At 46.0% G+C, this 278881-nt stretch overlaps 8 protein-coding genes and 1 long non-coding RNA gene across 15 annotated transcripts; 5 read left to right on the top strand and 4 right to left on the bottom strand.

Annotated features, from left to right (window-relative positions):
- The first annotated feature begins 13461 nt into the window (after positions 1-13461).
- LOC128116328 (olfactory receptor 10AD1-like) lies at positions 13462-16813 on the top strand. The gene has a single exon (XM_052747504.1). The coding sequence runs from the start codon at positions 14362-14364 to the stop codon at positions 15352-15354; it is 993 nt and encodes a 330-aa protein (XP_052603464.1). The 5' UTR covers positions 13462-14361; the 3' UTR covers positions 15355-16813.
- Positions 16814-24798: 7985 nt separating this feature from the next.
- LOC128116180 (olfactory receptor 10AD1-like) lies at positions 24799-42702 on the top strand. Its single transcript, XM_052747383.1, has 2 exons — positions 24799-24867; positions 40287-42702. The coding sequence occupies exons 1-2, from the start codon at positions 24799-24801 to the stop codon at positions 41397-41399; spliced, it is 1182 nt and encodes a 393-aa protein (XP_052603343.1). The 3' UTR covers positions 41400-42702.
- Positions 42703-58765: 16063 nt separating this feature from the next.
- Positions 58766-61064, bottom strand: Ccdc184 (coiled-coil domain containing 184). The gene has a single exon (XM_052747503.1). The coding sequence runs from the start codon at positions 60581-60583 to the stop codon at positions 59996-59998; it is 588 nt and encodes a 195-aa protein (XP_052603463.1). The 5' UTR covers positions 60584-61064; the 3' UTR covers positions 58766-59995.
- A 28552-nt stretch (positions 61065-89616) lies between these two features.
- On the top strand, positions 89617-96996 carry Asb8 (ankyrin repeat and SOCS box containing 8). 2 transcript variants are annotated; one of them, XM_052748823.1, is made up of 4 exons: positions 89617-89748; positions 92561-92720; positions 94223-94327; positions 96154-96996. In XM_052748823.1, exons 2-4 carry the CDS (start codon positions 92592-92594, stop codon positions 96784-96786), a joined length of 867 nt encoding a protein of 288 aa, XP_052604783.1. In that variant the 5' UTR covers positions 89617-89748; positions 92561-92591; the 3' UTR covers positions 96787-96996. The 2 variants fall into 2 exon arrangements, with proteins under 2 accessions (XP_052604783.1, XP_052604782.1); XM_052748822.1 differs by having other exon boundaries at positions 92557-92720.
- Positions 96997-99656: 2660 nt separating this feature from the next.
- Positions 99657-127315, bottom strand: Pfkm (phosphofructokinase, muscle). The gene is made up of 23 exons (XM_052748821.1): positions 127182-127315; positions 122010-122102; positions 115148-115221; positions 114161-114238; positions 112628-112817; positions 112257-112422; positions 110275-110319; positions 109773-109881; positions 109563-109658; positions 108881-108973; positions 108013-108138; positions 106938-107002; positions 106358-106421; positions 105488-105637; positions 105013-105083; positions 104421-104508; positions 104190-104342; positions 103596-103760; positions 102532-102593; positions 102219-102330; positions 100586-100685; positions 100399-100504; positions 99657-100182 (listed from the first exon to the last, which is right to left on the bottom strand). The coding sequence occupies exons 2-23, from the start codon at positions 122092-122094 to the stop codon at positions 100038-100040; spliced, it is 2343 nt and encodes a 780-aa protein (XP_052604781.1). The 5' UTR covers positions 122095-122102; positions 127182-127315; the 3' UTR covers positions 99657-100037.
- A 15511-nt stretch (positions 127316-142826) lies between these two features.
- On the bottom strand, positions 142827-144671 carry LOC128117034 (uncharacterized). Its single transcript, XR_008220686.1, has 3 exons — positions 144560-144671; positions 143644-143734; positions 142827-143035 (listed from the first exon to the last, which is right to left on the bottom strand). It is a non-coding gene; the product is annotated as an uncharacterized LOC128117034 (long non-coding RNA).
- Positions 144672-144746: 75 nt separating this feature from the next.
- Senp1 (SUMO specific peptidase 1) lies at positions 144747-211921 on the top strand. Of its 5 annotated transcripts, none has more exons than XM_052748819.1 (19): positions 144747-144850; positions 151584-151631; positions 153390-153520; positions 154701-154785; positions 155724-155765; positions 160088-160247; positions 164551-164722; positions 178979-179082; positions 179165-179451; positions 180982-181036; positions 190774-190812; positions 191856-191940; positions 192499-192654; positions 194292-194423; positions 204688-204891; positions 205590-205669; positions 207059-207143; positions 207807-207902; positions 210130-211921. In XM_052748819.1, exons 2-19 carry the CDS (start codon positions 151628-151630, stop codon positions 210190-210192), a joined length of 1980 nt encoding a protein of 659 aa, XP_052604779.1. In that variant the 5' UTR covers positions 144747-144850; positions 151584-151627; the 3' UTR covers positions 210193-211921. The 5 variants fall into 5 exon arrangements, with proteins under 5 accessions (XP_052604779.1, XP_052604777.1, XP_052604775.1 ...); XM_052748817.1 differs by lacking the exon at positions 144747-144850 and adding an exon at positions 144876-145429; XM_052748815.1 differs by lacking the exon at positions 144747-144850 and adding an exon at positions 144876-145484.
- LOC128117033 (sorting nexin-3-like) lies at positions 147612-147896 on the bottom strand. Its single transcript, XM_052748824.1, has one exon. It carries the CDS (start codon positions 147894-147896, stop codon positions 147612-147614), a length of 285 nt encoding a protein of 94 aa, XP_052604784.1.
- Positions 211922-246228: 34307 nt separating the features above from the next.
- Positions 246229-277384, top strand: Col2a1 (collagen type II alpha 1 chain). 2 transcript variants are annotated; one of them, XM_052748813.1, is made up of 54 exons: positions 246229-246823; positions 247028-247215; positions 252395-252411; positions 252796-252828; positions 252920-252952; positions 253053-253106; positions 253249-253350; positions 254293-254370; positions 255020-255064; positions 255180-255233; positions 255605-255658; positions 256356-256409; positions 256696-256749; positions 256883-256936; positions 257226-257270; positions 257942-257995; positions 260678-260722; positions 261131-261184; positions 262847-262945; positions 263242-263286; positions 263381-263479; positions 263641-263694; positions 264074-264181; positions 264535-264588; positions 264671-264769; positions 264891-264944; positions 265421-265519; positions 265893-265946; positions 266526-266579; positions 266874-266927; positions 267154-267207; positions 267433-267477; positions 267654-267752; positions 267982-268089; positions 268858-268911; positions 269199-269252; positions 269595-269648; positions 269967-270020; positions 270313-270420; positions 270863-270916; positions 271319-271372; positions 272074-272235; positions 272405-272512; positions 272716-272823; positions 273038-273091; positions 273234-273341; positions 273528-273581; positions 273696-273803; positions 274048-274101; positions 274541-274648; positions 274969-275257; positions 275645-275829; positions 276143-276385; positions 276812-277384. In XM_052748813.1, the coding sequence occupies exons 2-54, from the start codon at positions 247131-247133 to the stop codon at positions 276956-276958; spliced, it is 4254 nt and encodes a 1417-aa protein (XP_052604773.1). In that variant the 5' UTR covers positions 246229-246823; positions 247028-247130; the 3' UTR covers positions 276959-277384. The 2 variants fall into 2 exon arrangements, with proteins under 2 accessions (XP_052604773.1, XP_052604774.1); XM_052748814.1 differs by lacking the exon at positions 246229-246823 and adding an exon at positions 250826-251029 and having other exon boundaries at positions 246881-247215.
- The last annotated feature ends 1497 nt before the right edge of the window (positions 277385-278881 follow it).

Raw genomic sequence — 278881 nt, 5'->3', positions numbered from 1 at the left:
AAGTTGGCAAAACCAAAACCAAACCAAAACCAACCAAACCAACCTAACAAATGAACAAAAAAAAAAACCAACCAGGACACTGTATGAAGAAGCATTAGACATTTTATACTGCAAAAGTTTATTTCTTCATGTTTTGAGTTTGTGCCTTATTATATACAAACTAAGATATGTTGCCAACCTGTCCTAAGTATATTAGACTGAGTAAAAACCACCGAACTGGAAGAGGATGGTAGAAGACACATTGGGAGTGTCCCTCCACATTTAGAATGAATCAGAACACAAGCATCATACATTTGCACTATACAGCAACCCGAGGTTTCCAGGAGGTGAAGAGCTGCTGGGAGTCAGTGGAAGTTCTCTGGGTCATGAAGGATTTAAAAGGGCAGCTAAGTCAGTAGACGTCAAGGAAGGTTTGGGAAGAATGAGGAGTAAGTTGGAGTGGAGAGAAATTCTGCTTTTTGGAAGAGAATTGTGATACTGAAGAGGAGGAAAGGATGGGGGTTCTGAAGAGAAATCAATCTATAGACATGCTTGCTCCATTGGGGAGATCCTCTGTCTATGCTTCTCACCTTATTATGGTCCTGACACAGCGCAAGTGCTCAGCTGACACTTACTGTTGGCTTGAACGTAGTATGATGATATGAGATAATGATTGGTGACAGCATAAGAGATGGTAATTAAGCTGTAGAAACCCCAACAAAATAATGAATTCCAAGTCAAGTTGGGAAATAAGTGGGCAAGAGTTAAAGGACTCCCTGACGTGAAACTGAGGTTACAATGATCATATTTGCTAAGTCCCTTATCTATAGTAGAACACAAATTTCTCAAGAAAACCTGGAAGTATATTTGGCCCTCAAGGCCACTTTCCATGAACATGGCCTCACAAGGGAGCCTTAAAAAGGACCAAGTAACACTACTCCCCAGGGACACACCTGGAATGGTCAGGCCTCAAGAATGAAGAGTTGGCCTTCTTACAGTCGGCTGCTATAGTAACCAACTAGAAGCTCCTGTTTGTCTCCGGGAGGGGGGGGAGGGGTCACGTGATCAGGCAAGCTCACCTGAGAGATAGGAAGGAGGGGGGCGGGGAGAGGAGCCCTATAAGTGCACAGCTAGTCTGCAGCAAATGTCCTGCACCCTCACTCTGAACCGCTGGATTCCTCTTCTGCATCCAAGACCAGCACAGACAATGTCCTCATCAGCGTGTCCCAAACCCCAGGGTCAAGGTCAGTGAATGAACTCTCTTCTACTCTGGAGCTCACCTTGTCTCTGACCTTGTCACTAGAGCCAAGCATTCTCTGGGTTTCTCAGCATTCCCATCACACAGGGCTCTGTATGCGGTGGCCATTGAGAGAGGTCACAGATTCAACTCCGTTAACCTTTCCCTTGCTCGGTTTCTCCCTCTCTAGAGTCTACCAGCGTCTCTGTTGTACTGGATCTTTCTCTGGTCACTTCCTCCTCTGTGTCCCCCTACAAATGTCCATCAGGATCTCAGTCTGCTCACCTGGCCTCCTGGCTGAGGCAGATGGCCAATAGTTTGGATGTGGCTGACATTCAGAGTCCAGTTTCCAAGGCCAGAGAGAAAGAGACAGCTCAGTTTAATCTTGTCTTGAGGAGCTGGAGGAGGGCCCAACTCCTTAGCTCTGTTTCCACATCACCGGGCAAACATGCCCAGCCTCCCTGACTCCTTCCATGATGGGTTTCTTATCTCATTTCTTTGTCCTTGTCTATCGGTGAAGGCCATGGGGATCTGTTTCCTGGTGTGCGTGTCTGTATTAACCTTTATTTTCACACTTCTCTTCTTTCACATTTGTATTAGTTCACTGAGAATTTTGTATATGTTTTGACCATGTTCTCTCCTTCTCTATCCATCCAACGTTGTGCTCTCTTTTTATTAACTCCTATCAAATATAACTTGTGCTGTCCACACTTTTGAGTGTATGACTTTTCACTAGAACATAAACAACCTACCAGGGCCACACCCTTAAAGAAAAGTGACTCTCCTTCTCCCAGCAGCTATCAGTTGCTGCCTCAGCGAGGGGTAGGACTTCCTTCCCACCTCCCCTCTGCGGCCTGGGATTTTAGCTTGAGATTCTGCGGCTTTGTGCACGCTGTCACTCCTGCTCTGAGTTCATGTGGGCAGCTGCCCTGGAATGCCTGGAAAACATGCTTCCTCGTAGTCATCCTCCACCTCTGACTCTTAAATCTTCCTGCTCCCTCTTCACAATGACCCCTGAACTTTGGGAGGAAGGGTTTTGATAAAAATATCAATTTGGCATTAAGCATGTTCAACCTCTAACCAATGGTAAGTCTCTGTATTATTTGCCATTTCCTGCAAAAAAAGAAACTTCTCTGATGAGGGTTGAGAGGTGTTTTGTCTAGGGGTATAACAATAAGTCATTAGGAGTCTGTTTAATTTTATGCCCATTTAACAGAATAGTAAGGGCTTCTTTGGGCTTTGTGACCTGTCTAACCACAGGTTCTTGGCCTCAGTAACAGTTCAGGTATGGGTTTGAATTTGTAAAGCAGGCCTTATCCAACCAGAAAGTGGTTGGTTACTCTCATGAAATTAATGCCACCGTTATGCCAGTGGGCATGTCAGGTCGGGTCAGGCATTGTTGAAGCCCTCAGCATTCACAGCTGGGTACAACTGACAATGACTTTTCTCCTCTGTGGAATGCATGGCACCTCCCAGCACTGTGAAAGCTAGACAATGGGACCGAAGCTTCCAGGTTCAATGTGTGCTTGATTTCGTTCCTCATTGTGTTTCAATCAATTTAACTCTTTGTTCCTCTCCTTGTCTTTCTGTATTGTGTAGTGCAATGGATCTCAACCTGTGGGTCACAGCCACTCGGAAAATACATTATTTCCGGCGGTCTTAGGAACCCCCAACCACACACGTATTTTTGTTGCTGCTTTATAACCATAATTTTATAACTGAGTGGTGTCTCAGTTCCTAAGTCCATCGGACCTGTGTGTTTTCCGACGGTTGCAATCCGTAGGTTGAGAACCGATGGTTCGGGAGCTTTCTCCCTCTCTCTGATTGCTTCACCTCACCTCCATCTTCTCTCCCTCTTCATGTTTGTGTCTCAGCTCTTCCATTGGCATTTTTCTTTCCTTTTCCTTGGGAAAAGGAGACTGGGAAGTGACTCGTGGACAGCCCTCTCTTGGAGATTGTGGTAAAGAGCGCGCGTCCCGCACTATGCTGTTATCGTGTGTGTGTGTGTGTGTGTGTGTGTGTGTGTGTGTGTGTGTGTGTGTGTGTCTTGGGGAAGTGGAGGGAGGTTGTTACTCGGGGCCAAGTAAAAGGAAAGGATGGATATTTTAATATGTCAGGAAATGGGCAAGTTAGGTGTGTTGTGTCTGGAATGAGGAGCCCAAGATTCATGGGTAAAACATTTACCAGACAAAAATTTTATATGAAAATTTTTAATGAAGAATAGACAATGTGGACAGAAACAATGAGAAAATTCTCAGAGAAAGAAGGAGGGAGAGAGGAGAGAGAGAAGAGATGGGGAGGAAATCACTCTACTGAGGAGAAATGGGGTCCTTTTATAGCACCTAAGAAAAGCCACCTGGCTCCTTGATCTATTTGTGTCGAGTTATATTTGGACAGATAAGAGGTAGGCAGCTCACTAGCTTGTTAGAAAGTACATTTTACAGCATCACTTACCCTTCCTGAGACCGGCCATCGGGGTGAGGTGCCAGCAGTCACTAGGCTTTAATTATAGGGCCTCACAATTCTCTGGGTCACACTCCAAGCTGCCCTAGTGTTAGGGAGAGGGGATTTTGCTCTATGCTTTTGGCTTTCTCGTCTTTATATTTATCCCTTGACAAACCAACAAGATTGAGTCACTGACAAGGGACAGTTCTCTTTTCTTCTGGCACTGCTTCAGAGAGCAAGAAGGGACAGGGGCATCATTGATGTGTTACAGGGTGAAGTGACCAGGAGTCATAAAGTGCTTGAGCCACATTTTGGAGCGGGGAGGCCTAGTTCCTGCAGGAGGCTGAAGGTTGCTTAGAGGTCAAGAGGTCCTTGGTGGTTGGAGACAGGTTTTGGTGTAGCTGGGGAGGATGGGCAACCCCAAGACAATATCAGCTGGAGCTTAATGGCCTGTGATCTGGATGATACCAATTGTACCAGAAGATTAAAACCAAAGAAACAGCAGAATTCAAACAAAAACAAAGGATCCGATGCTCAGGAGTAAAAGAATAACAAAAGTCATAGTAGTTTGAAGTGACATCATGGGGAGGTGACTGTGAGGATGAGGAACTCTGCAGCCAGCACAGGGGCCCAGTGATGCTGTGGGAAGGGCGTCCAAACAATGGTCATGACCTAGGATCGTGACTTACCTGGGATGTGAGGTATTTAAGGATGAGTTTCACCTGGGTCTTGGCAAAAAAGGAAACAAAGATATCCAAGAGGGGTGACAGGAACAGGCCGTTTGCACTTCGGGAGTAGAACAACCTTGACTCCGGACAAATGACCCTACACGATGACAGATTTTGTAGCATGACTGCAGTTAGGGATGTATCCGGACTTGGTAAAGTCTGGTGCAGACAGCTGAGGGGTCCTTTTATCTTGTGGGAAGGTTTGAGGATAGACCCAGTATCTGGCTTAATGTGGGAAGATGATCCCCACCAAACACAGAATTGGGTTTGGGCTGTCCTTAACCTGGAACCCAGCAACAGCCTTGGTTGTCTGTCCTGAGGACATAACACTGGGACAGACAACCAGTCTCTGGATCTAGTAAGACACGTGTCTGGAGGAAAGCCCTACCATAAAGGACTTTAAAGGGGTGCTGGTGAGTCGTAGACTTGAGAGTAGAAGCCAAGCTACCTGGCTTCTAGAAGACCCCAAGTCTCAGGGACATGTTTAATAGGAAGGCTAGGAACATGGAGGAGATTTTTCTAGATGGCTGCATGGGTGTGATTCGTATGGAATGCATAGGCCCAATCTGTATAAACATTAAATTTCCTATCTGCCCCCAGAGGGAGGGCCCTAAGTGAGAGCAATCATTTCAGGTTTGGAGGCTGCCTCAGAAGGGGCCCAAAGCACATGACTACTGCATAGCCAAAAGCCTGTATCTTGCCACCAAAAGACTGCTTCCATTTGTAAGCCAGCATTTGGGATGTTGGGATTTAAAATTTGGCCAAGTTTTACAGTAAGTCCTGGAGTGTGTAGGAGAGTCTAGCACTTGTTGATTCTGTAATCTGGTGGTCAGTGGAAGACTTTGAGTTGAGTGCTTTAAGGATCTGGCAGGTTTTTAAATTGGGTGAAGTTGGTCTTTTTAGGGCTTCTACATCAATTTGGTCACCAGCTGAACTTCCCTGAGGGGAACTTGATTCCTTTTATAGATGCTGAGAGAACTTGTCTGCCTCGTTCCCTGGGCTGTTTGCATGGAGTCGTATTAGAGTAGAGGAGGTGGATGGTCATTTTCTTGTTAGAGAGTAAATGTTACAGCACCATGTGTCCTTCCTAAGGGTGGCCATCTAGAGTGAGGAGGCAGGAGTCATCAGGAGTCAGGCTCTAACTGTGTGGGTTAACAGGTCACTGGGTTAGCCTCTAGGCAGCTGAGGATGGATGATTAAAGAGTAGGGGAGTCTGTGCTCCCTGACAGTGAGAGGCAGGAAATATTGGGGAGGACTGTAGAAGGGCATCCTCCTCTCTCTCCACTAATACAAGAGCAACTGGGCTATGGGTGGGAAGCTAGACAAGTCTTTGTAGTATTCCTTCCATATGAAGGGAAACCATAGAGAGATGAGGGAAAACTGAATCAAAACCAATGCGTATTGTCTAATCTGTGCTGAGTTATGTGAGCTAGTCCTCATTTGGTCGGAGGAAAAAACTTGAGACTCAACTAGCCAACACTTCTCTAGAGATGAGTTTCAGATGTGCCTGGCCCAATTCAAAGTCCCTCTGCCGACGTATACTGGACCTACTGGACCTCGATGATTCCTAAGAAGGTGTGATTCTGGAGAGAAGATGCATGAACATTTACATATTCTGTTTTTTAATTTATGCATCAGCCTTCAAGATTACTTTCCAATGGTTATGTCTGAAGAAAATGGGTTATGTATTCAAGAGGAATGATTATATAGCAAGCCACCTAGTGAGGGATAACAAAGGCTTTTGTTATGAAATTTAAGGTCCCAGTCTGTGTCCCAAGAAGTCAGGTTTGACCACCCACTCTTGATAAGCCAATTAAAGCAGCCAGGTTGGGGCTGGGAAGATTCAGTAGTTAAGAGCACTTGCTGCTCTTGCAGAGGACCTGAGTTCCGATCCCAGCTCCCCTGTCAAATGGCTCACAACCATATATAACTCCAGCTCCAAGGGATTCAACACACTCTTCTGGCCTCCATGGTCACCTGTACATGTGTCACTCACACACACACAAAAAAAATACATATAAAATAACAATAGTAAAAATCTTTTCAAAAAAGAAAAAATAACCAAATTAATAATGAAAAGCAGAGAAATGAAAAGTATGCAATGTGGCCACATCAGAGAAAGGAACAAATAGGTCTGGGCATCCTCTGAGTCCATCTTTGGGTCCTGAAGTGAAATTAAAGTTTTAATAGATGGCCAGAGCTACACACACTAAGTAGTCCCATATCAAGGTGTGATCCCACCCATCACTGTCTCTTCATTAAGGTGATCTAACAACCATGAAATCTCTTTTCGTTCTGGTTGGCCCAGACTTTAGGCTTTCTCTTCTCTCAGCATGGGATTCCTGGGGGAATTCTAGTTTCCCAAGGCCCATTGTTCAATAGCCAAAATAACAGACACAAGTGACCCTTCAAAATAGTGTCATGCTTGCCAAACTAGTCACAATTTCATTTTGTGTTCTGATTCTGATTCAAAACAAGACTGAACTTTTATTAATAAATAAATAGTATATATATATATATCTTTTCTGATGTACAATGTGCTATTTCATTGCTTATTTGCTTTCTAAAATACTGGAGACAAAAAAAAAAAACAAAAAACAAAAACAAAAAAACCACAGTGTATTGCATATGCTAGGCAAGCATGCTACCACTGAGGCACACTCGCAGCCTGACACAATGTCTTCATATATGTGCATACATTGTGAAACAGCTAAATCAGTTTAGCTGTCATATCTATTAGTTACGGAGAGTCCACCAGAAACGACCACTCAGACACAGTCTATAGGCAATTAAAAGTCTTTATTCCAGCCAGCTGGGACTACACTCAGGTATTCAGGACCCAAGTGTTGCCTCAAGCATTTGTAACAAGGGGCTTTTAAAGGCAAACACGCCCTCCTACTCCCTGCATCTTGTTATCTTGCTGGAAGCTATGGGAGGGGGAATTGTGCAAGCAAGCCACTTAACAGAAGCTAAGATAAGCAGTTAGCTGGAGGGGGAGGGAGGTTTATACAAGGAGACAGTTTAACAGAAGCCAGGATAAATTAGCTGGGGCATCTTAACTTCAGGTTCTTAGAATAGAGCTGGGTAATTTTCCACAGGATTCTCCATCAAAGAGCTCAAATTCCAGTCAGACCTCAAATAGCCTCTTGCAAGAATACAAAATGGAAGAACCACTGCACTGTCTTGCCCTGTCACATATTGACTCACACAATTATTAATCATTTTGTGGTGAGAATGCCCAATACCCACTACCTTAGCATTTTTCAAGTATATAATACATAAGTCACCATTTTGTATAACCAAAATTATTCCTCTTGTCTGACTCAAACTTTGTGTCCTCCCTATCCCCACCAGTACCCCAGTCTCTAGGAAACATCTTTCTGCTCTCTGTGTCTTTAACATGGACTTTACAGATCCCACATATAAATGATATTATGTAGTCTTTCACTGTACTTATTTAACATGGTATCTTCTAAGTTCTTCCATGTTATCCCAAAGGGTAAGATTTCCTGCCTTTTAAAGGCTGAATGATATCTCATAAAGTAAATACTATATTTCTGAAGTCTGTTCATGTGTTGATGGATATTGTTACAATAACAATAAAGATCTATTAAGAGAACACTATTTCCTCTGGTTAAAAGAATGGAACATCTAATGTGGGTGGAGACTTAACATTCCAGTAGGGCAGATCAGTCATCTGGCTAAGAGTCATTACTTCCTCAGGAAGTGAGACCACTCCTCAGCAAGTTTGGACCACTCCCAGGAAAGTAGATCCCCCTTCCCTGAAGCCAAGCTAAAGAAATGGGAAGAATAATTAGCCCTGTCTAAGAGAAAAAAAACAAAACAAAATAATAACTCTCATCTTAAAGGGAATTAGAAACAATTTTTTCTGGGGCCATTTTGAGTGACTGTGGCCTGAGACACAGATTTAGGTTACCTCAAATTCCATGTTCCAATATGGAAGCAGTTTCATGAAGTTATAGTTTACAGAATAAAGAAGGTCACAAATCGAGGTGTGCTGGCTAGTTTTATGTTAACTTGACACAAACTATAGTCACCAAAGAAGAGAGAGTGTTAATCCCACCACATGAGAATAAGACCCACTACCACAGTTTTTGGGCCAAATTTGAAGCAAGCTCTATTTTATTCAGGTGCACCAGAGAGTCGGCCAGCAACTGCCTCCTAGGTTGGGTTAGAGAGAGAAGTGCTGAGTGTGTTTCTCGGGGCTTTTTTAAGGAGTAATAGTAGTCACAAAGCAGGTTTGCAGAAGCAAGACAATGGAGCAGTTAGGAAGCATGGAAAAATCTCAAAAAATAAACAACAACCAAAAAGTCATCATCATGTGGTCACTGATTAGGGAGTGTCAAGGTGTTCTTAAACATAAGTCAAGGACGTGGGTTGGAGCAGGTCAGGTTCCAGGAAACAGAAATTTAGAAACTCAGTTCTTACAGTAAATGGAAACTTGTTTTTAGCAATACAACAAAATGCCTCCTGCCTTTGACATGGAGTCAAGCAGGTTCCTCAGGAGTCTCAACTGAGGAAATGCCTCCATAAGATCAGGCTATAGGCAAGCTTGTAAGGCATTTTCTTAATTAGTAATGGATGGGGGAGGGCCCAGCCTACTGTGGGTGATGCCATCCCTGGGCTGGTGGTCCTGGGTTCTATAAGAAAGCAGGCTGAGCAAGCCATGAAGAGCAAGCCAATAAGCAGCTCCCCTCCATGGCCTCCGCATCAGCTCCTGCCTCCAGGTTCTTGCTCTGTTTGAGTTCCTGTCCTGGCTTCCTTTGATGATGAAATGTTATATAGAAGCACAAGCCAAACAAACCCTTTCCTCTCCAAGTTGCTTTGGTCATGGTGTTTCCTCACAGCAACAAAGCCAGCTTAAAATGCATTGGTGAATATATCAGAAAGGTGGTTACAGAAAGATGGGGGAAGCTTTTCTATAGGCCTGTCTTAGTTAGGGTTTCTATCACTGTGAAGAGACACCATGGCCATTACAACTCTTATAGAGGAAAACACTTAATTAGAGTGGTTTACTTACAGTTCAGAGGTTTAGTCCATTATCATCATGGTGGGAAGCAAGGCAGCATGCAGGCAGACATGGCGCTGGAGAAGGAGCTCAGATTAGAGAAGGAACTACATTTTGATCCCACAGGCATCAGGAAGTAGTCTGAGACATTGGGCGGCATCTTGAGTGTCTATGAGATCTCAAAGCCCGCCTCCACAGTGACACACTTCCTCCAACAAGACCACACCTACTCCAACAAGGCTGCACACCTTTTAATAGTGCCACTCCCTTTGGGGGCCATTTTCTTTCAAACCACCACAAAGCTCAAGATGCTATCTGATGACATTCTTAGATTTTGGATTGGTGGAAGCTTGTGGTTGTTAACAGATTCCAAAAGGTTTTTATCTATTAGTCACAAGATGTTAGTTCTGATGGAGATGGGCAAGGAATGGTAGTTCCAGGGACTAAAGCTAGACCAACCTAAGTTAGTCTCCGGCCCTGTAACATTTCAGTCTCTCCACAGTACCACAGCTCTAGTCAGGCAGTCCGTCTCTGCAAACACAACTTCTCTCCAGGAGTTTTTATTCACAGCCCTTTAATGAGATACTTTAGGTTTCTTCCCCACAGCCTGCTGCAGTCACTGTGGAGCCACCATGAGGTTTTGTTAGGTCTGCCCATCCTTCCGAGTCACTGGCCAGAGCGGAAGAACGAACGCTTCCTCTGGTACCTTGGGCTTTTTCTTTCTCTGAAGGCCTCCTCCCCACTGCTTACAAATGGCATCATTTCCTCTTTTTCTCTGCATTTCCCTCCTCTGGGCAGATGCCTAGGTTTATAGGCTGCCTGCCTGGGATTTTTCTTTTAAATGCTAATAAATGTGTCCTTGACCTTTCTTCAGAGTCTGTTCTTAAGTTATTTTATTAACAAAACTAAGAACCTCAAGAGGACCCCCTGATTTCCTGGGTAACATGTGGTGACCATGGTAGGACCCCCCCACACACACCAAAATTTCCAGTCATAAGACCTTTGATTTCACAAACATAAACAGTGCTGCAGTGAACACGGAAGGAAAGATGCTTTTCAGCATGCTGATTATGCTAACTCAGTCTCCTCTACACGTGATACTGCCGCATCAGATGACACACGTATGTCAAACTTGTTGGGGAAATGCCGAGTTTGATATAACAGCAGGACTCATATTCCCACCAACAGTGTGCAAGAAGGCTCCTTTTCCTCCACATCCTCGCCAACACTTGTGTTTCATCTTTTTGCTAATAGCTATTCTAACAAGTATGAGTTCATATCTCATACGGCTTTAATTCGCATGTCCCTGATTGTTAGCTGCTGGATATTTTCTCCATGTTCCTATTGGATATTTGTCTATCTTGAGAAAGGTCTATTCAAGTCCTCTGCCCATTTTCAAATCTATTATTATCTTTCTTGCTAAGGAGTTGCTTTAAACATCTAAATTGCTTGAGCATATAACATCGCACATCTTAAACTCATCTATATTTAGTCAAGGAGTCTCAGTGTTTGAGTTGTTCTAAGGCCTGAAGGGTCACCTTTATGGTGAATAAGACCCAATGTCATTTTCTGATTGCTATAAGCCTGCTGCTGAATTTATTCACTCCATCCCCATTTGGGTCCTGATGTCCTTAGGTCATTTCTTCTTTTAACCGAGAAGGCAAAATTGGATCACAGGCCTGTGGGGGAAGCAGCCTAGAGTGTCCTAGCTACTTTTAGCATGAGGCCATTAAGAGCCCCAGGAGAAAGAGCTCATCATGCAGTCACCCCACTCATGAGATCTAGGACATCGGCCCCATAATAGTTGGGAGCCAAATAAATGATTTCCCTAGACTTCTTCTGAAAAGTCTTTCTCAAGAAAGACCTGGTGGTGGGATTAGATGTTCACTCCTGTGGGAATCTCTGCGACCACCAGGGCCAGCAGAGTATCAATCTGTGTGAGACAAGAAAGAAATTTTGTTCAACATGACTCAGTAGCTGGTGTTGGTTCAAACCTTTAGAGTCTCACACTGGGCATTTTATTTTGCTTGTAGATGTTTCTGAGATGGGTCAGAACAGTGGGTCAGTTAAGTCAACTATGACAACACAAGATTTACAAAACATTCTTTCTCTGTTTCTTTCTGCTGGAAACTATGTATGACTTCATTGTCCAAACTAAATTACCCATGACTCTTCAATTGGATTAAATTACCTCATAAAGGTAATAAAATAGAGGCTCAAATGTCATGATATACATAAACTATTTTTTAAATTGTTGATAATTTACCAAGATCAAAGACCCTTTGATCTTTAAATAAGAATCAGTGGAGTTGAGGGTGGTGCTTTTTCTCTGTATAGTCTGCAAGTCACAATTATGATGCTCTTCTTGTCTTGCTTCCAGAAAAATCATAATCATGAACACAAAAATTTTAAAAGGCAAGAAGTTCAAAATATACAATCTGGTGGGGCGGTGGTGGTGCAGGCCTTTAATACCAGCACTTGGGAGGCAGAGGCAGTCAGAACTCTATGAGTTCGAGGCCAACCTGATCTACAAAGAAAGTTCCAAGACAGCCAGGACTGTTACACAGAGAAATTTTGTCTTGAAAAAAAAAAAACCATACACACACACACACATACACACACACACACACACACACACACACACACACATACACACACACACACACACACACACACACACACACACACACACACACAATCTGACAAGCAGGCAGAGAAGAGTGTGCATTACCAAATAGCAATGTGAGGCAGACAGCTCTCCCTGCTCTATAATGTGCTGTACACATGCAGTGTGGTAATATTGCTTAAGAAGACATTTGTCTACAATAGCATTGATGTCAAAGAACTGAAAAGGTCATCAGACACCACTGTCTTCCAGAGTGGCCCCCCAGCTCAGACCCTCCTCCCTGGAGCAGCTCCTCCTCAAACACCATGCCATCTCTGTCACTAGGGACAGCGATTCAGTGACAAAGCCTGAGCGGCAGAGCCACGGGATGAGGTAGGTGTGGTTTGCTTTCCAACATCCAACATATTTCTTCTCAGTGAACTACAGGCAAGCATTTGTCCTTCAGTGGGGCTTAGTGCGTCCTTGAGTTAAATCCCAACTTCTTCTTGGCCAAGTCCAAGAATTCTATGGATTGTAGCTCACTGACGACTGATGTTGCCCAACCATTCACTAGCTTAGTCCCAACACATCTGCTGAGTGCAGGATTGTGGACCCGTACTAAACTGTGTCCTCTACTGTCCCCTTTCCAGACCACCAGAGGTAGTCCTAGGCACCAGAACTTTCCAACGTGAAGATGGTAGGAACAGGCCCAGCAGAGGCCTTGATTGATGAAACCTCACTTAGAGGGAGTCTAGTGCTTCAAGGAGGGGCCACGACAGGGTAGGGAGCCTCCACAAGGCAGGAAGGAGATTCGAGAACTTGAAAGATAAGAGAGCTCAGTTCGACTTAGAGAGCTGAAGGGTAGGTAATCAGTAAAGACGGGGGCAGGGAGAGAAAGGAGTAAGAATTAGTAGGAGTTGGGAACATGAAAGTCGGAGACCACATAGAAGGCAAAATGAGGACCGGGCAGTGGTGCACACGCCTTTAATCCAGCACTCAGGAGGCAGAGGCAGGTGGATCTCTGTGAGTTCAAGGCCAGCCTGGTCTACAGAGCGAGATCCAGGAAAGGTGCAAAGCTACACAGAGAAACCCTGTCGAAAAACAAAAAACAAAACAAACAAACAAAAAAAGGCAAAATGAAAGTGTACCAAAAAGAGACTAGACAAGGAAAGGTAAAGGGAGATGCTGAAGAACATGAGTTCGGCAGGTGTCCAACCGCCATCTGAAACATGTGTTAAGTAGAAAGGAGCTGATACGTATTTTGTTTGTTTGTTTTTGTTTTTTACTTTTTGAGACAGGGTTTCTGTGTAGCCTTAGCTGCCCAGGAACTCACTCTGTAGACCAGGCTGGCCTTGAACTCAGAGATCTGCCTGCCTCTGCCTCCAGAGTGCTGGATTTAAAGGCATGTGCCACCACTGCTCAGCAGGATCTGATACATCTTAATTCCAAACAAGATGAAAGTACTAGAGATTTAATCTGAATATGGTGCTTCCCTAAATGTTAGAGTAATGAGAAAAAGAGGATACGGACTGTGAATACTACCTCTCTAAAGATGTAAGATAAACACTGTGTACTCACAGGGCCAAGGGTGAGCAAAGTCCCCTGCGGGCCCAGTTCTAGAAAGGCTGGCATCTATGAGCCCTGCTCACTCATTCCCCATTCTCAGGGAAGTGGTTGAATTCTTTCTGCGCAATTGTGTGTACCTCTGACTGTAGAGAAAGGGTGCCACCTACTAAGGAAGCTCCTTCTCCAGCCAGGCCCCTTTTCCTTGTGAGAGTAAGGAGAATGAGTCAGGGAAAGCATGGATCACTGGAATGATCGAGAAATGACTGTTAGGCACTGTCATCTGAGTGATTTGACTCCTGTGCTTTAAAACTCCAAGCCTTTCATCCCATAAATTAAGTATGCAAAGACAGAATATAGTGTTCCTCTAGAGAACACTCTCTCGTGTGTTACATACTAATGGCCTTTAACAAACTAATCACTATCACACACTCCGTCCCTCAGGCTCTTAACTTCCCTCATCTGACATGAGCCCCAGGCACAGCTATTTTATTCTTTCTCCTCTGAATACATCCTGGCCATAAGCCATCCTTTGATGTTGAAGGACCTGAACCACATGACCATCTCACAGAGCATCTCAGCGATCCAGACTAAAGGGGAACCACGGCTTCCTCAACTTCTAAAACTAGAATTTATGTAGAGAGCCTCTGGTGACCCTGGCATTTTCTTACCAGAGATTGCTAAGTTCCCAAACTGTCACTGTCACCAGGGAAAGTCTCTTGCTGGGCTTCTGGGTCCAGGGGAACATCTCACCTTCCACACAACTGTGTCCTTTATGCTTTTTCTGCCCCCCTCCTCAAACAGGCCCCAGACAGCCGACCTGAGGAACAGCAGCACAGTGACCGAGTTCATCCTCGTGGGCTTTGAGCAGAGCTCCCCTTCCACCCGAGCTTTGCTCTTCAGCCTCTTCCTGGCTCTCTACAGCCTCGCCATGGCCATGAACGGCCTCATCATCTTCATCACCTGGACTGACCCCAGGCTCAACAGCCCCATGTACTTCTTCCTCGGACACCTGTCTTTCCTGGACATCTGCTTCATCACCACCACCATCCCACAGATGTTGATCCATCTGGTGACCAAGGACCACACGGTCTCCTTTGCCTCCTGTATGACCCAGATGTACTTGGTCTTCCTAGTGGGTGTGGCCGAGTGCATCCTCTTGGCTTTCATGGCCTATGACCGTTATGTTGCAATCTGCCACCCACTGAACTATGCCCAGATCATGAGCCAGCAGGTGTGTGTCAGGCTGGTGTGTTCTTCCTGGATCTTTGGGATGGTCAACGGCATCTTTCTTGAGTATATGTCATTCCGGAATCCCTTCTGCAAAGACAACCACATAGAAAACTTCTTCTGTGAGGCCCCCATAGTGATTGCCCTCTCCTGTGGGGACCCTCAGTTCAGCATGAAGTTGATCTTTCTTGATGCCATCGTGGTGCTGCTCAGCCCCATGGTGCTCATTGTCACCTCCTATGCCCGCATCCTGACCTCCATCCTCAGCAGAGCATCCTCCTCAGGCAGAGGGAAGACCTTCTCCACTTGTGCCTCTCACCTGACTGTGGTCATCTTCTTCTACACCTCAGCCATGTTCTCTTACATGAATCCCCGCAGCACCCATGGGCCTGACAAAGACAAGCCTTTCTCCCTCCTCTACACCATCATCACGCCCATGTGCAACCCCATCATCTACAGCTTCCGCAACAAGGAAATGAAGGGGGCCATGGGGAGGGCCCTTGGGAGAGGCAACCTGGCCCAGGCAGAGTCTGTCTAGGAGGAAGATACATAGTTCCCTCCACTGGAGAGTGGAGACGTAACCCCTTTCCTGGGCCTCATCATCTCTGCCAGACTCCAGGAATAAGATTCACAGCCACCTTAGCACTAGACTCAAGATGAAATTTCTTTTGTGTCCATATATGATATCTCTAGATGCCTTTCAACACAGATGGATCTTCTCTGACTTCCCTTAGTTCAGGGAAGGGAGCATCTCTGCGACCTGCATGGGCAGCAGAGAGACAAGCTGGGGGTCGGGGGACAAGAAGGCAGTTCAGCACTATGTGTATCAGTGATCAATGTCGGTTCAAACGTCCAGAGTCTGACCCCAAGTTCTTTATTAGGCATATTTAAACACAGCACAATCTGGTGAAAACTATTCTTGTGGTGAATAACTGAATCCTGCATACACGACAAAACATACCTAGATCTCTGAGGAACAAAGCTAAATACAGATCAGACGTGACAACATCAAACTCTTGGTAAAGCACATGTGACACTTTTCATAAGGATAGATTCTATAGATTGACTGAGAAAAACGAGTTTTCTAGCAGCGTCTGGAGGACGGTCCCGTGCCTGAAAGTCCCTGGCCACACAGATTGCACAAAGGTCACCAGGCTGGAGAGCAAGTTCATTCCAGCCTTCTGGGCGGAAAACAAGTTTTGCGTTCCTTCCCTTGAAGGAACAACCCCGTGTGCTTAACATCCCAGGTTCCGCTAGTGCATGTCTGCGAGCACAAAGACCTCTGTGCCCCCTGTGCCTTGGTGACACACTTTCATTCTTGGAGGCAGATGTACAATGCAAAGAAACTTATTTTATAAATTAAGAAGAGACAGACATGGTTCTCAAGGAAAAGCAACTGAAGAAGATAATCAGATCATGTTTGGGGGGCAGTAGTGTGTGTGTGTGTGTGTGTGTGTGTGTGTGTGTGTGTGTTTGCATGTTACTTATGTGTGCAGGTGCAAATGTGTGTGCACAGATAGAATTAGAATATTCTGACATATGCTCATACGTATTTATAAATGTTTTAAACTTTTTTTCTTTGTTTGAGGCAGGGTCTTCAAGTCTTGATCCTCTTAGCCCAGTCTCTCAAGTAATGGAATTACTTGAATGCACTGCCATACTTGGTTCCACCTGGCGATGCCATCGTCAGTCTGGATATACACTGCATAATTTATCATAGTGTTTGAAGAATCCTCCTTGTCTTCTGTATTTTCCATAATCCACTCACAGCTGGTGAGTCTGCCCCATTCTTTCCCTCGCTTTCCCCAGCCTCTATCATTTTATCTATGGGCTGGATCGGTGGCTTGCAACCATTGACAATTTGGTGATGTTGGAAAGAGTTGCTGCTGGCACCTACAGAGCATAAGAACAGGCGCTAAACATCCTAACATAGTAAGGACAGCTTCCACACTGAAACTGAATGTCCTAAGAGCTCAACGGTGAACGAAAAACTAAGGCAGAAAAGTGTTTGAGAAAGATATATCAGTGTCAACCTGTGGCCTCTGCACAGCCACATAGGAAAGCACAAACAGATGCCCACGTGGACATGCACACACACACACACACACACACACACACACACACACACACACACACCTCTAAGTTTTTACTATAAAGATCCAGATACATGCTCTCAAGATAAATACAACCAAACTACTACAAAAATAAAATTCCAATTTCTGATATCACTATGGCTTATATCTTGAAGCCCTATGTGTTAAAAGGCATGATCCAAAATAATGCCATTGAAAGGTGACAGAACCCTTAAGGAACAGGCCATAGTGAGAGGTCTTCAGATCACTGGGGCAGCCACTTGAATATGACTGGGAACTTGGTCCCCTCCTGGCTCACGTTTTTGTTGTTATTGTTGTTTATTTTATTAAGGCCTAATATTTCTCCCTTCCATTTCTTCCCTCAAAAACCTCCCATACATCCTTCCCCATGCTCCTTCAAATTCATGGCCTCTTTTTTTCATCAAATGATTATTGCTTGCATATATGTATTTGTATATATATAATATATACAGACATGTATACATACATGTACATAATGTATATTATATATATATATATACGTACATACCTGAATATAGCCTATTGCATCCATATATTACTTGCATATATGTTTGCAGGCTGACCTTTTGAAACTAGACGATCAAATGGTGTCCTCTTCCCTGGGGAGGACCACTTCTGGTCCCAGCTTTCCTCAGTTGCCTATAAATCTTTGTGTTGCGTTGAGGCCCCATGGGATTTTTTCCATCCACTTCGGCATGTTCGTTAGCATCATCCTTGTTTGGGCATGTTTGGGCGGTCGTGTTGGTGAGATTTTACAAGTGTAGTTTCTGGTGTTGTTAGAAGACACAACCTCTGGGGCTGGAGAGAAGGCTCAGAGGTTAAGAGCACTGGCTGTTCTTCAAGAGGTCCTGAGTTCAATTCCCAGCAATCACATGGTGGCTCACAACCATCTGTAATGAGATCTAGTGCCCTCTTCTGGCCTGAAGGCATACATGCAGGCAGAACACTGTATACATAATAAATAAATAAATCTAAAAAAAAGAAGACACAACCTCTCATAAGAGTCCCTGATCCTCTGGCTCTTACTGTGAGACCAAAATGAGCCATCTTAGAAATAAGACCAAAATGCTTTCACCCTAAAATTAAGGCCTAATATTTCTCCTTTTGGGAATAGGCCATTAGTTACTGAAACCAGTCAGTTCAGATTCCAGAAACCAGGAAGTGTAAAGTACAGAGTCACAATATAGTCATGAGGTAATGCCTGCCAGACTATGGAATGGCTGTCCCTGGTTTCCAGGGTAACTGACCACAGAAATGCCCCCACCTGAGGGCAGCCAATGAGAAATGGTGGCAGCCAACCACTCCCTTAGAAGTAATTTCTAGAAGTCCCTAGAAGCGAGCCAATCAGAATTGTACCTGTACTAGCACCCCTAAATGATGCAACCTTGTGATTTTTCCCTTTAAAAGCTGAGCTTGCAGACAGGTGGGCACTTCCTCCAGCCTCCACTGCGTTGGATGTATTGGACAAAGTCCCTGCCTAGGCTTGTATTGCTTTTGGATATCCAGAATTAAACCTTGCTTTTGCATTCCGGCATGCTCGTCTTTGGTGGTTTCTCTGGGGGTCACGATCTGGGCACATTACAATCTTTATGCCCCATCATCTGCAATGTCTCCTGAGCCTTATGAATGGGAGAGTTCTGTGGATGTACCCACTAGGACAGGGCACCACAACTCTGCCTATTGATTGGTTGTGGTTTTGTGTACTGGTCCCCATCTATTGTAAGGAGACGTTCCCTTGATGAGAGGTGGAGACTACACTTGTCTATGGATATAAGGATGAATGTACAGATTGCTGGGAGGGATTATGGTGGTTTGGTAACTTAGTGGTTGTAGGTTCTCCCCCATTAGCCATGAATCCACCAGCACTGAGTAGTAGGCCAGGTTTCCAGTACCAGGCATGGTCTCCCTCTTGTTGAGTGGGTCTTAAGTCCAATTAGAGAGCTGCTGGTTACCAGAGGGTATGTGTGCCACTGCTGTGCCCTGAGGGGTTATGGAGCCATGCTGGTTGTTGATGTGGTTCATAGGTGTCTGAGCTGAGTAGGACTGTTTGTTGCCTCCCTCCTTCGGAAGCTTGCATGGCACCTCTGATATCATGAGAGCTAGTCCTCAGGGAGGGGCATTCAGGCCAGCTCCAGCTCAGGGACCTCTGGGCTCTATTTCTCAAGTGCATGGTGACCCCACCAAACATTTTCTCATATCACCATGCCATGCTCAAACCAACAGTAATCAAAAGCTGAGCACCCACACTGTGTAGGACCAGAAGTGCTCTAATCAGGTGATTAAGCATAGATGGAAGGTCTCTCCACCCCAATCTACTGAAGCCTGCTGAGTCAGCTGCCCTTTCAATTCTGTACAACCCCCCAAAACTTAGTAATTCCCTTGGTTCTCAGTGGCTCCTCTACTCCCGAAAACCTTGACCTGCTATAAAATTGAAGTTTATGACACTTGTGTTCTGACTCGGTCTAAGTGTGGAGAAATTCTTCCACCTTTCATCAGTCTGCTACCATTATCTCCCAGTGGGTCTCACTAAATCGAATATACTGGGACATTTAGGTAAAATAACCATCTGTGCATAGTAAGGGATGAAAGCCAGGCAAAGACCTTTGGAGTTTGAGATGTCCGATGTTCCTTCACATGAATATTCAAAAGCTCTTGAAGGAAGTCAGCGATTCAAGCCCTTTAAAGGAACCTTGGTCTGCGAATTCTTTCCCTGAAAGGTCAACTCATTGATATGCTAAAACGTTCATTCTGTTCACCTGCAATCTCTGCAGTACTGTCTTGACAGAATTTCACCCAAGCGTGATATTTACACCAACTGTGCCCAGTGACATCGAATAAAGTACATTAATATTTAGTTTGTCCAAGATTATAATGTTAAGATATCAGATTTTGTGGTTTATCTATTTAATGTAATATTTTAGTAAGAAATAATTATATTCGAACAAGAGTAGTCTAAACAGTTATATTAGAACAAGAGTAGTCTAAAACGTGACATAATTCCAGGACCCCTGAGGGTGAAAAACATTAACCACACATGTTATGTAAATTAAGCTTCTATATTTTCCCATTTATTTCGATTTTAACTCTTGTCCTTTTTGATGAGATTTATTCCTATATCCTGTATATTTTGGATACTATTTAATTATTATCGGCGATGGCTATTCTTGGTTGTCAACTTGACTATATCTGGAATGAACTACAATCTAGAAATGGAGGGCACACTTGTGATCTGGATCTTTTTTTTTTTTTTTTTTTTTTTGGTTTTTCGAGACAGGGTTTCTCTGTGTAGCTTTGCGTCTTTCCTGGAACTCACTCTGTAGCCCAGGCTGGCCTCGAACTCACAGAAATCTGCCCGGCTCTGCCTCCCAGTGCTGGGATTAAAGGCATGTGCCACTTGGCTGATCTGGATCTTGAAGCAGGAAGACCACAAACCTTTAATCTAGATCTTGAGGTGGGAAGGCACACCCTTAACCTGGGCCACACCTTCTGCTGGAAGCCTGTGTAAGGACAGTGGAAGCAGGAAGTGATTGTCCTTCCCCTGCTTGCCCTCAGAACATCCATTCCTTAGTCAGGGTTGGAGCCTACTTCTTCCAGATTCCAACTGAGACACACAGCCTTGTGAGACTGAGCAACTACTAGGTTCTTGGACTTTCCATCACAACTAGCCATTGTTGGACTGCAGCCTGTAAGTCATTCCAATAAATTCATCTTATATATATATAAGTTCTGTGACTCTAGAAAACCCTGACAAATACACTATCTTATGTCATGCATATATTGAATTAGAAAAACATTGAATTAGTTGACAACTCCCTTGTAGCATGAATCTTCAAAGGTCTTATTAATAAAAACAAACCTGAAGCCAGGTATTGGGGTGAACGCTGGAAGATCAGAGAAACAGAACAAGCCACAGCCACCTCACCTTGCCAATTCCTCAGCTGATCCTGTTTCTTCAGACTGGAAGCCTCTGAGTCCTCATCCAAAATGGATCTCAGCTGAACTGTGCTGCTCAAAAAACTTAACCAGCTCTAGTTCCTGGTCCTCATGCCTTAAATACCCTTCGCTTTCTGCCATCACCTCCTGGGATTAAAGGCGTGTGTCATTGTGCCTGGCTGTTTCCAGTGTGGCTTTTAACTCACAGAGATCCAGACAGATCTCTGCCTTTGGAATGCTAGGATTAAAGGTGTGTATGCCACCATTTTCGGGCCTCTATGTCTTACCTAGTGGCTGTTCTGTTCTCTGACCCCAGATAAGTTTATTAGGGTGCACAATATTTTGGGAAACACAATATCACCACACTCCCTGGCAGTAGAGAGTAGAATAGTGGTTACCAGAGCCTAGAGAGGGAAAAATGAGCAGAGGTGGATCCATGTGCACAAAGTTGTAACTAGACAGGAGAAATAAATTCTGGGGTTCTATTGAACAGTAGGGTAGATATGGCTAACAATAATGCATTTATGCTCCAAAATTGTTAGAAGTTTGTGAATGCTCTAACCATAAAAAAATTACACACACACACACACACACACACAGAGTGATATGCAATTAGCCTGATTTGATCAAATCACCTCATAGTTAGCTTTAACTGTCAACACATCCAGAATTACCTGGGAAGAAAATCTTAATGAGGAATTATTTAAATCAGGTTGTGTTGTGGAATATTTGTTTACATTGTGTGAAGATGTGTCAGTGTGATTGGCTTAATAAAGAGCTGAATGGCCAGTTGCTAGGTAGGAGAGAATAGCCGGGACTTCTGGGGGGAGACAACTCTGGAAAGAAGAGAGGCATGGAGACACCAGTGAGATGTGGACCAAATCGGACATACAGAACAGAGGAGAGGTAACTGAGCCACGTGACAGAACGTAGACTAATAAAAACAGGTTAATTTAAGTTACAAGAGCTAGTTGTGAACAAGCCTAAGCTAAGGCCAAGCATTCGTAATTAATAATAAGTCTCCCTGTCATTATTTGGGGCTGGCAGCTGAAAAGAAAGTTCGCCTACAAGGTTGGTCTGTAGGTATATCTGTAAGGGATTGTCTCAGTTGTTAACTGAACAGCCCAGGTGGGCAATACCGTTCTGTGGTTTGGGGCACTAGACTATGTAAGAGTAAGAAGGCTGACTGAGTACCAAGCAAGTAGGCAGCGAGGATGCTTTCATTTCTCTTGGCTCTTGACTGTGGGTGTGATCTGGCCAGCTGCTCAAATTCCTTAATTTCTCCTCAGTTTCTTTCCAGAAATGACAACCTGTGACCTGAAACTGTAAGCCAAATAAATCCTTTCCTCCCGTGAGTTGCTTTTGGCCAGGCTGTTTTCTCACAGAGGCAGAAAAGAAACTAGGAGCATACCCAAAAAACACTTACAATTTTAATCCGAAGAAAAATAATTAAATGCCATCTTAAGGATTACATTATCGAGGTCTCTTGTGCCGTGTCTTAATTATTTTTCTATTGCTGATGAAACACCTTGACCAAAGCAACATATAAATGAAAACATTTAATTGGGCTTGCAGTTTCAAAAGACTAGAGTTCATGCTGGTGGGGCAGACACTGTGGGAGAAAAAGCTGAGAGCTCACCCCTTGATCTTCAAGGAGCAGGCAGAGAGAGCTAACTAAAAATGTCACTCTTGGGGGCTGGAGAGATGGCTCAGAGGTTAAGAGCACTGACTGCTCTTTCAGAGGTCCTGAGTTCAATTCCCAGCAACCACATGGTGGCTCACAACCACCTGTAATGAGATCTGGTCCCCTCTTCTGGCCTGCAGTCACATATGCTGTATACATAATAAATAAGTAAATCTTTTTTTAAAAAAAAAGTCACTCTTCCTTTATTTCATCCAACAAAGCCACACCTCCTTCTAATCATCCCCAAGCAGCCATTAGAAGACCAAGTATTCAAATATATGATCCTATGGGGTCATTCTCATTCAAACCATGACATGCTGTATGACATTTGGGGGCACATGTGAGCAAACTTGATCCTTACCCCCTCTAGAGCACCAATGACAGACTCAGCTATAGGGACATGGGTGAACCAAAGGCAGTGACATCACAGTGAAGCCCCCTCCAGTGTGGATGATGCCTCGTGAAAACTGTATCCCCGAGCTCTCTGTGTAGCCTGCAGTCAGCTCCACCAAGGACACCCACCTCCCACCTCACCGCCTCCCCATAGCAAAAGTGTACTGTCTTTCAAACCTTGGGGAGGAGCCTGGCCAATCACGTCACTTCCTATATTGCTCGAACCTTACAACCCTCATGAGGCCCCTGAGCCCTACAAGGCTCTTTATTTCCCTTCAGAAAGAAACGCTTCAATTCAGAAGGAGTAACTGTAGAGCACGGGGTGGCAGACATACAGCTAAGTTTCTGAACATTGATTTTGGGCCGAGTAACTTGGTTGACCCTATGAATTTCACTCAGCAAGCTATCCACGCATTCTTTTAGTGTCTCTAGGACTATGATCAAATTACCCGTACTTGAAGAGAATTTCATTGCTAATTTCTGCATTCATACACAATTTCATTTCCTGCCCTATTGTTCTGCATGGAACCCACCAGTACAATACTGAGTAAAAGTAGAGATGATGGCCATCATAGGTTTATCTCCTCTTTAAGATAATGCTTTTTAAATGATAACTATTACAGACGATGTTTTCTATAAGGTTCCGCATTAATCTTTTCAACTTTTTTAGTTTTTGTTAGCTCGTTGAGAATTTTATACAATGTATCTTGATCATATTTACTTCTTCTTCCCAACTTCTTCTAGATCCACTGTTCCTTCCCTACCCACGTAACTTTGTGTCCTCAAAAAAAAAACTTAGCTGGGCGGTGGTGGCTCACACCTCTGATCCCATCACTCAGGAGGCAAAGGCAGGTGGGCGGATCTCTGTAAGTTCAAGGACAGCCTGGTCTACAGAGCAAGTTCCAGGACAGCCAGGGGTACACAGAGAAACCCTGTCTCAAAAAAAGAAAAAAAAAAACTCATGAAGTCCAATTTGCTTCGCCCGTATACTCCTTGGTGTGTGCCCATCCACTGTGGTGTGGCCAACCTACCATGGGCCACATCCTTCAAGAGCACTGATGCTCCCTCTCCCAGCATCTACCAACTGTCAATAGCACCTCAGCGAGGGGTGGGAGTTCATGACCGTCTCCCCTCCCATGCTGGGTTTGTTTGTTTGTTTGTTTTGGTGTTTTGTGGGGTTTTGTTTGTTTGGTTGGTTGGTTGGTTGGTTTTTCGAGACAGGGTTTCTCTGTGCAGCTTTGCGCCTTTCCTGGAACTTACTCTGTAGACCAGGCTGGCCTCGAACTCACAGAGATCCATCTGCCTCTGCCTCCCAGTACTTTAAAGGGATTAAAGGCGTGCGCCACCGCTGCCCAGCTTTGCTGGGTTTTGTCTGGCTTGAGTCTGTGTAGGTCTCATGCATGCTGTCCCTTCTGTGAGTTTATATGTGCAGTTTCCCTGTTGTGTCTGGAAAAGACTATTGACCCGTAAGTCACATACTTCTTCTGGATCTTACCACCTCTACACTCCCTCTTCTGCAATCATCCTGAAGCCTTGAAAGGAGGCGGTGTGGTACGGATGTTTCCTCCAGGGTTGAGAATTCTGTAGTCTCTCATTCTCCGCACCATGACCAGCTGTAGGTCTCTGTGCTGTTTGCCATCTACCACGAACAGAAGCTCCTCTGATGAGAGCTGCATTCATCTACGGTTATGATGGCAAATCGTTAGAAGTCCATTTACCACTACGTCCACTTAGCAGAAGAAGGGTGTGAGAACCTACTGTCTAGTCACAGGTTCTTGGTTCTAATAACGTTGTTAGGTATAGGTTTTATCTTGTGCAATGGGCCTTAAATCTAACCAGAAAGTGGTGGGTTACTCCCATGACATTTGTGACAGAGCCTGTGGTCACGTCAGGCTGTCGCTATTATGACTCAGAGGTGCGCAGCTGGGTGAGATTGGCGATGACCTTTCTCCTCTGGTAGCACTTATGGCACTTTCTGGCACTGTGAAGCTAGCCAGCGGGAATGATGCTTCCAGGTCAGTTACCAACTTGGTTTTTCTATGCTGTATGACTCAAGTATGTAGTATCTTCAGCAACAGGGGCTTATTGTCAAATTCTGTGATATTTGGAGGTCTATGGGACTTTCCTGGCCAACGACTCTAAGACAGGTAATCCTTTCCTGGAACTGGGTTTATAGTTATTAGTCTGTAATCTTAACAGCTTTAAAAAAAAGTTCTTTTATATTCCTGGTTAGCTGAAAGCTTTTTAAAAAATTAAATACAGGTGTGAATTTTCAATCAAATAGATGGATTTTTCTAGATGACAGAGATCATCTATCATTTTCATTTATTTGTTGATATGGTGATTTATATTAATTCACTTTCTAATGTCAAATCAATTTTGAATCATCATGATAAACTCCATTTATAATATAAGGTATTAATTTTTAGTGCATTGTAAGATGCAGTTTGCTAAAAGTTTGTAAGAATTTTGTAACTATAATTCTAAGAAAAATGATTGACTTTGTTTTGTCAGATTTGGTACTGAAGTTATGTTAACTTCTTTTAAAAGTTGAGATGGTTCCTTATTTCTAATTCATTTGTGTTAGTTTTTGTTTGGTTGGTTTGAGTCTTTTCCGAATTATCACATAATACTTAAGGAATGTATGTGGAAGGAAGATTTGTTTGGGTTGATAATTTTGATTGACTGTCTTCATTTTTTTTTCAGGCACATGGCAAGGCAGCATACTATTGCCTGAGCATGAGGTGAGGTGAAACACATTATGACTGAGAAGCAAAATAGAGCAAGGATATTTTATTTTATTTGAGGGCTGTTATGAATGGGGTTGTATCCATGATCTCCTTCTTTGTATGTTTGTTGTTGGTGTATAATAAACTTAACCACGGAAGTGAAGGACCTCGCCAATAAAAATTTTAAACCTCTGAAGAAAGAGATTAAAAAAAAAAAAGATAATAGAAAATGGAGAGGCATCCCATACTTGTGGATTGGTAGAATTAATATTGTGAAAATAACTATTCTACCAAAAGCTATTTACAGATTCAATTCAATGCTAATAAAAATCCCTATCTCATTCTTTGCAGAAAGGAAAAAAAAACTATCTTAAAACTCATAGGGAGCCGGGCGGTGGTGGCGCACGCCTTTAATCCCAGCACTCGGGAGGCAGAGCCAGGCGGATCTCTGTGAGTTCGAGGCCAGCCTGGTCTCCAAAGCGAGTTCCAGGAAAGGCGCAAAGCTACACAGAGAAACCCTGTCTCGAAAAACCAAAAAAAAAAAAAAAAAAAAAAAAACTCATAGGGACCCATAAAAGATCCAAGATAGCCAAAACAATCCTCAGCAGAAATAAAACCATGCTGGAGGTATTGCTATTCCAGATCTTAAGATATACTTCAGAGCCATACTAATAAAAATGATATGCTATTGGCAAAACAATGGACACTTAGACCAATGGAGCAAGATCAAAGACCCAAACATGAGCCCATGTAACTTCAGACACTAAATAATTTGACAAAACTGCCAAAAACATACACTGGAAACAGAAAGCATCTTCAACAAACGGTGCTGGTGAAACTGGGCGCCCACATGCGGAAGAATGACGTCAGACCTGTACCCATCACCTTGCACAGAAAGTAATATCACATGAAACACACATCTAAAACTGAAACTTTCCAAGACATTTAAACGGGGAGAAGAAAGGTAGGCAGCGCCCTGCGTGATGTAAGCGTAGGAAAAAACTTCCTGAATAGGACTCAATTACCCGAGAATTAAAGACAAAAATTGACAGGTGGGACTTCTTAAAACTAAGACGTTTCTGCACAGCAAAAGAAACAATTATCCAGGTAAAGAGGAAGCCCACAGAAAAGGAGAGAATCTTTTCTAACTGTACATCTGACAGGGGATTATTATCTAGATTATACAAAGAACTCAAACAACAAGGAATCAAAAAAAAAAAAAAAAAAGGACTCATTCAAAAAATGGGCCTGAGACCTAAATAGAGAGTTCTTAAAAGAAGGGGAAAATGGCTAAGAAATATCTCAAAAAAAATGTCCATCATCCCTAGCAATTAGGGAAATGAAAATCAAAACAACCTTGAGATTTCATCTTACCCCAGTCAGAATGGCAAATGTCAAGACAGCAGACAACAAATGCTGGAGAGGATGAGGGGGAAAGGGAGACCTCATTCACTGTCAGCGGGGTTGCAAATCTGTATGGAGAATTCTCAAAAGGCTAAAAACAAATCTACCAATGACCCAGCTACACCACTCCTTGGCATATGCCCAAAGGACTCAACATCCTACTACTCAGATACTTGCTTGGACATTTTCATTGCCATTCTATTCACAAAATATGGGAAATGGAAATGACCTAAATGTCCTACAATCCATCAGTACATACTGAAATTGTGGTTCATATGCACTATGGAATACTAGTCATCTGTAAAGAAAAAGGAAATCATGAACTTTGCAGGTTCGCAGATGGAACTAGAAAAGGTCCTGTTGAGTGAGGAAATTCAGGCCCAGAAAGTTCTCTCTGGGAGGCTCCAAATCTTCAGATGTGAATACACAGGCTGTAGTAACTACAGAAACCAGGAAAGTGAAATGGGATGATTGCCAGCATGGGGGGGTGGGGTACAAGTATAAGATCAGGGAAGTGGGAGAAGGGGGCTCTTTAGGGAGGGAGAAGGTGGTACATACAGAAGAAGGTGGGAAGAGGTAAAGGGGAACAGGCTACAACTGATATGATGGGGAACTGGAAAGGGGAGCTCCTTAGGGAAGGGAGGAGGGGTAAACACAAAAGGAGGAGGGGAAGTGAAAAAGCAATATGAATGGCTGAAGAGACTCAAGAAATCCTACTATTAACTACTTAAAAAAACCCCATAAGGTAATGTGATTCAGTGTATAAATATACATATATAGTTTTAATGAACTTTTCCCATCTGAGCTGACGGTGCTCCCTCCAAGAGCCAAAGACCACCTAACAAAACTCCCAGTATCAGACATGAGAATTTAAGTTGTTAGCCAGGGGTGTCTGAGAGACTCCCCAAAACATACAGCCTATGGCTAGTAACCTTGGTCACCACTATACAACCCCAAGAAGTGGAAGGTTAGTCCCTATTGCTGAAGACACCATGCACTTCAGAAATAGGGCCCAGCGGTCCCTGAGTTGAACTGACCTGAATGTCCCCTCTCTGAAGAATAGTTTTCATGGTACCAGAAGGTGCCATACAAGCTTCCAAAGAAGGGAGGCAACGAAAAATCCTACCTAGCTATGACATCTAGGAATCACATCAACAACCAGGATGGCCCCATAAGCCTAAGGGTGCTGTAGTGGCACATACCTCGGTGATACCAACTGCTCTCCAATTGTACGTAAGTTCCACTCAACAAGGAGACCATGCCTGGTAGTGGAAACCTGGCCTACTACTCATTGCTAGTGGATTCATGGCTAATGGGGGAGAACCTACAACCACTAAGTTACCAAACCACCACAATCCCTCCCAGCAATCTGCACATTTTCCCATCTATCCATAGACAAGTGTAGTCTTTACCTCTCATCAAGGAAACTTCTCTTTGAAACAGATAGAGACCACTACATAAAACCACAACCCATCATAAGCAGAGTTGTGGTGCCCAGTCTCAATCTAGAAAACACTCCCACACCTCAGGCTCAGGGAACATTGCAGCAGAGGAAGATTGTAAGAGCCAGCGGATCAGCATAGCAGGCTTTCTGGGACTGCCAGCCCCCCCCCCCCCATCATGACACAAAGACTTATTATTAGTTATAAATGCTTGGCCCTAGTTTAGGTTTGTCCCACTAGCTCTTATATAACTTATTTTAACCTGGTCTCTTCATCTACATTTTACCTCGAGGTGTTTACCTTTCTTTCATTTTCTGTGTTCTGCTTTCCTGCTCCCTCTGTGTTTGTCTGGCGGCCACCCAGCTGGCTGACCCCAGCATCTCCCTCTTTCTCCCTCGTTCTCTCTTGAGCCTATATTCCTCCTACTACTACTTATTCTCTCTGGTCACCAGCCCCACCTATTTCTCTATGGCCTAACTATTGCCTGTTCAGCTTTTTATTAGACCAATCAGGAGCCTTAAGCAGGCAAGGTAAAACAAGTACAACACATCTTTACATAGTTAAACAAATGCAACATAAACAAATGTAACACATCTTTACATAGTTAAACAAATGCAACATAAACAAATGTAACACATCTTTATATAGTTAGACAAATATAGCATAAACAAATGTAACACATCTTTACATAGTTAAACAAATGCAACATAAACAAATGTAACACATCTTTACATAGTTAGACAAATATAGCATAAACAAATGTAACACATCTTTGCCTAGTTAAACAAATATTCTATTCCACAACAGATCAGGGACTCTTCTATGAGACTGTGTCTTCTAGCAACATCAGAAACTGTACCAGTAAAGGCAGACCAACATGACCACCCAAACATGCCGAAACAAGGCGGACACTAATGAGCAGGCCAAAGTGGATGGGGAAAAGCCCACTAGGCCTCAACCCTACACAAAGAACTACAGGCAACTGAGGAAAGCTGAGAGCAGGAGAGGGGACCCTCCTCAGGGATGAGCGCACCAGTTGCTTATCCAGTACCAAATGGTCAGCCCTGAAAACATACACACAAGGAACATTATATGGATGCAACAGGCTATATTTGGGAATACATAATATGTGCATATATATACATATATATTCATGCAATAACAATTGATGAAAAAAGAGGTCATGAATTTGGAAGAGAAAAGGGAGGGATATATGGAAAGGTTTGGGGGGGAAAGGGAAGAGAGAAATGATGTAATTATATTACAATCTCAAAAATATGTTTTAAAGAGTGAAAGGAATTCCTGACTTGAAGATGGGGGTGCAAGGATCATATTTACCAGGTTTCTTAGCTACAGATGAACACAAATTTCTCAAGAAAACCTGGAAATATATTTGGCCCTCAAGGCCACTTTCCATGAACATGGCCTCACAAGGGAGCCTTAAAAAGGACCAAGTAACACTACTCCCCAGGGACACACTTGGAATGGTCAGGCCTCAAGAATGAAGAGTTGGCCTTCTTACAGTCGGCTGCCATAGTAACCAACTAGAAGCTCCTGTTTGTCTCCGGGAGGGGGGGGAGGGGTCATGTGATCGGGCAAGCACACCTGAGAGATAGGAAGGAGGGGGGCGGGGAGAGGAACCCAGGTGGCCAGCCCTATAAGTGCACAGCTAGTCTGCAGCAAATGTCCTGCACCCTCACTCTGAACCGCTGGATTCCTCTTCTGCATCCAAGACCAGCACAGACAATGTCCTCATCAGCGTGTCCCAAACCCCAGGGTCAAGGTCAGTGAATGAACTCTCTTCTACTCTGGAGCTCACCTTGTCTCTGACCTTGTCACCAGAGCCAAGCATTCTCTGGGTTTCTCAGCATTCCCATCACACAGGGCTCTGTATGCGGTGGCCATTGAGAGAGGTCACAGATTCGACTCCATTAACCTTTCCCTTGCTCGGTTTCTCTCTCTAGAGTCTCCCAGAGTCTCCATTGTCCTGGATCTTTCACTGTATCACACACTCCTCTGTATGCCGCCCCCAACACACACACACACACACACACACACACACACACACACACACACACACACACACACACACACATCCATCAGGATCTCAGTCTGCTCACCTGCCCTCCTGGCTGGGTCAGACAACCACACCACTGAGGCCCAGGGAGAGTTCCCCTGTCTTGTTGAGTCCAGTTTTGGAGGCTGGGAAGGAAGAAAACGCAGCTCAGTCTTTCTTGCTAGACCTGGCTCCCTTGTTCTGGTTCTGCATCAGCACCCAAGTATGCGAGGCCTTCTGCCAGCCCTCGGCCCCCCCCCCCCGCCCCCCCCCCCCCCCCCCCCCCCCCCCCCCCCCGTGACTCTCCATGTTGGGGTTTTGTCTCATTTCTTCTCATCGTCTGTAGGTGGAGGCTCCTGGAATCTCTCCTACTGTGCTTCTCTGTGCTGACCTGTTCGTTTCCACAGCTCGTTATATTTTGGTCACTTGAATCCCTTGGTTTCCCACACCTTTCCTCCTGTACTGTTTACTGCAAACCCTCCCTCTCTCGGGCTGTGTTCTCTCTCTCATTTTGCTTTTCCTAAGCCTCTGTCTTTACGTTTGTACGTCTTAGTGCTTTCTAGTTCGTTGATAGTTTTCCCTTCTTCCCTGTGGAAGGGGAGGCTAGGAAGTGTCTCATGGATGGTTCTCTTTCAGAGATTGTGATAAAGGACACGCCTTGCACATTTTACTGGGGATTTTTCTGGGGGTGGGGGGGACTGGTGTTTCCATTGTCTATCGGAGCCAGGCAAGAGGCAAGAGTGCTTAAAGCAGAAAACGAACAAACACACAAGTGAGGTGTAGAGAACTCCCCGAGAATGAGAAGCAGGAAATACTAGGGGAGAGTGGAGGAGAAGGAGGGTGAGGCTCTTCCTTCTCTAGATGTCCACGGCAGCTGGGGCTTGTGAGTGGGAGGCCAGGCAACCTCTGAGGCAGTCCTTTGATGTGTGAGGTGAAGCCATGGGAAGACAAAAGGAAACTGACTCAAAACGAATTCTATAGTTTTAGTTAATCCTCATTTCCTAGGGGTAACTCTTGAGACACCCTGTCAGCTCACCCCTAGAGTTGAATTTCAGACACACCTAACCCAAACCAAAGTCCCTGTGTCTTCACTGGGGAGGGGGTTAAAGGTGGGATGTGTTCTTTTTCACAAACATTAATGTGTTTTATTTTTCAGTGTAAACATTAGCTTTATAGGTCATTTTCAAATGATAGCCTATGTGGGAAAGACTATATATGCAAGAAAAATAATTACCCCTAAGGCACTTAGCTTCAAGTAGCAATGTCCCCTCACTTTGTGCTTCAAATCTGACTCAAAAGAAGAATTTTTTTCATTTACAAATAAATGCCACATATATTCTTGTTGTGAAACATGACGTTTCTTGGCCAGATGTGGTGGCACATACCTTTAATCCCACACTCAGGAGGCAGAGGCAGGTGGAGCTTTCCAAATTCTAGGCCAGCCTGGTCTACACAGTGAGCTCTAGGACAGCCAGAGCTACTTAGTGAGAGCCAGCCTCAGACAAACAAATGGTTTCTTTCACTTGTTTGTCTGTTTTCTGACGTTTTTAAGATTGAAACCACAGCTTTGCCTCTAGTAGACAAGGTTCCCTCCTACTGAGTTACATCCCTAGTGCCCCAAGATGTTTCCACTTATGCGTATATTGTAACAAGGCTAAACTTAGGCAATTGATGTATTGATCACCTCATAAAAGTATCCATTTGAGGTAAGGATGGTTAAAAACTATTTACTCAGCAATTTTCAATTGTATAATTATCAAATGTAGTTATCATGTTGTACAATAGATTTCATGAATTTATTTCTCATGGCTCTCTCAAGTTGTATGTCTTTAGACTAACCCCTACCTCTGAGGACCGCCTCTCTGCTCTCTGTGCCTTTGACATGGGGTTTTAGATACCACATATTAGTGATATCGTATGGTATTAATGAATTAATTTCTATTGATTTCACATACAATACCTTTAAGTTTAGTCCATGTTATACAAAAATGAAAGGATTTCATAATTTTTTAAGGTTGAACTCTATTTCATTATTAAATACCACACTTGTAAAAAGTCTGTTGATTTGTTGAAGGATACGATCATTAATTCTATTTCATAACTATTGTAAACAACATTTCATTGAACACTGTGGCAAAGATGTGTCTTCAACATGCTAATTTAATTTCCTTTAAGTATGTTGCATCAAATGACACGTATATTTTGAACTTGCTACCCCCATAATGTTTAACATAACAGCTGAACTCATATTCCTACCAACAGTGTGCAAAAAGGGCCCTTTTTCTTTACATCCTTGCCAATACTTCATATCTTTGTTTAAGATTTTATTTTTAATTATATGATTTAATTCTTAGTATTTTTTTATTTAGATTTAATTTTAATTGTGCTTGTGTGTGCACACATGTGCGTGCTCTTGCATGCATGTGAGCTTAGTGCCTGTGGAAGATGGGAGCAGGTCCCCTGGAGCTGGAGTTACAGACAGCTGTGAGCTGCCAGACAAGGGTACTGGGAACCAAACTCATGTCCTCTGGAAGAGCAGTGTACATTCTTAACTGCTGAGCCATCTCTCTAGTCCTGACTGTATTTTTGTAGATAATTATGAGGACATGTGGAGGAGGCTGTGCACATGAGTGCAGTGCTCACGGAGACCAGAGGATTGCATGTTTATAGATAATTATGAGGACATGTGGAGGAGGCTGTGCACATGAGTGCCGTGCTCACGGAGACCAGAGGAAGGTGTCAGACCCCCTGGAGCTGAATTCCAGGTGGTTGTGAGCCACCCTGTGTGGGTGCTGGGAACCAGACTTGGGTCCATTGCAAAAAGCTCATGATCTTGCTATTGAGCCATCACTCCAGCCCTCTACCTTCTTCTACACACCGTTCTAGCTGGTGGAAGCCACACGTCACTGGAGTTAGAGCGTGCTTGCCTGATCATCGGTAGTGTTGAACTTTATATTTTCACTTGCCTGTTGACTATGTATCTTTCTTACATTGAGAAGTGTCTATCCAAGTCCTTTATTTTTTAATATAATTAAGTTGCTTTCTGTGTGTGTGTGTGTGTGTGTGTGTGTGTGTGTGCGTGCGTGCGCGTGTGCGCAGCATTACACATGTTCATGTACATATGCATGCAGATGGAGGCCAGAGATCCGTGTCTGGTGTCTCCTCCCTTTGCTCTCCATCTTAGGTTTTGAGACACTCTCTCACTGAAGGTAGAGCTCACGGATCCAGTCAGGGCTCCACCAAGCTCTCAGATCTTCTTGTCTCTCATCTTCAGGAAATACAGCAAGAGCCTGAGCTTCATGCTGGCATGCGACGTCTCCCTCAGGTCTGGTCTGTAGTACCACACTCTGTTCTTCATTCCTCTGTAGTTGTGAATGGAGACCTCACCCTTAGCTCACCCACCCTGTGCTGTCATTCAGAACATGGAAGGCTTCAGAATCCTTTCCTTTTCAGGATCTGCCACATAGTGTAACTGACTGAGAGCTGCTTTTCTTTTCTTCTTTTTTACCTTTAAAAATGTTTATTTTTGAGAATTTCATATATGTGTACAAAGAAATATCATATTTGCCCTGCATATCCCCTATTCAATTCTCCCATACCCCCATATCCCCCATCATCAAATCCCCCACACAATTCATGTTTGATTGATTATTTTTATTTAAATTTTTTTCATTTTACATACCAACCACAGTTCCCCCTCCCTTCCTTTCTCCCAATCCCCCCCCACCTCCCACCCACCCCACCCCTATCCACTCCTCATAGGGGGTAAGACCTCCCTTGGGGAGTCAACCTAGGCTGGCATACCAAGTTGGGGAAGGACCAAGCCCCTCCCCACTGCATCAAGGTCGGTGCAAGGTATCCCACCATAGGGAATGAGCTCTAAAAAGCCAGTTTATGTATCCGGGATAAATCCTGGTCCTACTGCCAGGAGTCCCACAAACAGATCAAACCACATTCACTCACATGCAGAGGGCCTAGTTAAGTTCCATGCAGGCTCCCCAGCTGTCAGTCCAGAGTCCGTGAGCTCCCACCAGCTTGGGTCAGCTGTCTCTGTGGTTTTCCCCATCATGATCTTGACCTCACTTGCTCCTGTGATCCCTCCTCCCTTCTCTTCTCTGCATCCACTTCCATCAGTTACTAGATGTAGGTTCTATGATGACAGTTAGGGTAGTCACCAATCTGATTACAGAGGAAGGCTAGTTCAGGCACCCTCTCCACTATTGCTAGGAGTCTTAGCTGAGGTTGTCCTTGTGGGTTCCTGGGGATTTTCCTAGTACCAACTTTTTCCCTAACCCCATAATGGCTCCCTTTATCAAGATATCTCTTTCATTGCTTTCCCTCTCCCTCCCTCCCACAACTCGCCCATCTCGATCCCTCATGTTCCCATTCCCCATTCTCTCCCCTCTACAACCTCCCCTCCCAGTTTACCCAGGAGATCTTAACTATTTCCCCTTCCTGGGGTGATCCATGTGTGTCCCTCTTAGGGTCCTCCATTTACCTAGTGTCTCTGGGGTTGTGGATTGTAGCCTGGTTATCCTTTGCTTTGTGTCTAATATCCACTATGAGTGAGTACATACCATGATTGTCTTTCTGGGTCTGGGTTACCTCACTCAGGATGATTTTTTTCTAGTTCCATCCATTTGCCTACAAATTTCATGATTTCATTTTTTTTTTTTTACTGCTGAGTAATACTCCATTGTATAAATGTACCACATTTTCTTTATCCATTCTTTGGTTGAGGGGCATCTAGGTTGTTTCCAGGTTCTGGTTATTATGAATAATGCTGCTATGAATACAGTTGAACAGGTGTCCTTTTGGTATGGTTGAGAATCTTTTGGGTGTATGCCCAAGAGTAGTATTGCTGGATCTTAAGGTAAGTTGATTCCCAATTTTCTGAGAAACTGCCATACTGATTTCCAGAGTGGCTGAACAAGATTGCACTCCCACCAGCAGTGGAGAAGTGTTCCCCTTACTCCACATCCTCTCCAACATAAGCTGTCATCAGTGTTTTTGATCTTAGCCATTCTGACAGGTGTAAGAGCTGCTTTTCATTACAACCCAAACTCTATCATATTTCATTGTTTACAGTGTATTTTTATGTATGGGATAACATCAGTGTTAACAATAACTACTTGGGACTTTGAGGGGCCCAGTAAGTACTTACTGCTCTTTCATCTTGTACTGAATAAACTGAAGAAAAGGGGGAAGGGGGAGTCAACAGAGAGAGGAGTCAATATATGACCTTTATCAACAACAACAAACAAGCCAACGTGGACTTCTGTGTGCCTGCAGTTAGGCTGGCTCATTCACCAGCTACTGGAAGCACCAGAGCCTCCTAAACAGGGGTAACACCCACCCTAGAGAACACAAGTAACAAGTTTCTCATTAAAAACAAAACACTCAGGTGGCCACTTCCTGTCCTCTGTGATGGAGTAAAGAAAGTCAGATGATCCCTGTCATGTGGAAGGAAATAGCAAAAATATGAGAGGTGCCTCTCTTCCCTACCTAACAGTGCCTACCATTTTATTCATCTACCTTGTTATGTCCATGGTTGACCAGTTTCCACTCTCACATAGCTGATGCCCCAGTACAAACAGCTGCTCCTCTGAGATGCTCTTGGACATTTTGGAAGTTCTTATTTTACTTGCAGGTGGTTTTGAAATGATCAGAACAATGGGTCAGTTAACTATGACAACACTAGACCCACAGAGAGTTCATTCTCTGTCCTGTTCTACTGCCAAACCATGTGCAGCTCATTGTCCAATATAACTAGTCAGCAAATCTTCAATGAGACTGAATTGCCTCATTAAGGGATATTAACAAAATACAGGCTCAGACAATATGGTGCATACGAACTACTTTGAAAATTGTTGCTAATTTAAGGGATCACAGATCCTCCAATCTTAGAACAGGGACTCAATGTACTTGTGCACAGTGCTTTTTCCCTATGTAGTCTGTAGAGGACAATTATGATGCTCTTCTGGTTTAGCAAAAAAGTCCCAGAAATGTATGTGTGAATGTATACAGACACATCATCTAGAAAGACACGTACGTTGATATCACCATTACTATTAATTAAACCCACTGTAAATACATTTCAGAGCTTAAGATTAGTTGCAGAGGATGTAACAACAATGTCTACTGTAGCTAGAGTTTTCCTGCCTGGCCCACAGTCAGGACAAATCTCTCTCACCTGCCAGTTCCACAGCCGCTCAGACCCAACCAAGTAAACACAGAGACTTATATTGGTTACAAACTGTATGGCTGTGGCAGGCTTCTTGCTAACTGTTCTTACAGCTTAAATTAATCCATTTCTATAAATCTATACCTTGCCACCTGGCTTGTGGCTTACTGGCATCTTCACATGCTGTTTGTCATCATGGTGACTGGCAGTGTCTCTCACTCAGCCTTCCACTTCCCAGCTTTATTCTCCTCCTTGTCCCGCCTATACTTCCTGCCTGGCCACTGGCAAATCATTGATTTATTTATTGACCAATCAGAGCAACACATTTGCCATACAGAACATCCCACAGCAGTCTACCATTTAGTTTTTATTTTTAAGATTTATTTTAGGCCTGGAGAGATGGCTCAGTGGGAAAGAGCACTGGCTGCTCTTCCTGCAGGCCTAGGTCCACTTCCCAGCACCCATATGGTGGCTCATAACCATGTATAATTCCAGTTCCAGGGGATCTGACACCATCTTCCGGCCTTTGCAGGGACCATGCATAAAAGGAGTACACAGACATATGTGTATGCAAACATCCATACACATAAAAAATAACAAAATAAGTTTATTTTTAAAATTTAAGAATTATTTTATTTTTATTTTTAAAGACTTATTTATTTTAAATGATTTATTTATTTTTATTTCATGAGCATTAGTGTTTTGCCTGCATGTGTGAAGGTAGGTGTCAGACCCTCTGAATTTGGTGTTACAAACAGTCATGAGCTGCCATGTGGGTGCTAGGAACTGAACCCAGGTCCTCTGGAAAAGCAGCCAGTGCTCTTAACTGCTAAGCCATCTCTCCAGGCTCCATTTCATTATTTTATTGTTTTTAATTATGTGGAGGTGTGTGTCTACATGTGGGTGTGTGTATATGAGGGCAAGAGCCCACAGAGGTCACAGGCATCGGACCTACTGGAACTGGAGTTACAGATGGTCCTGAGACACCAGAAGTAGGTGATGGGAACCAAACTTGGTCCTCTGATGAGCAGCAGCAAGTGATCTTAACCACCAAAACATCTCTCTGGCCCCCTCTACAATTCATTTTTAAGACATTCTTCAGCAGAATAATGTTTTTTGAGAGTAAGAATGTTTTTGTTTGTTTGTTTTCTACAACAGAATACTAATGCTTTTCTAAAACTAGAGAATTAACATTTTCTTTTTTTTTCTTGTGCTTTTTAAATCAACAGAAGAGCATAGGATTTTTTTTTTTTTTTTTTTTTTTTTTTTTTTTTTGGTTTTTCGAGACAGGGTTTCTCTGTGTAGCTTTGCGCCTTTCCTGGAACTCACTTGGTAGTCCAGGCTGGCCTCGAACTCACAGAGATCCGCCTGGCTCTGCCTCCCGAGTGCTGGGATTAAAGGCGTGCGCCACCACTGCCCAGCAAGCATAGGATTTTTTAAGTCAAGCATGGGCACAAAAACTTTAAAGGGGGGCCTGGAGAGATGGCTCGGAGGTTAAGAGCAGTGGCTGCTCTTCCAGAGGTCCTGAGTTTAATTCCCAGCAACCACATGGTGGCTCACAACCATCTGGAAAAAAAAAAAAAAAAGAAACAACTTTAAAGGGGCAAGAGAGTCAAAACACACAATCTGACAAGCAGGCAGAGAAGAGTGTGCATTACCAAATGGCAATGTGAGGCAGACAGCTCTCCCTGATCCATAATGTGCTGTACACATGCAGTGTGGTAATATTGCTTAAGAAGACATTTGTCTACAATAGCATTGATGTCAAAGAACTGAAAAGGTCACCAGACACCACTGTCTTCCAGAGTGGCCCCCCAGCTCAGACCCTCCTCCCTGGAGCATCTCCTCCTCAAACACCATGCCATCTCTGTCACTAGGGACAGTGATTCAGTGACAAAGCCTGAGCAGCAGAGCCACGGGATGAGGTAGGTGTGGTTTGCTTTCCAACATCCCACGTCTTGACGCGGACACCTGACCGCCCAACTGCTACTGGTATCTACCAAGGCACTCAATGCTGGCCAGCACAGAATATTATTCCTTCTCAGTGAACTACGGGCAAGCATTTGTCCTTCAGTGGCGCTTAGTGCGTCCTTGAGTTAAATCCCAACTTCTTCTTGGCCAAGTCCAAGAATTCTGTGGATTGTAGCTCACTGAAGACTGATGTTGCCCAACCATTTGTTAGCTTAGTCCCAACACATCTGCTGAGTGCAGGATTGTGGGCCTGTACTAAACTGTGTCCTCACCTTCCCTTCCCTTTCCAGACCACCAGAGGTAGTCCTAGGCACCAGAACTTTCCAACGTGAAGATGGTAGGAACAGGCCCAGGTGAGGCCTTGATTGACCAAGAAACCTCACTTAGAGGGAGTCTTCTGCTTCCCAGAGTGAGAAATGGAAGGAGGCGGACAAAGGGAACAGTGGGCTTACAGCGAAGGCTGAGTGAGGATGTATAGAAAAGGAAATAGGAAAAAAAAAAAAAAAGCTGGTGGTAGAAGGAGGTGAAGCCGAGGTGCACCGGGCCTTTACAAGCATGTCATACATCTTAACTCCAAACAAGACGAAAAGCACAACCATTTAGCGTGAATGTGGGGACTTCCCGAAAGCTACAGTGGTCAGAGCTAAGTCTCTGAAGATGTACCATGAACACCATTGACTCACAGAGGCAAAAGGATTGGAACGTGTGTGGCCTGCACAGAGATTCTTTCTCACGAGGATGGCTGATTTATTTCCACCAAATAGTGGGTAACTTCCAACTGCTGAGGGAAAGGGGTTTCCTGATTTAAAAAAAAAAAAATACAAGCAATCCTAATCTCCAGCGTGCGCTGTGTAGTCTCTGGTGTACAGCAGCAACCATGACCAGAGAGTGAGTCTGAGGAAAGATCCATCACAGTAGACAGCTAGACATGACCGCCTGTTGGCCACTCCCACTTTAGAGACAGCCCTGCTTAGTTTCCCCCAAAAGCTCAGTCCATTCAGCACCTCAAATAGGTACAAAATGACTGAATGTCGTCCTCATTTAGAAAATACCATCTTCATGTTGGCTATAATGGCATCTGCCTGTAATTCTAGTTCTTGGGAAATAGAGGCCAGAGTTCAATGCCATCCTTGGCAATATAGAGAGTTCAAGACCATCTGGTGCTACATGAGACTTGGTCTCAAAAAAGAAAGAGTGGACGGTAGAAAGAGAGGGAGAGAGAGAGAAAAGGAAGGAAGGAAATGAATTGAAATGAAAAGAAAAAGATTACACAATATGCCTTCAAATATCTCAGGTGGATCCTACAAATGACCCTCATTAAGCTAATCACCAGCTTCCTTCCATCACACACTCCATCCCTTGGGTTCTGAACTTCCCTCATCTGACATGAGCCCCAGGCACAGCTATTTTATTCTTTCCCCTCTGAACATATCCTGGCCATAAGCCGTCCTTTGATGTTGAAGGACCTGGACCACATGCATCATCTCACAGAGCATCTCAGCGATCGAGACTAAAGGGGAACCATCGCTTCCTCAACTTCTAAAACTAGAATTTATGTAGAGAGCCTCTGGTGACCCTGGCATTTTCTTACCAGAGATTGCTAAGTTCCCAAACTGTCACTGTCACCAGGGAAAGCCTCTTGCTGGGCTTCTGGGTCCAGGGGAACATCTCACCTTCCACACAACTGTGTCCTTTGTGCTTTTCCTGCCCCCCTCCTCAAACAGGCCCCAGACAGCCGACCTGAGGAACAGCAGCACAGTGACCGCGTTCATCCTCGTGGGCTTTGAGCAGAGTTCCCCCTCCACCCGAGCTTTGCTCTTCAGCCTCTTCCTGGCTCTCTACAGCCTCGCCATGGCCATGAACGGCCTCATCATCTTCATCACCTGGACTGACCCCAGGCTCAACAGCCCCATGTACTTCTTCCTCGGACACCTGTCTTTCCTGGACATCTGCTTCATCACCACCACCATCCCACAGATGTTGATCCATCTGGTGACCAAGGACCACACGGTCTCCTTTGCCTCCTGTATGACCCAGATGTACTTGGTCTTTCTAGTGGGTGTAGCCGAGTGCATCCTCTTGGCTTTCATGGCCTATGACCGTTATGTTGCAATCTGCCACCCACTGAACTATGCCCAGATCATGAGCCAGCAGGTGTGTGTCAGGCTGGTGTGTTCTTCCTGGATCTTTGGGATGGTCAATGGCATCTTCCTTGAGTATATATCATTCCGGAATCCCTTCTGCAAAGACAACCACATAGAAAACTTCTTCTGTGAGGCCCCCATAGTGATTGCCCTCTCCTGTGGGGACCCTCAGTTCAGCATGAAGTTGATCTTTCTTGATGCCATCGTGGTGCTGCTCAGCCCCATGGTGCTCATTGTCACCTCCTATGCCCGCATCCTGACCTCCATCCTCAGCAGAGCCTCCTCCTCAGGCAGGGGGAAGACCTTCTCCACTTGTGCCTCTCACTTGACTGTGGTCATCTTTTTATACACCTCAGCCATGTTCTCTTACATGAATCCCCGCAGCACCCATGGGCCTGACAAAGACAAGCCTTTCTCTCTCCTCTACACCATCATCATGCCCATGTGCAACCCCATCATCTACAGCTTCCGCAACAAGGAAATGAAGGGGGCCATGGGGAGGGCCCTTGGGAGAGGCAACCTGGCTTAGGCTGCACTTGCCCAGAAGGAAGCCCTCTGGAGAAGTTTCCTTCAATGAGGGGCGAATGGTTAGTTTTCCCAGCCCTTGCTCTCCAATTCTGGAGAGGATCTAGAGTTTGCAGCTTCCTTGGCACCAGGCTCAGAGCTGGAAGTTCCTCCTGATGTCTAAGGCTCACTTCTGACTTCATTTCCAGAGTTGGTTTTCCATGGACTTTCCTTAAGAAAATGTGAGGCTTTCCTGAAATTTTCCTCTGTGTTCCTCAGGATTCAGTGAATAAGTGCATTGAACTCTATCTTGCTTGTATAATTCTTTTACACGCCATTCCCCAGGATAAGTTTTGCACATACATTGAGGAATAAATGATCTTTCAACCTTTTAATATGCCATATTAGTTTGTTTTTAAATGTATTTTTAGTTGAAAAAGAATTACATTCCTCTTCCCACCCTCCAGGCCCTCCCAGCTATCCTCCCTCAAACCCACACCCCCATGTTGATAGCCTCTTTTTCTTTATTATTGTAACATGTATGTATGTATGTATGTATGTATGTATGTATGTATGTGTATGCACAAATATATATAAATACAACTTACTGAGTCTGTCTTTGTTGTTCGTATATGGTTTCAGGACTGACTACCCTCCATTAAACCCCCCAAATGCCAACACTACATAGCTTTATTGTTTGTGTGTTGCTGGGGAGGGCAGGTGGGGGAGGTCAGTGTTTCAAACCCCTTCTTCTAAATCCTTCGGTTTCTTTCAGTGACACAACCATCTGCCTTTCCATATAAGGAAGTGCCCCTACCAAGCTCCGCAAGCCACTGGTTCCCTCATGTTTACAATACCCAAATCATGGCCCGCCCACCCTACTGCCTTCCTCCTGCTCCTCCATCTTTGACTGAATTCCTAATTAAATCCCTTCCCCTGCCTTCTCACTGTAAATAGATGTGTTTTATTCTTGGTACTCCGAGGAACACTACCCACGCTCACTCTGCCACCGCAGGAGCCTCTGTCTGATTCTCTCCAGCTTCCTCGACCTTCTTCCCTTAACCAGACCCCCGTTGTTAGTGGTCTTCTTTGTTTTCAAATGGCATATTTTTCAAGCCCCTTTGATAACAGATAGGTTTTCTTTTTAAAGGGATAGGCTGTTTCTTGCTTCTCTAGTGCTCCTTGACAGTGGGAATGCGCTCCATTTGGAAGGCCATCAAACAGAGACAATATTCGGTCCGCATCCTGCGCATCACTTGCTGCCTGCCCTCCGTAACGGCAGACTCACGGCAATAGCTTCGCTCCATGGCACTACATTCTTGTGAGTATCTAGAAATCAGAAAAATGTATGAAATCTGGTAAAGAGAAAGAAATGAGACAGCACTGATATGTAGAAAAAGCAATACAGGTAGAGTCTACATGTTAAAGAAAAAAAACCTACAAGGAGGTTAAACAGGCACGAGAGACTTTAAAACTATTACAACTGGAGATTGAACTCAAGTCCGCACCAGAGGGATTTTCGAGAGCTTTTCTAGGCAATGCAACGGGATACTAAATTAACAGACAAAAATCAACAGCCTTCCTATTTGCCAATGACAACATGCTGAAGAAGAAATGCAGGCAACAATCCCATTCAACACACACACACACACACACACACACACACACACACACACACACACACACACACACACACAAAGCCCTCTACAGTGAAAGCTTCAAAACACTGAAGGGAGAAACTGAGGAAGATGCTAGAAGATGAGAAGACTGCCCTTGCAAATGGATCCCTGGGCCCTTCATCACAGAAATAGACTAAAATATCTAATCCATATGGAAATACAAAAGCAAGTCTGCGCAAAAGGATTACCGCTTAAAGTATTGCAACATTGTTTCAAGTTACATGACAGAGCCAGACTAGTTAAAAATAACATGATATTGGCACCAAAGCAGACATGCAGATGAGTGGAATTGACTAGAAGACCCAGACAAAATCCCATGTCACTACAGCCATCTGATTTTTGACAGAGGCCAAGGTAGTGTGCATCATTAACTTTACAGGATCTGTAATCGCCTGGGGGTCGAGCCTCCAGCATACCTGTGAGGAATTGTTCAGCCTCTGAGCATGCCGGTGAAGAACTATGTTGATGAGGTTAGCTGAGGTGGGAAGAGCCACACTCGAGGTGGGCAGCACCGTTCCCAGTTTTGTACAGGAAGCAGCAAGGTAGCAGAGCACACTCTTCCTCCATCGCTCTCTGCTTCCTGTGTGTGCATACCTTGTGACCAGCTGCTTCAAGCTCCTGCCGCCTTCCCTTCCCAGCCATCATAGGCTGTGCGCCCTTGAACTGTGAACTGCAATAAACTCCTTCTGTTTTACCGCTTTTGTTGGGGTATCTCACACAGCAATGGGAAAAGAAACTAAGATCAATGCTAAAGACACACTTTGCAGAAAGACGGCCTCTTCAACCAATGGTTCTGCGGAAACTGATGTCTACCTGCAGGTGTCCCAAAATGAACTCCAATGTATCAAGAACCTCAACATGAGACTTGAAATGCTGAAGATGCTGGGGGGGGGAAAGTAGGGGTGCACTTCAAGATACTGGTATAGGTAAGGGCTTTCTGAGTAGGGCTCCAGCTAACAAGCAACAAATGGGACCTCGTGAAATTAAAAGGCATCTATACAGCAAAAAGAAACTGTCTGCCAGGTGGTGGTGGTGGTGCACACTTTTAATCCCAGCACTCGGGAGGCAGAGGCAGGTGGATCTCTGTGAGTTCGAGGCCAGCCTGGTCTACAGAGTGAGTTCTAGGACAGTCGGTGTTATGTATTGAGACAATGTCTCATGAAAGAAAGAAAGAAAGAAAGAAAGAAAGAAAGAAAGAAAGAAAGAAAGAAAGAAAGAAAGAAAGAAAGAAGGAGGAAGGGAGGGAGGGACGGAAATAAATGACTGGGTCAGTGAGATGACTCATCGGGTAAAGGAGCTTGCAGTAAGGCAAGTAAGGCACTTCTGGAACTCATACTGATGGAAGAAGATCCAAGAGGAGACCTACTCCCACACGTTGTCCTTGGCGCTTCTTATCGATACTGTAGCATGTAGGCGCTTGTGTACGCACACATTCACAAAAATAAATAAGTGTAAAAAGTGTTTAGAGAATAAAAGGAAAGAATGATGCCAGCCTTTTTCTTCAAAGTACTCTTGTGGCTGCAGAGAGAGTAGACCCTCATTCATTGTGGGTGGGAGTGTAAAGTGGTGCAGCCACTGAGAAAAGCACTGCAAAGGTGTCTCCAAAAGCTGAAAAGAGAACTAACATGATCCAGCTGTAACACTTCTGGGCAGATACACAGGGCTCTAGATCCTGAATCAGAGGCTCAGGATAATCATAATAATTAGAAAATGGCATCAGCCTAGAAGCCCATCGCCTGAAGAATGGACATTGAAAATATAGTAGCTATATATAATATAATTTTATTCATCACTAAAAAATGAAATTTGTAGGAAAATGGAATGAACGGGGAAACATTATACTGAGGTAACCCAGGTACAAAAAGATAAATGATGTATGTTCTAGAACGTGTGGGTCCTAGAGTCAAACTTGCAGATTTGTGTGGTTAACTTGGACCGTCTGTAGGAACAAGGAAGTTAGAAAGGGGTCCAGGGCTGTGTAGGGGGAGGGGCTCAAGTGAGGGGAGAGAGCAAAGGGATGGTCCAGGAGCTGGGAAGGTTTAAGCATGGATGAGTACAGGAAGAGAAAGGTCAAGACGATTAACAAAAATCAAGAGGGTAAGAAAAGGCCTCATGAGATCTACTTTGTAGACCTTAATACTTTGTAAGCTGAACAAAAATAGTTTTTAAGAAGGGGGAGGGGCTGTGCTGGAGAGGAAAGGGGACCCTGTGTCGCTAATTGGTGTTACCTAAGGGAAAAGTAAGCTTGTCCTATGTCTTTAAGAAGACATTAGTTTAACTTTTTGGAGTCAGGTTCTGACCACACCCCCAGACCGAGAGATGGGGCACCATCTTCCTTAAGGATGGACATTCAGTTCTCTAAGTCATGAAACTGGCGGTAAGTTTCCAAGATTTATATACATATCAAAAGACCAGAGAGAAATTAGCAATCACAAGCATTCTGATTCGGCAAGAGAAGGGAGACTTATAACCAAGAAGAGCCCTGTGGAAAGTTATCAAACTGAGAGGAAGGTCTAGATCTTCCAGGTCACCGTGGAGGAAAAGAAGGCCTCATCTTCCCGCCTGGAGGCCTAGCTTCTCTAAGTGTGAAATTCCAATTTTCAAAAAGCCTTTGAAGAGGAAAAGACAAATGGTAAAGGAAAGGCGGAGAAAGAAGAAAATGTGCTTTGAAAAGTTTTGGGAAATAACTTCATAGCTTTACATCAGTGGTTCTCAGCCTTCCTAATGCTGTGACCCCCAACCATAAAATTAATTTTGTTGCTACTTCATAACTGTAATTTTGCTACTGTTATGAATCATCATGTAAATATCTGTGTTTCCCAATGGTCTTAGGCGACCCCTGTGAAAAGGTCATTTGACCCCTCTAGGGGTCGCCACCCATAGGTTGAGAACCACCGCCTCCGAGTTACCCGGCACTGATGGACAAGGAGGTTGTGAACAGGGTAGTTCAGACAAAGAGCAAGCGCTACTAAAAGGCCCAGGCAAAGCACCATTGGAGCACAGGTAACAGCAGCAGGATCAGCCTTTACAGTTGATCCCCATGATAGTAAGATCGTTATGAGATACTACCACCCTATTTCACATCAAAACCCTAAGTTCCTAGAGGGTATTTTTTTTTTTCTTTTCAGATCATACATTATTTACAAGGCTTGGCTGCCCAGAACCTATCCCTCCTCTCCTGGCATGACACTGCTGTTGTCCTCTTGACCGCTTCCTCAGCAGCTGTGATTATCTGTAGATAACCTGCATACACCATTAACTATGTCACTGGAGGGGGCGGGACTCACCTGGGTAGTTAATGGTTACAGGGGGCGGGGCTCAAGATAGCCAGAGTTAAGGGTTACAAGGAGGGAAACCTTTTCTTTGGTAGCGTACCTGCCCGTAAGTTGTCACGGACCTCAGTTAAATCCATTGGTTCACCAGCTGCACTGGGGTGGGATTTTGTTACTGTCCTCAGCTCGCCCCGGAGGTCCAGAACAACGGCAAGGAGGTGATGTTAGCAAAACCATGAAGAATATGGAGGAGCTGTCGGGTGCAAAGTGGAGGGGGGTGCTGGCTGTCAGGACTAAAATTCCAAACAAAAAAAGGAATCTATTTCTTGTAGATGTGCGTTCAACAAGCATGACAGAAAGTGAGTTGGGGCCAGGAATGCTGAGAAATCAGACCCGGGGTGACCTCGAACTCTTCTCCCAAGGCCTCCTCCCAGTTGGAAGGGCTCACAAGCGAAGCTACTCCCGGCGCCAGCTCTACTCCACATGCAGCCTCGGACTGCCTCCTGGAAGGCAAGAGCCCCAGGGTCCACAAAAAGCCAGACAATTACTAAAAGAATCTGCCCTGGATGTGCTCGCCTCGTTCCAGCCCAGCGCTCCCCCCATCCCACCCCACCCCCGTTTCGTCCTAGGACTCGATGATGGAGGGAGCACAAATAAGCTCTAGAGTTAGCTCAGGCTCGCCCTAGGAACCAAGGGTTGGGAGGGAACCTAGACGATCTCTCAGATCCTTGGGCCCCTTCCCCGCCGAGGCCACATCTCCCTGCCCAGCTCCCCCTGGCGGCAGCACCCTGCGACGCTGGCAGGCCTTGACCTGATTAGGACCGGCGAGCCTGCGACCAATCGGCCTTCCTCCGCCTCTCGGCGCGCCGCTGCGCAGCCAATGAGCGCCGTCTCCCTGGCCGCTCCTCCCGCGCCGGATCCAGATTTGTCAACCGCGGAGAAACAAGGTCTATTTCGGGAAGGGACTGCAGCGGCCGCGGTCCGCAGCTGCAAGAGCCCAGGAACCCCAGGCGTGAGACACCCACCCGACCGAGTACCCCTCCCCTTCGGCGGAGGCTGCTAGGGGGCGGAGCACAGCCGGGGGACCTCGACCAATCACATTAGGCCTCGGTAGCTGCCAGTCCAGTCCAAGGATGCGGAGCCTAAATCTTTCCAAGCGATAGCTCCATTTTTAGCGAATTGTGTAATGCTGGGCTGCACTTTACCGCCGGTAAACAACTGCAATGTCCTCAGCCGCCTTATGGCCCCCTTTCAGGTAACGGCTCGAGGAAAGCCTCCTGACACGTACCTGGCGTCACTGGGCTCTCTAAGTTCCCATAATTCGTGTCTTTCTTATCGCTGTGCTCCCTCGTTGTCTTAGAATTCACTTACTTTTCTCTCTATCCAACTAGTACGTGATTAAAATTTCAGACCTCGGCACAAGCGCTTTGACCATGTGGGGGTGTTGTGACGGTATCCCTCATAAAATCAAGCAGAATCCTGGTACGTTAACCAAACAGAATCAAAGCTTTTCCTACCGGACAGGAGAGAGAGTATCCGAGTCCTGACCCTACGCAAGCCCCTGAGTCACCTCCTCTGAAATAGTTTAGTACATAGAAATATGGTTTATCCGGGTCGTGAAAATTAAACGCACGTATTTATTAACACTAAACCTAAAATTTGTAACACTAAATCTAAAGCTCTAGATGTCTTCTGTCTGGCTCTTCAATTCCTCGTCCTTGTCATCCATCCCGGGGCGTGGAAGACTGACCTGCGTAAACTGCCCTCGTTCATCTCTGCTTTCCACGGGGTTCCATCCATGAATGGCAAAGGCAGAGCACAAGGTTGAGTATCTAATCCCCTGGCTTTCTCTTTAGGGAGTTCCTTCACCTACAATTTCTGCTATTGATCCCCACTCTCCACCTAGTTCTACCTCCAAGATCTGCTTCTAAATTTCTTGTGATTTTCCCACACCCCACCTGGGCCTTTAAAAATAGCCCAAATTATCCTATCCTAATGCAAGACCCTCCTCCTTTACTGGGAAGCAGAAATAATCACCTCATATAGGAACATTTGAAAGTGGCAACAGGGGCTCTGGAGAGAGGCAAACCTGAGCACAGGGCTGTCATTCATTAGTTCATTTGATGAACCTATGAGCTGTCATAGATATTTTGGAGTGTATCTGTTACATTGCACATTTTTTTCAAGAACTCTCTCCCCCCACAGGAGTGGACCGTTGTCACCAAGAAAATTCTATGAGATACCACATCCACCCACCATCACTACAACTGTTGACCCTGTCAAGATAAGTCAATAGTAACCTTTTTTTTTCCTTAGAATGTATATTGCTATGTAGTAGATAAGACTGTTTCAGATGGGAACAGACAAGAGCCTCAAGCTATGGAGCACCTGACTTCTGCCTTGTATCCACAGAGAAAAAAAAAGTTGATGTGAAGAGAAAATGCGTTGAAGTCAGAGAGAAAGAGAAATAAAAGACCATGTCTCCAGAGAAAGAGCCTAAGATAATGGCTCTCCTGCTTTGTGTGAAATATTTATGTCCTTGTAGTAAACTCCAGAATTGTGACCACGCACCCATAACAACTATTAGCAATATCCAGTGTGCCCCGAGCACCACGCAGCTCGTCTTTATACTTAGAGTTCATTTTGCTGTCAGAATTGGGGGACTTTTCTGTGAAATTTTCTCATTTCAGCCTTTCATCTTCCAAATAGTGTTCTGATATATTTCGGTTGTTTTATTTGCTCCATGAGGGATCAAATTAACCATAACTCTGGTCCATGGCATGCACCATTATTGATGTCTTCTAGTAAAAACTCTCTTGTTTTGTTCATATCTTTGTTTCTCCTTTTATGGCAGGTAATAATGTTCTACTGTGTATATCTGTGTTTAGTTGCTTTGTGGAATCTTTCTCTCGTACTGGGGATGGAGCCCAGGACTCTACCCATGCTCAGTAAATGCCTAATGCCAAGCTATATCCCCATTCCTAGACACACATTTTTCAAGTTCTCCAAAGCTGGTGAGATGTATATCCTGTCATGTGTTTTATTTGTTTCACTGAGCATGGTTTTCCAGATCCATACCCTTTACCAGATACTGACGTTTACTCTGCTTCACAGTGATGCTTCTCTTGACCCACTCTTGCAGGACCAGACTCCAGGGTCAGCTCCAGTCATACTTTGTAACTGTACATCAGACATCCCTGATTGCTCCATTCTAGAACTGTAACAAGGTTTCCTTTGTACTGTGTAAGGCCACTTAGTTGTGGCTCTATTTGAGGTATCTAAGAAATTCTGACTGGCTGGCTCTGCAAAGTCTGTGAAAAGAGTGCAGGACTCTAGTTCCGGGCCTCTGACAACACTTGCAACTTTGACGCCTGTCTTTGGTAGATATCAAGAGATACCACATCCTTGGTTTAGCTTGCACTACATTACTAACCACTTTAATAAAATTTCCATATGCCTATTAGGTTTCCCTCCTTAGTAAATTGCCTGTCTATACTTGTTCCTTTGTGCCAGCGGTCTGCTGTTCTGTTCCTGTTTCTTTGCAGGTGTTATTTGTATATTTCTAGAATGTTATTTGTATATTTCATCTTTTTTAAGATTTTTTTATTATTTATGATGTATACAGTGTTCTGCCTGTACACCAGAAGAGGGCACCAGATCTTATTACAGATGGTTGTCAGCCACCATGTGGTTGCTGGGAATTGAACTCAGGACCTCTGGAAGAGCAGCCGGTGCTCTTAACCTCTGAGCCATCTCTCCAGCCCCTGTATATTTCATTCTTGTTAGTCATCAGGCCACTTTGTCTGTGATGCCCTTTGAAATTCACAAATTCTAACAGAGGATAAATATGTCGAATTTATTGTTTGCTCCTGCTACAAAAATTGGAATGTTTGTTACTGCTACAATCAAAACTCTTTGAGTTTGAATATGTAACATTTTTATCTATATAACATTAGCATATTAAAAGGTTAACTTTTTTGTTTGTTTTGAGACAGGGTCTCTATGTAGACCAGGTTAGGCTAGAATTCTCAGAGATCCTACTGCCCCTACCTTCCAAGTGCTGGGATTAAATACATAAGCCATCATGCCTGGCTCAGTGTTAACTTTTAAAAGATATTTATTTCATGCATTTATGTGCATGTGGGGTGTGTGTGTGTATGTTCAGAAATTTTAAATTTTTGTAATTAGAGTCCTTGTGGTGCTTTTGAAAGTACTGATATATGGGTACTGCTCTCTCAGTTTGTTTATTTTCTGCACATCCGTGTATCTGAAATTTTTTGGTGAGCTCCCACTAGTCATGACATACACGCCTCCAAAGAAATTATATTGACTAAACATCATCTTTGAACTTTTATTCCCATGGACTTTTCAACTACAAAAATTATATCTAAGTATTTAAAGTCAGGCTTGTTTATTTATTTTGCCTGATCTCTGTGGCTATCAGGAACTCACCCATGTGGTTATTTTCAAGTCTTTCCTCTGGGATGCAATTAGAGCCAGAGTAGCATCAGCTGCTCCTGTCAGCTCCTTCCAGACCAGGGGTTCTCAACCTTCCTAACGCTGCGACCCTCTCAGACAGTTCCTCATGTTGTGGTGAGCCCCAACCATAACATTATTTCATTGCTGCTTCTCTGGGGGTCACAGTTGAGAACCTTTATTCTCAGCAATTACATTTTCATTAAATTGTTTCACCCTTCATTCTGGAACTTGGCTTTGGCCCTTTATTTGTTCTTGAGAAGTTTTCTTAACTTCCAGCACATTTTTACAAAGATGCTCCTTGCCTCTCTTATTCACTGAAGTGGTTCCATTTGAAGTTCCACTTCTGGGACATAACAGCAACGCATAGAATGCTGTCTTCATGACATAGAGTGCTATGCTGCCTTTCTCTCGCCAGAGAGAAATGTACTTTGTACATTGATGTAGACACAATATGTAGGTTCATTTAGGGAAGTTTAGGTTGGTTTAGCCAATGCCACTCCAGAGTGGGATGCTGTCTCTGTTACTGTCTTCCAATGTTATATTACATGTCCTTTGTAGTATAACTTGTTACAGATTTTCTGTGCAACATTTTTTACTTCGCTTCTATTTTACCTTGCCCTGCCTGTATACACATCTACTTTCCCTATACACCATGCCATTTTTTACATTGGAATATCCCCAATTCAGCCAGCAGTACTCACAGAAAAGAGGTTTTCCCCTCCATCTTCTGAGAAGCACGTTGCCCTTGCTCAAGAACACAGCTTTCTCCTGTGAATAGACCGCAAGCTCCTTAAGGGCATGGAGAGGTGGGATAAAGGAGCATCTGAAGCCGGGCGGTGGTGGCGCATGCCTTTAATCCCAGCACTCGGGAGGCAGAGCCAGGCGGATCTCTGTGAGTTCGAGGCCAGCCTGGGCTACCAAGTGAGTTCCAGGAAAGGTGCAAAGCTACACAGAGAAACCCTGTCTCAGAAAAAAAAACAAGAGGAGCATCTGAAAGGCACGAGCTCTGCAGTGGACCCCCCCCCCCCCCCGATTGTTCTTCTCTCATTTCTTTCTGCCCATTCCACTTTCTAGTCGTCTCCTAGGAAAGGCTTAAAATGCCTCCTGGAATTATATGCCCTGATGAAATTAGTAAACGGACTGTATTTTGTGTGACTCGGAGTTACTGAGTAGTCACGCTGAGGCTGCGTACATGGGGTCAGGGTGGAAGTACAAAGGGATATGTCACCAGACGCTGCAGAAACCATATTGGACTCTGCAGAGTTCCTTGGCTTGGGAACTGGGATTTGTGTCAAATTTGATCAGATCTCTAATACACATAGGAAGTCTCTTTGGAAATCTAACTCACATATAAAATAACTGTACAAACATTATCACCCAGGTTTTTTTTTCAGAAAAAGAAAATTTTAAAGATTCTGAGAGATGACAATGTTTCAGTTAAATTCCCACCTCTGCTTTCTCAACTGTTCATTTTCACTCTCATTATCAACACTTTTTCAGCTTACGATCAAGATGGTCCTGTATAATAACGTAAATTTTGCATGGTGTGGTAGTGCCACACATTTAATCCCAGCACTCTGAAAGCAAAGGCAGGTGAGTTTGAGGCCAGCCTGATCTACATAGATCTTTTCTCCAAAAAAAAAAAAAGGGTAACAATAATAGTAATAATGTAAATCTCACTGATTCCTGAAACTGTTTTTTCTCACACATCTAAACATCTTTGAAACAGAATGTCTCATGTACCTGATGATAGCTCACAATTCCTACCAGTCATAATACCATACCTATCATACCTACACAAGTCTGATCCTCGCTGTCATTTAAAGTAGCATGAGTGGAAATCTTCAGTCCCTTAATGTTTCAGTTCATCAACCCTCTAAGGATCCTCTGAAGAAATGTTAGTCCTGGGCATTATTCGAACACTTGCCTTAAACTCTCTCTGGCAAGATTAAAGGAAGTGCCAGCGTTGAAGACTGGGTACTGGGACTGGGAGGCAACTCCCTGAGGCAACAGTTTCTTCATAAGAAGCTCTGTTTTGCTAAAACTCAATATGGCCCCTACTAGAAGTGCATGGAAAACCATGGACAACTCAAGGTCAAAAGCGGTTCAAAGGTGCCCAAGCTCACAGTGAAGTAATTATAACATTGTAATGACTTTTAGTTACAATTGTGTACACAGTAGTGATATTTGAAAGTTCCGTTTTAAATTAAGAATAAATGATATTTAAATAAAAGTGACACTTTAAGACCCAAGTGATAAGAAAACAGTGGTCATTACTGGCAATATTTGTCTCCTTTTGTCAGGGTTCCTAAAATGAGGTACCCCTCAGTCGGCAGTACCTTAGAGTCACTGGTAGACACTTCAGAGAGGATAAGCATGGAGATACAATTGCAGCTCTCAAGGTACCCATAAATCTGGAAATAGATGGACAATGTGCTCAGGGGTGGACAAAAGCTCACGAGGAATAGAAACAAGACAAAGTGAGGTTATTGTTCCCCAAACAGGTACACACGAGAAGATGTAGCCACTTAGAGGAGGATGGGGTCACATTCCTGTGTTTCTGAAAGGGGAGACTGAAGGGCCTTGAAGAGTGGAGGGGATTTGAACTGGAGGCCAGAGGACAAAGTGGAAAAGTAAAGGTTTTTAGCAAACGCGTGGAAATGAAAGTGTCTCCAGGGAATAAGGAGTAGTACACTTTGGCGCAGAGTTCATTATTCCTTTCAACTTTACCCATTAGGAAATGGACGAAAATTGTGAACCTTGCTCTTAGAAATAAAAGCACAAATTCACAATCAAAAAGGTTTGTATAGTTTCTCTGGGGATTTCTCACTCATAGGCAGCATGAAAGGAAAACGACCAGGGGAGAGAGACAGAGGATGCCCGAGACTGAGACAGAAGGCTCATTTCTGGGGATGTGGTTTGCACCTGACTCCTCTGGGAAGAAATGGAGACCCATTCAGACTTCACCCAGGGACTGGAGGAGCTGGACACACTTGGGAATTATTCCCAGCACCGAACTGGATGACTTGGGCTTCTGATGAGGTAAGACAATCTTTAAAAGGTAGCTAGGGAATGAAGTATTGGTGGGGCAGGGCAGGTATGCCAGGCCCTTGTTAGAGAGGAGTTTGACTCTCTTCTCCCTACGCACGCACGCACGCAGGCACGCACGCACGCACGCACGTACGCATGCACGTATGCACATTTTATATTTAATATAAGAAGTACTAGGAAGAAGTTGCAGATTGTCAAGGAGAATAAATATTCAGAACTCTGGTTTAGGAAGATTAATTTCTGGAATATCGGTGTATGAGAGGCAGAGGGGCAGTTTGTTGCAGTTGCTTTTTATATTCTTCAAATCCATCCTACGCATTCAGCTTTCCTGTCTCCCCTCACACCCACCATATGGCAGGGAGCCAAGGTTTTAGAAGGCAGTCGCCAGTCCTGAAGGGAAAGACATAAATTCGCTTTGAGTTCCTCTTGTAATGTCTTTATCCCGCGACAGGTGGCACCATTACAGCATTATTTACTGAGCCCGGTTCTTTCTCTAAACACAGTGCTTCCAAGCAGAAAAGCTGTTTTTCAGAGGGAATTCACCTTCTGAGGACAATGTAGAATGGGAGCGGGGAAATGACAGCTAGACTAAGATTGATGATCATTCCTTCTGCGTTTCAATATCCAATATAATTGGTACCCTGGGTGAAGTTCTGTTTCTAAGCAGTTAAATAAGAGAAGAGGTTTATGAAACGCTGCCTTTCAAAGCAAGAAGTTTTATGTCTCTCGAGAAGTAATAAACAAATATATTTGGGGGTTGGGGTGGCGATGTAGCTTAGTTCTAGGAGAACTTCCGTTTATAGATGGCAAGCAGAAACTCTCAGCTGCCACACCACTGAGAGCCTGTAAATCTGCATGCCGTGTCGAAGGCCAGCTTGAGTCACAGGGAAGCAATGGATCCTCTAAGAGCAGATTAAGCTGCGCCAGGCTGAAGTTATAGCTTATTTCTATGAAACAAGATGTGCTTTGTCTTTGAGATTAAGAGCTAATCTCAAAGAGAAGTACCTTGGGCCAGTCAGAGATGAGAGTTCTAGAACCTGAGACTTGTTATGAGTTGTATGTGGGGTTGTGTTCTCCAAACAGAAAAATTTTGCTTGAAGCCATGGAGATTGATAGGTAGTTGTTTCCTCTCAATCACCGGACGGTGATGACACACATCTTTAATCCCAGCACTCGGGAGGCAGAGGCAGGAGGAACTCTGAGTTTGAGGCCAACCTGGTCTACAGACAGAGTTCCAGGACAGCCAGGGATACACACATAAAAACCCTGTGGGGGGCCGGGCGGTGGTGGCGCACGCCTTTAATCCCAGCACTCGGGAGGCAGAGCCAGGTGGATCTCTGTGAGTTCGAGGCCAGCCTGGTCTACAGAGTGAGATTCAGGAAAGGCGCAAAGCTACACAGAGAAACCCTGTCTTGAAAAACAAAAACAAAAACAAAAACAAAAACCCTGTGGGGAGGAAGGAGTCTTTCTGAAGGGATGGTGGAGACTTTGAAAACTCAAAGCCCAAAAAGGTAGGACATCACAAAACCCACCCCTGAATGGTTATGTAAGCAGTGACACTGGTGTATAAGAGACTCTTTGCTGGAGCTGCCTATAAGTGGGGCAGGGAGCTCCAGGGATGCAGCTTTGGGGAGCAGGCACCCATGCTGGGGTGGGCTGTTTCATGGTGCAGCTGCCTTTGAGTTGCCCATGCTTCTGGAAGTAATGCCTCCCCCATACCCCGTATTAAAGAACCCAATAAACTCACTAGTTCACCAATCTAGACTTGGATGGAATCGTTCATTCGATTTGTCTTTGGTGAGCAGACAAGTGCTCTCACGTTCTCAGGAGATCTCAGACATTTCTTAGGTTCTCAGGCATCAGCAGCACTTGGACAGATTTCTAGTATTGTGGATTTGGAAGTGATGGCAGGATTGTACCACCTGATAGGTGTCCGTGTAATTAAAATTTATCAAGTCAATGGAGAATAATCAGGTGGAGATTGCCATTTCAATTCTGGGCAGGAAATACTCCAGAGACTCCGGGAGGCATGGATGCTGGACATCCTGGCCCCATACAGGTCTTTTCTTCATGGGTATTTTTTGAGTTGAAAAGTCTCGTTACACTTTACTCAATGGCTCTTACCATTTTAATGAGAGCCTGATTCTTACTCTTTAAGGATTAAGTAGAGACAATAGCCCTTTCTCTCTAGAGAGAATATATATTTGCAGGATTTTGTGTTTAATTTCCAATGGCTGTGACTTCCTGGAATTCAACAGAGGCCTTCCATAAACCCTGGGTGGGAAACTGACCAAAGCTCACCAACAGTCTGAAGAAGAAACCCCAGAGGCCAGTGGGAATCGGGAAAGCAGAAATGGGGGGTGGGAGGCAGGGCAGCCTTGCAGAATCTCTGAGATGCTGGCGTAGGTAAAAGAAGGCAGAAGAACTGCTTTCTGTAGGAAGACTTTCTCATCTATGTGGACTTGCAGGGAATAACTAGGGACCTGGGGGCACATGTGCACAGGGATAGAACTGACATCAGTGGCTAAGTGACCCGACCAGAACTTTCTATGGCACCTAAATGAGCTCTGCTGCCTTTGGGATTTAGGTCAAACGATGGAGGATCTGAGCTACAGGGAACAGAAAGGGAGCTCACCTGAGGGAGGAGCTGTCAGGGACACCCGCAAGCATAGGCCTCTTCCCCTCTAACAGCAGGTTCAGACAGCCATCTGCTCAGTGCGGTGAGTAGATGATCTTCCACTCCAGGCTGAGGAAGGTCATGAACCAAAACCTGAACTGTGATCTCTTCAAACTGAGAAGGTGGAAACTGACTAAGTGAGGTCAGTTCTTTTTTCAGGATTCTCTCTCGGACTCTTTGAAGATCCAAAGAAAAGAGCCATTAGAAAGACGGTTTCTATCTAGGGTTCTTTGAAATCCGACTATCTCTGGGTTAGGTCCTGGCTCTGTCGACTTCCAGTCTGTGACCTTGAAGTCTTAAATCTGTAGCTGAGCTGTTATGTAAAAATAATAACAGTTTCTACCTCATAGAGCTTCTGGGAGATAAAATTGGAGCTCAATAACTGATCGTCACCATGGTAAGCGATGCTGAATGTCGAAACTGTAGCAGAAACCTATGTCCCAGTTCTCAGCTCTAACTGCACTCCTGAGGTCCCCAGTACACATTACCAAAGGGCTGTATACCTCAAGGCTTTCCCTGGAATTTTCTGAATACAGGGCTAGTCCTCTAGCCTTTCTGGCTCATACCTACTTTTGCTTAAAATAAAACGGCCCAGGCTATCTTGAGAAGCCAACCATGCCCTTTTCCTTAATTCTGTCCTCAAGGGTAAGGGTTCTTTACATGGGAAAGGATGATATTAAAACAGAGTTTACTCAAGAGGCAGAAGCAGGTAAATCTCTGAGTCCAAAGCCAGCCTCTTCTACATAGTGAGTTCCAGGCCATCCAGGGCTGTGTAGTGAGACTCTGTCTCAAAAAGAAAAAGAGGCCGGGCGGTGGTGGCGCACGCCTTTAATCCCAGCACTCGGGAGGCAGAGCCAGGTGGATCTCTGTGAGTTCGAGGCCAGCCTGGGCTACCAAGTGAGTTCCAGGAAAAGGCGCAAAGCTACACAGAGAAACCCTGTCTCGAAAAAAAAAAAAAAAAAAAAAAAAAAAGAAAAGAAAAGAAAAAGAAAAAGAGGGTGGGAAGGAAGGAAAAGAAGAAAGGGAGCGAGAAGGAAAGGGGGCAGTACAAACTAGATCTGCAAAACAGGGGCTGGAGAAATGTCACTTGCTGCTCATCCAGAGGACTTGGGTGTTCTTCAGCACGCATGTCAAGTGGCTGACACCTGCCTGAACGCCAGTTCTTGAGAATCTGACACTCTCTTCTGGCCTCTGTGGACACCGTATGCACATGTGCACACACACAGGCACAAACACATACATGTAAATAATAAGTCCTCTTTTTTTAGGAGTCTTTAGGACCTTCCCTGTGTGGTTTTTGCTTTCCTGGAGGAGTCAGTCACCTCCCTACAACCCCAGGAGAACTATAAAGACATTAACATTTACACAAGATCTCTCTAGGTATCATGTATTTTTCTTGCCAACAAGTTTTTATTCCTATCATATGCATTCTGAAAACCAAGTCTCAGAGTCAATTCAGTGTTGGAATTTAAAGATTCAAACCCATATCTGTGCCTTTAGCCCTTTTTGGACCTCTCTGTAGAGAAGCAATTTTACATGCCACACACACACACACAGAGAAACACACACACACACACACACACACACACACACACACACACACACACACACACCACAGCCTCGTCTGCTCTTAAACCTTTGTTCTGGGGCAGCCTCAGGACATCATCACCCAAGGGAGCTGCCTAGAGATGATGTCAGTGTTGACTCTTGGGGGAACACCTTGCCGGCATCTTCCACTAGAGGCCCGAGGCAGTTATTGTGGTTTCCTTAGTGATGTGTCACTCCGCTCCAGAAACCCTGGGCAACCCCTCCAGAACAGCGACTGCCACTCCATCCCTAGAACAGGTGTCATGCCTGCTGTGCCAGGGCTCTCGTTCAGAAGTCACCCTGTGGCAGGGTTGGGGGGCGGGGGGAGGGGGAGGGGGCACGGGAATGCTTCACTGAAAAGAAGTCTCGGACAGGTGTGGGATGCTGGCTACCAAAAACCCACTGTAAGCTGGGTATTTCGGTGCAGATCTGCACACTTCCCAGTCCAGTTTGGATCAAGGTCCGGGGCAGAAGAGAAAGAGATCCGGCAATGCTTATCCCAACCAGAACAAGGTCAGTTAACTCTTTGGGACTGGAGGCCAGGAGAGAGGAGGGAAGGCATGATCCCCAAGTTTCCGACTAAGCCCTGAGCCACGCAGCAGACCCAGAAGCCCCACCCTCAAGCCCCCTTAGTACCAGTCAGCAAGAGGGGAGATGACGTCTTTTTATTAAGGTTGACACCAAGGAAAGCATTGCAAAGGATACGCAAAGGAGGGGGAAGGGCACACAAAGTCACCAGGGAGGAGGGAGGGAGGGAGGCGCATCAGTTAAGGAACCTCAGGACAGCCACATGCTCCATGCCCTGGTAGAGGAGTGGGGTAAAAGGGGAAAGAGGGGGGAAGAAGTGCCATGATAACCCGGGGCTCACAGAAGGGTCTGCAGCCCCATGAACCTAATACTAGAGCCACAAGCCCTGCCCCTGAGGGCTCACACACTACTACACAAGTGGACGCACAAAACACAAGACATTATGGAGGCAACACCAAAAAGCAGAGAGAGGGTCGTGACATACCGACAGAAAAAGGAAAACTGAAGTTTAAGCGGGTATAGCCAGAAAAGACAGGTTTGGGCTGCAGCCCCTCAACCTCCCCCCTGCAAGAGTTTCTCAAGCGTCCCCTAAATCTGGTCTGTTGCTGACCAGCCCCAAGTCTCTGCCTGTGAACAGGGCACTGTGTTCTCTAGGTCCAGGTGAGTGGAAAGCAATCCCAGATGAAGTCAGTGACGGGGCAGCTTCGGCTCTGCATGCAAAATCCCAGAGGCTGAGCTATTGTGTCTTCATGCACATTCATAGCTCCTCCCAGCCCAGGGGCCCTGGGAACCCCATGCACCCAGATTCCTAGGGCTGCAGTTCCCTCCTCAAGCTTCCTTTACCAATCAACAGCCGCAGAGATCTGTGAGGGGAGAGGCTTCTGCAGAGCACTGTATATCTTAGATTTCAGCAAAAGGGTAAATTTCCTGTTGCCAGAACAGAATATACCCCCAATTCCTTAATTTCTAGGTAAATAGAGATTATTTGCCAAAGTCCTAGATGAGTCCTTTTTCAGAGTAGAAAAAGCAGAATTTTATTTACATAATTCAATGGTCCTCCTGTTTCCTGGGAAGAGGGGAGAGGGCAAGGTAAAGGGATGGATGGGAGTCCCAGAGACACTTCCTCTCCGGGAACCTCACCTTTCTGCAGTTTTGCTATGATGCGTGGTTGGGTGGAATTCGCGATGCTTCCGAAGTCCTTCACCCTACAAATCCTTCTGTGAGAGAGTCTCTCTCTCTCCCTGACCTATAAGAACCGCGTTTGGAGTGAAGCACACTGTTCAGTTCCCTCGCGTTAAGCACTTGGAAACCCAAAGCCCAGGTAGTTGGTGCCCCCGTGGGATCCCCCTCACAGAGAGACCTCGCCCTCCAGCTGCAGCAGGGCAATGTCAGGCAGGTCGAGGGGCTCCACAAGTGGCCCATCCTCCCCAAGGAGACCAGCACAGGGGCTCTCGGAGCGCTCACAGTGACTGGTGGGTGTGGCGGGGCTGGGTATCCCTTTCTCCTCCTCTTCATCCTCGTCCTCCTCCCCTGGATCACGACCCAGCAAGCCGCTGTCCCCAGTCCCAGGCTCAGGTGTCTCCGGCTCATGGGGAACACTCGGGAAGCTCCCCTTGCCGCCAGCCACGCCCAAGCCTCCCTGGCGGGGCGCGGTGGTCATAATCTGGCACATGGAGACTATGGCCCGCTGGTTGGCGCACACGTCGTCCGACAGAACCTGGATGTGCGAGGCCTGCTCGTCCAGCGCCCCTCGCATGGCCCTCACGTCCTCAAACAGGGCCTGCAGCTGGGCCTTCAGGTGCTCCATCAGTTCCTTCATGCCGCCGTTATACTCCCCAGAGATCACGTCCCCCACGGCGGGCACCGTGGACACCTCCAGCGGCGCCGGCATATCGCCGCCGTCCTTGGTCATGATCTCCAGCAGACTGTCCTCCATTGAGTGGCAGAAGCGGGCGGTGGCAGCTCTGGGTCGCGTCCAGCCGGGCCTCCAGGGTGGGGGGAAGGGTGTGGAGGGGGAGAGGTCCCGGGAGGGACGGGGTGGAGCCCAGGGACACCTAGCTTCCCTAGATGGGCGGGGAGCCGACGTGAAGAGAGCAGCCCCAGGCAGAGGGCGCCGGCAGGATCACGGAAGGCCGAGAAGAGTCGACGGAACGAAGCCCCGTCTAGGGTCCTGGGGCCAGCGTCTTCGGGCTTGCCCAGGGGCAAAAGTGCCCTGCCAGCTCGCCTCCCGGGTGGTGCCTATGTCCCCGCCGCCCTCCCGGCAACCACCGGCAGAGTGCCCACAGGCTCTCCGGGTCACAGAGGCGCTCGCAGACGGGTCGGGGTCGAGACGAGGACCTGCAGCGCGTCGTTCTCGGGACTCCCCCCACGGCCATCCACCAGCAAGAGCCCGCGAGTGCGGCTGGAGCGGCAGGGGCGGGTCTCCCGGCCGCGCCGCGGATGCTCCCCCGTTTCCAAGGCGACGCACGGCACGTAAATGACGTGTGTCTCCATGGCAACGAGGAAGTGGAGAAGAAAGAGAACAGGGCTCCGAAGCTGCAGTGGAGCTGTGTTCTATGGGCTGACGGGCTGGGCGGGGACGCTGCAGTGGCCTCAGAGAAGCTGCAAAGACCGTGTGGCTGCAATGTTTAATAGGACAGCATGAGAGAGCAGTTTGCTGCACGCCCCCCACCCCCAAACCCGAGAGAGACCGTCTGCCTAGGAGGGCTTTTCACCAGCTCCCCCGCATTCCTTCCTTGGAGGATGGCGCGAGAGCTGGATCCTGTCCTTGTCCTCCAGCGGCCCGCGGGACTGGGTAGCGAGGCGATTGTTAATAATCCCAGGCGAGCTGGCCGCGCCGGGCCTGGCGGTGCAGAGGGAGGCGGAGGGTATGACCGTTTTCTGCCTCTCCCTTCTGCTGCATAAACCAGTTCCCTCGCTCCAGAAAGCTCAGGGTGAGATTCTGTCCCTTATGGGACCCAACTGTTTCTACCCAGGTTACTGTGAGTTTATGAGAATGGGGAAGCTTCGTACTTACATTTTGAGAATGAAAACTCCATAACAACAGATTTCCCTCCCCTGCACCATCCATCACGGAATCCCCGGCGCTTAAAATAGCGTCTGAGACGCAGAAGGCGAACGCTTAATGTCTGTAGGATGGATACTTAAATAAGAGCCACCAAGTTCCATTCCCTTCCCTAGGATTCTCCAACCCACACATAGTAGACTTCAAACGGCCTGAATACAATTTTGTCTTTGCCCTTAATGATTCAGAGACCTCAGCTGAATCGTTTTTTGTTTTCTTTTGTTGATGTGTTGGGATACTGGACTGCAATGTTTCTAAATCTGAGTTAACACTGTACCTCCACACAAATTGAGTGAATACATTGCCCCTAGTGCCCATGTTTAGATACCCACTAAATGTCTCTGTCCTTTGTGGAAACTCCTTCCCCTGCTTAAAGGGCAGGAGGAGGAGAAGGAAGAAAAATGGGTTATAATAGATCTAGAGATTACATAAATTGGGAGGGTAGTCATCTGGTAGGCTGCAGCAAACTAATAGAACTTCGGTAAATGAGAAAACCAACTGATCTCAACCCCCAAGATTACAAGAATCTAGGAGGGAGAAATACATTGTCACCTAAATATAGAAAAAAATTAAGTGTGAGTGAGTGTCACCGGACACTAGTAAAAGTAAGTGTGTTCTTGAGTTACCCTGGTTGTGCATTTTAGTGATGAAGACTATCTAGCCAAGGAAATTTTTGTGGCACCAAAGAACCCTTTGGTCTATGCCTCTCATGTTAAAATAAAACCGAAATATCCTGAACTATCCAGCGTCATGTCATCATGTTTAAATAAATAACCTTAGGCGTATATATTGGGCAGATATTAGGAATTTGATTCCCCAAAACAAATTTGTAAAATTCACACACACACACACACACACACACACACACCACAATACTGCGTTTTCTAAAATGATCAATCTTATTTGCTGCTCCTTCAACAAATCTGTGGCACTCTCACCTTCGTTATCCCTCTTGCTTCTGCCATTTGGACCATACCTGGTTAACAAACTTTAGATGAACCCTAAATTTCTGGCTCATAAAAGAGCAGAAACTGCCAGGTGGTGGTGTGTGGGCCCTGGCCCCCCACTGTGAGTGGCTGCCGCCTTGCTTCCTCCCTTGACCAGATGTCCTCCCCATTCAGATTCCCTGCCGGTTTCCTTCTCACCTAACAACAACCGATCAAAGAGGTTCTTTGTTCCTGTATCCTGCATTTGGTGTAAACAGCTTAGATGCAAGAATGTAGCGAACTTCTGCCCTCTGGGGATCCGCCATTGTGCTGTAAGCCTGTATTTAAGGTTTCCTTCCTCTTTCAATAAATGGCATTTGGCATTCAGCTGTGGCAAATGACTCTGTCCCTTGTCCCTTATTTTTTAATCCACAGCCCCTCGCTTGGACATGGTGAACAGGTAGCGGTTGCACGGGCATTACCGCAACAGTGGTGGCACTGGTGGCGCACGCCTTTAATCCCTCCTCTCAGGAGGCAGAGGCAGGAGGATCTCTCTGAGTTCAAGGCCAGCCTGGTCCACAGAGTGAGTTCCAGGACAGCCAGGGCTGTTACACAGAAAAATCCTGTCTCGAAAAGCTAAGAAAAAAAAAAAAAGCAGAAAGTTTTTCCTTGGTATCCCTATGGTTTTTTTTTGTTTGTTTGTTTTTTGGTTTTCTTTTTTTAACATAGAAGATGAAACCTAGGATCTGAGTTTGATCTCAGAAACCCACATGGTGGAAGATGAAAACCAATGTCCACAAGTTATGGTTTGTCCTCCACCATAACACATGTGTGCTTGCATGCAAATGTTTGTTGGTTTGGTTTTGAACTATAGGAAAGCTAGAAACGGGCAAAACACAGCTTTGCTTACCCAGAATGACTTCTGATCACATGATAGCAAAGGTTCTCAGAGCTTTACAGGATCCACCCAGCTGTTCATCCCTCCTGTGAGAGCCTTGCTATGGCAAGAAAAGACTGGCCTGCTCTGCGGGCTTACTGCCATGGTCCATTACTGCCCATCTCTTCGAGGACGTATCACATGAAGGATTCTATCTTGCCAGTTCTCCTCTAGCATGTCCCCTGCCTTCTACTACTTGTGAAGAGTGATCCTGCACCCAGTGTCCATGCTTCCCAGCTTGGCTGCTGAATAAGCTTACATCAAGCCCAGCCCCGCACAGTGGGAGCTGGCTTATGCCATCACACAGGGCCCTCTGCCGCTATTGTTGAGGGTACTGTGTATGTCAGGGCTTTCAGCATCAGAATATCATGTTGCTCTGACCATGCAGTACACAGAGAGCACAAGGGGCCTGGGCCAAGAGGGAGGGGGAAGTTGCTGGAAAAGCACCAAAGATCATGGGAAGCAGGTGCAGAGGCCCAGGGGTGTGGCTGATCCAGGACAGTTCCAGGTCAGACATTTAAGAGGGTAGGTGGGAACCTGGGGAGTGGGACTTGAAACTGTAGGAAGGAAATACTGGTTGTGTTTGAGTCAAAAACAGATCACTTCATGAATTCTGCATGAAAATTAAGTGATAGACAGAGACTAGATAGGTCTAGTTTCAGAAGATGAAGGGGGCCGTGTACGGGGAATGAACCATAGCCTTCATTAGCTGGTTGGGTTATAAGGCTGAACCATGGGGATGTCAGGCCTTGTGGATGAGTAACCCAGCCGTGTTACTAAACTATTTAGAGAACTACTCATAGAGGAAAGAGAAAAGCCTGAACAGCCTTCTGCCCCCCCCCCCCACCTTGGTCTTTGGGTATAATTACAGCTGCTATGTTCTGTCATCCGGCTACTCAGTAGCCTCACACTGGAGAGGTAGTCCCCGTTATGTGTCCCCAGTCCTACTCGTCACATTCTTACAAAAATTGCAGTGCTAAGTAGACCATGGCGTTTTCCTCTCCATGTTATAAAGCTCATCTGCTTTTGCACAATAAATCTGATAAGGATGCCTCTGGACTCAGGTCACTAAATCAAGGTCAACTGAAAGTTCAGTGGGTACACATTAGTCTAAAATCCCCAGACAACACTCCCCAAGTATGACTTATGAAGTTGTGTTGCCTAGGGCTCATCTTAGTATGACCCCTGTACCCCCTTTTTTTTTTTTCAACTTGACACAAATTAAGGCCACCTGGAAGGAGGGAACCTCAGCTGAGGAATGGCTGCCTGCAGTCTGGGCTATGAACACATCTCTGGGACACTTTCTTGGGTTGCTAATTGATTGTGGAAGGCCTAGCCCACTGTGGGTGGTGACACCCTTGCCACATGACTCCGGGTTGTATAAAAAAGGAGGCTGAATGTGAACATGGAAGCGAGCCAGTAAGCAGCATCCCTCCACAGTCCCTGCTTCAGTTCCTGCCGCCATGTTCCTGTCTTGAGTTTCTGCCTGGGCTTCCTGCAACAATGGGCTGTAACCTTTAAGCCAAATAAACCTTCTCCTCCCCGGATTGGGCTTTGATCAATATTTTATCACAGCCATAGGGAAGCAAACTAGGAAAGAACTTGTTACCAGGACTGGGATATTGCTGTGACAGACCTGACCACGCTTTTTGGAAAGGATTGTAGAAGCATTTAGAACTTTGGTCTGGAAAAGTTATTGAGTGCTTAATTCTTAGTGAACTGGTCTGTGGGAACTTGGAAGACACTGTCATGAGAATTGCAGATGGTGGAGGCCTGGTTTGTGAAGTTTCAGAGGGAAGCAAAGATTATTGGAGATGTTTGTATGGTATTTGGGGTTAGCAATCTGTGGAAGTGAGACCTTTGCTTTACTAGGGCAATCATACTGGTTGGCTGGGCCTGATGAATTGACTGTGGTTAATAGACCAGTATTACTGAGGGGAAATTTTCTGGGGCATATTTCCTCAGGATCATCACACGGAAGGATAATTTCTAGTTCATCAGGGGCAACTTTTCTTGACAAATTACTTCTCACAGTTTCAGTCCAATCAGGAAGGAATTATACCTGTGCCTGTGTAACATGGTATGTGTACCAAAAGCTTCCCTTCTCATTTGTCATAGTCTGAGGGCATCTTTGTGTTCTGATACACACCTTTTTTTTTTTTTTTCTTAAACAGGGCTCACTGTGTAGCTTAGGATAGCCTTGAACTTTTTATCTTCTTGCCTCAGACTCCTGGGTGATGGGATTGCAAATGTGTGCTACTGTTATGCTCAGATCTCAGGGATCCCCAAAAGACCACCATGGAGATTGAATACTGCATGTAAAAGCAAAGAGCCTTTATTCAAGCTCAGGCTTGGTCTCTCATCCGTCCAATGCAGTGGTGAGAGCAGAGAGCCCCGAACCCAGGCGGGGTGGGGATTTTATCATAGCAGAAGTTGGGGTGAGGGGATTTCCATGGTTCAGAACCCTAATTGGCTGACAGTTGTCTAGGGGTATCTTGGTTAAAGGGGGAAAGAGGTATGTGCTAGGCTCAGGGACATCTGACTATTTTATCTAATCTAATCTAACAGTTAGAATGTTTGGGATGTCAGGTTCTTCCCCTCGATGCTGGTCCAACCCTGGGTGGATTCCCCTGATGGTATCAGCTTATGGCTTTTCCTGGATAGGCCCACAGCCGCTTATAAAATAATCACTCAGAGGTTTAATATTAATTACAAACTGTATGGCCTATGGCTCAGGCTTCTTGCTACCCATTTCTATTAATCTATGTATCGCCACGTGTTCCATGGCTTGCCTTTTTTTTTTTTTTTTTTTTCTCGAGACAGGGTTTCTCTGTGTAGCTTTGTGCCTTTCCTGGAACTTGCTTTGGAGACCAGGCTGGCCTTGAACTCACAGAGATCTGCCTGGCTCTGCCTCCTGAGTGCTGGGATTAAAGGCGTGCACCACCACCGCCGCCCAGCCTTATGGCTTTACTTGTATCCCATTACATGTTGCTCCTTAAAAGGTCGGCTGGCGTCTTCCTCACCCTGCCTTTCTCCTCTCACTGTCTCTCCTGGATTTTCCCACCTGGCTCCATCCTGCCCTGCCATAGGCCAATGCAGCTTTATTTATTAGCCAATGGGAGCAACACATATTCACAGTATAGAAAGATATCCCACAGCAGCAGTGTCTGGGCCCCTAAGCCTGTAATGGCAGCTGTGTGGTCAAGCTGTTTTGGGCCCTCCCACCTCAATACTACCAGGCCTAACAGTGAAATACCTTCTTTACTTACTTATTTATTGTTAGGGTCCATGAGAAGTCCCATAAAAGACCACCACTCATGATGCAATCAACAAGAGTGTTTATCACACCAGCATGCTGCGTGTGGAGTCCTTTACCTGTACATATAAGATGGCAATGACCCTGAGAGGGATGTGGAAGCTCCTTTTAAGCATAGCTAAGGGGAATTTCAGGGCCAGTTAGAACATTTTATCTATGACTGGCTTATCCAAGCGCCAGTTCTATTAGTACATTTCTTTGGTTAGGGCTAGCGGGATGGGCTAAGGCTATAGCTTTTCCATTCTTGGGCAAGTCTGGACAAGTCCCAGGCTTTGTCCTTATTTAGTTATTGCCTTGAGGTACCTGTGGGGTGGAGAGAGGAGTTTGCCCAGGCCTAGTACATGCAATTCTCCTCATCCTTACTGTCAGAGGTATTGGTGATTGATTGCCCTTTGTTCATGGCTTCCTCAGAAACTGTCTGTTCAGTTTCAAGAGGCAAGAATTGAAGCCTAGTTCTTTTTTTGTTTGTTTGTTTGTTTTTGGTTTTTTTGAGACAGGGTATCTCTGTGTAGCTTTGGAGCCTGTCCTGGAACTCACTCTGTACATCACAGAGATCCACCTGCCTCTGTCTCCTGAGTGCTGGGATTAAAGGCGTGTACCACCACAGCCTGGCAAAGCCTAGTTCTTAACTGAGTTATTAGGAGCCTATCATGGTATTTGCCTGGCCTTCTCATTCATTTATTAATTTTATTTGGGGGTTGTACACAAGTTCAACTGCACCTGTTAGAGGTCAAAAAGATAGTTTGCAGGAGTTGGTTCTCTCCTTTAACCTCAGGTCATCAGGCTTGGCAGCAAGAGCCTTTGCACGATGGAGTCATCCTGCCAGCAGTCCAGGGGTGGACTTTTGACTCGGATAAGGCAGAAGCCTTTATGTCCCATGCTCATGTCTTTTCCTATCTGTTCTAAAATCAAACCACACAAGAATGCGCCACAACATATAACAGAAGATATAAAAAGCTCAGGCTTCTCAGGGCTGCAAAACTGAATCTAATTAAGAACCAAACACGGAGCAGAAAAGAGACTTCCTAGGGACTGGGGTTAGTCTTGAAATAGCCCAAGGTGGCCTGTCTCAGTCAGGCCTCTTGCTTTCCACAAGCCTTACCCAGGTCTCCAGGAAGCAGAAGCAAACTTCAAATGAAATTTGCTGGTGACTGTCTGGATCAAGTGAATTAAACTGGGACCAGATTGTCCTCCAAGGGCCATCCCAAGGAGCCATCCAGCCCATCCATCGCCATTATTTGTACCCCCACCTCCCGTCGCTTGTATTATTAAAACCCATTCCCTCTTACTAGAGGCATTAACAGCCCTGCTCAGCAGAGCAGGCTATTAGCCATGACACTTACTGTGTGGTAGACAAAAAACGTCCACAGTTTCACATAATTCACACTGAAATTTCTGATATTTAGGTTTCAACAAGGTCTGTGGGACATAATGCCTCTCTCTTTCATACTTGTGACTTTTATTAGTCTTTGGAGGATATCCTCTTTCATAGAAAAATATTGTGGAGAATGAGTCCAAGAAGTGGGTATTGTGCATGGAGATGCCATTTTGAAACCTGAAGTTATGATTTGAGGCCTAAGAGAGGAAATAATAGAGATGCAAGAGAGAAAAAAAATTCTTATTGGATTTTGAACTCTGAAGTGGGCTAGCTTTACTCTGTCATCCTCTGGCAAGACGCGAGCCTAAGCAAAATCTGTTTGTTTGTTTTGTTTGTTTGTTTGTTTGTTTTGAGACAGGCTTTCTCTACATAGTGCTGGCTGTCCTGGAACTCACTCTGTAGACCAGGCTGTCCTTAAACTCACAGAGATCTACCTACCTCTTCCCCCCACCCCATCCCCCAACCTTGCCCCCTCGGGGCTGGGATTAAAGGTGTATTCCACCACTGCCCAGATTTTAAGCAAGATTTTAAAGAACTCTTTCCAAGAGTGATGGAGGAATGAAAGGAAAGCGGTGGTGTTTGTTCTTTACTCTTTTTGGGGGGCCCCACCACCACCCAGCTCACAAATAAATTCACACATGGAGGCTTATTCTTAATTAATTAATTGGCTTGTCTTGGTTTCTAGCCAGCTCTCCTTATCTTAAATTGTCCCATCTATCTTTGGCTTCTGGGCTTTTCCTTTTCTCTTACTTCTGTAAAATCTTACTCCTACTCCGTGGCTGGTTGGATAGCTGGGGTGGCTGTCCCCTGGAGTCCTCCTCCTTCTCTGGCTCCTTCAGCTCCCCACTTCCCAGATTTCTCCCTCTATATAGTCTCTCTGCCTGTCAGCCCCGCCCATCCCTTCTCTCTGCCTGTCAGCCCCGCCCATCCCTTCTCTCGGCCTGTCAGCCCCGCCCATCCCTTCTCCTGTCTTGCTACTGGCCAGTACTTTATTAGACCATTAAGTGTTTTAGACAGGCACAGTAACACAGCTTCACAGAGTTAGACAAATGCAACATAAACAAAAGTAACACCCCTTAAAATAATATTCTACTACAGGAAGGAGCAAGACTCCTCCGTCCAGAGGGCCTTGAAAGCCTGGAGACAGTTTTGCGACTGAGTGCTCTGCTTTGAGATACGACCACAGCCCGGCTCGCTGTACGGTAACCACAAACCCAGGGCTGGGAGTCCTGAAGCCATGATGCATTCTCCACAACAGGGGGATGGCTGCGATCTCAAATGCTCTCCAACACCACTCCTTCCGAGGTCCACAAACAATACCACACTTCACATTTCCAGCCAGGCACTTTCCCTTTTGTGCCCTCCTCTCCTCTTCCCCGCTCCAACCCACCCCCTACATTCCTCCCCTTTCCCTAGTAACAAAAAGTCTTCTGGAAATGCCAACTCCTAACAAGTTCTGAAGACCTCCCACCGCCACCAGCCCTGACTTCTCCCTGCTTTCTGCCTTTACTCTTTTCAGTTCCACAGGAACGGAATCCTGGTAGTTTCTAAATCTTGCTGCTTTTGCACAGCATATTTGTAAAAGGTCGCAGGGTCACGGGGCCCCAGGTTCCTGTCTCATTGTCCTATTGTATTCTGTTATGTGAATGCGCCATATTGTATTTTTCATTTTTTTTGGTATTTTTTAGATTATAATTAAATCTTCCCCCCCTGCTCTTTCCTCCCTCCAAACCCTCCCATATACTCCTCCTTGCTCTTTTTCAAGTTCATGGCCTCTTTTCTTAAGTGTTGTGTGTGTGTGTGTGTGTGTGTGTGTGTGTGTGTGTGTGTGTGTGTGTGTGTGTGTGTTCCTGAATACATAAGTACGACCAGCTCAGTCTGTATAATGTTACTCGTAGGTACTTTTTCAGGGCTGACCATTAGGTATTGGATAACCAATTGGTGTGTTTGTTATGCCCAGATTGGGACCCCAAAGACAAACCACCACAGACCTTAGGTTCAGAATGCAATTAGCATGGTTTATTTCTGTTTGTTTACAAGCCTTGGACAGGGAAGCTCGATCCAAAGCACTCACTGGTAGTCTTGAGGCCAGGAGGAACTTGCTTTTTCTTTGTGTGGCTAGCTTTTTAAAGGCAAAATCCACAAGCCCTTCAGGGGGGTTGGGGGAATTTTGCACGGGTGCAACTCGGATTGGTTTATTTTTATCTCTGTTCTCTTTTAATTGGGTGAGAGTATGTAACCTTTGAATTTACTGGTTGGTGGTTACAATTTATTACTTTGGGGGCAGTCCAGCACAAGTCCCAGGCTTTCTCCTTGAGCCACCATGGGGGCTGGCTGGTCAAGCACGTACTGCATATAACTCTAAGTTGGTGAGGGGCCCCAGAAAGTAAACATCTGGCTAAACTTTGAGCAGTCTTTTGTTCATGGCCCTCCCAGAAACTGCTTGCTCAAGTCTCAGGAAACTGAAATTGAGGCCTGATCTCTGAGAGAAGACTGAGCAGCCTGTTATGGCATCTGCTTGGTCCTTTCATGTTCTTCCTGGGGAGCGGGTAGACTTTCCTCCTGCTCGCTCTCAGCGTTCCTCAGTGTGAGCTTTTCCCCATATTGCATTTTACCATTTTCCGCTGTCGACTTCCGATGCTGTCAGGGAGTCCTCCTGCTGCTCCAGTCAGGCTGTCGCTGGCAGTGCCGCTATGAATATCCTGGCACATGTCTCATGGTGTTTATAACACAGGTTTCTCTAAACTTTATGCTTGGGTGGATTTGCTGAATCACAGACTTCAGCTCTCCTGTAGCCAAGTATCTTACAGTCAAGCACCAGGAGAAAAGTTCTCACAGCCCACTCTCTCAGTCAGGGTTACTGTTACTGCAGTGAAACACCATGGCCAAAGCAGGCTGGGAGGAAAGGGTTTATTCTGCTTATGCTTCCATATCACTTTTCATCATCAAAGGAAGTCAGGAGAGGAACTCAAACCAGAGCAGGAACCTGGAGGCAAGAGCTGATGTAAAGGTCATGGAGGGGTGCTGCTTAAGGCTTCTTCTCTATGGCTTGCTCAGCCTGTGGCCCTCCCCCATCAATCACTAATTAAGAAAATGCCCTACAGGCTTGCCTACAACCTGATCGCAGGGAGGCATTTTCTCAATTGAGGCTCCCTCCTCTCAGATGACTCTAGCTTGGGTCAAGTTGATGAAACTAGCCAGGACACCCACATTCTCTCCAACACTTTGTGTTGTCAGACTTTTAGTTATTGATTTGCTTTCTATGGAATTCCAGTTTCTCAGAATAATAATTGTAGCATAGTGGGTATACATTAAATATTGAGTAAGCCAGAATTTCTTAATTTTCAAGAATAAGAATTTTCTGTTCTGTCTTTTTGTTGCTGACGAAGAGCTTAATTCCATTGCAGCTAAAGAATACTTCATATATAATTTCAGCCTTTTGAAATTTGTTGACACCTGAATTAAAGCAAGTTGCTGCTTATAACTCAAGCACATGTAATGTTAAAAAAAAAAGTTACATGGATATGTGTCTATTTGGGAAAGTTTTTGTTGTTGTTGTTGTTGTTTTCCTTTTTTTTTTTCCTGGAGCTAAATCCCCAACCCAGTTGTTTTTGAGACAGGGTTTCTCTGTGTAGTTTTGTTGCCTGTCCTGGATCTCACTCTGTAGACCAGGCTGGCCTCGAACTCACAGAGATCTGCCTGGCTCTGCCTCCCAAGTGCTGGAATTAAAGGTGTGTACCACTACAACCCATTTGGGAAAGTTTTTAACAAATGTGTACATTATTTATAGAATGTCCTATGTCCTGAATGACTTTCTTTACTTATATGACAAGAAAGAGTTGTTATCATCTTACCCCATTAAGTTTGTGAGCTTGGCCTTGCATGTTCTGGAGTGATGCACATATGATTAATATTTAATTTAATTTAATAAGATGTAATTAAAAAGTATTTATTTATTTAGTCTTATATGTATGAATTTTTTTCCTTCGTATATGTGCACCATGTGCTTATCTGGTATGCTCAAAGGTCAGAAGAGGGCATCAGGTCTCCTGGTCCTGGAGTTAGGATGGTTGTGAGCCAACATGTGGGTGCTGGGAATCAAACCTGGGTCCTCTGAAAGAAGAACTGAGGGGCCATCTCTCCAGCCCTATAATTAAAACATTTGAATTGTCATGTTTTCTGGTGAATTGAATGTCTTTATGATTAGACAGATTTTCTGTTCACTAGTAATGCTTTTTGCTTTAAAGTCAAATGTTGACTGATATTCATACAGTTGTACTTTCTTGTCAACCTGTCTCAAGTTTTCAGTATGTCCCCATAGAAGACTTTTATAGTCACGGCTCCTCTTGTTTTTCTCTTTATTCATTTTTCTTCTCTTTGGTTTTTTATTTGTTTGATTGTAATGTGCTTTGATATAGTTTTCTGTATTCTATCTACATTTAACTGAGCTTCAAATTTGGGGCATTTTTAGTTATTGTTTTTTAAATATTTTTCAGCCCATAATTCTTCTGAAACTTCAGTTACATGTATATTAAACTATTTATTATATACAAAAGTCACTTTTTTTTCTAGTTCCTTCCTTTTTAATCTTTCTGACTTTAGGTTCTCTGATTTTGTTTTCTGTCATCAACAACTTACTCTCAATTCTTCCTAGAAAATGTTTCATTTTTATTCATTTTAAAATGACATCTTCAGGGCTCTGGCAACTTGAAGACTCAGTTTAAACATTAGACCTTTATATTTATTTGGTTGTACATTTGTATTACAGTGCACATCAAACTTACCTCCTTTCTTTTGTAAATTCGAAACAGGCTTCACAATCCCAGTCTTTAGTACCAGTAACAAAGTACCAGAATATGGCTTATTTTGTAGCTTATTTTGTTCTTAGAATGCTTTCCACTAAAGAAATGTGGGGGGTCTCTGATGTGAGGGTAAGAAGGAAATCTGGTTCAGCGCCACTCAGGAGCCCGCGTTGGTTCAAACTTCTAGTCAAACTAAGTTGGTTCAAACTTCTAGTCAAACTAAGCAGTTTATTGTAAGCATATTTAAGTACGATACAATTTGGGGGAAAGTTTCCTGGTGTCACACAATCCCCTGTGCCCAAGGAGACATAATTACACTGAAACTCTTCTCTGAGTACATGTCACTTCTTGCATGAAGATGGGTTCTAGAGACAGGCGGCCTGTGTTATCTTAAGGGCCTGGGGGAGGATCTGGTGTGGTCTTAGCCATACAGATAGTGCAGAGGTCACCTGGGATATCATCAGCCGCCTTTAGTCCTGGTTGTGGGAGCTTGGAGGAGCCCTGGGCCAAACAGATAGCACCAAGGTCACCTAGACTATTAGCCGCCCCCAGTTCTGGTTGTGGGAGCTTGGTATGGCCTGGCCCTACAGATAACCAGGATATTCCATTCCCAGCCTTCTGAGTGGAAATACAGGTTATACATCTCTCCAATCCTGGTCTCCTTAGGGCTTATCTGTGAGGATAAGGACCTTTGTGCTTCCAACAAAGAAAGGCAAGATGCTGTGTTCAAAAGTCATTTGAAATAAATCTGTTTGGTTATGTTACCAATTTCATATACATTTAGGTTTATTTACCTCATTGATTCCTAGTTTCTGATTACTCTTTGTAGCTTTTTGGTTTAATTTACTTCCTGAATATATAGAATGATTGTAGAGTAAAAAATACACTGGGATGTCTGTTCAGAAGTTATTTCCCTTCCATTCCTTATTCTTTGCCCACACCTCTCCCTCCCCCATCCCCAATATTCAACATGTGTGTTAGTTTCTGGAATTGCCTTTCAAGTGCTCCATTTCGAACAAAAGTAGTTTCCATACTCTCTCAAGCACTCAGATTCACACAATCTATTCTGGCAATCATCCTCTTAGCGGTGTAAGCAAATCTCCTCATTATGTCTGTCGTTTCACAGTATTCCAGTATATGCTAGACTTTATTTACTTACTCAGCTCCTCCTTGGTTAACAGATATTTGAGGTGTTTACAGCCTTTGCCAATAAAAATGCCACAAGAACTGCCTGAGTGCATATTTTTTCAAATTTGCACAGATGTATTTTCAGTACAGACTTTCAGCAGAGATCCCCAGAATATGCGATTGCTGGGTTAAGAGATAAATTCATTCGCTTGTAATTCTGTGAACAGTACCACAAGCCCCTGCTTGGAAGCTGCATCACTTGTTACTTCTACCAGTAACATAGCTGCCAATGTATGCCCACAATTTTGGCAACACCAAAAGAAATGATACGTCAAAGCAATATAATTTTACTTTCTGTTTTGAATGAGTTGAGTATGTTTTAATAGTTTAAAATCAAATTGCATGAATTTTAGACTCTCTTAAAGGTCAATTACACAACTTTTAAAATTATTTGTGTCTTAGCTAATTTTTCAACTATATTTGTGTCTGTTTCTAGGAGCTCCTCGGGCATTAGAGAAATTACCTTTTCCCTGTGGTGTCTGGTACAAATGCTATGTTCAAAGGACCATTTTCGCTTTGTCCTTTCTAATAGTACTCAGGTCATACAAAAACTAAAATTATGTCCTAGAATTTCGCAGCCCTCTACTAGTTTTGGACTTAGAGTCATGGAAATGCTTTGCCCACTACCCCTGTGGACCAATTACAGAGATCCACACACATTTCCCTGTAAGACCTGGAGGTCTTTCATTCTTGCTACACTGTTTAACTGACCTAGGCGGGTTTTATCTTGGGGTATGTTAGAACTATGGATTGTACTTTACCTTCTCCCCGACCCCCAGATAATTGTTGGGGGCACAAAAGCCCATGTGCTCACAGATAGTACTAGGGAAACCAGGAACAGAAACATGCAGGGTTGTCTTTTCAAAGAAAAAGATGAATGACCTGTTTTTCCACCCAGAAGCCTGGGAATGGAGGTAGCTAATAGCCTGATGATCTGTGCCATCTGTAGGGTGAGGCCATATCAAGCCCTCACAAACAGGACCCTGGTGGCTAATAGTCTAGGTGACATTTGCTTTATCTATATGGCCAGGGGTTCCCCCATGCTCCCACAGGACCAGAGATACCTAATAGTCTAGGTGACATTTGCATTATCTGTATGGCCAGGGGCTCCCCCAAGCTCCCACAACCAGGACCAAAGGTGGCTAATAACCCAGGTGACCTCTGCACTATCTGTATGACTAAGACCAGATCCTCCCCCGGGCCCTAAGATAACATGTGCCGCCTGTCTCTAGAACCCATCTTCATGCAAGGAGTGACACATACTCAGAGAAGAGTTTCAGAGTAATTATGTCTCCTTGGGCACAGGGGACACAAGTGTACCCACAAAACTTTTCTCCAAGTTGTACTGTATTTAAATTTGCTTACAATAAACCGTAGGGGGTCAAACTCAAGAAGTTTGAACCAACCATGGCTACTGAGTTGTGTTGAGCCGGATTTCCTTCTTGCCTCTCACAAATCAAGGATCTTGACTCAGATGGCACTGATATTTGCAGGGAACCCACCACCACCACCACCACAGACAGTACTCCAACATCCCCAAAGAATTTCTTTTAAAAGTTTTCAATGTTTTATACCTTTATTGAGTAGTAAATTTGTACATGTTTTAGGTTGATATCTAAACCTTTTCTGTTTGCTCTGCCAGTACATCTGTGTATACCAGCTTTGTATGATGATTTAACATTTTTTTTTTTTTTTGGCAAGACAGGCCCCTTTTCCTTGCTTTTTTTCTGGTGTTTTCCTGGATATTCTTATTTATTTATTTATTTTTTATGTGAGCTTAAGAGTCAATTTCTATAACTAAAAATCAAGACGAAAATCAAATACACTTGCCAGAAATCTTATTGGAATTAGAATTTATTTTTTATTAACATTGTGTGTGTTTTTCATTTTATTTTATTTCCAACTTTATATCTGCAGAGAATGTTAAGAACATTTCTTCATAGTTTACCCATTTCTTGTTAATATTATATCTAGGGATTTTGCAATTGTAGCTTCTTTGGACAATTGTATTTTGATGCCCGTGTATGGCTTTCAGAGCTGCTTCTACGCTGGGCCATCTTGTCCTTTGCAGCACTTTTTCACTGCCCGCCCCCCGTCCCCGTCCTTTTCTAGATGTACCATCTAATCACATTCTTACAAGCCCAATAGATCTCTTCTTGGCAAGCAAGTGTGGTGGTGCACACCTGTAAGACCAGAAGAAAGTGGGCTGACAGGAGCTTGAGGCCAGCCTGGACTACACAGCATGTTCCAGGCCAGCCGGAAGTATACAGCAAGACCTTGTCTCCAAAAAGTAAACAAGTACACCACAAGTGCCTCCAGAATTATGTGAAGTGTCACCCCGATGATAGGCATCTTTGTCTTCTTCTAGAAATGAGAATAGCCTCCCGTTATCTCTGCATGATTACAGTAAGATACACTAAACAAGAAGAATTGTGATGTTATGAACATATGCCTTTATTTTTCTTTTGAAGATTATTTTAGTAGGAACTCATTTTGAAGTTTTCAAATGCTTTTTCAGCATCTGTGGAGATAATAACAAGGCTTTCTTTATATATATCACTTAATTATATTAATAAATGTCCTAACATTGACCTATCTTTATATTCCTGAAACAATTATGACATTTTGTGCTTTGACTTTATTTCCTAATATTCAGCTTTTTTGCCTTCTCTGTGGGTTTCTCCCTTGTATCACCATGTATTTTAGTGGCATTGTAATATTTATATTTAATTGGAAGTATTGACGTTTTCCTTTTCTTTGCTTTGGAATGGATTTGGGAACAAAGGTTTTCAAGTTTCATTTTCCACTTTGGTTACTTTGAAGAAGATTTACTTTATTTATTTATTTATTTATTTATTTATTTATATTTTTCTAGACAGAGTTTCTCTGTGTAGCTTTGTGCCTTTCCTAGAACTCACTCTGTAGCCCAGGCTGGCCTCGAACTCACAGAGATCCGCCTGCCTCTGCCTCTCAAGTGCTGGGATTAAAGGCGTGCACTACCACCGCCCAGCTGAAGATTTTTAAAAATATATATTAAAATGTATATATAATGTATATATATACACACACACACATAAAATGTATACTGTACAGTGTTTTTCAGTCCTTCATTAAGGTGACAGAGCTCAGCTGGGCATGGTGGCACCCGCCTTTAGTCCCAGCAATTGAGAAACGGAGGAAGCAGATTTCTGTGAGTTAGATACCAGCCTGGTCTACATATTGAATTCAAGGACAGTCAGAGATGCATAGTGAGACCCTGTTTTGAACACACACACACACACACACACACACACACACACACACACAATGACAAAACTCTCTTTAGCTCTTAAATGATTTTGATGTTGCTTTTTCCTGGGTGGGTGGGGGGAGGGAGAAGAAAAATCTCCCACTTTTCTTAATTGGTTCTCATAATTTTTCAAAACTCTGTTCACTTACCGTCCCCTCTAAAAGTTTCCACTGAACTCCTAGGCGGTGCCAAGTCCTTCCCTGGATGTCCACTGAACAGTGTTCATTCTCATGTAAGTCCACTTCATTAAATAGCACATTAATGGCAGGACAGCCTCCGTGGGCAAGTGTCTTGGTAAGAACCCTAGACTACCTTTGCTTGTCAACAGTTAGTGTCTAGTGCCCAGCATTGCGCTCAACATGTAGTGGGAGCCTCAATAAATAGTTGCTAAGTCTGCCTTGAAACGGATTGTCCCAGCCTATCAAGATGGTCTCAACTCATCTTTTTCCTGTCATAATTTTGTAAGTGGCTGGGGTGATATATTGTGTACCCTAATAAACTTGCCTGAGGCTCAGAGGACAGAGCCAGCCACTAGTTCTTACTTCTACGAAATCCTCAGCCTAAAGAGAGAGAGTTCCTGTTTCTTCACACCTTATATACCTTTCTCTGCCACTGCCTGACCTCTGTGTCTAATCTAGTGGCTGGCTCTGTCCTCTGATCCTCAGGCAAGTTTATTAGGGAACACAGTGTATCAACACAAGTGGCTCCTTAATTCATGTATGAGCTCCCAGGGGCCTGAGGGTTGGGGGGGAAGGAGCCATGTTTCACTATCATCCACTTTAAGCTTGTAATCACCATCAACCCCTACTAATTCTGACATTGAAATATATCAAATTCTCCCACATCTCTGGGCAGCCACCTTCAGCGCCCATCATTGCTGCCTAGACTGCTGTTTTCAATTCTTTGATCCTTACCCTGCCCCTGTGTAAAGATTCTCTCCCGGGAAGCCAGAGTGACCCTTTAAAAATGTAGGCACAGGCCGGGCGGTGGTGGCGCACGCCTTTAATCCCAGCACTCGGGAGGCAGAGGCTGGCGGATCTCTGTGAGTTCGAGGCCAGCCTGGGCTACCAAGTGAGTTCCAGGAAAGGCGCAAAGCTACACAGAGAAACCCTGTCTCGAAAAACCAAAAAAAAAAAAAAAAAAAAAAAAATGTAGGCACAGTGATTTACCTGCATAAAACCTAGTAGTGGGCTCTGTCGTGGAATATTATTTTAACTGGGCAAAGATGTGTTACATTTGTTTATGCGGTGGAATAAATATTACTTTAACTGTGTAAAGGTGTGTTTATACTGCATTTAATGATGTAAGGGTGTGTTACACTTGTTTGTGCTGCATTTGTTTAATAGTGAAGAGATGTGTTGCTGTTTCACCTTGCCTGATTGGTCTAATAAAAAGAACAGCCAAGCTGGGCAGTGGTGGCGCACGCCTTTAATCCCAGCACTCGGGAGGCAGAGCCAGACGAATCTCTGTGAGTTCGAGGCCAACCTGGTCTACAGAATGAGAGCCAGGACAGGCACCAAAGCTACACAGAGAAACCCTGTCTTGAAAAAAAGAAACAAACAAAAAAGAACAGCCAATAGGTAGGCAGAGAAAAGATAGTCAGGGCTGGCAGACAGAGAGAATAAGTAGAAGAAGAAGAAGAAGAAGAAGAAGAAGAAGAAGAAGAAGAAGAAGAAGAAGAAGAAGAAGAAGAAGAAGAAGAAGAAGAAGAAGAAGAAGAAGAAGAAGAAGAAGAAGAAGAAGAAGAAGAAAGAAGAAGAAGAAGAAGAAGAAGGAGAGAGAATGGGGAGAAAGAGAGTAACATGCCTGGGAGTAGCCAGGCAGCCAAGAGCCAGCCAGACAGGAAAAACGGTGAAAGAAAGATATACAGACAGAAGAAAGGTAAAAGGCCCCGAGGCAAAAGGTAGATAAAGAGGAAACAGGCTAATTTAGGTTAAAAGAGCTAGCCAGAAACGAGCCTAAGCTAGGCCAAGCATTCAAAACTACTAAGAAGTCTCCATGTCATGATTTGGGAGCTGGTTGGTGGCCCAAAAGAAAAAGCCTAGTACAGGGCTCCCACCTTCTGGAGACACAGTTCAGAAGTCCCAACACGTCCCCCAGGCTCCACCTGTTCTGGAGTCACTCCATGGTTCTTAGCCTCAGCTTGTGTCAGCAACCTTCCATTCTGGTCTTTCTCTTCTAGCTTCCTGTGCTCTCTGTCTCTCCAAGTCTTGGCGCTCTCCAGTGCTTGATTTGCCTCAGCATCCCTCCTGAACCTTCTCATCTTCAATCTGTTTTCCCCACCCATCTTCTAGATCTGCACTTGGGAAACTCTCTTGACCTCCCACCCTGAACGATGTCCTTCATCGAATAGTCCTATTACTCTTCAATTTTCTGTCTTGTTCTACTACACAGTGTAACAAAATCTAATGTGCTGGGTCATTTATAAATAACAAATTTATTCATCACAGTCATGGACATTTGAAGTTCAAGATCAAGATGCTGATTCATGAGCCACTTTCTCATACATCATCATTCTTTTCCTTTAACCTTACAGAAGGAAAAAGGATCTCTCTGGGGTCTTTTATGAGGATGTTAGCCACGTTCAGGAGCAATCACTTTCCAGAGGTCTCATCCCCTAATACCATTATCCTAGGGGCCAAGATTTCAGTACACGCATTTTGGAAAGACATATGCACTTAGTTCATTGCACCTTTATCTTATGGAGCACATCACTATTGTGATTTTTTTAGGTATGCAAATGATTTCGTAATATTTATTTCTCACATGGAACTGTAATTTCCCTAGCTAGAGTCAGGGGTCGTGTTTATCTTGGTTTTGATGGTATCTTCAGCATCTCTCATAGTTAATGGCCATCATAATGGTGTTTAATAAGTATCTGATGAATGGATGGAAGGATAAATGAATGAATCTATCAAAAAACAAAGTAGTCAATGAGTCAGGGAATGTACTAATCACTGAACTTTGGGGAAGCAGTCTTGAAAGAACAAATCCTGTCTTTGCCCTCCAGGGGGAGACATATTCCTATCAGAATTGGCATGAATCATGCCACACAGAAAACTCTGAGATGGAACCTAATTTACTTCTCAGCCCCCTAGAACGGGTTCTAGACAATCTGCTTGCTTCTTTACTAACACACTCCACGCCAGAGGTTCTCAACCTGTGGGCCATGACCCCTTCATAAGGGTCGCCTAAGATCATCAGAAAACACAGATATTTACATTACAGTTCATAATATTAGCACAATTACAGTTATGAAGTAGCAACGAAAATAACTTTAAGGTTGGGGGTCACCACACCATGAGCAATTGTATTAAAGGGTCGCAGCAGCATTAGGAAGGTTGAGAATTATTGGTCTAGACCATTCAATGCTGCCAGGCAAGTGGGCATTTCATATCTGTTGTTTCCCTCCATAGTCAATACAAATTTTTTTTCTGAAAGAATTCATTCATTTTAGTGTTTGTCAGATAATTAAACTTCAATGCTTATGTCTTTGGAAAAAATATAACATGTATGTATTATTTCAATGATATTATTAATGTTAATTGTGTTTTACTGTAATTCTTTTTCAAAATCCCTCAAGCATTCTTTCTCTATGAAGATCTAAATGTTCTGAAATTATTTCTGGTAGTGGAAAATATTGGGATTCTATAGGACAAAAAAAAACCATGAAAATATAGATGTACGGTGATTTTCACTTAAAAACCTAAATGATTCCTTAATTTCCCTGAGCTCTGGGGAAAATGAAAATGAAAGCAGGGGGAGGGCATTTGATGTTGCGAGGGTGCCTGTCTCAGGCTGCTTCTGAAAGATGCCCTTGTTTGCTCCGAGGCATCCTGGGAGCTCCTCTGGCCGCACACTACTGCTGCTCTGCTTCTGCAGAGTGACTCACCCTAAGTTTGCCTTGTCTTCTTCGAATTTTCTTTCTCTTTATTCTAGCTCCCAAACCTCCTTCTCAGTTTTTCTCTGAGTTCATCCCCTTAGCCTTTTTCTTTCTGGATCAGAGAAGACATTCTGCTGTTCCTGTCTTTAGGAGGTTACTTTTCGGTAGTTCACTTTACCTTAGGTTTGACATATACCTACTGCCTTAGTTACGGCTACTACTGCTGTGATGAAACATTGTAGCCGAAGACAACTTGAGAAAGAAAAAAGATTGTTTGGTTTACATATCTTGAGTCACAGCCTAGTGAGGGAGGCCAAGACAGGAACTCAAAGCAGGTGGGAACCTGGAGGCAGGAGCTGATGCAGAGGCTATGGAGGGTGCTGCTTACTGGCTTACTGTACTGCATAGCTTCCCCGGGCTGCTTTTTTGTTTGTTTGTTTTGTGGATGTGTGTGGCTATATGGTAAGCACATGTTTAATTTTTTTTCTTGAAAATAGATTTTTTTCATACCATATGTTCTGATTATGGTTCCCCTCCCCCAACTCTTCCCAGATCCTCCCCACCCACCCAAATCTACAATCTTTCTCTCTCTTAGACTACAAACTGAAATATACAATAATAAATAATAACAATAAATAAATTAAATAAGATAAAAACCAAACAAACAGAAAAAAGTGCCAAAGAAAAGGCATAAGAAACACATACAGATGCTAACACACATTCATTCATTCACACACACACACACACACACACACACACACACACACGCAGAGAAAACTCATAAAAACAAAACTGGGCACCATAATATATAAGCAAAAGATCCATAAGGTTAAAAAAAAAAAAAAGCCTAGACAAAGCATTGTGTGACAAAATACCTCCCAAACTACCATTGAGTTCCTCTTCTGTTGGCCATCTGCTGCTGGGCATGGGGCCTGCCCTTAATTGTTATTTGTATACCCAATGAGACTCCATTGTAGAAAACTGATTTATCCTCTGCGAGCAGTTATCAATTGTGAGTTAGGGATGAGGACTTGTGTCTACTTCCCCTCTCTACACTAGGACCCCATCTGGCTTAGAGCTGGGTACCGTCTGTGCATGCTGCTAGTCTCTGAGTTCATAGTCTCATCCGTCATATTGGGTCTGGATGGCCTTGTTTCCTTGGTGTCCCCCCCCACCCCTGGCTCTTACAATCTTTCTGCCTTCTCTTTCAGAGTTTCCTGAGCCCCGAGGGGAGGGATTTGATGGAGACATCCCACTCAGGACTGAATGTTCCAAGGTCTCTCACTCTGCACATTCTCCAGTTGTGAGTCTCTGCATTTGTTCCCACCTACCGTAGGAGGAAGATCCTCTGATAGCGGCTGAGAGAGACACTGGTCTATGTATGGCAGAAGGCCTTTAGGAGTCATTTCATTGTTATATTCCTTCAGCAGAACAATCGCATTAGGTTTTCCCCTAGGTCCATGGTGTATCTAGTCTCAGGTTCTTGACCATCTGGGCAGTGTGGGGCGTAGGTTCCATCCCCTGGAGTGGACCTTAAATTCAATCAGAGAGTGGTCGATCACTCCCACAAATTTTGTGCTACTATTGCTCCAGCGTGTCTCGCAGGCAGGCCACCACTGTAGATCAGCGGGTTTGCAGCTGGGCTGCTACTTACCTGTCTCCTTTGGTAGCATGCAGAAAGAGTGCCTTCCAGCACCATGAACACGAGGCGGGGATGAAGGCTCTAGGTGGGTACCAGCTTGACTTCTCTGTGTTCACTGAGTTATGTAGGTATTGTCTTCAGCAACATGGAGTTGCCAGGTTTGTAGAGAACAACCAACAGCCTTGGCTATAGCCTGGGTTATTTGTGGGTTTCCAAAGAGCCCCTTTGGCCAACAATTCAATTAGATGTAACCCATTCCTAGCACTGGAGGTTTTATTTGGGGGTTTGCTTTCTTCCTTTTCTTTCTTTCTTTCTTTCTTTTTTTTTTTTTTTTTTTTTTTTGGTTTTTCAAGACAGGGTTTCTCTGTGTAGCTTTCGTGCCTTTCCTGAAACTCACTCTGTAGCCCAGGCTGGCCTCGAACTCACAGAGATCTGCCTGCCTCTGCCTCCCGAGTTCTGGGATTAAAGGCATGTGCCTCCAGCTCCCGGCAGGGGGGTTTGCTTTCTTATCGCACCCAGGACCACCAGACTAGGGGCGACACCACACCTCAATCACTAATTAGGAAATGCCCTACAGGCTTGTCTACAGCCTGATCTTACATTTTCTCAGTTGAGATTTCTTCCTCTCAGATGACTCTAGTTTATAGCAAGTTGACATAAAAAACTAGCCAGTACACCTACTATGTGCTGGGGTTTTGCTATGCAGAAAAAATGAACATAGGAAATCTGTCTCATCCTTAATGGGGTCAAAAGGACAAAACATTTGGCAATCTCTCTAAACAAATGCAAACTAATATCAAGAGGGCATAGATAATAGCCCTTAATGCTTTATGTAGCATATAAAACTGCTCTTCAAAAATATGGTCTAGGTTTTGTGAACTTAACCCTTGGATTAGAGGCTCTCTGGTCTCGGGTCAGCAAACTGAGGCTGAGATATGGAATGCAACTTGCTCAGAATTGGAATATTGGTTCCTACTGTGCTTACATGGTGTTATACTGTTTCTAAATATAAAGAATTACATTAAGTGACAACCCTAAACACTATATAAGTTCAGAGAAAGGTAAAATTTACTATTGTGTTAGTGGGGATAAGTTATTTTTTCCCAACTAGATAGATAGTGGATTACACTGTAGATCCTAATTTTTTACTCTATCCTATCACTTTGGACCCATCCCTTCTCTCCTTCAAGTTTAAGAGAATCTCGAATTTCCCTTCGGCTTTTATTCTTTTGGTGATAAGAGTATTTGGGAAAAGCCTCTTCCTACGTTTAAGACACCTTTCTCTAGGAAGGACATGCCATCAACATTAGACATGTGGCCCTGAAGAAGGGGGTCTGAGGCAGGAGCATATTTGATGAGTTTGGCCAGAGCCCAGAAAGCTGTCGTGAAAAGCTCTCTGTCACCACTTAGGAGCTAGCAAGGCAGAATTCCTCTCCTGCAGCTTCCTGTCACTCCAAAAGATCTACTTAAAACCAGGAAAATATTTGGAGCCAATAAGAGAAGAAGGATGGTTCACTCCTAACAGGAATTACTCACATGGCTTAAAAGGCAGGACGTCAGATCTGTCACCTGGTTCACCCCCGTGGCCCCTACATGGTCTGGATACTAATCCATGTTGATTGCTGCTAGCAGCAGTGGATACAGCCATAACAGCATTATCAAGTTTCCAGCTCAAGTTTACGCCCAGCTCTGAAAATAGAAACACTAGTTAGACTGTCTGCCAGTTAACACTACCTACTGGGCCCTTCTTGAGGGCAGAATTGGAAGGAACATAGTGAGTGGGAAATGACCTATGGTCTTATGGGAAACAGCACACACAAAAAAACCCAAACCAGAAACCCATGGATCACTTCTATTCAAGCTACAAAGAACAGAAATAACTATGTACATAGTAAGAAGCTATGGATGAAATTCAGATGTGGAATGCACAAGTCATGGGTGCGATCAAATCACATCTTTGTTCTTTAGGCTCTTACCATTTTTTCAAATATTTTACCTAGGGGTGGGGGTTAGGTTGCTATCTTCCTTTGTTCCTGGATGGAAACTTTACTTTTTGGTTCATTCTTTGCTAATTGATAGTCTTTTACAGAACAGTCCCTTGAAATTAAAAAAAGACGGTGGTCTAGATGAATTTACTTAGTAATTAGGTTTCCCGTCCAAAACGTTAATCAGATTCTCAAATTCATTCTAAGGTATTGTCAGTCCAAGACTGCTCTCTCCATTCCCCCAGGTAGGGCCCACAACTGGTGGCTGCCAGCCTTCAGCTTTCTTCTGGACCTTCTACCTCTTGCTCCTCACAAACCACCAAAGCTCCCCTCCCCATTGGCCAATGCTATTCTATCTGCTTGTGTAAAAGTGGGAGGAGGCAGGACACCGGAGTCCAGGGGCTGCTCTTTAAAAGGTCAGCACCGCATCTAATAGATGGCAGAAGCTGATTTTTTTTTCCTAAAGGAAGTGTTTGACAGTTCTTTGGAGATTCCTATCATCAGAGCCCTCTTAAGTAAATGCATTTGGCCTAGAAAGACATGGAAGTGGTGGCCTACAACCAACTATGTATTTTAGGATTCCTTTATCTGTTTCTAACTTCAGGCCATCTGGTTCCTCCATGCCTCTAGACCACCCTTTAGACAGTAGGCAACTCCGTATTTTCCGTCTTCTTTGTGGCCCACATTTGGTGCAAGAACATATTGATAAATCCATCTCTGCAGCTTCTTTTACTTACATCAGGCAAAAATGCTGATGTAGTTCTTGACTTTCCAGTGCCAAAGAAGTTCATTTTTATGCTTGAGGAGAAAGAAGCATTTGGGTGGGTGGACAGAGGAGACTCAACAGCACAAATTTTTCCCTATAAAACTTGTCATAGGTCTCTCCCCTTCCTATACTCCCTTGGTTTCCTTTTGGCGTAGAATGATTCTTCAACATTGACTTTGTCGATGTGATGGTCCTTAACTGTAATCACAATGATCAAGTTTACCTTCCAATCCTTAATCAAAAGGAGCCACACTTCATCTCTGCTCCCTGAAAAACTGAGCCTGTAAGAAGAGGTCAGTAAATGTTCTGTAATGGGCAAATCTAAAACTTACTTTTGTTGGGATGCAGGTCTCCAAGACACTTCAAAACAACCTGTATGGGTAGTTGATTTCATCACCTACTGGCAAAATGCAATCATTCCTACATTTATAAAATACCAATTTTTCCTCATAACTTATAGTCTTTAGTATTTATCGGTCAGTAGATTTGGGAAATGAATTGGGTGGGGGGATACCATCAAGACAAATAATTGAGAAATTCACACAAAAAAAAATCCCCCAAAGCAGCAGGAATTACATACATTTTTGAGTAGTTTGTCTGGAAAAAAAAAAAGAAAACCAATAACAAGCTAAATCTTGAAAAAAGAACAAGAGAAAAACAAAATTAGATTTGTTTGTTTGTTTGTTTGTTTGTTTGTTTGTTTGTTTTTTCAAGACAGGGTTTCTCTGTGATGTTTTGGTGCCTGTCCTGGATCTCACTTTGTAGACCAGGCTGGCCTCAAACTCACGGAGATCCACCTGGCTCTGCCTCCCGAGTGCTGGGATTAAAGGTGTGTGCCACCACCACCTGGCTACAAAATTAGATTTTAAATGTGACAGACAGACAATGTTTTACAAATGAGTGATGGTTATAAAGATTTCATTTTACTATTCTTTCTAGTTTTTCCTGTATGTTTGAATACTTTTATAACAAAAGTAATATGTGTAGGTAAGTGTTGCAACTCTGGGGGAAAGATATTCTGACTGTTCAGGGAGTCAGGCGACACCTTGAGCTGCTAGGACAGCTCCGGCAGCTGGAGCTGTAATGAGACAACTCAGCTCTGGAGGGGAAGATAGCCCAGATACCTTGAGCTGCTAGGACAACTCAGCTCTGGAGGAAAAGGTATCCTGACTGTTCAGGAGTCAGGCTATACCTAGAGTTGGGGTGCAGTGGAGGATGGTCTCACCGCAGGATACAGCAATCCTGCTCCTCTCCTAGAGAGTTGCTACAGCTGAGCCTTGCTCAGCCTCCACTCGAGGGTGCTTCCCAGCAGAGCTCTGCTTCTTCTCTCTGGCCCAGGATGTTGCTTCTTCTGCTTCACTCTGCTAAAGGGGAAGCCCCTGCAGAAATGTAGCAATCTCCTCCAGCTCCAGCAAAAAAGTTGATACTTTTCTGCTCCATCTTGCTCAGTCCCCTAAGGGATGTCTCAGCAAGGTTCTTCTGTTCAGCTCAGCCTTGCTCAGTCCTCCTAAGGGAATGTCTCTGCAAGGTTTTTTCTGCTCAGTCCACTAAGGGATGTCTTAGCAAGGTTCTTCTCTGCGCTGGCAAATGAAGATCTTCACACCCAAGACTCTTGAGAAAGAGATTTATTTGGGAAGGAGGAGTCCAGGAGAGTAGCTACCTCTACCAGGGTGGGAAAGAACATCTCACAACTGAACAGGCAGGGTGGTTTATATAGGATCTCTTGGGGGTGGAGTTTCTCCAGGGAGAAGATTTTTTGTCCAGGGATTGGTTAGTTTTTTTTTCTGCTCAGGGATTGGTTAGTTTTGTGGGTTAGGGGCAGAGATGGCCCTGATTTCAGAGCCAAACTGTTTTTCTTTCACTGGCCTTTCTGAGCTTTTTGGTTCTAATACTAAGGCCAGGACATATTTCTTTCCCTGGCTCTGATTCTAGGGACAAAGTGTGTTTCTTTGGCACTGGTTTCAGAGTCAGGGTGTTTCTTTGTTTTTGGGTTTGGGGATGAAGTGTTTCTTTCTCTGGCTCAGATCCCAGATCTTGGATGTGTTTCTTTCACTGGTTCTGGGCTCTAGTGTAAGGCTGGGTTTCTTTAGCCAGCCCCCTTTCCCTATAATATGTTGTAGAATATTATTTTAAGATGTGCTACGTTTGTTTATGCTGTGGACATTTGTTTAATAATGAAAAGATGTGTTGCATTCTTTTATGCTGCATTGTTTAATTCTATGAAGTTGTGTTACTGTGCCTGTCTAAAACACCTGATGGTCTAATTAAGAGCTGAATGGCCAATAGCAAGAAAGGGTAGGTGGGGCTGGCAGGCAGAGAGAATAAATAGAAGGAGAAATCTGGGAGGAAAAGGAGAGCGAGCGAGAGAAGGAGGAGGACACAAGGGGTTAGCCACCCAGCTACACAACCAGCAATGGAGTAAGAAAGAAAGATATATGGGGCTGGAGAGATGGCTCAGAGGTTAAGAGCACAGGCTGCTCTTCCAGAGGTCCTGAGTTCAATTCCCAGCAACCACATGGAGGTTCACAACCATCTGTAATAAGATCTGGTGCCCTCTTCTGTCGTGCAGGCATACATGCAGAACACTGTATATATAATAAATAAATCACTTTTAAAAAAGGAGGAGGAGGAGGAGGAGGAGAAAAGAAAATTTAGGCTTGCCTACAGTCCAATCTTAAAAAGAAAGAAAGAAAGAAAGATATACAGAAATAGAAAAAGGTAAAAGCCCAGAGGCAAAAGGTTGACAGGCTAGTTTAAGAAAAGCTGGCTAGCAACAAGCCAAGCTAAGGCCGGGCATTTAAAATTAAGAATAAGCTTCCATGTGTGATTTATTTGGGAGCTGGGTGGCAGGCCCCCCAAAAGAGCAAAACAACCAACTACAATGATATTAAAATTTAAAATTGAGAATCGCCGTTGTCTATATCTTCCTTTAGAAAGGAGGCACCAGCAGAAGCAAAAGTGGAACAGATACTATAGACTTTGCAATTTTGTAATGAAATGCTCGCGGGCTCCACTTTGTAGTACGGTAGCATCATGATAGCCATATACTTATTCTAATTTGGGCAATGGGGTAAGCATTTTGGAAGCAAGTCCTTTTGCTCTGGAATTACATAAAAAAGAAATTTCTAAAACTAGAAGGATTTTTAAGTATCATTACAGCCAACATCGAGAAAGTTAATACTCAGAGAAACTGAGGGAAATAATAAATCACTCTCAGAACCAAAACCCTAGCCTTGTTCTCCTATGGTTTTGCTTGGTGCATGGCATTGAACCAGAGCTGTCAGGGCCCAGAACCTCCGAAGAGAGGTGGACGCCACCCTCCAGGTTATAGTACTTTGTCTTGCTGGATCCTCTGACCCCATCCTCTCTGCCGGGCCCAGGTGGAAACCTGCTTTTGTTGTGTGTGAATTCTCAAGAGAGAGAGCCGTGGTTCAAGTACCCTGGGTTAATCAGATCAAGAGTAGAGAGGCAGTCACCAGCCCCTCACTAGGTCAGGTATGTGAAGCTTGTACTCTACTTTGAAATGGATGGTGCTAGGCAGCAGAGTAGTGTGAGGATGAGGTGTCCAGGACCGTGGTTTGGATGTAGACACAGGGTGGCCGACGGTGGGACGGTCCTACATTGGCCTGGTCTACACAGACGCAACCAAGGCTGGGGGCGAGTTAGAGACCGCGCCTACACCCACTGCTTTTAGGCAGCACAGGAAAAAAGCAACTGATTCCCGAGTCCCCAGGAAAAAAATCTAAGCACCTTCGGCGGCGAGAGTCCGCGCAGGCGCGCTCGGCTCTCTCGCCTTGGCCAGCGCGCAGGCGCCTAGGCACCTCGGTCCGTCTTGCGCTGAAAACATAGGGCTGCCGCGGGCCGCTTCTGCTTCCGGGTCACGGCTTGACAGCGGCTTCCCGGACCGAGCTCTGCCCACGGTTCGGTGAGTGCGGCCGCGGGTGTGGGACGGTGTGAAGCCGGGTCCCCAGCCGGGAGCTCCGCAGCCAGGAACGTCCCTAGCCACCTGCCAGGGCTGCGGGCCTCCCTTCCCGGCCTTTGCGGGTGGTGGGGGCGGGGACAAGTCGGTGTCAGCGCCCCGGGGTGCAGGCTGAGGCTCCCCGGGATTGCTGCGAGCTCCTGGGGCCTCCGCCGCAAGGGACACCGCAGTCCTGGCATGTCATGCCCTTGTCCCGGCCCCTGGGCTCCGCCAGGCCCAGCGGCCGCGAGCCTCCAGCAGCAGGTGTCATGGGGTTGGGTGTCCCCCGTCCGGGTCGATGGTCCCCGTGGCGGCGAGGCCCAGGCCTGCCCAGAGCAGGAGCTGTTGTGTCTGCTGAGTGTCGTTCTGCGTTGCTTTTTTTTTTTTTTTTAAATGAAGGTGTTTGCTGTGCATGCCATAGGGAAAGAGCACCGGGCATGGGGCGGGTGAGCACCAGCTGAGGAAACTAAGGGGCGTGGAGACTTAGATGATCTTGACTCGTCCTGATTGCGAGTGCTGTCACACTGTTTTCACCTGGAGCTTCACGGTAGCAGGAGGTGAACACCTGCCAGCCGTGCTCGATTAGGGTTCCAGGAACCAGGGATCCAGGAACATTCGTAAAATGAGTGCAGGGTTTATTGTCGTCTACTTAACTATGCACCAGAAACTTAACAACCACACCAGTCCATGCCTTCCCCTTTAGATAGCCTGGGTTTTGTCCCCTCTGTCCACATCAGTGTTGGAACCCCCGGACAAACCTACCTTTGCAGCACGTCCCCCCACTCCCCCCCCACTCCACCCCCTGCTTTTGTTCCCTTTGCTACAAAGTGTAAGATACAGATGTTGATGATCTGATGGGTGTGGAGGGGTGGGGGGTGGGGGTGAGGGAGTGAGTTAGTTTATTTTGAGGAGAGAAAGTGAGTTTATTTTGAGTGCTAGGAGTTGAAAAAAGGATTTGCCAAATTCCAAGGAGCAGCCACTCTACCACCAGGCGGGACCCACAGCCTTGTACACCTTGAGATAGATAGAAATGGCTACTGGTTAGCAGAAACTAGTAGAGTTTATACTATATTATACAATGTATAAAGGGATACCCCATCACAAAAACAAATCTGTATTACAGAATTACTGAACACATTTTTTTCATAGTCATGTTATTAGTAATTGCATGTGTAATGACAAAGACGGTTAGGTTCCAAAGTAAAAAAGCTTTTGCTTCCGGGTCACACCTTGACAGCAACTTTGCTGACCCAGAGGTTTGGTGCGTGGATCCTGGGTGCTGGATGGTGTGAAGCCAAGTCAAGTATTTAACAAATGTGTATTGAGGACCTTCATGTACCAGGTGTTACTTTAAAAGCCTCCCATTACCTTAACTCTTGAGGGGTTGATATTTCATAAAAACACAGATTCCTAAGCAAATACACCAAAGAATTGGAGCTGCTTATTATATTTTTCCTCCGGGTTTTTTGTTTATTTTGTTTTGTTTTGTTTGAGATGGATTCTCTGTGTAGCCCTGGCTGTCCAGGAACTCCCTCTGTTGACCAGGCTGGCCTGGAATTCAGAGATCCACCTGCCTCCACCTGGGATTAGAGGCGTGCTCCACCACTGCCAACTTTTTCTCCAGTTTTTGATAGGTGCTTTTTTCATAAAAAACATGTCACTTTGTTGGCTGTCATTTTAAGATGTATCATTTAACACATCTTATATTGTTAAAGCTTTTATTATAAATCTAAGTATGTTGAATTATTTTCTCTTTTCATCCTAGAATTCTCTGCCATAATGTGGTTTCAACACATTTGCACAAATATATTTCTCAGGTGTATTGACTAGTCAATTACTAAAATGCTTTTATTTTAGATCTGTTTATTTCCAGTAACCAAAAGCATATTTTATTGGTATGAACTTTTTAGGTTGATTCCAGAGTGGTTATACACTCACTTTCTTCCTTAATTTTTTTTTTTTTTTTTTTTTTTTTTTTTTGGTTTTTCGAGACAGGGTTTCTCTGTGTAGCTTTGCGCCTTTCCTGGTACTCGCTTTGGAGACCAGGCTGGCCTCGAACTCACAGAGATCCACCTGGCTCTGCCTCCCGAGTGCTGGGATTAAAGGCGTGCGCCACCACCGCCCGGCTCTTCCTTAATTTAGAATGTTAACTTATTTCTTGTTTTTTTGCTACTGAATATTTGAAAATATTTCAGAGATGACTTCCATCAAGTTATGTTTGTTCCATAGCCTCCCTCTTCTCACAGGCACTGAGAGCATCTCCACAGCCTGTCAAGCAACCAATATGTGTTAAATGTCTACATCTTACGGGAGGTGGTGGTTGGCTTTACTGAATAGGACAGTAGAAGACAGTGTCCTATCTGGCCGGTTGATTTTAATTCAGATGGAAAAACAACAATGTGTGCACGGCTATATTGTGAGGAACCTGGAGGTGATACCGATAATAAAAACAAAAATTCAGAGTTGGAAAAGAGTGCTTCCTGTTTCAGCCTTCAACTCTTACTCCTTGCTAGCCATGTAGACCATGTGGCACCCCCTGGGGATCTTAGTACCAGACCTCTTAGGGAGATCTTGTCCTAGGCATCAGAGAGTATCCAGGTTTAGTTAACATCTTAGCAGCTATTGTAATCTGCCTTACTATTACAGGAGGTGGCATTGATTAATCACTGAGCTCCTTGACAACTTTTTATAGTGGAAAAACCCTCAGAAAATGCTTAACCCTGAGGACAGGTATACTCAGTGATATTGTATATGCCTAAAACTTCTTTGTTTCAGGCAGTCTGGAGCATGTGAACATACTCTGAGCCTTGATGAGTTCCAGTATGTGGTATATTATGCAGAGCATTCAGAGCAAATACTCCCTCTCAGAACGCCTGATCCGAACAATCGCTGCCATCCGCTCCTTCCCACATGACAACGTAGAGGACCTCATCAGAGGGGTGAGTGGCCCATTCTTGATAGAGCAGACCTTTGAAAGGGGAAGTGTGAGAATCCCTGCTAAACTCCCATAGGTGTTTGAGCTGCAACCTTGATTTGAGCACACACTCCATGCTCATCAGTGTTAGCATGATCATTAAAATATGTGCTCCCTAACTTTTGTTTCATCTGCCTTTATGTCCTTGATGTTTTTCTTCATAAAATATAGTCTAGATAACCTTACTTGCATGTTTTTGGTTTTGTTTTTTAACCTGACAGGATATGGAGCATGCACATATGTGAAAGTCAATCAGCTCAGAGTCTTCCGTCCATGTGTTATGGAGGGTTTAGGAGGCAAGCAAAGTGGGGGGCAGGTTTCAAATCCTTGGAGGTTTCCTTCAGACCTGGGCGATGGTGATTGCAGGGAGAGATTTCACTTTCCTGCTTGGTTACAACAGCTACTAGTTTGAGTTCCACAGCAGACCGTGTCCCCTGAAGTGTGTAGTAATTACCGATGAAGAAAATTAAAGACCTGAGAGTGACTCAGTGATGGAGAGTGTGCCCCCACATCAGGCAGCTCACAGCCACCTGGAACTGACTCTACCGGGGCTCTGATGCCTCTTCTGACCTCTGTAGACACATGCACTTGTGTGGAGAAACTCATGCAAGGACACACGCACACGCACGCACGCACGCACGCACGCACGCACGCGCATAATTAAAAATAAGTCTCACTTCCTTTAAAAGGAAGGAAACACTTTCTCTGATCTCCAAGCACTGCTGCAGTAACCCTGTCACGTGACTAGTACCCTGGAAAGCGTTGGTACCCTCCCTCCTTTGAAGAGGAGAAGTTACAGAGTAATGTTTTGGAAAATGTGACCATGTGGTTACTCTACACTACATGGTTTAAAACAACTTGCGGACCTTCTCTTTGGGTCAGCTGCACACAGGTGGAAGGAAGGAATGCCATAGCTCATTCTCAACGCGGTGGGGTGGGAAGTCTCGGCCGTGGAAACTTGTCTGTTCTCATTCCAGCTCTGCTGCTGGTGGGAATGGCACACTTTGAGCCAGATTAGGAGTAATGCTGAGACTCAGGCCACCTTGAAGAGTTTGTCAACACACCATTAAGACAGCCTTATGGTTAGCGTCATTTGTTGAATTGTAAAAAGAGCCTAATAGTTCTGGCCTCAGTCTGAGACTCATTTTCATAACTTGCAGAGCACAGTGGCCATAGAAAGTGGGAGGCTGGGCCAGCTTTCCCACAGCTTTTGCACATAAGGCCATGTCATCAGAGGTGTCGGGGTGGGGAAGGAGGGAGGGGAGGCATTTTGGCAGGCTGTGTTGTGGAAAAATTTAATAGCTTCATCTGGAGAAATGACTTCCTTTTTTTCCTCTTCAATATTCCCTTGGTTTGAGTACTGGAATTCATTACTAGAAATAATTGGTACTTGGAGTTCTTGTATATTGAGGCTTAGGAGTTCCCCCCATCAAGTCCCTTCTGTGGCTTCTGAACTCCTTTCCACAGGGAGCAGATGTGAACTGCACCCACGGTACACTGAAGCCCCTGCACTGTGCCTGCATGGTGTCGGATGCCGACTGCGTGGAGTTACTGCTGGAAAAGGGGGCGGAGGTGAGTGACGTTCCCAACACTTCCACGTTAGTGAGTCATAAAAACTCGACTGGGCGGTGGTGGCACACGCCTTTAATGCCAGCACCGGGAGGCAGAAGCAGGTGGATCTCTGTGAGTTCAAGGCCAGCATGGTCTACAGAGTGAGTTCCAGGAAAGGCTCAAAGCTACACAGAGAAACCCTGTCTCGAAAAACCAAAAACAACAACAACAAAACAGAAAAAAAACAAAACAAAAAACACTTGACCTTCATGTTTCCTAGAATTTCCCTTCGCACCTTCCAGCTTACTTTGCAACTCATGGTGACATCGGCATATGTTACTAAAGCCAGGTATAATCATACATCCATAAGATCATTCTAAGGATTTTATCCCTTTGCCTTTTTTAAAAAAATTCACTTAAGCTGTGCATGGCTCCAAGAAGGAGTTTTACTTCTCTTTCCTTCCCTGCCTACCTCCTGGGGTTTGTTCATATTTCCATTGACTCCTCTTCTGCGGACTATACAGTCACGATAAGTCTGGAGGCTTCTCAACTCCAACTAATTCTAAGCCATGTAAGATATTCTTAGACATGTGAAATTCTGGAGATTATTGTCTTCTTTGTAATTGCTTCTTAAGATAAAAATAAAATTTTTGGAAGTAGGCTCTTGGTATTGGCATGAAGCAGCATAATATAAAGAATGATTGAAAGAACAGACTCTGAGCCAGGCATGATGGTATGTGTTCACCTGTAATCCTAGCACTGGGAGGGGTGAGTCAAAAGGACTGTAAGTTGGAAGCCAGCTTGGATATATAACAAGACTCAGAAGCTGACTAGCCAAAAGGTCTTTGGAACCAATTTCATGGATTCTACTTCCAGCCCAAGTGCCTTCGGTTGTATGACCTTGAACAGATTCCTTAAACCCTGCCTTTGCCTCAGTTTCCCCATCTATAAAAAGGGTATGCCGTAAGGTTATAAAGTGTTTGCATTTCTGGCTTATAGCAGTTGCTAAGTACGTACATGACAAATTGATCTGGCAGCTCTGTTTGTTGTGAGCAGTCCTGAAGATGGTGTATGCTGAGTGCTAATTTGAATCAGACAAGCCATCGAGCCCACCGGCGTGCAGTCCCAAACACGCTGGACAGGAGGCAGAAGCAGCAAGTCCCACCGTAACGTCTCCGTACGTGCATGCTGCTCTCTGCAGCACTAGTTAGTCTGTAGCCCTGTGGTTAGACCTTTTTGTAATGAAGTGACCCTGAGGGATTAACCCCCGTGACCAAAGGGAAAGTGAGGCTTGGCAGAGGAAAGCTCCGGTAAGCGGTGTGCTTTGGCTCCAGTGCACCGTATGGTGCGGAGGAGATCTGTGGATCGGGAGTTTGAGGTGAGGATTGGTTCAGTGAGGCACCTGCCGTTTCAGCACAGGAAGTTTGTGCTTTTCCTCCACGTGAGTTCATCTGAGATCTCTGTGGGACTAAAGAACACAACAAAGCGAAAAGGACAGAGTTTTTACTTCATTGTTTTTCTTTCTGGTTTTCACTAATCACAGGATATAGAAAGTGTCAGAGTAAATAGTGGAGAATTTCTCTCAGAGCGGTATTAGAGACTTGGACTTCATCTTTTCCCTCTTCAGTCCCCACTGTGTGGCAGACTCTAGTGTAGAGAAGTGGACACGGCAGTCCTGCCAGCCTGGTGGGATGATAGTTCCTTATCTGTGTCATCTCATCTGGATCACCAGGACTTCTGGGGAATTGCACATTGCCTCATTGTTGAGAGCACTGCATGACGAAGGGAGTGGGCAAATCCACGCAGGCATCGTTGCCCACTGTAAACCCCTTCCTTCCTTTCTGTAGGTCAATGCCCTGGATGGCTACAACCGGACAGCCCTCCACTATGCTGCAGAGAAAGATGAGGCTTGTGTGGAGGTCCTGTTGGAATATGGTGCAAACCCCAATGCACTGGATGGCAACAGAGACACCCCGCTTCACTGGGCAGCCTTTAAAAACAACGCTGAGTGTGTGCGGGCTCTCCTAGAGAGTGGGGCATCCGTCAATGCCCTGGATTACAACAATGATACACCGCTCAGCTGGGCTGCCATGAAGGGAAATCTTGAGAGTGTCAGCATCCTTCTTGACTATGGTGCTGAGGTCAGAGTCATCAACTTAAAAGGCCAGACACCCATCTCCCGCCTGGTGGCTCTGCTGGTTAGAGGACTTGGAACAAAGAAAGAAGACTCCTGCTTTGAGCTCCTCCATAGAGCTGTTGGACACTTTGAATTGAGGAAAAATGGCACCATGCCAAGAGAAGTGACCAAAGACCAGCAGCTATGTGAAAAACTGACTGTGTTGTGCTCAGCACCAGGGACTCTTAAGACACTCGCCCGCTATGCTGTACGCCATAGCCTGGGTCTCCAGTACCTGCCCGATGCGGTGAAGGGTCTTCCACTGCCAGCTTCTTTGAAGGAATACCTGTTACTCTTAGAATAGCCTGGAGGAGACATGTCCGCCATCATGCAGACAACTCCGGGTGAGGTTTTCTTTGCAATACTGTCTCTTTGTCATGGAACACAGAAAAGAACTTGTTTCTATTGTGTGGTTTATAGATTTTTGAGGCAGCACATCACAACAGTAATGTGTGTACCATCTCCCCTCTCCATACCGAGCAACCAAACCCAAATAAGAAACTTTCTGCACTTCCGTTTGCTGTTTTATTGCTTAGTTGCCTTTTGATAGTGAACCCTACAAAAGAGGTCCCCCCCCCCCCCCCCCCCCGTAGGACACTTGAGAGCCAACAGTGTAACTAAATTTCCCTAGGAAGATGTAAAGTACTCAGAGTATATGGTTTTTCCTTTGGGGTCATGGTTTAGCAGAAGTTTCTCCTAAAAATGTTTAGTTAATCTGAAGTTTAAGACAAATCACAATTGCAATGAATAAGAATTATGTTCCAAGGATGAATGCTTGAACTTCAGCTGGGGGTAGACTCAGTACTGGGCATTCAGAAGGGACTGGCTCCTTTCTCCTCACCAAACAGATGACTGACTTCTTTGCCTTTTTCTGTAGTGTGATTTCACAGAAATATCTTGCTGCTCCCCACAAGAAGAGATACTGAGTCTCAGCAGTCCTGAGATTGCGGGGCCATTCTCCTAATGTGGTTCTCTCCCTGAAACTCCTCTGCACTAGTGGGCTGAGCAGGAGTTTCCTGCACCTTAGAAGAGGTGTTGCTCTAGCAAGGCAGGGTGAGGGCACTGCCTTCTCGGAGAGCTTCACTCCCTAGGAGTTTGAAGGTGGTTTTTTTCTACCCTCTTGGAACCTTTGCTTTTTATTGAGCCGTAGAAAACGGTAGGGAAAGTGGAGCTGGGAACAGAATATAAAAGGGTTTCTTTGGAATTGGCCTGCCTACCCAAAAGGACCTGTTTCAGTGAACAGTATTCTTCCTTTTCGTGTTCTTAAACTAGATGAAGTTGGTACTGACCTTAAGTTATCTGTATGCAAGTTTGGAAAGCACTTTTTAAAAAGTGATTGGAACTACACGCAAATGAATAGGGCCGTCTGGCGCAGCTAACTGAAAAAGCCTGCCTGCTTTTGTCCTTCACTGTTGCTGGGTTTGCCCACTGAAAAAAGAATAAATAAACAATTCTGAAAGCAAATTTGGCAGCTTCCACTGTCTCGACTTTTCTCTGCTTCCTCTGCTGCCCATTTATAAGGGGTTGCTTGGCTCTTCAGCGTACCCTTCTGTCTCCTCTCAGCAAGTAATTCTGGGCATGGTGAGCAGGAAAGCCAGGCATAGTGTTTAAAAACTTCTGCTTCAGTCATACCCCTGACCCCAGATTTGAAATTTCTTAACCTTAGCTGCAGGGTATAACTCAGTGGTAACAGCACGTGACCAGCATGCTCAAAGCCCTAGGTTCAATGACCAGCACCGCTAAAAAAGACTAGCGAGATGGCTCAGCTTCCAACATCCACATGGTGGCTCACAACCATCTGTAACTCCAGTTCCAGGGAGAGCTGATCTCTATAGGATCCTACATGCAAATGGTACACTTAAGACTCATGTAGGCAAACACACTCATAAAATAAATTTTACAAAAAGAAAAATGCTACACATTAAGGCTCTAAGAAAGCTTTAAAAACACCAAGGCCAAGATTTCACCCATACTGCTTAGAATTTCTGAGGAAGGGCTGTGCTCTTAGAGGCTTTGAAGGTATAGCCGGGAACAAGATCCAGTACTATAGGCAGGAGGTCTCAAACCTAACAATAATTAAAGGCCATATAGGGAAATGAAATGCTAAAGCCAAACTCCACCCACCAAGACTGAATTAATTCAGAATGGGACTAAGCATCAGTATTCTTTTTTTTTTTCCACCTTCCGAGTGCTGGGATCAAAGGCGTGCACCACCACATTTGGCTAAAAACATTTTTTAAAGAACAGTTTGACTCCCAGTTTTGTTAAGCTCTAAAACCTAGGAGACAATACTTAGTCACTCCGAGACACTGTCCTCATCTCTGGAGAGGGTTGTCAGGACTCCCCCTCATAACGCTCTTTTGGGGATTCACTGGTAACATGTAGAACGCCTAACACAGCAGCACTTGGTGTTTACTGTTATTTCTCAGCCTTTACAGAATGCCAAAGAGCATTTAGAACTGCCACACGGGTGTAAAGCAGTACTTCAGTTGGCCAAATGCCTACTGCAGTACTGTGACTGTCTTCCCTACTTCGGCAGGCAAGGAAGACAGCTGTATGGATTGGGAGGGATAGGCATAGGTGGAACTGAGAGTCACAGTCACATTAAAAATACGACACCCTCCTGTCAACCTGGGGTACAGTTTATAGTCCCACTCCTGGGGCCCATCTACAGTAGACAGAAGACAGACTGAGGCTGAGTAAGATCTGACATCTTTCTAAAGCGTGTGTATTCCAACCAACCCACCAACACAGGTTCAGAACTGGGTGTCTCTATTGTCCAGGCTTCCCAAAATGTGCATGTCAGGATCTGTCAGAGTCTGGCTTTTGTCCAAGGAAGGGTTGAGAAGGATGGATGCTGAGTTGAGCAGACTTGTGGGATGGCGAGGAAAAAGTGAGCCTGGGTAATAGGCACAGGATCAAGAACTGAACCGTGACCTCAGGCCTGGAGACAGGCACATCGTCTTGGCTGTAGAGGATAGTGACTAGTGGGGGAGGGGCTGAGGGGCAGTACTGTATTGTGTGTTCGGGGACACTATATACCAAGAGATGCTGAAAAACCAAACCCTCCAACAAGCAGAAGTGCACGGGACAGTCACGTGTGCTGTTCCCCCAGGAGTTCTGTCGGGGGGTCTGGGACATGGCCTTGTGAAGGTAATAACAAGAGTACCGAAGCACAGTGACCAGCTGGCATTTATTAGTGTAGTTATACTTCATCACTGGGAAAAGTAAAGGAATCTAAGACTCTTTGTTATCACAAAGAAATAAATAAAGCTTATTTTTAGGAAAACTCTGGGTAGCTGAAGTCTAGCAGTAGCACTAGAGAAATCCAGCCCGTGTGCCGGATGAAGCTGGGACAGAAGGAAGGACAGTTACCTAGGAGATTCACTCACTGCCCCTCCCCCAACTCCTGGCCACAGCTGATCAAGGTTGTGGGTAGGAGGAAACCTAATAGGGTAGGGGGCTAGGGCTAACACACTGAGAGATCATGGGCTTAGATCTACCAGGGCATAAGCTGACCATGATCAGACGCTCTCCCCCTCACTCCAAAGAGGTCTAGACAGCCGCTTCTCCAGACCGTTTCCTAGAAATGTGCTCCAGGTGGGCATGGTCAGAGGTGTCCAGATCAATCTCGTACTTGGCTAGGATTTTGAGGATAGGTCTCAGCTTCAGCCACCACTGCTCCTTGGGGATCCGGTGCCTACGGAGAGATGAAATAATGGCGATGTGGTAGCGTACGCCAGTCAATTTCTACCAAAGGCTTATGGGAAGAAGCTGGGCAAAAGAGGCTGGATTTAGGGCATGAGAACCTACAGGTGTTACTACAAAAGGACAAGCATTAGAGACAATTAAGAGGCTGTGGAAAGCAGGGTAACTAGGAGCAGGGAGAGGGCCATTCTGGAACGTAATGACTTACTCAAAATCGGTCTGGTCTTTCAGCTCGGCCACTGGCTGAAAGACCAGGGTCCTCTTGCGCATCCCCAGAACACAGCCTGAGTCTGGAGTATTGGCAAAGATCCGTCCTGGAATAAAGGACAGTCAGTCAGTCTCTCAATTGGGGAGTGAACTTCTGGAGAAGGGGCTCACCCTCCCGCCCCACATACCGTTACGGTAGCTCTCTTTGATTTTCCCAGACATCCAATTCATGGCCTTAGCACCCATCTTAGTGGCGAAATTCCTGTCAAAGGGGGTCGGGCTTCCACCCTGAAGGGAGAAAACATAGAGGGAAGGATCCTAAGGAAGTGCCGAGATCTAAATACACAGAAAGAATGGCGCCTGGATTTACAGGGAAGGACAGTTGGAGCTGGCCCATGATCAAGCTCGAGGGTGGTCAGTTAAAGGACGTGGTAATCACAGCTCGCTCCACTCCACAGTGGTCCCATCCCACTTCAGTGTCACTATGTACTGTTTAGCTCGGCAGCTTGGCCACCATGATCACGGCTATGGAGATGTCCTTGTTCTCTGTAGCCCAACCCAGCTGTCCCAGGTAGAACCTCTCTGAGGACTGTATCAGTTTTTCTATGAACTAAGAGAGGGCAGGTAGAAAGGTGGAGGGGGGGGGAAGAACACAGGACTTCATTCATATATATATACATATACATATATATATAAATATATATGTATACACACACACACACAGTAAGGCTCCATTCCTGCAGAGGTTGAACCTTCCCTTGACCTGAGATACTGGGAATTCTTTGTGGATAGAAAAACACTGGTGCTTAAGAGGCCATTTGGAACTAGCAGAACCCATGAATGAGGCCTTTCTCCTAAAGCCCAATTAGTGGAGATGGAAACCTACACTCATCAGGCTCAAGAGAGGTGATGGTGTGGTGGGAAAATCAGCTAGGCTCATTCGGCGCTAATTCACATTAGGTAAGTGGCCTTGAAAATGTTTTTCTCTCTAGACCCCATTTTCCTCATCAGAATCACTGGTTCTCAATTAGAGATCCCTTGGGGAACATCTGGCCATGTTCAAAGGTGTCTTTGTTCAGATTGAGGGTGAAGGGGAGGTATGACTGGCTTATAGGTAGGTAGAGGCCAGGAGTGCCGCTAAGCTCCTACAATGCATACAACAGCCACCCACAGCAAAGAACTAATGTCCCCCAGTGGCAGTGACTCCAAGGTAGAGGAACTATATCCGAAGCAAAGAGAGTGGATGGCATGCATGTCTGGAGCTGTGTGCTGGTTTGAACAAGAATGGCCCTACAGGTTCCTACAGTTGAATGCGCTGTCACCAGGGACTGGCACTATTGGAAATTAAAGAATTGAAAGGTGTGCCCTTGTTGGATGACGTTTGTCACTGGGGTTGGGCTTTGAGTTTCAGTCTTCCCTCCCTCCCTCCCTCCCTCCCTCCCTCCCTCCTCTCTCTCTCTCTCTCTTTCTCTCCCCCCCCCACATCCCTCTCTCTCTGCCTGTAGACTAGGATGCAGCTCTCAGCTACTGCTCCAGCACGTGCATGCCTGCTGCCGTGCGTGCAGCCATGCTCCCTGCCATGAGGATAATGGACTAAACCTCTGAACTGTAAGCCAGCCCAATTAAATGTTTCCTTTATAAGAGTTGCCTTGGGCATGGTGTCTCTTCACAGCAACAGAACACTGACTAAGGCAGGTTGTGTCTGAGATAAAGATGTTTTAATGTGTGACCCAACCTTGTTCCATGGTGACAGTGAGGCCCCAACAGATTTTGTATGGCTGTTGGGGGGCTCTGGGTGACTCGTGAAGGGTGTCTCACTACCTGCTGCATGTGGCCAAGCACATTTTTCCTGCTGTCGAAGATGCCTTTCCCCTCCTCCGAGTACAGGTTGAAAATGAAGTCAGTGGAGTAGTTCTCATTGCACTTCTCATTCCTGCCAGGGAAACCGGAAGCCTGGGAGTCCGTTTTCATCCCTGCCTTGTGCTTTATGGGTTCTTCCACCTCCTCCCAAGGCCCCTCCACTCCCACGCTCTTCCACATCTGATCCCTCAGGCGTGCCAACCACAGATCCATCGATGGGCTAGGGCCACACTGACTAGTTTCTTAACTTAGAAACAGACTGTTAATGAGGTACCTCAACACCAAGCCTCTTTTCACGGTTGTTTTCATCTTCTGCACCAGATGTTCAACATTCACCTGAAAATGAACCAGTAAATCCTAAGCTTAGCTGGGATTGGTCAGGGTGGACAAGCACCCTGTCCTCTTCTACATCAAGCCTTTCTAAGAGGGGAGAGGGCGTGGAAGAGAGTTGTTCACAGCCTGGGCTGGCACTGGGTCTGTGTCCCTTAAGTTTAGGGCCAGTGGAACTTAGAAAGGCCCAATCCGAGACAGGCAGAAGTCAGAGAGGGGGCATCAGAAAAGCCTCCATGATTCTCCCTCTCCCACCTCTGACCAGGAACTTCTGGCTCCCCTGCCCTCAGAAGTGGCTGCTCACAGCATGTGTTTTTACACTTTTGATGTGTTGCTCATAGTAAAGCAGTGGTCCAGCTGTTGGGAATGTGGACCCTCGTTTGAGCTTCGAGCCGAGCATGAAAACAAGACTTCCTCTCTCTGCTCTCGGCAGGGCTTGGCTGGGATCCTGAGCTGGGAGTTCCCCAAAGTGCTGCTAAATCTCCACTTTGTAGCCTTCTTCTCCTCTACTGAACTTAAAACTGGAAAAATAATGATCATTTGATCCCTCTGTGAAATACAAGATGAGTCCTGGCCAGAGGTGAAGGGATATTTCCCTCAGAACTGGAATGGCAGCAAGAGAAATCTGGGGAGAAGAGATCATGGATTCTTCAAGCATTTAAACTACCTGCTCTCTCGAGTTCTGAAGTTTCAAAACTCTCTAAACCTTCCTCACCTATAATATGGAAGCAATAGCTTTACATACCTGTTGTGAAGATATGATCAAACACCACCAAAGGGCTCAGCAGCATGCTGCCCGACAAAATGAAATCCCAAAATAGAAGCTGTGGGCATGTATGTGGGACAGTACTGGAGAACACTGGCAAGGAGCCCTTCAAGTCTGCGTGGGGCTGAGCCCATCCTCTCCATCCTCCCCCTGAACTGCCTAGCTCTGGTTACTATAGGAACACTCAGGAAGATAGACTGGAACCGGAGAGAGATACCTAGAAGGCTCTAGTGGCCATCTACCTGTAGATCTCGAATGGTGAAGGGCTCCTCAAAAATGTAGGCAGCATCGGCCCCAGCCGCTAGTCCTGCCATGGTGGCCAGATAGCCACAGTAGCCACCCATGGTCTCGATGATAAAGACCCGACGCTTGGTGCCGGCTGCAGACTGCTTAATCCGGTCACAAGTCTGTAAAGACAATGGACCACACAAAGATAGGGTCAGGAGTCGAATCCTTATTCTTATTCAGCTTCTTTCACTAATTCAACTCCAGAGCTATAGCCTTTTAGGCCAGTGAGACCCCTGGACCTCATCAAGGTCCTGCATTCAAAGAGGGCACTACACTGTAGAACTCCTCTCCTGGGAAGAAAGCCATACCTATCTTGAATGTTATTCAGAATAGGGATAGTAAACTGTATAACTTCAGAGGACATAACAAAACAGGCCCTTTGGTAACAATGATATATTTCTAAGTGAAGAGAATAAATACCAGCACAGATGCCTGGCTGCACAGAGTATTTCCCAAACACTGCTATTTATTTAAAAAAAGAGGCTCACTTTCCAAGACCAGAACACTACTCAAGCTAACGAGGATGAGCGGTGGTGGCAGGTGCTCACCGTGCAGATGGTGTTTAGTGCTGTGTCAGCCCCGATGCTGAAGTCTGACCCAGGGACGTTATTGGAAACAGTAGCAGGAATGACCACAAACGGGATGCAGAGCTCATCAAACTGCTTCCTGCCCTCCATCAGCTCCAGGCCCCCCGTGTAAGCCTAAAAGAGCAGCAGGACCAGACATGAGAAGGAGAGGGAAGGTGGGAGGGGGAGGAGAGGGGACAGAGGGACACTCACCTCAAAGCCCCCAATGATGACAAGGCCCTGAATGTTAAACTTTGTTATGTTGGCACTGATCTGTTCCAAGTTCTTCTTGGGCAGAGTCCTAGTTGACCGGTGGCAAGGATCAGGGAGGAGGAAATTGGGGGTGAGATAGCAAGATGGATGAGAGAAAGGTTAAGAATTAGAAAGGTGAGTCAGATGTGGTGGCGCACGCCTTTAATCCTGGCACTCGGGAGGCAGAGGCAGGTGGATCTCTGTGAGTTCGAGGCCAGCCTAGGCTACAGAGGAAGTTCCAGGACAGGCAGGGCTGCACAGAGAGACCCTTTCCAAATGGAAAGAAACAAACAGGAACGAAAAGTGCTTTCTTTGGTGTCTGGACCTATGGCCCCATTCTTCCCCACAATCTCACACCATTCTAGAGTACACAGTGGATCTCTAAGGGGTCAGATCTGCTCCATGTTGTGTGGTTGGGCCTGTCTATCCTCACTGAGGACACTCTTAGTTTTCAGAACAGTAGATGTAGGCCCTAACCTAATCGATTGATGCCCACATTCAAAAGCATCTTGAAAGGGTAACTGGGAGATGGTGCTCCCAAAATACCATTTACCTTTTAGTGCCAAGTTTGGAACCACCTTGACCAGTCCAGCCTCCAACATAGCTCCAGCCAGCTTCTTCAATCTGCAGGGAAAAGCCACACAGCTCTGCATCCTGGCTAGAGTGCCAGGAAGCCCATGTGTGACCGAGGCCACTTCCTGAGCTCTGACCCTACAGTCCCCCTTGGTTGGAAGGTAACCTAGCCATTGGCTTTTCCCCACACTGAACTTCTTCCACCCTTCTGACTCATTTGGGAATAAGTATCTATGATGGCAGACACTGTGCTGAGCTCTGGGACAGAAATAAGTAAGATGTGATGTTTGGAAAGGATTGGTCCAGGGTTCCTATCCTTATTACCCTAAAATTAACTGTGCTCCCTGGAGAGACGTTAAGGTGGCAAGGAGGCAGAGAAAATGGACTGGTCACCCTACACGGACCTTCTCTGGTCCCATACTGCACATGTATGTCCTTCCTTTGTGTTTTCGTACCTGACCTTTGGCCAGACCCTCGAAGCCATCATGTACAACCAGCACTCGGTTACCCTGGATCAGGCCAATCCTCACAGTAGAGCGAACGGCAGCGTTCATGCCTGCAGCTGGGGCCCCCACATTCATCACAGCCACTGTGTGCAACCCACCCTGTACCAAAGGAAGCAGGGAGAAAATGAAGAGAGAAACACCCCCAGAGGGGAGATCACCAAGAGAAGCAGAACTCTGAGACCCTAGAATATGTGTGACAATACACATCACTCCCCCAGGCAATGCTGGTACATAGCCTGCTACTTTGTCCTATAGAAACAAAATTCGTCACCACAAATCAACACATAAAGCCTGCATCATCATTATATAAGATAGAAGGCCCTGGAGAACAATGCTTCCCAAAGTGCGGTCCTTGGGCCACTTGCATCCCGATCCACCTGCGATGCTTATTGAACAGTACATTCCTGTCTGCTGCTCTGCATCTCACTTTCTGCTGAGGGAAGGGCCCAGGAATCTGCATATTTCATAAGCATCCCAGACAATTCTGATGAACAGTAGACATTGAGAACCGCACTTTCAAGGGAACAGGAAGTGAGGTAGATCTTGGTGTGATTACACCCACAGGATCAAAGCCCTCTTTCCTGCCTCGTGCGCTTTTGCCAACCCTGAACTTGGTGTGAGTCTTCAGTTCTCTAACTGACAAGGTGAAAACACAGGACTAGTATCTGGGATGGCTAACAGAGTCATCACACAGGGTCAGGGTTCCAGCACTGAAGAACAGTGGGGACAAAGATAGGGCAAGGCTAAGGTGGTGTGGACTGCGGGTAGCACTTCATGAAGAGAAACTGAGGCTGAGGGGAAAGGGCAAGTTGCCAGTACCTTAGAGACTGGGGGTCTGACATGGGCTAGAAGCTTGTACACCTCCCAGTTGTTCATGAAGCTCCTATAAAAAGTACAAAGAGAAAAAAAAAAAAAAGTACAAAGAGAACAAGGTGTCTTCAGGCTGCTCCTTAGTGCAAACAGCCCCAGGAATCCAGGTCAGGAGTGGGGTCTCAGTGAGTTTCCACAGGGTAAACCTCTGAGGAACTAACCAGGCAGAGCAGGGACTAGGGAGGGGCTTGCAGGGGAGCTTGCAGGGGAGCTATTCATTCATCAAACACTCCCTGCGTGTTTTTGTCCCAGGTGCTGTGCTCAGCATATGAGACAGTTCTGTGCTTAGGGACACCCAGAACCTAGCTGAGGGCCACATCTAGACAGAACAGACTAGAATAAAAAGGAGAGCATCCTTGGATGAACTGAGCTTCTTGGGCACCTCACAACTGACTTCCTTGGAGAAGAAACTGTTGCAGACAGTAATTAGAAAAGGCGGCTCATGTTTGGGGCCTAGAGTGATACAGATTTCCGGCTTTGTTCTGGTGTCTGGTTGCCATAAGTAACTGCTTTCTGGTCATTTTCTCACCGGCCTCTCAGCTTCATGGCTTCATCAAATCTCTTCTCATCCATTGCCTTGGTCACGTCCTTGGTCTATGAGGGAGGGACACAGTAACTGTCACAACTCCAAGGCATGGTTCTGCATGACCAAATCTCCTTCCTGCTCATCTACACTCCACCTTTTCCATGTCCCCCAAACTATCACAAAACATCTTTTATTTCTTCTTAATTTTTCTGAGCAGCAAAGACGGGACTAAATTAGAATTCTGGGCAGAACAGAGGGGTGCTCGTGGGTGGCAGGACCTTCCCCCTCTGCACTCAGGTCCCTACCAGCCTCAGGATGACTGAATAATGAAAAGATTCTGCCAGGTGAGAAGGGTCCCCACCGTGTGCTGCTCAATGGCTGCCTTCTACGCAGAGCCCTGGCTTCTGTACTTTGGGGATGCAGTCTCAAACATGGCTGCAGGTTATTGGGTTTCTCAAGTCTCAGAGAGAAGCAAGCCCCAAAATGAAGGTGACCCCAACAAACAGGACCAACACTCTAGTTCAGCAACCAACCACTGTATTCATATTGTGTGTTCAAAGGAGTGGTTACCCCAGAGAACCCAACATTTTCCAGGTACTATGTCAGATGCATCACAGCTTCTCCTCAGTCTTTATCACCCTGGAGGTGAACAGTGAGTACCTCTGTTAATTTAGAGAAACACGTTTAAGGTAGACGTCACGTAGAGATAAGAGGTAACTGGCTAGAAGTTAATAATCAGTGTTCCCGAGTCTTAGTATTGTTAGGAGAGACACTGTATTTGTGTCCCTCCTACATAACTACATGAAAAGGGTTTGAGGTTGGTGCTTATAAAATGTTACAGTGAGTATGTGGACCTTCCCTCTTCCTCAGGAACGCTCCAGGTGAGGAAACTGATGCCAAGTGGTGGTCTCAGCTCTTGGGATTGCAGTCCACTGTGTCCTTGGCCTTTCTGTCTCTCTCTCCACCATCCTGCCTCTCCATCTTTTTCTCTACCGGGACCGTAGAAGTTGATCTCGTGCCCTTGAGCTCCCAGGAAAGGGTCTAAGATGCTAACACCCAGAACAGGGTCAGCACTTACCACTTGGACACACTCCATGAGGGGCAGGCGCACTGCCTGATTACCAGAGAGGCTCACCACACAGGCTGGGGTGTCTGGGGTCCCCTCCAAAAGTGCCATCACTGCTTCCACGCCCATCCTGCTGCCCTAAAGGAGTCCATGGGACAAAGAATTTGCTTAGACCTCCCTATTTGTCTTAGCTAAGAGCCAGGATGCTCAGGGCCCTTTCCAAATCCTAGGGCTGAGTTCCACATTGAAAGGCTGCATCCAGGTACCTGCTGTGCTTTGCCTGCTTACCCAGATCTCACCTAAAGCTTGATGGCTCCCTGCCCAGATCTCACCTAAAGCTTGATGGCTCCCTGCCCAGATCTCACCTAAAGCTTGATGGCTCCCTGCCCAGATCTCACCTAAAGCTTGATGGCTCCCTGCCCAGATCTCATCTAAAGTTTGATGGCTCCCTACCCAGATCTCACCTAAAGCTTGATGGCTCTCTGCCCTCTGGTCATCAGAACCCTAAGGATTGTACTTGGTTCCAGAGAAGCATGTCCATGTCATATTGTGATCAGTAAGTTATGGGAGTTTAGCACTATTCTCTTGTTCCTGCTAAAGAAGTAGATAGCCTTTCTTCTAAGTGAAACAGGGTAAGAATGATAAACTGAGTATCCAAGTTAGATCCCAGTAGCTTCACTGATGTTAGAGCTCGTAGATAGTGATCCTCACAACTAGGATGCTGTCACCTGCCATCATCTTTCTGTATGGGAATAGATGAAGATCACTGTGGCCCAGAGGCTGGTGGAGGGATAGCGTGGCTAATGATATAAGCCCCATAGAAGCAGGACTGCAAGGCCGGGGGCTCTAAGGTACAGGAACACAGAATTCTATGACTTACCAGAATCCGATCAAAGGCTGATGGTGTCCCACCCCGCTGCACATGTCCTAAAACAGTAACCCTGGTGTCATATCCAAGACGCTTTACCACCAGCTAAAAGGATGAAGAAAGGAAAACACAAAGGAAGAGATGCAATATCAAGACTCAGAGGCCAACAAGGGAGTGGCCAAGCATGCTGGGGGGACAGGGTTTCACACCAAGGGAATGGCCAAGCATGCTGGAGGACAGGGTTTCACACCAAGGGAATGGCCAAGCATGCTGGAGACAGGGTTTCACACCGAGGGAATGACCGAGCATGCTGGAGACAGGGTTTCACACCGAGGGAATGACCGAGCATGCTGGAGACAGGGTTTCACACCGAGGGAATGACCGAGCATGCTGGAGACAGGGTTTCACACCGAGGGAATGACCGAGCATGCTGGAGACAGGGTTTCACACCGAGGGAATGACCGAGCATGCTGGAGACAGGGTTTCACACCGAGGGAATGACCGAGCATGCTGGAGACAGGGTTTCACACCGAGGGAATGACTGAGCATGCTGGAGACAGGGTTTCACACCGAGGGAATGACCGAGCATGCTGGAGACAGGGTTTTACACCGAGGGAATGACCGAGCATGCTGGAGACAGGGTTTCACACCGAGGGAATGACCAAGCATGCTGGAGACAGGGATTCACACTGACATTCTTGATGTCTTCTGAGGTGATTGGCTTTCCGTTCTTGTCGATTGCACCCTCAGCAACAATGATGATGTTAAGACGAGAACCCCGGGTCCTTGTCTGGTCAAGAACAGGAGAAAGTGGTTAACGGAATTAACTGAACAGGAGAAAATAGATCACCCATGAAATACAGTGAGGGGTTTTCCCCCCAAGGGCAAGATAAAACATCAATACCTCACTGAGCCGCCGACAAAGGTGTTCCTCCCAATCATCATCTGGTGGACATTCAGGAATAAAAACCCAATCGGCCCCACAGGACAAAGAGGTGACAAGGGCCAGGTATCTGAGGTGAGAGCCAGAAGCATGGACTAGGAACCTTTATATTCACAAACAGCCTCATCACACCCAGCAAGATCTCTCGGTACCCGTAGCGATGAAAGATACAGGGACCTTGCATTTCATTCCTGAAGCAAATGAGCACTAGGCCTGGCAATGAGATGCTGTCCTTGAGGGTCACCGCCACCCTACTGGCTTCCCAGCTCAGAGTGCCCATCCTTTCATGTGTACCTGAGCATGGCCCATATGTACACATAAGTAGGGGAGACAGTGCAGAGGCAGGGAAAGAGGGTCATGTTGTGTGGAGCATATACACTTCCAGACTCCACAGGACTCTCTGGGAAGAGGAAAGGGCCATCTCTAGGTCTATGGAATACAGGGGTCAGGATGGGGTTCTTACCCACAGTGGCGGCCCATCACTTCCAACACAAACGTCCTCTGGTGGCTGCAAGAGAAGATGAGGTTTACAGTCTGCATGTCCCTGTGGCCAGGACTAAGACACCATCCACACCTAGGCTCCTTGGCCTCTGGGAGATGCATTTATGCTGCTAGCTATCCAGTAGGTTTCCTGAAAGACTATGAAGACATAAGAGAAGCAGTTTAGCCTCCTGGAGCAGTATGGAGATTCCATTCCCGAAAAGGATGAGTCTCAAGAGCAGAGAGAAATAGAAAAGATGTGGATATGGGGCTAGGCTAACCTGGAGTCTTGTAAGCTTCCCTGGGGTAAACTGGCAGCCAACTGTCTTCCCATTTCCTCCACTGACCCCCTACCCGACCTGTTTACTTCTGAGCAGTTGTGTTTATGGCATCTGCACAGTTGGACAGGGCAGCTCAGACTGTGAACTCCCCAGATCTGCCTTAGACTGAACCACACAAGACGGTGGTTTCTCAACCTGTGGGTCATGACCCCCTTGGGGTCGCATATCAAATATCCTGCATATCAGATATTTACATTACGATTCATAACAGCAGCAAAATTACAGTTATGAAGTAGCAATGAAATAATTTTATGGTTGGAGGTCACCACAAAAGAACTGTATTAAAGGGTCGCAGCATTAGGAAGGTTGAGAACCACTGACATAAGAGATCGTAGGTACAAAAGACCCCAGAGCAACTTGCCTGAAAAACAGACTAGAGAGTGGGAGAAAGTCACTTAGGGGGCAGAGCAACTTCAGCATTCTAGGTGAGTCTCAGAAAAGGGGTTCTAGCCCCAGAACAGCACTCACAATGGCTTTTCATTCTCATTCGCTCTTGCCTGTCCTCTTGTCTACTTCTCTACTGCCTCCCTCCCATCATCTATTGCCTCCTCCCATCATCCACTGCCTCATCCCATCATCTACTGCCTCATCCCATCATCCACTGCCTCCTCCTATCATCCACTGCCTCCTCCCATCATCCACTGCCCCCTCCCATCATCTACTGCCTCATCCCATCATCCACTGCCTCCTCCCATCATCCACTGCCTCCTCCCATCATCCACTGCCTCCTCCCATCATCTACTGCCTCCTCCCATCATCCACTGCTTCCTCCCATCATCCACTGCCTCCTCCCATCATCCACTGCCTCCTCCCATCATCCACTGCCTCCTCCCATCATCTACTGCCTCCTCCCATCATCCACTGCTTCCTCCCATCATCCACTGCCTCCTCCCATCATCCACTGCCTCCTCCCATCATCCATTGCCCCCTCCCATCATCTATTGCCTCCTCCCATCATCCACTGCCTCCTCCCATCATCCACTGCCTCCTCCCATCATCCACTGCCTCCTCCCATCATCTACTGCCTCCTCCCATCATCCACTGCCTCCTCCCATCATCCATTGCCCCCTCCCATCATCCACTGCCTCCTCCCATCATCTACTGCCTCCTCCCATCATCCATTGCCCCCTCCCATCATCCATTGCCCCCTCCCATCATCCACTGCTTCCTCCCATCATCCACTGCCTCCTCCCATCATCCACTGCTTCCTCCCATCATCCACTGCCTCCTCCCATCATCTACTGCCTCCTCCCATCATCCACTGCTTCCTCCCATCATCCACTGCCTCCTCCCATCATCTACTGCCTCCTCCCATCATCCACTGCCTCCTCCCATCATCTACTGCCTCCTCCCATCATCCACTGCTTCCTCCCATCATCCACTGCCTCCTCCCATCATCTACTGCCTCCTCCCATCATCCATTGCCCCCTCCCATCATCCACTGCCCCCTCCCATCATCCACTGCCTCCTCCCATCATCCACTGCCTCCTTCCATCATCTACTGCCTCCTCCCATCATCTACTGCCTCCTCCCATCATCCACTGCCTCCTCCCATCATCCACTGCTTCCTCCCATCATCCACTGCCTCTCTCCCACCTACTGCCTCCCTCCTGGATGCTTTTACCTCTGAGCAGTGGTGGTGATGGCGTCTACAATCTCTACAATCCGGTGCAGGGCAGAGTCAGTACCAATGGTCATATCAGTGCCACAGAAGTCATTGTCGATTGAACCAACCAGGCCCACAATGTTCAGGAAGCTGGACTTGGTAGCCTCCTCAGCTGTGATCTTCCCTGTGAGGGGAAGCAAACCAGAGGCCACCAGCTGAGAATCTTCCACACCTACAGAGTTGATTACTAGAGAGACTGTAGGCAATGGTAGATAGGAGAGCAAAGATTGATTGTTTGTGTGAAGTTAACATTATGTCTAAGAGTACAGATATAACCCAGGCACGGACACACAGTCACATGAAAATCAATACTGATGAAAACGTCTCACCATCTTTCTGGAGGTCATTCAACAAGTCACTCCACTCCGAACGGAAAGTGTCAGCTCCAGTGAGGCTGCCATCACCTCCAATGACACACAGATTGGTGATTCCCCGCTTCACCAGGTTGTGGGCAGCCCGGAGTCGACCTTCTCGTTCCCGAAAGTCTTTGCATCGGGCACTTCCAATTACTGTGCCTCCCTTCAGGGGAGAGGTAGAATTCAAGTCTTCAGATGGCACAGGCAATTTTGAGTTCCACATGCTAAGATTTCCCCATTGCCCCAGTGATAGACTAGCATAACCACGCCAGTCCCTTAAGTTCCCAACATCCCTGAGTCATTTGTCCCTTACAGAGGAAGAGAAAGTGGTGCTGGATATCACAGTGTCTTCCCCATATTCTGTCACACATCTTAGGAGACTACTGAGACAACTATTTCATTGGAGATTTTATCATCAAAGTGATTATTTTCAAGAATAAGGGAATTCGTATATACGTTAGTTTCTATTCCAGCTTTATCTCCATCTTCCACATTGACTTCAGTCTGGATTTTCCTTAGTGCCTGGCATTAGTAGATTGTATCCAAACTATTTTAAGTATCTCTTCCTCTCTAACACACTGGAATTGGACCTGAGATTACCCAGACAATTGTCACCTTGTCCCTCTTAGTTCCTTGGGGTCTGTGGCGTTAGTGGCAGGAGTCAGTGTCCAGGTATTCGCAGGGGGAACAATTGCTGTGTAGGAAGTCTTGATTTCCCCAGGACTTACAGATACTCCGAGAGGTAAGTAGATTTAAGAATTTTCATGAACAATAAATAGATGCTCCTGGGCATCCATGACTCTAGGTTATTAGTAGAGAATGATTATTTATTCTCAGGCCACCTTGTGGTGGGCACTATTGCCTGTATGGGAACTTCACCAGACCACTACATAGTAAGTGGCTTCCCATGGAATGTTTAGTGGATTTAGGTAAGGAACGGGAAACAAATACAAATTTCTGACTGGACCAGTGAAAGGTTATGGTTCTAAGCTAGCCCAGACTGGACACATCTTAGAACACTTGAACAACATGGAATAATTACAGAGGGCTGTAGATAGAAAAAAACCAATGTCCCTGGGATTCTCTGAGACGCTGCAGGATGGTCTGGATTCCCTTTCTCCCTTAAATAGTCCAGTTTCAGGCTGTCACATCTCTGTCACATGAGGACTGGCTGAGCTCAAGGCTGTTGGCATCAGTCCTCTAAGGTTATTTTCAGGGCCAGATTTTCCCCGTGACCCCAGAGTGGAACTTGCCTGTGATGTGCCAGGGGCAGAAGTCTTGCTATGACCTTTCTATAAAGGGCAAGCCATCCCAGAACCACCTTCCCACCCCCTTCACCTCTGCCAGAAGCCAGGATGATGTTTTCAAATGCAAAGAGTAAAGGGCAAATATAAGCCTCATCTGTCACCGAAACCCTCCACACTGAACCAAGTGGCGGGGAATCCGGGATACCAGAGTGGGATGAGACGAGGTCAGTACAGAGAACACGAGCTCTCTGGGACATACCAGCTGAAGCATCATGGAAACGCTCTCCCAGGTGGCCTCCCTGATGTGCTCACCACCATCCACCAGGCCTTGGTAACCCTGAAGGGAACAGTATATCCATTAAGCCTCCATTCAGCATTCTCTAGATGGCCAAGACTGAGACAGCTTCCCTAGGAGGAGGTTCAAGCCGTACCCTTCCAGTAATGACCCTGGATGACCATGAGAATGTTATAGTTAGTAAATCAGTCCAAAGAGGGGCATGTCAATCTTTTTGATGTTCTAGTTTCTCCCATTCTTTTCTTTTCTGAGACAGGGTCTCACTGTGTAGCTCTGGATGGTCTAAAACTCACTATGTAGACCAGGCTGGCCCCCAACTCACAAACATCTGCCTGCCTCTGCCTCCAGAGTACTGGAATCAAAGGCATGTGCCACCATGCCTGGCTTTCTCCCATTCTTGAAATATCAAAATACCCTTCCATCTTAATTTCTTTTTTCCCCTCATCCCATGTCCTCCAAGATGTTTCCAGGAGAACTAGAAGACAGCTGGTTTTGATAACCTGAGGAGAAAAGAGGATGGAGGGAGGGAGGAAAGAAACAGGACTTCTCATAAAACTACCAAACTTGGCGGAAGGGCAAACAGACTGCACAGAAGAGTGGGCGAGGCATGAGAGGGACTGAGCAAAGGGAGCCAAGGAGGAGCGGAAACCTCAGAAAGCTAGGAAAATCCACAAACACAGCGAGACCCTGCCTACCTGGGGCTCCCCCCTTGGTTATACTAAACTTTCTGGAAAAGACATCCCATCTCGGTTCTTTCTCTGTGGATTCCCTCTTCTAAATTCAACAGGCAATGTGAGGACCCAGTTTTCAGAAATCAAAAGTGGGAAGGAATGACTCAGTGAGACAGAGAGCCAAGGACAAGAAAACACAGCAATTCAGCTAGGAGGTGAGGAAGAGAAGGTAGGAGGAGGGTGGGAGGCAGATGAGGCAGAGAACAAAGTGAAAACCAACCTCATGGACAAAGAAGACACGTGCCCCCGTAAAGATACCAACTCGAACCACAGCCCTGACAGCAGCATTCATACCTGTGAGGAGGGAGGAGAAAGTCAGGGACAGGTCACTCCGAAGAAGCGCAGCCCTGGAATGCAGAGTTACGTCCAGCTGAAGACTGGAGTTAGTCCTGTGGTAGGGTTTGCTCTGAATCTAGACTCCTCTCATCCAAGCCCTCTGCTCTCCCCCGTTTCAGTGACTGCATCCAGAGCTAATGGAGCTCCAGACACCCCATCCACTTCCCTCCAGCCCCTAAACCTGGGCCTTCCCAGACCTCTTCCTGCTGGGGCGTCCTGAGAATAACAGCAGTGAAAATAGCAAGCACTTCCTCCAATGCATTTTGTAAGTTAGATACCACCAGACTTGGTCACATAGTGTCTCTTTAATCCCTCGCATAACCTGGAGATTCCTCCATTTCACAGACTTCAAAATGGAAGCTCAAAGGTGTCAAGGTCATAAGGCCAAAGAACAGATTTGAATCCAGGTCCTCACATGTTCACATCAGCACTTTGGACTGGCTAGTCCGTCTAACCTCAGCGGTTTCACTGGGATTCCCTTGTTTTCTGCACTGAATAGAGACATCTAGCTTTAGGATACTGTTCATGGGGAAACATGACTTTTCTATGGCTAAGTGATCTAATGGAATACAGTTTGTTTCTAAATATGTTTATTACTGGATGATGGAGTGGATTCCTTTGGGGGACATGCACGCGCGCACACACACACACACACACACACACACACACACACACACACAGAGCCACCATTGGAGTTGTCTACATCTCTGTGTGTACCACCCAGTTGTGATTCTCTAGCTCCCTCAATGCCAGGAAATGTGACAAGCGTGCAGAGAGACTTGGTGAGGCATGCACTCCCCACTGTCCTACCTTGTGACATCACCAGGGTTCATGATGATGCTTGCACATCTCAGAGACAAGTAAGTCAGTTTCTAAAACTGCCATAGCCACCCTCTCTCAGCATAAAAGGTATCATAGGATTCTTAAATCCTGCCTGGAAAAAGATCATAAGCCCACAAACACTCGGGGGCTGTCACTCTTGGAACCAGTGCAGTACCAAACTGAAAACCATCGCAAACTACTGAACAATCCAGAGCTGCTTAGAATAAAATAAGAATAAGATTTCCTTTTCTTTCTTTTCCTCTCTTCTACCTCACCCCTTACACAGTATCTATTATTTAGTTATTAGCTCCAAATCAGACTGCGGGGCCATTCAGCCCTTGAACAAAGATGAACAGGACACACATGGTCCTGCCATGGTGCTAAGTGTTGGGGGTACAGCAGTGAGTGATATAGTGTGAGAACTACCGTCCCAAGACGTAAAAAATGACCGTGGTAAAATGATCCCTAAGGGAGAGGAGTGGAGAAGCACAGTATGAGCAGAGACGTCCGAGCTTGTCAGGAGTGGTCCAAAACTGCAGCATTTGTCCTGAAACCTAGAACTCTATTTCCTGTTCTTTTTGTCAGATAGACAATTGAGGAAGACCTTCTAGGCAGGAAAAACTGTAGGAAGGTGGGGGCCAGGAAATGACTTCAGGTAATTCAGTATCATAAGAGTAGAAAGCAGAATAGGAAGTGATGAGAGAGAATGCCACAGGGGGAAGGTGCCCATATGCCATTTGAAGAAGTCTGACTTTTATTCTGTAGGTCTGAGTTTAACTGGGGATCCATGGATGTGTGATCAGTTTCAGCAAATCCATAAGCTCCATGAAACTATATGAAAGTTTTATGGCCATAACATTTTGTCTGGGAGAAGGCCCATATTGTTCATGATTCTTACACAAAAATAGTTACAGATAATCAAGAATCTCTAAGAATTTCAAGAGTTGAGGGACATGATAAGATTTGCATTCCATAACAGAAGGGCTCTGGCAGCAGGGTGACAGGCAGCCAGGTAGAGGGGTCACTGGGAAGAGGGGACCTTCTGGCATCCTAGATAAGACATGAGGAGGCCTCACTAGAAAGGGGCCATGGGACAAAAGAGATAGTGGACAGAAGACACTCAGAGAACAAAGAAAGGGACTTGGATCCAATAGGCAAAGTGATTGGATTTCACACCCCAAAGAGAGAGGTTCCCCGCTTCGGACGTAGGCAAAGGGTAAACGGAAGTGCCATTAACTGGGCATTTAACTGGCATGCCTGGTTTGGGAAGGTAGGGGTGGGGGATGGTATGTTCACATTAGTATGTGTTGAAATTAAAGTCCTTGCGGGACATGCACACCAACTTGGAAGAGAAAACATAGACGATTAAAAAAGCAAAGGACAAGGCACTGAACTGAGGAGAAGTGACTGTGATTGCTAGTAAACGGTAGGAAGAGAGATACAAGAAGAAGCAGGGCTTAGCAACATCTTAGAAGCCAAAAGAACCATTTCCAAAAGCAGGAGCCGTTCCAAATGCATCTAAGAACGCATCTGAGATGAAGCTGGAGAGGTTGGGCTGGTCAGCAGAGGCACCTATGAACACAGCTACCTCGTGACATCACTGAGGCGAGGTCCGTAAAGTCTGAAAGTCTAAGTTCATATATTTAGTTGGAATGATCTGGAATAACAAAAACCTGCACAGGGAGAGGCTTCTCAGAGGCTCCAGTGTGTGTGAAGGGAGCGTGAAAATCAGGGCAGAGCCCTTGACACTTCCGCACAGATGAATAAAGCCAGCTCAAAACCACCTTTGCAGACCTGAGACGGCTGCTGCTTCTCCGGGCTGCCATACAGCCTTACTGATCCGGAGCTCTGGACTATACACTGGCGATCTGAGGAAATGAAGAACCGTTGCTCTGTCGTCAGGGTAGAGTTTTCTTTCTGACCCCCAAGCTGAGTAAGGTGTGAGGGGCACCACAGAAGAAAAGACATGACCTGAAAGGTCTTCCCTGTTAAGCAAGCACTAGTTGGTAGGAATATCCAAATCTTTGGGAAGAAGAAAAACCCCACGGTAAGGAAGACCCGTTCTCCCTCCCTCCCCACTTCCCGACCTCAGTCCTGCCAATCTGCAGAGGCCACCTAACCCACTGCCGCATGGTCTCCTGTGCTCTAACCCTAGGTGCCTGGACACGTCAGACTGGGAAGTAGAGTTTAAAGGCAGAGCCCCCCAAAGTCTTGGTCTCTTCTACCCAACCTCATGGCTTAGCCTAGTCTGGCCCTAAGCCAGTCCTGGCCTGACTTTTCTTGGCTGTTCCATGTTTCCCCAAATAACCCTCTATGAGCAGCTGCATGATTTATTAGAAGCAAGATGGAGGATAGGATTACAGGAAGCATGCAAGAGATATTCTGGGACAACCAGGAGGGGCTCTGAAGAACGCTGTAGGCTTGCAATCTGAAGCAGCCAATGGCAGCCTCTGGGGAATCCTTAAGGGAGAAGAGCTGGGTCTTGGTGTCTGCACAAGACTAGGCAGAAAATAGAAGCTAATAAAAACTGCTAATTGAGGATGACCTTGCATTTCTGATCTTCCTGCCTCTACCTCCCGACTGGGATTCCAGGTGTGCACCACCATACCCAGGATGTGTGGTATTTCATGCATCTAGATAAGCAATCTACCAACTGAGCCACATCTTCAACCTGATCACAAGGGTTTGGGAAGTTGGTACTGACAAGTTTCTTCCTGGGCTTTGGAAACGTTAAAAATTGTGACAAATGTTTGTTATATGTGAATTGTACTTTCTAACGGATGTATACTAAAAATTATAAACCCTATAATAACTATCCAGAGAGAGATAATAAAATCCCAGTGCTGTACTCCTTTAAAAACAGGATATGCACACATTTGGAGCTATGGCCTGGAGACAGAGGGCTAGAACAGATGGCTGAGGTCCTTTCCAAGGCTGGATATGCCAATGTCAGGAGGCTCAATGAGGTATGATCAGTGGGGCTGTGGTCTTTTGGGGTTAGAAAAGGAGTATGATTGAGTATTTATTCCATTCAGCCTAACATTTCAGAATTCTTGACTTTTGAGCTCAAGACATCTATTAATGGCCATATTCCTACTTCACGATACTGGCTTTGCTGAGCCCCAAGAATGACAGGTGTGGCTTCTGTGGGTTTTACAGAGGTCACTCTTGCTTCACCATGATGCCTGTGACCCCTTGGGAAAAGCAGCTTTCCTGTGCTCTCCTCCTCGGAGGCCCAGCTCACTGTCTCTGGGAAAGTCACCACTGTATTGGGACTTCTCCTTCAGCTAGGATGTCTAGCAGTATTTCAGACTTCTGTTCTGGTTTCTTGTCTCCTAGAATTTCATTTTCTATCTCTCTGGGTCCCTCCTGACATGCACCTATCATATTATATGGATTCACAAGTGACACACTGTAACTCTCAGAAAGTCCCAGAGGCCTTGGCTCTCTTTCTCTGTCTCTTTTCTTCTCCCCTCCCCTCCCCTCCCCTCCCCTCTCTCCCTTCCCTTCTCTCAACCCTCTCTTCCCCTCCTCTCCAGAGAAGGTCCTTTTCTTTCATTCCTTTCAAATGGTCTCATGGGTTTTTCCCCAGGTTCTCTCTTTTCCTAACCTAGCCATCTAAGTACACAGGACACAGGTGCATCACTAAAAGGTGTATGTTAAAGATCTCAGTACTGGCATGGAATTCTACCAGTAGAGAAGAAGCAATAGAATCTGGGTTAGAAGCATTTCCAGCCACCACCATGGTTCTGGATCTCTAATCTGATGACTCAGGCCTCTGTGCCATAGCCTCCTCCCTCAGTTTCTTCACTGTTAATTCTGATTTGTTACATACATCATAAGTATAATCATATAATGTTTTAAAATAATTATTTTAATAATTAATAATAACTATAATTTAACAATAATTAATTTAAATAATATTTAAAATAAATGTATTTTAAAATTTTAAAACCTGGTTTGTAAATACACTAACAGAAAATACCATAACACAGGGTTTGGGGAGATAACTCAGTCAGTCAAAAACTCAGATTCCAGCACCCATGTGAAGCTGGGCACAGCAGCATGCATCTGTAAACCCAGTGCTGAAGTATAAAGACAGGTGGATCCCGGAGCTGGCTGGCCAGTGTGCACTAGCCACGTGGGGTATGCTTATGTAATCAGTGAGAGACCCTGTCACCAAAGAAAGAAAGAAGGTGAAGAGAGACTGAGGAAGACATCCAACTAGTCTCCACATACACGTGTGCATGCACACACACAGAGAAATACCACAAGAGCAAATATCATCTTTTTCATAGACACATCCTTAGCACCTGCCACTCTGTTGGAGCTCAATAATTCATTTTATTCATTAACAATCCACTTACTGAGTGTGTAGTATGGCCAGCCACTCTTCCAGGCGCCATACTTGAATAAAGGGATCGTTTTGGTTTTTTTTTTTAAGGCATTTTTCTTGTGACGTATTTCTCAGTTCCTCTCACCAGGTCTTATCATAGCCAACACAGCCAGTGCACACTGGCTTACTTTTATTCATGTGCCTAAGTAAGAACCCCAGTGATAAACGGGATCTCTCTCAAGAGAAGTCGGCTTCTTCATAACAGGGCTCTGCACAAAGTGAGTGCTTAGTACTCAATCCTAAGTCACCGAGTACCCTCAGAAAGACTAGGGTCTGCACAAAGCGAGTGCTTAGTACTCAATCCTAAGTCACCGAGTACCCTCGGAAAGACTAGGGTCTGCACAAAGCGAGTGCTTAGTACTCAATCCTAAGTCACCGAGTACCCTCGGAAAGACTAGAGTCTGCACAAAGTAAGTGCTTAGTACTCAATCCTAAGTCACCGAGTACCCTCGGAAAGCCTAGGGTCTGCACAAAGCGAGTGCTTAGTACTCAATCCTAAGTCACCGAGTACCCTCGGAAAGACTAGAGTCTGCACAAAGTAAGTGCTTAGTACTCAATCCTAAGTCACCGAGTACCCTTGGAAAGCCTAGGGTCTGCACAAAGTGAGTGCTTAGTACTCAATCCTAAGTCACCGAGTACCCTCAGAAAGCTTACATTTCTTTGTCTATCATGTCTCCATGTCCTGTTAACCCTTCAAAGAGATTCTTCTCTACAGCATACTATCAACTCAAACATATAAAAAAAAAAATGAAAATGGGAATTGTTTTGTTCTTGAATCATACATCCATCCCCCCCCCCTTTTTTTTTTTTTTGGTTTTTCGAGATAGGGTTTCTCTGTGTAGCTTTGCGCCTTTCCTGGAACTCACTTGGTAGCCCAGGCTGGCCTCGAACTCACAAAGATCTGCCTGCCTCTGCCTCCCGAGTGCTGGGATTAAAGGCGTGCGCCACCACTGCCCGGCTCCATCTCCCCCTTTTAATCTTTCCCAAATACTTTATTTTTATGGTTTCTTTGACTCTATTCAGAGAAAGGTTTTCTCTGTTTGCTGCCCCTCCAGCCCCATTGCATCTGTAGCGATTAAGGGATGATCTTCCCGTTTGTTAAAGGGCTAATGGACCAGAAGGAAGCAGGATAGCAGGGCGCTGGCTGGCACTGGTGAGTGGAGATGCTTTCCTGAGGATCTAGCTGGGTTGCCCAACACCAACTCTGAGTCTCTTCCCTTTCCCAGTATCTCCCAAGTCCTTGAAATGAATCCATCTATTGCTTTCTCAACAATCTTGTCTCAAATTCTCAACAATGCTGCTCAAGGACCAACAGCACTAACTTCCAGAGAAACTTGGATAAAAGTTCTACGAAAGTTCAGATCAACTGTAACAGAGCAAACAATATCTAAATAGAGGTTGGTGTCAGAACTTCTAGGAAAATCCAGGATCCAGTGTGAACCTACATTAGGATAGTTCTGGTCTACAGACTGAGGGAGTCAAGAAACTCAAGGCTCATAGCAACCATGTTTCTGTCCCTTTCACTTACCTTGGGCATCTCCACCAGAGGTTAACACGGCAATGGCCTTGCCGATCCCCAGGGTTTTGGCTGCGTGATGCTCTTCATTGGTCATGATCCACTCTAGAATTCAAGACAATTAGTCAGTTAAGATGCAATGGATCAAGGTGCCACTTGCTCAAGAAGTGTCTGCCTTAGACTGGTAGAGCCACTCAGTCGGACTCTCCACTAAAGCAGCTGTGCAGTCACGGAGCTTTTGGAAGTCTTCCAGAGGAGAGCCGCACCCTCTCAGAGTGACAAGCTAAAGTGTCAGTCATCTAGACCAGGACTACATAAGTCCTGGCTTAGCCTTCCCTGTCCCCTCCCACCCCAACTGGAACCAGTCTTCAGAACAGGCTAAGGTCGAGAGGAAAGGGCACTTGACTTGAAAGAAATGAGAAAGCAAGGGGGGGACTCTGAGTGCATCCTGGGGTCCTCCCTTTTCATGAAGGAAGGAGGTGCCACAGAGGGCCTAAGTCAGGTGAGGTTTGAGGTCCTGACAGAGAACCAGCAATGAGGAAGCAAGCAGTCAAGCACAGGTTGGCTTCTGGCTAAGAGCAGCGTTGAGTGACGCAGAAGTGAGTGAGCAAGGCTGCGTGGCTGGGAGCTGAACTGGTGTTTGGGTTTGTAAAGGCACAGCAGAGCCAGACAAAATAATGCTGTTAATTCTATGAAGGGTTAGGGTCTTTCTGCAGTTCTGCCCATTCCTCTCATGCTCTCAGCTTTCTAAGCAGCTGCTGAATCTTTTGTCTTTGGGCTTTGCCCCTCACATTACATACTATTCAAATGGAAGGGTAACAAAATGTCTACCATACACACACACACACACACACAAACACACACACACACACACATATACACACACACACATACACACACGCAAACACAAGCATACCAGTATTGTGAGGAGACCTTTATATAGCCATTTATAGGATATATATATATATATATATATATATATATATATATATAATATAAAACTCAAGACATACTTTTATATCCATAAAATGCCAATAGGTTCATCCCTCCCCGTTACCCAGGCTAAAACCTGTTACTTTAAAAATGTATCTCACCTGCCTCTCAGAGTCAACACTGCCACTAACCCTATTGTCCTTCCTTTTTCTCTTCCCTGTCCATGTCCTCTTTTCTATCCTGTTACCTCCTTCTACCTGAGTTGTTGTGGCAATAGTTGGAGCTTATCTCCCTTAACACAGTAGCTTGTACTGCCCTTCTTCGCTTTATTTAAACTTTGGTGAGAAGGCTGCAGGCCCCTGAGGCTTTGGTGGAAGGAGGAGCCATGCAGAGGAACAACAACCTCAAGGGAAGTTTGCTTCTGTCCAGCATCTGGGGAAATTGGGATAGTTGCTTATAGGGACTAAGTCACGTAAGCATACAAACCCACAGATGCCAGTAAAATACGTGTGATGAGACAAACATGAAACCAGACACATACAGTTAGAGACAAAGATTCACAAACATACTACAAAATCAGCGCTGACCGGTCAAAGCTTCTTGATTCGGCATTCAGAGCTCCTGTGATTGAGCCCCTGCATATTGCTTCAACCTCCTCACTACTGCACGTCCCATGGATCCTTTGGTCCACGGCCATCTGAGCATTACTTTGCTCATCCCATCTGCATCCTTTGGCCAGGCTAGCCTGTCTCTTTCCAGTCATCCAGCCATCCAACCATACATAAATAATACCTCACTCTCTCCTTTTAAGCTACACCTCCTCACCCTTTTTAACCTATTAAATCTTTACTAGCCATCAGAGGTCCTGAAAGCCTTCTTTTTGAATCTTCTACAAGTCACATATTGTTTGGAAATAATCATTCATTTAGTATTTAAATATAACTTTAATGACGTTTTAATTGCTTCTTATACACTAATAGGAGGGCCCGACTAGATCAAGGGTCAGTAGACTACAGCCTGGAGGGCAAACCCACCATTTTTCACTTATATGTATGGCAGCAAACTATGAAGGGTCCTTATATTTTAAATGGTTGCAAAGATATTTTATGACATGAAGAAGAATTGAAGTTCAAATCCCCATAGAGCTGTGTACTTGCCTGTAGTCCCAGCTACTCCGGACTGATAGAACTCAAGAGTTCAAGACCAGCCTGGCAACCTGTCTCAGAGAGGGAAAAAGAAAAGGCATGTCCATGCTCTCCTTATCCACTCCCATTATGTGCTCTAACACTGGGCAGGGACTGCAGTAGACCTGCTGGTGTGCAAAGCCTAAAATCCCCTGTGTCCTGTTAGCAAAGCTTCCTGACTGCTGCAGGCTGCAGGAATATATCGTAAGAACTCAGCTGGTTATGGCAAAGTCACTACCTGGAGGGATCAGGGAATTCCTCCAGAGGAAGCCAAATTCCAAGCAGTTTTGGGTGTTATTTGGCTTGTTATATAACAGCTGTCTTCTGTTATGAAAATCATGTGTGCCTTCATAGTTTTCCCAGTTGACTTTTCCCTAAGAAGGGCTAACAGTGTGGACTGATCACTGTGTGGACATGCACATTCCAGGTATTTGAAGAACAGCCTCAGGAAAGGCTTTCTCTGGAATCAGATATCTCCCTTAGCCACTTTCAAGGACTAGCAGTGATATGCTAACTGGTCATTAGCACTCAGCTGACCTTCTCTTTTACCACTCCCATTTTGGATTGTTAAAGAAAGCCTGGTGGTCACTGCCGGAGGAAACATTCTCACCTGCCTTTATGACCCTGTGGAATTCAAGCCTGGCGACCTTGCTCGACCAGGGGCTTGATATAACTGGATTCCAGGGAGACTTAGGTAACATGGAGAACGGAGGATAGAGAAGAGAAAAGAGAATGGAAGAACTAGACGGGTAAGAACTTGAGAGGAACAAACTGAGATGGGGAAGAACTAGATTGAAGGGCTAGAAGAGAGGACTAGAGGGACGAGATGGAAGATGAGGAAGAGCCAGATGGGGAAGAACAAGATGAGGAAGAGCCAGATGAGAGAGAAGGAGACGGGAGAGGAGCTGATATGGGAAAGAACTAGATGGATGAAAACCTAGAAGGGGCAGAACTAGATGAAAGAATTAAGATAGAACCTAGAGGGGACAGCAGATAAATATAGAGAGAAATCAGGATAGAAAAGAGCTAGACATGAGAGCAGAATAGAAGCTGTGTAGAGAGAGAACTATCACAGAATAATAAAGTGTATGGACTAGGGAGTTTCTCGTGTACATAGATTCGTTTCTTTTTATCAAAAATCATCAGCTGGTTGTAGATTCTTCCCAGAGCCTGGGAGGGGACTGTCGAGGGCCTGGACCCCCATAGTCCCCGATACCTGACCACTGGGCTGCATTACTGTTAGATGCACTTCCCCTAACTAGACAGCAAATTCCTCCAAGGTGGGGAATATGTGTATTTTCCCAGCTACTTCCAGTGCTGGAGAGATGGCTCAGAAGTTCAGAGCACTGGCTGCTCTTCCAGAGGACCTGGGTTCAATTCCCAGCACCCACATGGTGGCTCACAACTGTGTGTAACTCATCTCCATTAGACACCATCTTCTAGCCTCCACACGCACGAGGCGCACATGCGATGCACAAACATATATTCAGACAAAACACTTACAAACATTCCTACCCACTGAAGAGCATGCACACAGGGGAAGCTCAGTAACAAGTGCTGAAGAGCATCAATGAACTGATACACCATGTACGAAGAGTGGGCTTGGTAATGGACAACGCTCCATATTCTACTCCTAAAAACTCAGGGCTGGGAACACAGCGCAGCTGTGCAGCACTGGCAAGACCCTAGGTTGAGTGCAAGACCCTGGATTGAGTGCATCACAGTTAAAAAGGAAGAAAGGAAGGAAGGGAGGAAGGAAGGAAGGGAGGAAGGAAGGAAACAAGAAATGGAATCAGTCCAGAACCACCAACAGATTAATGGGTAATAGAAACGTGATACATATACATAAAGGAATTTTACTCTGCTGTAAAGAAAATCTAAATTATTAATTTTTCGGGAAAATGGACGGACTGCATAGTGCAATATTAAGTGAGGTGACCCAGACTCAGAAAGACAAGAACTGCATGTTCTCTCTCAGACGATGATCCTGTCCTGTAAAGTGTACCTGTATATCCAAGAACGGGAGTAAGTGTGAGCCAAGTCTAGAAAATTAGTAAGGAGACCAAGAGAGTGCAAAAATAGGTGATGAAGGATGGATGGGGTGGGGGTGGGGGTGGAGAGATGGAACAAGAAAGAGGAAAAGAGACCAAGGAGTGCAAGGAGAGATCGGGGTAGCAGCGTGGTGGGGAGATCTACTCAGACACAGTTTGTTCTAAAGTGTCATAATGATATCTAATAGCTTGTATGGTAATTTTAAATAAAGAAAAACACTCAGACATACCTAGGACTTAGAAAATGGCAAACTGGTAAAGCAACATGAACATACATATACCTAGAATGTTAACCTCTCGATTTCTGTTGTTCTTGAGAAAGACTACATGATTGCAGGAAATAGGAACCCAAAAATTTAGAATAGAAAGAAGCAGACATCTGACTATACTGCTCTTTAAAACACTGAGTTTTCTCTTTTCTTTCCCTCCTGGAGTTCATCACCGGATTGGGAGGCTCATCACCTGTAAAAGCCCCTGTATGCCTCGATGTCATAGTTTCAGTGAGGGAGAGAGGGCTCACCTCCTGAATCTGTATGTCAAGAGGCATAGGACACAAAAACGCACGCGGTTCGTACACCCGCATCCTTTAAGGACCCACAGTGACACGCATGTGGACGGAATCACGGATACCAAATATAAATACACAGAATCGTGTGTGTGTGTGTGTAAGCACGCAGGAGGCAGGAACGCAGCCTGGCAGGCAGCATCATAGGTGCACCAATTTGAACAGGCTATGTGCCAGGGGAGGGGTCAGGCAGCCAAGTGCAAAGCAGCTGAGCACGCCGGGCCGGCCGTGCATCTGGGACCCGAGCCTACAAATGCTGGGAGGTTAACCGAGGGGCTCGGCTTCTTCACGCGTCCCCAGCACCCATCCCCCTCTCGCCTGCGATTTCGGATGCCTTGTCACGTCTGGCCCTCTGTCCTTTCTGTCCTCCCCTCCGCCTGCTCCCAGCACGTTCGCTCCCACCTCACTCTAGGCTTCGCCCCTCGCTCCCCACCCAAGGCCTCCCTCTTGCCTGGTAGTTTTAGCTCTCCTCCGCCGCTGCTTTCTTGCAGATTGTCCTTGGGGAAAGGGGGGAGGGGAGCTCGGCGAACACGGGGAGGAGCCAGGTGGAGGCAGCCGCGGGAGGAGGAGAAGCTTCCAAACCTCCACTGGCCAAAGCTGGCAAGGAGGCTCCGCCTTCCCCTGCTCGCCTCTCTCCTCCTCTTCCTCCTCCCCTTAAGAATTCGGCTGCTTTTGCACGCTTGCTTCCTGGGGACCGCATCTTTATCTTGGGCTCATGTACGTGGTGAGAGTTAGAAATTACGCAGTTGCTAATTTTGTTTCCAACTGAGCCAACTTTTCACTTCCTGGACTGCCTGCGATTCCTTGAGTTCAAATATCTCCTGCCACTGTTAAAATCCTCCCCTCCGCTCTTGGCCACCTCTGTCGCTCTTTCACCATTTTATGCGGAGTCTGTGTGCCAGACTTTGTATTAGATCCCTGCCTTTAAGAAACACCCAACACTGGTATCTCTTGTAGAGTAACCGACAAAACTCCCACTCCACATTTGCATCACTTCTACGAGAGAAACGAGGGCTATCCCAGCTAGCAGGGTACCAAAAGGAAAGAGCCTCTCCTCAAGTCGACCGCAGCAGGATTGCAGGGTTTTTTGGAAGAGAGCAAGCACCTCTGGGAGACTTCTGGGAACTCTGAGAACAGTGACTTGGTGCTCCCTGAGCACCACCGGCATCCCAAGCTCAGACCCTCCGCTCCGCGCCCTTTGCCTTGGCTTCCCTCAAAACTGCCACAGTCAGCTCCACAATTGTTTCTCGGAAGAAAGTGTTTGCAAATTGTGTATCTGATAAAGGACCAGAATGTAGAGGAAAGAAAGCTCTCAGACGTGCCTGGAAACCCACCTCATGCCTGCCTTTCTGTACTGCTTTCCGCACACACCCACCACCAGATCAACGCATCTCTCAACCCTCATCTGAGAAGTTTCTCTCTGTAGTAGATGGAGATAAACACAGAGACCCACAACTGGACAAAGTGCAACAAATAAGAGGTCACCCCTCCGCCCCAGAGGCTCATGAATCACGTCCAGAGGTCAGAAAGAATGTAAGAGGCAGGGGTGGTGAATGACTACAAGGAAAATCATCGTCTGGACACCTCAGGATACTGCAGATACCAATACACAGCAATTTCAATAGCATGCCTGAAACCCATGCAAGCCAAGGCCAGACCAAATCCATCATGGAGAGAGGAGCTGGACAAATCCCAACCATGGAGCAAATGGCAAGTGTTAGCTGCTAGAAGAGAGAGAGAGAGAGAGAGAGAGAGAGAGAGAGAGAGAGAGAGAGAGAGAGAGAGAGAGAGAGAGAGAATGTTTGGACAGCACACATTGGTCTTGAAGGGTTAAAAGAAAAAAAAACCCCACAAAGTTGGGTGGGTAGAAAAGAGGTGGGGCAGATCTGGGAAGAGTTGAGGGAGGGGGAATATGATCACATTGAATATGTACACATTGTAGGGAGCTCAAACCTATTAGAGAACCAATTTTAAAATATTTATACATTAGCCGGGCGGTGGTGGCGCACGCCTTTAATCCCAGCACTCGGGAGGCAGAGCCAGGCGGATCTCTGTGAGTTCGAGGCCAGCCTGGTCTCCAAAGCGAGTTCCAGGAAAGGCGCAAAGCTACACAGAGAAACCCTGTCTCGAAAAACCAAAAAAAAAAAAAAAAAAAAAAAAAAAAAAAAAAAAATATTTATACATTAAAAACCCTCTTTTAGTTTAATAATTCAAATTTAATAATTAAAATAGTTAAAAATGGCAAAGGATCTGAGCAGACATTCATCAAAGAAGACATAGAGGTGCAAAAAAGCACGAGAAAAAACACTCATTTGTTCTGTCATCAGGAGCTGTGAGAAAAACAGTGAGAGACTCTTTCTTGCCTTTCAAATGACTCAGATAAGAAAAGATAAGACCAAATAATTGTGAGACTATAGTGTTGTGGGAGGTTTGTTTATATTGTCACCACAAGACCACCAATGGAGTTAAACTTTGATTCAGAGGGTGGAGTTCACATTCAGCTGGCCAGAATAAACCAGAGTTTTCTGGTGGACCCAGATGAAGATAGGGAGACACAGGAAGGAATATGGAGGGGCTTGGGAATATTTGAGTGCCTTTTCAATCTGGGAAGGGGGAGAGGAGAGTCAGCTGATCATTTCTCCATCACTCTGTAGATCTATCAGATTTATACCCTAACATCTGACTCTGGAGCTTTATTTATTAATAGAACAATAAAAGTAGTCACTATATCTGACACCCAACATGGGGCCACAGATCACACCAAAACAGCGGAGCCTCCACCGCCGGCTTCCCCCCACTCACCCCAAACCCTCCCAGCTAGTTGTGGGCCTGTCTTATAAGATCTAATTACACTTTAAAAGATATGCTTAATAAACAGAAAGGGGGTAACAAAGACCCCCAGATATAGATTACACAATGCTCTATTAACTTTAAATTTTTGAATGCTGGTGAGAAAGGAATGGCAGCTGTTGGAGAGACATTGGATAATAGAAAAAAACTACTGAATTAAATCAGCCTGTATACTTCGAAGATGTGTTGACCTCAGAATGGAAACCAAGATATGTGTTACATTGGGGAAGAGGTTTTGCTTTTGTTTCCACAGGTTTATACCCTAATATCTGACTCCTGAGCTTTATTTATTAATAGAATAATAAAATTAGCCACTATACTGCAAGGCCACACTGAACATTAGTGAACACAATTCATTGTTGGCAGAAATTGTTGGCACTTTAAAGATACCTTAACATTTTTCTGAACAGGTAAATGTGGGTTTACCACAGACATCATAAACAAGTTATGGTATGCTCACACACACACACACACACACACACACACACACACACACACAAACTGCACATACATATGTGCAGCAGCTTTATTCATGGTTGCTCCAAACTAGAAGCAACCAAGACATCTCTCAAGAGGTAAATAGGTAAAGAAAGCATGGTATATTGATACAACAAAGTATTATTCAACAATAAAGGAAATGAATTATCAAGCCATGAAAAGACATGGAGTAACCTTAAATGCATCTTTCTCAGCAAGTCAGGCAGTCTGAAAAGGGTACTTGCTATATAAGAGTCTACCTTTCTGACATTCTGGAAAAGGCAAAACTATGAACATAAAAGATCAGTGGTTACTTGGGGCTTGAAATAGGAAGGAGAGGAATATGCAGAGCATGGAGGATCTTGAAGGAGGTGAAATCCTTCAGTAATGTTGTAATGGTGGGTACATGTATGACATTATACATGTCTCAAAACTTGTAGGGCTACATAATGTGAACTACTGACTTCAGTTAGTAACAGCATATCAATATTGGCTCATCAGTTGCAACAAGTGTGCTGTGCCCATGCAAGATGCTAAACGCAGAGGAAACTAAACAGGGTAGAACTCGCTTTTATATAATTTTTAGAAAGAACTTTTTCTCTTTTGGGTTTTTATTTTAGTTATTTTATTTATTTTTATTAGACTTAGAATAATAATCTGACTGAATAAGTCAGAAACCCCATAACACCTGTAATTTATCAAATTCTTATGACATGAATATGTTAGTTCAAAGTAAATAAAGTGAAAAACAGATCAGAATAGTAAATCGTTGATATTATTCACTCAGTACTGCTCAGGGAAGAGGCACCAGTGAACACAGTTTTCCAACACTAAAGACAGAGGCTGAGGCCATACAAGGACAGCTCATTACCAATGGCTTCTCCTGCCTTCATATTTTAAACCTCAAAACAGAACATTTTTCTTTTTCCAAATTTTCCTTCCTCAGACAACTTTTACATTCAGAGTATAAGTTTCCATGAATAGTAACAACGTGGATGAGGCACTTTCAACTATCTATTTTCCATTTACTTAGTGAGTCAGAGTTTGAATTCATAAATCGCTGCTGGACTGGTGATGGAGACAATCTTTGGATCTAAGTAGTTCTAGAAAACACGGTGTATGCTCAGTCTCCATCTAACTGGAGTTGAAATGCATCCCTGAGAGCAGAACATTGGCGAATGGAACCTACAGGCTAACATGTGGTGAATAAGGGAGGCATCTGAACATCATCATACAAGCTGGAGTGCCTAAAGAGAGTGTCAGCAGACTCAGATGATGGGTCAGGAAAGGAATGCAGAAGTTATATGACACCTCAAATCCTTGAGAAAACTCAGGTCAGTTTCATTGTTGGGACAGTGTAATGCAGCTACAAAAGCATGTCGCATACCTTCTTCCAAAAAAAGAAAGCCAATGTCTTGACTTGAGAAGACATTGGAGAAGAGCCTGGGGACTCTTGAATTTGTCTGTCTCAATTACTGAAGTACAAGAATTAGGCATTATCATTGCTTGAAAACTTGGTTTGGAATAAAATATACTTCAGACTTCTTCATCCTTTGAAATGTATAATTCGAATTTAGGGTTTAGGGTAATGGCAGTAGTGGGCATGAGCAAAAATGGCGTCCGACGAAGGGAAGCACATGATAGTGAGGTCTTCTCTTCTACAGAGAAGCTGTAACAGGAGGTAGTGAGGAGAGCATTATTCCTTAGAATGCTCTTCCATTTTCCACTCAGTAAGAAGTAGTCACAAGAGTCACTGGTTACCGAGGCACGTTGATTACCAGTGAAGTCCTTAGGCACAGTGGGGATTTACATTAAGTGGGCAGCTGGGTCTGCTGGACCAGAGCCTGGCCCACAAAGCTGCATGTTGCCCCAAAACTTTGCCCCTGGAGGCAGCTCTGTCCCACATTCAGCTATCTTGCCTTTGGTTTTGTTTCTTGCAGCATAAATGAGCAATCATGTTGTCCCTCAAGTATTAGGAAGTCTGAAGATAAAAACAAACAAATCTAGGACTAGTACTGACACGCAAAAAAGGCCACAGGGGGAGCCCACTCAGTTGTGATTTTTCGCCACAGTGCCCTCTGTGGAGTGGAGTTTCATTTCCATGGTCACGAGATGGACCTTTTAACATTAGATACTGGACTCTTGCAAGGCGAGAAGTAATGAAATGGACAAAGAACACAGCACATAGGGGATCCATGAAAGTATTCTCAGTGGCATCCACTTATTTGTCAAAGGCTAGAGTAATGAGGAATAGACCATAGTTGTAAGACAACTCATATGAGAGTTTTAAAATACAACACACTCTACTACTCTGATAGACCCTGGATACTTTTGATTTAGGCAAGGACAAGAGTGAACGCTGGGGAGGCAACTGCACACATACAGAAGCCTTGGCTAGACAGCAGGCCACAAACCTACCAAAAGACACATATGATGAAGACATACAACGGCTGGGCATGGTGGCACACACCTTTAATCCCAGCACTCAGGAGACAGAGGCAAGCAGATCTCTGTGAGTTCAAGGCCAGCCTGATCTATACAGTGAGTTCCAAGACAGCCAGGATTATCTTGAGAGACCCTATCTCAAAAAACAAAAACAAAAACAAAAAACAAAGAAGATACCACAATGTATTCGAACTAGACACCAGATGTCATTCAGTACATCGTACGATGCTGAATATCCTACTGGGTAATTTATCCAGAAGGAAATTGAGATACAGACAAGATAAAAATACCATGTATATTTTTATGATGAAGAACACTGGTTATTTATAGAAACACCATCTTAAGAATAAAGACTAAACACTAATGAGCTGGGGTCAGTTTTTATAATAAAACATTGAAAAATGCATTCCTGTGTTCTTTGGGGTTTCTCTTCCAGTGAGATGTCTCACATGTGTTGAGTGAGGGAACTGTGGTGAGATCCTCTCACACAGGGACGAAAACGGTGTCACTATACCTCCTGAAAGAACTGCAACGACTTCTGAACATTTAAAAAGAAACTGCTTCTAGTGTGACTGCTCATGACAATCGCAAAAACTGGAGGAAATGACTGAGAAATAGCCAAGATTACGATCAGTCTCAGTAATACTGTCTCAGCAAAGGGCACATGGCTCTTTGTCATGGCAATGCCTGTGCATTGTGAGATATTTAGCAGTATCTTGGGTATTCTGGAATATTAACTGCCACTCTTTACAAAAGCTGGGGAGCAGGACTTAAGGGTAGGAAGAGAGGCCTATGTGACCCATGTGGTCATGTTCCTTGAGGTGCCTCAGTGCAGGACCACGTATCTTACGGTGGTTGGTAGTTGAGTTTCTGTACTTCAGAAGCATACATACGCACACTAGCCTGTCACTGCACAGGGCACAGCTGTTTATAGTGATGGGCCGTATAAAGAGCTGGAGGGACAGCAGCTCTACCTGCTCCTCTATGAAGCCCGAAGCAAACATGTGCTCCGTTTTCCTGGACACCAGAGTGCAGCATCTCCCTACGTAACTCCACCTGGAACAAGGACTAGAACACTCTGGGAGGGGTGTCTACGGCTTTTCCCTTTCTTCAGAAAAGCAGAGGCAGCAGTAGGCTAGCCGGTCAGGGTCTGGGCACATCTTTGTGTTCACAGCTCTGGGTTCACTTATGCTATTTGATGACATGACTTCCTCACCACTATCTTGCATGCAAAGAACAGAGCAAGGCAGTGGCAGCCACCTAAGGCAGGACCCTACTTTTGTTCCTCTCTAAACCATCATCTACCAAGAGACTGAAGATCATTCTAAGAAGCAAATACGGGAGATTCATTTGGGTGAAGACTCAGAGGCTTTCAGTCTGAGGATTCGTGGAAACAGGATCGTCTCAGGAGTTGTTGAGTTCTAGGAATCTGAGCACTCAGGGAAGGAGCTGTCTCTGTGGGATGCGACCAGAATGGACCCCAACATTCTGCCCGAGGCCAACCTAGGGCCCAGCTGCTGATCTTGCAAAGCCCAACAACTTGGAGGCATTGGTGAGATTGCCCTACAGATCAACCTGCTCAGCTGAGATCCATTTGTGAGAGGTTCAGAAGCCTACAGTCTGCAGTCTGAGGAAACAAGATCAGCTGAGGAGTTAACGAATGAGCAAACCGAGACCTGAGAATGCAAGAGAAGGAGCCGTCCAACCACCAAACCAGATCACCAGAATTATAAACCCACCCTACATCGACTAGGAACAGGTAAGGCCCCATCTCCAGACTGGCAGACCAGGTCTCTAGCCCCTAGGCCCTACCCATTGGAGTCCCAGGGACCAGACAGCTACCTTTCCCTGCTGCCTCACCAAAAAAAACAAAAAAAAAAACAAAAAAAAACCCAAAACAAAAACAAAAACAAACAAAAACAAAACAAAAAAACAGCCCCTGCGAACCCAACAACCACTGGAGCCATAAGCTCACCCTGCATCAATTGGGAGCAACTGCTCGCTGAGACAGAACCCTCTAACACTGATTAGACTAAGCTGCTCCTGGAGAAACAAAGCCCAACAGCACCGATTTGACCAAGAACTCCTAGTGGACCAAGACTATCAATTGGAACAAGAGAGGCACCCTCAGACACAGACACCGCCTGCACCGAGCAGAGGAAGAGATGAGTAGACGCCAGTGCAAAAATACAGGCAACAACATAAAGACCTATATAACACCATCAGAACCTAGTGATTCTACACCTGCAAGACCTGAACATACCAAGGCAGAAGCAGCAGAAGAAATCAATCCTAAAAATGGCTTTAAGATGATAGAGGCTCTAAAAGAGGAAATGAAAAACTCCCTTAAAGAGGAAATAAAAAATTCCCTTAAAGAAACAGAAACAAACAAACAAACAAAAAATTGGAAGAAATCAAAGAAAGCCAAGAAAAAAATAATTAAACAGATGAAGGAAACAGTTCAAGATTTGAAAACTGAAATTGTGCTGGGCGGTGGTGGCGCACGCCTTTAATCCCAGCACTCGGGAGGCAGAGGCAGGTGGATCTCTGTGAGTTCGAGGCCAGCCTGGGCTACCAAGTGAGTTCCAGGAAAGGCACAAAGCTACACAGAGAAACCTTGTCTCGAAAAACCAAAAAAAAAAAAAAAAAAAAAAGAAAAAAGAAAATTGAAATTGAGACAATAAAGAAGACACAAACTGAGGGAATACTGGAAATAGAAATTCTAACTAAAGGAGCAGGAACTACAGATGCAAGCATACCCAACCGAATGCAAGAGATGGAACAGAGAATCTCTGACGTTGAAAACACAATAGAGAAAATAGATTCATCAGTCAAAGAAAACACTAAAGCCAAAAAAGTCGTAATACAAAGCATCCAAGAAATTTGGGACACCATGAAAAGACCAAACCTAAGAATAATAGGGATAGAAGAAGGAGAAGAATTCCAACTCAAAGGCACAGAAAATATATTCAACAAAATCATAGAAGAAAACTTTCCCTACCTAAAGAAAGAAATACCTATGAAGATACAAGAAGCTTACAGAACACCAAATAGGCTGGATCAAAAAAAAAAAAAAAGTCCCCTTGCCACATAATAATCAAAACATTAAACATACAAAACAAAGAAAAAATATTAAGAGCTGCAAAGGAAAAAAAAAAACAAGTAACATATAAAGGCAGACCCATCAGAATAACACCAGACTCCTCAAAAGAGACTCTGAAAGCTAGAAGGTCCTGGACAAATGTTATGCAGACACTAAGAGACCATGGATGCCAACCCAGACTATTATACCCAGCAAAACTCTCAATCACCATAGACGGAGTAAACAAAATATTCCATGATAAAACCAGATTTAAACAATACCTATACACAAATCCAGCCCTACAGAAAGTACTAGAAGGAAAAATCCAACCTAAGGAAGTTAAACACATCCATGAAAACTCAGGCAATAGATAATTCCACACCAACAAATACCAAAGAAGAGAAACACAACACTAACACACACACACACAGACATACACACACACACACACACACACACACACACACACACACACACACACACACACAAAACCAGGAAAGAAGTAAATATGAGGGCTGGGGATGTAGCTCAATGGTAGAATGCTTGCCTAGCATGCATGAGCTCCTGGATTTACTATTTAGCACCATAAATCAAAACAGAACAGAGCACCTCACTAACCCTGTAACTGTTAAGGAAATGAATTTGTGGTGAAATGATTTTGTTTTTGTTTGGTTGATTTCCCATAATGGGAAAATGTTAACAGAATCTAGAAGACATTGTGTGGTCTTGTTCTTGTTTGTTTGTGTGTTTGTTTGTTTGTCAAGACAGGTTTTCTCTGTGTAGTTTTGGTGCCTGTCCTGGATCTCACTCTGTAGACCAGGCTGGCCTTGAACTCACAGAGATCCGCCTGGCTCTGTCTCCCGAGTGCTGGGATTAAAGGCATGTGCCACCACCGCCCAGCTATTTTTTTTTTAAAAGATTTATTTATTTATTATGTATACAGTGTTCTACCTGCAGGCCAGAAGAGGGCGCCAGATCTCATTACAGATGGTTGTGAGCCACCATGTGGTTGCTGGGAGTTGAACTCAGGACCTCTGGAAAAACAGTCAGTGCTCTTAACCTCTGAATCATCTCTTCCACTGGTCTTGTTCTTATAATCCTTTGGGCATTCTTCCCAGTGCTCAGGTCTTACTGGGCCATATTACCTTTCCAATGAGTTAATCTCTTCCCAGATTCAGAGCCAACTATCCTTTCTGGAAAACGCTTCTCTGCTCTACCTGGCTACTGCAGTCATTCCTCTGGCCGTCCTGAGTTAGTCCCATGCTTTCTATGCTGAGTTTGTGTTCTGCTTTCCTTCCCTGAATTCACACCATTCTAATTCTATAACCATGAAGGACATGCGTGTTTTGTTCCCACTTCTGTTCCCAGTGCTAAACACAGTGCCTGACATAGTATGTGGTCAACAAACTTCCTTAGTAGAAAGAAAAAAAGAAGACAGACAGACAGACAGACAGGAAGAAGAAATAATAAAATGGAAGGAAAGATGGAGGCAACCCAGAAAGACTGTATGGAGGCCTCACTGAGGCTGGAAGAATCTTAATTTCCTTTCTCTTGGAGGAAAGCTGAAAGATTATGAGAGGCTCTTCCATGAGGCCTATGTTCAAATGCAGAAGCTGAATATTCTAATTTTGTCCCTGAGATAATGGTTAGTGCAAATTAGCGAACTAAGTTCAAATTAGTCATCAGAGCAAAGGGGGTTTGAGGTTGTGCGAGCCCATAGAGGCTTCCTAGTGAGAACTTACTCAGCAGGGCTGCATAAGGAGATGCTTTGGCCACAGGAGTGTTTGCCAAGTATTTGGAAGGGTCTACACTTGGCTGTCTGGTGTGCTTTGATCTTGCAAGGGGGAGGTCTTTTGGCCCTCCCCTTGGCATATTATAAAAAGCCCTTTTCAATAAAGGATGAGCCTGGTGGGTACTGACCCAGGCCCTCCTGAAGCTATCCATTTTTCTGTCTTTCTTCTCATTGGCTAGGTCTATTTTTCTATCTATCATTTCTTGGGTTTTTTTTTTTTTTTTTTTTTTTTTGAGACAGGGTTTCTCTGTGTAGCTTTGTGCCTTTCCTGGAACTCGCTTTGGAGACCAGGCTGGCCTCGAACTCACAGAGATCCGCCTGCCTCTGCCTCCCGAGTGCTGGGATTAAAGGCATGTGCCACCACCGCCTGGCTATCTATCATTTCTTAATTCCTCTCTCCTCTACCTAAGAACGCTTCAAAATCTGGGAGCAGATTGGAGCTGAACTCCCACAGACTCCCACAGATGGTGCCCGGACAGGGACTTAGGTATGGAGGATAAAGAGAAAGAACACTGTGGAGCAGAGGGTATATCCAGTAATTAATTAAGTTGAGGCGGTGATATTCTATTCTTTGGGAGTAAAATTGTAAATATAAATCAGAGTAGTTAAAGTTAGGCTACAGCAAGTATCTCTGTCTCTGTTTCTGTGTGTGTCTCTCTCTATTAAAGTAAGTCATGTAAGTTTTGTGAAGTTTAGCTTGAGAAATATAGGTTTAGGTATATTAGGGTAGAATAGGCTTTAGGTATATAGGGATATTGTGAAGGCTTAGAGGTAATAGAAACTTAGAGTAGATCCCCTCACCCCCGAGTACGTACGTACGGGACCTGGGACGCAGAAAGCAGAGTCCAGGACTGAGCAAACACTGTGAACCTGGCCGTCTGAGAGTGAAAAGCTGCTTCAGAGACTGCCAGCTTCAGAAAGCAGCAGCAGTGGGAGAGTGAAGCAGAAACTTCAGACCCCAGCGACCGACCAGAGCAGGTCTGTCACCGGGAGCCAGCGTCCCCAGAGGCCAGAGCCCAGCCAGGGCTGTCCCGGGAGAATGCAGGTGGGGAGCCATGTGGGCAGCTGAGGAGTGAGAGCTCAGGGTGCTGTGGCAGCTGTGCTAGAGAAAAAGCCTGCAGGGAAAGATGCCCTCGGAGCACACACCAGGAGCATGTGTGCATTTGGGGACACCGAGGTAGGCCTGACTACCGTGAGCAGCGTTGGGGTGGGGGTGGGAAAGCCCTGCAGAGGCCAGGCAGCATCCCCAAGGGTGGAGCCTTGGCAGAGGCAGTGCAGACCCAGGGGGAAACTGCTGTGTGACAGGACACGGGGTGGGATGAGCTCTGGTGTGGCGAGAGCAGGAAGGTTTTGGAATCCTCATTGCAATGAAATGTTCGGGGTCTGAGCCCTTAGTGGCAGCAGGCAGCAGCAGCACTCCAGACTGAATGGTGGAGACTCACCGGAGGCCAGCCTGAGCTCCCAGCAGCAGGGTGAAGCGTAGGGCTGCCCTGAGGGCAGCAATTGGCCATGCAAACTCCTGGACTGGAGTGCCGAATGCAGAGTCACCAGCAGGGCAGGTAATGGGTTCTGAGGAAGCCACAGCTCATAGCGGCTGGGAGGAGGTTTGAGCCCTTGTGATGTGAGGAGGTTGAGAGCGGGGACTTCAGGACACAGGGTCCCTGGGCTGGCGGTCCAGAGATGAGAGATGGACCAGGACTGTAAAAATAAGCAGACTTGGAGCCAGCAGCTAAAGTCACGCCATTTCTGTTTGCTGATGGTGAAGAAATGCATGGCTCCTTTAAGGTTCATGCTGGCTGCATGGAGGTCTCTTTTGAAGAGGTCTGCACCAGCCAGCTATTGTGGCGCCAGCAGCTTTTTGCCCTGGAGCCTGGTGGGTATTGACCCAGGCCCTCCTGAAGCTATTTTGTGTTTCTGTCTTTCTTCTCGTTGGCTAGGTCTATTTTTCTGTCTATCACTTTTTTTTTTCCGAGACAGGGTTTTTCTGTGGAGCTTTGCGCCTTTCCTGGATCTTGCTCTGTAGACCAGGCTGGCCTTGAACTCACAAAGATCTGCCTGCCTCTGCCTCCCGAGTGCTGGGATTAAAGGCGTGCGCCACCACCGCCCCGGCCTAGCTATCATTTCTTAATTCCTCTCTCCTCTACCTAAGAACTCTTCAAAAGGTGGGAGCAGGTTGGAGCTGGACTCCCACTGAGTCTCACATGAGGTGAGTAGTAGGTATAGAGCAAACGAGAATGGGGAATTTAGGAACGATAGGGCACCTGGGAAACAACCTGAACATATTCACTGGCGGAACAAAGCTGCTGGCCGGAGTCACTGTTTGGTGCCAGCTGCTGACTGTGTGGGCAAAGCAAGTCAGAGTAAAGGGACATTCACAGTTGCCAAACAGGTACCCCACGTATGTGAATAAGTTAATACTCTTGAATATAAGCCATTTTTTTCATGAGTTTTGTTATACTAGATATACTAAGAAGACAGCATTAGGTTTGAGATCATGTGGGATAATGGTCCCTGCATCCATGCTAGACCTATCCAGATAGCCTAAGTACTTGCCTGGCACCACTAATTCCTACATCTCTATGGGATCTTTAGAAATTCAATATTTTGAACCAGCATCACCAACCTCTTAACTTACATGCAATTTCATTTATCGCCTTTCCTGGAACGTTGGCTCCTGAGGAATAGGGAAAGCATCTAGTTCATTTTCTCATCTTCTATCGAGTCTAATACAAGGAGTTCAGATAGCACGTTCTCAAAAAGTATGAATAAATATTGTTATCTATTGCCTAGGCCCTCAAGTAGTTAATTCAATTGTTAACCTCTATTTTAAATTTTATTTTACTTTTATGTGTATGGGTGTTTTGGCTTCATGTATGTGTGCACCACATGTATACACTATCTATGGAGGCCAGAAAAGGGTGTCAGATCCCCAGGGGCTGTAATTACAGGCTGTTGTTAGCTACCATGTGGACTCGGAATCAAACCAGGATCCTCTGGAAGAGCAGCTAGTGCTCTTAACTGATGAGCCATCTCTCTAGACCCCAATTTTTAACTTCCCAAGGAAAACTTTTTAGCCCTAAATTCCTTCTGGAATTTGAGCTAAATAATTTCTAGGACTTTTCTGAACTGTAAGTATTAGAATAATGATAAGTCATATGTCTATCTATCTGTCTACAAACTTACACATACATACACACATAAATGGGAGGAGTCAGTTTGATTAGCACAAATGTCATGATGAAATGCATTATTTTGTATTCTAACTTTACAAAATAATTTAAAAACTCGGGCTAGAGAGATGGCTCAGCGGTTAAGAGCACTGGCTGCTCTTCCAAAGGTCCTGAGTTCAATTCCTAGCAACCACATAGTGGCTCACAACCATCTGTAATGAGATCTGGTGCCCTCTTCTGGCCTGCAGGGATATGTCCAGGCAGAACACTGTTTACAAAATAAATAAATGTTTAAAAAAACAACAACAACAACAACAACAAAAAACTCTCGGTAGATCGGCAGGTTGATTGGGTTAGGTACACATACAGGCAATTAGTAAACATACCTCTGGACATGTCTGTGAGGGTGCTTGCAGAGAGTGTTATTAAGAAGGGAAAGCTGGTGCTGTGTATTGCTGGCACCATCGAATAGGCTAGAATCCTGGGCAGAATAAGAGGGAGGAGAGATGGAGGGCGTGCAGAAGCACAGGCTTAACTCTCAACCTCCAGTCCCCTGATGTGAACAACTCTCCCCATATGTCCTCCCCAGTAAAGTGGACTGAAACATATGAAACTGTGAGTAGAAATAATCTTTCTTCCCTTAAGTTATTTGGCAAGAACATTTTGTCACAGCAACAGAAAAACACAGCACGTTTTATAACATATCATTTGTAATATGTCACTGACTCACAGTGGAAACTAAAGAAGTATTTTCAGTGAACTGGCTCCAATAAAGATATATTAGTTGAGAAGAGACATATAGATGTTTTTAAAATTTAATACGAAGTATTGGTGAGTTGAATCTTCATTAAAATATACAAGAGAAACCTGTTGTTCAATTTTTCCCAGGGTAAAATTTAGTGTCTTTGGAATCATTTTGTAACATAATAACCCTTTAATTTAATCTATTAATTGAAGTTTCACCAGTTTTTTGTTTGTTTTGTTTTGTTTGTTTGTTTTGTTTTTTTCAAGACAGGGTTTCTCTGTGTAGCTCTGGCTGTCCTGAAATTTGCTCTGTAGACCAGACTGGTCTTGAACTCACAGAGATCTACCTGCCTCTGACTCCTGAGTGCTGAGATTAAAGGTAGAAGTTTAACATTTTTATATTTTATATTTATATTTTACTAACAATAGGGAAGCCAGATTAAATAGTTTATAGTAACATGGTAGTCAAATGACTTAACATCGCTATGGCCTGGAATTGTTTGATGACATTTTGTGTATGCTCTAACAAATAAAGCTTGCCTGAAGATCAGAGGGCAAAGCCAGCCACTAGTTATCCATAGAGGCCGGGCAGTGGTGGCACACACCTTTAATCCTAGCACTTGGAATCTCATGGCTTTACTTCCAGCACAAGGGAGGTAGAGACAGGAAGAGCTATGGTTGGGCAGAGAAAGGAATATAAGTTGGGAGGAGACAGGAGCTCAGTCCTCTTTGTATGAGGAGTTGGTGAGGTGAGAGGTGACTGTGGCTCGTTCCTTTGTCAGTCTGATCTTTCAGCATTTACCCCCATATCTGGCTCCAGGTTTTTCATTAAGACCAATTAGGATTCGTGCTACATTTTGAGTGTTTCAAGGTTTCATGTATTGAAAATGTGGTATTCAGTGCAGCAATGTTAGGAACAGGTGAAACCTTGAGAGTGGGGTCTGGTGGAAGGTAATCAGGTTATTGGAGGTACTAACCTGGGAAGTAATGGATGGGGTTCCTGTGGACCCCAGTTAGTTCTTGTGAAAGAAGGCTGTTATAAAATAGACAAACTGGCCCCTCCCCCACTATCTGGCTTCTGTTTCATCACATGATCTCTCTTTCTTGCTTATGATCTTGCTATGATGTGGCTCAGCCAAGGGAATCCTTGGCAGAGGCCAAACAAAAGAAGCTACCCATGGAGGAGGCGGGAGTGGGGGGTGGGTTGGGGGGAAGGGGAAGGGGGGTGGGAGGGGGGAGAACAAGGGAATCCGTGGCTGATATGTAGAACTGAATCGTATTGCCAAATAAAAATTAAAAAAAAAAAAAAAAGAAGCTACCCACTTTTGGGCTTCAAGTTTCCTAAGCTGTGAGCAAAATCTCTTTGTTTCATACATTACTCAGCCTTGAGCAATTTTGTTACAGCAACAGACAAACAAAAGGAAGACAAATAGTGAGGAAATGAAAAAGAACCATGCTTCCCTCTACAGTTCTTCTCTCACTCTTCCTCTCTCTCTCCACACACACTTTCCCCCTTGTGTCTAAAATTTAAACTCTGGCCTGCTGTGACTCATACTACTATGAATAAACCTTTTGCTATCCAATACCTCTTTTCACACCCACCCACATTGTTTACCCACATGCCTCACCAGTTTCAAGAACAGGTCCCATGGTGTTTGGCTCATCCATAGTTTCTAGTATCTTCAAGAGATCTGTCTTTGCATGTTGCGTTGATATGATCACGTTGGAAGCTGAAGCTTCCTCATCTGAGGAGCAATAGCTGTAGGTCACCCTCAGGGTGGGACTCAGGGAGAGGATGCTCTTTACACATTTATTTTGCCTAAGAGGCTTAGCTAGCAAGAACTCCCTTTCCATAAATACAGTGAAAAAGATTAAAAGAAGTGATGATTGTTTTCAATAAATAACTAGTTTACCTCCAGAAGATTCGATTGCTTTGATAATAACAGAGGCAAAGCAGAACATATTACTACCAATTAGAGTAGAAAACCACTTCTCTTTGGGCCTTGACTTACATATTTGGGGGTTCCTATTAGAGTAACAACAAGGACTCCCACAAATGAGCCCAGACAGATTAGAATAATCCATAAATTAAATAGAAATCAATACCCACCCCATGTTCCACAAATCTTATTCTGACTCAACTCCCCAAGTCTTCCTTATTTGTCTGGGATAAGGATAACATCTCTCTTATACTTATAAAGAAAAGAAATAACACATGACAAATATTTTTCAAACTAGGAATAGAAGTAAATAGGTCAGTTCACCCCTTAAGTCTATAATTATACCAGAAATTCTCATCCTGTACAGCTCCGAGAAAACCTGTCCCCTGTCACTGTAGCACAATTAATGATACCTGTGCTCTCAGCCGTCCTGACTACTCGGCGAGACTGAACCACACACATGAAAAATTTCACATGAAATTCCTCTTTATCCATGGCTATTTCCTAGAAATAAAGAGAGTTTAATCCAATTAAATAGATCTGTGGAATAATTAAAGTCTCAAAGATTGACATAATCTAGGCATACTTAAGACTGCCAGTTTTAGGACTTAGCCACATAAAAACACCAGTATATAAGGTGATATAAATAATCTACTTTTATATATACAAGTCAGGATCCCTGAACAAGCAAGTTTGCCTCCTTCCCTTTTCCAGTTGCTGAGAGTATGGGAAAGGCTGGAGGTTCCAGAGCTTTTCCCTACTTCAGGGCTGAATTCAGACAGGCAGTCAACTGGGTCTAGAATACCTATTCTGAAGCACCTCTTCAAGGCTTCTAAGTAGGGTCTGAGCCACAGGCCTACTAAATTAAGGAGCTTGGTAAGTAATCTGAATGAACAAACTTATTTCTTCTCCATTATCCTCTCTTAAAAAGTCTGGCATGATTACATGTTTAACACCTCTGGTGAGCCCCATTAGAAATCACTGTTTTAAATTCCTCCACTTATGTAAGGGTCTGCGTGTTGTCGGAGTCTAAGCCAAGGTGTTCCCAAAGTTTCTCTTCCCAGTCTCTGGTCTCTCCCCTAGCCCCACTTCCTGTGATCAGACAAGATGCACACTAATTTCCAGAAGATATAGTTCGAAATAGACTTAAGATCTCAAATCCTCATTTGTCAAGGAAGGGAGAACAAATCCAGGACCACAGCGAAAAGCTACCATGGAAACCTGAGCGTTAAAAAAAAAAAAAAAAAAAAAAAAAATCAACGAACGGAACCAGAAGACAGCGGGTAAGGGAGCCGAGGGACAGAGAAAAGCGAAGGACGGCGGACGCACTAACTGTACTCCAAGTGTGAGAAAGAGAAAAAGCCGCGTCTGAGGGTGACGGGGAGATAAGGACTAGACTCAAACGCTCCCTTGGCTTCTCAGGCCTGGCCACCTCGCGCAGGCGTCCCGCGAGCCCGTAACTCTCTGCTCTTTGACCTCTTGCCCCACCCCCTTCCCTCCTCGGCGGCTGCCTAGCCGTCTTCCGGTGCTATAAAGACGGTTCCGGTTCACGAAGGTTCCCGGGCTTTGCGTTCCGCGCCCGGCCGGAAACTCCTTTGCCTAGCAGCCGGTTCCGGTTCGGTGAGTGGCGGCGGGAAACTGGGGGAGGGGTGAGGATGGAGGGAGACTGGGCCGGGAGGCTGTGTCGGACCGGGCCCGCCAGCCTCCGCTGGGCTGAGCGGAAGCGGGGACCGCGGTGGGGACAGTGCTTTTTCTTCCGCCCCGCCCCCTGGGACCACCTCCACTCCCCCCTGCTGTCCGGTGGCGGCTGTCTGGCCCGGGGCTGGTAGCTGGGCTCGCCCAGGCCGCCCTTTCAGGCCTCTGGCTCCTGACCCGCGGAAAGGCCACCTCCCTGCGGTCACAGCAGGCCCTTCTCAGCGCCCAGCTCCACTTTTCCACGGAGAAGAGGCCGGTTGGGATTCCTGGAGTTTCCCGCCAGAGCAGGGTCCTCTCCAAGGGAGAGCTGTTTTCACCAAGGAAGTTCCGCTTTCAATCCCACCTGCTTCACCTCTCCTCTTCCTTGAGACCTGAGTGATACTTCTTGACTACTTCTGTGTCTCACGTAAACAGTTCTCCAACTCTTTTACCCTGTGGTATTTCCCTGAGATGTGATATCGCTAGTACCACCACCAGAGAGAACCGTCTGGACCCTCTGCACAGGTTATGAAACCCCCCTTAACTGCCACAATTTTCTTACCTGGCTCATCTCGTCTTGGTAATTGTCTTGAACCTTTTCTTCTTATATCCTAACGTGATCTTTCTGGATATGTGCTAGGTTTCTCTGGTCTTGAGCTTGGTGATTTCTGTTTTATCAGTACCTCTACAGTTTTTCTGTTATCTTGTTGGCAATAACTTGCTCCTTTATCACTTTAAACTCACACTTGTTAAAATTATTTAGTTCATGTGGCATACTTAATTGTGTTGGAGTGGTGGTGATTCTTGTAAAAATATATGTCGTCTTGTATAGTCTGCCGACTCTTTGACTTAAGGTTTTCATTGTAATGGGAAATTCTGGATGAAGTAGAACGTGCATAAGTATTCTTCACACAGATAATTTGTATTCAGAACTCTTGCTGACATGTGGATGACACTGACTTTGAGGTTACAGTGACACCTTAATGAATGAACCTTAACGTTCCAATTAGGCTGCCTGCCTTCCTGTCCCTTTTAGAGCTTTATTTTATCCGATTTATTCAGTTCATTATCCCAACTGCAAACGTGGGTATACTGTCACTCATCTGTTGAACTGAGTCTAGAGAGGGAGTGGATGAGTGTACAAACAGGTTCTGCCACTTGTGGCTGAGGTGATGTAATTTTTTTTCTTTCACTGACTTCTTTGCTGTGTCTGGGAACACATCTGGCATCCTCTACTGGTCTGTGAATTTTGTTGTTGTTGTTTTGTTTTTTGAGACAGGGTTTCTCTGTGTAACAGTCCTGGTTGTCCTGAAACTCACTTTGTAGACCAGGCTAGTCTCGAACTCACAGAGATCCACCTGCCCCTGCCTCCCAAGTGCTGGGATTAAAGGTGTCTGCCACCACACCTGGCTGGCCTATGAACTTCTAAGTGGCAAAGACCAGATCTTATTTGTATTTGTATCCCAGCATTCCACACTTAGTATAGAAAGTGTATGTATGAAAGAAGTTAAGTACTGTTTAAAGCTGTAGAATATTGTGGTGCTTAAGGTGTTAGTTTAGTTGGTTATCCATTTGTATTCTGTTGCAGCCAAGACTTCATCTTTTCCCCCCAGGTTTCTCTTTCACTTGTGTTCCACATTAATAACTAGCTGCTGAATATTCTTTCTGTAAACTCAGTGACTGATGCATACTAGGGATGAATTATTAGAATGATTTTCTTTTTCTTTTTGCATTTCAACTTTTATTTGAAAACAACTTAAATTTTTAGACAAATGATTTTAGTATATAAATTTGATTTTGTTTTTATACAGAATATAAAGATTTCCCTCATTAGCCGGGCGGTGATGGCGCACGCCTTTAATCCCAGCACTCGGGAGGCAGAGGCAGGCGGATCTCTGTGAGTTCGAGGCCAGCCTGGTCTACAGCGCGAGATCCAGGAAAGGTGCAAAGCTACACAGAGAAACCCTGTCTTGAAAAAACCAAAAAAAAAAAAAAAAAAAAAAAAAGATTTCCCTCATTAATCTTCCATGTGAAGGGGATTACAGGCCCGAAGAAAGACACACTCTGCACACAAAGTACACCTCGTATGTGTGGCACTGGAGACAAATAGTTGTCGTGCTCCTGCACATAAATTAGGACCGAGTGGAGGCATCACACAGTTGGGGGGAAATGTTCTAGTCAATCGGATTCAAGAAGGAACAAGACACACAAACTGCAGATAAGGCCAAGTCAGGAGCTTTAGTTAGGGACTCGGGTTCTAGGGGCTTGTGAGGCTACAGTGTGCACACGGACACGGCAGGGCAGAGCTAGTAGAGAGACTCAACCAGGGCGTGCCACTAAAGCAAATGAACTAACGGAAATGAAAGGGAGCGTGTGAGTGTTAGCATACCCAGGGCATGTTAGACCAGTGTCTGCGCAGCATGCTAAGTTAGTTACAACTTCTTCATTGGTGTGGATGAATCATTAATGGTCTCGTTTCTGCCTCTTCTGTCCAAACTCAGGCATGTCTTATTTTAGATGGAGTATAACTTTTATCTATTATTTCACCCTGTAAAAACATGTGAAGACAACGCTCATTCTGGGCCAGAGGATGACCAGAGACCTTGTTTATAAACGGTTCCAGTCCCTGCTTCCTTTCCTGGATGAAATTATCATCAAATATTCCATCATCTCCTCTAAAAGGGAATTGCCACCTTGCTCTCTCTTTCTATTCACTTCGAAGCCATTCAAAGTCACTGTATCTCCTTCTAACAGTAGATTCCTTCAGCTTGAAGATAGGAAGATTTGTCTTGACCCAGATCTCGTAGGTGGTGAGGCGGCCCCGGCCCACCCCCACAGCCTGCGGGTTGCTCACGTGGATCTCCAGGAAGTAGCTGGGCGGTCTGTAGGCGTCATTCAGGTTCTCTGGGGCTTGGTGATCGCCTTCTCCGCCATTTCGCTGTCGCCGTGGCAGCCGCGGACTCTCTCCACCGCCTCCACCTTCTGCCAACATCGCTGCCCGCTGCCGATTTTCTTTTTCTTTTACCCGAAGTAGGGTTTCTCTGTGTAGTCTTGGCTATCTTGGAGTTCACTCTGTAGACAAGGCTAGCCTCAAACTTAAAGAAGTCTGCCTGCCTCTGCCTCCTGAGTGCTGAGATTAAAGGTATGTGTCACCACCGCCCAGCAAGAAAGATTTTCTTAAAAGGAAAATTGTCCTCCTTGCTAGAATTTGAAGACATCTAAGGTTCCTTATCTAGGACTTCATGCAGAATCTTGGTCTTGTTGGTTTTTTATTTTATTTTATTTTTCCCGAGACAGGGTTTCTCTGTGTAGCTTTGTGCCTTTCCTGGAACTCACTTTGTAGACCAGGCTGGCCTCGAACTCTCAGAGATCCGCCTGGCTCTGCCTCCCGGCTCTGCCTCCCAAGTGCTGGGATTAAAGGCGTGCGCCACCACCGCCTGGCCGATGTTTGTTTTTTAAATCTCTTATTCCAACGCCATTACGAATGAAGGTTGTAGAAGCACACCACAGAAACAAGGTGTATGTGTATTAAGGTATAAATGTGGAGCTTTAGTAATCTACAGATATAAGCCGTGATCGAGTACCCAAAGCTAGCTGGAGGTTATTTTTCGGTTGCCCAGCTGAATCTCTGAATGGGATGTTTGAGGGATTGAAGCTGTGCTGTGCCCGAGATGTGCACTTGATGAGGGAGTCTTGGGTCTTTTGCCCCATCTGTGTGAGTTCATGCAAGTCATTTAACTTTTCTGAATTACTCCATATCTAGATTGTTTTCCCCCTGTACGTCTCTAAAATGAAAAAGAAATGATCTGGGATAGTTCTACTGGATACCAGAGGGTTTCTTTCTTTCTTTTTGAGAGAGCATCTTGCTGTATAATCCAGAGTGGCCTAAACTTGAAATCTTTCTGCCTTCTAAGTTCTGGTTACAATATTCTTAAATTGGTTGTCTTCCTCCTCCTTTTCTTCCTCCTCCACCTTTCCTTCTTTCTTCCTCTTCATTTTTTGAGACAGGCTTTCGCTGTGTAACAGCTCTGGCTGTCCTGGAACTTCCTTCCTTCCTTTCTTTCTTCCTTTTTTTTTTTTTTTTTCCCCAGACAGGGTTCCTCTGTGTAGCTTTGGAGCCTGTCCTGGAACTTGCTCTGTAAATCAGGCTGGACTTGAACTCACAGAGATCCACCTGCCTCTGCCTCCCGAGTGCTGGGATTAAAGGTGTGGCCCCCACCACCTGGCTTGGCATTCTTTTTAAAAAAGGTGTGTGGAGTGTGCTAATCACAATTAGAAGGTGACCTTGGTTGGTAGGATTCCCCCCCCCCACATTAATCTGGACCCTAAAAAAATTATTCCCTAAGGCAGGAGGAATAGCTCAGTAGTTAAGATCTCTGGCTGCTCTTCCAGAGGACCTAGGATCAACTCCCTCAACCCACATGGTGGCTCACAAGTATGCATAACTCCAGTTCTGGGGGATCTGATGCCCTCTTCTGATCTCCACAGGCGCTAGGCATGCACATGGTGCACAGACACACAGGCAAAATATTCATACACATAAAATAAAATAATCTTTAAAAAAAAAAGAATTATACCCTACTAAAGAAAGGGAAAATAGCCTGCAAAAATTCTAAGTAGAAGCTTTTTGCTATGTTGAGCATTTAGAAATAGTTGAAACCTAAATCTTAAGTTTTAAACCTTCTGGGGAATCCTTCCTGGCAGGCCCAGGCACTCTGCTCACTGAAGCAGCCTTCCTTGTATGCTCTTTGTCGTTGGGACCATTGAGAAAGTCTGTTGACATCACATAGTCCCTTGACTTGTTTGAGGAATCAGGAGGACTGTGGACCTGATGATCAAGTGCTCAGTCTGCTTAACTACGCCACTGAAAGTGGGTGGGTGTGTGGTTATGTTATTTAAGTAGCTCCGAGGAGTTAGGCTCTTAACTACCCCAACCCTTTTCTGGGAAAATTCATTATCTGTAACTTCACTTTCTGCAGTTGCAGCTACAATCAACCGTATTTAGAAAATAAATGGGAAATTCTCTATTTTGAGAAAGACGATATAGGAACACATACACACAGAGTGTGTGTTTCACTGTGTGGCTCTAGCTGGCCTAGAACTCACTCTGTAGACCAGGCTGGTCTCCAACCTCATAGAGATCTACCTGCCTCTGCCTCTCGAACTGTTCTGTTTTTATTACTGTTGTTAATCTCTTGTTCTAATTTAAATTAAACTTTCCTAGGTATATATAGGAAGTGTGTGTGTATACAATTCAGTACCACTTGTTGTTTCAGACAGTTGTGTTCCGAGGCTCCGAATCAATCCAAGCAGACACAAGGAGTTACCACAAAGCAAGGCTTTTTTTTTTTGGTTTTTCGAGACAGGGTTTCTCTGTGTAGCTTTCTTTGTACCTTTCCTGGAACTCACTCTGTAGACCAGGCTGGCCTCAAACTCACAAAGATCCACCTGCCTCTGCCTCCGGAGTGCTGGGATTAAAGGCGTGTACCATCACTGCCCGGCTGAGTTCAAGTCTTAATGCAGGGCAGCACAAAAGAAGTGGGGAAGGGGCGGGACTAATCAGTCAGGGCTGCTGAACAGACCCAGGGGCCGAACTGCGACCCCAAATGCTAGTTGAAGCAAGTATTTAAGCATAAAAACCACAAACATTTGTTGCCAGGTTATAATTTTTCACCAGTCAGAATTCAAAGATTAGGGGCTCCCTGAATGTTCCATCAGATAGACAATGCAAGCCTTTCAGAACAGCCAGTCAGATTCATTTGTCCTATCTGTTGTTGGGAACAGCCATGTTTCTAGAGACCTGTATTTTAAGGGGGAGATGGGTCAGCTATTGGAAGTTTCCCAGCTCCCCTAGGGATTGGGAACCTGAACTTTATTTCACCCTACAGGTCAAATGGAGTCTGAAGGCATAATACTTAAGACAAGGTACTTTTGCCTGTTCCCAGCAAGACATATACCGGGACCTTGCAACATACCTCCTGTGTGAGGGGGACCTCTGTATAGGTAGAGGAGCTTTGGTTTAAGCTGCTTTGATTTGGTTTGGTTGGTTGGTTTGGCACTAAAGAGTGAATAAAGGACCTTGTATATGCTATGTGAGGGTTTACCACCGAGCTGTGTTCCCACCCTGGTTTTTAGCAGTTTGATGGATAATGTTGAGGGGGTGGCAGAGAGGGAGTGCCTTGTACAACTGAAAGTGTTCCTTGACTGTACTCAATAAATTCTTGTCATTTTGTTGTCCGCTAACACGATTTTATAGAAGAGAATCTTAGGGTCAGAAAGTCGGTCACTTGCTTAGAAAATGTTTTCCTGTGAGGTAATAGAAAAGCAGCGGAGTAGGGAGAATTCCTAGCTGTCATTTCATTGCAGCCACTAACTGCATGATTTTTGTCCACACGATTCAGTCTCCTGAGGGTTGGCTTACTTGCTTTCTGCTTTGATGACCTGTGGTTCTCGGGCTATCTGTAATTGCTGTCTAATGCAGAGTAGTTTGCACCCACGGAGCAGTGTTTGCAAACACCTCAGACCGGTTGTAGTTTTCAGTTTTTTCTCAACAGATCAATAGCCTTTGCCATTTTTCTCCATTAATGACATAAATGTCACGTCTGTGTAAGTTCCTGTTATACTATTTGAACTAGATGCTTCACGGTGTAATATTTATGTTTTGTGTTTTCTTTCGTAGGATTTTGTATCTTTGCTAAAATCAGTGATGTAAAAAGACCTGAAATGGGTAAGACTAACTAAGGCACTCATTCAGCCCTCTTGGTTACTGACTAGTTAGGCTGGAGAGAAAGATCGAGTTTTCCAAGTATTTGCTATGTTTGTGTCTTTGTGCATAGTAATAATATTACAAGATCTTAGTCCTAATTAAATACTACCATATACTCAGCATTATTTTCCTTTGGTTAATACATTGCTTACAGAATCATTTAAGATCATTTTCTTACTCATTGAAAAAAACAAATGCACACTAGCAGTATTTATTATGTTTACTATGTATCTACTCCAAGTACTTAATATACGTTAATTCATCTCATTGTTTCAGCCATCTTACAAGGCTACCGAATAGTGTGTACAAAATATGCAGGATTGTACCAACAATGTATCAACAAGGAGAGTGAGATGCAGGTTTGGAAACCAGCTGGGAGTCATACACTGTATCCAGCAGAGTCCAGACCCTGGTCTGTAGTACTGGGTCGCACTGCCTCCTGTAGGATAAGGAATCTGAGGAAGGAAAATAGTTCATGTCGCTAGTGATATGGAAACTTTGCAATCAGAACGTTTCCCCATTTCATTCACAGCATTATATCTGTAAAGGAGCTCAGTGTACAGAAATAGCAGCCAGTTTAGGAATAAGTTGAAATGGCTACATCCATGATTCCTTTAACTTCATCTTAACCTTTTCTTTACTTTTTCTCCATGTTTGCCCCCCCCCCCCCCCATGCACTCTCTTCTTTCCTTGGTCCGCCCTCTCCCTCTCCTCATCTGTTTCCACTTTCTCATGGCTGCTATCAGTGTAAGTCACTGAGTTCCTGTTTCAGCTCTTTATGGTACAAATGTTTCTGAAGTAAGATTCTGCCATGGGACTGTAGCTAGCCATCAAGAGGAGATGATGCAAAGAGCCGTACAAATAAATTCTACTTTTTTTACAGAAAAATCAAGTGGATTAAGTTTTTAATGGCTGGTATGTGGGGGGAGGGTACATGCACATGTATGTGTAGATATGCTTGCCCAAAGGGGAGTTTGAATATTCTGTCTGTCTTATTCCGTTAAGATGGACTTACACTGACCTGGAGGCTTGCTGTTTTTGCTAGGTTAGCTGGCTGGTCAGTAAGCTCCCGGAATCTGCCTGTTTCTACCCTACAGTGCTGGGGTTACAGGCAAACACAGCCATGTCCACTGTTTACATGGGGCCTGGGGATTCAAACTGAGGCTCTCCTACTTGTCCAGCAAGCACTCCTACCCATGGAGCCATCTTTCCGACTCCTGGCTCCAGTTCTAAAGCACTGTTTTGGGTGAGGAGAGGAAATGAACCAGGATGAACAGTTTTTGAATGGTGGTGTAACTCCTTCCCTTTTTTAGTGAGAGGGCTTGCCGTGTTGTCCATGCTGATCCCAAACTCGGGTCAGCTTGTCTGCCTTGGCTTTTCAAGTGCTGCGACTTCTAGAGCATGGTTCTTTACCCAGTGTCCTGTCTTTTTAAATATTAAATTCATTATACTTAAGACATTAAAAGTTTTCTTTGGGGGAAATTTTATTATTTTAAGAACTATAAATCAGGGTGTTTTTTATTCTTGTATAGGTTTTGAGCTACTTGTTAGATGATATCAGTCAATTCTAAATGGGCCAGTTAGTGTCTTCCGTGTTAAGAAAGAGGGGTTTTATTGGACTAATTCTTTGAGAATCACTTTTATTAGGTGAAGGATTGATTCATAGGAAACTATTATTGGAAGGTTGTGTGACTTGGATCCCATCTGGACTCTCCCTAGACGATACTGCCGACGGGATGAAGATGGATGCTGGAGAAGTGACTTTGGTGAACCACAACTCCACCTTCAAAACCCATCTCCTGCCACAGTCATGTTTTCCAGAGGACCAGCTTTCACTTTCTGACCAGCAGGTTAGGAATAATTTTTTTCCTTTAATAAACTAATTGTTTTGTTCATTATAAATATTCATCTGATACAGTTTGAATGCCACACTAAAAAGTCCAAGCATATGAACTTTTTAGAATAAATAATTTTAGTGTTTGGATTTCTGCTTGGTTTAAGATAAGAAAGTTAAAACAAAACAGATGATATAGGAATTAAGAATAATATTTTTTAGAAAGCTCTTCATGGTTCCTCTGGATATTAAACTGTTGACACATAGATCTCTGTTCTTTTAAACTAGGTCTTAAAATCACTAAGCATTAGCTTGAGGTGGGCAGGTGCACAGCCATTCAGAGCTTGGCTGTGATGTAATTCAGAGTGTTTCAAGGTCTGGCCCAGACGCAGCATGTGCATCGCTGGGGGTCTGGTAGCAATGCGGAGTCTTGTGTCTACCACTGGAACAGAGCTGCATTGTCAAAGCATCCCTAGCTGACTTGTATGCATGCTAAAGGAACAGGAACACTGCTGGAAAGCAGCCTTGGGCCAGAGAGATGGCTCAGCGGATCCAGGCACTCCCTGCTAGTGGAAAAAACCGCCTCCTTCAAGTTGTCCTCTGCCTCCTCACTTATGCCGGGGGATGGACAAGAAATAAATGTAATGTTTTAAATTAAAACCAAGAAAATAGTCTTGCTCAGTAGAAAAGCCGTTGGTAACTTGAATGAGATCATTTGTCTCTGTGTGAATCTGCTTCAGTGTAGCTGGTTAGGCACTGGTCCCCCAAGTCATGTGAGTTTTGCATATATGTTTCTATTTTATTCGCATGCTAAGATTGCAACAGCACCCCTGATAAAAAGTAGTCTGTAAAGTGTTCAAAAGAATCAAAACCAAGTTGATGTTCTCGGCTTCTGTAACATGTTACAGCTTATTTTCTGATAGAATATAGTAAATGCAGTTCAGCTACCCAGTGAACATACTGTACGTTGTAGAGCAGGTAGTTACTTCCCATCTTTCCCCTTAAATCTGAATGATTTCACCAAATTGTCTTTTTCTTGTTAGTATACAACGTATTTATAATATAATAGATATATATATATATAGTTTAGTGGGTTGCAAAGTACATCATAGTCCTGTTTAGTAATGTTTTCCTTAGTGTAGTCTTCTAGTCTCTTTGTCAAAAGTCTGTTTTAAGAAAACAATCTTCTGTTTTAGATCCTGCCTTCTAGGCAGGGGACTTTGGACCGACTTTCCCCATGTTCTACAAGAAGTGCAGCTTATCATCCAGATTATTACTCAGGTATGGCTCCTTGCTTGTATTCAAGTCACCAGACACCCTTCACGTTTCTTATAGCAAATACTTTGTGTTTACCATCTCTAAAAGTGAAAACATTATCAGGTGTTGGGACATGGCTCAGTGGTAGAGCACTTACCTGTTATGCTCAAAGCCCTGGGTTTCCTCCCCGGCCAGCACTATAAAAAAAGGTGAAAGCATTGTCAAAAGTAACATGGCATTTTCCCATTATCACATCGTTTTAATAAGGTATTTATGTGTTTGCATTAAGTTGCTATTATAGTTTGGATTTAATGTCAACCAAATACTAATTTCTGAGTGGGAAAGTTTTTTTGTAATCTCCTCCTTGTCTATTTTATTATAGAAAGTAAAATAGCTTTGTTTTTTGGTTTTGTTTTGTTTTTACTGTGTATGTAATACAAAGGGTATTTGTTTCATATTGGTTTAAACCACATGGCTAACATTTCTATTCTTGAAACAATTAAACCTGAAAATTTATTTCTGTCCAAGTTCGTTCCTCCTTCGGGGCAGGAAATGTTAACTACATGTTTTTGTCTAGCGCCTGCCACAGCCATATGCTTGTGTATTCAAGGACTTTGCTACTCAACCTGGGATCCAGGATAGAAGTTAGCATTCTCTAAGTGACTCCTGTCCCTGGCCAGCGGCCTTGTTGTCTGCCTCTTCCTAAGGTTTAGGCTCTGACAGTGTTCTGCCCCTGACCTGGGTAACTAAGACTTTGCTCATGGTCTCTGGGCACCATGACTCCGGAAGATTACAGTGGTCTTCCCAGGTCTTATCACTTAAAATCCCATTTTACCACAAGTACGGGAATAACAGGAATACCATAGAGTCTGCCTACATGAGAGGGTTTTTTGGTAAGGATAAGCTTATGATAAATATGAATAAATATGCACATAATAATTATTATTATTTGGCTTCCTCAGGATTCTTTGTCAGCAAGATGAGATCTCCTCCCCTAAAAAGACGTTAGTATGATGTTCTTTTAGACTTATATTATATTTAAGTGTGGGTTATTTAGGTGGGTGGTACTACACCTTGGGCACTAGATTTCCCCTCAGGATGGGCAGTGGCCTCTACATAGTATGTGTGATTGATTTCAGTGGTGAAAAGGAACTCAGAAAGTAACTCTTTTGCCATTATTATTGAAAAGGGCTTTTTGGTGAACAAAGAAATCTGGTGTGATAGACAGTTCATTATTAATCCTACAGAAAAACAGTTGAGTAATGAAATCGGATCATTAATATTTCCATCTGAATCATGCTGCGTTTGCTTGTTATTTCATATGCCAGTTCACCATAGGATAGAAGCATTCCATTTGTTTAAAATAATTGTTTCATAATAAATAGTCTATAGAAAATTAGATTTATACCCCTTGATTAAAAACCAAATCTTATTTAACTCCACTCTCTTTGACCTCTTCTGATTTATCTCTGCATATATTCATGGTATACATTTGTTTTCTATCCGTTCATATGTTCTTCTCCACATTTATTGTTTTCTGCTGATTTTTAATCTGTGGCATTGTTAGGCACAGTCATAATCCCTTATGTATAGTTTCAAACTCCAAAAGCTCTAAAAACATTTTTTTAGATTTGATGTTAAAACCTACATGAGCTAAAATGAAGAGTTTTCTGTTTTGACTTCACTCTTGCTTATAGAGTACTGCTCCAGATTATACTGGCAAGTGTCATAGAATAACAGGTTATTTTGCTAAAATTCCAACTTGGTAATTCTGAAGTACAATTGGACCCCAAGGCTTTATGATTTGGGGTAAATGCCCAGCGCCCTCATTTGGGTCATCATTGTTTTTCCTAGGGCTTAAGTCCACTATACCTTTGCCATTGTTGATTATTATTATTAACACCACTTGAAAGCATTCATACAGTTTTTTTCTTAAATTTTAGTTGAACTTTAATACTGACAAAGATATATCTGAGATTATCCCGGTTCCTCTTGTTCTTGACTGTGGCAATATTTGACCAGATTCCAGCCACAAATTGTTGAGTTATTACACTTTTCCTGTGTTTATCATCATACCACAGTTGATCCCCATACCAAAAATCTTTCACTAAAGTTGATCTCTCGCTTGAATTTGTGACCTTTTTAAGAAAATAAAAGTATTTTGTAATAGTTTTATATACATGAGAGAAAAATAACTGAATACTGAAGTCCTGCTGAAGAGGGAAGGCTGAGCTCTCCGTTATCCTCATTCTCTGTGTACTATCTACAGATTGAAACGGGATCTGCTCATCTGTCAGGTTCACCTCGTTCTTGATTAAACAAGCTGACAGTCAGAATTTGACATCTAATATACATCCATAGGGCCCAGGGTTTGATCCCCAGCACCACACAAAAACAAAGCTGCTTTTTACCAGATACTTTAAAACCTTTTTCCTTGGCATCCCCATTCCGGTTCTTTACAAGCCCTGCACAGCCTGGTCTCTGCTGTCTGCCTGAATGCAGTCAGTCACTTTGAGCGCACCCTGTGATGGGGCTCGGTGTGGGTCTCCAGGTACCCGGTACGGTCTGATCGTAGCACTGCTGGTGCTTGCTCATCTGCTGTTCTGCCATCCTCTGTCTTCTACAAGATGGAAATAGACAGGAAAGCCCCCATCTGGAGCCAGTGATTTATTGTTCTGTTGGACCTGTCTCTGGATAAAGCCTTTCAGAAAGTCTGCTCAGACTGTTAAAAGGAAGTGACTTTTCTGAATTGTTTAGAAAGCATAAATGCAACACTTTGTCATAGTCACTCTTTTTTTTATTTTTTTATTTTTTTTTAAAGATTTATTTATTTATTATGTATACAGAACAGGGTACCAGATCTCATTACAGATGGTTGTGAGACACCATGTGGTTGCTGGGAATTGAACTCAGGACCTCTGGAAGAGCAGTCGGTGCTCTTAACCTCTGAGCCATCTCTCCAGCCCTGTCATAGCCACTCTTATGAATGAAGAGCACACTGGAAAAATTTGAAGTGTTTTTAATCCAAGTGAGCAATAAAAAGTAGATGGGACAAAAAGAATTTTCTATTGCTTTAAATTTTCAATATCTTTGGAAAATATGTTAAATTAGGTTACTAAGCTAACATGTAGTAGGTTTGGGTTTTTTTTTTAGTGTCCTGTTACTTCAGTAACTAATAAATCCCAATGTTAGCGGGAGAAATACAGGGTTATTTTCACAGTGAATGATTATCTGACACATTCTTCCTTTTTTTTTTTTGAGTTGTAGAGAGAAGTTTTATTATAGAGTCCATAGGTAAGAGCTTGAGGGGAGGGGAGCAATGAGCCTCTGAGCAGTGGAACATACTCTTGTTTTTTAATATAGCTTGTTATGTTCATAAACATGCAGCCTGTCTCTGCAGAAAACTTGCAGAGCAAAGCACTCAGTCGTTTCCTTAGAACATAACCACAATTACATTTTCGTTGTATTCTGGTTCTGTGCACATGTCTGAACACTTAATAAATTACCTTGTTTCTGGCTTTATAACTCTAATTTCTTAGTGATAACAAAATAACAGGTTAAATTTTTCTTAAAAAAAAAAAAAAAAAAAGGTTTGCATCCTGCTATTTGTCCTCTGTCCCTACCAGCGATTAGGGGTTCTTCAGCAATGCCATTGGCTAGGGCTAGACCACCTGCCTGAGCCCATGCTTCCCTCTCCAGTGAGTGCTCTAGGGAAGGCTGTTCTGACTTATCCTGGATCTCAAATTTCACATCTATCAAGATGATTTCTATTTTTTTTTAACAGATTTCTTCCTCAAAACATCTTTAGTTAGATCATTTAGCAAGAAGTAGGAAAGCCGATTATTTCTACTGTTGCTACTTTGCATTTGGCAAGCATTGTTTTCTGGGTTTCTTACTATGACTCTCTCGTGTCTGCCCTTAGAGTAACATAGTCACACATGTTAAGCCCACATGTTTACTAGAGAGGAAGAAAGTTCTGATTCATTTTGAAAATGAATTTACTTATTTTAATTATGAGCCTAAGTGACTGCACTGCCTGGTGAATCATTTGATACTAACAGCATCTTGGATTGAGTTTTCTCCCCCTCATCCTCTTTGCCCCAAATCCTGTTTTTATGGTTTACTTAAGGAGCCTTCTTTTTAAAGGCTGTTGTATTTGGGTAGAGTATTAGAAGACAGACTAAGGCGTGTGTGTGTGTGTGTGTGTGTGTGTGTGTGTGTGTGTGTGTGTGTACACGTACACATATGTGTTTGCATATGTGTGTTGAGACAATCTCACAGTAGCCAAAGCTGGCCTTAAACTTGTGATTGTCCTGTCTCAGCTTCTCAAGTCCTGAGATTACAGGTGTGTATCACCATACCCACCCTGAATACTTTAAATAACATAAATGCATACTGTTGAGCAAAATTTCTCTAAGTGTCCTTTGAAAGGAGAGCTTTAGAATATTGTTAGTATAAGACACAAATTCTGAGACTGGAGAATTATCATTCATATGTTTCCACTGAAGCTCCTTAGAATTCCATAGCCTAATGTCTGCAGTTACTTTGTCAGAGCTGTTTTAATTCATGTGGTCCCCCTAGTAGAGAAAGGAAGGCATAGAAATTATTCTGCTACTCCTAGCTAAAGCTTGAAGAGGTTTTTGTCACTCTAGTTTATAATCCAGGATTCATAAGATTAAAATAATAAATAATCCTCAGTCTGATTGTAGTAGCAAACATTGGAATATTGATGATACATCTGATGACTGTGGCTTTAAGAAACTGAAGATCGCACTAGAACCAGAGGTATATAGTGGTCATTCCTGCCATAAGCCAGCCAGTATGGACAGCAGTTCGATCTGTACTCTGAGAGATTCCCTGAGTATGGGACATGATAGCCACACAGAAAAAAGTGACACCAGCTGCTTATTAAGCAATAACTGTTGTTCATTTGAATTACGATCTCCTCGGCCCTCCACTTGCTGTCTTACTGGTCTGGCCTACCTTCTTTCAGGCCCAGGCCTGGGAGTGCTTGCAAGATATAGTTGGGGTAAAATGTTGACTTTTGGTGGACACCACGGAGTCACATTGATGCAGATAAGGCACATGGCTGTGGCAGGATTCAGCTCCTTCATCAATTTTCAGGTTAGTATGGCTGAATCAATTATAGTTTGTAGAAGTTCCCTTACTGCAGATTTATTGGCAGTTGAGACTGGGCTCTTTTCCATGAGAGACATCGTAATATGCTACGTTACTTTGGAATGCAATGATGGAACATGGTTGCAATCATGAAAAGACCTAGATCTAGTTATTTGTTCAACTTATTCAAACTTTTATTTTGTTTTAGATAACCCTTCCTCAGACAGTTTCCTTGGCTCAGATGACACAAGAACCTTCGGTCAAAGTGCAAATGGACAGTGGAGAAACTCCACTCCAGCATCAGTCTCAACGTTACAAAAATCAAGAAATAGCCGAAGTCTTTACCTCGAAACCCGAAAGACCTCAAGGTTAGTTTTTTGTCTACCTTCTTCCCAAATCCTTTTTCAGATATAAGAAAAAAGGTTATAAAATAGATGTACATTAGAATTTTCGATGAGTAATACCACTCTAGGGCTTTATACCATAACAAGATTACCAATCCATTTCCTTTGTACTGAATTTGGATGATAGCCAAATTTTGTAAATCATCAGAAGAGAGAGACACTTTTGAAGGAAGTCCTGGTGGGTGTTAAGTGTTTGGGACTCTTTAGGATAATGTTCAGATAGCCAGTACAAGTTCTAAAGTGGAAATGAAGTCAGTCTCTGCAACTTGAGTGGTAACAAACTCAGCGGAGTCTGCAGCCTTCCACATGAGCTGACTGGACGCTGCTCCACATCTGTACTAGTTAGAGCCGAGGGAGGGAGGGTGGAAGGGAGGGGTCATCGAGAACCTTTCTCCAGCTCATGAACCTCACTTATTCCCTTGCCAGAGCTGTATTGCTCATTAAAGACAGGTGTCTCAGATACTTTATTATTTTTAATTTTTGACAGTGTTGGGAAATCATACCCAGGGAATTGTGTACACTAGCAAGTACTCTACCACTGAGCTGTATTTCCAGCCCATCAGTATATTGATTTTTGTTTGTTGGAGAAGAGATCTCATGTAGCCCAGCCTGGACTCAAACTCAGTATGTAGGCAAGCATGACTCTAGACTTCTGATTCTCTTGCCTCTAACACCTAGGTCCTGAGATTACAGATGTGCTACCACGCCTGGCTCCCAGCCCATGTATTAATAAAGCTTTTCTTCTTATAACTTCTTAAATTCTCTGTACATGTCTGCGGAATTGAGGTCATTTAGATTCCTGGTTAACTCAGCTTTCTGACTGACTGAAACCAACAGAGTGCCTCTTACTCGAGTATTATCAGCAGCACGTGGACTCTGGGGTATACGGCTCTCGGGGTCGTTCTCACCTCTTTAATTCCTCAATTATGTAAGAATTAGTATATCTATATTGTAAAAATGAAAGTGTTGACAATCAGGTGAAAGCCTTTAAACTCCCACAAGCTCCTCCAAATCTCCTCCTGTCTGACTGTCTTGCGGGTAGCTGCACTCATGTTGTACACTGTGCAGTACGTGGGTTTTGTCCTCACTAAAATGTTCATGCATTATTTGACAAGTGACTTTTAAGAATTGGTAACACCATACTGTTATTTTTAATTAAATTGTTATAGAAACAATGCATATGCTTTTTTAAAATTTTAAAAATATCAATAAGCAAAAATAAAACATCATATTTCTATCAGCCTCAGGACAAACTTGTAAAAATCTTTTTCTGCCGGGCAGTGGTGGTGCACACCTTTAATCCCAGCACTCGGGAGGCAGAGCCAGGCGGATCTCTGTGAGTTCGAGGCCAGCCTGGGCTACAGAGTGAGTTCCAGGAAAGGCGCATAAAGAAACCCTGTCTGAAAAACCACAAAAGGGGAAAAAAAAAATCTTTTTCTGTCAAATATCTTTGGTGCCTTTAGATCTTTTTTCAAAGGTTAATTCACACTATGCAACTCTCTTTTTTTTTTTTTTTTAAGTATTTATTGTTAGGATGTGATATGTGTATGGGTTTGTGTGCCATGGCAGCCGTGGAGATTAGAGGACAGCTCTGTGGAGTTGATACCTCCCACTTTTACTTGGGTCCCAGGGGTCGTTAGGTCATCAGGCTCATACAACAAGTACCTTTAGTGTTGAGACTGTTTCATCAGCCCCGAATACTGGGCCTACTCTTCTCTCTCAGCTTTCTTAGCATCATTTATGTCTCGGTTACCCGACCACTATCCTATGTGGTATTGCACTTGTCAGCTGTCTCCCTGAAGTCCCCTGTGGTCTGGAATGGCTGGGGAGGAGGGCCTGGGGCTGTTTGTGGTTTAGTGGCCCGACACTTTCCTGATAGTGCCTTTGGAGTAGATAGGTTCCTTCTTCATGGTATCATTGTTTTATTCTCCATCCCCTGTGCTTTTGTAAGTTAACTTTTTGACTCAATGAGATAATGATACTGTGTTGTACCACACTAGAAGATAGATACTTGTTCCGACTCTTCTGTTGTTAGTGACAGTAGATTGACATTGGACAAGAGAGTTCACAGTCAGGTCCCTGGTGTACAGTTAGAGCGTGTGTGATTTGAATATCATCTGAATGTGGTTACTTTGGCATTATGTAAGTGAATAATTTCACTTTATCTAATCCCTTAGTAATTGCCGATATCAACCGGAAATCCTTATCTAATGATTTTTAGAGTTAATGAAACTTTTTTACTGTTTCTTATTAGTTGGCACTGTTTTTTTCATAAATTAAGGCTGTTTGATTACCCTGAAAACATTGTCTAATATGGGAAAGGTAGGATAGATGATTAGTCGTCCCCCCCCCCCCCACCCCCTGGAGCTGAGGACTGAAACCAGGGCCTTGCGCTTGCTAGGCAAGCACTCTACCACTGAGCTAAATCCCCAACTCCGATTAGTTCTTTTTTTAAAATTCTAGCTTTCAAAGTAAGTTTTTAAAAATGATTGCTTCATATAGCTTAAATGAATTTTAATTATCATGATGAATTAAGTGTGTTTTAATAGGCAAGTGTCCCATCTTTTCCTGTTTGAGTCAGTCTCCTAAGTCACCAGGTTGACCTTAACCCTGTGATTCTCCTGCCCTAGCTTCCTGAGGAGCTGGACTTGGAGGCCTGGGACACTGAGCCCATCCTTGTTAGTCTTTTAATGCTAATATTGTGACGGCTTTGGTTTGGTAACCTAGAATAGCTGGGAAGGGGACACTTGTTTGCATTTTAATGACATGGTTTTCCTGCCATGGTCCCCTTTGAACTTACTTCTGGCTCTGGTGGACTCAACCTCATCAAATGTGGGTAGGATGCTTGTTTCCTGGCATTGCAAGATACCTTCGTACTTTTGGGGAGTTGGTTATTTCAGTGTTGAGAAGACACACTTCAGGAAGCACAGGTACAAAAGATGCTGTAGAAAACCCATTGTGGGGGTGGGGTGGGGATTTAGCTCAGTGGTAGAGCGCTTGCCTAGCAAATGCAAGGCCCTGGGTTCAATCCTCAGCTCCAAAATAACAAAAAAAGAAAACCCATTGTCTTTGGCAGACACTTGCACCACCACTGCAGTCTTGCTAGCTGGGCCCTCCCAGCCCAAGGACATAAGCCCGGGGTGGACTCTGGAGTCTTTTGTTCCTTCCTCTACTGTATTATACCTAACAATCCATAGATTGTTAAAGTTAAGAGCGTATGTTTGCTTTTTGCTGTTCTTTAGATGTGGTCAGCTCATTTCGATTGAGACCATATCTGTTGAGACCGCAGTTTAATTTGTTAGCTTAGTCAGCTCTGCAACTCCATTGAGTCCTCGGGGAGGATGAAGTGGAAGAGATCATTTTGGTCAGAGTAAGTACTTCAGACTGCTAGGTAATGGCAGATGGAAAGCATCATATAAGGAGGGAAACGCTTAAAACTAGTAAGCTTTAGGTAGACTGTTAAAGGGATTTTTTTTATGTCAGTTTTCCCACTAGAAAGGGTGCAGATAATAAGAATCCTCAGTGTGCTGTAGCACACAGAGTGTGCCATACATCCTGTGGATCACAGAGCGTGCTGTACAGCCTGGTAGATCACAGAGCATGCTGTACAGCCTGGTAGATCACAGAGCACCTACAGCCTGGTAGGTCACAGTACATGCCATACAGCCTGTAGATCACAGAGCGTGTTGTATAGCCTGGTAGATCACAGCGTGCTGTACAGCCTATGGATCCCAGAGTGTGCTGGTCAGCCTGGAAAAAAACCCTTCTGGTTGCTTTTCCTAGAGGAGGAGAGCCCTCTGTTGGCCCTGTAGGAAAATTTAGAATTCACTATAAAAGTTCACTTGTGAGACTTCAGCTTGATCCATCCTTATATATTTAAAGTAATTCCTTCCAAAGAGCTTTAGGGACAGGACTGTGGAGTAGAAATGTGAATTATGGTAGGAAGAAACCATATGTGGTTAGTGTGCTACCAGTTTGGGGTGTCCAGCAAAGACTAGTCTGTTTGTTCTCCCTCATACCTCGTTATTTGCTATTTGGTTCTTGAGAAAGAAAATTCTAGATCGTGGATCCAAGAAAAAGTTTTAATTATCTGAAAAATATATGATTTAGCAATCTAAGACCTTTTAAGCGGCAGAACCTGATGTTATAACCTCGTGTATTATAGCTTACATATTTCCCACAAATGTACTTCTGTCATTCTAGCTGTCTGTCTTCTTCTTATGTCTTAAAAGGAAAAATAATTCTTACAAACTTTTTTTCTTTTTAGTGGATTATCAAACACCTTTACAGGAAAGTCAAATCATCACTGCCATGTGTCTGCATATGAAAAGTCATTTCCTATTAAGCCTGTCCCAAGTCCATCCTGGAGTGGTTCATGTCGTCGAAGTCTTTTAAGCCCTAAGAAAATGCAGAGGCGGCATTTCAGCACAGCAGAAGAGGTAAGGAAAAGCTGCAGCCCGAGATGCTGAGAGCGGCCGGGGCCTTCGTGCCCTGAAGCCGTTTCTGCCCTCACCCGTGCACTTGGGAGCCATTGTACACCTCAGCCTCTTGTGCTCTGTTTCCCATACTTAGGCTTCTGAAAACTGCTCCAAGTTCTAAGATGTTGGAGGAACATTATTGTTCCTGCTGTCTTCTGTTCCTGTTGTTTCAGAGCCTTTCTGAACTGATGTTTTCTTCAGTAAAATGTGAACTCTGCTCAACATTTTTTGCTTTAATAAAATTTGATTTGGTAGAACATCTCCTCTTCTCACTAGGAACAGTTTTCTTCAGTATATAAACAAAGTATACAAAGACAAAAAGAAACTCGTTTTTAAGAAGTTAGTTAGGGGCTGGGGAGATGGCTTAGCCGGGGAAGTGGTTTCTTTCCATCAAGTGTCAGGACTTGCATTCAGGTCCCAGCACTCACATACAAGGCTAGACATGATGGTGCGCGTTGATAATCCCGGTGCAGGGGAGAAAGACAGGCCGGTGCCCAGGGCTCATCGGTCCATTGACTAGCCTCCTTGGTGACTTCCAGGCTAGTGAAAGAGCCTGATTTGAAAACAAGACAAACAGCTTCTTGAACGACATCCAGATGTTAACTATGGCTTCTGCATGTTTGCACATGCTCCCATGCGTGTGCATACACATGAACACACACACACACACACACACATTATTTTTTTAGAGACGGTTGAATTTATTTACCTCTTTTGATTCTGAGCAGGATCTTAGAGGTCGTAGACTTTCTCAGAAGAAAGCTGTTCTGTTGACACTTGAGTTGTTCTTTTCACCCAGTGAACTAGAGGGTGAGATTGTGACTAATACAGCAAATGACTGGTCTAGCAGGAGGTTTATGTTTATTCAGTTCCTTATTTATTGTGCATCTTACTAGTTTTAACTGGCTTCTGTAGAGATCCAAATGAATTTAGTGTGCTTTCTATATATTAGTATATCAAATAATTGAGTTCTTTTAACCCAATGAACTAGGTAAAGGTGAGTTTGTATTCAAACCTTACGAATTTGGAAAGAAGTCACCTGGCTATTAATAGTGTAAGCAGGTCTAGAATGCAGGTCTTCTGAAGTTTTTTTGGTGTGCTTCCTTTCACACAACATGGTGATATGGTTCCTGCCTGGCTTTGCTTACGGTACAGAGTCAAGAATGCAACATTACTTGCTAGATAATTACGGAATTTGTTAATTGAAGATGGATGACTATTTGAAAATGGTAATGTTTAGTAAAGATGTGCTCTCCTGAGTTTTAAGTTTGTATTGAGTCTGAAATATCTGAGAGGAGAATGGCAGAATAATCACTTAATAGAGCAAAGACTACACAAGAAACTGGAACATTTGCCATTGGTGATGGAGCTGAGCGACAAGGATGAAAGGGAGATCGATTCTGAGGGCAGTGGAGGGTCACTATGGAGACTGAGCCCAGAGCCTCGTTCATACTGACTGCTCGACTGACTTCTCGACCCAGTTAATCTGTACTTCACCTTTTGTGTCATTGAATGTTGTACCAAGTATGTATTGATACACACATAAGTAGTTTTCCTTTTCTTTTCCTTTTTTTTGTTTTCTTGAGACAGAGGTTTCACTCAGTAGCCCAGGCTGACCTTCAACTCATTGTATAGTCCAGGCAGGCCCCAAATTCTTGATCCTGATGCTTCGGCCTCCCAAGTGTTAGGATTATAGGTGTGAGCTACCACCCCTAGCTTAATTTCTTCTTCGTTACTGGACTTGAAGGGTTTGTGCATGTTCTCGGATGAGCTGTAGAAAGACTACCTGGAAGGAGAACCAGCAGCAGAGCAGCTGAGTCAGGCTTCCCAGGAGCCCCGGGGTCTTAAGTTCTCTGTCGGCTTGTCACTTGCCAGCCGTCCCTTCCCAGCTTCCTGTCACCTCCACTGCCATCCCAAGGACTTGGGCTAACCTGGGCCACAGACCGGGTGAATGGAGAGCATGGAGCTGGGGCCCCTTCCTCCTGCAGCACAGTGAGGTGGATGAGGGTTGAACCTCAGCTCTAGAGTGAGGTGCAGGAAATTCTGTGTCACAGGAGTTCGGTCTGTGTTCTCCAGTTAAGCCACTTGTAGGCGAGAATAACCTGTATGAGTATGATGAAATATTAGAACAAACATCATTATCAAATGTTTAACTAATTACTTATTATTTAATCATGATATTACCAGTAATGCAGACATAGTACTTTCTCCCCACTGGAACTAGAGGTTTTGTTTTTTGTTTGGTTTTGGTTTCTGCTTTTGTTTTTTGGAGACAGGGTCTCCTACATAGCCCTGCTGTCGTAGAACTCACTATGTAGGCCACGCTGTCCTCCAACTCACTGAGATCCACTTGCCTTTGCCTCCCAGTTGCTGGGATTAAAGGTGCATACCACCAAACCTAGCTGGAACTAGAGAATTTTTTATGGGAATTTACAAACTGGTAAAAAAATAAATATTTCCTCAGAAATGTTGGAACCTATAAGAAGAAAGTATTTGCTTAGGATAAAGAAGGAAGATGATGTACTCATACCTAATTAAGAATTGGGATTTGTCTTTGAACTTCTGCAGTGCAGAACTGTGTACGAAATTGATGGTTAAGATACCACCACTGCTGTGGTCAGTTGTAAAACAGGACTCTTAAGACAAGGATTTTAAAAAGGGTTGAAAGTGGACAAGTAGTCCTGGACTATTGATTCAAGGGCAGCACTGAGGAGCTGTGTTATCTAGCACCATTCACATTAGTTTAACCTCAGACACACGTGATGACTGTGTTAGCTGCACACATGTAGAGCATTCTGGGCTGTTGTGAGCTATGTAGTGCTGTGATAGAGAATGTTTGGAGAGGAGAAATTGACATGACAGCAGAAAGTTTAAATAGTGGGAATGCAAGTCAAGGGCCAGGAAGACGGCGCGGCAGGTGAAGTGCCTGCCGCCAAGCCCGACAGCCGGGGTTCGAGCCTTGGGACCACGTGGGGGAGAACCAACTCCTGCAAGTTGTCCCTTAGCCTTCACGGTGCCCACTCCACACCACAACAAATGTGCAGGGAGATTTTTAAAACCACAAAGGTTTTTTTGCAGTCAGGTGCTGCTGTGAGCCAGCCCCTGAGCAGCATTTTGTGGAAGGGAGTGCCTCTCCTCTCCTCCTTGCGTGATGCTGTAGTAGTTTCACCATAAGCCAAACATTTTGGATTTAGCAGAAACGTTTGTAACCATTTTGCTTCAGATTCATTTATATGTAAAGCTATTAAATTATGCAAAATGGAATGAGGACTACGAAGTTAGGATTCCAAATTACAGTAATTTATAACAATAGGTTATTAGCTTGCTGAAATTCATTTTGTATTCTCTTGTGTTTTTACAGTCTTACATCTCAGTTTTATACTGTACTCTTACAGAAATGCCACCTAAGTGCAGGAGTTAATCATGTGTTACTAATAGACGTCACTTAGTGAGTATGTGATGAACGTATGTGTGTACCTGCAGGCACATAATGAACATCTTTTATTCACCATTCCAATTTTCGCCTTCAGAAAACATTTTTTTTAAGATTTATTTATTTATTATGTATATAGCATGTATGTCTGCAGGCCAGAAGAGGGCACCAGATCTCACTACAGATGGTTGTGAACCACCATGTGGTTGCTGGGAATTGAACTCAGGACCTCTGGAAGAGCAGTCAGTGCTCTTAACCTCTGAGCCATCTCTCCAGCCCCAGAAAATATCTTAACCACAATGAACTATATTCTTTTTAGAAGCTACATACTGTTAATTGTCCCAAAGAATATTTTCTTGTTGGCCAAGCTGCTTGAAACCAAAGTAACTCTTTTTAAGTTGTGTATCTCTTTTAGTCTTCAATTCTTCCTGTGTGATAGAATCTGTTCTATATTAGTATGTATTCATTGCACATAATAATGAATTTCATTGTAACATTTTCATTCATGCATGGAAGTATTTGATCATGTAAGCTCCCAGTTACCCGCTGTTGTTGGCTCCATTCCCCAGGTTCTTTTCCTCTGTCGGATTAGTTCACTGCCCCACCCGTTTCCCCTTTCTTAGTGTTGTAAGACAAGGTCTTAGTGTGTTCTCCTGGCCTGCCTCGACACTTTGAAGCTCAGAGCAGCCTTTATTTGTAGCAGTCCTCCTGTCTCAGCTCCTCAGTGATGGAGTTACAGGTGTATACCACCATACCCCGCCCCCCACCTCATCTAAAGTCCACATACGACACACGCACAGTGTTTGTCTGAGTCTGCCTTATTTAGCATTATGATCTCTAATTCCATTCATTTTTCTGCCAACAACACGATCACATTTTTTTTTTTTTTAGAAAATTTTACCAGGTTTATTTATAACTGTTTCAAAGCTGAACTATTGAAATGCAATTATTGAAACATTCTTACTTGCATTAATCTTTTACATCCCACACATATACTAAAATTTAACACAAAGATGAAAACAGAAAAACAGGCCAGTACCTGACCCCCTGTCCCTTACTTTCCTCCTCACAATTGTATACTTAGGCACCTTTTGACCCCATGAAAAAAATATGTAACATTCAGAATTATTGGAAACAGGAAGAAGGGGCAAAAATTTTTTTTCAGAATGAAATGTTTCCCCTCAGAGTGGATTCTTTTTTTTTTTTTTTTATAATGCCGAATGCTGTTTATTGAAGGAGGGAAGAGGTCTTAAATACAGGCTTACAGCACAATGGGAGAACCCTAGGGCAGAAGTTGGCTCCGATGTTTTACAATCTTGCATCTAAGCTGTTAATGCCCATTATGCAGGATACACATACAAGGAACTTCCCTTAAGCATTCAGGAGGGTGGAACCCGGCAGGGAATTAGCATAGGGAGGATATCAAGGTCAAGGTCAGCAAGCAAGGCAACAGTTACCCAAAACGAGGGCCAGGGCCCTACAGGTCCCCCTTTTACTAAAAAATGAGCTTCTGACTTAGCTTCTGATATGGGACGTCAGCAGGTCACCTTACGCGTCATGGAGACGCCTGCCCAGGTCACACAGGTGCTCTGTCTTAGGTTGGTGAGCGCCCCCCAGGCATTACCCGTCTCTGAATACTCATCATACAGGCTCAATCGTGTGTGAGCTGCAGAGTTAACTGCTGCCAAAGATCTCAAAGTGGCACCGGGCTTGCAATCTGACGATCACATTTTTTATAGCTGAATAATAGGGGTGTGTGTGTGTGTGTGTGTCTGTCTGTCTGTCTTTTCTGTCTGTGTATCATATTTCCTTTATCCATTAATCCATTCATGGATAACTAGGCTGATTTATTATTAACTTGGCTATTGTGAGTAGTGCAGCCATAAACATGGTATTTTTTGGTTTTTTGAGACAGGGTTTCTCTGTCTTTGCACCTTTCCTGGAACTCACTCTGTAGCCCAGGCTGGCCTCGAACTCACAAAGATCCACCTGCCTCTGCCTCCCGAGTGCTGGGATTAAAGGCGTGCGCCACCGCTGCCCAGCAACATGGTATTTTTTAAAATGTTTTATTGAATTTTAATTTCATGTGTACAGGTATTCTGCCTGCTTGTATGTCTATGCACCACTTGCAAGCCTGGTGCCTGAGGAAGCCAGAAGAAGGTATTGGATCTCCTGGAACTGGAGTTACAGGTGGTTGTGAGCCACCATGTGTGTGGTAGGAATTGAACCCGGGTTCTCTGGAAGAGCAGTTAATGTTCCTAACCACTAAGTCATCTCCCCAGCACTAGATTTCTTTATTGTATGCTGATTATCTTTTTGATTCCTTTGGATATATAACCAAGAGTAGTGTCACAGAACTATGTATTATTTCTATTATTAGGTTTTTGAGGAACCTCCTTACTGATTTCCCTAGTGGGAATTCCCACCAACAGGACATAAGATTCTCGACGCACTCCATCCTCCCGAGTACTTGTTTGTTGTCTTGGTGACATCCCTTCTAACTGGAGTAAGAGAGGAAGAATCCCAGTGTGGATCTCTCTGATCACTAGAGATGTGGAACATGTTATGTATTTATTATTTGTTCTTCTTTTGAGAACTGTCTTCCATTATTTACCCATTTCATAATTGGATTTTTTTTTTTTTTTTTTTTTGAGATGGGGTCTCACTACATAGCCCTGGCTGTCTTGGACCAGGCTGGGCTTGAACACACAGATATTTGCCTTCCTCTGCCTCCCAGTGGGGTCCAAGGCGTGACCCACTGTGCCTGGCCTCCAGCCTAGTTTTTAAATTCAGAATTCCTTTGGTACTTTCTGTTTTTCAGGTCTTATTTGAAGGTTTAACTTTGATTGATTTTGAATTGTTTTTGTACAGCATGAGAAACTGGGAATCTAGTTTCACTCTTCTACATGTGGACATCTAGTTTTTCCAGAAGCATTTGTTAAAACTGACTTTCTTCAGTATGTTTTTGACACTTCTATTGAGAATCAGGTGGCTAAGAAGTGTATGGAGTTATTTCTGGAAGCCCTCCTTTCTTGGTCTGTGTGTCTGTTTGTGATGGCAGCTTGCTGGTTGTGTTCCTGCGGCTTTGTAGTGTGGTCTGACAACAGATAGTGTACTACTTCAGTGCTGCTCCTTTTACCCGGGGTTATTCTGTCTGTTCAGTGTCTTTAGTGCTTACATAGGAATTTAGGTCAGTTGGTTGGTCGGTTTATCTGTCTTTCTTCCTTTAGTTTTTTGAAATAGGAACCCAGGCTGTGTTCAAAGATGACCTTAACTCTTGATTCTCTTGCCTCCATAGTCAAGTGCTGGAATTATAGGCATGTGCCACCATACCATTTAGTATTGTTTTTCTTCTATTTCTGTGAAGAATGACATTGAAATTTTGATGGGGTTGTCATGGACTCTCTAGATCACTTTCAGTAATAGTTATTTTCACAACATTAATTCTGCTGACCCATGAACATGAGAGTTCTCACGATCTTCAGGGTCCACACTTTCTTTAGTGTTTCATAGTTTCCATTGAAGAAGTCTTTTACCTGTGTGGTTAGATTTAGTCCTCCATGTCTTTTGTATCTGTCCTCCCCTGCCACCGTTTGTGTGTTTGAAGCTACTATGAATGGGTTGTTTTCCTGAAGTGGAGTTTTTTACTTTTTTGTTTGTTTTTGCTTTTTTGGTTTTTGTTTTCAGCTCTTTGCAGTTTAAAAAGGAGTTACTAGTTCACCTTAAAAGCAGAAGCCCCCAAATGGTTACGTTGTACAAGCTGTGATGGTTGTAAACCTGGGACAAGGGACAGAAGGGAAAGTCTACTCATTGCAAGGAAATCCTTAAGTACATTTCAAAGAACAGCAGCCACTTAGGATCCATGATCCTCCTGCTGATCCTCCTTACTCCAGTGTCTGTCAGGAACTGGCATAAATATTCTTGAACTGGTCACCCTATAACTGAATTACTTCTCCAGATTCTTGATGCTCCATTACAGTCCATTGCAGGCAAATTTCTCTTTAAATTAGTTTCTTTTTTATTTTAATCATCAGCAATCCCTTGGACAGTATTGAGGGTCTTCCTGCTGTTTCTTTGTTGAATTCTCTCTCCTTTTTTTTTTTTTTTTTTTGTTTTTTGTTTTTGGAGACAGGGTTTCTCTGTGTAGTTTTGGTGCCTTTCCTGGACTTTCCTGGAACTCATCTGTAGCTTAGGCTGGCCTTGAACTGGCAGAGATCTGCCTGCCTCTACCTCCCGAGTGCTGGGATTAAAGGCGTGCGCCACCTCCGCCTGGCCTCTGTTGAATTCTTACATGGATACAACCCTCAGTGCCCGCAGGAAGCAGTTCATTACCCTTAGATGCATGAGCAAAGAGGTTGAAAGAGTGGAGATTCTGGGTAGCAGACATCTATATGATTCTTTTTCCTCAGTGGCTTTGGAGAAGGCTGGTGGGGGAAATGGGGTGTATTTAGTTTTTATACTGCTACTTTGTTGAAAGTATTTACTGTAGCAAGAATCTTAAAAGTTCTTATTAATAAAATCAAACCTGAAGCCGGGTACTGGGGTGAACGCTGAAAGATCAGAGAAGCAGAACAAGCCACAGCTACCTCCTCTTACCAATTCCTCAGCTGATCCTGTTTCCTTAGACTGGAAGCCTCTGAGTCCTCATCCAAATGAATCTCAGCTGAACTGCTGCTAAAAGCCTGAAAGCTTAACCAGCCTAGTTCTTGGTCTTCACACCTCATATACCTTTCTGCTTTCTGCCATCATTTCCTGGGATTAAAGGCGTGAGTCACCATGCCTGGCTGTTTCCAGTGTGGCCTTGAACTCACAGAGATCCAGATGGATCTTTGCCTTTGGAATGCTAAGATTAAAGGTGTGTGTGCCACAGTTTTCTAGCCTCTGTATCTAGTGGCTGTTCTGTTCTCTGACCCCAGATAAGTTTATTAGGATGCACCATATTTTGGGGAACACAATATCACCACATTTACCAAGCATAAAAGTCTTTTAATGGAGTCTTTGGGGTCTTTTAAGTACGGGACTATATCATTAGCAAGTGGGAGTGACTTGACGTCTTTCTTTCCCATTTTTTCTTGCTTTAGTGCTCTAGCTAGAAATCAGTAAGAAGGATCAGTACCTATGTTTTGTTCCTGATTTTGTAAGAAGTGTCTTCAGTTTTTCCCCAGTCAGCATAGCCCATAAAGACTATAGGATTATTATATGGTATGAGACATGTCTTTCCTTTGGGGCTTTTTGGCATGAAAGACATTGAACTTTGTCAGAGACTCGTTTTTGCATCTATCACAGTAATGATGTGATACTTACCCTGGCTTCTGTTTATGTTTCCTGATTTGTGTGTGGTACCAGCCTTCCATCACTGGAATAAAACCAACTTGGTCATGGTGTACAGTATTTCTAATGTGTTGTTGAATTTTGTTTGGAAATAACTTAAGATCTTTATGGATATGATAAGATAAAAAGGGAGATTATGGAATCTACTTTTTTTTTTTGGTTTTTCGAGACAGGGTTTCTCTGTGTAGCTTTGCACCTTTCCTGGAACTCACTTGGTAGCCCAGGCTGGCCTCGAACTCACAGCGATCCGCCTGGCTCTGCCTCCCGAGTGCTGGGATTAAAGGAGTGTGCCACCACCGCCCAGCGGAATCTACTTTTAAAAAGGAACTACTTGTTTTAAATAAGTAATGAAAACTTTTTGTCTGAATTTGTCAAATGTTACTGGACTGGACATTGTTATATATTAATGGAGTTTTTTGTCTGAATCTGTCATATGTTAATGGACTAGACATCGTTAATGTAATCTTGACTCTGTATATTGTATATACTTATTGGATATAATTTTTCTTGTATTAGTTATAAGCTTTTTTAATTTTAGACAAAAAGAGGGGAAATGTGTTATTGTGTTCCCCAAAATATTGTGCACTCTAATAAATTTATCTGGGGTCAGAGAACAGACAGCCACTAGATACAAAGGCTAGAAAATGGTGGCACTCACACCTTTAATCCTAGCATTCCAGAGGCAGAAATCCATCTGTTCAAGGATACAGCCAAGCATGGTGACTCACCCCTTTAATCCCAGAAAGCAGCCTTTAATCCCAGGGAGTGGTGGTAGAAAGCAGAAAGGTATATAAGGCGTGAGGACCAGAAACTAGAAGCATTTGGCTGGTTAAGCGTTTAGGCTTTCGAGCAGCAATTCAGCTGAGAGCCATTCTGGATGGGGACTCAGAGGCCTCCAGTCTGAGGAGACAAGACCAGCTGAGGATCCAGCAAGGTGAGATAGCTGTGGCTTGTTCTGTCCCTCTGATCTACCAGCATTCACCCCAATAACTGGACTCGGTTTGATTTTATTAATAAGAACTCTTTAAGATTCCTGCTACAGATCTTTGCATCTATGTTCATCAGAGAATTTGGTTTATCATTTTTCTCTCTATTGTGTCCTTATCCAGTTGTGGCCTTAAGGTAGTGCTGGCTCTAGAATGAGTTCGAGAGTATTTATTTCTTTTCTATCTTGTAGAATAGTTTGAAGAAAATTGATGTTAGTTCTTAAGTCTGGAAGATTTTTTTTAATCAGTGAATGTCTGGTCCTTGACTGTTCTTTGTTTGGAGACTTTGATTAGTGATTCAGTATCATTATTGATCTGTTTAGGTTGTTGTTATATCTCATAACAACAAGTTCAGTTTTGTTAGGTCATATAACTGTCCAAAAATGTATACAGTCCTGAATTTTTCTGGTTTATTGGAATATATGCATGTTTTAAAAATACTGCTTTTTCTTTTCTTTTTTTTTTTCCTCTTTTTTTTTTTTTTTGTTTTTTGTTTTTTGTTGTTGTTGAGACAAGATTTTTCTGTGTAGCTCCGGCTGTCCTAGAACTCGATCTGTAGATCAGGCTGGCTTTAAACTAAGAAGTCTGCCTGCCTCTACCTTCCAAGTGCTGGGATTAAAGTCATGCACCACCACTGCCCAGCTGAAAATACTGCTTTTTTTTTCTCTCCCTCTCTTTATTGATATCTTACTGTAATAACTCCTCAGCTTTGTCTTCAATACTTTTTATTCTTTCCTAGTGCTCTGGTCTGTCATCTTATTTTTTTTTAACATTTATTTGTTTTGTTTGTGTGTGTGTGTGTGTGTGTGTGTGTGTGTGTGTGTACACATCCACATCACGGCACTCACTGACATCAGTGCTTTTCTTCTACCATTTAGGTCCTAGAGATCAAATGTGAGCCATCAGGGTTGTGCCTTTATTCACTGAACCATTTCTGCAGCCCTTAATAAAACAAAAATTTCTAAATTTTCCGTTCCAAATTTTTTCTTTTCTTTTGTTATGGCTTTGAATGTGTTGTCCCTTTGCTGAATTTTTTGTCTAAATCTTCATTGACTTCTTCATTCATCTGTTTATTTAAATTCTGTTGTGGGTCAGTGATTGGTTTGAACTAGCTGGTGCATTGTTTTAGGAGGTAGAGGAACCTTGTGGACGTGGGCCCTAACTGGCAGAGGGAAGGCCATGGGTGCAGAGCTGGAGGTTATAGTTGAGCTTTCCTACAGCCAGCCTTGACCTGAAGGCTGACACCAACAACTGGCAGCCATTCTAGCCACTGTGCCTGCCCTGCTGTGCGGGAGTGCATCCCCTGCGCTGGGAGCCAGTAAGTGTTCTGTCATAGTGACAAGAAAGGTAACTAACCAACTGATCATTTCTTAAACTAGATCTTTTAATTTTTTTTTTTCTTACTTCCACCATATTGGTGTCTTGTGTTTCTATGTTGTGATTTGGACATCTGTAAGGATGTCTTTTTTTGTGAATGTGCATGTGTATGTATGCGTGTTCACATGTGTGAGGGGCATATATTTGTGTGTCTGTGTGGACGCATGCATGTAGAGGTCCCAAACTCATGTCAGGGGTCTTCTCCATAGCAGTCCACCTTATTGAGGCAGGGTCCCTCACTTGAACCTGAACTCACCCATATAACTAGTCTAGCTAGCCAGCTTGCTCCAGGAAGTCCCTGTCTCCACCTTGTGAGCACTGGAATTGCTGACTGGCTGCCGTTCCCAAAGGCATTCAGTTAGTTCTGGATGTTCAAACTCGCATCTTCATGCTTGCATGCCAAGAGCCTTATTCTCAGCCTGGATGGCTGTCATTATGGTTTTACCTGGGAGGAGTGACCTTTTCTGGGGGCTCAATCCTCATATCACTCAGACGGGAAAAATCAAATTGCCATGACAGCAACAACACAAAGCAAAACAAACATAAAAAAAAACAATTGCAGTGACTTCTAGACCATGAACATAGAGAAAAGGGAGGCAAAAATAATGTAAACTATACTGGGAACTTAAAGATTAATAAAGGTAAAAGGAATAAAAATAAAAGGATAAGACAAAGGAGCACAGGAAGGAAAGAAAGAAGGAAGCAAAGTTAAAGGAAGAGACTAGTCTACAAAAAACAAAGACTTGTACTATTTTCTACCCTCATTCCCTCAGGACCAGAGGGAAGACTCGGGTCCTACTCTTCTGGCTGGTAATGAAATCCTGCTGCTCGGTCCTTGGTTTCACAGGATGCTGGCTACCAAGGAAGGGTCGAACCCCAAGGTCCCTCAAGCCTGCCGTCTAACTAGCTACCTAAAAATGCCACTGATCATAGCAATCCAGGATACGGGATACATTGTAATGGATTTCTTCTCCAAGAGAAGCCTGCTCTGTAGGAAGACTCCTGAATCTAGAACTGCTGGTTGTCAGTCGGGCTGTGTACACTCTCAGCCTCACTCTTAAGAGTCTCTCCAGTTCCTGTGTTCCTTTAGGTCACCTTTCTACCTCTCTGTGCTGTTGAGCTGTCCCGTCCCTTCTTGATTCCTCTTGTTTTTTCTCTTGGAATAGTCTCCTCTGTCCCCTGACTGTTGTCATTTATGGTATCCCACAAGAACTTCCAGCTCTGTATCCTGAAGAACTTAAGCATTATCTCAAACACTAGACTAGGTCATCCATCAGTATTATGCCTACAATATGAACATGCCAGGCATAAAACAGTGTGGACCCCAACGCCCTGCAGAGAACATCACAAGCTGTTGTTTTCTCCTTGGGGTCTGTTTGTCCACCAAATGCTTGCCTAACTCTTCCTTTTGTTTTAATCACTTAGCTGTTCAAATTTCAGGATAGTTGGAGTTGTCCTGCTTCACAATTTAAATCCATCTAGCAAATGAGTAACATTATAATGACAATATAATTGTAATTTACTTTGCAGCAACAGTGAAAGATTCAGGAAGCAAAGTGTTAGTGTCTGTTCACTTTTCACTTTAGTAGTTACTGCTTTAGTTAATTCTGGGGTTTTTTTGTTGTTGTTGTTGTTGTTGTTGTTTTGGTTTTTTTGTTTTGTTTTGTTTTGGGTTTTGTTGTTGTTGTTTTTTCAAGACAGGATTTCTCTGTGGAACAGCCTGGCTGTCCTGGAACTCACTCTATAGATCAGGCTGACCTCAAACTCACAGAGATCTGTCTGCCTCTGCCTCCCAGTTCATTCTGCTTTTAATAAACATTTGTAGGGCTGGAGAGATGGCTCAGATGGCTCTTCCTGAGGTCCTGAGTTCAATTCCCAGCACCCACGTGGTGGTTCACAGCCATCTGTAATGAGATCTGGTGCCCTCTTCTGGCCTGCAGGGATGCATGCAGGCAGAACACTGTATGCATAATAAATAGATCTTCAAAAAACCCCAAACATTTGTTTGTAATTACATAAAATGTTAATACGCTTACTGAAATGTCATAATAGAAACCCTAACACAATGAATTTCACTTTGTGAAGACTGGCGGCTGAAAAAAAGTAGTTGGGCATTTCTTAGTGAGCTCCACATTGTAGAGTAGATGCTTTGCAGGGTGATGGGCCCTTACAGGATCCTTTCTCCCAGTGACCTCCTTTGTTCTGCGCTTCTTTTGCACAGGTTTTAAAACTTGAAGTACATTTCCTGTCTTGGGCTTTGCATTTGCATATGTGTGTGTGTATGTGTGTGTGTATATATAATATATATATAACCTTCTACCTTCCTTAGTTTAGGTTTCTGCTGAAACGTCATCTTTTTAGAGAGATGGTGTCTTCCTGCTATTCCCCTCCATGAGTTTGTATCCTCCTTGCTCTTTAATTTTCTTCATGCTGTGAACAAGTTTTGATTGACAGCCCCTGTAATAACTATAATATAAATTCCACAAAGGCTGCATATTTACTTTATTCAATGCCAAATCTCAAGTGACTAAAAGTGAACATAGTAGATGTTCAAGTCAGTGAGTAAATGTTATAGATTATATGTATTGTTGTTTTTTTTTTCCTAAATACTAAATTGAGACTTAGAGAACAATAAATAATTAAATGGTGGAGATGGACTCCATCTTCAGAACACACTTGCACCTGCATGGAAGAAGGAGCTGTTGGCAAGGTAACTGCGTCTGACAGAGCTGTGTGCTTACCTCCTTGGGACTCAAGGGACTGATCAGGATTCTAATTCAGAAGTCTTAAATGTTTCATTTCTGGGCTCATTATCATTTGAGTGATTAAATAATTGTTTCATGGCTTTCTGGTTTTATATTCAGTAGCTTCTCAGCACTGTTATATCCACCATAGTTTTCCAAAACAAGCTGTCTCTGAGAGTTAATTCTGCTTAGCTCCTCTTATGCATACTTTGAGAGTATCATCAGTGTATAGTAGTTCTTTATCTTCAGGACTGCTAGAGCTTTGGCAGAGGTTCTGAGTATCTACATGCTAACCTGAGAATTGTTTGCCTCATGGTTAGGATCTTTTCTTTTCTCTCCCTTACAGACAGTTCAAGAAGAAGAAAAAGAGATCTATAGGCAGCTGTTGCAGATGGTCACAGGGAAACAGTTCTCTGTAGCCAAGCCCACCACACATTTCCCTTTGCACCTGTAAGTCACAAAAGTAGTTTTCATGTGAACGTAACTTCACGATTTGCTGTTCGATATTGAAACTGTATCCTTCTTTTACTAGATCTCGATGTCTTAGTTCCAATAAGAACTCCCTGAGAGACTCCTTGTTGAGAAATGGAAACTCTTGTGCATCTCACGTCTTTGGCTCAGATACTTCATCCTCTGGCTCTGCTAGTGTTGTAACTGCGCAGGAACCACTGGCCCACGGTGGTGCGGTTCCCCTGTCGTCTTGTGCCCGAGATGCTGCATTTGGACCCAAAGCCTCTGCTCCTTACCGCCGGTCTCACTCTCGCCTCTCCACCCCACCTCAGCCAGATAACTTGCCAGCATCAAGTACACAGTCTGAAGGTGAGTAACACTGTCAGTCAGTTAACTGTTGAGTGTAGCTGCTGCAGGCAAAACCGTGATACATATAACTTAATACATACGGAAGTCTAATGAAATACCTAGGATTCAGTTAGCCATGCCATGATGAAACCAAACAAACCCACAGATAAAATTCATTCCTTTTTCTCCTTTTACTCTTCCCCACTTCCATCCCTTCTTCCCTCCCTTCCTTTTTTAAAGGGTGTTCTTTTTTCCTGCTTACAAATGACTTGGTATAATGTTTTATTACTAGTTTTTTTAAAGGGTCTTACTTTGTACCCATGGCTGCTTGGCACTTGCTGTATAGTAGGCTGGCCTTGAACTTGTGGCAGTCCTACTACACCACCTTGGCTTCCAGAGAGCTGGGATTACAGACATGCTCCACCTTGCTAGGCGAAATATTTTAACTTCCTGAGTAAAGCCAAGAGCCCAAGCTACTGCCCCTCTGCTTCAGTGATTGCTTTTTGTTTCTCTTGCTTGACAATGCAAACGGGGTTCTCTGAAGTTCTGAGAATTTTCAAACATTAGACAAGTATTTATCATATAATCTTTAATTTTGATAGACGCTTTTTGCATTTTAGGGTGGTTGAAAGTTTTAGAAACAAGAATATCCTGCCTAACTCTTAGCTCACCCAATTATCCAGTCTGAGCAATGGTGGTGGTAACAATTTTGTTATGTAGTTATCCTCATTTAGATTAAGTGGTCAGATAGTAGGGTTCTTTTGACACACAGCACCCATCTCTTAAAGCTCTCTCCTCCTTTCTCAGTTCATTTGATTTATTATTATTATTATTATTATTATTATTATTATTATTATACTCATTACTTTCTTAAAATTATTAGTTGGGAATTTAATTTTTAGTGATATCACTATTTAACTACACTTGAAAATTTGTGTTACATTTTATGAAATGATTTGCTGAGAACTATTTTATTTTCCAGAAATCTAAATAAAAAAGTACTCAAACCTCAGAAGTGCATGTCATGTAGGAGATACTGAGATAAAGCTAGACTGGAGTAAAACACTGGGCATGACATTGCATCATGTCCTTGTACTGTAAATAAATATCCTGAGTGAGGGAATAGTCCTGGTACTGGAGAAGGACTTTGAAATACAATGATGAAGTCATCTTTATAAACCTATTTGTTTATCTCTGTCTTCCACTTCCCTTCCGTTTCCTGTTCCCTTCTTTTCACTTTATTTAGTACATATTATAAACTAAGAATTTTCAAGTTGTGGCACCAGGAGGATGGTTGATGCTGACAGACAGATGTGCCTGTGCTCCTAATGACTTCCTTATTTGTGAGGCACAGCTCTTCCCAGGACCAGTTTCTGGGCTCAGTAAAGTGAAACTGTTCCTCTTTCCCTATCTGTCAGTTACCCTATGCTTAACGCTGCGTTTGTGGCAGAGAACGTAACACAGTGCAGAAGCTTGAACTTGAACTGAAGGCAGACATGGGAAACAGTGGGATGTTCTCATAATGACATGCGCTTGTGTTTCTTTGTTTAGGATCAGACTCTGTGATTTTACTCAAAGTGAAAGAATCTCAAACTCCAGCTTCCAGGTAAACCTAGGGGAAGGGTCGGCCATTTCCTTCCTTAGCTACAGTTCTGCACTGACAAGTCACATGGCATAAAACTGTGTGTTCAAATTATCTCAGTGACTTCCTGTCCCATCCTTTTCCTCCAGCCTTCACTCTTCATTATGCTTCCCACCATACTGAATTTCCATGGTCTGCCTTCCATGCTGTAACCACAGTTATCTTTCTAAAATTCATATCTAATCAGTAGAGAGCTTCGATGATCATTAAATTATTAAATTACCTCAAGGATACCTTAGTAACGTTAGGATTAAGCCAAAACGGCTACGTGTGAGAAAAAGAACGCCTTCACAAGTCTTAGATTCTCTGGCGCTTTGTTCCTTTAACGAGTATTTATTGAGAACCTACTGTGTGTCAGGTATTTGTATAGACATTAGGATAGTAAGCGTGACGAAGACTCCCTGTTCTCAGGGAGCTGCATTTTATTTTTGTGTTTGGTGTTTTGTTATTGTTGTTTTTGAGGCAGAATCTCACTGTGTAACCTTTGACTGGCCTGGAACTTGCCATGTAGACCAGGCTAGCCTTGAACTCACAGAGAGCTGCCTGCCTTTGCCTTCCAAGTGCTGGAATTAAAGGTGTGCCAGCACATCCAGTTAAAAGGAGCTTCATATTATTTAAGATAAGAAACAAGTAGTGAGCCAGAAGTGGTAATTACCAGTGCTGTGAAGAGTAATGAAGTCAGGGAGACTAGGGTGGGGGATGTTTATCTAAAGTGGCTAGGGCAAATCCGATCAAGTGCCAGCAGACAGAAGTCATGGAGGAAGCCGTATTTGTAAATAGATTGGTGTGTGTGTCTCCACACACCGGATGACTACTCTTAGTCTGTAAGCACACTTCGTCCTCTGTCACTGTTCCTTCTGTCTTTAATGTGCTCTCTCCTTCAGCTTGCCTGACAGTGGTCTAAAGTTCAGCTCAGATGTGATCTTCCATGTAGAGCTTTGTTTCTGGGGTTTCAAGCCCTTCTTCCTCTGTAACATTCCGTAGACTGCTCTGCCTCAATGGTGCGTAGCCTTGGTAGTGTGGCTGCTCGAGTGGTCACAGTAGCCAGTGTCCTGAGATGGTCACAGGTGACCAAGGGCTGTCTCAGTCCAGTCCCCTTCTTGCAGCTCCCACGCTCATTCTCAGCTTCAGGCATTCTTCCAAGTTCTCCAAGTCTTCCAAGGAGACTTTATTAGTTAGATTCATTATTTCTTACATGGTGTTTAGAGTCAGGGCTAACCTCTGCTTTTAGCTTTTTTGGCCTTCATGTAAATCTGTTACTCTCTTGACCCACACTTGTCAGTATGGAGAGTGACGTAAAGTCGGTATGGAGGTAACCCCAGCACTTAGAGAGTGGAAGCAGGAGATCAGGTCATCCTCATGTACACAGTGAGTTTGAACCCAGCCTGGACTACTTGAGACCTTGTCAAGTGATGATGATGTATAATCGTAAGATGCTTAGTGCTTTCAAACGTGTCTCACAGTAAACAAAAGCTAGGATTCTTTCCTGGAAGACGGTGATATTAGATAGAATACTCCCAGTTTCTCATTGGTTCTTTACTAAGTAAGTGTGCCTTTCCTTTATGGGGGATTTCTCCTATTGACTTGAAGCATGAGCTATTTAACAAGGCAAACGGGGTGGTGTCCTTGGCTGGATTAAAGCTGCTTTTACAGGATTTGGCTGCTTGGCCTCTAGGTTTAGTTTCAGCCGCTGCCTTTTAGTTAAGTTCCTACAGTGAGGACCTGCCCTGTTTGCCCAGAATGTGGCATTCACACCTCTGTACTCTATACACTCTTGAGTCTTCTGCCTGGGATTCCCTTTCTTTGCTTGACCACTGATTAATTCTGGCTTTTCAAAATCTGATTCAGATGTTATTTTTTTCTAGATGGTGTCTGAGTTTCCCAGACAACATTAGAGACTCCACTCTCCCTGTATCTTTACCGCTAATATCTTTGCATGTAACCAACCACCCAGTGCTGATTTTAGTGCCTCACATGTGGTGGGTGCTTAGTAAGTCAATCTTTCCTAAATAAGTGATCTTCCTAGAAAGCCCAAGTGCCCTCTTAAGTAGCCCAAGCACTCAGTTTTCCTTGTTATTTAATGTGTTAGCATCCCGAAAGGCATTTCAACGTGAGAAGAAAAAAACATAGTCTGGAACTGGACCAATAAAGCTTATAATACTAGTTGTTCCAATACAGATTGTCCTTCTGAACCTCAGGGTGGTTTTGTTTTCTGTAAAGTATGAGTAATAATTGCATGTTACATATTATATTGAAGATGAACTAATGTGGAGATTCTCATGAGGCTTAACAACATATAAAACTGGGCTGGAGAGATGACTCAGAGGTTAAGGGCACTGGCTCTTCTTCCAAAGATCCTGAGTTCAATTCCCAGCAACCACATGATGGCTTATAACCATCTGTAATGTAATCTGGTGCCCTCTTCTGGCCTGCAGGGATGCAGGCAGAACACTGTATGCATAATAAATATTTTAAAAAAAACATATAAAACTACTATAGCAGTTTTACATACAGAGCACTGAAAACAGCTTTGTTCAAATATGCTTGTAGCTCTTACTGTATGCCTCAATTATATAAGAAATGCTGTGTGATCTCATTAGAAATGCAGTTCCCTAATAATTGTCCTTCTTGAGCCAACAGATACCTCAGTACACTGAAGAGAAGTACTTGCCCCTACATTATACATTTATTCAGCCATCATGGGTCTGTTCTGTACCAGACAGTATTCTAGCTGTAGAGGATACAGTAATTTATAAATAGACAAAAATCTATTCACAATCCAATTTGTGTTTTGATAAGGAATGCAGACGAACTCCTGACCTGCTCATGTGAAACCCTGAGTAATTGTCTTCCGTCTTTGTATCATGTAATAAACATCATCTCGTGTTGGTTCATTTTCTTCGTCTTACTCTAAACCACACTGCTGCTGCTGCTGCTGGTTTTCGAGCTGTCTGTCTTGGTTGATATATCAGGTGCTCATCGAGCCCCAGGGGAGCAGCTCTCATTAACCTTAATGACAGTGAGGAGGCAGAACAGTGCTCTTGTTGCCAAGTCACAGCCTAAGGGTGACTAGGGACTCGGAACTCTAACCCACTGTGCTTTACACACCTTGAAGCTGACAGGAAGTGACGTGCACAGAACCACAGAACTAAATGGAGCTAAGTCTCCAACTTTGAAATTGGAGCTCCATTTACTTGTTTTATGGACCTCAAAGGTTTCCTTTGGAAAAGTGTTCATGATAGATCCCTTAGTTAGGGGGTTGCAAAGAGAGAAGGCAGTTGAGGGGGAAACCTCTGTTAGAGCAGTTAGCATATTAGTTACTATCGGGCACTATGGGAGTCCCCAATATAGATGGCAGGCTGAGGATTAGTTTAACCATCTAATAGGTATAGCTGTATATAGTTAGACTATCTCTGTCTCCAAAAGGGAGCAGATGAGTAATCATAAAAAAATCTGTCCTTAGCTAGTATGACATAATATGGTTAAAAGTGTCTGAATACTATGATTGTGACTTATCAAAAAGAAATGGTTAGTTTGGAATATTCTATCTATTAATCTTTGGTTAGTGGTATTAATTTGGTTAACCTGTATTTTAAAGAGGCATAGGTAAAGAGTTACTTGAGTAAGTCATGAGCACCTGTGGGACCAAGGTGAGCAGCTGAAGCTTACCTAGTTTAAATTTGTAATCGATGCAATGTTAAACCACTAGCTATGAGAAAACAGTAATAACCTGTGTCAGGGTATACATAACAAGACATACATACAGAACAATTGTCATAAGTACATGAGGAGAATATCTGATAGTACATTACATTTCAGGATCATGGGCAGAACTTATACAATTAATAATAGAGCATTTTTTAAGGGCAGTCCAACCCCTGGGCTGGAGAGTTCAGTTCAGAAAAAGGGGTACGTGACAAAGGGGCTATAGAAATCTCACATGGTCACTTCTTGCAGATATGGGGTGAAGCTGGGGGTCTTGAAGGCTGGAATACAGTGGAAACCCAGGAAGCGCAGGCAGTTTCAGGCTCTGTGAGACACGCAGTGTAGCAGCAGAATTTTCTGTCTCATGGGCTGGGGCTGGAGGGCGTGACGCAGGGCTGGGCCGGACAGTACATCGTGTGGGCTGGAGGTGGGGTGTAGATCTGCAGCTAGACAGCATGTCCATAGTCCAGAGGACGAAAACCTGTAACTCTTTAAATGGTTAGAATTTCTGCTGGGAACAAATATGTGTATCAATGGTAGAACATGCAGCCGAGGAGTTTTAAAGATGAGGAGTTTCAAAGAGGAAACTTTGTCTCTTAGGTGTACCTGTGGGATAGTAAATGCATGGTTAGCAGATGAGAGGAGGGGGTTCCAGGCCAGGGAGAGGGAAGGCTCCTCCCCACCCAGAGGAGAGAAGGAAATTTTGTAGGTGGGAGATAAGAACTGTAGTTAGGTTGCATTCCTCCCAGTCCTTCTTGGCTTGTGAGCATTGGCAAATTTTGATCTCCTGAAGCTTATAAGAACCTTCTTAATAGACAAAATCTTAAACATGTTAGCAATATAACAGTGGTAAATTTTGTCAGCAAAATTATGAATCCTTGGAGCCTCAACAAAACATCAGGATAGCCAGAGAATGAAATCTGAAATGTGTCATTTATACACCTCTCAAGTCCCATTTATTTTTTGACAAATATTAATAAAATATTTAGAACAGAATTATTACTTCTAATCATATTTCTATAAGTTTTATATCATTGATGAACAGTTCATCAAAAGGATCTGGATTTGTATCAATTTATTCATATTCAAAACTCAATATTTAAGAATCTAGAGGTAAATAAGAGCCTGTATTCAGACTGGCAGCTTTAGAGCGCCTTTGTCCTACAGCTGCCCAGTATATGGTATGACCAGGCGATCCAGGATTCATAAAGGCAGGTCAATGTCCTGTGAAGACATGTAAGCATATCCTCTTCCTGACATTATGAAAACATCAGGACCTTTTCAAATACCAGTGAGAAGATCATAGAGGCTTAGGTGTAACTTTGAGGCTTGGCCTGGGGGTAATAAGGAATGCCTGTAGTGGGGGATATGAAAAATTAACCACCAGTTCTTAAGAGCTCTTGGAGTATATGTAAGGCCATTGTCTATATATGAGCTCTAGGCATTCTTAAAATGAAAAGCAGTGAAATAAATGGTGTATTACTTCTTATTTTATAACTGTAAACCATAAGGATGTAAGCCTTGTGGGTGAGCTTCCTAGGGAGAGAATTTGTAATTGTTGGACAGACATAAGAAAAGGTACCAGTATATCCTGTAGAGCTATCTGCCAATCTATAGACTCATAAGTTTCATAGTTTGATATAACTATAATATCATCTGTGTAATAAATTGTAAGATATATGTATATACATACATAGATACATATAGGTTGGGGGACTGTAAGGAAGCTATAATTGACAGTTCTGATAGTTAATCTGTATATATAAAAGGAGGAACTCTGTTCAATGAATGAGTCCTGGATAAGCAGAACTCCCATTTCCTGCTCTGGATGTCAGCTTTGGCCTCCATCATGGCAGGGTGAGTAGGCAAGCTAAAAGTGAAATGCTGACAATCTTTATATCTGTGGCGATTATTTTTTTTGATTTCCGTGGATGGCCGTGGGAGATGGCAGGCCAGGCTGTGAGATTTCCCTTGGCTTTAATAAATTTTATTTAATTTATTAGGGTCTTGTAACAGTCTATAAGCCTGATTTTCCTAAATAAAAAGATATTGGGGTGATTTAAGGGCTGGTGGGGGCTTTATATGACCAATATTTAAGTTTTTCCTCCACCAGGCAGGTAGCAATTACATTTCTCTCAGCATTTAAAGGTCATTGCTTAACCCAGATAGGAGCATCAGATTTTCCTGAAATGTGGTCAGCAGTGAGGGGGATAGTGGCTCCTAGGACAAATCCTGATAACCTAGGCCATGTCTGTCATTTATGATTTCTGGAATAATGGGCTTAATTATGCCTTGAGCTTGTTTACTCAAGTTCCTTTAAGTTTAAAACCCATCTAATGCATTGGAGATGATGATATTAGTTCACAGCAGAGACTAATGGTACATCCATTTGTTACAGTATGCCTCTTTCCCATAGTGTGTTAGGTATAGAGGATGACATGGTCAGAATATGTCATAATTTTATCTATCTGACCATCTTAATATTTTTGAGCTGCTAGTAATAATATTAGGTTGACCTAGGCCTATAAGAGATGAAGGAGTAATAGTCTTAAGTACTTGGCAAATCTTTTCCTGAAATATAAGAAACAACCGTGCTTATGTCTAGCAAGCCAATTATTTTTTCCCCTGTATTTTAAGTGTTTAGTTGGTTTGGAATATTTAATTTCCTGAACCCAGAAGGCCATATCACTGGAATCCACACCAACAACTCCCTTTGGTGCTGCCCTGCATGAATCTGAATTGTTTTTTTGTAGAGGGTTGTACAATAATCTTAATTTCTTTAGTAAAGTCAGGATCAAGCTTAACTGGGACAATTTTTATACCTTGTACAGCAGAGGAGCTACAGCCTATATTTAGCCCCAGTGTCCCTTCTGGGGAGGTCCACAGACTCTTGTGTTAAGGCATATAAGTCCATTCCTAAAGCTTATATATCTCAGACCTCAATAAAAACTTTATCCATAGATCTAACAGGCATACATCCTCAGTATCTCTAGGTTATTACTGAGATTCATGTATTATTTATAGCATATCTAGACGTTTATGTGTTACATTGATCTATCCTAATAACTGGCAATTCATATATCATAAGTTATTTTTTAACTTTCCTAAACATTCTCTATGTCTAAACCTTTATATCCCTATAAAAACTTTACATCCAAAAGCATCTATGTATTAAATTTGTCAGGAGAAATAAGTGATTGATTATTGAGAATAGCCAATGTAAAGTGAATTTCTTTTAATAAAGGAACAGTAAAAGGTCATTTTGAAATCTGTTAGGTGAGCTATCTTTTACTTGAAATTGAATAGTAAGACAAATTATCTTTAAACCTGATAAATGGAAATATAATCTAAATTATCTCAGAGCATAGTTTGGACAAAACCCTGGCAATAAGGGGTATGGCAGTTTTGTCCAAAGCTTAAACTTTTAAATGTTAGGGGGCTAAGTAATGAATTATATGAAATTTAGCATACATAGCATGTATATAAATATGATTTTGTATACATTAGAGAATTTGATCATTAATGATGATCAAGTTTTAATTTGTATTCTGATAATTATCTCTAAACTTAGAACTTAGGTCTTATACCTGTGAGGTTTAGCCTTAAAAATATTAAGTTTGTACTGAAGTTATTTTAATATAGAAACAGGAACTCTTATTCAAAAATATAGTATATGAGAAGAGTAACAATTTAATAAATCCCTTAAGGTGTATCATGAAATGAGATAAGCACAGTAAAAGGCCCAAACTAAAATGGAGAATTTTTTTTTTTTTAATAGCAGTTGCAGCCGGTTTGTCCAGTCCCTATCAAGCCAGATAGCCACCGGGAGTGGCAAGGTGAGGAGAAGGGTGGAGATGACTCACAGGCAGAAGTGAGCTGAGATGCAGATAGCAGATAGTTGGGTTCAGAGAGAAGAAGGCAGATGTTTAGGATTCCAATCCCTAACCGTCTTTGGGGATCTGATGAATCCATAGAGGTCGTAGTAGGGCGTCCCCTAACCAGGACCTGTTTTTTTGAAATGAGTTAACTGAAGTTCTTGTACTTGGCCAAGATTTTTGTAAATTACCAAGAACTTAAAAGTCAACCCAAAAAGAGGAAAGAGAAAAGAACACTTTTTTAGGAGAGTTAGGAGTTGCCATTAGTTTTCAAACTGGCTCTGGCTGTGAGGCTTGCATAGTTATTTAAATGAAGTCTGGCTGCTGGATCAAGCTTCTAGTTAGCAATTAGAAGTTTACAGCTCAAGTTAGCCTTTGGATTTCAGTTAATTTTAGCAAGAAAGGCTGTTTGTAGCAGGACGCTGCTGCTATATGGAGAACATAGTGAACTTCATAGCTCTAGTTTACGCTCTCAGGAGGTCTTGTAGTGTGATAAAATTGTGTTACCTCCTTGTAAGACCCGGAATGAAGTAACAGCAGGTTTCTCCCTAAAAGGGAGGGGTTAGACTCTCTGCCGCTTATCATAGTCTGACGGTAAATCAATTTCTTAAGGTTGACAGCTTTTAGGGATCTCCTAAATCTTTCCTTAGGTTTTTAGGAGTTTTTATGGAATTAAGATAGTCTGTTGCTTCCTTATCTAAGCCTGTAAACAGACTGGAGCTGACTGAAGTGCCTTTCGTCTTAAGCCTATGTCCTGTAACTTATATCAGAAGCTGTTTCTCTTCAGACTATTGGGGGGCGGGGAGGTATTCATAGCTACTCACCGCTCCAAATGGGGGCGTCGGTGTCCCCGGGATCTGCAGCATCCTTCGGTGAGGACTGATTGTAGCTGATACTCCAGAGATCTCCCAAAATCGTTCCTCTCGAAGAGTTGAGCCTCTAACTGGGCAACCCTCTGTGAAGCGATACCCCTCTCCCTGGATATGCTCCAAAACTTACTTCCTATCAGTCCCCTGAGTACCTAAACAGTTAAATCTGTTTGTGGCGCCAGGTATCGGGGACTATGGGGGTCCAGTCCCTCGATAGTCCCCTCCCAGGCTCCTGGAAGAATCTACAACCAGCTGATAATTAATCTTTGATGAAAAGAAATGAATCTATGTACACGAGAAACTCCCTAGTCCATACACTTTATTATTCTGTGATAGTTCTCTCTCTACACAGCTTCTATTCTGCTCTCATGTCTAGCTCCTTTCTTGTCCGATTTCTCTCTATATTTATCTGCTGTCCCCTCTAGGTTCTATCTTAATTCTTTCATCTTAGTGCTGTCCCTTCTAGGTTCTCATCCATCTAGTTCTTTCCCATATCAGCTCCTTTCCCATCTCCTTCTCTCTCATCTGGCTCTTCCTCATCTTGTTCTTCCCCATCTGGCTCTTCCTCATCTTCCATCTCGTCCCTCTAGTCCTCTCTTCTAGCCCTTCAATCTAGTTCTTCCCCATCTCAGTTTGTTCCTCTCAAGTTCTTACCCATCTAGTTCTTCCATTCTCTTTTCTCTTCTCCGTCCTGTGCCCTGGAAGTCCAGGTATAAAAAGGGAGGGTCTGAGCTAAATTGTGTAAAGCTGTTACTTAACGTCCACCTCACCTAGGTGGTGTCTCCTTGTGGCATTTCCCTTAAGTCAGGAGACTTGCATGTGGGCTGTTAGTCCTTGGAAGTTGGGCGTCAACCTAGGCGGTGTCTCCTGTTAGTCCTTGAAAATGGCTAAGGGAGATACCTGATTCCAGGGAAAGCCTTTCCTGAGGCTGTTCTCCAAGTTCCTGGAATATGTATGTCCAGAGAGTGATCAGTCCACATTGTTAGCCCTTCTAGGAAAAGTCAACTGGGAAAACTGAAGGCACACATGATTTTCATAACAGAATACAGCTGATATATAGTGACTTTGCCATAACCAGCTGAGTTCTTATGATACAGTCCTGCGGCCCGCAGCAAGTTACTTTGTGTCAGTTGGATATCTTTTATTCCACAATTGCAAAGTAGTTTTACAAACAGTTTAAGTGATCGCTTTTGTTGGTGAAAGTATTTGAATCTCCCCTTAACTCCTGTTTATTTTCTTTCCCCGTCTGTAGTCCTGCTTTCTTCCAGGCAGAGCTATGGATCAAAGAATTGTAAGTCATTGTTTTTTATATTTTTTCTTCTCATTTTATTTTCATTTAGAAGGAAATTAAACAACTCAGATTATCCTAATTATTTTTTACTCAATAAGAATTACCTATTTGCTACAGAGAGAGTTCCAGGACAGCCAGGGACACACAGAGTAACCCTATCTGGAACAACCAAAAACCAAAACAAAAAGAATTGCCTATTTGTACTCTTCAAGTATTGGGTTTTTAAGATTCTCTTAGAGTTACAGTAGTTTGTTTTTTTCAGATTTTATGTATTTTTATTTGATGTGTATGAGTGTTTTGCCTGCATGTATGTGTGTGCGTCTTGTGAAGAGGGTGCAGGATCTCCTGGAACAAGAGTTACATTGTGAGCCTTCATATGGGTACTGGGAACTGAACCCAAACCTCTGTGGTTCTTAACCACTGAGCCATCTCTCCAGCCTGTTAGGAGATTTCTGTTTTCAGATTTCTCAACTGTGTAACGACTGCTGAAGCCAGATCGAATTGGGAACTCTTCCAAAGTTAACGCTGCATAAAGGAAAGTAGATACCTTTATTTTGTCATTAGATAGACAGTTGAGTTGTTAGGGAGTCTAAGAAGTCACTGAAAGCATTTAGTTTAAAGCACCAAAACCTTTTCAGTTTTCCTTAGCCCCTGGTCTTTGTGAGTCTAAATACACAGTATTTAGCTGTAGCCTTGACAGTGTGCCGTTTTCTCTGGGGCTCAGTTCTGCTTTTGAATTTCTAGAGTTCAGCTTTCCTCGCACAAGCCTTCTTAAGGCGCACGCTTTTGAATGAGACTATTTATTTACAAATACCCACAGAAGTCACACCTGTTATACTTAAATTACTCCAGTAAGTGTGATAGCATAGTTTAAATAACCACGTTGTTTTACTGTGTCTTAAAACGTAAGTGTGCTGAGGTCTGAGTGAGTCTGTATACAGTGTGAGCTCTATGATGCTGGTTACCACAGTGATTGCAGAGGCGTGGTCGGGTATGGTCTGGCTGTGATGTGGGTATGATGCTGCTGCTCGTTTGTTTTCTAGAACGAGTGTCTATGACTCTCGAGCCCGGGAGAGATTCCGCCAGATTGAAGAGCAGAAGGCACTGGCATTGCAGCTTCAAAACCAGGTGAGGAGGACCACGGAGGTGGTCACAGCCAGCAGCAGCTTCAGTCACCGGGGATCTGGCACCCTCTTTGGCCTCCTCAGAAACCAGGCACCCACTTGGTGCACATGCGTACATGCAGGCAGAGGACTCACACATAAAAAATAAAAATAGGAGCTGGAGAAATGGCTCAGCGTTTAAGAGTACTGACTGCTCTTGCAAAGGTCCTGAGTTCAATTCCCGGCAACCACATGGTGGCTCACAACCATCTGTAATGAGATCTGGTGCCCTCTTCTGGCCTGCAGGTAAACATGCAGGCAGAACACTGTATACATAGTAAATAAATTAAAAAAATAATAGAAATAAAATAAAAATAGATGAAATGTTTTTTGAAAAAGACTATGAAATAAATAGCACATCTAGGTTGAAACTGTTGGGGGTTAGCTGTGCTTGAGTGATGGCTGTGTGCTCATGTCGTAGCATAGCATTTATTATAAATGGCTTGTGTGCCAGACTGACTCACCTCACAGAAGTCCAGTGGTCGATTTCTTTGTCCCGCTTATTGTAAAGTTCTGTCTCCAGAGATTGCAGGAACAGGAACATGCAGTCCTCGATTCCATAGAACTGCACCTTCGTGTACCTCTTGAAAAGGAGATTCCTGTCACAGCCACCCAGGAAACCGCAAAAAAAAGTCACCAGCTAACTGATAGTGAAGACGAATTTCCTGAAATTACAGAGGTAAAATACACACTGAAAATTACAGCTGGGTGGTGGTGGTGCACACCTTTAATCCCAGCACTCGACAGGCAGAGGCAGGTGGATCTGTGAGTTAGAAACCAGCCTGGTCTACAAAGCAAGTTCCAGGACAGCCAGAGCTGTTACACAAAGAAACTCTGTCTCAAAAAATCAAAAAGAGAGAGAAAGAGGGAGGGAGGGAGGGAGGGAGGGAGGGAGGGAAGAAAGGGAAGGAAGAAAGAAAGAAAGAAAATTCCTACAGTAGAGTGTAGTGGCACACGCCTTTAATCCCAGCACACCAGAGGAAGAGGCAAATGGATTTCTGCATTTGAGGCTAGCCAGGTCTACATAGATGTTCCAGGCCAGCCGGAGCCGCATAATTAAATCCTGTCTTGAAAAAAAAATCTACAATTGCTTTTTGTTTAGAAAGGATGCTATGGGCAGTTCCAAACATAATTCAGTAGAGTACCTACGTTTAAGTTGTATTTGTATAGCTATACTTTTATTTGTATTATGCACCAATGTTTACTTATAAAGGTGATTAAAAATTGTTAAGATGATTATGGATGGGTTTTAGCAACTTCAGTGAAAAAGCATGTAGTACATTTATATATTATATTTCAAAAAATAATTTTGTTACTGGGTTTGGCTTGGGAGATTTTGGTGTGTTTTGAATTGAGCTCACCACTTCGTACATACTGGTTGCACCCCCAGGCTCACATAGGAAATCATTTGATAGCACATTGTGAGCTGAGAAGTATTATTTCTTTTTGTGTTTTTGTTTTGTCTTATTTTTTAATTAGCATACAAAGAAATGGGTTTCATTATGACATTTTCATACATTGTTTTACATTGTTTTTGTAATGTTTCTTTTCTTTTTTTTTTTTTTTTTTTTGTTTTTCGAGACAGGGTTTCTCTGTGTAGCTTTGTGCCTTTCCTGGGACTCACTTGGTAGCCCAGGCTGGCCTCGAACTCACAGAGTTTTGTTTTTTTGTTTTTTTGGTAATGTTTCTTTTTAAGCAGTAATCATTGGGAACGTTTTGGAAGATACTTAGAAGTCTGTGTTTTGAAATCCGTGTCTTCATTTCACACCTCTTTCAAAACACTGTTGGACCTGGGATGCACTTGGTGGCTATAGCAAGCTTGCTTCACTCGTACAAGGCCCTGGGCCCTGCATTTGATTGCCAGCACCAATAATACGAAAAAGAACTACGTGTAACCAGTGACCATCCCATCTTATAGTTGTACTAATTCCATAGCTTACCTTTAAAGTAAAATGAAATACAGTCTGTGAAAAGTGCATCTGACTAAAAGGTGCTCCCTTTGACTCCATGGCACCTTTGTGTCAGCTTCTGTTTCTTGGGGAACCGTTTGAACTAGAAATATAAAACGTAAAGAAGCCTTTTAAAGAGCTTGGAAGATTTGAGCAAAGGTTATTGCAGTCTTCAGGAGCTGATAGGAAACCAGAATCTGCACACTGTGTGAAAAAGAAAGAGAGGACTAGGAGGGTGGGAGGGAGTAACCAGGAAGAAAATGTTAGATGTAAACAGACCATGGTAAACCTTGGGTAGTTGACTATCATAAGTACAGTCTGGGGACTGGTGAGAAGCCAAACCATTATGTTTGATCTTTTGTTTTAGGAAATGGAGAAAGAAATAAAGAATGTATTTCGTAATGGTAACCAAGATGAAGTCCTCAGTGAAGCGTTCCGCTTGACCATTACACGCAAAGATATTCAAACTCTAAACCATCTAAATTGGCTCAACGATGAGGTAATCTTGCACTTACTTATATGCAAATAGTAAATATTAAATGAAAACTAAGGGCATCATCTCACTGTTTCTCCAAATGTGGTTTAGATGACACCTGCATCTGAACCCCTCTCCCCGGCCTCTCTGTATGAACGAATGTGGTACGGAGAAGGGAGGCCTTCTGAAATGCTTCTGTGTGCTTTACAGGCTAAGTGCTCCTGATTTCATCTGCTCTTGTACATACTGAGGGAAAGGCCGTTCACACAGGGGTATTCTCACTCGGCTTAAGGCTCCTGCTCTGCAGTTCATATAGCTGAGCAAATATTTAATGTCTGACCTTTCTGCAGCATGAGGGAATACTTGGGATCTCTAGGCGGGAACCAGGTCTACTTCCTTTTCCTCGTCTCCTGGCTTAAGGTTACTTACATTGTTCGTGATAAGCTTTCTGAAGTAGCCTTCATTTGTTCATGATGTTTTTAAAGATGATAGTAAAAACATTAAATTGTTTTTATGTTGTTGATATGTAGCAAGAGGGGGAATGACTGCACCTCCCAGTTCCAATTAAATAGAGTAATTAAGGCATGATCTTTAAATTGACCTGTCTTCACCCTAGACCTTTAGAAACCTATTTTACTTTAGAAGGATTTACTCCTACTTTTTATTTATTATTATGTGCATATGACAAGTTGAGCATATGAAAAAACAAAGCACGGGAAGATGAAGAAATTCCCAGGGTCATAGATGTTACAGTAACTAGCAGAGTGGGGCTCAACCCAGGCACCGGTGGTCACTGTAGGCCACTGCCTCAGAGTCTTGAATTGGATCTGTTGTGGGATTCGATGTATAGAACTTAAGACCATGCATCGTGCCCAAGATATTGATTTCCTCGGGGCCAGCGGAACTGCTCCATTGTCTATGGCAATGGTTAGTCTAGAAGATAAGAATTTCAGAGGCCTCTCACTCCTTGAGTACTATTTTGACTAGCAATGGTAAGGAACACATGATTTAATGTCTGTTAGAAACCTCACTCATATCTTTTGGCTCCTCGGGTAATAGAACACTGGATTAAATTGTAATGGAGAAGAGCTCACAGAATTAACGAGGAAAAAAAAGTCAACAGTAATCAAAAGTGTTCTCTTATAAATTATTTTTGGTCTATAATCATTTACCATTTCTCTTTTTCCTGCCACTGCTGGAGAAGGAAGTCAGTTATTCCAAAAGGACTGTAGCCTGTTGGTTATAAATCGGGCAGAACCTAGGGGGCAGCAGTGAGTAGGATATGAGCTGAATTCTTGCCCTCTACTGTGGCAGTTTGCTTTGAGAGATTCCTTACAGAGGCAGCATTCATCAGGGCCTGTTTTCCCTTCCCCAGACCCACCAGAGGCTGGAGTTGGAGCATGGAGAGTTAATGGCAATGACATGATTTAGGACAGATTTGGGGAGGAGAGAGTCCTTCTCCTTATCCCTACCACACCTGCCTAGAATGTTGGAAAGAGTGCTCTTCTTCTGAGTTCAGAGTATTAACTTTCAAAGCAGGTGGAAAGTCATACCTTCAAGATGATAACAAGAACTATTTTAAGAAGCACCAATTTTAAAGTATCATATTTCTTAGGCTTAAATAGCCAACATTTTGATGAACTATTAAATATGCTTAAATTCTGATATTTATTTTACAGATACTTTTCTTTTTCAATTATATTTTTTCAATTATATTCTTCTCTCAAATAAATATTCTTGTAAATAACCATTTTTGTTTTGTGTGTCCTGTCAATATTTTAGGATATATTAAAATTCTCTGTAAATAAGGTAACTCATAAATTATTCTTACCCTTGACAGAGTAAAATAAAAGCTAGGTAAAGAAAGGAACCAGATTTAGTTTTTAAAGAAAATAAAACCGTCAGTTCTCCAGAAGAAAGGAAGGGAGGGAAAAGGAAAACCCAGGGCCAGCAAGATGGCCAAGCAAGCAGAGTTGTTGGCTGCCAAGGCTGGTGACTGCATTTGATCCCCAAGACCCACAGAGTAGGAGAGAGCCAACTCCCACAAATTGTCCTCTGACCTCCACTCATGTCTGCCATGTGCATCTGTGTCCATACATACATGTAAATAAATAAGTGTAATAATAAAAATAAATAAAATCCAAAAATCCTGTATTTGGGATATTTTTAAGCTATATGCTACCTTCTCCCTCTTTTTCTTTTTCTTCTCTTTTTTTTTTTTTTTTTTGAGACACAGTTCTACATAGCCCTGACTATTCTGGAACTATGTAGACTAGACTAACCTTGAACTCAGAGATCCACCTGCCCTTGCCTCCACAGTGCTAGAATTAAAGGCATGAACCACCACTCCTGGCCCTTGATCTCTTTTTAAAAAGAAAAATAGAACTTCATGCCTGTTTATTCAGTAGATTTTCAAAAATGAACTTATTAAATTCTGTATAGCTTCAGAGAACTAATTTGAGATTTTTACTGCCACATTAGAAAACCAAACTTCTCAAAAACAGACTTTGGAAACTGACTACCCTGTAAAGACTAGGCACTATAAAGGACTGATAAAATTGATACTGTAGGTGAGAATTTCTATTCTGGATCAGTAAATCTGTCATTAATAATGTCTAAAAAGAAGAAAGAGAAAACATACCTGCAAAAGTAGATGGAAAGTAGGCATGAAGAAACAAGCATTTTCAAATGGATGTCAGTACCAACAATTACTAAATCCTAGAGATTGACTTCCATGACTTCTAAAATCATTCACCTTTAAGAGTCTGTGTTAATCATTCTGATAAGAGGGCTGTTTTAGGTTAGGTTTTTTTTGTTTGTTTGTTTTGTTTTGTTTTGTTTTTTTTTTCTTCTTTGAAGGCCTGAGCATTGTTTGTTTTTGTCTTTTAAACTGTAAGATAAGGAGCTGGAGAGATGGCTCAGAGGTTAAGAACACTGACTGTTCTTCCAGAGGTCCTGAGTTCAATTCCCAGCAACCACATGGTGGCTCACAACCACCTGTAATGAGATCTGGTGCCCTCTTCTGGCCTGCAGGGACACATGCAAACAGAACACTGTATACATAATAAGTAAATAAATCTTTAAATAAAAAAAAATAAATAAACTGTGAGATAAATTTTTATTTTATTTTATCTTATTTTGTGTGTGTAGGTGTTTTTCCTGAATAGATGTTTGTGCACTACACACGTTTAGTGCCCACAGAGACCAGAAGAGGGTGCTGGATTCCTTGAGTTAGAGACTCTTATGAGCCACTATGTGGGTGCTGGGAATTGAACCTGGGTCCTCTGGAACCAGTGCTCTTAACTGCTGAGCCAGCTCTCCATCCCCTTGGGCATTGTTTTATAGATCATTAAATAAATTTAGAAATACATGGAAATAATTTAGGTATTTGTGCAGATAAAACTGGTTTTGCTTCTGCTCAGGATATTGTGAAAGGGAAAGGTTTACCCTTTCAACTTCCCTAGTATACTAAAAAAGAAAGAAAAAAAACCAACAATTTTCATGCATTGCATGAAGGTAGTACAGCAGTGGTCCCTGAGAGCAGTGAGATAAGGGGGGTATACGCTGTAGTTTATAAAAACGTGGTGTGGAGGTACAGCAGTGGTCCCTGAGAGCAGTGAGATAAAGGGGGTATACGCTATAGTTTATAAAAACCTGGTATGGAGATACGGCAATAGACACCCAAGTTGAAGCATGGAAAAAGAAAGATGGCAGGATCGTCAGTGAGTCCCGGGATGTTGTTGAGCAGCCTGAGTTTGCGATTGGAATCCCAGAGGCATTAGCAATGTCTATAAAAAACTGTTTAAGAACTAGCGATGGAAGGTGTCCTGAACTTGAAGCCAGGAACTGACATCTATGAAATTTAAGATATCCAGAGTAGAAGAATGTCATACTAAAATGGATAATTTTAGCCAAAAACCAGCACTAAAGAGAAAAATAGTCAGTGCAGCGAGCAAGAGAGACAGACAGACACACACACACATTAAGTGCAGAGGGACAAAGAATAATTTGTTAGGATCCACACAGGCCCTAAGACATAGAGGACAAACATTATCTATCATAAATATCCTTTCCAAGTAGACTCTGCTCTCCTTTACTTCTTATCCCTTGTAATGTGTACGCGTGTGCACATACCAGAGTGCATGCGAAGTCAAAGAAAACTGCCGGGAATTGCTTCTCTCCTCCACCTGTGGGTCCCAGGGATTGAACCCGGGTTGTCAGGTTTGGCAGCGAGCACCGTTACTCAGTAAGCTGTCTAGCCCGCCGAAAGCCATGCTTTCTTACATAGTGCTGATAGACCATTACCAGCAGACAGGTACTGAAGACGTGTTACTTGTCCTTCAGGCACAAAAACATGAAGTGAAAATGAGTCTGCAAAGGCATGAAGAGATTAGGAGTGTTCTCATCTCTAAAGAACGTTGACTAAAGTAGCACTAAACTGCATTGTTTTAGTGGAACTTACGTAAGAAGCAGATGTTTGATAATCGTAGCATAAAGGAGAAAACAGAATTGAAGTTCCTGCTGACTACCATCAGATTCTCCCTTCTATATGTAGTAGTATAATGTTATTAACACAGACTGATAACCTATGACTAAAGACCTACATAATTCAAATCTAGAGCAGTGACCGAAAACAAAAGCAAAAGTACAGTTATAAGCTAAAGTGCAATTCAGAAATCCAAAAGAAGGAAAAAAGATAAAAAAGAAGAAATGCTATGAACGTAAAAATGAGTCTAGTAGTAGATTTAACTCAGCCTTATCAGTATCAAATCAAAATGATCTAGACCAGCCCTGTCTGGTAGCCATTTTTAGAGAGGGGCTGGATGTGTCCTGTTGGTAGAATGCTTGCTTCGCATGTATGAGGCCCTGGCTTGGACCTCTAGCACTAGAAAGAAGAAAAGAAAAAGAACTATTAAAAGTTAACTCTAATTTAATGTTTTATTTAACCCAGGTATATCCAAAATATGTCATTTTTGGTTTATAGTCCATATTAAAATATTAATGAGTTATTTGACTTCCTCTTTGAAGTAGGCTATAAATTTTACATCTTCGTTTGTAATAGTCATAACTCAAATTAACCTTGGCTAGTTGCTATCATATTGGACAAGTGTGAGTGAAAGAAATAAAAAAGCATTGGGTTTCAAAGTAGAGATTATTAGACTGGGTAAAAGAAAATTGTCTATAAGAATCGTCCTTCCCTGCACTCCTAGGAATTGAACTCAGGACCTGTGAGTGTTAGCCATGTGCTCTGTAGTGAGCCACACACCAACCATACAAGATGCTATTCTGAATGTAAGGATACAGATAGGTTTACAAATTAAAGGATGGGAAAAGTTATACCATGCAAGCACTAATTAAAAAAAAATAAAGTGACTGTTAAAGTATTCGAAGTTTATTTTAGTGAGGGCTGTTAGCAGTGATAGGAATCTCACAGTAATAGAGGTCAGTTTGCCCAGAAAGCTTCACAGCCTAAATGCATAGACACTTTCCTGACACATTGAAAACGTGAAGCAACACTGGGGGAGGTCAGAGGAGGAAGAAGAAAGCTGTTGTACTGCTGAGCTTCCCACACTCCGCTCTCCCTCCGTAACCGCTAGATACGCAGAACTCAGTCCAGGGTGAAGCAGCAGCGTGACAGTCCGTCTCTGCTTCGTTTGTCCTCCCAAGAGCCTAGTCCCCAAAGCGTTGCTAACAACGAATTTACATGGGTGAACTGGAAACGAGCAAGAGGATGTGTCTGCCCCTTTTGGGGGGTGGTGCGGGGGTGTCTACTTTGTTTACAATCCCGTACTGATTATTACCGGTTGTTTTCGAAGTAAAATAATCCTGAAATACTAGGATGTGGTATTTGTGACTTCACTTGGGAAAGAAAGGTCCGGGGAAATCTCACAGCCAGTGTGAGAAGAGGGAGGAACTAAGGTATTCTACATAGAGAATGCAGATGCATTGAGGCCCCAGCTGACCAGGTGAGCTACCATTTGTAAGAGAGAGATGCCTTTCAGCTCTGCACCATTGCAGTAGCCTTGTATACAGAGACAGTATTCCTGTTTAATTCATTGTGGGAAAGTAAAAAAGTAAGGTTATAGGGAAGTACCGTGTTAATGGATTTTTATGGCAGAATTGAGATCTAGAACTGGAGCTCATGCTTTTTAGTCAAGGATTCTAACTTTTAGGACACAGTATTTAGTTGAAGTCCAGGCATAGTATTTACTCAGTGGTAGAGCTCCTGCCTACCCTGCACAGAGCCCTGGGATTTAGCCTCAGCACCCTCCCCCACACACATAATGGAAGGGTGGGTGATAGTGGTTATAGTGGATAATTCTCTCCAGGAAATAGGTAGATCCTGGTAATGCTCAGCAGAGAGGAAACAGCCCACAAAACTTAACCCTGAGAATAATTTTTTTATAGGGAAGAAATAATCTGTGTAAAAAGGAAAGATACTGAGAGATAAAGCTAGTTAGATAGGGGAATATGATAGACGGGCTAGATGTGATTCACCCATGAGAATGAAGCCATCAGAGTAGAGCTGTTGTTTCTAGGATCACACACAGGCAGGCGTCTTCCCCGTCTTACAGCTGGCCTCTGGAATGTTCCCCAAGCTACCTTGGATAAACCAAGATCTTAGGCAAGGTCCTTTGGAAAGTAGTAATTATTCTCCATAAACAGAGGTGTTGCCTGCTTGTCCTTCTTTAAAACTTCAGCAGTAATTCTGATCATTTGTTCTTGAATGTACACATGAGGAGACAAAGTCCTATACAGTAGGAAAGCTGTATTTTCTATATTAGTCTAGCTCTTGATTGATCTCCGAATCATAATAGTCAAGTGGGGTCTTTTGTTTCTTCTTGTCTCAGTGTCTGCTCAGGACTATTATCATGCCCAAGACTGTTGGGACATTTCTTCCTCAGCCCAGCAGTGGGGTTGAGAGTGACCGTGGAAGAGTTCAACATGAAGACTTTACTGCTACAGAATGTTTTACTTCGAGATTTGTCTAGTTTATTGGGCAAGAAAAACATACAAATACCAGCGATCGTTTATGTCATTGTGTCAACATCCAGGGGGAAAAATCCTTATATCTCTGCCCAGTCTTCATTTGAAAATACTGTAGGAGTTTTCTGGAGCTGGAGAGATGGTTCAGTGGTTAAGATCACTGGAAGCTCTTGCGGAAGACCCAGGTTCTCTTCCGAGCACCCACATAGCAGCTTACAGCCATCTGTAACTCAATTCCAGGGGACCCACATACAAATGGTACATGGACATATATTCAGGCAAAACACCCATATACATAAAATAAATAAATATACATATTTTAATTTAAAAAAGAAAAGACTGTTGAATTTTCCTTTAAAGAGAAGCTTCTTTGCGGCTTCAGGCTGGCAACTCATCAGATAGACTATAAAAGGAACAAAGACACTGTAAACAGTTCTCCTGTCCTCAGACAGGGCTGAATAGACAAGCAGACGCTCGGACCAAGGCTCTTCAGACAGTAGGAAGGCAGTTGTTAGGCATCAGCCGGCGAGTGTGCGTCCCAGAGGGCGGCGAGTGTGCGACCCAGAGGGCGGCGAGTGGTCCAACAACCCAGCACTGGTTTTCAGGTGTGCTTTAGCGGCCAGACAAACAGCAGACACAGGACTGGTGGACTTCAGCCCTCATTTCAATGGGATTTAAGACTTGCTGGGCCAAGAGACTGTGTGTCAGAGAGTGCTCTTCAGCGGAGCAGGACAGGACCTTGGTCTCATAAAGCGGGCACACGTGGTGGCATCTGCTTCTCTCTCATCTTGAACACTAGGATCCCTTCGCTCGCTTCTTTTCCTTTATCCCCAGCCTCCCTCTGTGGGATGACATGTAGGAGTCTTTGTGTGTCTTCTTTTGAGTATGATTGTGTCTTGGCTGAACTATGGCAGTTATCCTCACTTGAGGAGAGAGACTTGTATCTTGCAAATTCTCAGCTAATGGGAAGGAATGTGGAGGCCACCAAACTCCCTCTGCTGGAATACAGGAAAATGGAAAGGCACTCACATCATTCCATCGAGCTAATTGACTATTGGCTAGTGGGAAGAAGCCATTTCCCTCCCCATTAAAAAAAAAAAAAAAAAAAAACACGTTGGCTGGGGTCGAGACACAAGCAATGAAGAAAAGATTCTCTGTTCTCCTCAGTCCAGCTTTATAGTTGGTTCTTTCAGGGAGCGAGGAAAAACCTGACTATTTAAAACCGTTTAGTCTTTAGAACTTTTTCCTTCTGAAAAATAGGGTACTTATGTAGAACATGTCAACCCCTGCTTTTTTTTTAAGCTTCAAGCTAACGATTGCAGAGGTGAACACTCCGGTAGATAGCTGGGAGAGAAGAGCTGCCTGGCTTTGTGTGCTCGGCTGTCCTTATCTCTCTGCCCGTGTTCTTTCACCTTTTCCTTTAGTCCTCACTGCCTGACAAAGGATGTAACCCGCCAGCCCCTGCAAAAACGTTTGACTCTCAGTAATTGTCAGGTTATCTGCCTGTGTACTGTAGCTTTGGGTACAGTAAATATATGTTTATAATGTTTATAATATATATACACGCATAACATGGATAACATAATAGACTAGGTAGATTCTACCTGATTCTCTAAGAGGAAACTTATCCATTCCTTTGGTTAATTTTCTCTCAATGGAGATTGTAGTTTGCTATCTAGAAATCTCTGCTTGCTGAAATTTTTCATTATTATTTTCAGGCAGTTAAACTGAATACCTAGATTTGAAAATATTCCATCTGGTTGTACCTAGATTCCTTTTCATTATTTAAAATTACTAAGAACCAGTTAGCTTCAGGACATAGAATTAGCCACAGCGACCCTAAGTCTTCTGCTTCCTCGGGGTCTATGCTGCCGCCGGAACAGTGTCTTCAGACTTGGCCCCCCATCATCTTAGAGCCCTCAGTGAAGTTTCCCTGAAGCTGCCTCTGTGTCTGGATCTATAGGCCCTTTCTCTGGGCTAGACCATGCTCGGGTGTGTTCCTGGCAGTGTTCCCTGCTGCTGGACAGTGGCTCACTGCTCTGGCATCCTGGTGTATAAATATTTGTCAAAGGACAGGGGCATTTTCCCATTCCTCAAAAAACATTCTGAAAAATGTGCCTGTTTTCATAGTCATATTTCCAGGCTGTGGCTCAGTTAGCCCATTCATTCCTTTCAGTTGACAGACACTGGCCTGGCTTTAGCTGTCCACGTAAACGAAGTGTGCCGTAATTTTTGGCCTGGTAACTTTTAAGATTTAGTACCAGGGAGTCTTGGACCCAAAGGAACCACAGGCAGCATAGTTACTGTTAGAGAAGACATTGCCTTGTTGACAGAAAGAATCATGCATCTCCTCTATCAAGCATTTTAGTTTACCATGTTCACACTTGCTATCGAAGGAGTAATGCAGTCAAGAGATGGGAAAGCTGAACATCTAGATTCTTCATGCTCATGACTTGACTGCTAGGTCTTTAGCAGCAAACAGTTTCATACTGTACATGTCTCGCTCCTACGTGAAATGGCTGTGCTATTGCAGGTGGTTTCCTAGTCTGTCTCCTGGCTTTCTGGGTGCTTAGATCTGCTTGAGACCTAAGCAGTGTGCCTCCACAGTGTGACAGATACAGCTTTGGATATGGAGCTGGATTTTGTCTACATACGAGATCATGTCACATGCCACGTCTTTAATCCCAGCACTCAAGTCTCAAACAGATGTTCCATGGGTTCAAGCCTAGCTTGGGCTGTATAGTGAGTTCAGTCCAGTCTGCTTCAGAGTGAGACCCTGTTTCAGCAGAGGGAGTGAGAAAAGGAAAGAAAAAGTGGAGGGAGGGAGAAGAGAAGGAGAAAGGGGTGTATGGGGGGCAATAAGAACTGAGCTCAGGATCCACTTAGTACAAAAATATTAGAGGAACTGCCAGGGCACTCCATCTTTTTCTTTCCTCGGGAGCCTCCCCTTCCTCCTGACTCTTGGGTCTCTACAAGTCCTGCTAGTGTCTGCCTGTTTGTTCTGTTGATACTGTCAGGAGAATGATTGATAAAATCTTCATAGTAAGTGAAAGCTGGATATATTAAATCTGTCTGTTGAAGCATTCATAAAGCATAACACATAAACATATGTTAATGGAAGATTAGTTATTCGGTATGTTAGTGGCAGATTAGTTATCCGGTATGTTAATGGCAGATTAGTTATCCGCTATGTTAATGGCAGATTAGTTATTCGGTATGTTAATGGCGTATTAGTTATCCAGTATGGCTGCTCTTCTGCTATGCCACTGCTTTGACTGTCATGTGTGATTTCTTCCTACAGATCATCAATTTCTACATGAATATGCTGATGGAGCGCAGTAAAGAGACGGGGTTTCCAAGTGTCCATGCATTTAATACCTTCTTCTTCACTAAGTTAAAAACAGCTGGTTATCAGGCAGTGAAACGTTGGACAAAGAAAGTGGATGTATTTTCTGTTGACATTCTTCTGGTACCCATTCACTTGGGTGTGCACTGGTGTCTAGCTGTGAGTAGCTCTTATTTTATTTTTGATGACATGAAAAAAAAAACTACAGCGAGAACCTCGGGAGTCATAAGTTCTACATCTTTGCTTGATTACAGGGGAAAATAGGATTTAATAGTGGTAACTTGGCTAGAAATCAGGTGAATGAGTGAATTTCCTATCAGAGTAGGAGATGCTTAGCCTTGGCAGCTGCCGGCCGGCTACCGGCCTCAGCATAAGACAAGGGGGAAGCATGTTCGTGATGCTGCCAGCTCTGGCCACTACTTCCTGCCTAGCTGTGGCTTGCTCTCTGTGTTTTTATGACTCTGGGAGTATGGATACATTAATTTAATGTTAATAAAAGTTATTATATATTCTGTGTTGAATTTAGAAGATACCAATTGAAAAAGAAAATATCAAGATCAAAGACAAACCCAGAATCTTATCATCATCTTAAACTGTGGAAATGATCTTAAGATAGTTAACTAGTTTTCTTTGAATCATGTGTTGTTGATCATGGGAAAACTGAACTGTAGAAAAGAATTTCAGGCCAATCACTAGGCCCACCAGTTGATGAGCCCCCAGCATCATCTCCGTAAACAACCCACCGTTATTAAAATAGTACGATGCTGAACATCCCCCAGCTTCTCACGGTGTCACAAAAGGTCGGGGAGGAAACGCTGGTGCGACAGCAGGGCCCTCACTGCTCTGTTTTGTTCCAGGTCATAGACTTTAGAAAGAAAAGTGTCACCTACTACGACTCTATGGGTGGAATAAACAATGAAGCCTGCAGGATCCTCTTGTGAGTGCGAGTTGAAGAAAGACGAAATTGTTGTTGCTTTCTCTGTTTCTCCGGCAGTGAAACTCAGTTGTCTGGGACCTTCAGAAACATGGCAGATGACATCATCATATGTAGTAGAAATGCATAGTTTAAATTCGAGCAAAGTTTAGCAATATAATACTACAATATGTATTAATGAGGGCAATTGCTGTCTTGACACACTAAAATACAGAGTAACTATATGCATAGAGATTAAGTCAACACAACTCATTTAATTCAGCTTTCTGAAATTTAGATGGAAAACTCAAGTCCCACAGAGGTGACCTTGGTTTGCTTGTGTCTTAATACTTAGTGAGTGGCTCACCTGGAAATTAGAATGCAGGCGTCTTATACCCTATTGCTTCTCTTTCTAAAACACCTGTTTTTTTGCTATGCATCTGGTCTATGGCTGTGGGGAAGATGTTCCTGAAAAGTGAGCGTTTAATACTTAAACAGAATGCTCTTGGGTTAGGGAGAAACTCAGAGGTTAAAGGGCTTGCTGCACAAGCATGAAGCCCATGGTTCGGATCTCCAGGACTCACATCAGTGATGTGTGCACATGGCTTCATCTTCACTCTGGCCTTGGCAGGCAGAGCAAACTGGCCAACAAGACTGGTAGTGTCAGTGAGAGACCCTGTCTCAGTGAATAAGCTGGGGAGTGACCAAGGATGACACTTGATGTCGACTTCAGGCTTCCACATGTACACCACACACATACTCATGCCCACCTGTGTGTGAACACATACACAACTGCATACAGTCACACTACAACACATGCATGTGAAAATTAGGAGTCTTTGTGAATTTGTACTTTTTGTTTGTTTGGTTTTGGTTTTTCAAGACAGAGTTTCTTAGTGTAACCCTGGCTTGTCCTGAAACTCTGTAGACTAGGCTGGCCTTGACCTCAGAAATTCGCCTGCCTCCCAAGGGCTGGGATTAAAGGCTTGTGCCACCACCACCCTGCTTGAATTTGTACTTGTTAAATTGTTGGTTTCAATTGAACTTTTACAAGGAGATCCAAACCTACCAGTGTTAAAATACATACCCTGATACTGCTGGAGACATTTTTAATAATTTATATAATTTAATAATAAATTATCCATTAGATTGATGATACTAAAAGGACCATACAAACCAAGAAATGTATTTAAAAGTTGTTCCTTAGGAAGGTAAGTAGACTAAAGAACTTTAGGAAGAAGACTGTTACTATCATGCCATCAGAAGCAGAGGTCCTGGCGCTCCTGGGTTGGCAGTGTGGGTGATGGGGGGAGTTTCATGGGTTGGCTTCCGAGGATTGCCAGCCCCATTCTCTGGGTGGCAGCTACCATCAGAGCTCTACACAGCTCATCTCATTCTTGTCCACTGCCTTAGGCAATACCTAAAGCAAGAAAGTGTTGACAAGAAGAGGAGAGAGTTTGACACCAATGGCTGGCAGCTCTTCAGCAAGAAGAGCCAGGTATGTTTCCTGTGGGTCTCCTGTAGGTCCTTGAAAACAGGGTGGGGAGGAGAGGGTTGATCTGCTGTTTGTGGATCTCCTATAAATCCTTGAAAACGGTGTGGGGAGGAGAGGGTTGATCTGCTGTTTGTGGATCTCCTATAAATCCTTGAAAACAGGGTGTGGGGAGGAGAGGGTTGATCTGCTGTTTGTGGATCTCCTATAAATCCTTGAAAACGGTGTGGGGAGGAGAGGGTTGATCTCTTTGATTCCCAGAGATTTTCTGGCTTCATGTCTAGCCTGCCTTCAGCTTTGTCTGCTTCCTCGAGGAAGGTGAATTATTTGTGGGAAAGTTCATAACATGTTTCTATGTAAAACTGTTTTCTAAATGCCAGACTGTTTTGCTGAGTTTTTATTCCTGTCAGAAACACTTGACTGTTTGATGCTTAGTGGAAGGACCAGTTTTTATACCCTTCAGTACCATGAAAATCTGAGATAGTTCCCCAGATGATTAATATGAAGTAAAACACAAAGGTGGAACTAAAATACTACTTAAAAAAAAAAATCCCCCCTTAAACTTTATTGTCTTAAATAGGCGATCCAAGGTCGTATGTTCAAAATCCAGGGAAATGGTGTAAAATTGATAAAGAAGCTTGCAAAAATAGTGTGTTGTTGGTCTTTTAGGAAATTCCGCAGCAGATGAATGGAAGTGACTGTGGGATGTTTGCTTGCAAGTATGCTGACTGTATTACCAAAGACAGACCAATCAACTTCACACAGGTGAGGTGGGCCTTCAGGACCGAGCTAGGCACCGGATACCCCAGCTATCCGTGGCTGCCTTTCTCTCTGTTCTGTGCCCTCTGCCATACCTTTGCATGCCTCGGGTTGTGTCTATAACACTGCACCAAGGAAGACAGTGACTGACCTCATCCTGGGTAACCGTGTGTCACATGATAGTGAGTGAGTCTTGATTAAAAAGAAAGCTGCATTCTCTATTCTCTGTCCATCTCCCCAACCTACCTCTAGTCTTGCAACAAACACAAAACTGGAACCAGAGAAAGCATTCTTCAGTTCAGGTTTTAGAATAGACCCTGTCTTAGTTTTTATTGCTGTGAAAAGACACCATGACTGTGGCAACTCTTATAAGGAAAACGTTTAATTGAGGTGGCTCACGTACAGCTTCAGAGGTTCAGTCCATTATCAGCATGGTGGAGAGCATGGTGGAATATAGGCAGATATGGTGCTGGAGGAATAGCTGAGAGTTCTACATCTTGCAGGCAACAGGAAGTTGACTGAAAGTAGCACTGAGGGAAGCTTGGGCAAAAGAGACCTCAAAGCCCACCTCCACAGTGACACACTTCCTCCAACAAGGCCACACCTCCTCATAGTGCCACTCCCTTTGGGGGCCATTTTCTTTCAGACCACCACAGACCACAACTTCATCTCCTCGTGTACTTTGTTTTAACACCCCATCCTTGTTCCCTTTCTCAATGCGGCTGGTCAGTTTTATCTCAGCAGGTCATTTTTCTATATATTGTCCTGAACCAAAGTTGACTGAGACTAGAACTTATTATGGTTTATTCTGGTATGTTTTCTACTTAACTTTTTACTTGTATTTGAATGAGTGACTTTTCTAGATTTTGTATGAACGAACCTAAGGGCTTCTTAAACTTGTTCCTCTTGCTGAGGCTAGAGAGATAGCTCAATGGTTTAAGAACACTTGCTGCTCTTCCCCAAAGGGCCTGGGTTTAATTCTTAGCACCCACATGGCCATACACAACTACTAGTAACTACAGTTCCAGAAGATCGCCACCCTCTTCTGGCTTTCCCAGGTACCACTACATGCACGTGGAACACAGACATACGTGCAGGGAGACCGTTCATACAGATAAAACAAGTAAGTCTTTAAAAAGAAATAAAAACTTGCCGGGCGGTGGTGGTGCACGCCTTTAATCCCAGCACTCGGGAGGCAGAGCCAGGCGGATCTCTGTGAGTTCGAGGCCAGCCTGGACTACCAAGTGAGTTCCAGGAAAGGCGCAAAGCTACACAGAGAAACCCTGTCTCGAAAAACCAAAAAAAAAAAAAAAACTTATGATTTGTTTTCACCCAAGAAGTTTTTTTTTTTTTTTTTTTAAAGATTTATTTATTTATTACGTATACAGCATGTATGACTGCAGGCCAGAAGAGGGCACCAGATCTCATTACAGATGGTTGTGAGCCACCATGTGGTTGCTGGGAATTGAACTCAGGACCTTTGGAAGAGCAGTCAGTGCTCTTAACCTCTGAGCCATCTCTCCAGCCCGTCCCAAGAAGTTTTTACACGACCCTAAATAGATATTAAATAAATAAACATATGCTGACAATAAATCAAAGAATTTATGTTAAAACAGTTCTCTGGTATACAAGTAATTTTACAGTTGGTTAAGGACAAAAGTGAGTTTGCACACAAATGAAATGTGTCATTTAAAAAACCCTTGGGAAAACCGGGCATGGTGGCACATGCCTTTAATCCGAGCACTCAGAGGCAGAAGCAGCCCATCTCTTATGAGTTAGAGAGCAGCCTGGTCAACCTAGAGTTCCAGGTCAGCCAGGGCTACCTAATGAGAGCCTGTCTTAAAACAAAACTAAAACTTAAGACACTGGGATCTAGACCAAACTGAGATAATGGTTGACGTTCTCTTAGTTCTTCTCTGAGAAAGTACTTTTCATTTTCAGGCCTTAGTCGCATACTCTCTTAAGAGGCACCGTTCTCCGAATTCTGGGAGTCATTTGGGCCTAGCCTGGAGACTCCAGATAATGCCCACTGTAACTCCTTCAGGTACAGAGTGTAAATAGTACTAGAAAGGAACACTAAGAAAAGGCTGCATGGAACCATGAATGAGAGGTTTGAAAGACCAGAAATGTCACTGAGTGTGTTAGCTGAAAACCTTAAGAAAAAAGGGAGTATGGAGAAAGGAGTATTGTGCTTACAAAAGTGAAAATTAAGAGTGTGTCTATGCCCCTACAGCAACACATGCCGTATTTCCGGAAGCGAATGGTCTGGGAGATCCTCCACCGGAAGCTCTTGTGAAGACTGTCTCAGAGAACAGACATGATAGTATGGGGACCAGCCCTTTGCCATCTACAGCCAGAGACCTTGGGACAGCTGCTCCTCACCCTGTTCTTGTGCAGCCCTTGATCCTGGACCAGCCCAGGCAAGATGCACTCACAAGCACATCTGCCTTTCCTTTTGTATCTCAGATACTATTTTTGCAAAGAAACTTTGGTGCTGTGAAAGGGGTGAGGGACATCCCTAAGCTGGAGAGAGACTGCTTTTCACCTCATTTCTGCCATCTTGTTTCCAAAGGGCTCCAGCCTCACTGAGTCCCTAATTGGGAGCCCACGGAAAGCTTGGGAAGAATCTTGGTTTCTTATAAACTCTTGTTGTTAGGCCTTACCGAGAAGTAGGAAAGGGCATGGACAGCAGGTAGGGATAAAAACCACCAGCACGTAGACATACACATGATTCCCGAGATGCAGAGGTAGGAACGGGACTGTAAACTGGACTTGGAGGCCCACGCTTAAGTCCCTCCTGCAGAACCCTTCCTGTTTCTGTGCCCTGATGTGAAACCCAACTGCTTCTCCTCAAAGCTGTTTGGTCACTGGTAGGGTCATCCCACGCCGAGCACAGCGCACAAGCCCTGGCAGACCCTTAAGTTATGAGAGGCCTTTCCTGGCAAGCAGGGCTTTGCGTGTGCTAGCGTATGTGCTGTGGAGAGGACGCCCCCCAGAAGTGCTGAGTGCAGCGACAGGGCCCCGCTTCACTGTTGCCTGCTTCTGACCAAGAAGAAGGACCTCGGTCTTTAGCATCAGATACCAGAGTTGGATGAATACAGGTCTAGATGGTCTGTGGCTAGTTAGTTTAAATGTGTTTCTAACCACAGAGAATTTTATATACATATATACTTATCTATATGTGTGTGTATATACATGCATATATGCACACACACGTGAAATATATATTTCACAGGGGTATGCTTTTAAAAGAAAAAAAAAAAGACTGAATGTGTTCACCATTTAGTCTGTAGGTTTATTTTCATCTTTAAGATTCCAGCACACGGTGATCCCAACAGCTGCTCTGCATTGGGTGTTTGTAGACTTCCTAAGAGTATTTTGCAATCTGGATGAATTTTGGCTTAGGAGTAAAGGTTATCAAGGTAAACATCATTTTCAGCTGAAAAAAAAAAAAAAACAACAACAAAACAACAAAAAACGGGTGGAGTTAAATTGCTAAGCCTGAGATTTTCAAACTGCTATTCCTTTTGTTCTTTCTACATCTCTCCCACCCTCTGAGAGCTCCTAAGGTCTAGATGGTGAGATGATCCAATGCCAGTGTCATTTTGTACTTACGTTCCAGAGCAGGAACATTTTATACTTTTCTGTATTGTAATGGGTAGTTTTATATAAACTCTTCTCCTCTCCCCGGAGCCCCGCCCTTTCCAGCATTGTGCTTCCTCCTTGGGCTTATTTGAAAATTCTACTCTGTTTTATACCAAGCTTGTTTAGTACATTTTTCTATGTTTTACCACAGGTTACAATTTGAAAACAACAACAGCTATTTTTTTTAATATTCCATTGTTAAACTGAATGTTCGCGTCTCCACTCCAGCACCTAGTGTCCCCGCTCTTCCTTGCCCCTGCATGTTGGAGGAAGAGACCCCTTTGTACACTTACGTTTCCTTCTTCTGCTCCTCTCTCCTCTGCCCTCCCTTTCTCTTTCTTTTGATTTTCCATAGGAAATAAATAGCTTTCTGTGTCTGAGTTGCTGGGACCCTTCACACTCTTGTAGAAAACCGTGGCATGCAGACTCACTGTAGGACTAGAATACTGTCTGACTTGGTACTTGCTGTATTTAAGTGACAGCTTACTCCGTGGCACTTTGGACTGTTACTATAAAGACAAGCTTTTCAGGCTTATCTCACTACTGTCTGGGGCTCATCAAAGACAGTTTTCTGTGTTTATTGTTTGTTTTATCTTCCTCAGAGACTTTTTGTGTGGACCAAAGCAGCAAATATTTATTGCCATGTATAGCAGAATATGAGACATGCAACAAAAGCACTTTGCAAAATATATAAGGAGTTCTTGAGCCTGTCTGAAGTCGGCTCCCTTTCTCCAGTGCAGTTTGAATGTGTACCAGGTGAAAGCTAGTGACCCCAAGGTCACTGCCCATCCCAGGACTAATAGGAGTGGCAGGTGTGGTGGGGTGGCTTCTCGGGAGTGTGTGCAGACTTGTGTAATAAGCCGTTCTTCGAGAGCCAGCCAAGCAAGAGCAGGGCAAGTACCTGGAAACCCCTTAGTTCTGGAGTCAGCTCTGATGACCAAGACTGAAGAGTTTCTGTAGTCTGTGGCCAAGGGTATGCTCCGTATCTGTTAACCTGCTTTAACTAAATGTGCCTGCCTCTGGTTTTCCTTCTCTTTGTCTCTTTTCCCCTGGCTTCAGTGCTCATATCCATCTCCCCTCCCCCACAAAAGGACTGTTTGAAGGATGATAAGCATTGCATGGCTGTTACAGACTTTCCAACAACAACAACAAAAACAAAACAAAACAAAAACAAAAACACCAGTCCCAGCAGTCATCCCTGGACTGTGTGCAGAGAAAATAAGATTGGTCTCTGCCCTTTTGAGAACATGTGGTGTGATGTGTGGAAGATTGTTCCATCCGGTTGATGGCTTGAGAGCCACTGGGACTCCCAGGAGTCCTGTGGAGTGTTTGATGTAAGTCTCTCTCCATCATACAGCCCAGAGACCTGCTGTTGGTTCACTCCTCCAAATACGAGGTGTGTTCCCTGTGATCCCACGTTCTGTTCCTTAGCCAGTGTGATCAGGCCAGCCTCTTCTGCTCACTGTCCTCAGCACTGGTAGCTTTAGTGTCTCAGTGCTTCAAGGGTAGAACAGATAACAGGGCAAACTTACCCCCCACCCCCACACAGCCTGCCCGTCATCACCACCTGGTCTTACACGGCCCATGGCACGATCTCTAGTGGATCCAGGAGAGGCTTCGTGAAGGAGCCCCTTGGCTTTTAAAATCTGACCCTCCAATCTCTGTGCCATCCTCCAAGCTCTGAAAACTCCCAGAGGAAAAGTGACGAGCACTGCTTGTGTTGTTTTTCCTTGCTCTGTCTGCGTGGCTGATGCTAGACAGAGTGAGATGATTTCAAACTGAGGTTGAAGATCAGTGTCAGTCAAGAACCTTGCCTAAATAGAACATACCTTGATGCAGACTTTTCTTCCTTCTAAGCTGAGGAATAGCCGTCAGTCATTTAATGACTTCTGGGGATTGTCTTATCCCTGACAGAACCCAACTGCTAGGAAAGGCAAGTGTGAGAGGTACCCAGGAGCCCTGACTGCGCTCTGCTCAGGCACCCTTCTTCACTTTAGTCCTTTCTTAACCTACTAATTACGCACACCCACATCTGACCTTAAAGCCCTCTGGTCACATGATCTTAAAATCTGTCTGGATTTCTGTAGTCCTAATGAGGGAACGGGATAACTTCCCGCTTGCCTTCGCAGGGTGGACCAACGCACTGAGCTGTCAAGGCGGGAGACTGGGTTGATGCTGTTTTTCTAATCGAGTGTAGACTTATGTGTTCTGGTGTGCCGAGGATACGGCAGGGCTCATTTCTCTGAAGCATTTCTTTAGAATAACAGTGTTGTAAGGATGTGAGGAAGGACTTCCGAGTGCTGTAGTCCCAAAGGTTTCCTTCTGATCGCAAACAGTGTTCCCCTTGGCCTCCAGCAGAAGCACCTTCCTCCTCAGCAGTTCAGCATGCTGCCATTTGGGGTTTTCAGGCTACACCCTAAGAGCCTTATCAGAACTTTTTTTTTTAACCCTTTGAGTAGGTGTCTCCTCCTTTTTATTGACAGCGATATCCCTTGCACACTCAGATGATGGGTGCCTCTAAAGGCACTTCCATACCTGAAACACAGGGAATCCCTGTCTAGGTATCTCATAAGTGTGAGGCCAAGCACTGGACTTAAGGGCCCTGAAATGGGGAAGAAAGATGGTTTGACCAAGGAAATAAAAGCCACCTTGTCCTTGGGGTCTTACAGTCTGTAAGTGCATGGTTTGCCTGATGTGGGAGGCTAAGCAACATGAACAGATCTTGTCATGAGCACATAGTTGAGAAGGAAGCTGAAGTGGGCCAGGAGTGGGGATGTGTCAGGGATACTGCCTTTTTTCTGTGTGTCACTCCTTAGTTTTGGGGTTTTTTTTTTAATTGATTTATTTAAAATAAATTCTGTGGATTTTGCTTCTGTGCTTTGACTGGGGACTCTGGACTCAATAATATATTTGTCTGTCTCTGAGACTGTTTCTGTCTCCTCTCATATATATAAGATTGTGTGTGTGTGAGTGTGTACATATCTATATATACGAATACATTACACAGATAGATATCCCCCAACTGTCTGCTGATCCAAACTGGACCAGTGATTGGCTCCTCACTGTGGTCTGGATTTCTGAATCCACCCCTTAACCAGGAGACTGAATACTGTTCATTCATTCATTTCATTCCACATACCTGGAAGTGAAGCCTGGGGCACAAATAACATGCAAATGTGTGGCTTTCTGGTGCTTTTACAAACCAACCCTGTCTGTAGAGGCAGCCAGAGAGCTCTCTGGAGGGCGGGCGGGCGCACCAGTCATGGCTCCAGGCCACGCTACCTCCTTGCTTTCCTGCATGCCTTTCTCAAAACATTGCCTCCAAGTGCTGCCCTCCCGCTCTGCTCACAAGAGTGAAACTCTGAACGTACAGCAGCGCACAGCCTCATGGAGAAGCGTTGTCTGTCGGTTAGGAGAGCCCAGGTTGTCACTGGACAGATTTTTGAACTCTTGGGGGTGGTTTGGCATGATTAAGATTTTTCAGACATCGTCCAGTGGCTGGAGTGAGGAACAAAACCTTTAAACCATGTACTTCCTGACTCTGGTTAGCTAGCTGGCAATTGCCTGAATCTTCTCCACCCGACACCAAACAAGAAGACTTCTCAAAGTGGCACCTGCACCAGTGTCCATGAAAGACACCTCTCCCCAGCTACTCCTCATTCTCCGGTCATGGCTCTGCAGATAAGGGACGGGTGCTTGTTCTTTACACACTGACACTTGAGTTAGTTCCTCATCTGCCTGTGTGCCTTTACCATCAGCCCATTGCTATGACCGCAATCCCTGCATTTGGCTCCCTACCTCTGCCACCCTCCTCCTCTCCCTGGCTGCCTAGTGTTACCGCCTGGCCTCTTGGCCTCCCTGCTTCCTCTAACTGTTGGGGCACCCAGATCCAAAGTCTACAGCTTCTCCTCTGTGTTTCCCAGCGTCTGGGCATGATGTTAGTTCCTGACTTGTGCTCTGTGTGTCTTGCTAAAATGTCTGCCCTCCTCCATGTGTCTAGTCCAACCGAAGGAGACGGGCCGCTTGAAGGGGTGAATGAATTGCTATTATTGATGTCCCACAAGTTGTGTGGTAATTGAAAGAGACAGTTTTCCTGTAACCCAGGCTGGCCTCAAATTTGTCATGTAGCCAAGGACGACCGTAAGCTCCTGATCCTTCTCTCTGTCTCCCAAGTTGTGTATCACAACTGGCCTTTATTGTTTTGGATTCGTGTTTTTTTTTTATGCTTTTTAAATGTATTTAGTTTGATTTTATGTATGTGAGTGTTTTGCATGCATGTATGTTTCTGTACCCCTCGTGTGCCTGTTGACTGCAGAGGCCAGAAGAGGGCGCCAGGCCCCCGGGAACCAGAGTAACAACAGTTGAGCCACCACATGGGTGCTGGGAATTGAATCTGGGTCCTCTGGAAGAGGCATCCCTCGAGCCCCATGGGTTTATTTTTGAGGTTGCCTGGCTTTTGTAGCCTTCTCGTTCTCCTGACTGTTGCGATTATATCATGTGCCGCCATACCATACTTTTCTTCTTGAGAGTTTCCGCTTTGACTTTTGTTTGTTTGTTTAGGAGAAAGGGTCTCGCTGTGTTGCTCTGGCTGACCTGGAACTCATGTATGCCAGACTCACCTGAACTCAGAGATCCACATCTGTCAGCCTCCCAAGTGCTGGGCTGGCCCCTAATGAGCTTCTTTACTTCCTCATTTCTGTTTCCTGTCAGCTACAGTCTCTGGCTTCAGGTTTCTTTTGTTTTGTTTTCTACTTAGCAGCAGGAGCCGCCCTTCTAACAGTACCAATAATGTAATAACAGTAAAATTCAGGGCCCCGGTCTCATACCCACAGGCCAGTCACTTATATAATAATTATATAATCATAAACATTGCCTCATCGCCCGCCCCTCAGCAGTCTGTGATTAGGAACCAGGGTCACCACTTCTGAAGTGAGAAAACAGAGCGGAGACACCCAAGAGCCTGCTGGGGTCTTCCAGGTCACCCTCCCAGCTGAAACCCAGGCAGAGAGCCTTCGGTGAGATCCACTCTGCCAGCCTCGGCTCTCCTGAACACGATGGGGTCCTTACTCCCCTCTCCACTGTAGTTTGGAAGCGGGAGGGAGAGGTGGTCCGGCTGCCTTCAGGATGCCTCCTTGGCTTCTTCAGACAAGGTTCCCCCATCCTTCCCCAGGGTCATTCCTCTCTTCACTGCCTGTCCAATCCTTTTCCTGTAGAGTTTCGTCTAACCCAGAAAAAGATAACCCTAAGGACAGAGGGTGATGAAATCCAGAGACGCCAGGTGGCCCCAGCCCATCTGCGCACATGGCCTCAGGAGGCAGGCAAGGTTTGCACTAGGTAGGGACACACACACACACACGAGTCTGGAGACATTTCTAGCGGTCCGGTCTCTGATTTCACCACTGCCTCACTCATTCTGTCAGTGTGGAGTTGCCTCTGCCCGCGTTTGAGAATCTCAGGAATGCAGAACCCAGTGCTGTCCCTGGGTCTTCCATCCCCACCCCCTCCCCCGCTAAGCCCCTCTGCCCTCCGAGGGAAATTTTATTCAAGGAGCTAAGTGGGGGAGGCGTCCTGACCCTGGGACTGGAAAAGAAAAGCAGTGCTCTCTCAGCCCTTCCCCCACCCTCTGCTGTTGCCCAAGCCATTCTGCTACCCTCCATCACAGATGGCTGCCACCCTCCCAGAGGCCTCGCTTGATGGTAATTACTCCTAATTGTTTTCCCTGGCTTCCAAGGCCTTTCTAGGCTGCTCTCAGCCAGTAGCTCTCTTGCATCTGCTTAGAGAACATGGACTCAGTGAGGGAGGCGAGCCTCTTTGGGCTTTAAACTCCGGCTTTCCAGATGTAATTTAGACGGAAGTCTCGAAGAGAATAGTGACCAGACTTGAAGATCAAGGACCTGGGGACGTTGGACATTTCCTTCCCAAAGTACCAGGGATCTTTGGGGTCTGCCAGAGGGAATGGCAGCACTCCTGAGCGGAGCTGGAGAGCTTGAGGGTGGTGCATAAAGTCATCCCTTTCTCCGGCTGGGCTACTGATCGGATTCATTCTACCTCCAGGAAGAGGGTCTCAGGGGGTCCAATACACTGGTTAGAAGATGATCTGGGGGTGACAGCCAGAGAGAAAGCATGGAAGTGTTTTACTGGTTCAGTATTCACTGCAGTGTGCCAGGCTTCTTTCTGTCCCCTGGTGCAAGCACATAGCGTCTCGCTCTAGCGCCAGCCCTGTGCCATACATACCCGGGGCCGTGGCTCCTGGCAGCCTGAGCTACAGCCCTGTTATCCCCTCACTTCATCCTGACTCACTTCAGCTTCACTCAGCCGCGCAGGGCCTTTTCTAGTGGGCACTGCATCCTTTGTGAGAGGGATCCAGGGGGGCGGAACTAAGGATGCAGAGTGGACCAGTTTCACACAGCCCCAGACCTATAAGGTTGTCTCAGACATGCCAGAAAGGGCTAACAACATTCCCTTAAGTTCAGTGATGAGTGATCGATCATACTGTCTTTAAGCCTTTCCCATGTTTGGGTCAAGACATCAGGTAAGATTTTGATAAAAATACCTTTATGGGCAAATGAATTTATTCCTATCTACAGATCCATCCATCTGCCTATCTGTCTCCTACCTGCCATCTACTCAACCATCCGCTCACTTAACTGCGTTAGGTCCCACTCGGTGCCAGGCACTGGGGGTATAGGGAAGATATGGTATGGTTGCTGGTCTCCATGGGTCTGTCCTTTGGTCCCCAGGAATTTCTCTCAGCTCCAGGTACTTCTTCAGAAGCCAGGTCTCCCTTCTGTCATGTAGGGGACCAGACGCCAACCCAGGAGGTCTTCTAGTGGATAACTAGAAGTCTTAGACCAGAGGCCATTGGTAATTGGGGCCAGGATAGTGGTTAGAGGGATGAGGAAGGCACCCAGCCAGGCCACTGAACCCATCATTGTGGTTTGGCTCTGCTGGTAAGAAATAAAAAAATAGCAAGTTGGACAACTGTGTCCCTATGTGCTGTGTGCTCCAGGCTGCTCCCAGACAGGAATCACTCCATTAAACAAACTACGGCCAAGGGCAACAGGGTCTGGGCCCAGAGAAGTCTGGAAGGGGGGATGGGAACCTAGGGCCCCTGGACAGGGCTTGATACAGGCCTGTCCATTACAGATACAGTTGTGCAGGTGAAGCCCGCTGGAAGTATGAGCATCCAAAGAGGATGCCAAAGATGAGATAGGAGGAAGCCACACTCAAGGCCACAGGCACTGGAAGGGGGGCACATACCGAGTGAAGTTGACACGGCCATGCACATAGGTTCGCTTGCTAGAGCCTGCTCAAGAGGAAACTAGCAGTAGGGTCAGAAGAGAGAATAACAGGACATTGGTTGAGGCGTTGACATACACACTGTTCTGAGCTGCAGTTTGTGTTCTCTTTTGCATATTTTACTTCATTCTAAAATCAGAAGGACTGTGTGCTTTGGGCTTCTCGGGGCCTCTCCCCCTTCTCCGTGTGGCTGAGGTTGAGCTAATGGGACCTGCATACACAGAGGCTCACACAGCCTTGAAGACAGAGGCCCATTCATTCCAGGAGCCGCAAAGCACCTCTCGGGCTGGCCTGTAGTCCTGGTCCCATCCCACCAGTGTGCAAGGGAGCGAGCGACGTGCATCTTTGCACATGCAGCCCGACCCTCAAGCACACACAAAAGCCACACTCAAGCTCTTTAACCCCTCCCCACCACGTACCTCTTGGCTCAGACTCTGGCTGTACCTTTCTCAATCGTGTACCCAATGTTAGGCCAGTCGGAGTTACCGCCAACAAACTCCTGGACCCCAGGCAGCCCACCTTAGTGGTACTTGCAAGACTTCCCAGATCTAGGAGGAGAAATAGACATCACCTTAGCCAAAGAACAACATGGAGCTGGAAACTGCCAGCTGTGCAGGTTTGAGACCTTCAGCAGGATATTTTCCCCATCTGGGGTTCAGTTTCCCTACTGTGAAGTGGGAGAGAAGAGCTAGAGTAAGGGCCCTATGTAAGCCTTCTGGAATGATGTGCAAAACAGGAGCCTTTGAGCCCCCTCCAGACTTAACCAGTGAACTGAGCCTGTGGAGGTGGCCCAGTGGTTAAGAGCACTGGCTTGTTCTGGTAGAGGACCTGCCCAGGTTTTGATTCCCAGCACCCATGTGTCAGCTAACCACCATCTCTAACTCCATTTCCAGAGGACCTGAAACCCTTTTCCAGCTTCTGTGGGCACTGCACGCATGTGGCGCACAGACATACATGAAGGCAAAACACCCATACGCACAAAAGTCTTGTTAAAAAGTAAATAAGCAGTGAATTTTCTGATTTCAGGAGTCGGTTCTTTTTAAGTGATGATGCAAGCATTGCTATTTAAGCCCACCCAGCCCTTTAGGGTCAGGGTCAACTTCACCCTCCCCCTAGTGTCTTTATGATCCTTGTTCCTACACCTTAAGCTCTGGAAACACACTTCCCCCGTCTCACAGTGATGCTCTCATCTGATGGACCGACCACTTCCTGGATTGGGTCCCTCTCTGCAGGGACCAAGAAAAGATGGCAGATGCTGGGGAAATAGCATGATGCTATGTGTCGGGAAGTATATAATGACGCCACCATGAGAACCTCAATTTCTGGATGTTTCCATGCCTGTGCAAGGGTGAACTTGAGGACGTTCCCAAACAGGAGCTTCTCTAGCTTTCCTGAGGACCCCTCACCACACACCTCTCCGGGGTCCGTGCTTCCATTCCTGCTCCAGCACAAGCTAGCTTCCTACCCTGAAAGGCCCCAGGGTCCTATGTAATGATGGGAAATGCAGGCTGGAGGATCCAAAGGCGGCCCACAATCACCTCAACACACCGGAAAAGGACAAGTGCTACCCAAAATGTAAATTTTTAATTCCAATGTTGATTATTTTTGTGTCAAAACAATTGATCACTATGGAAAAGTCAACTTTAGAAATCTTCACCATTCCAACTGCTTTTATTTTTTAAAGCCAATCTGTCAACGATTGGTACTTGTAAAGGTTTTAATCCAGCACTAAGGGCTCTGCATTATCCCCAAATAAAAGAAACTTTCAAGAGTCCCTCACCATAACCCTTGGGGAAGGAGAAACAGCCATGTGCTATGGAAGACCAGAGAATGCATGTCCAGGGGGCTTGGTTCTCGCCTCAGCGCTCTGACTTGCTAACTAAGGGGCCTCTCTGGCTTGCCTTCCTTCCCTGTAGCCCACCTCGCCATAGTATTCCCAGCTCTCACCTATATGCACGACAGCATCTGGTTTCTTTATAGATCGCAATAACTGCAGATGGGGTTTCAGATACAAAAGCACACTGTCAGTGGCCACTAGAAGACTTATGACGTCATCTCTTTACATCCTGGCCTCAAGTTCAACTCAAAGATCCCCAGGGAAGGAGACTCCAGACCCCTCCAGTTCCAGGCTCAGTTTGCTGAAGGCAGTGTAAGTTGCTGAAATAAACACCATTTTTTTTTCACATGAACTATAGATTCCATTCAAGGAGTATTTCTAAAAAGGATATCATTGCTTTACAAACCACAAAACCTGGACCCTGAGAGGCACGACTCTCTCCACAGCATAGTCTGCTTAGTGCTTCGGTGTCCATGAGCACTGCCTTCCCACAGTCCCATCTTCCCTCTGGCAGAATGAAGCTCAGTGTAGCCTGTCAGACATATGGTTGTCCCAGCCTGTGAACTGAAAATTGGCTTTCCCTGGACAGCCCCCAAGAGCTGCATATTTTTTTTCAGCACCTCTCACCAGCCCCACAGATGAATTTATCTTTTCTACATGCGCCATTTGGCTGTTTCTGCTGCAGGAGCCCACGGGTTCAATGGGTTTCACTGTTCCACCACGCTGACAAACAGCCACAGCTCTGTTCTCTCAGCCAGCCCTGGGGCCTGGAGGCCAGCCTGTGGGAATTCCAGAATGTTAGAGCTGGCTGAGATGACAGCCCTTACCTAGTCCTGCCCCAGCCACTGCACAGGGGGAAACCGAGGCCTGGGGTAGGCTTTCCTGTGTCAGATCCAGTGTGCACCCCACATGGGCACCAGTGGTCTCCCAAAGCCCTGGCCTGCTGTCCAGTAACAGGAAGGCTCTTCTCTAACACTGGGCTAAAAGCAGACTCCCGTTCCTTTTAATGTTCACCTTGGTGTAGTCTCCAGAGAGAGATGCGACTGAGCGCACTTTTTTTTTTAAAGGTTGAAATCGGTTTTCTCTAAAAGGGGGTGACACAATTCCTGACCCTTCCTGAGCAGCCTGTGACCACCAGACTGGAGAGAAGGCCACACACCCTGGGTCTCATGAAAAAAAAAAAAAAATCCAATTGCCTTTCAAAACAGACTTATTAATTCACAGAACTGAACATCATGGGAGGTTCAGGATAGCTTGATCAAGCTTTAGTTTGTTTCCAGTAACTCCCTTGACTCTGCCTTCCTAACATGCTGGCCCCTCACAGTAAGGGCCCCTTCTAAACCCAAAATGTCCACACAAATCTTGCATAAGAAGAGAGAAGAGTCTTTTCCTTCCCTGTCTTTAAAGCAAGCTTTGTCCCATACTTGGTATGGACCAAACTGAAGACAACTTTCTCTTGGCTGGAGAGATGGTTCATTGGTTAAGAACACGTACTGCTCTTCCAGAGGACTCTGAGTTCTTTTCCCAGCAACCACATCAGATAGCTCACAACTGCTTGTAACTCAAGCTCCAGGAGGATCTGACTCCTCTGGCCTCTGCAGACACCTGCACTTACACATCACACACACACACACACACACACACACACACACACACACACACACACTTAAAAATAAAAAATTTTAACAAAAAAAAAAATTTCTTGTGTGGGTCCTGGAATTAGCTTAATTGACCCAGGTCAATCAGGTCCTTTCTGTCATTAGGAGATTAGAGTGGATTCTATCAGAATAGCCATTTTCTGCACAGTGGTATGGAGTGTGACAGATGCTGGGGGAGCCAGGCCAAGTATTATTTATAAGGGGCATTCATAAGGGCTAAATAAGATAACATGCAGGGTTTCGAACAGGACCTGGCACGTAGGAAGGGCTGTCATTTGTATTAACTGTTAGCATTATTGCTGTCCTGAACGCACACCATGAAACAGCTCCCAACACTTCACTAAGGGCTAGCTTGGGGATCTGTTTGCCGTGGAATACATATGTGTGGAGTGCAGACGGAGAATTTAGTACCTATGTAGTGTATAATGACCATTCATATATGAATAGTCAGGATTCCCACCACCCAAACATTTAAAATTTGTGTATGTTGGGAAACATTGGGTTCTTTTCTAGTTGTGAAATGTCTCCTAAAGTAAGAAGGAATTGCTCCTGTTTAAGAATTACTTGTTTTTATTTTACATGTAGAAGTGTTTTCTCTGAATGTATGTCTGTGCACCATGTATGTGCCTGGTACCCACAGAGGCCAGAAGGGAATGATGAATCCCCTAGAACTGGAGTTACAGAAGGTTGTGAGCCACCATGTGGGTGCTGGGAATTGAACCCAGAACCTCTAGAAGAGCAACCAATGCTCTTAACTGCTGAACCATCTCTCCAGTGTCTCAAAGGAATTTATCTTTGGGACCCATTATCTCTACCCTCACTCCCAATGTCTTGTGACCATTATTCTACTCTCGTCTTTTAATACTGACATTTTTGGCTTCCACAAAAGAGTGAAAACATGTGGTATTTGTCTATCTGTGCCTGACTAATTTTAGAATGTAATTATTCTCCAGTTTCATCCACATTGCCACAAATGACAGGGTTTTATTCTTTTTATGGTAGACTAACATTCCATGTGTGTATGCACCATGCTTTCTGCATCCATTCATCTACCTGTGGATACCCGGGCTGCTACAAGCCTACCTCAGTGTTTCACAGTGGTCCCATGGCTACAGTCTCTGCATGTTGCTTCTCTCTTAGGCCTCTAGCCTCAGGTCCCAGGGAATCCTTTCAGCTCTGGAGCTCTACCATCCCACTCTTGAGCATGGTTTCTGTCGCCCTGTATCTCCCAGCTGCCCCCAGCAGCTAGTCTACCGACTAGCTTCCTCTATGGCCAAAACATTTTAAGTTCTTCCTCTCAACGTTGTTTTGAGGCATCCTGGACCCTTGCTCTGTTCTGTTCTTCGATTTGTGCTCTTCCAATACCAGTCTCACAACTTGTAGATAAATGTCACCCTTTACCGAGCTCCTATTCTCGCAGGGACACAACCTTCTCTCCTAGATAGAATGTTCAGGGGCATCTTCAATGGCTCTGTCAGTGGTTCCTACCAACTCCTGGTTCTATGTGGGTTGATCCCGAGTTTCAGGGATGAAGACCCTATGGGAAAGTTCTGTGAGCAAAGACTTTGGGTATAGTTCACACAGCTCAATATCTAGTCCACAGCTGGTCTATGGGCCTCTCTTTGGCCTTCTTGGAACAGCAAACACAGCCAGTCCTACAGATTTCTAGGCACAAGGAGTGCCGGTTCCTAAGATTCTGGTAGCTTCTAGGTCAGTACCAGCCAACTGCCTTTAACTTGCTGTACTTGGAGGAAATTATCCAAACGGGACAGTTCCTTTTGCCTTGAGGGCACCATTAAGACCCTATGCTGTGGATCCGCTTGAAGGTTCAGTGAGAAGGCAAGGGAAGTTTATTGTTTGTAGTTTATGGATAAGAATAATAGTCTGAAAAACATTTAAATGGCTTGCTTAAGACCAGCCAGCTAGACAGTGGAGAATGGGCCACCTGAAAGTCCAGGTCCTTCTTTGCTGCTGTACCTGGATCCTGGACAAGAGAACCTCGAGGGTCCCAAGCAGGTCCTCATCTCGTACCTAGCCCAGAGTCTTGCCTGGTGGGTGCTTGAGTCCTTTGTCTTTTCTGTCACAGTCTGAGCCACAGTGGGGACTGGGCTGAGCAGCAAAGCAACCAGCCAGCTCATTTCCTGCCCTGCGTCTGTCCCTCAGTGATGAGAAGATAGGGGGATCAAATTCTTAGCTATGTCTAGAAACATGGCCGCGGCGACGTGCTGAGTTCTCAGGCTCTGTAGCTCTCCAGTTGAACACCCCTGGCTTTCCTCTGACTTCAGGCTCCAATCACCCTACAGTCCCCCTCTGTGGGACTTGCTTTTCCTTTCTTCCAGGCTCTCTGTCTCTACATCTGTTCTAGCTCAGCTTTCCTCTCTCATTAATGTACCTTACCTATGCCTCCTCCAGAACTTCTAGACCCAGCTGGCCTGTGAGAGGCCTCCGGTACTGAGAGGCTCCTAGCCCTCCATGGGCCCTGCCCCTCCTCAGGCCCTGCCCGCTCCTCACCTTAGCCGCCCCTCCTGGATGGTGGGGCTGAGGCAGGCACAGGGCTGCAGTTAGAGCTACTTCCTTGGGTACAAAAGGTTCTTTCTCCCCCTCAGAGATGAGGTTTCCAGGCAGGTTATTTTTATAGCAGGATCCTTCAGAGAAAATAAACAAAGTCAGACACACACACCAGCCCTTCACACCCCTCAGCCCCTTCCCTGAAGAGGGGCCCAGCCTGGCTGAGCTGACAGGGGACACCCACTGCCCTAGAGTGGCTGCAGTTCCCAGAAGTGAGGGGCCAGGCTGGAGGAAGGGTGCCTGGACTGCCAATTGAACTGACAGAAGTCCTCTGCCCCTCCCCCCAAGCAGGAGGTTGGGGTCAGCTGAAACTCGGCAGGGGCTCTCAGCACAGGGCCAGGGGAGGGTCCCTAGCTCTGTATTGGTAGGGAAAGATGTAGACCCAGGTGTAGTTGATGGTTTCCTAAGTGCTGATCAAGGGCCAGCAGGCCGGCCTGCCGCTCTCGGGCACATTCCCCACATTCTCCATTCACTGAGTCCAATCAGCTGGAACTAGTCAGCACTCAGTACCCACTGCTGTGTACCAGGCACTGTGTTAGGTGCTCAGCAGACAGAAATAAACAAGACACATGGGGCGTGCTCTGCGCGCTTGCCAGCTGGGGAGAGGGACCTTTTTTGCCACACCACAACAGCTGGAGGCGCACGGTTTTATGCTCTCCTTAGAGTCGGCAAAATTGAGACCTGCTGAGATAAGTGACTTATCTTGGGACATGTGTGCCTTTAAAGTCAAGGGCCTCAAGCACCAGGGACGCAGGGATCTCCCCAGCAGGTTTCCTGTAGGGAAGAGTTTCAGCTAAGAAGGTACAGAGAGGAAGAAGCCCTAGAAGGGACGTGGGCACAAGGCATAGGCTGGTGTGCAGATTTGGTGGGATCTCGGGCCGTTCCAGACCTAAGGTGGGCACAGCATTCCCTAATCCTTGAGGGTGGGCAGTCAGCAATGGTGCCTCCCCTGACAGAGCCCAAGAAAGGAAGTCTCTTCTCAGAGAGGAAGGCCTTTCATAACCAGGTCCACTGTAGTCACAAAGCTCCTTTATGACGAAGCCTCGGGTTTAAAAAAAAAACATAAATCATGCACATTCCTGGCCAGGCATGACAAAAATACACAGCCTCGGCAGGTCCCTGCACAGCAAAGGCAAACAGATCCCTGGAGCAACACTTGGTGTCCACACAGACAGCCACTGTCCTCAGCCTCCCTTAGCAGAGCCTGTGCCCCAACTTCGGGGAGCGTCCCTCCTCCTTGGCACGGCAGAGCACTCCAGATACCGGACATTCACACTAATTCCCCTGCAAGAGAAGTGGAATCGGTTCCAGCGTCACCTCAGCCTCAACACACATTCAGACTGCTTAGGAAGGGCTGATGGTGGAGCGAAGGAATGTGGCCCTTGTGGAGAAGCTCCAAGTGTCATCGGGGGCTTGAGCTCCAGTGAGTTCTCCAAGAGCCCAAAATAACACATCCAGGTATCAGCTTCCTTATCTGTAAAGCAGAGCTAATAGTACGCATGCCACTGAAGCGCTAAGAACTTAGATAGGCAGAGGCAAAGCCAGCCCTGACCTCCACGCTCAGTGCACCGGAGCCTCAGCTGGCCTTCTCCCCAGGACCCCGGCTAAGTCCCAACTCCTTCATTCAGGCTTGGGAATAGTTAGCTATACTGAGACTCTGGAATCCAGGCTCCTGGGCCCTGCCCCGACTCCAAAACCTTACATAATGAAGGCTGCTCTGACCTTATCTCTTAACACCCCCAAATCAAGCAAGAGAGCTGACAGCCCCTTAAGACCCAGCCTGAGCTGGAGACCCTACCCTACAACTCTCCAGGCCTCCGTTTATTGTTTCGTGTTCTCTGGGGGCTGACCTTAGTTTTGGCTTTCATGGCCTTTTCCTGCCTTGGCCCCTCTTAACTGACACCTGGAATGCCTCCCCGAGCTTTTCTGTCGCAGCTAATGAGATTTCTAACAAAGCCATGAGTAGCTGGGAAGCCCGCTTACAGACTGCTGGACTGCCCCCCCCCCCCGGGACCAGGCTTCTGCGGGAAGGAGATATGGCAAGCAGGCAGGGAGGGAGGGAAACACAGCAGTTCTTTCCCAAAAGCCCATGGGGGCAGGGAGTGTGGAGCTGCATGCAACTGGGGCCTGCTTTTCCTTTGGCATGCTCCAGAGTGGCCACAGGACTCATGCCACCCCCACACATGGTAGCCACCTAAACAAGAACTGAAGGAACCAGGACCAAGAAGCAGGGTTTGAACCCTGTAGGGTGCTCCTAGTCCGATGGCCAGACTAGAGGCTGGTGAGTGCTGGTAGCCTCTTTAAAGTCTGTTCAGACACCCTGTCTGTCCCCCGGTACCCTCTCTGTCATCTTCCTCTAGTTCCCCGCACTGCGGAAGACCATATGCTACCTCCACTATATACCCACACCTGGGAAGATGCCGGTTATTGGGGCAAACTGACCTTAGAAGACAAAGCTTAAGAAAGGGCCTTGGAGACGTAACTACACAGAGAAGAAGAGGCTGTGGGAATGACCGGGAATAGATGGCCCTCAAGTCTCCACAGAAAGGGACTCGGCTCTCAGGCTCTAGGGAACCTCCAATCAAGAGACCCATAGGGAACCACTATTGAACATACACAAGCAACCAACAAATGTTTATCATATACCTGCTCCATGAAAAATGAGTGTCAAGACTGCTTTTGGCAAGAGCTGGATTCCATTTTCAGTGAAGACACGGCATCGCTGGTCACCTGTTAGTATAGCTCTTCTGTTCCAGGAGCCCCATGTCATTCACTTCTCCCAACAGAGCCGGGGGAGGCAGATATGGTTGCCCTCACCTTCCTGCAGGTGAGACCACTGTCTGAGAAGACACAAGCTGGTAAGCTGCAGTGGTGGGATCACACTGAAAGCTGTCTTTGATCATGGGCTGGGTTAGCTGTCTCACCTGCAGGGAGGGCAGGCACAAGAGCAAGAGACAGGCAGGACTCTGTAGGCAAGTCACATCCGTAGAGCAGTCTGAGCCCAGGGGAAGCACCTGGGTGTAATGGAGGGGCTGACCTGGGGTAGAGATGGGACTGTTGTGGTGACCAGGCTCTTGAGGGCCAATCCAGGAGTTAGCTGCCATCTCTTTGGTAAGGGCAGCTCTTAAAAGAGAATGAGCCTGGGCCGGGCAGTGGTGTCGCATGCCTTTAATCCCAGCACTCGGGAGGCAGAGCCAGGCAGATCTCTGTGAGTTCAAGGCCAGCCTGGGCTACAGAGTGAGTGCCAGGACAGGTACCAAAGCTACACGGAGAAACCCTGTCTTGAAAAACAAACAAACAAACAACAACAACAAAGAGAGGGAGAGCATGAGCCTGGCCAATGCAGACAGATGGAGGACAGGAGAACCTTGGTCACATGAAACAGGACAGATTTCCGGAGCATCCAGGGCAGACTCTCCTTGTTCGGACCAAATGTGTCTGTCAGTCACCAGATTGCCACATGCAGGCCGTGTTGGGACTGGGATCATGTATGGAGTCAGAGGACAGCACAGACTGCAGCTGGCTCAGTAGTTTCTTTCGTCGGCTTCTCAGCCCCCCTGCTTTACCTTAACCATTTCAACAGAACCCTCCCCAAATCACCCAGCAGCCTCTGCTCTCAGGAAGTGTTACCTTGCTACCTGCCCCTTGCTTTCCCAGCTGAGTGACCTCATTAGAAGAGACCTCATTGGAAAAGGCGTGTCAGAAAAATCATTCAGTGCCGGTGAGGGAAGGAAGTCCTGCAAGGCGGGGGAGGAGGGGGTCTCTTTAAACAAGGCTCGGGGGACTTTGGGATGTGAGACTAAGGGGCCTAGGGAAGTGAGTGAGGCCTTGTAGAGGGCTCCTGAGCAGCAAAGCTGTGTGCAGAGATGGTGCTGCCAATGCAGTTTCCAGTAAGTTCATAAAAAATATTTTAATTTTATATGTATGGATGTGCACCATCTATACAGGAGCTCACGGAGGTCAGAAGAGGTGTCGGATCCCCAAGAGCTAGAGTTGTGAGCCACCAAGTAGATGCTGGGAACCAAACCCGGGTCCTCTACAAGGGCAGTAAGTGCCCTTAGCCCCTGAGCCATCTCTCCAGATCTCTCCAGTAACTTTATAAATGGTTTCTTTCTTTTTCTTTTTCTTGCTTTCTTTTTTCTTTTTTTGGTTTTTCGAGACATGGTTTCTCTGTGTAGCTTTGCACCTTTCCTGGAACTCACTCTGTAGACCAGGCTGGCCTCGAACTCACAGAGATCCGCCTGCCTCTGCCTCTCGAGTGCTGGGATTAAAGGCGTGCGCCACCACCGCCCAGCTATAGATGGTTTCTTAAACATCAGAGTTCACTGGACTGGATGCTGGCTATGCCTGGCATCCAGAGGCTGGGTGAGGGGCTGCTGTGTGCAGGTCAAGACTCTGCGCCTCCTCCGCTGTTCTCCCGCACACCCGCTTTGTCCTCTTTCCAACCGGGCATAATTAGAGCAGCTCCGAACTGCCTCTGCCGGAAGACTGGCATGGTACCAGCTCCCTTCTCTAGTTTGTCTTAGTGATACAAACACTCCAAAAGTGAGGACAAAAACAGAACCAAACAAACGAAAAGCAACAGTAACCAAACAGCTGGGCAGCTGTCGCGGATCTCACCTCTGATCTCAGCAGCACTCAGGAAGCTGAGCAGGAGGCTCATCACCGTGGGCTTGAGGTCAGCCTGGACTACAAAGCAAGTTCCAGGCCAGCCTGGGTTACAGAGTGAGACACTGTCTCAACAAACAACTTTCCTCCCCAAACAAACAAAAACTACCCAAACAAATTATTAAGTAAATGAATAAATAAATAAAAGAGGTTGGGACAGGTTGACCATCCCCAACTCAAATCCCAAAACTAGAACAGTGGCAAAAGCTGACACTTTTTGCCTGTCCCATAGATGAGACAAGTAGAAAAGTTTTGCCCAGCCTTATGTGACAGGTCTCGGTCAAGATGCATAAGCATGAACAAACGCTGTATTAAGTTACCTTCAGGCCCTTGGGTGTAGCTCAGTGGTGGAGCCCTACCCAGACTGTGCAGTTGGGTTCAACCCTCAGGGCTGAAATAAAAATTGCCTTCAGTCTATGTGTTTAATATGTATAAGAAACAGTGTAAACTTCATTTTTAGATTTGGGTCACACCTCCCAAGATACCACAATACATATGCGAATATTCTAAAATCTGGGAAAAAAAAATAGAAATCAGAAACAATTCTGATCCCACATCCCCATGTCAGGAAACATAAACACATCAGAGTTGCTTAACAGTTGAGTGGAGGAGCCTAGTGAACAGTCTGGGTCCAGATTGACGACGGTAGGGCCAGGCCGCTTGCACCCGGGGAACTTCTCTATCACTCTTTCTCAACCTCACCAGAATGATTTCTTTCCTGGCTGTCTCCGAATTTCTTCCCAGAGCCAACCACAGCGAGTGTATCTCTCCACAAAAATACCTGTGGGAATCCCCTTCCTGATGTCACAGTGTCAGAAGCACCAGACCGCTACGGGACAGCTACTCCCAGGTGGCTGACTTCCCTGGGACGGGTTGATTGGCTACAGCCAAGCATCCTTTGTAACCGTTGAAAGCTTTTTGGATTTGGGGAGTGGCTTTATCTCCGTAGGACACAGATGAATCTCTGCCAAAAGAAGCAGCGTTGCTGAGTCTTTCTCAGAATCTGATACATCAATGCTCTAGTTGGAAGTACGAACTCCCAATAACGCCCCCAGCTTTAGCCAGTGGACTCAGCACAGAGCCTGTATGAATTGATAGTACAGATGTTCTAAGACATAAACACGCTCAAAGTTGTCACTAGACAGAATTTACAGGAAAGGAAATAAAGTTCTCAGACACCAAAGAGACAGAAGCAGTGGGTGTGAGGCCTTCCACCCATGGCCCCCCGTAAACTGTGTTCTGTCAACTGCCCTGTAGCTCCGGACAAATCTGCCAGCACACTGCATCCAGGCCACCAGGACAACCACAGGGCTCACAGCACTGTTCTTGGTCTGGAGCCTTTTGTTAGGTTCAGCTGGTTTCAAGACGTCTAATTTGCAAACGCCCAACATGGAAGCCCTCAGCTGGCAGCACTAACCTGATCAGGTGTCTGATCCCGGCCCAGCACATACGAGAACTTGCTGTACAAGCAAGAAGATCTGAGTTTGATCCCCAAGTCCATTGTGAAAGGAGAGAAGCACTCCCAAAAGCTGTCGCTCCAACCTCCACGTGTGTGTTGTAGCACCTCACTCACGCTCAGACATCACACACACACACACACACACACACACACACACACACACACACACACACACACACACACACTTTTTATATCTGACTCTGTGCCCATTCAAATCCGCAGTGCATGTCAGGGCCACTCAGATGCCACAACTGCTCTTGTGTTGTGTTGGCCTGCAAATCATAAGATCCAGACAGGGTATCATTCCTAGGTGAAGATTAGTGTAGAGAAAGCCAGTAGACTGTAGGCTTCAGGCTCCTGGGGTGCATGTCCCCAAGGCTGATGAGCCCTTAGCATGGGAGCACCCCATTTAACACCATCTAGAAAGATAAATGAGAGGGCTGCATGGATGTCACAATGGGTAAAGTGCTTGCCTTGCAAGTGTAAGGATGGAGTTAGACCCCAAGAATTCACGTAAAAATGGCGGTTACGGTGTTGTACATATGTAATCCTAAGAGCGGAGGAGGCAGAAACAGGGGCCTCCCTGGGGCTCCCTCACCAGCCCATCTAGCTGATTCGGTGGGCTCCAGGGGAAAAGAAAGTGGACAACATATTCCTGAGGATGACACCCGATGGTTTTCTTGCCTCCATATGCACTCCTCCACCAGTGTGCACCTACATCCATGAACACACACACACACACACACACACACACACACACACACACACACACACACACTCACTGCACACATTTTTAACACTACCTAGGGAATCTCCCAGCAGACAAGGCCATGCAAGGGCTATTCATTCATTCAGTGGAGAAGAGACATGGTAGAGTCAGACCTAAGAACTGGTCCAGGCCCTCCCCTAGCCTGTCTGTGAAGCCTGCTCACAGGAAACCCCCGCCAACTCTCTTGAAGTCTGACCCAGGACAGAGAAGGCTTGTTACCGAGCAGTTCCTTTGGGGTTGAAATTCCATTTCAGGTCTCAGCACCTACAGTCATTTTTCTTCCTTGTTTGTGTTTCCTGTGGAAAGTCTGAAGAAAAAAAATCCATGGAGCATCTTTCGAGCTTGCCTTTGGAAGGGAGAAAATAGGCCCCTTCTCTGCTGGACCAATACCACAGACATTGGTGCTTTCACAACTCAAACACAAACTGGTTTTCAAAGCCTCTGGCTTGGCCTCCCAGGCTCCACGGAGCTGGTGAAGGGGACAGGCGAGACACAGCCACCTGGGCTGGGGAGTTTGCTTTGGGATCAGAACTCGGAATTTGTGAATTTTCTACTTCAAGCACATCCAGACATGTGGTCCTCTCCTCACTGTCTCCCGAGCAAGCTCACCCAGCCATTGTGGCTCCGTCTTCCTGGGATGGAGGCAGAGCCCTAGGCCTCAGGTGACCCCTTCCCTGCCCCCACATAGCTCCTGATGGGAGATTTGGCAGAGAGGGTGCAGACAGACAAAGATGACCTCAAGGACGCTTGTCCCTCTCGCTACGTGATGCAGAGGAGAGAGGGTAGGGGTTGGGAGGAAGGAAGGAATTTGGGTCTGTCCTGGCAAATGTTCCAGCTTCAGGATGCTACAGAGAGACAGCGAGGCTTCAGTCTTAGGAAGCTAGATTTCACACTATGGGCTGGCTAGGCCTCTCAGTGCAATCTAGCATATTCAGTTCCTCCCTCCTCTCCCGTGTCCCTCTCCTCCCCCCCCCCCCGCCCCTCCTCCCCTGTCCCTCCATCTTTCATGAGAGGACAATCTAATAAACCCCCAAGCAGCCATCACTCACCAGCTTTAACTTATGGCCAAACTGTTTAAGCTACAGCTGCATGCTGCACTCCGTCTCTGCCTCCCCCTCCCCCCAAAATATTTTGGAGCAAATCCTAGAATCTCATCATTCTCTCACAGGTACCTAGTTTTTGTGTTAGTGGTGGATTCAGGAACATCAAGGAGTCTCCTTGTCCCACATCCTAAAACACTGTCTCTGTTACAGGCCTGCCTGTAAGGTGCCAGTCACAGCCAGGTGCAGGCTCCTGAAACCTGACTTCATGTGCACATAGGGATCTCTAGCTGTCCCCCTGTGCCGGCAGCTTGTTTCTTTGAAGGAGGTGACTCTTTGGTGGTGGCTGTTTTAGTGGCAATCGTGTTGACTGAATGCCTGGCAGCCATCCTGGGTCCAGGTGGACCAAGGAGAAGAGGCCAAGGCCCACGGGAGATTCAGGGGACGGAGTGCAGGAGGCAGTCAAGCAGCTTGCCTGGGAGCAGACTCTGCATGGAGAGGAAGGAGCAGAGAAATCTCAGCAATGGTTACGGTGTTTGTTTAGGGTCCTTGTAAAGTCTTTAAGATCAAGGCTAGTTTGGTTCCCATGGGACCTCGAGTCCCAGCTGGGAGCTATAGCGGGGACCTTCTAGTTCTTCCCTTTCCCGGCTCTTTTTTCTCTTTGAAAAGAAGATTGTCTTAGTCAGTGTTCTGCTGCTGTGAAGAGGCACCATGACCACGGCAACTCTTATAAGGAAACATTTGATTGGGGGTGGCTTACAGTTAGTCCATTATCGTCATGGTGGGAAGCATGGCGGCTGCAGGCAGACATGGTGTCTAGATGGGCAGGCAGCAGGAAGAGAGAGACACTGGGCCTGGCTTAAGCATCTGAAGCCTCAAAGCCCACTCCCAGTGACACACTTCCTCCAGCAAGGCCACACTTCCTAATAGTGCCATTCCCTATGAGCCTATGGGGACCATTTTGATTCAAACCACCACAATATTTTCGGGGTTTTGGTCTTTGGTTTTGCTTTTTTGTTGTTGTTGTTGTTGTTCCTATTTATTTATTTTGAGACAGGGTCTCAAACCATGCATCCTTGGCTGTCCTGGAATTCATTGTGTAGTCCAGACTACACTCCAATTTACAGCAATCCACCTGCCTCTGCCTGGAATTAACGCTTGGCTGTTTTTCTTTTGAGAAGAGTCACCAGAAGAAGCATTTTTTAGATGTGTGAGTGGGGTTCTTTGGAGACAGTGATGGGATCTGAATATCCAACTCCTTTGCTATTCCCCCAGCCCTCCCATCCCACTGCCAAACTCTGAAAGCCCCAGACTCAAGAACAAGCCCGCAAGCTCTTCAAAGAAAAGAGTACGACTTTGGTGCCGGGGTAGTGCAACCAACAAGCAGGGCTGATGTGCCCCAACACATCTGGGATGACCACAGAGCAGAGCTGTCTTCCCAAACAGGAACAGAAGACAGCCTGCCTTTTATGTAAATGTCCTAGAGCTCAGTAGAGAAAGATAGTAATCCAGATGTGCCTCTCAAGCCACAAAATACCATCAACTGTGTGCAGGTCAAAAGCTGATGTCTCAGCTCGGTGGTGGTGGCACACACCTTTAGTCCCAGCACTCAGGAGGTAGAGGCAGGCAGATCTTTGAGTTGGAGGCTAGCCTGGTCTACAGAGTGTATTCTAGGACAGCCAGGGCTGCACAGAGAAACGTGTCAAAAACACCCAAAGTAATAAACAAACGAATGAATGAATGAACGAATGAGTATTGAAAAGTAAATATGAAACCAGAAAGAAATCCAAAGGCACCAAGAGAAATTTTGTTTTGTTTTTTGAGACAAGGTTTCTCTGTATAACAGTCCTGGCTGTCCTGGAACTCACTCTGTAGACCAGGCTGGACTCAAACTCACAGAGATCCACCTGCCTCTGCCTCCCAAGTGCTGGGATTAAAGGCATGTGCCACCACCGCCTGGCTCATATATTTATTTGTTTGTTTGTTTGTTTATTTTATATGCATTGGTGTTTTGTCTGCATGTATGCCTGTGTAAGAATGCCGGATCCCCTGGAACTGGAGTTACAGACAGTTGTGAGCTGCCATGTGAGTGCTGGGAATTGAACCCTTGTCCTCTGGAAGAGCAGCCCAGGCTCCTAACCCCTGAGCCATCTCTTCAGCCTCTGAGAAATTTTGAAAATATGCAAAAGAAGCCATCTGCCATAAAACAAAAATAGAATAAATTTGAACATATGACAACAAGAGGTGTTGTGCACTCTGTGTGTGGGAACTGTGAATGTCGCCTGGTTCTGCCATTCAGCCCTAGAGAAAAAGGGGGCCAAAAAGGGAGAGGAGAGAGCCAGAAGTCAACCACTGGGCAACGGACTGGTAATTCATGGCCTGGCCATGCGAGGACCACAAGGCAGTATGGTCGTTGCAACTCTGGAGGAGGTGACCTTCACGTCTGTTTGCCAGGTTTTCATTCCCCTGTGTCCCAAGGCTGTTCTGTGCAGCACAGGCCGTTTGTGGGGAAGGGAGTGTATGGAGAAGACACAGCATGGCGAACCCTTGTCAAAGAAGCGAGGTTTGGAAAGTCGTCAGCTGGGTTTGTAAGGAATGAGGCTTCCTGGCTTCTAAGGCAATGCGGGTCAGCAGGCCAGTTGGGAACTGGTCTACACTTTGGCGTGTGTTCCTGGGTCCCAGCTCCCTGCTGCACTCATGTCTCTATTTTATCCGCAGCAGCTACACCATATTTAGGGGACAGCATGAAGCTGATTGAACTTTAAGGTGTCTTTGCTTCTTTGGCTGGACAATAACGTGTGAACGTATGATGCCACCAGGGAAGGAGGACTCTCCATTACTTAGAGAAGCAGGGAAGTACTGGAGGTTGACAGACATGAAGGAAATAGACAAACTACTCATGCTTTGTTTTATCTCTGACATTAGTGTCACCCTGGGCAAGTAGTTCTCACCCTGCCGGGACCTGGCTGAGAATGCCAATTCATGTCCTTCCTTTCTTCGCTCCCTCTCTTCCTTCCTTTCTTTCTGACAGAGTCCCACTTTGTGAGTTGACTTGAACTCTTGATCCTCCTGCCTCAGTCTCCCTGGGCACTGGGATTGCAGCCATGCCCTACTGCACTCGGTGTACAGAATCAGTGTTGGGTGTTATTGTTGCATGTATTTATTTAGACAGGGTCCCACTATGTATTATTAATGGCTGCTCTGGAACTTACTATGTAGACCAGGCTAGCCTTAACTTCACAAAGATCTGCCTGTCTCTAACTCCTGAGTGCCAGGATTACAGACATGGGCCACCACACCCGACTTTTATTTATTTTTTTTGTAGTCCTGAGAATTGAACCCAGAGCTTCACACATGCTATGCAAGAGTTCTTTGACTGAGCTACACCCTCAGCCCTCAGAGTACACACAAATTACTGTTAATCTGTTAGCATCAAAACCTTAGTCGTTAAGGTGAACAGTATATATTATATTTCAAATATATAAGTTAGTGTAAGAAATCCATGGCAAAACATCAAAATTTTAAATAAAGATGGATCGATATTAATGTGTTTTTCTTGGGTTTAGCACTGTCCCAAGACCCACCCACCCGCTCATCCTCCCGCCCAGTGTCTCTAAGTCAAGAAGGTTAAGGCATTTGACCATCAAGGAGCCTGCTGGGCTCTGATGTTTTATGGCTTGGAAATGAAGTGCCATTGAAAATGAGGGAACATTTCACAAAGTGCTAATTGTGGAACCCAGACAGCAGGGGTACCAGGGGGTGGGGCACCACTTCATGGAAACAAGGAAAAGCAATTGGGTTAAAGCCCCTGAAGGAGGTAAAGGTGTTTGAGCAGCTTTCTTTTGCTGTTTCTGCAGGCATAGGTTGCTACCAGCATGGGAGGGAGACGGTGCTCCCTGACTCTTCCTTGACTCTCCTTAGGAACAGGGCTTAGACCCAGTCAGAACACAGAGAGGCTTCACTCAGGTGTGGCTTGTGGTTCAGGGACCTAGTGGTGACAGAGCCTTCTAAGGATACCTCCACGATGCTTGTAACCCGCCCACGGAGGGCAGGCCAGCAACGTCATCTTGCTCGGGTGTCCTGGGACACAGCCAGTGATGGCACCTTCTTCTCCCTTGCCCCAAGACTGACCAAGCACTGTGGCTTGATCTTCTGTAATCTTCCCTGTAGCCAGGCACTTTTGTCTTCACCAAGTCCTTGATGGCCTGTCTGAAACCAAGGCATGAGAAGACCTGTGACTAGAAAGCTGAAGAAATCCCACAGGCGCAGGGAGACAGCTATGCTAAGCTAACATCCAACAGTTGGGGAATCCCCTTTTCAAAGGGAAACACTTGTGCTTCTGCGTTGTCAAGGTCAAAGACGCTCTTCCTCAGTGAACCTGTCCGTTGATGCTCCATTGGCAGCTCTAGCCCTTGGGACACCTTTAGTGCTCATGGGACTCAGTTTCCTCAAAGCTTATTCAGACGGGAGTTTCTCAAGCCCTCACCACCTCAGAGATGGAGACTGATCCCGGCAAATATCATTCATCACTAGAAAACATTTGGGGCCTCCAAAGCCTGGTTGAGATCAACACCATGAGAGATCCCAGCTCTTCAGGAAAACTCACCTCCTCTCTCTGGCCCCAGTGCCCCTTGGACACTCGCTGAGGTGCAGCAGGAGTTGCCGGAAAGCTCTCCCAACCTTGGAAAAAGCAACAGCCTCCCTCCACCCTCCATGGGGAGAATGGCTCTCTTCATAGGGACTGCTCTGGGATGCCAGGGTTCTGCAGGCCCCCGAGGGAGGAAGTGAATCAGCCTTCAGTCACCCAGGCTTGTTCAGTACCTTTTTCCTGGTGTGGTATTTGGACATGTTTTGTCAAAAACTAATGAACATCTCACTTAGATTCTGGAAACAAACACAGGTCCCAGCCAATTCTTACACTTGCAGAAGGATGAATAAGTCCCATTGGCTTCCCAGCTGGCTGGAACCAACAAGTGAATTCAGAGGCTGGAAGGAGAGTCACTACCTCTCACATGGACTCCCCTAGTAGAGCAATCCCGACTAGCTGCATGGAGAGCAGTGGTTCTCGGCCTTGGACACACATTGCAATCACCCGGGGCCCTTTGAAAATGCTTGCGCCTTGGAGGGCCCATCCAAGAAATCCTCGTTTAGTTAATCTGGGTTTCAGTTACAGAATTAGGATTTTAAAAGTTCTTCCGAGGGATTCTGGCATATAAACAGCAATGGAGACAGCTGCCCTAGACCATGCTTAAGTCTCAATACGTATTTTGCATTTGCCCCCAGGACCTTGTTAAATGAAGGTTCTGATTCCGTAGGTCCAAAGGAGGACTTGAGGTGAGGCAACACTCCTTGTTGCAGACCACACTGAGGAGAACACATTACATGGCTCAGTGTGGTAGCTCTCAACCACACATGGCTACTTAAGATTAAAAGCAATTAACACTAAGCATACTTTAAAAATTCACTTTCTCAATTGTCTTAGCTACATTTCAGGTGCTTCAGAACACACATGGCTGTAGTCATCTTACTGGACAGCACCAAGAGATTTCTGTCATCAGGAAGGCTCCATCAGGCTGCCACGTTTTAGAGCAGTGGTCCCCCTCCCCCTTGATTTTTAAAATTGCATTTATTCATGCAGAAGGGCAGGTACAGTCCCAGGTGCATGTGTAGAGGACAGAAGACCACTTTCGGGAATCAGGTTTTCTGATTGGGGACTCTTTTTTTCTACCATATAGGTCCCAGGAATCCGACTCAAGTGCTCAGGCTTGGTGGCAAGCGCTTACACCCACTGAGATCTGGCCAGCCCAACACCACCTTGTCTCTTAACTCCTACACAGTAGTAGTTGTCTCTTGGAACGTGGGTGGAGGATTTCTTGGTGGTGGGAACTCTGAACTGGCTCTTTTGTACTACTCACAAGGTGGCTAGACTCGTAGTAGGTACTTAATTAATGCTAGCCCGGCTAGGGGCTTAAGCTTTGTCTAAAGACTGCTGTCATGTAAATACTAGCTAATTAGCTGCTGCTTGCTTGGACATTAATTAGCATTCTAATGGGGTTGTACAGAGGACACAGCTCAGTGGCTGTCAGCTTGGCAGGGGCCAGTGGTGAGTACCTGGCAGGTCCATGGTCAGGCTCTGACAGTCAGGGATGTAAGTGGTCTCCTCTGCCAAAGCATCCACCTGGGGTTAGTCACTAAAGGCCAGGAGGCCGGCCAAAGTGACAGGGACAGCTACTTGGGACTTTCTGGGTATCTTGAGGCCTTTCTCTGGGACCATGGAAGGAAGTGCCTGGAGAGGGCTGGCTTTAGCTCCTAGCTCACTGCTCTCCATCCTTAAACAAGTGTCACAGATGCAAGAGCAGGTGAACCCATGTGAGAGATATCGAGGGCTACCAATGGAGGGAGCTGCCTGTCATGGCTGCGCTAGGTAGGAAAGTCACAGCTGTGGCCGAGCAATGCCACACTTCAGCTTCTCAGTGGTTCATTTTAGTATCTGATCCAGAGGCTTCTGAGAGTAAGGGAGATCCCATTAGGATTTAGAGGTAAAGGAAAAGAAGACAGAGCACGTTGACCAAGATTATAGGGACAGTGGAAGTGGAAATAGAAAGAGCTCTCTCTCTCTCTCTCTCTCTCTCTCTCTCTCTCTCTCTCTCACTCGCCTTGGAACTGGGTCCTCCAGAGTCACCAGACCAAAGACCGTGCAGGGAGCTCTTCCCCACTACAGACCTTCCCAGCTTTATCAGTCCATCTTGTTTTAGTCTGGCAGCCACCAATGACTATCTTGGTCTTCCTAGGCTGCAGGACAAAGTTGAAGGTGGTTATCCCTCCTGGGGGAAAATCGTGTTGGAGTACTGACCAAAGTAAGGGGCTTTAATGGCTGTACACCACCCTCTGAGCCTCCTGGGTACAGCACTGTGTGGAAACATCCCACTTGTTACTTCTACACGGATCATACAATGTCAGGGGAGGGACGCGTGATGCACAGAGTGTGCTTTGCTCTCGGCCTCATGAGAACGTAGTCCAGATACAGCTGGATGAGGATTAAGGGGTCAGGTCTAGTTCCCCCAAGAGATGGGGAGCAAAAGCCCCCATGAAAGCCTTGTTGGTAGCCCAATATTACACCCAGAGGGCAGCATGCCGAGAAGCAAATGTCTGAGGTCTTAAATATCAGATGCCGCAGGGGACAAATGCAAACGGGCTCCTTTCGCTGCTCAGCCTGTGTCAGGAAGAGGACTTTCAGCTCAGAGGCAGGCAAGCTTGTGGACGACACTGATGGTGTTCTGCCGCAGAGCAGACGACACCATGCAGAGCAGACGACACCATACCACCTCACAATAAGGTGTGTTACAACTTGTTCCCCTCCATGTGACGATCTCCCCTCCGCTGAGAGGGCTAATGGGCTTCCGGGAAGGATCCACTCGGAATCACCCTTTGTGTCCTGTACCTCTAGGTTAGTGCCTGGCGCCTAGCTAGTACTCTTGTACAGGGAAGCCTGGGGCGTGTGTCGGGGAGGAAGGCAGAGTGAGAGAGATAGTCGAGGAGAGAGAGTGTCAGGGTGGTGGGGGTTGTGAGCGCGCGCGCGCGTGTGTGTGTGTGTGTGTGTGTGTGTGTGTGTGTGTGTGTGTGCGCGCGCGCGCGCGCGCGTGTGAGTCTAGTTGAAGATGTAGAGGACAGTGGCACCTTGGCTGCCTCAGGTGCCTGGGGTAGCAACAGATGAGGTGTCCTGAGTTTGTGACACTCTGTTCTTCTGTTCCCTTTCTCTGTTGTTTTTGGCGATGGAATCCACTAGAAACTTACCAAATGTTCTCTTGAGCTTTTTAGGGACTTCCTGGAAGGCCCATCCCACCCTGGAATGGGATGACCATGATTTGTGGGGAGCTGGCCGCAGTGGGAATGAGGGGACTGTAACAGAATCTTGTCTCCTCTTCCTTCCTCCATGGCATCACGGAATATTCAGGCCAAGGCCTTCTCTGGGTCAGTCTCTCCCCCAGAGTTGACCTCCCCTTTCCCACTGAAGAAATGGAGTGCAGAAGTGACCTGTCACCTACTTGTAAAGGAAGGAATGTTCTAAGAGATGTCACAGCCACACCTCTGAAATAGGCCTTTTTTCAACACTCTCTGTCCCTATTCAATTTCTGTTGCTATAACAAAATTCCTGGGATGTTACAACGAAAGCTGTTTTGGCTCACAGCTCTGGAGACTGGTACCAGCAAGGGTTTCCTATGGCTGCAACTCTTAGCAGAAAAGGGAAAGGCAAGCAGGTGGTATGGGAGAGAGAACATGAGAGGCATCCTCTCTTCGCAATAACTTACTCCTGAAAGAACAAACCCATACCCTCACCCTGTCCTGAGGGGTCACCCCATTTCCAAACACTGCCACAAGGGTAAACTCCATGGGCTTCAGGTGAACAAGTCATGTTCAAACCACCACACTCTCCCTGACTGGTTTCTTCTCTGCCACTGTCCACTCAGCTCCTACCCTTGTCCTCTGAGCGGCCTGCATCTAGGACACATGAGCCCAGGTAGATATCTGTAACTGATGGCCATGCTGACCACATCTTCTCTGTTGCCAGGGCTACACATGGGTACCTATCCTCCAGGATTTATTTCTCTTGTGTGTGTGTGTGTGTGTGCATGTGTGAGTGTGCAGATGTGCAAACAAATGAGTGTAAGCATATGTGTGGAGGCCAGAGGTGAAGTGCCAAGTGCCTTCCTTAATCACTGATCTCTCTCCATCTTATTGTTTGAGATAGAGATGCTCGCTGAACTTAGATCTCACCAGGTTCAGTGCTGGGATTACAGAGACACTGCTGCCACCCCACCCAGCTTTTACATGGGTGCAGGGCACTGAAGTCAGGTCCTCATGCTTGTGGGGCAAGCCTTTTACTAACCAAGCTGAGGGAGAGAGGGCCGACGAAGGCACAGCTCCAAAGGTGCTTGCCATGCGCAAGTGCATGAAGAGTTCAAAGGAGCCAGAGAGAGGAAGTCTTGTCTCATGAGTCATGGACCCTTCAAAGGTCTCCTGGAGCCCCCATGCTATATGGTCGCTTGACGTTCTTTGGCTCTAGGAAATGGCTGCATGTGATGTAGAACCAGTTCCTTCACATGCACTTCTGTCGGGAGTCTCCTTCTTGAGGCGTTTGCGTTTTTCCTTGTGCCCCTAGAACCATCGAGAGCCAATGAGAGACACACATTCCTAAAGCCAGAAGGCTTCAAGAAAGTGCAAGGTTTGGTATAAAAGGCTTTGTTTAAAGAGATTAAATAAACAGCATGGGGAAATCCTTATGGGTAAAAATATGGCCTCCCCTGTCTCAAAAACAAAGCAAACAGACAAAGAAAGAAGTAAAACAGGCAACTAGTACCTTTCAAGGAGCCTTCCATGTCTATTTGTAATTCTATTTGTATTTCTTCCCTTATTTCTATGTTTTATCCCCCCCGCAGACCCTTGGAGTTTATACTGTTCTTGGACCCCTTGCCATGTCTTCTGGCTCCCCTACCCCCATCCTTCTTTGCTTTCATATAGGACTTGATTCTCACTGGACATCTGCATTTCCAAACCCAGGCATCCTCAGACTCACTTCCTCCAGGAAACCGGCTTCTGCTTGTTCTTTGTTTTCTGTAATACTTCCTTTCCTTTCCCCTCCTTTCTCACCCCTTCTTCTCCCTTCTCAGCCCTTCCTTGGCATCAATGTTTCTTTTCTTCCTTCCTTCCCTTCCTTTGAAATAAAGCTTATTTCCTATAATTTTTCATCATCATATTTCTCTTGTGTCCCCTTGGATTCAGAAGTAGCATCTAAATTCACACTGTGTCTTTGTTTTGTGGAGAAGTAGAGGTCTAGCATAAGTACTAAACTGGGTTTGTGTGGCACTGGTTCAGGCCTGAGTCTGGGTGGGATTCTTAATACTGTTTGCATTTGAGAACACACAGTAGCGCATTTATGCTCCTATGGAATGGAATGTACACCATAAATCTGGAACAACCCTATCCTGGACAGTCATGATCCTGTTACTCTGGCCCAAAAATGCCAAAAGAAAACATAAACACATCTTGAAAGGCCGTCTGAACCGAGCCCAACCAACAGAGGCCGAGTGTCAGAGGGAGCCAGGTCTACCCCTCCTCCAAGGCTGTGTGAAGCATGTCATTCACCACCTGCCATATTTGGGGTGGGCTTACCTCTTCAGAATGTGGATCCTTCCTTACTTTATCACTATTTTTAAGTGGATTTAGGTAGAGGACAAGAAAGAGGTCTTTTCTTTACAGTATTCCTATTAATATCTTTCCCAATAAGGTAGTGTCTACGTAAGTCTAAATTTGGGCTGAGAATATAGCTCAGCAGTACAGTGCTTGTCTAGTAGGTGTGAGGCCCTAAGTTCAACCCAGCACCACAAAAAAGTCTAAATATCTTCATAAAGAAAGAAAAAACAGTGCAGTACTTATTTTGTCTCCACAACACAAAGCCATCCACTTATCGATTTTGTGAGCTGTCTGATTTAGGGTAGATACAAAGTGTCTGTTTACTTTCTAACTTCCGAACTCCTACTGTGTAACTCTTCCTAAAGGAATGAGCAAATGTTGATGCCACACGGAGCCCTTCTTCTCTGGCAATCGGGTCCCTGTCCCTACCGAATGGGGAAGACAGAGATTCTTGGTTCCAGTTCCATCTAGAGGTTGTGACATCTCCTCATCTACCTGATGTCGGCATAAAAGTTTTTCACAGTACGAAACTGTGTGTAAGCCGGGCGGCGGTGGTGGCATACACCTTTAGTCCCAGCACTCGGGAGGCAGAGGCAGGCGGATCTCTGTGAGTTCAAGGCCAGCCTGGGCTACACAGAGAAACCCTGTCTCAAAAATCAAAGTGTGTGTGTGTGTGTGTGTGTGTGTGTGTGTGTGTGTGTGTGTGTATACATTAGGAAACACATAACTACAATTTGCTCAATCTGTATAATGTTACTTGCATGTTCTGTTTTCAGGACTGACCATTTGGTTGGATAACCAATTGGTGTGTTCTTCTCTGGGGAAGACCATTTCTCCTACTCAGGATTCCTTACTGTTCCGTAGTATTTTTGTGTGGAGCTGAGGCCTCCTGGGCTCCACCCCACCCACCCCCCCACCCTTCCCCTGAATTCTTGTTAGCACGTCTATCATTGTCCTTGTTCAGCTCATGTTGAGGTAGCCATGTTGGTGAGACTTTATGGGCATACCTTCTAACATTCCCAGGACACACAGTCTCACCGCCAACTCCCTGTTCCTCTGGCTCTTACAATCTTTCGGGGGGCCCGCCTTCTGCAATGACCCCTGAGCCTCAGGTCGGGGAGTTGTATTGTAGATGAATCCATTGGGACTGGGCTCCACAACTCTGCATTTTGATTGGTTGTGGTTTTCTGTAGTGGTCTCTGTCTGTTGCAAAGAGAAGTTTCCTTGATGGGGGGGAGGACCACACTTATCTGTGGGTATAAGGACAAATATTTAGAATGTAGTTAGGAATTATGCTAGTTTAGTAAAGTGGTGGTTGTAGGCTCTCTTCCAAGATCCATGATTTCATTAGCCCTGGGTAGTTAGCTAAGATTCCAGTACCAGGCATGATTTCCCTCTTTTTAAGAAGGTCTTAAGTCCACTTAGAGAGCCGCTGGTTACTGCCCAGGTATTCTTGCCATCCTGTACCCTTAGGGTTACCATGCACAGTGGCCATTGTGTTCATAGGCATCCTAGCTGTGTGTAGGACTCTTGGTTGCTCTCTTTTTTGGAAGCTTGCACTGTGCCTTCTGTTTCCATGAAAGCTAGCCCTCAGGAATGAGGCTTTAAGGTCAGTCTCCATCATAAGAAACTGCAGGAGGCTATACACAGGATGTTCTCTGGAGCTATTGCCACTGAGGCACCCTGTTCCCTGTTGACCCTGGGCATTCACGTGTTATATTCTCCATGTCAGCTTCATATTGCTTCTCTGTCTTGTCCCCGCTCCATTTGCTGGGGTTTTGTTTGTTTGTTTGTTTGTTTGTTTGTTTATCAGCAATAGTCCTTCCTGCCTTCCAGTGTTAGGGATAGAACCCAGGACCTCATGGATGCTAGGCAAACTCTCTACCACTTGACCACATTCCTGGCTCTCTTGCTGCATTCATTGTGTTGTTTGGAAACAGCTGCTCTATTTGTGTGCATCTAATTAGTGAGGTCAGGTGACACTTCCTTTGGAGCAATCTGTTGACTATGAACCGATAGACACCCAGTAAGAAGGATGCGGAACTTCTGGTTACTTAGATGTTGGCTCTTCGGTTCTTTCCAGACCCATCACTAGGCTCCAGACAATGAGATTCTATATCTGGCTGTGGAGTGTCGATGATTTCCATTTATTCTGGCTTTGTCAATTTGAGCTTTCAATGGATTTACTTTAATTAGTTCCCATCCCTTATAATTCTGCTTTTAACTACAGGGAAACAGAGACCTCGATCCAGAGTTCTTATACGTAGATGCTGCCCTTTAGTTAGAGGAGATTTTTTTTTTTTTTTTTTTTTTTTTTTTTTTTTTTTTTTTTTTTTTTGCTCACTGACCTAGGTCACTTTTATATAGGTTTCCACTTTATTCATCGACTTTAGCATTTTTTTTCAAAACATTTACTGCTGAGTTTTCACGATCACTTGCATTGAGATCAATTATTTGAGTGACTAACTTTATAGTTACCTATGCGTTACTTGTTTCATAAAATAAAGTCTACTTTGCAGGGACTAGTGAGATTGATTGCTCAGGCATAAAGGCTCTTCCCACCTTCCATCTCAGAACCCATGTGTTAGAAGGACAGAACCGGTATGCACACATTAAAAAAAAATGTAAAATAAATTCTATTTTTTTTAAAAATCTAAACAACTCGGTCCACATGAGCTGACCAAAATTTCCCCCTTTGTGCTGAAAATCGTACAGCTGTGTTCTCACAGACCTTCCACACTGCTTGGTGAAGCAAATTCCGTAGATATAAGGGAGAAAATGAAAATTACACCATAAAAAAAAAAAGTGCTGGGCTGAGCCTAGGGCCTTGGCAGTTTGGGCTGGGGGGGGGGGCGTGGGTGGCGGGCAGGGAAGGTGAGCGAGGCTGGAAGCCCAGAGGTGGGGAAGACATGGAGAGTGATGGGGAGGGGGGCAACTAGGAAACTCTGGCGCTTTCCCCGCCCCTCACAAAACTGAGTCCAGCCAGAGCAGCCTCCAGACTCTCGGGCTAGAGCCTCAGAGTTGCCAACAGTCCCTGGCCAACGCTGCTCTGTCTAGGCTAAGGGCGCCCACTTCCCCGGAGATTCCTGGACCTGGGCCAGAAAGAGACCAACCAGACAGTGTCTCCAATCCCGCTGCGTGCACCGTTTTGTCCTGCTCCCTTGGTTCTCTGCGGTCCCTTCAGTCCCTTCCCTGGCCTGTCCCCCGCCCCCACCTCCACACAGGTCTCCCTCTGTGCAGGAATACACCAGCCCCTGTCCTAGCCACCCGTTCAGTTCAGTGTCTGCCTAGGCTGCAGAGGAGGCCCTTTCACAGCTACTTGAATGGGGGATGGGTGAGGGAGGACGTCGTTGCGAGCCTCCAGGTGGGAGTTCAGCGTCAGGTACTCTGCAAAGGGGCTAGAAGGCAGGTCTGGACAACTGCCCCCCCAGATTTAGGAATCCGGACAACTTCCATCGGCTCATACTTGGGTCCCCCATTCACCACCCGCCCCCTAAACTTCCCATCCCCACCTTCCTTGATTCTTTCTGTTGCTTCGTCCTCCCTGTCTTTTCTGCCCCGGGTCTAGAGCTCCAGGCTTATGCCTCTGCAAACAACCCCCTCCCCTCTAACCCCAGCAGAACTTCGAGGGGAGGGGCCGGAGGCCCCCCTTCCCGCCTGTGGTTGGAGGGGGCTGTGCGGCAGTCCCAAGTGGGGGCGACCGGTGTCCGTCTCGGTGCCCCGCCCGATCAGGCCACCGGGCACATGGGGGGCGGGAAGCTGGGCTCACGAGAGGGGAGTCTGGCCTTGGCAGGTGTGGGCTCTGGTCCGGCCTGGGCGGGCTCCGGGGGCGGGGTCTCAGGTTACAGCCCCGCGGGGGGCTGGGGGGCGGCCCGCGGTTTGGGTCGGTTTGCCAGCCTTTGGAGCGACCGGGCGCATATAACGGGAGCCTCTGCCGGGAGAAGACGCAGAGCGCTGCAGGGCTGCCGGGTCTCCTGCCTCTTCCTCCTGCCCCTAGGGCCTCCTGCATGAGGGCGCGGTAGAGACCCGGACCCGCTCCGTGCTCTGCCGCCTCGCTGCGCTTCGCCCGGGCCAGGCTCTGCCAGGCCCCACGGTGAGCCATGATCCGCCTTGGGGCTGCCCAATCGCTGGTGCTGCTGACGCTGCTCATCGCCGCGGTCCTTCGGTGTCAGGGCCTGGATGACGGTAAGTCGCCCACATCCCTTGCCTGCTTTCCTGACTTGCGTCCCTTCTCCTCCTCTTGCCCAGCCCCGATCCGGGTTTAGGGCGCCGAGACCTAGGCGCACAGTACACAGGAGTCCACTGAGCCGAATTCTGCGAGTGAGGAACTCTGTCGCAGCATCCTCGATGAGAGTTGTGAGTGGAGACATTTGCAGGTCCCTGCGTGAAGCAAGGATATGAACTTGCAGAGCGTTGGAGGCGACAGGTTTAAACGCAGATGTAAACGCGCGCCCCTTTCCATCAGCTTTGATCAGGAGGTTCGAGCTCAGCAAAGGAAGCCTCACACTTAAAAATAGGCGAGAGATCGAGAGACGCCTACTGGTTGACTTCTCAGCCGAGCCCAGGGGTTAGAGGCTGCGGGGCTCAAAGGGGCGCTAGACAAAGGACTAACTCTGACATGGATGGGTTGAAATCTGAGGCTACAAAGAAAAAGAGGTTCTCTGCGACTTCGGCGCCCTCCGCTCGCGAGCTCCCTCCCCCTCCAGGCTGGCCCAGAGTAAGGTGCAGTCAGCCGGCCTTTCTCTGAAACTCCGCTCTCCCCCTTGCCTCCTTTGGGCTGCGGGAACTTAACGTCTGAAAAACATTGACACTCCAACCAGACCTGCTTTCCAAATGCCCCCTCCCGCCCCGCCCCAGAGCACACCCTCCCTCCTGGGGGTCTTCCATGAGTTACTTTACTGTGTGTGTAGCAGCTGGTGGAGGGTAAGGCCCAAGAACTGTTCGTGGCTGTAGATGCAACTGTACAGCCCTGGTCCAAGGGCGGTTCCCCGCACCTTTCCACCTCCTCCCTGGGTAAGATCCACTGTCTGGGATTATATTCAGGACAAACGAAGCCTGGAAAGTGTATTAGGTAGAGAGAATTTTCTTCCACGTGTTTGGGCACGTTTCCGACGGCTGGGAATCCAGTCTTCTCTTTTTATGTTACAGACTGTAAATCAATCGCAGGTGAAACTCTTTGGGTAGCGGGTGGGGATCAAAGACCCTCTCTCTGCCTCTGAGACTGTGCGCTTTCCCCTGCCACCAGGCTGTCTCCAGAGATACTTTGGAAGGCGGCGGGCCCTGGCGGACTTTCTTCTCCTTCGCCCGACGGGCGCAGCGGGGGCAGGGTTGGAGTGGAGAGCATTGCAATGTGGAGCCCAGGGTAGCGAGCTAAGCCGGGGTCGTGCGCTCGAGCTCCGGGGGCGGGGGGGGGGGGGGATGTCGAGTGTTTGTACGTGGTCTGAGTTCGGCCTGACTCTGTTTTTGTCCTGATTTGAAAGCACACATCCACGAAGTTGTGGTCTTGACCGGTGTTTTCTATCACGAGCAATGGAGTGAGCTGTGTCTGAACTATTTCCCTAATTCTCCATCGGATAGTAGAGGCTTAAGTGGTGAAGAGCTCTGTCCGCCGCATCCTTCTTGGCAGAGAGTGAACTCCACAGCTTTTTTTGTGGTTTTTTTTGGGGGGGGTTGTCTAAAACTTCCAGTCTCCTCCTCCTAGGAGGAATACGATTCTGCCTCTGACCTGCTGATTTTGTATCCCGGGTCGTCCCATCTACGCAAACACCCCCACACTCCAGCCTTGGGTCCACAGGACCCAAAGACCTGATGTGCGGAAAGGCGTAGCCTGGATGGACGTCAGCAATGTCAGAAACCTAGAGTCCGCTACGCTCCTCCTCTCCATCTTTCCACGAGTTTGGGAAACTTCTTGGCCTCGGGGACTTTGACCCACATCTGCATATCTCAGCCCTGGCTTCCAAAAGTGCTGCTGGCTGTGGCGGGGGAGAGACCTCAGTCCTCCTTTGTGAAGCGTGTTTGCGTTGGGGGGATTGGCAGCGATGGCTTCCAGATGGGCTGAAACCCTGCCCATATTTATTTAAACTGGTTCCTCGCGGAGACCTGTGAATCGGGCTCTGTATGCGCTCGAGAAAAGCCCCATTCATGAGAGGCGAGGCCTGGTGGGTCGCGCCCCCCTCCCCCGCCCCGGACTCCCCGATCCCCTTCTCCCACAATGCCCCCCTGTGCCCGCCTGCCGCCACCTCCCGGGCTCTGGCCCCGCGCGCAGCGGCGACTAAGCAAAACAGTTCCCCGAAAGAGGTAGCTTTTTAATTGGCCGGCCACAAAGAATCACTTATGCCGCGCGGCGGTAACGAGGGGAACCCGATCGGGCGGCCAGGATGCTATCTGTAGCCCCTTTCGTGCCACAGTGAAGGGTGGTGCTGGCTTCCTCCGACCGCACCTAGGGGATCTGGTTACGGTGTTGGCTCCTTTCTGGGGGCAGTCATTTAATCCCACTTTTTACTCTCCGGGTGTCTGTCTGCCCGAGGGCAGTGTCCCGAGCCCCAGCCACAAAGAGTCAACCAGTAGCTCTCACACCCAGGGGCCCGCCCCGCCCCTGGCTCTCGCCGCCCCCGGGGCTCCCTTCCTGGGGAACCCGATCAGCTTTCACGATGCACCCTCCGCCGGCTTTCCTCGGCCTCCTCCAGGCAGTCTTGGGCGATAGAGTGCTTTTTCCTCAGTCAGGACTGGACACCATTAGCCGACGCTGCCCTCTCATCACCTCCAGCTAATTTTAGCGCCGCTGGGGAAGGGGGTATCTCAGCAGCTTCGACATTTTTCCTGGGGCCCCCCTCACCTTCCTCTTGATTGTCTTGCCTAAAGGCTAGATAGATTCCTTCCAGTGGAAAAGAAAAGGGAGACTTTGATTTTTGGATTCTCGCTCTCCTTGAAGAGCAGAAGGCAGGCCCGTTTCTCTCCACGCCCCTTGGGTTTGCGGCTCTCCGGCTATTATTCACCCTCCGCTTTGGCCATTGCTTTTGAGATTTTAATGAGAAAAACAGCGCTGGGCGCTGCCTAGCCCGTGGTGCGGGCTCTTCGGTCCCTGGCGCTCTGAGAAGCTCCCTTGTCAGCACAGTTTTCATGTGCAGGGCGAATTCCAGACGGCAGGGCGCTGGTGGAGAGGGTCCAGTCCGAGCTATTCTTTGCATTCTGGGAGGATGCAGGTCTAGACTGGTCAACCTTAGTCAAGGCCAGACATTTAGAGCCTGCCGCCACCCATACTGGGGCTGCCATCTTCAGACTGAGGCCCAGACTCCTGGCAGAAGTGTCGTCACTCACTGCGGGAGGGCCCAGCTTGCCTTTTAAGTTATTGTTTAACATATTGTTTATATCTTCTAATGTTTGTGGGTCGACTTCTCCGCATAGGTTCCCACTCAGTGTCACCTCCTCCTACCACCCACTTTCACCTACCAACTTATCCTTCCCTATCTCCAGCCCCCCTCCCCCCACGCTGGGTGGGAAGAGACTACAGTAGAGTAACCGCCCTCCTTTATTGCTGGGTCATGATTCCCACCGCACACCCCCCCCCCAACATACCCATCTTGCACAAGACACATAAGAGATACCCTGGAATGCACAGAAAGATGAGCTATGTTTTCCAAAACGAATTTGTACGTCCAGTCTGTCTGGTGTGATCTGACTTCCCCCATTCCTTAGCGTCTGAACGATGTCAAGTTGATGGCCACCTCTTTTCTTTCTCCCTGCCTCTGCTCCCTCCCTGCTCTGGCGCTCGGCCACTCCCTCCCCCTTGGTACAGAGGAGGCTGGCAGCTGTTTGCATGATGGGCAAACGTACAAAGATAAGGATGTATGGAAGCCCACGACCTGCAGCATCTGTGTGTGTGACACTGGCAATGTCCTCTGCGACGACATAATCTGTGAAGACAAAGACTGCCTCAACCCCGAGGTCCCCTTCGGAGAGTGCTGCCCCATCTGCACAGCTGAACTCCCCCCTGCCAGTGGTCGTAATTTATTTATTTCTTACTCAACATAAATAAATTACTTGCAGCAGCTAGCTTTCCACGGAGGTCGGTCTTCTCCTCCGTCTGAGAAGCTGCTTATCCATTTGATCCCAGCAGTAGGGCAGGAAGGCAGGGCCACTTCTCGATTGCAGGTTGAAACCTGGTGAGACTAAGTCACCAGAGAGACCCTCCCTTGCCTGATACCTCAGGAGTATGTTTCTGGCACTTACGGGATTACCGTTATGGTTCCACACAAGTTTCCCTTCATGAGTCAAGCCTGCTTATTAGTAGAGCCACACGGTGGGAATTAGGCTCTGTCTAGCTACAACACGAGTTAATTCATCTTCTGTCACCCATATCTTGTCTTCTCTATAGAAAACCTTCAAGGACATGGTCGTTAATGCGGAGAAACCTCTGTAGGGGACAGAGCAGAGGACACTGTATTCTACTTTGGGGTAGAATACAATGGTGGTATTCCCTCTGTGTGTTGACCTCCTCTTGGTGTTGACCACCATTTAAGAAGTGAGGAGCTGAAGGACTGGCTGGGCTCTGGGAGCTGAAAGGGTGGCCATGTTCCATTATGCTGGTGACAGTTATTAACTCCCAGCTAGAATCAGTGCGGCCATGAGTACAGGTGACCGTGTCCCAGCACTCACACAGTGTCCCGTCTCCCTCCAGGGAAGGTGGGACACAAGCAGGAGCCTCCCGGATGGTTCCTTGTTATCTCCTACTCCTACTCCTGAGGGGAGAGTTGAACAGGAATCGAGAAGTTGCCTTTCCTGAATACCTCCCCAACACTGATGCCTGGTATGGTGCAGGTTTCGGATACTCTCAGTGTCTGAGGGGCCCATGCCAGTGCAGTGTTGATGGCCCATAGGCCTTTGCTGCTGTGGTGGGGTAGGGGCTCATGAGTTTGGGATGGCCCTGGCTGCAATACTCTTCCTAATGTCTGTGTCCTGCTCTTTTTTTGTGCTTGCTTCAAGGAGACTCCACGCTAATGTAAGGCTTCCTCGGCTCATAACTCTTCTTCGGGAGGGTGTGGGTTGGGATGCTTGCCTGACTTGTGGGTCTTCTCTGCTTTGCAACCTCCTGGCTGCCTCTTTCCCGCTCGCAACCAACCACTCCTGCACACTACGCATGCTTTCTGACTAACAAAGTTAGAGACACCTCCATTCCTGTGAGTCCTCAGTGACAAAAGGGCTCTGTGATCCTAACACCCTCCCCTCAACATAGGGATGGGGGGAGCCACAGAGGAACCTGCTTCCTTCCTTGGTTGTGGTCCTGTACTTTGTTTGATCCTCCAAAGAGAGTTTGAATGACAAGAAATGGTCCCTGTCTCATCTTCTTCTCTGTTCTCCCTTGCAGGACAACTAGGGCCAAAGGTAAGACATACTGTTTTTAACTTAATTTAGTTGCCTCTCCCCTGTGATGGATGTGTGAGTGTGGATGCACCTGTGCTCTGGTGCGTGTATGGGGGGGGGGGGAGGGGATAACCCTGAGGAGTTGCTTCTCTCCTGCCACCATAGGCCATCAGGCTGGTGCCACAAGAGCTTTTGGCCACTGGGCCACTTCAGTGGCCTCGTGTTTTGCTTCCCCATGCTCTTTTTCAGAAGCACTGAGATGCTAATCTGGCCTGGGCCTCTTCTTTAGACCTCAGAAGATGTCAGTCTAGGGGACACGCGCAGGCTAGGGCGGCCGGGTGGGGTTTTTGTGTTGGGGCAAATTGGCTCCGCTCAGCTTACTCCTGTCGATGTTTCATGTTGCAGGGCCAGAAAGGAGAGCCTGGAGACATCAAGGATGTAAGTATCAATTATCCCCTCCACAGCCCATGCACCTGCTGTCCTACATATGTCCCTCTAACCGACAGGCCTGTGGTTCTCTCTTACATAGATCGTAGGACCCAGAGGACCCCCTGGCCCTCAGGTAAGAAAGGGAAGGGTCCCTCACTCTATTCTTCCCTTACTGCAACTGAGCCATGGTGGCCTCTAGCCTCATGTCATCACACCATGCCCCCCACCTTCAGGGACCTGCTGGTGAACAAGGACCCAGAGGGGACCGTGGTGAAAAGGGAGAAAAGGTAAGTAGACATCGACGAGACTCGACTTGTGTATTCCCTGGGTCCTCTAAAGACCTGATTGCCCCCTGAGAGCCGCCTGGGGCAGGGCAGGGGGCTCCAAAGAAGTGTTGCTTCACGGATGCCTTTTTTTCTTCCTGGCAAGGGTGCACTTGGACCTCGTGGCCGAGATGGAGAGCCTGGTACCCCTGGAAATCCTGGTCCCCCTGGCCCTCCAGGCCCCCCTGGCCCCCCTGGCCTTATTGGAGTAAGTGTCCTTATTTCTCCTTTCTCTGGGCGGCTCTCCAGAACTGTGGCTTCTAAATTGCTACTTTCACTTACCTGACGGGCCCCAGGACTGCCAGCCGTGTGTACATAGCCTGTTCAGAGGCTTTGCCTCGGGCCTGTAATTGAGTGGAATTACATATGAAGCTTGAGGCTGTGGGGCTAAAGGCTGGCTTTTCTCCTCATTGGGTTTCTGTAAAGAAGGCCTTCAGCTACCTGGCTTCCTGGCACCCCATCATGCGGTTGAGTCTTGGGAGTGGGTGTAGGGGTGTGGGAAAAAAAATGACTGGGCACTTGTATTTCTCTGGAAGAGCGGTGACCACTGTCCTTGGAAGACATTTGTCCGTGGTCCTTGCCAAGTACATTCCAAGCGACTATTCATTCTCATGAAAGAGCCCCACTGAGTGGAGGTGTGTGGCGACTGTCGTGTTTGGAATCACACCAGCCAACAAATTATAGGACTGCCCGGCTTTTGTAGGTGTGCCATTTGGAGGTCTGCTATGTTTTAAATTCTTCAATTGAAGTGGGCTCACAGACACCTACTACAACCAACCCTTCCTGAAATATTTCAAGACCAGATCTCAGGCCTTCGCCAGAGATCAACCATTTGGGAGAACAAAGGACGCCTTTTAAAAGTGATGTTTTATTTATGTAACATTTTAGAAGGCAAAAGGTTACAGAGTGTGAGGGACTGGGACTATTACAAATAGTACTTGATTCCCCCAGGGAAGTGATTCCGCCACTGTCGCAAGAACACATTCCCAAAACTTGGTCAGTGTCCCTTTGGTAGTTCTGATCAATACCCAGCCAGTCTCTACTCGCTAGAGACGAGGTAGAATTCTCTCTCTCCACATAAAGCTCCCTGGCAAGCAGGAAGGAGGACCCAGGCCCCTCCGCCTCCTAACGCTGTTGCCTTGGTTTGCAGAACTTTGCGGCTCAGATGGCTGGAGGCTTTGATGAGAAGGCTGGTGGCGCCCAGATGGGGGTGATGCAAGGTCCAATGGTGAGACAGCGGTCCTTAGCTGCCCCGGAGGGAGCGGGCCATCCTTAGGAAAGCCAGAGGCCCAACGACCTCTGCCTTGTAGATCACTGTTGGTTGGGAGCATCTCATCTCCATCCGTCACGTAAAACCTCTCATTTAGTTAGCCCGAGGAGTTTGGTTTTTAATGGTGATGGGTGCCGGTTTGAATGAAGCTCTAGGGTGGGTAGGAAGAATGAGGATGGAGAGGTGCATAGAGCTGACGGATTAGGCGGCCAGTTGCTATTACTCTTGGAAGGAGAACTGAGGAGTGCGGACAGCAGCGACTGTTCTCCAGCATCCACAAGGCTTCCAGCAGGAAATCTCACCCTGCAGCGCTGGCTTGGCCCATGCTAAATGAAATTCAGACTTTAGTAAACATGGCTGCCATCCAGGAGAGAGCAAGGCCAGCTTCTTGGTCCAAATGGTGCCTATAAAAAAAAAAAAAAAAAAAAAAAAAGGTGGTTGAGTGGGGAGTGGGAAAGAAGAGGGAGCAGCCACTGGAGGCCCCCCGCCCCCCGCCACCCCCGTATCTACTTGTCCTTTGTCTGGCTGCTGGCTAGTAGATGATGGAACCCTGAAGCTGATGATACCGCAGGCTCAGTAAGTCTCTCGTTTTTCTGTTCCGACGCAGGGCCCCATGGGACCTCGAGGACCCCCAGGCCCTGCTGGTGCCCCTGTAAGTGTTCATTCTTTTCCTCTTGGTGGCATGTCAGATGCTCATCAAGCTTCAACAGCAGTTGTGCGGGGGGGGGGGGGGGGTGTCAACACGGTGTCATTACTTTCCCTTCTAGGGCCCTCAAGGATTTCAAGGCACTCCTGGTGAACCTGGCGAGCCTGGCGTCTCTGTGAGTACCCTAGGCTACCCTCTCCCAGGAACTCCTAGGGACAGTCTACAGACCCATGATACCCTGTCCGCTTCTAGGCTCTACCAGCTCTTCCCCACAATTGGAGGGCCATAGAAAACTCAGATGTTACTCCCTAGCTATGGCGAGCACTCTTCCAGAGAACCAGTATGTCAGGAACTCCATGATGACACTTCCCCTTTCAGGGGTCACTAGCCCACACTGCCACTTTCCCCCACCATGGCCCCCTTTACCATTTTGCTCTGACCTTTTTGCTTTTCTTCCTCGTAGGGTAACTAGCTCCGCAAACTACCACCCTGCATTGTGTCCATTGTATTTCTCTTCCAACGGTCTCTTCAATTCTCTATTTGTAGGGTCCCATGGGTCCCCGTGGTCCTCCAGGCCCTGCTGGAAAACCTGGTGATGATGTGAGTAGACCTGAGAAGGCCCCACATCCCAGGGAGAGTGTATGCTGAGGCCTCGGGGTAGAGAGGCTTCCCGAGGCACAAGGCTGGCCAGTCCTAAAGTCCAGCTGTCTACCACCCACACAGCACTTGCAATTCAGGTCTCTGGGGACTGTTTTAGATCTGATGAGAAGGAGAATAATTAAAACATCATTAACTTCAGGAAAGGAAATTGAGAGATCAGAGAAAGGAAAGGAAAACACAAGGCACAAAGCTGTAGAGTAGAAAAACAAAGCAAGACTCCTTCAACAAACACCCCAACGTCATCTCAATTGTTAATGAGGCAGGGAAGCTCAGCCCGAGCCAAGATGTCTACGGAGAATGAAAAACAGTGGAGACAGGAGGTTGCTCTCTTGGGCTCCTTTTATGGCTGGCGTCGTACAGTAAAGCCTCTCGAGGTCAGGGCATGCAGGCCAGCCCGCAGAGCTCTGGGGAGGAGAGCAAAAGCTTGCTGGAGAAGTGGGAGACTCATGAGGACTGAGGAACTTGCCAAAGAGTAAACCATGACCCAGGAGAGGCATTCAGGGAGGGGGCGTCTGCAGGAGGTGATCTAGATGGGCAGGTAGGCAGAGGCACAGCCATCGAGTGAGTGGTTCTGGAGCACACCAATCCTGCTTATGGGGCCTGCTGAGGAAAATGAGACCCCTCTCTTTCTGTCCAGGGTGAAGCTGGGAAACCTGGAAAAGCTGGGGAAAGAGGCCTTCCTGGCCCTCAGGTAAAGCTCCACCTTGCGTTTCCAGTGTCTCTCCTTAGACCATACACTGCCTTAGCTTGATTAGCTCCTTGTAAAATTGGGTCCTTTGTATGTCCTGCCTTCAAGTTGGCGATCATTTTTGTGTGAGCACAAGGTGATGGGCTGGGTTTCGCTGAGGGAGCTATGGAGATGCCTGGATGCCTGCTTCTTTTGCCTGTGTGAGCTGGATCTGCGGGGTCTCTGGCAGCCAACAGCAGCCTGCACCCAATGTTTTCTTTCCCCTGAGTATCTCCACTTTGCATTGCAGGGTGCTCGTGGATTCCCCGGAACCCCCGGCCTTCCTGGTGTCAAAGGTCACAGAGTAAGTATCATGGATTGGGTAAGGGTGTTGGAAAGCAGGGGCTACCCGGAGGAGAGGAATCATTTTGGGGTGTGCACATTATTTCGTGTGTGGGTTCCCAGATGTGTGATGGAAGCTTCCTCTTGTTTCCCAGGGTTACCCAGGCCTCGATGGTGCTAAGGGAGAAGCTGGTGCTCCAGGTGTGAAGGTAAAGAACCAGGAAACACACAGGGATTGGTGACAAAGGACAGGAGGAGACTCTCTGTCCAGCCAAGGAGATGCTGATGGGCTTAAGGAGTTAGAACATAGTTGGGAACACCCAAGTCTACATCTTGGTAGATGAACAGCAGCCTTGGAGACAGGGGAGATTGTCTCTGCTGGAACTGAAAGTGGCATGCCTCCACCCTCATTGAACCACCAGATCTTTCAATGACTTACCTAGGAAGCTTCTGAACGCTAGGACTCCAAACATTGATCCTGAATGTCTTTTTTCCCAGGGTGAGAGCGGTTCCCCGGGTGAGAACGGGTCCCCGGGCCCAATGGTGAGTATGAGCCGCCCAGGGGAAAGTGACATATGCTCTTAAGATTCCCCTAACAGCCATCAGAGGGCCACATGGCAAACTACAGCATCCCTTCAGGCCTTCATGCAGAGCGGACAGCTGGCTGTGCAGATTTATCTGATTATGAGCAAAGCCAACATGCAATAGACAGGTTGTTCAGAATTTCACGGGCCTGTCCTTCCCTGAGACAGGAATTGTCAGACATACTTAAAGTATGTTTCAGGTTTTTTTTTTTTTTTTTTTGGTTTTTCGAGACAGGGTTTCTCTGTGTAGCTTTGCGCCTGTCCTGGAACTCACTTGGTAGCCCAGGCTGGCCTCGAACTCACAGAGATCCGCCTGGTTCTGCCTCCCGAGTGCTGGGATTAAAGGCATGCGCCACCACCGCCTGGCTCAGTTTTTTTTTTTTTTTTAAATCTGTCTTCAGTGTCATCTGGTGCAAAAAAAATGAGCTCCATGGGCAGCAACAGGGACACATGGGTCTGCCTGGAGGAAACTGCTTTGCTGTGCCCTGGGAGCAGGACCTAGGAGCAAGACAGTACACCAGGGTTGCTCTCCTTTGCTTCCTGGCCACCGTGGGTGGGAAGGGCCCTTCTGCAGAAGTCACACACAATCCACCATCATGCCAACTTCTGCTTGAACTGTGTTGGTTGCAGGGTCCCCGAGGCCTGCCTGGTGAGAGAGGACGGACTGGCCCTGCTGGTGCTGCTGTAAGTAACCCCCAAAGCCAGTTGCCACCCTAGGTTCAACCCTTTATAGACTCTCAAAACAGCTCTGGGATAAGCTGGGCTAGGAGCTGCAAACTTATGATCCTAGTACCTGAGAAGCTGAGGCAGGAGCATCACAAGTTCGAGGCCAGGTTGGGCAATACAATGAGACCTTTCTCAACCCTCCCAACGCCGAACAAAGACCACCCAACTTGGTGAGGTATAGGGAGCATCGTCATTCCAGAAGTTTCCATCCCGAGTCTTCCAGCTCCCGAGCTTCAGGTGGGGTGGGGCTGCAGAGGGGAAGAAGGGGCGTGCTACAGGAGAGTGGAGTGTAAGAGTAAGGCTCTCTTCCGCAGTCTGGATTCTTCAGGTCAGCCCCTCAGCAGCCTCTACCTCTTCCCAATCCGTGTAGTTAGAGTTCGGGAACAGGCTTAGACATTGATAGCTATCGACTCTGCACTTCCTCTTGATGTGGATGACGGTACCCTAGAGCGAGAGAAAAGAGGCCAGCCTTGGCTCACAGGCCTCCACACTTGATGCTGCCCTGGGTTGTGTCGTGATACGACACCAGTGGCCTTGACTTGGTGGCTCTTCCTTGGTTTAGGACCTGGCATGCTTTGCTCTGTCTAATCTTCCCCTCATCCTGCGAGGTAGGGTCTGTTCTTCTCGTTTTAGAGAAGAGGGGATTGAGGCCCAGAAAGAACAAACCGACTGTGCACTGAGGACCCAGACTCTGCCGGCCTCCAGTTAATGTGGGAAACCCCGTGAGCCAGGGGACTGGCAGGCAACGGAGGGCATAGGTGCCAGATGGAGGCGCTTAGCTTGGATCCCCAGGCAATAGAGAGGCCTTGTAGGTGCTTGGTCAGGCGAGTGATGTGATGAAAGCCCTGTTTAAGAAAGATTACGGTTTTCTGTTGGTCTGCACCCCCGCCAACCAAGCCCAGAGGTCCCTCCTCCTAGGTCCTTGCAGGGCAACTGAAACAAATCGGCTTCCCTCTATGCTGCTGCTTTCTAGAGCATGCATCTGGGTGACGGAAGCGTCCCTCAGTAGCAGGTCTGTGAACCGGCAGGCTTGACCCCCACTGTCAACCAGAGCTGCTCAGGGACGTCGCCCCAGGGTCATTTTGTGTGAGGCGAAGGAGGCTCTGGGCCTGCTGCTTCTGCAGAGTGGGGGAGCCCTGGCCTGGGACTTCTCATGAGGCTCAGAGCTAGAGTGGCTCCCGTGTGAAGGGGTGAAGACAGGCCGCTTTCTTCCTTACCAGACACAGCCGGTCCTGGGTCTTGGTTCTCTTTGGCGGTTCTTGTCCACATAACGGTCATGCTGGCAGCGCAATTGTGAGATTCGGCTTAGAACAGTCTCTGCGTTGTGTTGAGGCTTTTTGTGGCTCTCCTCCCTCTGCCTTGGTCTCTGTCGGAGGTCTCCCAGAGGCCTCCTGAGCCTCGGTGTCCCTGCAGGCCTTGCTGACTGACTGACTCCTGAGGGGTGGTACTCTGGGGTTCCCCCAGAAACAGTTTTCCAGAGCAGTTGGGTCAGCCAGGAAGACCTGCTGGGGAGCAGACTCTGTGTCCCCTCTGCCTTTTCTCCCGCCGAGTCTTCCTTTCTTGCTGCTGATCCCTGGCTGCCAGGCTGGAGGCTCTGAGAGGAGAGACAGTCCACACCAGGAAGAAGACTGAGTCCCACAGTGCATTCCTCCCTCGTGCATCTGAGGAGAGACAGGGACTTGCAGGAAGTCTCCCCTTAGCCGGCTGGTTCTCAACCTGTGGGTCACAACCCCCCGACAAACCTCTCTAAAAGTATTTACATTACGATTCATAACAGTAGCAAAACTACAGCTACGAAATAGCAATGGAAGTAAGTCTATGGTTGGGAGTCACCACCACATGAGGAACTGTCCTAAATGGTCGCAACACTAGGAAGGTTGGGGACCACTGCCTTAGCCTTCTGGGTCCCCTGCCAGGTCCTAGGCCTGGTTGTACCCCATGGAATGGCTCCTGGAGTTAGGGTAGAACTCCTCATAGGCACTTGAGAATCTTTGAGGTTTTCACCACAAACTAGTGGACTCTGAAAGCACAAGTCCTGTAGAGAAGGAATGGCCTTGAGTGCTTGGCAAAGCCAAGTCTCTCAGAGATAAGAGCTCATTTTAAGTCAGGGCCGGTGACCTGTCCTCATCGTGGAGTAGGTTCCTAGGCCAGGAGGAAGCATCCTGGGGGCATGTCTGCTGTCCTGAACAGCAGTTGTCTGGGAGGGACCAGAGGTTACCTGTGAATTCACGGAGAGGAGGCTTTGCCTTAGCCTGAACCCAGCCTGAGCACACAGGCAAGTGGCCGCTCGTCTCTGCTGTTTCCCTTCGGCCCGCCCGGTTCACTGGCTTTCTGAATGATAATTCAGCTTAAAGTCAGGAATACTTGGGACCTAGCTGAAGTATTTAGAAGTGGCAGGGCTATTGGGAAGTTGCCCAAGCTTCATTACCCACGAGAGCAAACCACCCCCCCCCCAGCCTCGGTTCACCCCCTCATGCAGACATCCCACAGGGGGTCCCTGCTGCAGACACACCCCTTGCTTGTGCTCAGCCTGGGGCACTCCAACACCATGTTCCCATGTTTTATGTGAAGGTGGGCTACAGCGGGCCCAGCTGGATCTGTGGGCACCTCTTACATTAGCTCCTTTTTTCTTGGACACAGGGTGCCCGGGGCAACGACGGCCAGCCGGGCCCTGCTGGACCTCCGGTAAGTTCCCCTCATCCTTAGCAGGTGACAGCAGCTGTGTAGCCCGAGGAGCAGCCCTGTAGTCCGTAGGGCTGCTCCTGAACTTGGCATCACGAAGGCGGTGGCCCATCCCTTGAGAGTATTGGAAACACTGAAAGCAGCCTACTTCCCCAGCTGCCCTCAGCTGTCTCTTCTGAGAGGAGGGGTCAAAGGTCAAAGCCATGTGGCTTCTTATGACATGTACACTCAGAAACTTGCCAGGCGAAGCCAAGTATTTCTCTGAAGTTCCCTGGGGACAGCAGCCGGGACAGTTTCTTCTGCAAAAACCAATCCAAGTGGGGAAGGAGTGTGAGATGGGGGGTCTCTCTGAGGCCTGGACATAGTCTGTCTAGATCCAGTGTTCACCCTTCATCCCCCTCTTCTCTCCAGGGTCCTATCGGTCCTGCAGGTGGTCCTGGCTTCCCTGGTGCTCCTGGCGCCAAGGTACGTGTGTGTGTGTGTGTGTGTGTGTGTGTGTGTGTGTGTGTGTGTGTGTGTGTATGTGTGTGTGTGTGTGTATGTGTGTGTGTGTGTGTATGTGTGTGTGTGTGTGTGTGTATGTGTGTGTATGTGTGTGTGTGTGTGTGTATGTGTGTGTGTGTGTGTGTGTATGTGTGTGTGTGTGTGTGTGTGTGTGTGTGTGTGTGTATGTGTGTGTGTTCTGCTGGTCAAACTGAGAATCTCAGAGGCACTCTCTCTTCCCATAGCCCTTGCTAAGGGTCCCTTGTCACACCTCCTTCCTTTTAAGGAGTCCCTGCCGCCTAGCCTCTGTGGGTATTCCCAGAGTCTCCCACTGAGAGGGCCAGCAAGGTTTGATGACAGAGGCTGGAAATCCACCTTGTAGAGAAAGAGGGAAACCTAGAGACTTGTGGGAAAAGACCCGGGAGGGGCTGAAAAGGAAAGAAACCAAGGCTGGGGTGTGCAAAAGTTGAAATACCCGAGGGAGCTGGAGGGGAAGGGGAAGGACAGAGGAGAGGAGACAGTTCTATGCCCTCGACCCCCTTCCTTTTTCTACATCACTTGGGTTCTGGGCCCTTGTTAATGTGGTTCTTCCAAGGATTAATAGAGGCCAGTGGGAGGCCAGCCAGCTCAGGGGAAGGCCCCTGTGGCCCAGGAGGGATTCCAGTGTGAACGTCCCTGGGAATGAATAAGGAGCCTCCTGGTGACACTGGCATCAGGTTGCTTTTCCACTCCTGGGGGTTTCCATGGCAACCAGACAGTGTCTGAGGCCTCTGGGAGCCGGGTGAAGGAGACCCATTGTGAGGAGGGACAGTGGAAGGTGAGGGGGCCTGACCTTTAGAAAATAATAATTACCAAAGTGAGGCAAGAATGCTGTGTGAAGAAACCTGAGGAGGTGCTGACCTCTCTCCAGGTCAGCAGCCTCCCCAGGGACTCCAGTCCAGAGAGCCAGATTGCAACGAGCTGTGACTTTTAGGAAAAAAAGAAAGAAAATAAAAAGAGAGTTTTTATATAGGAGAGGCCTGCCAGTTAACTCAGAGAAAAGAAAAGTCAGGGAGCCTGTCCCAGCTTGCTTCTGCCCTGGCTTACTGGCACCTCAGACAAGCTGAGGCCAAAGCCTGGGGCAGCTCTGATCTGATCGCCCAGGCCAGACAGAAGTGAAGCCACTTCTGAGCTGAGATGCTGGAGGAAACAGAAGGCCGAGAGCCTGGGAATCACCCCTCGGCTTCTGTTCTTCCAGCAGAGAGAAAACACAAAGGGACAGGAAAGGGACTGCCTGCCTGTCCATCATCCCAGGGCCCTAAGATGGCACATCCCCTAACCCAGGCTTCTCTGATGGGGGTGGGGTGGGGGGGGATAGGACCATCAAGCTGCCTGTTGCTGGAACCCAGTAGGCATCTGTGTAGCTGTGTGGGGTTTACAGGGCAGGGGTGAGGTGCAGAGTGAGGAAGGCAGAGAGATGCAGGATGTCATCTCATCATGCTGTTTGGCCGGGTGGGAACAGAAATGACAAACCCTAGTGTGAGCATGCCTGCTCACTCGCAGGTGTATGAGCATGTGCAAGAGTCATGCACACAGCTGGCCCTGAGCGGCTGCTGCCCCTTCCTCCCTTCATCCTCCCTCCCTCTCTCCCCCCTCTCTCTCCAGGGGGAAGCTGGCCCCACTGGCGCCCGTGGTCCTGAAGGTGCTCAAGGTCCTCGTGGCGAGCCTGGCAATCCTGGGTCCCCCGGGCCCGCAGGCGCTTCTGTAAGTTCCATTCTTTGGTGTGGAAGGGCTGACATCTGTGGCCTTGGCCCCCCGGAGTGCATGTGTCCCTTGAAGGGGTACTGGGGACCAACCACTAAACCTTCATGCTGACAAGGCTCCTCCCACTGACCCCTAGACCTGTCTCCCTCCGCCCATAGTCCACCTGATGAGATATCAGCAGGAACACCGCTGAATGCACTTGTCCCTGACCCCTAGATTGTGGCCTGGCCTGGTGGACAGGATGGTTGGGTTGGTTCCTTGTTGTTTATTCTATGGCAATATGATCTCCTCGCCAGGGTAACCCAGGAACTGACGGCATTCCCGGAGCCAAAGGATCTGCTGTAAGTACTGTCCCTGGGCTGCGTCCTCAGGATGGCTCAGGTCCTCCTCATCCTCTCTCCTCACATTCCTCTCTTCTGCTCACGCCGCCGACAGGGAGCTCCTGGAATTGCTGGCGCCCCGGGCTTCCCTGGGCCCCGTGGTCCTCCTGGTCCTCAAGGTGCAACTGGTCCTCTGGGCCCCAAAGGCCAGATGGTAAGAGCCTGAAATGATCCCCACGTCCTACCCACATGCCCCTCTGTTCTGTGCCCTCCTGCCCTGGCTCACCGCAGTACGTTTCTGGGGTGGGGGATGGGGGGGAAAGGCAGGTTCTTGGGAGAGAACCCAGTGAGAGCATTCTTCTTCCTCTCACTCAGGGTGAGCCCGGCATTGCTGGCTTCAAAGGCGAACAAGGCCCCAAGGGGGAAACCGTGAGTATCTGCCTTCAAGTCTGTCTTTACTGTGACTCAGCCCCACAGATCGCCCTTCTGCCCCACTGCCTCCTGCCCCCAGCCATTCCCCATCCCAGGCCCTCTCCTGTTGTTCCTGGAGAGGAGAGCAAAATAGGGTCGAGGGGACCCTGGTACGGCTTCCTCCCCGAGGTTGAATAGCTCGAGGTCCAAGCCATCTCCTTGTCTTGGGCTGCTTCTGCTCCTCCATGGCTGATCCTGTCTGGCCCCTCTTTGCCCAACCCCCCCCCCCAAAAAAAAAATAACACATCTCCAAGGCCACTTCCTCTGCACACCAGGCCAGTGCTTTTCCCAAGGCGAGGTGAAAACCTTACTCCGTTTCTCTTGTGTTTGTCATCAGGGCCCTGCTGGGCCCCAGGGAGCCCCTGGTCCTGCTGGTGAAGAAGGTAAAAGAGGCGCCCGAGGGGAGCCAGGCGGTGCCGGGCCCATCGGTCCTCCTGGAGAAAGAGTAAGTGAGCAAGCAGTTCCCAGGTCTGCAAGTCCGGTCCCGTGGCTCTCTGATTTGGCCATGTCCCACGACTTTTCTGGATAACGTCTTCTCTGCACCACCCAACACCAGGGACACAGGCATCCTTAGCCTGTCTGTGTCCCCTGTCCCAAGGGGGGGCATAAAACCGAGCTTCTTCCTAGAGAGGTGGGGACAGGTTCTAGACGTTAGGTTATAGGCTCTCAGGGTCTTGCACCCAAAGATACTGTGGTTGGGGGTGGATGGGATGGTCCCCTGGAGCCTGGTGGGACCCTTTCCAGGCATAGTGGTGAGAAACCGTCCTCACCCTCTGCCTCTTGCCTACTTCTCTCTAGGGTGCTCCTGGCAACCGCGGTTTCCCGGGTCAAGATGGTCTGGCAGGTCCCAAGGTGAGTGGAGAAAGAGAGGCTTGGTCTCTCCCTGTTTCCCTGGCGACGAAGCATTCCACTGACTTTGTCTCCTCTGGTGTAGGGTGCCCCTGGAGAGCGAGGGCCTAGTGGCCTGGCTGGTCCCAAGGGAGCCAATGGTGACCCGGGTCGTCCTGGAGAACCCGGCCTTCCTGGAGCCCGGGTAAGGAGGAAGGCGGCCCTCACTCCCTTTCTACCCACAACATCTAAGCTGTGCTGCTAGAATTGGGAGATTTGGGGTCTGCCCCTGACTTATATTGATCTCTTCTCTCTCCCGAACAAAGGGTCTTACAGGTCGCCCTGGTGATGCTGGTCCTCAAGGCAAAGTTGGTCCTTCTGTAAGTCAATCGCTCTGAGTGAGGTCCCTGGGAGAACAGGGGATATGATTCAGGAGACGATGGGAAGAGAGAAGGGGGTCTGGGTGAAGGCAGTCTAGGATTCTGTACATTTTGAGAATGGGGTAAGAGATAGATGGGAGGTTTTATGGCCAGACATGACCTGTCCTGTGAGCTCTGAAAATCACACACACACGTGTACATACACACACTCACAAGCATACACGCATGCACACACAATGCATTTGAGCATCTTCTAGGAGGAGGAGTGGTAACAAAGATTAGAGGTTCAGGGAAGACTTCTGAGGCAGGAGCACCTTCCTGTAGATAGGTCCATGGGGGGCGGGTTGGCCAACCCTAGATGTACGCACACAGCTGGCACTTTGTTCCATGCCTGTCACTCAGTAGGCACTTAGTAGACATTGATGGGACATATGATCAGAGGGACTGTGTTCGGAGAACGGCATCCTGTCTTTCAGGGAATCCCTGGTGAAGACGGCCGCCCTGGACCCCCTGGTCCTCAGGGAGCTCGTGGGCAGCCTGGTGTCATGGGTTTCCCTGGCCCCAAAGGTGCCAACGTAAGTACCAGTCTGCTCTGCCATCTCCTTTATCATCTTCTGTATCCTCTGGAGAAGGGGCGGCTTTCTGGACAGAGTCAACCCAGGGCAGGTGACCAATGGGCTCTCAGTGTCATGGACAGCCCTGTCCTCCATGTCCTCCCAGGGATGCGTGTGGCCTAGGGGAGACTTGTGTGCCTTAGAACCTTAGGACATCACCTCTGTGACATTATGCCGTAGAGCCTGGGTGGCCTGGATGCCCCTGAGTGTACGAGCAGGGGCTGGTGTTTGGTGTTACCTCCTGCTGTGCCCCAGGATGGGGTTCCTCAGCCTACTCTCTGCCTCACTCCATCCTCATCCATCCAGCTCATGGTCATCTCTCCCCTTCTTTCAGGGCGAGCCTGGCAAAGCTGGTGAGAAGGGGCTGGCTGGTGCTCCTGGTCTGAGAGTAAGTGTTCTCCTCACTGCCTAGGGCTTGGTGTTGGTGGAATGCCTACCAGGAACGGGGGGTGTGACTCCCGAGACATGGCCTTGGTTATCAAGAGTTGATTCTTAGCCGGGCGGTGGTGGCGCACGCCTTTAATCCCAGCACTCGGGAGGCAGAGCCAGGCGGATCTCTGTGAGTTCGAGGCCAGCCTGGGCTACCAAGTGAGTCCCAGGAAAGGCACAAAGCTACACAGAGAAACCCTGTCTCGAAAAACCAAAAAAAAAAAAAAAAAAAAAAAAAAAAAGAGTTGATTCTTATGGCTGAGCACGTGCTAGGCTGTGCCTGCTGGGATCTCCCCAGAGGGCCTATTGGCTGCTGAGGGGTTTCAGAGGCAAGGCTCAGGTACAGAGGAAGATGTCTGTGTGGAGAAAGGCTGAGGGAAATGGTGGGTGCAGCGTGGAAGGACAGGGAGGGGTAAAAATGGAGTTCCATCGAAGACCTGGTTGACCTGAAAACCTCAGCCCCCAAAAATACATCTGCTGGTCTCAGGTGTCACCTTGGGGCATAAGTCATTACCACTCTTGTTCCTCTGCCCTGTAGGGTCTGCCTGGCAAGGACGGGGAGACAGGAGCTGCAGGACCCCCTGGCCCTGCTGTAAGTACCTACCCAACGTCTCCGGGTGGCTGTGTGGGAGCTAAAATAAAGAACCTTACATCCATCAAGTAGTGGAGGTGACAGACAAGGATCTGGGCCGAACCATCCCCAGATGAGAGAGGGTGTCCTGGAGGTAGTGGAACCTACCTAGAGGAAGGAAGTGTGGGTAGATGACGGAGGTGAAGTGCCTTGCTGCATGACCTCTTAAGGGTCAGTGCAGGAAGGCTTCTAATTCACTCCCCAGGGTCCCCTCTCTAAATTCCTGGCTGGGCTCACCTTTTCTTTCTTCTGCAGGGACCTGCTGGTGAACGAGGCGAGCAGGGTGCTCCTGGGCCCTCAGGGTTCCAGGTAGGTGGCTGGACCAGACTTTCTGTGCGGCCCCTTCCCACGTCTAGAACCCTCTGGGCACATGCTATGGGTAGCAGGCCCACTCCTCTCATGGGGAGCCAGGGGATGAGGCCCCCCTACCTGGCCCTCGTTGCTATCTCCTAATGGTTTGCCCTGTGCTGTGCCTTCCTGGAGGCTAAGGAGACAAACTCACCTCTTTGCTAATCCATGCCATTTTGGCTTCCAGGGACTTCCGGGCCCTCCCGGTCCCCCAGGTGAAGGTGGAAAACAAGGTGACCAGGTAAGTGCGGAGCTCTTTGAACCGGTTTAGCTGATGTCTGGGAGACAAGGTAAAGGGTGTGTGAAGAGCCCCATGAAGTCTGAGAATGTCCCAGACCCGATTCCCAGCTCTCCTGACACCTGTCTGAACTCAGCCCTCCTGTGCGCATGTTCAGCCACTGTGGGAGGCATGTTCTGGGGTCTGGAGCAGGTGACCTCCACTCTTACACACTGTTCTGTTCTCTAGGGTATTCCTGGTGAAGCTGGAGCCCCTGGTCTTGTGGGTCCCAGGGTGAGTGTCCTGTCATCCGACGCTGGGGTCTCCCTGGGTCTGCCTTCTCTCCATTCAGTGTCGCCCATGCCTCCCGGCATGGCAGCCTGCCTTGGGTTCTTGGGGACCCCCCACCTGCCCCCATCTCATCTTACTCACCACTTTTGCCTGATTGCTGCCCGGTGTCTCTTCCACAGGGTGAACGAGGTTTCCCGGGTGAACGTGGCTCTCCTGGCGCACAAGGCCTGCAGGGTGCCCGTGGTCTGCCTGGCACTCCCGGTACTGATGGTCCCAAAGTAAGTGAGGCCAAGTCCTGCAGGGGTCTTCTATCCAGCCCTAGGGAGACCCGCTGAGACGAGGGAGGAGGAGGGGGGCACAGAGGAAGGAGGACCAGGAGGGATTGGTGGGAGGTGGTGCTGGGAAGGGGCTTGAAGGGGAACAGGGTTTGGGGACACTGGTTTCCTAGGCTGCACACAGTGGGGCCCTGAGAGAGGTACTGCTCACTCCGCTTGTCTTCCACTCTAGGGTGCACCTGGTCCAGATGGCCCCCCCGGGGCTCAGGGTCCTCCAGGTCTACAGGGAATGCCTGGCGAGAGGGGAGCAGCTGGGATTGCTGGACCCAAGGGAGACAGAGTAAGTACTAGAATACTGTGCATCTCTCCAAAGCCACAACGGCCACACTTGTGCCCCTTCACACCCATTACACACTTCTGCCACTCACACTCATCTCACACTTGTGCCCCTCACACTCATTTCACACTTCTGCCCCTCACACTCATCCCACACTTGTGCCCCTCACACTCATTTCACACTTCTGCCCCTCACACTCATTTCACACTTGTCCCCCCTCACACTCATTCCACACTTGTGCCCCTTACACTCATCCCACACTTGTCCCCCCTCACACTCATCCCACACTTGTGCCCCTCACACTCATCCCACACTTGTGCCCCTCACACTCATCCCACACTTGTGCCCCTCACACTCATCCCACACTTGTGCCCCTCACACTCATCCCACACTTGTGCCCCTCACACTCATCCCACACTTGTGCCCCTCACACTCATCCCACACTTCTGCCCCTCACACTCATCCCATACTTCTACCCCCTCACACTCATTCCATACTTCTACCCCCTCACACTCGTTCCTTGTACTTCTGAAGATGAGGGTCCTGGTCACTCTTGGAGAAACTAGGAGCTCCTCCCCTCCCCCAAAAACACCCCTCTCTGTCCGCTACAGTGACATTCTTTCCTTCTCCTCTTAGTCCCTTGTCTCCAGCCCTAAGACCACAGAAAATACCGCTTAGGCAAGGACTGGGCTCCAGAACTTCAGCCAGGCAGAGCTGAACTGGCAGCTGGTTCTGAAGGGCCCCTAAAGTACCTGGTTTTCTCTCCCGCAGGGCGATGTTGGTGAGAAAGGCCCAGAGGGGGCTCCTGGAAAGGATGGCACACGAGTAAGTGGATGCTGGTTACAGGACTTGGGAGCCGGCATGGGGACAGATGCCGGTGTTCCCATACAGGCGTTCCCATGGGTCTCTAGCACTCAAAAAACGGGGGAGGGGCTGGGAAGCCATGGGGACTTCCCTTTCGGATCTCAGGACCAGACAGTGAGTGGGGGGCTCTCGGACCATGCGAGGGCACACCAAAGTTATTGGGTACAGGGCCCCCAGAATCCTTGAGGAACCTAATGACACTGGCCTGACCCTGCCTGCCTCCTTTACCGGCCTCTCTCTCTCTCCAGGGTCTGACTGGGCCCATCGGGCCTCCAGGTCCGGCAGGTGCCAATGGCGAGAAGGTGAGGTGTGGTTGGTCTTCCTCCCTCTGTCCACCTCCTCCAGAACGTCTCCCCCTTCCCTCCTGCCAGACACAGCCAAACCTCACTCATTGGCCATGCCCTTCCACCATGGAGTGAAGGGTGGGGTCCTGTTAGCGCCTGACCTGTGTGGCCTTTAAGCTGGGGCAGCCAGCCTGGTAGAATAGTGCCCTCGCTCAGCCAAGGTCTTGAAGAGGCAGCTGGGGCAGCTGCGACCAGAAGGGAGCTGGATGAGGGGATGGGGTGCCCTTCCCAACACCAGGGCTTCCTGGGTGCACTCGGCTCCTCGGGGCCCACTCTAATCCTTTCCTTCTCAACTCCAAGGGGGATGTCGGACCTGCTGGCCCCGCAGGAAGTACTGGTGCTCGTGGTGCTCCGGTGAGCATGTCCCTCTCAATCAATCAGGCTCTCCCTGCCCCGGCAGTGAGGAAGCCAGCCTGACCCTGTGCTTTGGGGCTAGGGGTGGGAGGAGAGGAGAGACGAAAGGGGAAAGGCACAGAGGCCCGGGCAACGGCCAGTGCTTAGGACCTTTGAGCCAAGACAGACGTCCTGTTCTGGGTCCCTGGCACTCAGGACACTCAGACACCTTCTCTCTGGGGGAGGCTGGACCTGGACCTGGGCTGTGCCGTGGGTTCTGACTCTGAGGAGAGCGTAGAGGCGGGTAACAGGACCTGACACCTCCTGGTCCCCTCATAGGGTGAACGTGGAGAGACCGGGCCACCTGGACCTGCTGGATTCGCTGGACCTCCTGTGAGTATCTGTCTACTCTACTGCCACCCGACTGTGCGCAGTCTGACTCCACAGCCAGAACTCAAGGGTACCTTCTGGTGGGGGAGAGAGAAAGGGAGGGCGAGCAGGAAATAGAGGGAGAAACGGACCTTTTCTTCTCCTCCTTTGACACTTCCATTTCAACATAACAACACGGTCTTAAACCCAATTTTCAGGTCCCGGGTAGGTGTCTGCACACGTACGCTCTAACCATTGGCGGAAGCTGGAGCAGTCAGGCTGCCTCTCCTTCATCTGTCCCCTCTTCCTATTACAGGGTGCCGACGGCCAGCCTGGCGCCAAGGGTGATCAAGGAGAGGCCGGACAGAAAGGAGACGCTGGTGCCCCCGGTCCCCAAGGCCCCTCTGGAGCTCCTGGGCCACAGGTGAGTATTGCTGAGTTCACAAGGCAGGGGCTGCCAGGACAGGAGGAGGGCCCTGGTAGATCAAGCAGAGTCTAACGGGGAGCCTGGTGGACACCTCAGCTGGGTAGGGAGGGCCTTTTGTTAGGTTATGGTGCGTGGGGCACACAGATGGGGTATTAGGTCACCAGCACCAGGTATAGGCTGTGTCCCTGACCACAAAGCAGCTGGCTCCCTGAGGGAGCAGAGAGGTTTCCCAGGTTGAAACCCTGGCATTGTCTCTGTAATAGCCTTGCCGAGTCAGATCCTGGAGTCTCCTAGTGGCGAGGCAGACTGGGTTCCTAGTGTCAAGAAGCTGAACTCTAGACAGCCTGACCCTCAGGAGTCCTGCATTAAGGTTTAGATGATGCTTACTGCCTTCCCCAGGTCCACTAGACCTCACTTCACTGCCTTCTTTCCTTCCCAGGGTCCTACTGGAGTGACTGGTCCTAAGGGAGCCCGAGGTGCCCAAGGTCCCCCGGTGAGTAAGAGTTCTGGCCCAGATATCTGCAGTGGGTTAGCTTTAGGAATCTCCATCTTCTCCCTCCCCAGCCCTAACCATGCCCAGCCTGAGCCCACTCTACAGCCTGGCAGGAGGGTGGGCACCTCACTTTGCTGCGTGCACAGTCCTCCCAGAGTCCCCAACCCTCTGCTCTGCCACTCAGCTCCCTGAAGGCTGGATGGCCCCAGTTCAGGCCTGATTATGTGGCCAGGGACAGTGGGACCCCTTTTCCCTCTAGATACTCACTTGTTGCTCTGTAGCCCCTAACCCTTTCTTGATTCTCCACCTCTGAGACATACGCTCGAGACCTACCAACTTGATTCTCCTCCTTGCTGAGAACCTGAAGTATTCAGGATCTTCCCCCTCCCTCCATGCCCACAGGGAGCCACCGGATTCCCTGGAGCTGCTGGCCGCGTTGGACCCCCAGGCTCTAATGTAAGTGTCCTTCCTGATTTAGATCTACCTTACTCCTGGCATGGGAGACCCAGCTAGGGTCAGAACCCTCTGTAGCAGTCCACCAAACATAGGGGTCAAAAGCCTTAAGTCCTCTTCTCCATTCCGACCAATGGGAGGAACAGCTGACTGGCCATTGCGGGGGTGGCGGGGGTGGGGGACACCGCTCAGCCTTCCTGGTTGGCTTGGGCTCACCCTCAGACTTGGTATGCTGGAAGGGTTGATAGGATGCCTTTCATCTGGGACATGATTCCTAAGCCTGTTCGATACACCTGGATCCACACTCCATAAAGAAGCCCATAAGCCCCAGACTAGATACTCAGGGGGCTGGGGGTGGGCTTCAGTGAGGGAGGAGGTAAGGAAGGAAAACCTCCGTTCACCAACACCGAGGGTGGAGGAAGTGATGCTGCGTGAACAGAAGGCTGGGTCACAGGGGCTGTGTTGGAGCTGTTTCTGGAGGAACCCGTTATAGAGGACGAAGATGATCCAGCAGGAGAAGTCGCACCTGGGTGGGGAAAGGCAAGGCAGGGTGATGGAGCCCCAGCTGGCTGCCCAGAGCTCTCACGGGAGAGAGGAGAGCAGAAATGGGCAGTTTGGAATGCCTTGCCCCGAGGCTACGGTGGCTTCAGTAGCTTGGATGAGGAGGGTGACGAGTTATCACTTTCTATATTTGTTCCTCCTAGGGCAACCCTGGACCCCCTGGTCCCCCTGGTCCTTCTGGAAAAGATGGTCCCAAAGGTGCTCGAGGAGACACTGGTTCCCCCGGCCGAGCTGGTGACCCTGGGCTTCAAGGTCCTGCAGGACCTTCTGGCGAGAAAGGAGAACCTGGAGATGATGGTCCCCCTGTAAGTACCCTGCCAGGCCCAGGAGAGACACCTGAGCTCCTCCACGCACTAGGAGGAAGGTGCGGTGCTGTGGGAATTGTGGGAAGGGAGCCTCACAGAATGTACTCAATGGGTAGGAAGGGTCTCGGCCAGGGCAAGCCTCTGTGACAACTCTTTCTTCTTCCCCTAGGGTTCTGATGGTCCTCCAGGTCCCCAGGGGCTGGCTGGGCAAAGGGGCATCGTTGGTCTGCCTGGACAGCGTGGTGAGAGAGGATTCCCTGGCCTTCCCGGCCCATCGGTGAGTGAAGGATGCTTTTCCCCTCAGCCCTGGCTCAGTCCCAAAGTCCTTAAGTATTCTTGCTGCAGTGGCACCTCTGCCTTCCTTCGACTCAGCATGCTTGGAAGCATCCCTCTGTCAGCCGCACCCCCTGAAGGGGGTGGTGGAGTCCTGGCAGGGCTGCTCAGCATGCACACTCACGGTCCTTGTCTCTATTCTTTCAGGGTGAGCCTGGCAAGCAGGGTGCCCCTGGTGCATCTGGAGACAGAGGTCCTCCTGGCCCAGTGGGGCCTCCTGGCCTGACAGGTCCTGCAGGTGAACCTGGACGAGAGGTGAGCCCAAGAGCTTGGCGTGGTGGGAGGATCGGGAGGGATGGACAAGCTCTGGGACTTGTGTATACAAGGAGAGAGGGAGGGTGGAAGCTCACGGAGGATGTGAGCCCCAGATGGCCTTAGTTGGGCAGAAGTGAACAGGCCTAGGCTTCAGGCCAGGGTGAGAGGGCAAATAGGGAGCAGACCTAAGTGAATTCTTACGTCCCTTGTCCAGGGCAGCCCTGGTGCTGACGGACCCCCTGGCAGAGATGGTGCAGCTGGAGTCAAGGTGAGTGATGGGTGTCTACCCTGGGATGGGAGGTGGGGGCTGGGCTGAGCCTACCACGCCAGTCTGGGTAGTAAGGATCTCTCTTCGCCTCTTCTGGAACATCCTAACGTCCTTTGCTGAACCCGATCCCTTGCTCCTACAGGGTGACCGCGGTGAGACCGGTGCCCTGGGCGCTCCTGGGGCCCCCGGACCCCCGGGAGCTCCCGGCCCTGCTGGCCCAACTGGCAAACAAGGAGACAGAGGAGAGTCGGTGAGTATCCTGCCATCAAGAGGGTGACCAAGTGGCAGGGGGTGTTTCACGCTTGCTCTCCCCATTTTGAACACCTAGGGGTAGCCAGCCCCTGGGTCTGGGGACCGCTGGGCCCCTAGGCAGGTGTGGAGAAGAGCTTCCGTGTCCTGACTTCTCCCTGATGCTGTTCTTAATCTCCCCTCACAGGGTGCACAAGGTCCGATGGGCCCCTCAGGACCCGCTGGAGCCCGGGGAATCCCAGTAAGTACTGGAGCGTCTTGTACTGAGTCCCCTGCCGAGGAGGGACACCGGGTGTCTCCGGTGAGAGGCATATGAGCCCAGACCTGACTGAATCGGTGTTTTTCTTTTTCACAGGGCCCCCAAGGCCCCCGAGGTGACAAAGGAGAAACTGGAGAGGCTGGCGAGAGGGGACTGAAGGGTCACCGAGGCTTCACTGGACTGCAGGGTCTGCCTGGCCCTCCGGTGGGTGTCACTGCATCTCATTGTCCATGAGGGGGATGCCCAAGGCCTTCCATTCTTCAGGCCCACTGAGCTTCCCTTGCTGCTAAAAAGGCTTGAAGTCTTCCTCAGAAGCCCCCCGGGCTCTCTCAGGCGGAAGGGGAAGAGAGGAGGGGGTGGGGAGGGCACATGCTTGCTTCCCACTTTGGAGGAGACGGACTTCTATATCCAGCTGTGCTGACACTTGCTGTTTTCGCCTTTTCCACAGGGTCCTTCTGGAGATCAGGGCGCTTCTGGCCCGGCTGGTCCTTCTGGCCCTAGAGTAAGTGAGACGCCTCTGGGGATGGAGTGAGCCTTTCTGCTGGGTGGCTTCGCCAGGAGATGGATGGGGGTGGGCATTGCTTCCGTAGGGAGCCTTGGGCTTAGCAGCCCTTACTCAGGAGGTTACCCTGAGAAAAGCAGGACTTTCTTACAATGACCATGGCCATGGCACCTGAGGTCACAGCAACTGGAAGACACACCTGATTAAAAAAGGTTTTATAAACATGACTTAGGAGGGTCGGAGAGACATGGAGATGTCCTGCTGGTTCTTGGCTAAATGGAGATGGACTTGGGGAGTGTGGCTGAGCTTTTCTGAAAACGGGAGGCAGAGTGGTCTGACTTAGTCATCACAATGGCCGCCTGTATAGCTGTGGCTACTCCGCGGCTGCTCCTGGGAGGGAGGACAGTTTTCTCACTATCTCCTCTCTCTTGGCCTGCAGGGTCCACCTGGCCCTGTTGGTCCCTCTGGCAAAGACGGCTCTAATGGAATCCCTGGCCCCATTGGGCCTCCTGGTCCCCGTGGACGCTCAGGCGAAACGGGCCCTGCCGTAAGTGTCCTGACCCCTCCCTGCCACGGAAAGTATTCCTAGCACGTTCTAGGTGCTTAGGACAACTTTGAGGCATAGGCTGGCAGCTAGTGGTGATGGCATCTTATAGGCTGAGGGCCCTTTAGAGGGTCACCAGGCTCAGGATGGCTTCTGAGAAATAGAAAAGAAGGGTCAAGGAGGAGATGGGGGGAGCTGCCGTGGTTTTCCTGGTCCTGCTGCCCTCTGTCCCCACCTCAGGGTCGGGAAGAGGGCACAGCAGTGGATACAGAGGAGGACCTCTTCCCGAGCTTCCTGGCTGACATCTCTATTTCCTGCTGCAGGGTCCTCCTGGAAATCCTGGTCCCCCTGGCCCTCCAGGTCCACCTGGTCCTGGCATCGACATGTCAGCCTTTGCCGGCTTAGGCCAGAGAGAGAAGGGCCCTGATCCCCTGCAGTACATGCGGGCTGATGAGGCAGCCAGTACCCTAAGACAGCATGACGTTGAGGTGGACGCCACGCTCAAGTCACTCAATAACCAGATCGAGAGCATCCGAAGCCCCGATGGCTCCCGCAAGAATCCTGCTCGAACCTGCCAAGACCTGAAACTCTGCCACCCAGAGTGGAAGAGCGGTGAGCCTGGAGACAGGCCCCCTGGCCCAGAGAGAAGGGAGTCAGCCCACCAGTGTGGCTACCTTCAGTAGCCAGGCAGACACACCCCATTGTGCCTTAGTACCTGGCAGGATCAGACCTGGAAGGTTCTGGTGAATGACCGTGACAGACGTGACTCCAGGGTGGGTTCAGCAGGCGAGCATTGCTGCTGCCCTTGTTTCTCGACTTCCTCTTTAGCATTAGGACTCCCATGCAGCTTTCCTTATCCCCGGGCCCTTCTGTCTGTCCCCCTTTGGGCCACACGTAAGCCTCCGCGGACCTAGATTCCCACTAGGCTCTCTGCCTCTAACAGCCAGCCTGGCCCTCGGGTTTGAGCCTGAGCCTGAATGGCTGCTGCCTCTGCTGCAGGAGACTACTGGATCGACCCCAACCAGGGCTGCACCTTGGACGCCATGAAAGTTTTCTGCAACATGGAGACAGGCGAGACTTGCGTCTACCCCAACCCGGCGACTGTGCCCAAGAAGAACTGGTGGAGCGGCAAGGGCCAGAAGAAGCACGTCTGGTTTGGAGAAACCATCAATGGCGGCTTCCACGTGAGTGCCCGGGCGCTCGGGCCCCGCCGGGCCCTCGCCATGGCTCTTCTTTCTCTTCAGAGACTGTAGCACCCCCCCCCCCCCCCCCCCCCCCCGCATTCTCCACCAGCGTCCTTCGGGCTTTAGAGGAAAGAGGAAATGGAGTATATTTCTCCCCATTGTAGCTGGAGAGGAGGTCCTCTGAGCTTGCCCCAACCCCCTAGACTCCTCCACACAGCCCCAGCACCCCCTGACAGCTGAATTCCCATTAGTCTCTGATCCCAGCAAATGCCAGCCCTCAGGTCTCACACCCTGCCCTCTCTGCCCACTACAGTTCAGCTATGGTGATGGCAACCTGGCTCCCAACACCGCTAACGTCCAGATGACGTTCCTCCGTCTGCTGTCCACCGAGGGCTCCCAGAACATCACTTACCACTGTAAGAACAGCATTGCCTATCTGGATGAAGCAGCCGGCAACCTCAAGAAGGCCTTGCTCATCCAAGGCTCCAACGATGTGGAGATAAGGGCCGAGGGCAACAGCAGGTTCACGTACACCGCTCTGAAGGATGGCTGCACGGTGAGTGGACTGAGGCGTGGCCTGTGGCGAGTGTCGTGTTCCTAGAGGGATGGGATCCTCAGGGGCCGGAGTCGAGGGGATATGTGAGGGGAGAAGCTAAGTGACAGGTGAGGGCGAGGCATCTGTAGTGTGTCAGCTTCTCCACTTCCTCCTCCAGAGGAGATAAAGACACTGGCATGCTCGGTGACCCTTACCGAAGTATTCATAAGAAGTGTGTGAACGTACCTACAGGAGGGAGGGGGGCAAGAAGGTGGAGGAGGCCTCGGCCCTTAAGGAAAGGATTGGAAAGGGCTCGGGCAATCAGGAGAAAGCCTAGGGAACCACCCAGTGTAGTTCACACTTTGTGGTTGCTTAGTTTGGGGGTACTGGCAACTGGCCCTTGTTGTAAGACATCTCCTGAATAACATCTCCCCCTTTTCTCCCTAGAAACACACCGGTAAGTGGGGCAAGACTGTCATCGAGTACCGGTCACAGAAGACCTCGCGCCTTCCCATCATTGACATTGCACCCATGGACATTGGAGGGCCCGAACAGGAATTTGGTGTGGACATAGGGCCTGTCTGCTTCTTGTAAAACCCTGAACCCAAAAACAACACAATCCATTGCGAACCCAAAGGACCCAAGTACTTTCCAATCCCAGTCACTCTAGGATCTGCACTGAATGGCTAACCTGACCTGACGTCCATTCATCCAACCCTCGCAGTTCGGACTATTTTCCCCTGAGAGACCTGAACTGGGCAGACTGCAAAATAAAATCTCGGTGTTCTATTTATTTATTGTCTTCCTGTAAGACCTTTGGGTCAAGGCAGAGGCAGGGAACTAACTGGTGTGAGTCAAACGCCCCCTGAGTGACTGCCCCCAGCCCAGCCAGAAGACCCCCACAGGTGCTGGGCGCAGGAACTGTGTGTCCTACACAATGGTGCTATTCTGTGTCAAACACCTCTGTATTTTTTAAAACATCAATTGATATTAAAAACCAAAAAATTATTGGAAAGGACATATTGACTTGTGTTTTGTTCTTCTGTTTGTTTCTATTAATACTTGATCCTGTAGGCAATGCTCAAATATGGTCCCAGGGCTGCCTGTTGACCTTTCAGTCCAGATGCTGCCTGGTTTGGTGGCCACACACACACACTCGAGGGAGGGAGGGAGAGGGAGAGAGAGAGAGAGAGGGAGAGAGGGAGAGAGAGAGAGAGATCTTTTGTAAACTTTGGCACTTTGTGGAATCCAGTGGTGACCTGGGACCAGAGACAAAACTGAATTAGCCTCACGCTACTGAAGCAAAACACTCGACATGGGTTGCCTAAGAAGTAAAACAAGGTTCATTTTGGTTCACAGTTTTGAGGTTAAAAGTGATAAAAAAATAATAATAATATAAAGTAGGATAAGAAAATGACTCTTCTGTTGGGTTTGTTTACAAAGTTAGGTAGTCATACTAATTTGGACCTTAGGTGAAGGCAGTGTGTCACAGCAGGAGCATAATCAAAGCCATTGTTCATGCCACAAGCCAGGAAGCAGGGTGAGAGGAAGTGACCGGGATCCCACAGACCCCTTTGAGAGTCTGTCCCCAGTGACCCAAGGATCTCCATGTCCTGCTTCTCCAGGCTCCACCACCTAAGAGCATCACCCTGGTACCAAACCTCAGAACACACACCTTTGAGGGACACTACACACAAACTTTAGATCCGTTGTTTGGGAAGTCTGCGGAACCAGACAGATGACCTTGCTCTCGAGAGTAAACATGGATCACACCTCTCCAGCAAGCTGGAGACAGGCATGGTGCACTGAGCTCTTAGCATGTGTGGGTAGGACAGCTACAGGCTGCTGGGTGGGAGAGATTGGAGACGTTCCTCATGGAAAGTGGGGTGGAAGGGGGACAGTGGGCAGGAGAGCTAATCCCCCAGGGGCCACTACTGCAAGCGATCTGGATGATGATTTGCATCTTTCCGTAAGACTCTGGGGCTCCATTCCCTAGACCTGCGCTGAAAACATCTCTGGACCTTCTCTGAATTCCAGATCAGGAAGGGAAGCCTCCCTTGCCCTGTGGCCAGGGATCCTTTGCTTTCCAATGCCTTGGGCGTGTGTGGAAGAAATGAGCACTAGGGGGTCAGGAGGGTGGTGATGTGTGAAGTGGGCAGGAGGGAAATGCCATGACAGCAGTATCTGTGAAACCAATTTCAAGACATCTCATAAACACGACAGCCACGCCGCTCTCTGCCCCTCTTACCCATCTTACTCCCTTTGTTTAAAGTTGGCAGCTTTTCTTTTAGAGAAGTAAGAAAAATAAATAAGAGAATTTGGGGAAGCTATTTGCATTAATATTCAACTTGTGATGTAAAATTAATGGAATGAAGTGCTAGTACCAGGGCTAGCTCGTGGAGCTGAAGGAAGTAAAATGGCCACGTGATGTTTAAAAATACGTGATTGGTGCTGGGAGTGTGGCTCAGTGGTGGAGTGCTTCCCTAGCAGGATGCAAAACCCTGCCTGGGTTTGAGT

The sequence above is a fragment of the Peromyscus californicus genome, unplaced genomic scaffold (assembly GCF_007827085.1).
Source record: "Peromyscus californicus insignis strain IS unplaced genomic scaffold, ASM782708v3 Scaffold_20__1_contigs__length_68692818, whole genome shotgun sequence".
In the NCBI taxonomy this organism is placed as follows: Eukaryota; Metazoa; Chordata; class Mammalia; order Rodentia; family Cricetidae; genus Peromyscus; species Peromyscus californicus.
The sequence above is the reverse complement of the archived record's forward strand: the minus strand, read 5'-3'. Positions and strand labels throughout refer to the sequence as shown.

Excerpts from the sequence above, each read along its gene's own strand:
- Col2a1 (XM_052748814.1), top strand. The coding sequence starts at position 247,131 with ATGATCCGCCTTGGGGCTGCCCAATCGCTGGTGCTGCTGACGCTGCTC. Across the intron at positions 247,216-250,825 it reads GTGTCAGGGCCTGGATGACG|AGGAGGCTGGCAGCTGTTTG; the intron begins GTAAGTCGCCCA and ends CCCTTGGTACAG. Across the intron at positions 274,102-274,540 it reads CTGGTCCTTCTGGCCCTAGA|GGTCCACCTGGCCCTGTTGG; the intron begins GTAAGTGAGACG and ends CTTGGCCTGCAG.
- Senp1 (XM_052748815.1), top strand. The coding sequence starts at position 145,433 with ATGAAACCCCCCTTAACTGCCACAATTTTCTTACCTGGCTCATCTCGT. Across the intron at positions 153,521-154,700 it reads TTTCACTTTCTGACCAGCAG|ATCCTGCCTTCTAGGCAGGG; the intron begins GTTAGGAATAAT and ends CTTCTGTTTTAG. Across the intron at positions 160,248-164,550 it reads GAAACCCGAAAGACCTCAAG|TGGATTATCAAACACCTTTA; the intron begins GTTAGTTTTTTG and ends TTTTCTTTTTAG.
- Asb8 (XM_052748823.1), top strand. The coding sequence starts at position 92,592 with ATGAGTTCCAGTATGTGGTATATTATGCAGAGCATTCAGAGCAAATAC. Across the intron at positions 92,721-94,222 it reads TAGAGGACCTCATCAGAGGG|GGAGCAGATGTGAACTGCAC; the intron begins GTGAGTGGCCCA and ends TCCTTTCCACAG. Across the intron at positions 94,328-96,153 it reads TGCTGGAAAAGGGGGCGGAG|GTCAATGCCCTGGATGGCTA; the intron begins GTGAGTGACGTT and ends TCCTTTCTGTAG.
- Pfkm (XM_052748821.1), bottom strand. The coding sequence starts at position 122,094 with ATGACCAATGAAGAGCATCACGCAGCCAAAACCCTGGGGATCGGCAAG. Across the intron at positions 106,422-106,937 it reads GCCATGAAGCTGAGAGGCCG|GAGCTTCATGAACAACTGGG; the intron begins GTGAGAAAATGA and ends TACTTTTTATAG. Across the intron at positions 105,638-106,357 it reads TCAGACCCCCAGTCTCTAAG|GGTGGGTTGCACACAGTGGC; the intron begins GTACTGGCAACT and ends CCTTTGGTACAG.
- LOC128117033 (XM_052748824.1), bottom strand. The coding sequence starts at position 147,896 with ATGTTGGCAGAAGGTGGAGGCGGTGGAGAGAGTCCGCGGCTGCCACGG.
- LOC128116180 (XM_052747383.1), top strand. The coding sequence starts at position 24,799 with ATGACATTTGTGACAGAGCCTGTGGTCACGTCAGGCTGTCGCTATTAT. Across the intron at positions 24,868-40,286 it reads ACTCAGAGGTGCGCAGCTGG|AGAGCCTCTGGTGACCCTGG; the intron begins GTGAGATTGGCG and ends GAATTTATGTAG.
- Ccdc184 (XM_052747503.1), bottom strand. The coding sequence starts at position 60,583 with ATGGAGGACAGTCTGCTGGAGATCATGACCAAGGACGGCGGCGATATG.
- LOC128116328 (XM_052747504.1), top strand. The coding sequence starts at position 14,362 with ATGCTTTTTCTGCCCCCCTCCTCAAACAGGCCCCAGACAGCCGACCTG.